This window comes from Theropithecus gelada, chromosome 6 (assembly GCF_003255815.1).
Source record: "Theropithecus gelada isolate Dixy chromosome 6, Tgel_1.0, whole genome shotgun sequence".
Lineage (NCBI taxonomy): Eukaryota > Metazoa > Chordata > Mammalia > Primates > Cercopithecidae > Theropithecus > Theropithecus gelada.
Window position 1 is genome coordinate 105,500,270 of NC_037673.1, and position 288,358 is coordinate 105,788,627.

At 38.0% G+C, this 288,358-nt stretch overlaps 4 protein-coding genes across 4 annotated transcripts; 2 read left to right on the forward strand and 2 right to left on the reverse strand.

The window, feature by feature from the left end:
- Positions 1–26,733: 26,733 nt before the first annotated feature.
- Positions 26,734–201,723, forward strand: MAN2A1 (mannosidase alpha class 2A member 1). Its single transcript, XM_025387988.1, has 22 exons — positions 26,734–27,902; positions 51,554–51,808; positions 54,220–54,364; positions 67,754–67,925; positions 93,025–93,152; positions 102,358–102,531; positions 105,221–105,407; positions 109,657–109,834; positions 114,361–114,563; positions 117,289–117,471; positions 121,496–121,610; positions 122,021–122,088; positions 150,177–150,342; positions 152,573–152,791; positions 153,116–153,238; positions 156,595–156,709; positions 173,161–173,294; positions 176,708–176,849; positions 179,395–179,528; positions 186,853–187,047; positions 197,140–197,250; positions 198,946–201,723. The coding sequence occupies exons 1-22, from the start codon at positions 27,768–27,770 to the stop codon at positions 199,096–199,098; spliced, it is 3,435 nt and encodes a 1,144-aa protein (XP_025243773.1). The 5' UTR covers positions 26,734–27,767; the 3' UTR covers positions 199,099–201,723.
- LOC112626171 lies at positions 26,740–27,670 on the reverse strand. Its single transcript, XM_025387991.1, has one exon. It carries the CDS (start codon positions 27,115–27,117, stop codon positions 26,758–26,760), a length of 360 nt encoding a protein of 119 aa, XP_025243776.1. The 5' UTR covers positions 27,118–27,670; the 3' UTR covers positions 26,740–26,757.
- LOC112626170 (cancer/testis antigen family 45 member A10-like) lies at positions 171,049–171,432 on the reverse strand. The gene has a single exon (XM_025387989.1). It carries the CDS (start codon positions 171,430–171,432, stop codon positions 171,049–171,051), a length of 384 nt encoding a protein of 127 aa, XP_025243774.1.
- A 15,435-nt stretch (positions 201,724–217,158) lies between the features above and the next one.
- On the forward strand, positions 217,159–218,973 carry LOC112627047. The gene is made up of 3 exons (XM_025389407.1): positions 217,159–217,260; positions 217,846–217,945; positions 218,411–218,973. Exons 2-3 carry the CDS (start codon positions 217,927–217,929, stop codon positions 218,971–218,973), a joined length of 582 nt encoding a protein of 193 aa, XP_025245192.1. The 5' UTR covers positions 217,159–217,260; positions 217,846–217,926.
- The last annotated feature ends 69,385 nt before the right edge of the window (positions 218,974–288,358 follow it).

Here is a 288,358-nt window from a genome sequence, read left to right on the forward strand (position 1 = left end):
GATGAGTTGAGAGAAAAAGGCTTCAGTCGATCAAACTTCTCAGAGCTAAAGGAGGAACTACGAACCCAACACAAAGAAACTAAAAACCTTGAAAAAACATTTGACGAATGGATAACTAGTGTCTTTTTCATTGTATCACATCTGGAAGCAAATGATGTCTATTTGTCCTTCATTAGTAATAATAATGTTGATGACACAGTGAAGGTGTTACACTATTTGTTTACTATATAATTATTTTTTTCCTTGTAACTAATGAGAAACCCAAGGATTGTTTGAAAAACATCCTGCTCCCCATCAAAATTTCCCCTATATTTGTCATTCATTGGTGACTTTGCCTCAATCAATATTTGCAAACAAATAATTATTCAACTCCAGCCTTTCTTCCACATTTGACACTTGACACAGTAGTCTACTGTAAGCAAGAGGTCTCACTTTTTACTTGCGGATTTATCTATTAATATTCATTATTAGTATGAATGCATGAACTTCAGTCTTATAATTTCATTTATAATTAATTACTATACTCACTGATTTTGTCATTAAAATTTTTCCATATTTGGCCAGTATCAGCTCCTTCAAGCTGGTTTCCATCTTTTTTTTCTCTGGTACTTTATTTTTGTTATAACCAAACAGTGTAGGCTCATCTTGTACCTATCCCACTCCAATCTTGTAATCAATCATTTCTCTGAGAAGCCCTACTTCCTTTTAGGGAGAAATATTAGATACCAAAATAGGCATGATAAGTGTGCTAACTACTACTGTGGTGGCTTTATTTCTGGGTGCTTTCAGTGGCCAGAGCTAGGAAATATTTGCATGTAGGTAGACATAGTCATGCACACCTCTATATACACATATACATGTATATGGGTAGTTATATACGCCTATACACACATATGCATATTTTAGAAGTCATAAATTCACACTGATGCTTTTCATTTTAATTCATTCCCACATAATTCTTTATTGTCTTTTTCAGTTCTATATTTGTAAGTTCCTTCTTCCACAGTGAGAACCCTGGATCTCAACAACATCAGCACATTTATTCATTTGCTTAATTCTGTAATGCACCTAAAATGATCCCCAGATTGCTCTTCCCATATCACTACAAAATAAATAAATAAACCTACTAAACAGAATTCAGGATTCATTTTCAGTATTTATTCCATTACATCCCCCAACGAAGACTGACAATACATAGTCAAATACTGTATTTATAAATTACTTGAATTAGTTCTTTTGCCTGCTTCAGTTTAGCTATGGCATACATTTGAATTAAAATTGCCGTTTAATTTTTGTTTTAGTTTTCCCCTTCTCATCCTGGTTGATTTAATTTTATTTTTGATTAGCAAAACATTAAAATACTTCCAAAAGTTAAAACTATGTGAAGAGTATATCTGTATCCCTTCTGTATCACTTCCACCCTATTTACTGATCCCATTGTAGGTAACCAACTTGATTGCCTTCATAGTCTTGATAATTATTAAACTGTGTGACCTCTCTGAGCTCTTTTTAAAATAGAGTTGTGATAATTTGGAAAATATGTGCAGTTTGGTTGGTACAGTGCTTGACATACACTAGGTTGCCAATAAGTGGTTTTAAGAATCATCAGTGGTAAAAATATTTACCAGTAAACACACAAAATCTTTTATATAAGGAAGAGGTCTTTTTCTTATGCCAGTGTGGAACTTGGGCAGAAAAGGACATGAGAGAAGATTCAAATGGGACCAGCTCAAGGCTTCCTTTGGTGAAGGCTTTGGGGGTTATGGTTAGAACCATACTACACGATATTTGTAGGTCTAATTATCTATTTATGATCCTGCATATTCATTCCCCAGTGTGGATTCAGGCATTCTTATTTTCTTCTTTCCATTGTTATAACAAAGTTAGGCATTTATGAGAATCCCCTGTGGTTTTCAACATGAATGCTGAAAGGAGTGAAATGGTTGACACATCTGATGATAACAGGCACAGTTTGGCCCAGTGTGGGTAAAGCAATGGAAGAGCTTCTCTCACCCTGAAGCCTGTCTATCCTTTTGCACATGTCATGTGTTAAATGACCATTTGACATGCCACAAAAAATGCATATGTTCATTCGAAGTGTTTCTTTACCTTGTAAGAGTATGGTTGCAGCAGCTATTCCAATGAGAAGAATGTCTACATTTAGATGTCGATATTTTAGGTGGGTCATGAAATTAAATTTCTCTTCAGGAGTGAGCATATGTTGATAGTGCATAGCAGAGCTGTGTGTGCGTGAGTGTGGTTAGGAAGAAGGAAAAGAGGCCTTCTGTCTTTTAGATGCATATTCATAGGGAAACTCATAAAGTTCTTTGAGAAAAGTTCCATTTATATATTTGATTCTTGATAATTAAAGCAAATCGACTGCAAGGGAACCATTCGCTTCATAGTTTTGTTTGTAGTTTAATGCTGCTACCACATGGCAACTTAAGTGTTTAATGTATTGTTTAGCATTTATGTTCTGGTTGTTTTATTTTAGAGTCACACGACATTTCTTCTTACTGAAAATTATCTCATTTTTTGGACTAAATAACGATTTCACTTTCTTAAGACTTCATTTTTTTCTTTGATATATTTGATATTTGCCATTCACTGCACTTACAGATTTTGTATTAATTCTTTTTCAGTTTTAAAATAGTTTATATTATGGTAATTCATGCTCATGGTTAAAAAACTCAAAGACATGAAAGTATATAAACTGAAAAGCACAAATACACCCCTTACCACAGTCTTACTCCTAGCACTGTTCATAATTTCTTGTGTATCCTTCCAGATATAATTATATATATATTTTCCTTTTATTAGTTTAATTTAATTTTTTTTTAAGAGACAGTTTCACACTGTTGCCCCAGCTAGAGTATAGTGGCATGATCATAGCTCACTGTAACCTCGAACTTCTGTGCTCAAGGAATCCTCCTGCCTCAGCCTTCCAAGTAGCTAGGACTGCAAGTGCATGCCAGCACATTCAGCTAATTAATTTTTTTTTTTTCAGAGCTGAGATTTTGGTTTGTTATCCAGGCTGATCTCGAACTCCTGGCCTCAAGTGATCCTCCCACCTTGGCCTCTCAAAGTGCCGGGATTATAGGCATGAACCACCATGCTTGGCCTGTATTTTTCTTTTAAAAAAGAGTATCAAACTATGCATATGATACAATAATATAACTAGAATTTTAAAATTTAATACCTATCTTGAATCTTTCCATATCTGTGATATATATATACATATACTAATTATTCATGTGATTCCCATAACATTTTTAAATACATTTGTGTGTGTGTGTGTTATTTTAACAGCTGATTTGTATTCCATAGCATTAGAATTATAATTTTTAGTGTTCAATTTATGAAGATTTAGGATAGTTTAATGGGCATTTTTTACAAGATTACTTTTAATATAAATGACTGACATTAATTAAATTGTCCCTCCTATTAGTAAATAATGGACATCAACTGACCAGAAAAAAAAAATTTGCCAGTACTCAACCTATGGCACCCTCTGTTGCAACAATAATTCATATGCTGCTTCTCTAGCAGTGTTAGGTAATCATCTAACGAAGGCAAGTAAAATACATCTACTCTCTCATTTCCGGGTGAGAGTTTGCTAAGATTCAAGAAAGTCAATTATTTTGATGATCAATTGTACCATTTCTTTTTGATGAGAATGAATGCTTTTCAGAAAGACATGGATCAGTAAGATCTCAGTGTAGCCTGTATACATCATAATTGCTCATGTGTTTCCCATAAGAAATGCAATAGCAGTGAGACAATTCAAAGTAAAAAAGAGGATTTGAAAGCTGTCTTACAGAGTGTACAAAAAGCTTCCTACTTATTTATTTTTAGGGAGTTTTTGTTGTTATTTTGTTTGGGCATTTAACAATTTTTTAAAAATTGTAATTGTATTCTTCCCATTCTGTTAATGGATAGATTTGCCTTTTTTGGTTGACACTTCCTATTTTGTGATACCTATCAACATTAAGGTAATAGTAAATACAAATGATTTTAACTCTAAGTTTTTGAGCTTGTTTTCCTTTTCTTCCGTTTCCTTAAGGCCTCAATTTCATAAATAGTCCCTTTTTCATATTTTTATTGTCTCTTTATTTCTGTTTATTTCTAAAACATCACTATTGCTGATATCCCATGATGCATTGGATATCAAAATATGTTACCTGAACCACTTTTATTCTTCTTCTTTTAATAGTATTATTCTTACCTTTACCTTTTCTGTAATATAAATAATTCCTAATGCCTCTTACAGTGGTCCCCGCTAGTATACATAAATTGGTCAGCCCTTCTTTAGTCACTTCTCTATTTTACTATCAGCCCTGAAATAGAGATTTCCTTCTGTTTCTTAACTATTCCTCTAATTCTGTAGCAGTATGTGAAAATCCTTATACTGTGGGGAAAAAAAAAAAAAGACATGCTAGCAAAACAAAAAACAATATTTTATTTAGATTGACTGTAAATTTTTCAAGGTGTTCATTCTCACCAGCTAGAATCCAGTGGTTTTTCCTTAGGATAGGGCCTGATACTTAGTAGGCAGTCAACACTTGCTTGTCAGGGGACTATTTGCTTTTTGGATGAATCCAAACTGCTTTAAGAGCAACTGCAAAATTCTGGTTGAATATGGACAATGTCAATAAAGAATATAGAAAAATAATGATTGATTTGTCAGGTGGGGGAGTAGTAAGTACTTTACTGCCATTTTTGTCTTTTGGTATTTTTACAGTGCTGATTGAAAAATAAAAAGTTCTGTTAGAGCTTATATGTTACAGGTCCATGCCTATGGATGACTGAAGTTAGCATGCTCCCTTCCTTTACTATTGGCTGATCACATTGTAGCCTTCCCCTGACTTACAACATTTTTTTGATACAGTAAAATTGTAACTTAAATGAATATCCAGATTAAGATTAAGAACAATGATGAAAATAAAAGCCAATATTGCATATTCACTCATGGGCCAAGTACAATATTTAGCACTTTGCTTGTATTACTTCATGTAATCCTCCCCAACATTGTTAGGATGTAGGATTATTATTGTTTCTATTTAGAGATGAGGGATGAGGGAGGACAGACTCTGAGAGGCTAAATAACTTATTTAGAAAAATACAACTTCTTGAGTCTGTCTCCACAGCTCCTGAAAGTAACTGTGACAGAGCCTGAGATAGTGGATTAGAAGTGAGGGCAGGCAGGCACATCTACTTTGCTCCAACAGGGATTAATGGTTTGACTGACCACTATTTTTTTTTTTTCAGAGATGGTGGCTGTAGCCTCTGCTTTGTTTACCCAAGACTCAGACAAGTCAGAATATAACTGAAGAACAAATAGGTGGACCCATCAGAAAAATTATTTGCATAAAAGACCAAGGTACTAGCTGGGGAGATGAAAAATAAGGAAAACAACAAAAATCACATTTCATTCGCAGGAATGAGAGAGGGAAGACTACAAATTTGATCTAAGGCTAATCACTCAGGATCACAGGAAAGGTCTGTTCAGATTCACAACAGTCCCTGAATCCAAGGTCAAGGTGCTTTGAGCAAGAAATGATGGGGCTCACTCATGCCATTTCTCCAACACTTTGGGAACACTGCTTTTAAGACACATAACAACAGACTCCAGATGGACGAAAGAATAGAACGTAGGGAGAGGAATCCTTTACACTGCAGCCTCAAGAGTCTTGGTCACAGAAAGCTAAAGCAGGTGAGGAAAAAAAAAAAAAAAGATTGGTTGAAGTCACAGGGTATCTGGGATGGATCTGCTCATGGGTTCATGTGAGATAGCCCTAGTGTTCACTATTCAGAGCTACCATGTTTCCTTCCTGGCCTTCTGACTGCTTCCCTGAGTTATGCCGCATGGGATAGGGGTCCTGCCAGAATTCACTATAGCCGAGGGACAGCAACATGTTATTGTTTTTGTTATTAAATATTGTTGTTCTAAGAAATGGTGAACTCTTCAAGGGCAAAGACCATATTATTTTTCATATGTCTGGTAGGGCTTAGCACAATGTTGGGTATAGAGCAAGAAGTTGCTAATTCTTCTTTAACCTGATTTGACATTGATTTGGTTCTTACTGTTAGCCATTCAAAACTACAAGATTGCAGAAAGGTATAAATGAAAAAAGAATCTCTCCTTCCTGGCTATCACCAAGGACAACATTGCTTGGAAAGGATTGAAACATTTTATATCTCTACCAACCATTTCCCTGGGAAGCAAAGCCAAGCCTGTAATGCTGATTAACAATGTTAATGTTCTCCTGTAGGCGGACAGGCAACTCAGAGGCTTGCTTTTCACCTTCCCCCTATTCCTTAGATAGAATGACTTAACTCCTCTAATTTTTAGAGAAAGAATGAGACAGAGAGACACACACACAGAAAGAGACTTGTTTACAGTTATGCAGTCTCTTCTTGGTATAATACATATCCTACAGGAATTTAGAAAGCAGTGAACTTTAAACTGCAACAACACAAATACCTCGTCTACCATATCAGAATAAATTAGGAACCAAGAACTGAGAAGGGAACTGATGCTTTAGGGCATTCAAGGGCCTTCTTGCCAAAGCCAATGAGGTTTCAGTATCAGAAATAGCTGCAGCCCGTAGATCTCAGTGACTGTGGAAAGAGATAAAGTACCACAACACACCTGGAAGATTATAGTTTTTCAGCTCAGTTGTTTACTTACATTTGACCGTACACTTATTTGACTCAGACACTCTGTTACCCTCACAAATTTTACTGCCAGACCTTACACATTGCCAGGATTTCCCTGATGATAACTGGGTATTTGTGAGTTTGTTCATCCTTTGACAGAATTTAAATGGTGGGATGACTTGTGGTTACAACTAAATTTGATAAAGCGTGTTTATCCATGGCAGCAAGGAGTGAGCACTGGTCTAGAGGTCAATACATTTCAACCTAATTCCGTTCTGACCTTTGGCAAGAACCTCACCTTTCTGGGCCCCGTTTCCTTACCTGTAAATTAGCAGGTTACACTAGCTTGTTTGGAGGATCTTTGCCAACTCTAATATGCTGTGCTATTGTTTATGAGATGTGGTGTAACAGAGGGATGTCCAAACGAAATCAAGAAGACATGACTTGAAGTCCCTGCATTTGCCATTTACCAACTCATTAATTCTCCCTGAGCCTTGGTTCTTTCATTTGTAAGGTTCATTCCAGTTCTAAATTCTACGATTTTATGACATTGCTTATTGAGTCTGGAAATATCACAAACATAAGGTCTCAGAAATTACCTTTAAGATTTTCGTACTGCACAGATTGTACCACATTAACAACACAATTTGATCGTCAACCACCAGCATTTTTGTACAAGCAAATGGTTTATCTGCGCAACTGTGCAGGGGTGAGAAGATGCATATTTTGCAAATACCATTCAGTAGTGGTGGTTTTACTTTCCCCATCATAACTGAGTTTTAAATCACCATTAATATTTAGCATCAATTACCACCATGTGCTTTTGTTTTCATGAGGTTAAACACCGTGTCAAGTTGATAAATTCTACATTTTTAACACTCTGGATTGCCTGTTCTCTAGGATGGTGCTATTGGCAAATAACCAAACAAACACAGATTGGTGCCTTCATAGAATTGGCCCTAAGAAAATTGCATGCCTGTTGATGTGCTTATGGAGTCTGCATCCTGCAGTAGGTTCCACTTCAGGGTTTAACCAATTCAGATCCTTCCTCCCCCAGAAAATAAAGTGTCTCTTTTTTCTTGTATCAGCTTGATTATGGCTAGGCTGATGTCTGAGATGTGAGTGTGCACTGAGCAAAGAATGGCTGTTTTTAAAGGAATATTGGTAAAATGCAGAGGGAGCTTACAATGTTTTAGGGTGTGACTTTGTGCTCATTATTTTCCGTTCTATCTTACTGGCTTTCCTCTGAAAGCAAGAAAGAGAAGCGTTGGCTGCCAAAGATAGTTTTAATCCTTGTCTGGCAGCTGCCAAAGTTAAAGAAGGAGGCAGAGATGGACAGTAACATTTATTGAGCATCTCTTGTATTGCCAGACAGTTTAACTCATTCAGTGCTCATGTAACATCAGACATGACGGAATTCAGGGACCCAGACAATGCACTCACTACTCTGATTTTCTCCATCTCTCAGTTCTGCCTTTCCCTACTGATTTCTTCTCAACAGGCTTTCTCCATAGGGTGGCAAGGCTAGCACCAGCAAATCTACTCTCACATTCACCTAGGTTAGTAAGCCCAGAGATGGAGAACCATACCATGCCTATATTAGCAATCCCGAGGAAGGTTCATATTGGCCTTACTGCATCACATGTTGACGATGGAATCAACCACTCTGCCAGGTCAGGCAAGCCTGTCCAGGAGTCAGGGTATGAGGCACAGTCGGGGGCAGCCCCTTTGTGGAGTGGGGGAGGAGATTCTTCAAGGAACCAAAGGAAGAGGGTGGCAACCCTTCCTAGACAAAAACTCTCACCATACTCCATGGCAATGGACTAGTTAAGAATACCGTTGGTTTGAGTTGTCAGTTTGAATGTCTTCTCTGGTAGAACTGAATCAAGAACCCAAAAAGTAAAGTTAAGTGTAGTTTACCAAGTCTCGGTGGACATATACATATTAGCTTACATTTGTCAGACAAGCTACATAAATCTGTCTTTTTTTCGTCTTTCGATGACACTTGCTGTGCAGTAGTGGCAGTTAGGTTTCTCTTGGATATGTATGCAGTCATCTAGATTTAAAGGCATATGGTCTGTCTTGGATCGCTTACAGATTGCAAGATGGCTCTGAAGCCAAACTTGCTGCTTATTTCATGCCCTGCACATTTAATTACTGCTTGATGCGAATGAACTGTTTTATCCGAAGATATGCGCCACTGAAATTTTAGCTGGGTAGAATCACAAAACAGTTTTCAGCAGATTGAGGCAATCTTAGAGGGAACTTTGTAAAGAAAGTTTGCTTGAAGTAGCTCACTGTAGGTCACAAATGTTTTGAGTCAGTTTGATCATTGCTGGATAAGACAACGAGTACAAGTGTTCCTAGTCTCCTAATTTCCTGGAAAACTCTAGGGATAAGACAGAATTCTTCTGCTGGGGTTAAACAAATGGTAAATTGTTGGTCATTATTCAGGTGGCTTCTGAAAGAAAGGTAGGGCATTTTCCCTAGTCACTTTTTTCTTTTGATTACATTTACCTGGTGCAAACGAATTTCTCTTCAATACAAGTTTTCTTAGTTTTTCTCTTTGGCTTACCTTCTGTGTCTTCATGTGAGTTAAACCAGTTTGCTAGCTGGTCATGACAGGTAGTACTAGCCAGGGCTAGGGCAGTAACAATAACCCAGAAGCCTGTATAGCCTGGTATTTAAGCAGATAGAAAAGAACTTAAAAGTTCAGGTTGCTCTATCTCATGGGTTTCTCTACCAATTTCCAATTATGCAAATGTGAATGTCGGGAAATAGGTAGGCTTGTGGTAAGGACTGAACTAAATAATGCTAGCAAATTACCCAGCATATGTCCTTTATCCAAGGTGACTGCTGCGTTGCTATCAATCCAAGGCTACTGTCCATTCACATTCTTCACACTGAAACATGTGGGATGGTAGGAGGTGATAGTAGTTATTAGCTACATCTGGCTCCAAGAGGTCCTTTGTTTTTTCCTTCCCTACTGCCTTCCCTTCTGTGCTAAGTAACTTGGATAAAACAATGATCAAAACTCTAATCTCAAGAGATGGAATGGATGAAGAAAGTAATTTTATTGACTTCTTTAAATTCCTCCAAAGCATGGCATGCTCTCTCACCTTTCTGAGTCTTCATACAGACTGTTCCTTAATTCAGAAACACTTTTCCTCTTTTTTGTTAATGAGGCTTCTCACAGTCAAGGCCCTAGTTTACATTTTCCCTCTCCAGAAAGCCTTGCCTCACCTCTGCCCCGAAGTCAGGGTTAGGTGTCCCGTCTTCTAGGTTTTTTATGCCTTGCCTCCTACTAGTTGAACCTCTCTTATCAAAGTAGTGTTCTCACTGGAGCCTGACTTGGAAATCGTGCATACCTCATTGATTCTTATTGATCTTTGTTGATCATCACCCCCAGCACCTAGCACCATGCCTGGCTCAGAACAGGCACTCAGTAAATATCCTTGCTTGGAAATATATGTGAGATCCTTTTCTGAGGGGCTCAAGGATCATTTGCTTTGTTGTATCTGCTCAGTTATCTGTTTCCTAGAGCAACAATGCTGTTATGGTGGAAATGTCACATAGCTGTGCTGGCAGTAGAGTAGCCACTAGCCACATGCCACTATTGAGTGCTTGGAATGTGGCTAGTACAACTGAGGGGTTACATTAATTTAATTTAGTAACCATATGTGGCTCTAGTGGCTGTCATATCAGCCAGCACAGTTCAAGGGCCAGAGGTTTAAAATTTTTTTTTCGGGAGCCATAGCTCTAGGAACTTTCGTGTTTTCAAGGAAATAGAATTGCCACAAAATCCGGAAGTTTGTCAGTAATACTCATTTAGTTAATGTTTGGAACTGAGTTCTCAAATGATACATGTATCATGTCACTTGTTGGGTGATGCTGAGCATCTCAGTTTTAGGTAATGGAGGGCAGTGCCTTGGTTAGCATTAGCATGTCTGCTGACATCTTCTGGTATGTGATCTTAACATTTTGTGTCTCAGTTTTTTCAAGTATAAAATGGAGCTGATAATAGTTTGTACCTCAAATAATTGTGTTAAATGGGAATGTGTGTGTGTGTGTGTGTGTGAGAGAGAGAGAGAGAGAGAGAGAGAGAGAGAGATAAAGTACTCAGTACAGTGCCTGGTACGTAGTATGCTCTCAAACATGCTAATCGCCATGATTAATCATTCCATTCTTCCATGTTTCTTCAGCAGCATGGCATTTGGATATCTATACATATGCATACATCCCAGTATACCCAGTAAATGTGCTTCACAAGTTTTGGTCAGGCAAAATAAAGGTGAATGTGAGTGTAAAGTACTATGAAAAGGTCAAAAGATAGGTGTAATAGACTATTAAACTGGACCATTATTAAGGAAGGTAACTCATTTTACAAAGATTAAAGTATCTTGAAATGTTATTTTTAAAAAGCATCCATGTTTGAAATGGAAAGTAGAATTCCTGCTTGCAGGAAGGCTTTGCTGTAAACATTTCTATACCTCTTTTCTATTTGTGTCTTCTGTCCAGGATGCTCTTTTGCCATCCTTTCAATAGGCAAAATGTTTAGGGAGCAGCTGCCCTGTGCCAAGCACCACAGGGGCTGATAGGGGCTGAAGCAAGGAGTCTAAAATCAACCTTTGAATTTTACTATTCAAATCAATATGCTATACAATGTGTGTATTCTTTGTTGCTCCAAAGCTCCATCAGGAAGCTGTGCGAGCCAGGGAGGGAGATTTGGGAGATGGTTCCCAGAATCAGTAGCTGATTTGCAAGCCTGAGGAGTTTGCATGAAAGGTAGCAGTAAAAGTCAGTCATCAGCTCTGATATTTATAGTGAGAGGGAGGAAAGAAAGTAGAGAAAGCCGTGAAATGTTATTAGGAAGTCAGGGAAATAGAGAGCTACTCAATATAACTCATACCTTACTACCTGTTCTTCATTTTTTTTTAATGTGTGATGTATATGTGGGATCTGTTTTTAGAAATGGAAACAAGAAAGTATCCTCTCTCTGATCAATGGTATAAAGTAAGTTACTATATTTTTTGATATACAAAATTGAATGAACTAAACAGAAATTCAGGCACTTGAGATCTAAAAAGCAATATGAGGTTTTCTCTTCCCGTTTGTTAATGTCAGAAATTGAGGAATCATACTGCCTGTTCCCAATACAAAATGTTGCATATTTTGCAAGTTTAGATACATTTTAAAGTATTTTATAAAATGTATTTGTATAGACAGAAGATAGAAGAAATAAAGCAATTCTCACATTATGTTAGAAGAATATCTAATGGTTTGCATATAAGTAACAATACAATATTGTACAAACAGAAAGCATTGATTTTTATTGTGAATACAAATAAAGAGATAGCAATAACAGTGAGGGCAAACACTGAAAACTATTGGAAATACTGAAATGCCACAGAATTAGGGAGTTTTAATGTACCCTGATGAATTGTCACTATTGTAGATTCAGTATTATCTGGCCTTATAGCTTGTTTCTGTAACTCTGATTTATTATTATCCTGGGAAGATTAGATCATGATGCTTGGAATTCTAATTGACCCTCAAGCTCAGAGACTACTTCCTATACAATCTAGCATCTGGGAGGTAGGACAAGTGTTTGTGGGGAGAATATGCTCAAATATACAGTAAAGTGAAAAACATATCTATGTATACTCCTTCTTTAAAAGTCTTCTTGGGTGTTTGTAAAAGTGTAAGTCCTAGCACTAAAACTGCCCCTTGGATTAGAATTAGGATGCTTTAGGAGGGCTTATGAAAGCATTCATCTTTGTGAGGCCACTGTGTTTCCACTGCAGTGAGTTCACTAAACCAGCAGCAATCACAGAATATGAGAGACTGAGCAGCAGCCCTCCCTTGTCCTCCTCTTATTTTTTAGGTTAGAAAACTGGAGTCCCAGAGATTGATGGCCTTGCCCAGGCTACACACTGGTCAGAAGTAAGGCTGATTCTAGAGTGGCACCTTTCGAGCCTTATCCAGTGCTCCTCACCACAACATGCTCCCTGGCCGTCCATGGTACCTAGCACCTAATCCAATGCATTTACATAGTAAATGTCTATGGACTGACTGAATGGCCTGAAAGCCTTACTATTTTTATAAATGATTTTAAATTAGCTAAAAGCACCAAACAAATTTGGTTTAGGAGAGGCTAGCCAGTTGTTAACAAGGCCATTATGAACAGGAAGAGAGGTTACTGAATAACATAAACTGAAGGAAAGAATTCAGCTGTAGCCCATACTAAAAATGCTGAAACTTATCTCATGATGGTAAGGGGCTGAAAGAGCTGGTAAACTGTGACTGTATCAAAAGGGATAAAACATCCTTGACTATGATGGAAAAAATGTGGTGTGAAATTCCTTTGCTTTCTGCTGCTATTCAAACAGCAGGTGTATGTTCAGAATGCTTCTTTTAGAGAAAACAGAGTGAAATTTTGACATCAAAAGGCCTTGAGATAACCATAGTAATGAGAATGACCACTGGGGGAAGAGCATCCCTTTTTGAAAATACTGATTTAGGATACAGCTGTTTTGAGCATTTTTATTCAAAAACATGGAAATTTTGCTTAATTTCCATTTACCTTGTTCTTAGTCTGCAAAGCAGAGGCATGATTGATCTTAAAATGTCAATCTCTCACTTAAAGAGAGGAAGAAAAGATTTATTTAAAGAATAAAATGTCATAGGGGTTCTTAGGGGAAAAACTCCAGGCTTGGATTTTCACTTGACAGCCAGGCTTCTAGGTGAGCGACTCTCCCTTTCCATCCATCTCGTAGTAGCTCCCCAGATAGCTATGAGCGAGACATCCAGACTGGCAAATGTTTCCTTGTTTTAGTTTCCTTTTTGGCAGTTCATCTACCTGAGCACTGGTTAGTTTCAGTAAACAGTTCTTGATACTGAAACAAAAAAATCCTCAGGATTTTGACTTTGAGGAGTTCATAAAATCATGCTCCTGGAGACACTCATCCCAGCGAAAATGTGTCCACTGGCTGTTTTCTTTGGATTAGTCCTGGAAGATTCGAGAGGCAGCTGAATTCCATGATTTGGAGAACCTACCTCAGTACAGTTTAATGTATAAGTAGGTATAGAAAATATGAACAGTTTATCAGAAGGTCCCAAGAACTCTCAACATCTAGATGCAGTCTGCACACTGCAGGTTTAATAAACACACTATGCCGTATTTTCAGCATCTACAGCAGGGCCCACCTGGCACATAATTAGGCGTCTGAGAATAATTTGTTAAAATAATTCAGTGTTAAAATAAGAGAAAATCTACCACTGGCTAAGGGATGAGCATAAATGTATATTGTTTATGAAAGTTTTACTCGTTGTTTTATGACCCTGTGAATTAAAAAACAAAACAAGTAAAACATGAATTTAAAGACGCCTTGAGGTGTTATCTAAACTGGCCTCCTGTTTAAAAAAGAATCTTACTCAAATCACCCTAGATAAATGGGAGCTATACTAAAGATCTTCAGAGGGAGAATAGCTGTATATAAAAGTCCACTGACTGGTGCCTTGGTTTTCTTCGTATAAGGGTGCACAATCCTTGTTCTTCAGGTTTTCCGTGCTTTTCTGTGGTTGGCAGGATTTATGGGGTTTGTTGCCAATACTTTGGACTAGCTGGAGGGACCGCTCATCCTCCTGACAAATAAGGTTAAAAATTCAACCTCTACCGTCACAGTCTTTACAGAGGAGCAAAAGGCAGAGAGGAGATTCCCCGTAGTTAGAGAAAACCAGACTAAAGAAGAATCACTCTACATAAGCGAATCTGTGGTCTGCTTTCTCACTCAGAGACCTCAGGGGAGCATGAGAAATGAGTCAGCCTCTCTGAGGACCCACCAAGCTGCCAGAGCTAAGCAAGAGTCTTGTTTGAACTCTGAAGGGGAGAAGGGACAGAGGGCATGGATGAGAACACAGCTGCAGTTGACTTCCGTGAAACCATCTGGAGCGCATGGCCCAAGAAAGAGAAAAAGGGCACGGGGACCAAATTAAGAATGTTCTTAGCTAATTTTCTAAAGAATGAGTCCACTGAAAAACCACCCTCTCCTGGGTTCCTGATAATGCAAGCTTCATTCATGGCTCATTTGTTTATTCATTCAACAAATGGAGTAGCTCAGACCAATATTATGGATTGGCTTGGAAAATGCCTCTGGCTTCTTGGCAGAGAATCAAGCAAGAAACCTACATGTGATTTTGGACTATTTTGAATAACTTCTCTAGGTTACATACTTACATGCTGATGGTTCACACATAAGGAGGACAAAAGGAATGCTCCCAAAACAAAAATCACCCCTCAAAATTATTTAAAAGGTGGAAGATTTTAAATTGAAGAAATATCTTAGCATCAAGTCAGGGTATGAATGTACCAGAAAGGCTTTGTTTTAACAAATTTACTCCCCAAAGGGCAGAATAATATATATGAAATGAAAAATGCACAGGCCTTTGGTTCTTTAATAACTTGGGGGAATATTCTAATTTATTAGGAATCTGCCAAGAAAACAGTTTACCTCTTCAGTTGTCTCATTTTGTGTTTCTAATTTTTTTTTTAAGCCAGGGTCTCAATCTGTCATCCAGGATGGAGTGCAGTGGTGCAATCATGGCTCACTGTAGCCTCGACCTCCGGGGATCAAATGATCCTCCCACCTCAGCCTCCTGAGTAGCTGGGACTACAGCCATGTGCCACCACACCCAGCTAATTTTTGTATTTTTTGTAGAGATGAGGTCTCGCCATGCTGCCCAGGCTGGTCTTGAACTCTGAACTCAAGCAATCTGCCCATCTTGGCCTCTCGAAGTGCCGGGATTACAGGTGTGAGCCACCGGCCCAGGTTTCTGAATTTTTAATACATTTTATTAATTCTTGCTGATCATTTTTTCTGTGAAACACTAAGAAAAGTAAATTGTTTTAGAATTTTCTCTCTTAATATCCTCCATAAAGTTAATTCTATTGCTTTTTCTTTGTATATTTCTTGGATGCTATTTTCCTCCCTTTGTGTCAGTGACTTACCATAGGAAGAAAAAAAAAGTCCCCATCCATTCCTTACTTGGTATCTATAGGGCTGTAAGCGAAGACATTAGCTTTATCTATACACTGCTGTAGTCAGATTGTTATGGAAATATGAATTAATTACTATAGAAGCAGTATAATGCTTTTCTTGCGAATCAGAGAATTAAAACCAGGATTCAAAGCAATACCCGTAAGGGAAAGTGGTTGGGGTTTATATCAGAATCATGGGGGTATATTATATTAAGGTTAAAGAGGGAGGATGAGATGGAAAGACAGAAAATCTCACCATGGCATGTGGAAGTTTCTCCTTAGGAGAGCCTTGTGGCTCATTGTGCCTGTCAAGTAGGCTAATGTGCCTGTAAATTTCCTCTGACAGAAAACACATCACAGCAGCAGCACCAGAAAACAACACAACTAAACTGTGGAAGACTGAAAGCCCAGCGCTTTCAAGGGTGATCAGAATATGCCAGAGAGAAAAAAAAAAAAATACCAAGGCATTGAAAATAAACAAAAGCTAGGAAGAAATGAGATCACTTTACAGGAAATAAGCATTTATCATTTATAGGCGAAAGGAGATGCTTCTCCCACAGTCATTTTTTAATGTATTATTGGGCAGTCTCAGTTCAAGGTCAAAAATATCAGAGGGCAAAGGGAATAGAACTCAAGATTTAATACTGTATTTATCATAACTGGCTTTGTAATTGCATAAATATTAAATATGTAGAAATAATTGTAAGCACATTATCTCCATATCTCCACACATCGCTTTAATTTTTAATGTAATCTTTTATCCGCCTTTTCCTCAGCTGGCTGTGGGTTTGTAATTTGCATAGCTAGAATGATCCGGTGCCATCAATTTAGTAATGAAGTCACTCATTGAGCAGAAGAGTTTTCTAAAGATTATACAAAGCTGTAGGAAAGAAAAGAACAGAAATGAAATGTTATGTTTCAAATAAATGGGAAGTTTATTTTAGAACATATTTTCCATTGTAAATTTAATACAACCACTTTATAACAAATTTGGAAAACAGAGAAGATTGGGAAAAAGCACCCATATTTCATCAACCTAACTTATCAGTGTTTTGTGGTCTTTTGTACCTAGGCACATATATTTTTAACATAGATGTAATCATAATTATATGTGTGTATATGTGTGTAATTTTACATCCTATTTTTTCTGTTATTAATATGGTTTCATAACTATAACTTTTGTGACTATAAAATACTAATAAAAAGAGGTGTCTATAATTTTCTCACTCACTAAGTTTCTTGTGGCTAGCAGAGCAGAGGGGTAGAATCAGATGGATTAAATATCAGCTCTGCTATTGAACTGTGTGGATTTGGACAAGTTAGTAAAAGCTGTGCCTTAGTCTTCTCATTTACAAAATGAGGATAGTAGTAGTGTTTTTTATCAGAGTGTTCTTGTTAGAGTTAAAGGAAATAATCCAGCATTTAGTCTGGCTCTGTCATATAATAGGTACTAAAACTAAGTATTAGTAAAGGCAAAAATGTCGAATATGTTACATTGGGTTTCAAAACTTAGGGAAAAAAAGCTTAAGTCCTACAAAACTGAATTTCCTGGGACATTTCCCTCGCCCCCTTTAGAATTTTTTTAAATTTCTTTTTTAAAGATGAGGTCTTGCTCTATTTCTCAAGCTGGACTCAAATTTTTGGGCTCCAGTAATTCTCCTGCCTCAGCATCCCATGAAGCTGGGACTATAGGCATGCACCACTCTGAGCCCTGCTTGCCCTCACCGTTGAAGTCCCCATGTGCCCTTTCCCGGTCACAACTCCTTTCCTCCACCACGAACTAGACATTGATGCTTAGTGCTTTGTTGCTTTCCTTTATGCTTTACATGTAAGTATGCTTCTAAAAAGATATAGCTTATTTTGCCTGTTATTGAACTTGATATAAGTGGAGTCACACACACGCACTACACACACACACACTACACACACACACACACACACACAACATTCTGTATTTAGATAGCATGCAATCTAAGGCTCAGTTTTGTGATGAAAAAGCTTTAGACATGGAATCAGAGAACTGGACTTCTAGTCTAGTCTCCTTGAGACCTCGGGCAAATCTTTTTGCCTTTCTGGAGTCTCCTTGTAAAATGTTTGGATGTTCTAAGTGTCTTTGAAGCTTTAGAGTACAGAGTTGTTAAGTCTTTCCTACATGAGTATTGTGTGGCATATGAAAATCAGAGTCAAAGAGAATCCAGAGAAAGGCCTAGGTCTGGCTGAAATAGGCCTCCTGTTCCCCCAAATTAGGCCAATTGTAGTGACAGCAAACAAAGGGCTGTAGAAAAATGAAAGTGATGATCCTACATCACAAATAATTTTCTCATCTCTGATAAGTGCACATTTAGACATATTACTAGCCCTAATTATACTGTACATAGAGGATATTTTCCCCAGGATAAATCACAGCCATAAAGATTGTAATTTTAAGAGTTCAGAGTTCAAATAAGTAATCATATATTAGATATTACAGGTTTTTCTGAAAAGAGACAGTTTTAAACATTTTATTCCATTCTCTCTGTAGATGTATCTGTATTTCTACAAATACTGCTTGTGGTTACTACTGCAGGTTGGCTCACTCACTGTCCATTCTCCTCTCTTCTTATCATGGCTTTTATACTGCAGAGACTGGAAACTTCAAACGTTTCCTAGACTTCTTTGCACGTAGAGCTATGATATGAATTAGGTCTATAATTAGATACACTCATGCAAAACTTAACAGAAAAGAAGTTAAGGCACTCTCCTAACCACTTTTGGTTGCATTTCTCTTAGAATTAAGGTCATAGAAACATTTTTCTGCAGCAGTGTTCCATAGTCCATTATTCAGCCTCCTGGAAGACAATATGCATCTGAGGCCATTGACAGCAGTAGGTTTTTGACTCCACCTTCTGTCATAGGGTTATGTTCTTGAACTCAGTGTTCCAGTAGTCTTCAGAGGTTCCAGCTTCACTGATAGGTCAGCTTGGTATTATACTGGGAATCACTTTTGGAAGCTTGGTCTAGAGCCCACTTCTTCAATCCTGACATGGATTTTTGTAAGCATCCTCTATTAAATAACTTCTTGCTTAAAATACCTAGAATGATTTCTAATTTTTACACTTAGTCTGAGCAATACACTTCCTAAATGTTATTTTCAAAAATCTATTCGTTGTAGTACAAGGCATAAAGTATCATAATTCTATAGAATGCTGCATCAAAAGAGGAGTTTTGAAACCAGAAAAACCAAGCTATACCATTTACTAGCTAACTATTCTAAAGCAAGTTATTTAACTTCTCTGTATCTAAGTTTCTTTATATGTAAAATAGATGTTAATATACTAGTCTTGCAGAGTTATAATTAAATGAGGTAACATAAGTCAAGCACTGAGCATAGATGCATTACATGGTGTTCATTTCTTTCTATCCCTATTTTGGACTTCCTTTAGTGATCGAGATGATTAGAAAAATAATTTGGGGGAGAAATTCCCTTTACAGGGCTTTTTATTAAAGAAAAGCTCACTTTATAGGAATATAAAGATTTGGTGCTGACTCACAAAGACAAAAGGAATAGCTTTAAATGCAGCTCAAGAGCAGACAGACATCTATTACGAGCCAGGGCAACTCATAATGGGCACCACCAATCCACATCAACTGGTAGCTCAGGACGAAGATTATTATTCACTCATTCAACAAATATTTATTAGTCCTCAATATTGCTAGACATTATTTTACTCACTAATATACAACATTGAATCATAAGGTCCCTGACTTGTAGCAGCTTGCATTCTATTGGTAGGATAGACATAAAATAAGTCAATACATAATTTCAAATAGTGAGAAGGGTTATAAAGAATAAAGTCCTCCTCCAGCTCTCCTTCCCTTACCTTCTTATGTCTCTCTCAGCAGTGTGTTATGCTGCTTGACTCATCCTCTCTTGCAGCTTCCTTTCATGGGAAGAAAGGCACAGGGAGGTAAAGGTTATGCCAACAATATCGAGTCTCTTAGGTAGGTGGGTAATTTCATGATCTGTAAAAGGTCAAAGGCTCGCTACTGTTTCGTGGATGTCAGTGGAAAACACAAGACATCCGGATTAGAGACAAAGGAATATGTTAAAGAGACAAAGGAAGATGTTGAGCCTGATGTCGGTGCTAGTTTCTCATGTCCCCCAGATCCCACAGGGTCTGAGGGGAGGGGTCCAGGTGGATGCAACGTACACAGTGGATTTGTCACAGCAAAGGAATACTGCGCTTGAGGAATTTACTGCTTTACAGTGTGTGGTCAGTCAGTCTGCTCATTGTTTGGGAGAAGGCATTACTCGGTTGCTCAAGGCTGCTCCCTGCAAACACAACCCTGAGAGGACACAAGTAAATAATGGTCAGGGCTTTGCATTCTCAGCATACCCAGAAAGAATGTGTAAGGATGCTCAGGGCTTTGACAGACTGATTTTCACAACAGGTAGAGTGGAGAAAAGGATTAAACCCTCATTCATTTATAGTTTTATGCAACCAAAATTATAAAATTTTCTCAAGTTTTTAGGATTTAGAACTTTGTCCTACTTCTTTCCAATTTTTCCCCCTTAGATATGATCTATTTAGGCCTTTGAGGAACTCTGGACAGACTTAGAGTATCAGTTGTCAGAAAAGACAGATTTTCCTATTGTTAGCAAATATAAGCTGAGGCTCTTGTGCACATATAGCCTTATCACCAGAAGCATGGGGCTAGACCTCATGCCTTCCAGAAACCTCACCCTAAGCACTCCTTCGAGACCTTTCCTATTCAAAATTACATTGAGTGCTCACTTTAACTCAATCTTCACTGCAAAAATGTATTTCAGTGGGTAGGAAAAATGACAGATATCTGTGATATGCTCCCAACCTGGAGCACTCCTTGGGTGACTGTTGTTCTTGCATCCTGGTAGAAGGGGTTCTTCCTGGATTATCCTCACAGTACACTTTCATTGAGCTCTCAAGCCATAGATCAATGACAAGGGAGAAAACGGTAAACTTGCTCCATGACAAATCAATACTGTCCGATTATCTACATGGACTTCCTTCTCCATGTCCCACGGCAGCTGTTTCAAATGTTCTCTCTCCTACTCACCTCCCAATTGCACCTATCTTTCACTTTCCCAGAGTAAATGGAAGTATCTGGGGAATGCTCTCCCAATATGTCACTACCTGTGTTAATCATACAGCAAGGCTGAAAGATCACTGTTACTACCCCAATATAATATGTTGGAAAATGGAGGCTTAGAGATATTATGTAACTTTCCCAAAGTCACAAAAGCTTTATGTACTGGAGAAGCAATCAGATTTGAACCTTTATGATATGAGCTCTGCCCTCATGTACCTTCCCTTCCCTCTATTTTCAGTGTTCCTACAAAAAGCTCTAGCCTTCTGAGCCCCAAAAACATGTACACTATAGAGAATGTTTGCTTTCACTTTTGCTAGAAAATTTTCTCATAGCATAAGGATTAAATCTGTAGCAATTTGTTTCCCTAATGACAGAGATAATTGCTCTGATCCAAAGGGAGGATAAAATTTCTCATATCTTTCCCAAATGAAAAAATTGTATCCCAGGATAGGCACCTAGGTTTGTTCTGAAGGTCCTGGGGAAACCAGAACGTATGTCTGTCTGTCTGTCTATCTGTCTGTCTGTCTATCTATCTATCTATCTATCATCTATCTCATCTCATCTATTTATCTATCCATCCTATGTATTTATCTAATTTATCTGTATATCTCTATCAATCATCAATTTATCAATTATCTATCAATCTATTTTCCAGCTTTATTGAGGTATTATTGACAAATAAAAATTGTACATATTTATGGTATACAACATGAAGTTCTGATACATGTATCCATTATAAAGTGATTACCACAAATAAGCTTATTAACGTATCCATCACCCCACATAATTACCATTATTTTGTGGATAGTGAGAACACTTAAGATCTACCCTCTTAGCAAATTTTCAGTACACAGTACAGTATCATTAACTATAGTCACCATGCTGTATGTTAGCTCTCCAGAATGTATTCATCTAATAATTGAAGGTTTATACCCTTAGACCAAAATCCCATTTCCTCCACTTCCCAGTCTCTGGCAACCACCATACAACTCTCTATTTCTATGAGTCTGACTTCTTTAGATTCCACATACCAGTATAAGTGAGATCATGAGGTATTTGTCTTCTTGAATCTGGCTTATGTTACTTAGCATAATGTTCCTCAGGTTCATCTATGTTGTTGCACATGATAGGATTTCCTTCCTTTTTAAAGGCTGAATAGTATTCCATTGTTTATATATACCACATTTTCTTTATTCATTCATCTGTTGATGGACACTTAGGTTTATTCCACATCTTGGCTATTGTGAGTAATTCTGCAATGAAAATGGGAGTGCAGCTATCTAATGAGATATCACCTCACATCTCTTGGAATGGCTATTATCAACTCCAGGAGACATAAAGACTCATACGTTAGTATGTTAGTAACAATAGGAAAACATACAGCTTTTTCATAAGTGATAGTAAAATCTTATTTCAGTAAAGTAAATAAGTGATTAAGATTATCCAAATTAATTTTCTGAAAAAGAGAAGTTGCTTTGGATATATACACAGGAGTGGGATTGCTGGATAATGTGGTAGTTCTATTTTTAAGTTTTTAGGAACTTCATACTGTTTTCCACAATGGTTTACCAGTCTATAATCCTATAAATAGTGTACAAGGGTTCCTTTTCTCCATTTCTTGGTCAACTCTTATTATTATTTGACATGTTTCTAATAGCCATCCTAACAGGTATGAGGTAATATCTCATTGTGGCTTTCATTTACATTTGCCTGATGATTAGAAAACCTTTTTCTTTTTTAAATGGAGTCTTCCTCTGTCACCCAAGCTGGAGTGCGGTGGTGCAACCTCTGCTCCCCGCAACTTCTGCTTCCTGGCTTCAAGCGATTCTCCTGCCTCAGCCTCCACAGTAGCTGGGATTACAGGCACCTCCCACTACGCATGGCTAATTTTCATATTTTTAGTAGAGAAGGGGTTTCACCAGTGATCTGCCTGCCTCAGCCTCTCAAAGTGCTGGAATTACAGGAATGAGCCACTATGCCCAACCTAGAGCACCTTTTAATATTAGCTGTTGGCCATTTGTATGTCTTCTTTGAAAAAATGTTTATCCAGGTGATTTGTTCATGTTAAAATTGGACTATTTATTTATGTACTATTGAATTATGTGGGCTCATAATATATTTGGGATATTAGTCCCTTAATAAATATGTGATTTGCAAATATTAGGTTGGTGCAAAAGTAATTGCGTTTTTTTTGCCATTGCCTTTAAAAAATCGCAGTTGCCATTACCTGCAAAAACTGCAAATACTTTTGCACCTACCTAATATTTTCTATCAGCTGGGTGGTTGCCTTCTGTATTTGTTTGCTAGGGATGGCATAAAAAAATACCAAAGACTGGCTAGCTTAAACAACAGATATTTATTTTCTCAGTCTGGAGGTTGGAAGTCCAAGATCAAAGTGTCAGCAGGTTTGGTTTCTCCTGAGGCCTCTCTCTCCTTGGCTTGCAGATGGCTGCCATCCCAATCTGTCCTCTCATGGTCTTTTCTCTGTGTGCATGTATCCCTGGTCTCTCTCTCTTCTTATAAGGACACCAGTCAGATTGGATTAGGGCCTCACTAACAGCTTCATTTTAACTTAATCGCCTTTTAACTTAATCTCCTCTTTAAAGACCTTATCTCTAAATACTATTATACTCCGAGGTACGGGGGGTTGGGACTTCAGCATGTGTATTTTAAAGAGAAACATTCAGCCTATACCACTTTCCTTCCATGGCCACATGATTGGTATGACCAGTCCCTGCAACAATTACTTTGCCTCCTTTCCCCCAAATCCTAACCATTGCTAACCAACACCATCTGTTTGGATTCATCTCTCAGTGACTGAGTGGTTTGGTACTCGTATAGCTTGTACCATCCTTGAACATATCCCACATCTGAAGTGACTACTTTAGAGTTGTCATATCATACTCAAGATCATTATCTCCTTCTCTCTAGTTTAAATATATATTATTAAGGCACCTAAAATACTTGCTAATTCCTGCTTATCAGGTCCAATCAGCATAATGTTGTCAATGCAGTGGACTAGTGTGATATTTTATAGCATGTCAAGACAATTAACATCTCTGTGGACTATATTAAAGTGAATTGATACACCCCCAAGACAATACTGTGAAGGTATCCTGTTGGCCCTGACAGGAGAAAGCCAACTACTTCTGGTGGTTTTACAAATAGGTATAGAGAAAACAGCATTAGCCACATCAGTAGCTATATACCAAGTGCCAAGTCTTATGTTGATTTGTTCCAGTAAAAATAATACATTTGAGACAGCAGCAGCAGCAATTGGAATCACTTCTTGATTAAGTTTATGAGTCCACAGTTATTCTACTAGATTTATTCTGCACTGGTGAATTAAATGAGAATAAGTATCACCACCTCTACTCCTTTTAAGGCTTTTATGGTAGCACTGATTCCTGCAATTCCTCCTAGCCATGCAGTGTTGCATCTGGTGAACTAAATGGAAGCTCCAAGAGCTCCTGGAGCTTCCATTTAGCTCTCCCTAATAATGGTCCTCTTTCTATGGCTAAATCCCAATGTGGGGATCCTGTCAGTTGCTAAGTATGTCTATTACAATTATTAGGTTGATGCCAAAGTAATTGCTGTTTTTGCCATTAAAATTATGTCATTAATACATATTCCAATTACACTGGGAAAGTAGACACATAGTTGGTATGTGGACTAACAGTGGTGATTTCTGTCCCCAGGAATTAGCATCAACTCAGAGCCAGTGTTTAGTAAACCTAAAATGATCTGTGTATTTCCTTTTCGCCAATGCAGAGTCACTAGTAAATGGCCACATGTCGTTTTGGGGAAAGCTTGAAAGAATTTGCCATGTGTACTGTGGCCAAGGTGCAAGATCCTTCCTAAAGGGGACACAGATTCTCTTTCAACCAAGGGACTAAGGGTCTGTGAATTGACTTAGGTCTGAGAACTGGGAGATTGTGACTACCCACTGTGGTGACTCAAGTCAGGTTTTGGCTACCTGACCTAGATCTTTACAACTGTTATAAATATCAAGCAATAATCTATTTCAACTGCCTACCTATTTTGTTCCCAGAGCAGCTTTGTAAGCCAAGGCAGTCTGATATCCTGCTGCCCTTCAAGGTAGATGTGCCCACCTTGTCTTTGTTGGTTATGTGCTGCCTGGCCTCTGCTATTCTGAAATTGTGTCATCCCCACTGAAACCAGGGAGCCCATCTAGATAGTGGTATCCTCTATAGTCAAGGTTTTCAAGAAAGTCTAGTCTCTTTAGACACTGGAGGGCAACCTACTTCCACTGATAAGAGAAAGAGTTGGAGTGTTTAAGATTGTCGGTTTCATCTGGGTCCAACCCATTTCAAGTATTGAGATTCTATTATTAAAAAATAACACCCTTTTACGTGAAAAACTGAGAATGTGTATGAATTTAATAGCAGTTATAATTTAGTAACATGAAAATTAAAATTTTGTTTCTCAGCATCATTCTTGTTGCTACAATAAACCAGAGCTTTTAGAATTCTACAGAATATCTCTGGTTCTCATGCCATAACTCTGAGAGTTAAAAAACCTGTGCTTTCATTTCTCTTTATAACTAACCACTCAAAAGAATCCATCCCACACCAGTCTTTCTAGTCACCTTTATAACCATAGCAGTCAAGTGTAGCAGCCACTTAGGCCCCCAAGGCACAGGCTTCAGTTGGCACTTCATCAGGATCAACCACAGGTAATTGCTTAATTGAGATGCCTAGCATGTCATGAATTACATTTCCCTTTGGCAAGGAGCTCAAGCTCAAAACCTCAATCAAACTGACCTTTAATCCCATCTTTGCAGGTCTATTTCTTGGGACTACTCCTGGGACAGGGAAGGCTTAATAAAAAGAATTATTAACTATAATAGAGAAATAGAGTAATGAAGGATTCACTAGTGAAAAGAGAACTTTGAAGAATATAGCAACAGCAGTTATAAGGAGCTAACCTTATAACTAACTCTTGGACTGAGAGACAGAGTGCCCAATGAAGAATCTCCCCAATTCCTCCCAGGGCTAAGATCTAGACCTTTTTGGAGAGGGCATGACCTGGCTCACTGAATGGCAGAGAAGTCACCATTGGGCTACGCCTGCAAAGCTTGTGGAACATGTGCCCTCTGCAACTTGCTGCAAATACCTCTAGGGTACCAGGGAAGTTATTCATGGGGTAGTGTCTCACCTCCTCTACAAAGCTCCTGGAGTTGGGCATGGGAGAGGAAATTGCTAGTTACTGAGCACTATAGGATCTTGGCACTGGAGAAAGCCAGGTATGCTGCAAAAGCCTATCAATACACAGAAACCAGGAAGCAAAATCCTTTTTTTCTGTAATGTCTCTTCAGCGCCCTCTACTGACAAAGCTTCAGTCCCAGAAGGCAAACGAAAAACTGTTTAAAAGGCTCAGATCCATTTTTACATTGCAGTCAAAAAGGGTGAATTTGGAGCTGAGAGGCAATCAATAACTGGCACAAGCATCACTTCTCAGATTACACTCATGGAATTCGCAGTCAGATGTTTCTACATGTGCCTGGACGGCCCTTTGTCAGTCTCCTTTCCCCCAGGTTTCAACAGGCTGTGACCAAAGAAGGAAATAGCCCGAAGAGAATGTGCAAGCCCTCTTCTCTTGCGTTTCCTCCAGCCCTTCACTAAGTACTCTTCCAGGCACGCCAGGCCCGAGTGTCCTAGGATAGGAAACCTGGGCAACAAAGGGAAGTTGGGTGTAAGTTCAACCCCTGTTGGACGTGGGGTGCTGGCGCCTGAACGCCTCCGAAGGCCTCAACTCCCAGAAAGCTGCCTGCCAGGTCACAAGAGCCTTGTAAGGTCTTCCTACCGCCGGGACACTGGGAGGCAGGCGCGGGGCGGGTCCGGCCGGTGACGCTCTGCGATTGGGCGCCGGGGGGCCCGCCCCCTCAACTCGGAGCGTCGGGAGGGGGCGGGGCCAGCCGCCCGCTCGGCTCAGGGGCTGTCGGCGCTTATTGACCCCGCGGCCGCCGCGCCGCCGCTGTCTCCTCCTGCTCGTAGCAGGCGGTGCTGGAGCGCCAAGTGGCGCTGGAGAACCGGTGCTTCCTTTCGCCGCTGCCGCCGCCATCTCCGCGTTTGTGGGGCGGGAAAGAGGGAGGGGGATCGCGGCTGCAGCTGGAGCGGGCTTCTCTCCGGGGACGGTCCTTTTCTCCCTGCTCTCCTTTTCCTTCTCCCCGCGTTGCCACCGCCCGCCCCCTGCACCTCCCCGCGCAGCCTGCGTTCGGGAGGGGGAAGGTAGAGACGGCTGGGGGCGGGAGAGGCCGGCAAGCGGATGCTAGCTCTGAGGAAACTCATCAATTCGTGCGCCCCGGAGTCCAGGGTACACACCGGCCCAGCGGCAGCGGCGGCGGCGGCGGCAGGAAGGGGCTCAGTTGGGGGAGGCGGGGGCGGTGCCGCGGGGGCGGGCCCGACCGTCCCGGCTAGAAGTTGTAGGGCTAGGCTCTTCACGACCCTGTTCCTTTCTCCTCCGCTTCTCTGACCTAGCTGCGCGGCCCCGGCCCGGGAACTGCCGAACCCGCGCCTCCCCTGGGTGAGGAGGACACGCCTGCCCTCGTCGAGAAAACTTTTCCTGCCGACTCAGTTGGCGCGGCGGTGGCAGGAAGTGCGGGCAGCGACCTCTCCTCCGCCTGCCCCGCGCGCCCTGCCGGAGGTCGGCGCTGAGCTTACAATCAAGTTTGTGGGGGCCCCTTCCCAGCTGCCGCCGAGTCTCGCCTCGAGAAGGGCGCCCGGCCCCGGGAGGGCGGCAGGCCAGGGCGAAGGCCAAGGGCGTGTGGTGGCGCCGGAGACTAGGTGCGGAGCACGGCTGGGACTCGCACCCGCAGCCGACAGCGCGGAGGGCGCGCAGCCTGGGAGAAGGGAGCCTCCGGCGGCTGCTTTCTGGAGTCAACAGTCCGCTGTCTCCTCTGGCTGAGGACAGTGTCCTGGCCCCGAGTCTATCGAGGAAAATGAAGTTAAGCCGCCAGTTCACCGTGTTCGGCAGTGCGATCTTCTGTGTGGTGATTTTCTCGCTTTATCTGATGCTGGACCGAGGTCACTTAGACTACCCCAGGAACCCGCGCCGCGAGGGCTCCTTTCCTCAGGTAAGCACCTGGGAAGGGGGCGTGGGGCTCCGAGGGGCCAGACGTGCGGGCCCTTGGTTACCGGGGGGGCCAGGCGTGCGGGCTGCTGATTACCGGCTCCTCCCCGACCTCTTCCTCCTGCCGCGGCCCCACACCGGTGCTGGGCGAGGCCAGGCCAGGGGAGGGTCCCAGCCGCCGCCAGCCGGGGCTCTGTAGCTCTCGGACGGCAATGACCATCTCTTGGGAGCCATCTCGCCCGGGCGCGCCGAGTTAACAAAGTGCCGGGCGGCGTGCGGCGGCGGCGGCGGCATCGCTCTCAGGGAAGTGGCCATGTTCCGGCATTCGCACCCGGCCTGTTGGGGTGGCTTCGGGCACCTGCTGGCGGGGGAACGGGCGCGGCGTGAGGCGCCCCCCCCCCCCAGCCCGGGTCCCGCGTATGGCGGTGGGGTCGTTCTCGGCTCTTACGGGGTTAAGTCGCCCGCACCAGCCCAGACCCCTGCGCTCACCGAGTCTCGGAAATGGATCAAACCGATCCCACCTAGCCTTATTATTATTATTATTTTTTCTTCCCCACTGCCTCTGAAGAGAGAGAAGTTTATTTCGTGTTGCGGCCGTTTTAGATGTGAATCTGTAGGTTGATTTTAGTGTCGTCATTCTTCAGCTATTACCTCTGGATTGTTTGTGGCAGACATGGGGAACCGAGTGGGGAAGCGCGTGTTATACTCCGGCCGAAAGCTGTGGGGCGCTCAGCCCTGCGTCCAGTGGTAAAATTGGTAAATGAGTTGGGAAAACGACCCATCCAAAGTCTTATTTAAAGTTACCGAAAATAAGCAAAGCGGACACAATCTGTTCCCTTTGGAAGGGTACCCGCCGCGCGGCATGTGCGAGTTCAGTTTCAAGTTATTTGCCAATAACCTGTGCACTTCAGAAATTGCGGTGGAACTGGGTATTGTGTAGTGTGCTCTGGAACGGATGAACCTGAAGAACCCAAACCCTGACAGGGCAATCTAACTATTCCTACTTGACTTACGAGAGAGAGAGAGAAGCCTAGACGTGAAGTTGATATTTTTTTCTCTTTTGTGATAACTTAAATGACCAAAGAATATTCTTGCCATTTTTTTCTGTTATGCTAGAGCAAATGGCATGAATTTAATTGAGATTAAAGGACAAACTTTACTGGAATTATTTTGAAAGTGAAAAAAGACCCTTTTATGGGTGCTATCATCAATACAGAGCACTGAACATGTTTTGTCGGTGAGAGGTATTAAAAATCTTGCTGCAGAGAGATGTATCAAAATTTTAAAAGCCTCTGCTTCCCTTAGGTAGTATGACAGAGAAAATAGAAACAAGCACTATGGGCATCTTTAAATCTTGAGCTCAGAGCTTGTCCAGTGCTTCTTGATGAGGTTGGAGAGAACAGTTGGAAAAAGGTAACGAGTTTTAAGCTTAGCTTGATATGTTGTGTAATTTTGGGATTGAAATTACTGTAATTTTTTTCCCTCCAGTAACCTTATTTTCAGAATTTCCTCCATTACAAGAAAATCATAAAAAGTGATATATTTTACTTAAAGCATTTCCTTAAATAATGTCCTTTGGCTTTGGCTTGATGATCACTTGAAAATGATTTATGCAAACATCTGGACCTGGGTTTTCTGGCAACTTTGACATTTTCTCTATTTCTAAAGACGTGAGTGACTCATTCAGTTACTGGGAAATCTTAGGCAAAGCTAATTCCAATATTGTAATACCCATCCTTAGTCCTCAATGAGAGGCTGAAGTTCTGCTTTAAGTGTAAAGCATTTGATGAAAGGTGAAAGTGGCTGCTGGAGGAGAAGGCTATTGGTACTGAACTGGGAGGTAGAGCATTTTGTATTTAAGATTGCCTTTCTCAGATTTTCTATACTGGATTTTCACTGCAGAAAGAAGATATTCTTTGAGTGCTCGGAGGGCCACTGACTCCCCAAGCAGTCAGACATTATAAGACCCTTCTGTAAGCTTAACCGTTATGTGTGTGACATTAGCCTTCGTATCTTAGGTAAACTTCAGTGGGCGAGGGAACTGAGGCACGGAGAGATTAATTAGCTTGCCCAAGGTCACACAGCTGTAAGCTGAGATTTGAACAGGTAGCCTTTGTAGCCCAGGCTCCCAGCCACTATGTTGTCGTGCCTCTTAGGAATCTGTTGCCTACTGTTTAGGCTGCCATCTGCTTATGGAAAGACCTGATGTAAAATAGAAAGCAGTGATCCTCAACCTTTTTGTACCGGGGACTGGTTTCCTGGAAGACAGTTTTTCCACAGACAGGGGTGGGGTTGGGGGGTAGTCAGAGATTTCGAGGATGAAACTGTTCCACCTCAGATCATCAGGCATTAGATTCTCATAAGGACCATGCGACCTAGCTCCCTCTCATGCGCAGTTCACAGTAAGGTTCGGGCTCCTATGTTCGGGCTCCTATGAGAATCTAATGCTGCTGCTGATCTGACAGGAGGTGGAGTTCAGACTGTAATGCTTGCTGACCTGCTATGCCATTCACCTCCTGCTGTGTGGCCTGGTTCCTAACAGGTCCACGGCCCTGGGATCGGGTACCCCTGATGCAGAGCATGTTGCTTTCTGGTACTTTAGCTTATAACTAAAGTAACTTCTATTCTGAAGCCATAATGAGTGTGGTCCTTTTTCAGAAACATTTATCACTTGAGATTTATACCTTCCCAGAATGTCTGAGCTCATTTCAGAGCTAAACATTATAATGAAAACCATTATGTAGTCCAGCATCCAGAACTTGAGTTGATTCTTTTTTTGATTTTTATTTATTTTTTTCACTGCTTCTAACTTAATAACACCAAACATAGTAAAAGAAGGTTGCAATACATTTCTTTGGCAAGTTTGGGTACTGAATTTTTTCTTGAGTTTTAGTAGAGCCAAGCAGGTTGGTCACTATGTGTCATTTTTGGTGTCTAGTAGAATGGTTTATTTAGATAGGTGTTGAGTTCCTCTAAATTGTCCATTTTAGTTGGTTTCAGTTGATATGGAACCTTCACCAGGCTTTAGGTTCATCTTGTAAACAAGATATTTTTAAAGACCATCCTAGATTGAGAGCAATCTATTTGTTGTTTTTTTTGGAGAGGGAAAACTCTTGTGTTTTCCACCATTTGGCTGGACTCTGGGGCAAGAGTGGGCTGGCTCAGGGTGCTCCAGTTTCTGTCACCCCAGAGCAGCTGCCTGCCTCTGAGATATTCTTTGGAAATCTATCCTGAAGCACTCTGAAGCCTTCCTTCTGCTTCTTGGAGGACTAGAGGCAACAGGGGGCCTAATCTGATGTAACTTGTGTGTATATTTCAGGGTTAATAAATCTCAGCTAAGAAAATTAATAAAAATTCCACTGTGAATGAGAGGTTGGTCAGGGACTAATGTCCTGAAAATGCTTTATGATAACTTGGAAGAATTTGAGCAGATGGAAAGGAGAAACTTTGTTAAGGTCTCCCTGAAATTAGTCATCACTTCTTACAAGCAGATTTCACAAGTTCCTTACTATCTATGGTGTGTATAATAGGGTTGTCTTATTAATGTCTGATGTTTGGATCTAGAGAAGTAAATTAATGAGTCAGGTTTTGTATAACAAATGATCACTCTTTAAATAATTAGTGTAGCATATGACCGTAGAGATTAACTCTTAAAATACAGAAATTGAGACTCTGATGGAAAATGTGAAAGTGAAGTTAAAACTTTTATCTTTTTGCCTATGTAACATTTATCAAGTGATTAAGTGAGAATGCCTTTAGATAAGCATTTGATTGAAAGCCATTAGAAGGTGGAAACTTGCATACCTTTTTCTTTTTTTTCTTTGGGACAGGGTCTTGCTCTGTCATCCAGGCTGGAGTGCAGTGATGCAATCACAGCTTACTGCAGTGGCCTTGAATTCTTGGGCCCAAGGCATTCTCCCACCTCAGCCTTCTGAGTAGCTGGGACTACAGGTGTGTATGCCACTGTGCCTAGCCAGTTTTAAAATTTTTATTTTGTAGAGACCGGGTCTTTCTATGTTGACTATCTAGTTTCGAATTCTTGGCCTTAGGCTGTTCCCTTGCCTCAGCCTTCCAAAGTGCTGGGATTATAGGTGTGATCCACTGGTCCCAGTTGCCTTTTTTTTTTTTTTTTTTTTAACTTACTGTAATACAGATACAGAAATGTGCTTACATGCTTTTCATCAGTAGTACTTCTTAAGAGTCTAGCACAGTAGATGTTATTAATGAAAGTTAACCCATGGCAATATGTATAACTAGGACTTTGATTCCCCAGTTTTTTTTCTTGCTTTCATAAATCTGTAAATCTTACTTACGAATGACATATAAGGAAAATATGATCTCCTTCCCCTTCCTTCAGTGCAGTCTATTTATAAACAATAGCACTTGCTGCTGGGGTTTGTTCACGTTTGTATGAGGGAGTTTGTCTTATTTCCTGGGATATAATACTGAGATCTGTGTTTTTTGGGAAGTGATGGAACTTTGATAGTGCATCCAGCATTTAGGAATGCAAAAACAAACATTAGAGCCTTTTGAGGATGGTTTTCTGTAACTCCTCTTTGGTCCAACAGCCCTGTGGGACTCTTCCCTGATCAGCATTTTTCACTAAGACCCAAACTGACTTCCTATAAACCACCAGGACCAGATACTCATGACTATCTGTGGTTTGAAGATAGTAGTTTATGTTTTTGTTTGTTTGTTTTTGTTTAAATTGAATTGGGTGTGTTGTTCCCAGATGAACACTGTTATCAGGGCCTAAGCAAATTTTTTTGTCAGGGAGATGTCACAGTTGTATTATTGGAAGGGGATTTTCTGTCTTAGCTTTTAATTTGCATTAAGAGGTGTCTGGGCTGTGGGCATAGTAGTGACTAACATGACCACTTTTATTTGTTTTTGAGTCAGCTATTGCTTTTTGTGATAACTGAAAACTTTAGTCTTTTTTGAAGGAGTGAAGTGTTGAGAGTTTCCTGGAATGAGTGGTTCCCTAGCTGTTGCTGATCACCTGGTTTATTCTTAGCTTTTTTTGCATTCAAGAGTCTTAGTTTTCCCTTGTTCTCCAACTTCTGTAATCTTTAAGAAAATGAAAGGATATTTAGCAGCTCTGATGACCTGTGTTTACTGGATTGTAAAGGCCTTATTGCATTTTTTGTCCCTTCTGTCTTGGTAAAGTTCCTGATAGCAGCAGCTTTTATAAAAGTTTGAGCAGAACTTAAGGCAAGGAGGAAGAACTCTAAAATAGTTATTTTTGCTTCTCAGTTGTTATTAGTAGGTTAATCAGAAGAAGAAGTAGGACATTTTAACTAAAATGGGTTTCTGTTTCAGTTATCAAGCCAAGCTGCTATTTTTAAGATTGAAACCATGTTTAAATTCAGACAGATTTGTGGATTAATTGTACTGAAATGGAGCTCACATCTAGTGCTTTAGTGAGTATAGCTAAATTTGCCTATAATAGGGAGGAAGTAAATCATTTGATTTGATGAACTGTGTCACTTGAGGTCATAGCATAGCTTTTCTGAAAGAGTGCCCTGTTTAAGGTAATTATATTTTTATGCAGACAGGCGGATAGTAGGTATCTAGTGAATATCTTTTTTTTTCTTTTTTTTTTTTTTTTGAGATGGAGTCTTACTGTGTCGCCAGGCTGGAGTGTAGTGGTGCAATCTCGGCTCACTGCAATCTCCGTCTCCCGGGTTCAAACGATTCTCCTGCCTCAGCCTCCTGAGTAGCTGGGACTACAGGCGCCCACCACCATGCCTGGCTAATTTTCGTATTTTTAGTAGAGATGGGGTTTCACCATGTTGGCCAGGATGGTCTCGATCTCCTGACCTTGTGATCTGCCTGCCTCGACCTCCCAAAGTGCTGGGATTACAGGCTTGAGCCTCTGCGCCTGGTCGGTATCTTTTAAATATCTTAATGTTAAATTTCTAAATCTAACATACTGTTTTCTAAAGAAGAGATCGACTTTAAAGTACTTTAGTTTAAAATGGTACATGCTCTACCATTTGCTGCCTCTATCCAGGGTTTGCAGCCTCTTTGCTGTTGACATTTTGGGCCAGAGAATTCTTTGGTCTTAAGGGCTGTCCTGTGCATTGTAGGGTGTCTAGCAGCATCCTTGCTCTCTACCCAATATCTGCCAGCATCACCGTTCTCTCTCTGTCCCCTAGTTGTAGGAATGAACACTGTCTCCAGACACTGCTCTCAATATCCTCTGGGAGTGGGAATCATCCCTGTTGAAACTGCATTGGCTGTGGTTTTGTCAAAGGCCTATTCTTTATACCCAGTACACATCATTAGCACTTTGTGTTTTAGGAAGGAGTGATCAAAAGGCTGAAGCTCAAAAAGCCAACTAGCATTTTTTGATGGGTGACCTCTATTCTTCCTCAGGATGCCTAAAATTCACTTACATATTTAGGATTCTAAATTGTAGTATGTTACAAAAAATTACAAGGATAGATTATGTTCATATGTAAGTTAAAGGAAAAAATGGAAGATTATTATAATGGAACTTAAAAAAATCTTTTCCAATTGGACATATGTATTCTGAGAAAAACATTAGGGTCTGGTAAATAGATCATCTTTTACTTTCTTCCAGTTGAATTAGAGGTTGGCACTTGTCCAGATTTATTCCCCTTGCCTTTTAGCATAGGAAGATAAGGTATATTGATTAATAAGGTAGTATAAAAATTGTCTGCAAAAATGTTTTGAAATGTCTGCAGTTTTCTCAGGCAGACTATTTACTTTTCAGTATATTGTTTTTATTTCTGTTAATTTTGATGATTCTGGTTACAACGTTTTAAATATGTTCTTGAGATGAGAAAAAGTATGGAAAGAAACTGGGAAATAAGGAGAGTGGATAGAGACTTTCCTCCTGATCGTTTCATTTTGTCCTCTAAATAGCATTTTTTACGAAAGTGTGATGGAAGTGGGAAGGCAGGGAAAGAATGAAGTTCTTGACAAATAATCTTCTTTCTTTTGTCTCCAAGGCCTCTGGTTTTGAACTTTGCCTAAGTCAGCTGACTATGAGTGAAATCTGCCTGCTGCCTGTCTTTGTAGGGCTGTGAGCTAAGAATGGTTTTTACATTTTTAAATGGTTTAATAATGTTTCATGACATAGCCATAGTCATTCATCTACCAATTTTCTCTGGCCACTTTCTCACAGCAGTGGCAAAGTTTAGTAGTTAAGACAGAAACTGGCTCACAAAACCTAAAATACTTACTATCTGGCCCTTTTCAGAGTTTGCCAATCCCCAGTTTAAACTATATTTCTCTAGTGTTAATAATGGAGGCAAATAGTATGGTTAGATCTGTTAAAGTATATGTGAGTTAATTAAAGACAAACAATTCTCATAAATTGGTTATTAGATAAGCATTGGTCAAACTTTGTGTTTTTAGAGAGTGGTTTAAAACTTGTGTAATCTGCATGTTTCATAGATTTCCAGGTATCCTTGGGGAACTTCGATGCTAGAGCACGGACATGCTTGATGAGTTTGCTTCTCTTCTTTCACCTGAAGGTTTTACACTGTAGGACTGCTCTGGGAAGGAAGGTTCTGGGCCATGAACTAGGCAAAATTGATCTGTAGCTTCAAGACGAAATGTGACTTTTTGGATCTGCTGTAATTCACAGATGGGCTTAATTCTGAGCCCAGTCTGATTGCTTGGGTTAGTTCTGAGAAGGGAGAGCTCAGGTATAGGTATCTTCTTCATAAGATGTTAAGTAGAATATGAAACTCAGCCAGTCTCTGGGATCCTGAGCGTTGCTCAGCTTGGAGGCAGGGTACTTTCAGGTTGTCAGCAGAGGTACTGACCTGTTCTTCTGCTTATCAAAGAGTAATTCTTGCTAATTTTCATCATTTTCTTCACTTTTAAAGATTATATGTCACTTTCTTTGCTATGACACAGGCCAACACCTCATTTGTGTCCTCAAGAGATTTTAGTATCATCTTTAAATTGCAGTATACTTAGTCTGAACAAAATGGGGGCAATGTGTCTCATTGAGTAGTGTTAAGGTTAGTGTTAAGTAGAGTTAAATATTTTTTTTTCATTAAAAAAAGTGTGCATTTTTGTATTTTTCACATGTAAATGGATTTACCACTGGCCACCTTTGCAGGTGGTGCCTTTGGAAGTCCAGAGAAATTAAATGCTTTTTCCATGAGCAGAGAAGACTCCAAATTTGACCCTGTCCTATGTTCTTGCCGGTGCAGTTCATTGGCTTCAGTGAGGAGTCTGGAGAGCTGGGACTTTACCAATGATTTTTTTTTCTTTTAAACATGTGCAGGGTATAAATGCACATAGAAATAATTCATATGACATAGAAAGGTACACATTGACAATAGAATCCCTCTCCCTTTTTTCCCCATCTTTAGTCCACTCTTCTCTGAGTCCCACTTCTGACCATTTCTTTATGTTCCATGTGGGTTTCCTTCTTTAACTCTAAATACGTGCATATACCTCTTTTTTGATTTTTGTTTCAATTTTGAGCTATTGTTTCCCTTTATAAGAGATGGAGAATTTAACTCAATACCCCCACTCTTCCCAGTTTTTAAAAAGTTTTGTATTCAATTTGTTTGATATACATTAACAACTTTCAATGATGTAACTGCATTTGTTTTCTTGATCCATCAACTTTAGACCTGAAGCGACTCCCCACTCTGTCAGTCAAGGAATTTGGTACTTCTCAGCCTTCTCCCACTCATTTCTTTTCCTTCTCATTTCTCACCCTCCCTCAGCCATCAGTTTTTTTACATCAACATACCTTATGTCATCTACATTTCATCCTGTGACTGAATGTGTTATGTGCTCTGACTACAGGTTGGTTACAAAAATTGAAAGCCAGTAAACAAGGATACAGAATTTTAGGTAGGAGGAATAAGTTCAAGAGATCTATTGTACAACCTGCTGATTATAGTTAATGATAATACATCGTAGTTTTGAAAATTGCAAAGAGTAGATTTTAAGTGTTTTCACCACAAAAAAGTATGTGATGTAATGCGTGTGTTAATTAGCTTGATTTAGCATTCCACAATGCATGCATTTTTCAAAATGATATACTTGATAAATATGTACAATTTTTATTTGTCAGTTAAAGAGAGCTTGTTTGGAGGTTCCAGCAGGGGAGTGCAGCTCCTTGCATTCCCTTGACCAAAGACCAGTCCTCCTCTATCAGGGATGGTCATCCTCTTTGACTGAGCATGTAGCTTCGGGAGGGACGCACATAGAGCGGTGAGGGAGGAAGGGGACACCCGCCTAGCCAACCAGATCAGCCAAATCAACCCTGGTAATCAATGGGTGACAGATTTCACAGCCAGATTGCCCTCACATCCTATTTGTCAGTTAAAGAAATAAAAAATGTTAAAAAAAGAAAACCAGTACATAGTGTTTTCAATTTTATGATATTAAATACCATTCAATATATGTCAGATAGTTTGGCTTCCTAAGAAGAAGGGATAATCTTGATAATTAAACCTGTGCCACTTGAAGGAAATATTCTGAGCATCAGAGCAAGTGGAGTCTCTTATATTCCAGCTGGTGAGAATCATGCTGTATTTCAGTTTCCTTCACTTCTGGACCATGACTTCCTTATATGTAATTTTTGTTTTTTCTGTCTATTTCTAATTCCTTTCCCTTTTCGTTAGTGTCAGAGGAAATAGAAGTTATTGATTCCTATCTCTTGAATCTCATTATTTAAAAAATCATTTTACAACTCAGTATGCACCAACATTTTGGTGCCTTGTGCCTACTCAGGATTGAAAGTATGAAGTTTTGCCGGTTTTTTTTTTGGTTGTTCACAATTACTATTTACTCAAATTGCCATTCTTCTTCTTGAACTGATAGTGCTTTGTTTCCTTTGTGATGAGAAGCCTTTCCCTTCAAGGTGAGGACTTTGGGGCTAAAGATGTACTTTGTAGCAGTTCCCTTCTGTTTCTTTGTACCACAGGTGTAGAGGAATGTGGAATTTATGGGTCTTGGCCTTGGTGGTAACATTTTACCTGTAGAGCATCAGAACATTGAAGCCTGAGAATGTGAATCATTCTTAGCATCATTTTCTACATAAAGTCCTGAATTGGTGTCTTTAGAACCCAGTGAAGCAGTCATTCTTTTAATAGTCACTAGCATTCCAGAAAAGTCATACATATGAAAAATTCAGGCATAGAATTGTAGAGTAGACTGAGTCCCTCCGGGACAGGTATTAGTCTTTGATTTTTCAGGTAAGGGCACCGAGTCACACATAAACTAGACCTCAGCAATTTGTCCAGTCACAGCATACCTGGGACATGCATCCTGACTTATAATTCACTGGCCTTCTGGCTGTACTATACCCATATCCAGCATATATTTGAAAATTTACTGTGTTAGGTAATATGGAAATTATGGTAGACATATATTACTTGCTTTGAAATAACTTTTTAGTTATTTAGAAAAACAAACTGCCATTTGTTAAACTATTAGAGACAGTTAAGTGCTGTTATTCATTAAAAGTTAAAGAGGTTAGAATGTTGCCTGACATATAGTAAGTGCTCAATAAATGCTAGTTGTTACCAATGGACAGATTTGTAGCATACCTATTATGTAGCAGGCACTGTTCTAAGTTCTGGGGATACAGGAGCTAAGACTAACACAAGAGTCAATATTTTTTATATTCCTGATATAAAGGCAAAGGCCTTAAAGAGAGCTCAGAAACAGAAACAAGTTCTGGTGATGGCCTGGCTTAAGCTGACTAAAGGAGAGGGTAAAGAAGCTAAGCTTTTCCTGTTGGATGATACTTTGAAGGGAGAAAGAAAATGGCTAGTGTAAAGTACGGTGCTTCTGAAGGCTTTGAATCCTAGAGGAGATTGGCTTGATTTAGAATCTTTGGTGCCTATAAAGAGTAGTTGGGAAAACACTGTAGGTAATTCAGGATCAGATTGCAAATTGCCCCGAGAGTTTGTCTGAAGAGTTATGAGTTAGATGGTAGTGAACCACTCCAAGTTATTGAATATACCAGCAAGCTGCTTGAGAAAAGCAGTGTGAGAGAATTAATTTTGTAGAAAATTTTAGACCTGGAAAGGAGCTAAGAGAATATTCAATCTAGATTATTCTGGTAGCTGTGTGTAGGAAGACTCAAGTAGGAAGGCAGCTGAGAATCTGTTTGAGGTAATATAGACATAAGGCAGTAAATCCCTGTACCAGTATTGAATTGGCTAGAATTGAGAGGATGAAAAATGTGGAGACATTTTGTAAAGAGAAAGACCAGAGCTTTTTAACAGATTTAATCAAGGGTAATGATGAGTGGCTTGAATCAGAGAATTTCTCCTACCTTTTTCCATTGGGGTATTGGAGACTGGTTGTACTATTTGCAGAAGGGGATAGCTTGAAAGACAAGCTGATCTGGAAAGCCAAGTTCGGTTTCATTTATGATGACGTGGATGTTAGTGGAAATAACCAAGTGGTCTGGAAAGCCAGTGAGAGATCAGGGAAGGGAGATGCTGATCTGGTAGTCATCAGCATAGCCGAAAATGAATGAGCTCACTTGGGGACTGTGCTGAGTGAGGGCAGGGCCAGGTACATTTCTTATAATCAAAAACTGTACATCTTACATTAAGAATATTTTGTAGCAGATGTTAATGAAATAAAGCAGCTTGTGTTCAAATTGTCAAACTAGCAGCTCATGGATCACCTTACCTAAGGAAAGGTAAGATGATCAGAAGGAAAGATTTCTAAGAAGCATTTTAGTAGGAGTTTAAAAAAGACCCTTCTCATCTTTGGCACAAATGATAGGACCAAATTATTTTTTTCTGGGTTGTTTAAGACAGAACATAAGTTGTGTGTGTGTGTGTGTGTGTGTGTGTGTGTGTGGAGGATGGGCAGACAGGTCGTGGAGAGGGAGAGAGAGAGATTTATTAAGGATCAAAATGCAACACCCCAAATAGGGGACTGAAGTTTGAAGGTTGTTCTGAAGGTCAGACATATTTCTGAGAATACCCTCCAAATTGCCTGTTGTTGATGGTAAAGAAAAACCCCCTTCTGTTGGGCTGGTAGCTGACCGCATTAACTGGAGAAGTAAAAACTGTCTTTGACCCAGGGCTACCTCTGGAAAGTTTGTAGGGTCAAATAATAACACTTGAGGTATAGGATATTTCTTCCAACTTTTAGGTAGAAGATCCAACCAATAATTGTTTTAAACAAAAGAGATTTGAGAAGAACTCCAGAAATTTGTATCCTTAACTCATCTTTGATAGCCAGTGGTATGATATTTAGAGGTTTGCTATAATCGTATTGTTATATATTATGTTATGTCTTACTGCTGCATTTGTTGCTTCTGTGGTATGTACTGTGTCTCACCTTGCCCTTGTAGACCAGTTGGTACAGATGGATTTTTATAAAGAAAGACAATAGGAAAGAATTTGTAAAACTTTAGAGTCTGTAGTGCTTGTATAAAGAATAGTTTGGAAATTCAGAATTTATAATAATTCAGATGAGACTTGCCTAAATACCTGTCTCCTGTCAATAAGAAATAGAAGGGACTTATTCAGGAAATGATTAGTATAAATAAGGTTGAAGGGGGGTTGATTATCTACTTAGTACAACCCTGCCTTCAGAGGCTTTCCAAAACTATTTCTGTATGAAAAACAATCTCAGACATGTCAGTTGCATTTATTTTAATAGGCCAACACTGTTTAGGTTGATTACTGACAATTATTTTCTTTTTGTGTTGAAATTGTTTGTCAAAATTACTTGTGTAAAATTATAAGATGTTGACAGAACTTTTGTTAGCATATCCTAACATACAATACATGGCATTAATTCATGGTAAATGTGTTTAGGTAGTATAAATGGATAGTGCCTAATAACCTTGTGTACAAAGATAAGCATTTGTCATAAATGTAAGACAGATTACCAACATAGACCAGCAATCATTGCCTATATGATGTGTAACAACATGACCCTGGTTAGCTGAGAATTGTTAAGGTCTGAAAGTGTATCACGTGAACCTTCATGCAAGTTCTTGGGTGGGATACACTGTTGGCAGATTCTGTCAGAGTGCTAAGCATAAGAATATAAATTAAAAATAAGTTTTAGAAGAAAAGTCGGTGTGGTTTTTAAAAAAAATTCTGCAAAGAATAGTGTTCCATAGAACAGGTTGGGAAGTGCTGAATTAAAGAAAGAGTTCTATTAGTCAACAGTTAATATGTTTAGTGCCACTTAATTGCAGTTATTAAATGGATCTGTAAGTAATAAAACTGCATTTTATTAAAATTTTATAATCTACATATTTTGCCCTACTTATACACCCTTCTTCCAGTCATTTTTAAGTGGGTATCTGTTTTGCATAGTCTCATTTTATGTAATAGCTTGGTGTCTAAAATGTTGCCTCAACAGGAGGTAGTTTCTGTGCAGCCATATTGGGCTGGTGCAGATAGGGCCATATGGTTCTAATCTAAACATACATCTGAAAACTCATAGGGTGGAGCTGGTGCTGTTTCCTGGAACCTGTAGAAAACGTCAGCAACTGGAGTCCTGACCACATTTTTGGAGGAGGGTGGTGAGGGAATGGGATGCTATTATTTGAGGTCAGGACTTGGATCCTGTGTAGTGACTCTGGCAGCTACTAGCTTGGTGGCCCAGCTGCAGTAGTCATGAGTCCCTTGAGTGCCCCGCCAGAGCAAGGGATGTTGGGCTTGGAGTCCCAGCTTTTCCCTTCACAGTCATTTGGCACTCTTACCTGCATCTGAGCAGCTTCTGTTACTGTCATACCTAGGCAGGTGTGAGATTTATGAAAAATGATTTACCTGGGCAAAGAGTGTATTGCTCCTGCAATTTGGTGAGGGATTCTGTAACTATGTATTTTTTGTGCTCACATCCTGAGGGCATTTATTTCTTTGAATGAACAAGTGGCTGCACAAAGACAGATTCCACAATTTTGAAGAAATTCAGGCATGTTAAGCTCTCAGTCTGGAAAATACCATTAAAAGGTTTTCTATAACTGGCTTGTGGCTCATTGATAGACAGGTGGCCACAGCCCCAGTTCACACTCTTTTTGGCCTCAGCACTACACATCTTAAGGGGTGGAATGGGCACTTGGAAGGTTACCTGTCATTTTATCAAACTCAAAGGCCTTCCTGTTAAGTTCCAGAGATCTGACTAAAGGCAGGGTTTTTCTGTTGAGATTGAATAGTAGCTGACTGACCAGGGACTGCAGCAATACCGATGACACCCCTGCTAGAAATACAGACTCTCTTTTACCAAATCGCAGTTCCTATATTTAGCTTTAATGCGGCGCTTCTTAACTGGGAATGTGTGAGAATCGCCTAGTGAGCCATTTTAAATTATAAAAGGCAGATCTCTGCGCTTTTTCTAGGTAATCCCATTTGTTCCCATTGCTTGAAATTCATATTTATTCTGGCCACTCAAGTTTATATATTTAGCCCTGACTTCTTTCCTGAGTTCCAGACTTGCATGTTCACTGACACCACCATTCAGCTATCTAATAGTTTCAGAATATAACATTTGCCCCTCTGTCTCTGCCCCAATAACTGGCTTGTGGGCCTGTTCTTCTAAAATGCCACCCATAATCCTCCCCCTTGCCCTAGCAAAAAACTCAATGCCATTTTTTGTTTTCCTTTCCTGCCCCTCCCATTCCTAGCTCATCTTTCTTGTCATTCTTTCATGTTCCTTCCCTGCCTGTCCAAGCTACCATGGCTTTTACCTGGCAAACTGCAGCCTCTTAGTCCATATGCCCCACTGTGGCTCCAGAATGGCTTTAAATTTTTTAATTGATTGATTCTAAAACTCAGTCTAAGATAAAGATGTTGATGCTGCTTTTTCTGAAAATTACTTTGAACCATAAAGGATGACTCTGTCTTTTCTTAACTCCTTTATTCAGTTAGGTGTAGAGCCTTGTTAGACCAAATTATGCCTGTGGGAGACAGTTTATGAGGTTGCACGGCCTCACCCTCCATTGCTTGGGCTCACAGCTCCTTTGGGTCATGGCTCTCCAGCTCTGATGATAGAGCTTTGGGCAAGACTTTCTCTAAAAAGGACTAAGCTTAAGAATACTTTATAAGCTTTATTTTTATAAGGCCAACTATTTGCTAGGTATATTAGTTTCTTATTGCTGCCATAACAAATCACCACAAAGTTAGTGGCGTAAAACAAGAAAAATGTGTTGTTATACAGTTCTGTAGGTCAGAAGTCTGAAACAGGCCCTACTGGACTAAAATAAACATGTCTGCAGAGCTGCATTCCTTCTGGAGGCTCCAGGGGAGAATCTGTTTCCCTGCCTTTCCAGCTTCTGGATGCTGAGTGCATTCCTTGGCTCAAGGCTGCCTTCCAGCAATAGCATCATTCTGATTTCTTGTGTCCTCACATCTCCCTCTCTGGCCTGACTCTTCCATTTTCCTCTATTCCCTTATGATTACATTGGGCCTACTCAGATATTCTAGGGTTTTCTTCCCATCTGCAAAGCCTTAAAATTAATCACATCAGGGAAATTCCTTTTGTCATGTAAGGTAAGGTATTCACAGATTTCAGGGATTATTAGGACAGGGACATCTTTGACTAAACATTATTCTGCTTACTGCACCAGGCACTATTTACATTTATTTGCATATACTAACTAATCCTCCTAACAACCCTGTGAATTAGGTATTATTAATTCTCCCCATTTTACAGATGAGGAAGCTGCAGCACAGAGAAGTTATGTAACTTTGAACTTGCCTGAAGTTACATAGCCAGTAAGTAGTGGTGCCAGAATTCAAATTTTAGTTGGCTTCAGAGTCTGTTCTTAATTATGATGCATACTATCTGGAGGTGCATATTATAGTACCCTTCAAAGTGATTTTTCAAAAGCCATACTTTTCACATATGTAGCAGCAGCTGCAATAATACCTTCTTCACTGCTTACTTGTTGGCAGGTCCTGTGCTAAATTCTTTCATAGCCATTCCAAGCAATAGGTGTTAGCATCTGCATTTTGCCCATAAGAAACTGAGGCCCAAGATTAAGTTACTTCCCCAAGATCACATGGCCAATAAGTGCCGAAACTGGTATTGGAAGCCAGATAGCCTGAATAGGAGCCAGTGCTTAGCCATTAAGCTGAATTGCTTTCACCTTTATCTGGTGAAGGACATCATTAACGATAAAGGTAATCTTTGCTCTTACATGGTGGGCACATTTGATGACATAATCAGAGTCCAGAAAGAACTTGATGTGTTGGAGTGATACATTGAATCTAACAGAATTAGATTTGAAGAAAAAAAAACGTAAATGAAAGGTGGTATAGATCCTAAGTTTCAGATACATGCATACACATTGGAGTAAAGTTTTGTTTCTTTTGAATGCTACCATTGGTGGGTATATTATAAACATATCTTCTACAAGTCTTATAACTAGAAACTTGATTTGGTTGAGTGCAGATCTTATATCACTACCATGATAGGAAATAGTCCAGAATTATCTTGGGGTTCTTTTTCCAAACTCCCTTCACTCCCCACATGAGGTGAAAATAATAGTCTCTTGAGCTAGGTTAGTGATGGTAGTGAAAATGGAAAGCTTTTGATTGGACTGTACGGAATCCATAATCTTTGCTCTAGAAAGGGAGTCACATATTGTACTATATTCACCAGGTCATGACTGTCATCCTGTGGCCAACATGGGTCCCATTCTATATTATTTCCCAAACAGCCCATGAAAACCACCCTATTAATTAGCTCTTTCCTTCCCATTCTTACGTACTTTTTGGAATGCAGTGAAGACTTCTTTTGGATTTTCTTTCTTCAAAAATGGTTAGTGTGTTTTGTTTTTATTTGTATTATTTTTGGTGTGGATTTATATGCCAAAACATTGAATACTTGGAAAAAAATGTTATACGCCATTTTTCTTTCTTTCCTTCCTTTTTTTCTCCCAATAAATACTTAAGGTCCTGCTGTGTGCTAGGTAGGTAGGCATCAGGGTACAGTACATTGAGTAAAACAGCTATGGTGCCTGTTGTCAATATAGGGATTCATTTAGTGAGGAAAAGAGGGAAGCAATACATGAATAACATAGATAATTGTAATAAAACTGTGGAGGAAACAAAAAATAAGTTGAGATAAACCATAACACGAGGAGGCCTGTTTTAGAATGGCTGGGGAAGGCTATGCAGAGGTGACATTTGGCATGAGAGTTAAAGCATTATGTAAACAGAGACCATGTACAAAGGTTTTAGGGTGGGGTGGGGAGGAGCTGGCTTGGAACAGAGATAAGATCAAGGTGAAGCTAAGTTGAGAGAAAGAGATATTCAGTCCTTACCAACTGTGGTGTGCAATGTTTTGATTTTGAGGGTGCCTAACTAGGTAGAGATTAAAGCCCCTTACTGGAGACCTGAGGACTGTGGGTGTCTTTTTGAGGAGTATGTTTTTTGGACTTAAGTTTGAAAGACAATTTGAGGCATCAGGTAGGCATTTGAATATATGGGTCTGTTTTGCAGAGGCGAGGTTCCAGCAGGAGATATAAATATGGGAGACATCATGGAATTTAAATCATGGAGTGGATGAGATCATGTAAGAGAGTTTAGAGAGGTAAGAGGCTCAAGAAGCTAACCTTGAGGTACTCTAACATTTAGAGGTTGGGAGAGAAGGAACCAGCAAAGGAGACTGATAAATAGTTGGCAGGAGGAAAACCTAGGGCATGTTGTACTGGGAATGAGTAAAGAAAACGTTTCCAGAGGGAAGGAGTGCTCCATTGTGCCTGATACTCCCTGAGATGATGGATAAGGTAGGGGCAGAGTGCTTTTCATCAGGCTTATAACATGGGAGTCTTTGGGGACTTTACAGGGTCAGTTTTGGAGGAGTGGTGAGCAGATACTGATTGTAATGGGCAGATGAATGAATGGGAGTTTGTAAGGAAGGGGGATAATGAGTAGAGAGAGACTTTTGATAATCCTGGTACATGAAGTGAGTGGGGCTCTGGAGGGGAATGGGAATGTAAGGTGTTTTATTCAGGGTTCTCCAAAAAGACAGAACTGATAGGACACACACACACCACACACACACGAGAAGGGAGTTATTAGGAGAATTGGCTTATTTGATTATGGAGACTGAGAAGTTCCACTATAGGCCATCTGCATCTGCATGCTGGAGAACCAGAGAAGCCGGTAGCAGGACTTAGTCTAAGTCTGAAGGCCTCAGAACCAGAGAAGCCAATAGTGAACTTAGTCCAAGGTGGAAGGCCCAAGAACCCAGGGAACACTGGTGTGAGTCTAGAGTCTAAAGGCTGGAGAACCTGGAATTCTGACATCCAGTGGCAGGAGAGGAAGAGCTGCTAGGCTCTTGGAGAGAGAGGGTAAGAATTTGCCCTTTCTCTGCCTTTTTATTCCATCTGGGCTCCCAGTTGATTGGATGGTGACTGCCACATTTAGGGCACATCTTCTCCACGTAGTCCACTCACACACCATCTCCTCTGGAAACACTCTCACAGATACACCTGGGGCAGCTCAATAATTCTAATCAGTTGCCAAACCACCTGAGTTTCACTTTCAGTAGATAAAGGATGGGCTCAGTGCCTACTGAAGCTCTGAGAATAATCAGTGTTTGACCAGCTGTCTGGATATTCTTTTATCTAGTCAAGTTGAACCCCAAATTAACCATCACATGGGGTTAAGCACAGAAGGGTGGAAGCACAGGAGTTTGACATTTTTAGATGTACATAGCATATAATAAATATTAAGTTGAACCATACGAAACTGGTGATATTCGACCTATGAGATTGTTTTACCTATGAGAATGGCAATTTCGTATAGTTTGATCTAATAGAACATGTTATATTACTGAGAATGAGTTGCTTTTAGAAGTGGAGCTTGATTGAGCAATATTGAGAGGGTTTAATCAAAAGGACAAAGAACAGAGTCTTGGAGCAGTTGAGATAAATGGGATTGTTGCTCGGCAGAGGGTTGGCCTTTGAAGCAGGGAGAAGGAGAGACACACACTTTTCCAGGAAAGCAGGAGAAGATACACAGATTCAGCCATGCTGGAGGGATCACGGTGAGGCCAATACCCAGCAGGTAGTATCCTATTTGAGGTAAATAATTATGTAATAAATGTACGGATTTAGCTGTAGATACACACTGATTTTGTTCATAGGACTGAGTGGGTACTGATCCTGTTCTACCTTGTGGTAGACTCTAAGTTTTTTCTCTCAAAGGTCTTTGATAGGTGATTTTTTGCTTGGTTTTTCTCTTTCACTAAAAGTGGAGTAAATCAAATATCATAATCTCCTTCCCCACTCCTGAGCAGTGCAATGCTGTGGCCTCCCTGTAGAACTGATTAGCAAATCAAAGAATAAAGGAGTTTTTTCACAAGTGATTTTCTTGCCCTACAGAAAATTGTCTTTTTCAATGTTACTATCAGTATTCTTTGACTTCTTAGCATAATTGAAGCATTATCTATGATTTCTGTTTCTTTAATGCAGACTACAAGTGCATCCTTTTAAGGTCATTCTACTCTTCTCTGTCACATGTACAGAATTTGCTTATGAGGTGTGTTCATTTCAAGAATTTAACCTGTTTGGAGGGAGACTTCATTCCACTACATAATATAATTTTAGAAATGATGTTCTTTAGACCATTGTGTGCACATATCCCTAGGCCATAGTTTTCTCCATGTACTTAATTCAGTACAGAATTCCAGGTACTGATCATTAATAATATCTTTAAAGCTAAATGAGATTGAAAGTCATCTTTAATGGTTGTAGGATCATTTTTTCATGAACTCTCTCCTCTAATGTTTATTTTGAATAATACTCTTATCCATGGATTATGGGACCAAGGCCATAATAAAAATATTCCCAGTAAGGGTTGTCTTCTTATTCAGTGTGTACTTGTTGAGCTATAGGCAGTTTTGCTGTGTATGTGGCTCTAAAATGATCTTTTCCTCAAAGTACAGAAAGATCTGGAGAAATGTGGGCACTCATGTATTAAGTTTGTAGTATTGTAATATTGTAAGTATAAGATAAAATGTGGTATCTTTTTTTTTTTTGAGACTGAGTCTTGCTTTGTCACCTAGGTTGGAGTGCAGTGACGCGTTCTTGGTTCACTGCACCCTCTGCTTCCCAGGTTCAAGCAATTCTCCTGCGTCAGCCTTCCGAGTATCTGGGACTACAGGTGCTTGCCACCACACCCAGCTAATTTTTATTTTTTATTTTTTTATTATTTATTTTTTTTGAGACGAAGTTTCGCTCTTATTGCCCAGGCTAGGGTGCAGTGGCGCGATCTCAGCTCACCACAACCTCTGCCTCCCAGGTTCAAGCAATTCTCCTGCCTCAGCCTCCTGAGTAGCTGGGATTACAGGTGCCCACCACCACGCCCAGCTAATTTTGTATTTTTAGTAGAGATGGGGTTTCTCCATGTTGGCCAGGCTGGTCTTGACCTCCCAACCTCAGATGATCCTCCTGCCTCAGCCTCCCAAAGTGCTGGCATTACAAGTGTGAGCCACTGTACCTAGCTGCTAATTTTTGTATTTTTAGTAGAGACGGGGTTTCACCATGTTGGCCAGGCTGGTCTGGAACTCCTGACCAGGTGATCCACCTGCCTTAGCCTGCCAAAGTGCTGGGATTACAGGCATGAGCCACCGCACCTGGACAAAATGTGGTATCTTTTTTTTTTTTTTTTGAAACAGAATCTCGCTCTGTCGCCCAGGCTGGAGTGCAGTGGCCGGATCTCAGCTCACTGCAAGCTCCGCCTCCCGGGTTTACGCCATTTTCCTGCCTCAACCTCCCATGTAGCTGGGACTACAGGCGCCCGCCACCTCGCCTGGCTAGTTTTTTTTGTATTTTTTAGTAGAGACGGGGTTTCACCATGTTAGCCAGGATGGTCTCCATCTCCTGACCTCATGATCTGCCCGTCTCGGCCTCCGAAAGTGGTGGGATTACAGGCTTGAGCCACCGCGCCCGGCCCAAAATGTGGTATCTTTAAAAGCTCTGTGATGATGGCATTTTAGACTAAGGTGATATTTTATTTTATGGAGATGTGTAGCTGTACTGCTGGCAAGATGAATCAACATGTTCTAATACTGCTTGTAATAAGAGTAACTTGATTTACCATTACCTACTGCGGTAAATTGGTATCTTCAGTATTGGAAATATTCAACAGAATGTTTCAGAAGGGATTTCAAAAGCTGTAGTCTATGGTGTTATGATAAGTGAACAAAAGCATTTCCCCTATTCCAGACAGCCTTTGATAGCATATGTATTTAGGAAAATATATACAGATTGATCAACTGTGTACCTGACTCAAATATTTTTAGTTTCTTTGGGTTGAACTTTGGGTTATGCCAAGGGATCCCCTTTGGTCTTCTCATGGAGAATCACTTGTAACCAATGTTGATGTGCACTTACAAAGAAGGGTGTAAAGGTTTATAGGACGATACTGCTCGACAGCTTTGCGGATCTGGAATCTACACAGTTCAGCTAGCTTCTCTATTTGAGTCCTGAACTAGTGCACTCATCTCCCATTTCCTTTGCTTTGCCATTTCCAGTTGTAAAGTGATGTGTGCTCCCTCTCTTGCCTTTCACTAGTGCAGTGGGGCTTGTCTTTCAGAATGAGATCTGTGCTAAAACTTTTTCTTGTCTCTGTGTATGCTGATAAACAGGCTTTAGAGTTCTACCTTGTGGTGATATATCACCCCACCCCATCTTAGATATGACAATTGCCTTTAAAGGACTACAGTTTTGATGTGTAGGGGGCTCTGTGTTACGCGCTTCTGAGTAGAGAGATCGCTTCTGTGAGAACATCTTTGAGGTCTGAGGAGGTATATGGCTATCTTGTGCTCCTTTCTTCTCTAACATCAGGGCTGTAGATATTCACCCCTGGTGCTGTATTGCCCCCAAACCCTGCCACCCCCGGTGATTTGCTGCTAATTTTGGCTACTTTTTTTTTTTTTTTTTTTTTTAATTCCAAAATCTCTTGCAGTCTCTTCGGACTTCTGCCAATTCTGGCATAGTTTGCTCAAATGATTGGTCTTTTCTTGGTAGATCTCAGTCTTTTAACTTCTCCCTTCCTCTTGTTGAACTGACCAATAATCTGTGAGTATAACCCTTATATCTTGTATGTTATATGGTCTTTCATATTTTTTCCTAAAGCATATCATGCTATACCTACTATTTTTAAATGGCCTTTTCGCCACTTTATCTTCTGAAAATACCTTTCCTTACATTTCTGTTTTAAAACAATTTATATTTCTAAATTTTCAGTGGCTGACATCCCTTCCATGACAATGAATCTATCGTTTGACCAGTCCCCTATTTTTGGGCATTTGGATATTTTCTATCTCTTTTCTCTTTACCCTTCTTCTTTCTTTCCTTTCTGCTTTCCTGTTATTTCCTGGTAATGAGTATCCGGAGTTGTTTGTTCATCATGCATATTGTTTTTTAAAACCCTAATGTGGGCCGGGCGAGGTGGCTCACGCCTGTAATCCCAGCACTTTGGGAGGCCGAGACGGGCGGATCACGAGGTCAGATCGAGACCGTCCTGGCTAACACGGTGAAACCCCGTCTCTACTCAAAAAATACAAAAATACGCGGCGGCGGGCGCCTGTAGTCCCAGCTACACGGGAGGCTGAGGCAGGAGAATAGCGTGAACCTGGGAGGTGGATCTTGCAGTGAGTGGAGATGGCGCCACTGCACTCCAGCCTCGGCGACAGAGCGAGACTCCATCTCAAAAAAAAAAAAAAAAAAAAAAAAAAAAAAAAAAAAAAAATAAAACCCTAATGTGGGTTTTTTGAGGCTTTTGCGAGTTATAACATCACCTTGTATGTTCAAAGACAGAGGCCCGTATCTTATGCATGTCTTCCTAGCATATATGCCTGACACAGTGGCCATTCACTAAAGAATTATTGTTGAGTTTCAGAAATATGAGGGCCATTTGACAAATAAATGAGTACCTACTATGTACTTGGAACCCAGGATATAGGGGTGAACAAGGTAAAGATTGTCCTTGCTCTCATAAAGTGAGGTATTATTTTGTATAACAAGGTTTATGTTGTAGAGATGGTAACCCTCTTAATGTGAGGATCAATGAAAAAAATTTAAGACACACAGTATAGCAAACGCAGACTGAATGACTTAGGGTGTGGTTACTTGGGAGATGTTCATGCTTATGGCTAACTGAGTTCACTAATTGATTTTTCCATACATGATATTTCTTATTTAGGATTATCCACTAGTGTTAAGGGATTGAGATGGAATGATCTTTTTCAAGTTCATACTTTTTTGACCCTTAAGGGATTGAGATGGAATGATCTTTTTCAAGTTCATACTTTTTGAACCCTTGTAACTCCAGTCAGTTATACTTAAATTAAAAACTTCATACTTGAATATAATATGCTGTTGTACTCAGTGATTCCAGAGACCCAAAGATCTTTTAGGACTGAGGTTGGGGGGAACAGAAATATTTCCCAAAATATTTTTGGTCTTTCTGTTGCACGTCTTAAAATATGATTAAGCAAAGATTGCAGCCATGAAGATTTTCTGCTATAAATTGGTGTTTCAACCCTGGCAGCTGTTCATGCTTTCTGCGATCCCACTTATAAAAGTGGAAAGTGAAGGGTGAGTGGTGCCCTCGTAGGCAACCACATAATTAAAAAAAAAAAAATGTGTATGCCTCAGCAGATCTATATTAGTATTTCATATAGCTGCCTTTTTCTTTTTTATTGTAGGGCCAGCTCTCAATGTTGCAAGAAAAAATAGACCATTTGGAGCGTTTGCTGGCTGAGAATAATGAGATCATCTCAAATATTAGAGACTCAGTCATCAATTTGAGTGAGTCTGTGGAGGATGGTCCGAAAAGTTCACAAAGCAATTTCAGCCAAGGTGCTGGCTCACGTCTTCTGCCCTCACAATTATCCCTCTCAGTTGACACTGCAGACTGTCTGTTTGCTTCACAAAGTGGAAGTCACAATTCAGATGTGCAGGTAATGTATACATTCATTAATAATCACTGGGCTTTTTTTTTTGTTCTTTTTAAGATTTGACGTGATGTCTGTTCTGACTTGGTAAGTTGCTTAAACTCTTTGGATTATAGTTTCTCTTTTTGTAAAGTACTTTGATTAGTCACATGAACATTAATGTTCTGTTTAGTGATAAAATTCCATAATTCTGTTGTTCTCAGTTTATCTTACTATTTTATACTTAAGTGAATACAGTCTTTTTGTATGCTTTTCAGTCTTATTTTCTGTAATGGTTGAAAACCTTTAGAGGTTTAAATTTTGCCAGAGATTTTTTTATTTAACCTTCCATTGGAGAATACAAGAAAAGCCCTGTTCTTGTCATATATCAGTTGTACATTATAGATTTTGTACAAAGTAAGGTTAGACTTTTTTTTTTTTTTTTTTTTGCTTAATATCCTTTTGCAAGAGGGAAGGGAATTATTCTAGAGCTGTACTTTCCCGTATGGAAGCCCCCATCCGCATGTGGCTATTGAGCACTTGAAATGTGACTAATGTGGCTTGAGATGTGCTGTAAGTGTAATATACACACACAGTGTTTCAGACTTAGTGTGCAAAATATCTTAATTCATTTATATATTGATTATGTGTTAAGATAATATTTTGGATATACTGGGTTAATGAAATATTAAAATTAATTTCAACTGCTTTGTTTTACTAGACAATTAAAAATTTGGCTTGTATAATATTTCTCTTGGACAGCGCTATTATAGAGGGCAATGGAGTAAAAAACCCAGCGTCAGAAAGGCCTTCTGCCTTTCTTAAACTCAGAGTGTTTCACTTACACTGGCTTTGCAAATTAGAGCAAGGCTGTGTTTAACCTTGTGCCTTATACCAGAAACTGGATTTTGGTGGAAGGGATCCTAAGGGGTGAATATTTTAAAGTTTGACAAAATTATTTGGCTTCTGGCCTTGTTTTCGAATATACACTTTCCACTAACTGCTGAGGGACAGAGAACATGATATGATCTTGAGGTCATGGCTCGCAGGCCAAGCTGGAAGCTGGGGACAGTGGAGCTGGCCAGGTCTTGCACCTGCAACCTCATCAGCTAGAATGTAGCCAGATTCTGATAGGATCAGAATCCTGTGCTTACAGGGATGGCTGTTTCTGTGAGGTTTGACTTTATTCAGTTTTTTGTTGAGTGCTTCTTAAGTACCTAGCTAGCCTTGTTGTCATCCATGATAAGGAACAGCAAAAAAAAAAAAAAAAAAAAAAAAAAAAATTATATATATATATATATATATATATATATTTGTTGTGTGGTCTACATCTGGGCTGGACAGAAAGGAGTTGCAGAGCAACCATGAAAGTCAGGCAGAGCAAGTCAGGAGGGTACTGGGAGAGCTGCAGGACTGAAGGAAGAAACAGAGACTGCTAAGACATCCTCCTACCCAGTTCATTTCCAAAGATTTGTCGGCTCATCCTTGAGAAGATTTTATTTTATTTATTAAAGTCATATATTCCATAGGGAGAGAAATATTATTGCCTTAAAATACTTTGTATTGACTTTTATGTAATTTGTTTGGCCTTTAAATTTTTTTTGTAACTCATTTATATATTCGGATGTGAGTTTTGTAATCTAGTTTTAACATAATTTAAATTTTACAAAAGGTTGTTTGGTTGTGTTGTCACATTTAATATTATAGAGACGGTGAAGAACAAAAGTAAAGTTTTAGATTTTTTTTCCCCACTGTTTTTTCCTTTGCATCCAAACATTATTAGCCAGCAGGAATACTGCATTGAAAAGCTAGAAAACATTAGGATACATAAAAACTAAATCTCAATTAAAAAAATTTTCTCAATTTTTAGATGATTATGCCTAGTTGACCCTGTTGTAGTTTTACTTCTAGGATAAAATAGGTAGATAGAACATATGCTACATGGAAGAATAGCTATAGATAGATGTATTTTTGTTCAGGTATAGATTTTTAATATACATGAGATTTACTATAAAATAAAGACAGCTCAAAGTAAAATATCATTTTCAGTACTATTTTTGAAAATACTGAAATATCTGGTCATTATCAAATTTCATCAGAAATTTTTTTCTTGGTTCTTTTTCTATAAATTTCTGTTAAATTGTTTTGGAAGTAAAGTAGGGGAAGAAGGAATAGAATGAACTTATTTTTTATGAGAAGCAGATGGGAGGGGATTATTTATCAGGGTAGTTTTGTAGCACAAATAGCATTTCAAGCCTTTAAATGGTGATGACATATTTTCTACTCTAAACTCCTCAATTAATGTCTACCGAAATAGTTTTATTTTATAAAATATATATGCAGAGTATAGCAGTGAATAATTTTGAGCAAATATTTACCAACATTAAATTTAAATTAATAATGGTTAAACTTTAATTTTTTTTCTTTTACATTTTTAGATGTTGGATGTTTACAGTCTAATTTCTTTTGACAATCCAGATGGTGGAGTTTGGAAGCAAGGATTTGACATTACTTATGAATCTAATGAATGGGACACCGAACCCCTTCAAGTCTTTGTGGTGCCTCATTCCCATAACGACCCAGGTAAAATTTGCACCTCAAAAAAACCAGGAGGTTATTAAGTTCCTTTAGGCCTAGAGTCTTTTAATGAGAGTCTGGTAGAGGCCACTTCTCAAATTTTTGAGACATTATTCTCTGACTTTTAACATTAATGTATTCCTTTTATGTGTCATTATGTTTTAGTGTTCTCATTTTATCAATTTATGTGCCATTCAAGGATAGTATCTGTGCAGTATGAAATGGTAATAAACAAAAAAGAAGGGCTTGCCTTTGGGAGAAAAACGGTATATACTTTTAAGAGACTGATTGTTGATTTTAGTAACTTTTTGTAAAATATTGCATGGGAGAATTATTTCACGTCTATGAAGTCTACCTTTAAAAGAGGCAGAATACTCATGGGAAAGTTTGAATCTTTAAAATAGAGAAGCAGCATTAAATGGTTTAAGAACCTTGGTATTGATTGGTTTCAGGCACATACGAATGTGAGTCTCAGCTCTCTGTATTTATCAGTGTTAGGCAACTTTAGGCAAGTTACTTTATCCCTCTGAGACCAAATTTTTTCCCTGGTAAAATGAGGATAATAGTATCTGTTTCAGTAGGGTGAAAAGTAAAAGAATCATGTATGGCACAACAGTAGCTGCTGTCATTATTGTTACTACATATGATGGCGTTTATTTACAGGGGCCATAGATTTCCCCCCCTCCCGCTCCCCCCTCACCCGCCAAGATTAGGGGAAATTGTTTCGATTGTAATGGAACATAGGATTTGATATACGTCTTTGTTGGTTTGAGTACACAGGCACAGATAATTTAGTTGCCGCGTTTTTTTTTTTTGTGGAGGTTGGAGGGGAGGGTGTATTTCTAAAGACTTATTTTGAAGGAGTGTGTTACTTTTCTTAATATCTTGATTTCATGATTACTGTCAGAAGCACTAGTAACCTAATAATTTGAAGGTTTTTTTCTTTGCTTCCAACATTCATTTATCTTCTACTTACATTTTTTCCCCATTAGTTTATTGGCAGATATTCCTATTTTTCTATTTCTAAGACAATAAAACATGTTACTTTAGGTCTGGACACATGATTTAGTGAAGCATTTTTTGTGTGTGTGTGTGCTGCTTTTGGGTGTGAGATGTAGTCTGTGAGCTTAGATATTGAAATGCTTGGATTTCTAGACTACTTCAATATTTAGTATGCACTGACATGTAAAGTGTGTGAAATCAATATTCTGGAAATTTGTGATGAGCAATTACTGCACATCAGCTTCTGACTTGATTTCCCTATCTTTGATCTTAATGTCTTTATCTTTTCCTACAAATACCTGTTGGTGTTATGTTTTCCTCATATATATTTTAGATTGTCTTTCTCCTTAATCTTAGCCTGTACCTTTTAAATCCAAACTCAGGGAAGGCTGGGCATCATGGAAAGACTTCAGGGATTTGGAGCCAGGCAGAATGAGGCTGGTATCTTGGCTGTGCTGTGTATTGCCTGTGTGTCCTTGGGCACATTGATTTGTGTATCTGTAAAATGGAGATCATACAGGTGGAGTAGCATCTTAAGCCAGGGTTAGTTATAAAGTAATTATAAAAGGTGATGAAAATTACATCTAACCCAGATTTCTTTGCTATTTATTCACTTGAGTACAGATTAGTACATTTGCATTTAGGGGATGCATATGAAAAACACATATCTTTGATTACTTGACTCACACTCAGTGAGGTGAGGTGCTCACACTTAATGTAGGATCTAGACAGCTTATGGCACTGCAGATTTTTTTTCTCTATAAATCTCATAATCACTGTTGAATATTCAATTATTGAGTGAAATGGTGAAAGAGCCACTTGTAATATCTAAATTGTTCTCTCTTCGCTTTCTGCCAATCACATTTAGTTTAATTCTTGTTACTTAATTGGGAGAGTGATGTGATTCCATAGTATAATCTTCCTTGTAGGCTTAAAAATATACTTCAAAGTATGTCTTGTGAGTCTTCCTCATATGAAGCCCACTTCTTCCTTTTTCTTCATTTTTTAAAAAGACCTTTATTCTGTCCCTTTTTCTGCCACTTTTAATTCTCACCAATCTCATTTCTTGTTATTCCATACATGGGCTTTTAACTATAATAATAAAATCTATGGTTTACCAGGCAGAGTGCCAGATGTTTTACAAACATTTAGTGCATACCCATGAAGGTTAGTGCCATGATTCACGATGAAGGTGTTACCAGGTTACACAGCTAACAAGGGGCACCAGAATACTTTCCTGACAATTTACCTGGATCTCCCACTAAAGTAAATTCTAGTGGCAAAGAACATATGCTTCCTATTAAACACACTCTCCTCGTGGCCTAGGTGAACACTTGGCATATAGAATAATTGCCAAAAAAATAAGTCCTCTTTGACCTTTCTCGAAGCCCCTCCGCCACATACTCATACTACACACACACACCTCCACACTTGCAGGTCTTCGCAGATGTAAACATTTACAGCACTTTTACTTGGTCTCCTCACTAGAATGTTAGCTCATTAAGGGCCAGAACTTTGTTTTATTCACTGCTGTGTTGGGAATGCCTAGAATCATAACTGGCACATAGTACTGAGTCATTAAGAGTTTGGCTAAATAAGTTAATGAGCTAATGAATCTGACTCTTCAAACTAGGATGAAACATTTGACTTATTCCTTGGCCTAGGCTTTTCTTTTAAGTTCCCTCCTTCCTGATGGCTACTTATTTCTACTCTAAAACAAACAAACAAAAAACTTATTTAAATTACTCTTTTGTAATTTTGTATACTAGAAACAGGCCGTAATAAGCTCTTTGAGGGCAGGATGGCTCTTGATTTTTAGACTTTTTTTTTGTTGTTTGCATTACTATTCCTGCTTAGTTAGTAGGTCATCTCCTGAGTGGACATCCCTAATAAGTATTCCTGACTGTAATCTCTTTCGGTATCCTAGTTATTGCTGAATCTTTTTGTCTTAGTAAAAGATGTTAATGACCCTGACTCTCACACCCTTCTCCACTTGGAAAAAATAATTGTCAGAAACAAACCTTTTAAAACTACAGTGATTTTTGCTGTCAAGCAAAATGCTAGAGAGAAGAATCCACTGACTTAATAATTTTCACTATTCCTTAACAAACGTAAAATATTGGCAAACTAAATTATTCGGTGAAAACCTGAATTATTCACATCATGAAAAACCATTCTTTTTAATAGAGGAAAAAGAGAAAGATGTGTTCATATACGCTCCAAGTCAAAATGTGACTCTGTAATGGGAAATCTTTGTATAATACTCCTAAATGAATGTGAAGTTAGGCAGTGTTCTTTCTAAATGAGATTTATAGAGAGATTTGTTTGCATTGTCTGCAGCAACAATTTAAAACGAGCTTTAGCTTAGTAGTTTGTTTCATTGGTAGATTTTTGTCTATTGGGGATAGAAATATTTGAAATAGATTTTTAAAAAATTGTTGTATTTAGTTCCCCAACTTTGTGAATTTATGTTGCTGTGTTTTTCTGTATATAGATATCTTTCTTTTTGGACTGAGTTGGTAATATCTCTCAAGAAAAGGTAAATTTCACAATATGTTGGTATCTTAATAAAATTCCAAATTATGTTACAGTCTGAAAACATGTAACAATTGTCATAAAATATTTAAGTGTTTTACATGAGTACAGACTGAATTGGAAAAGAATTGTGAAGTAAATGCTGATAACTTTGTACTGTTATGCTTTTGAAAGTTTTGAATCGTAGACCATGAAATTAAATGTTAGTTGATTGATACATGTTCATGTTGTATTTAATAAGCTGATTAAAACACAATTACAGCACTTTTGTATCTACAATCTTAATTCTTTGCTTCCCACTAGTTAAACTGCTGAACTATTTGGTTAATTTTACTTCAAAGAAATCACAGTGTGTGAAGAGAAGATAAGGTATACTAAATGGAAGGTTGGGCAGCATATTGTTGTTAGTTAAGCAATTTGTGAAATGAACATTAGAAAATAATCCCCCTTGTGGTATGACTCTAAAATAGTAGGAAGACCTAGGCCCAAGAGTTACACTGGAAAATAATTTTCTTTTGTGCATTTACAATTCTTTTGCAGAAATTTTTATTGACTCAGAGGGTGATTAGGACTTTTCAGCTTTTTTTGTGTATAAAATTAGGAGACAGATGTTTGCATTTAGTATTATGATAATTATGTATCCTTTAAAAAAAGTTTGTAAAAAAAGAATAAAAACATGAGGAAATCAGTGTAATATTTTCAAATATTTCCAAGTATAGTTAGAATTTGAAAATAGTTCTGGTCAGCCATAGTTGGCTAATGTCTCTATCAGGGGTGTCCAATCTTTTGGCTTCCCTGGGCCACATTGGAATAAGAATTGTCTTGGATCACACATAAAATACACTAACACTAACAATAGGTGATGAGCTAAAAAATAAAATTGCAAAAAAATTTCATAATATTTTAAGAAAGTTTACAAATTCATATTGAGGCTCATTCAAAGCCATCCTGGGCCACATGCAGCTCATGGGCCGCAGGTTGGACAAACTTGATGAAAGGTGGTGGAGACTTAGAAGTCTGGTTGCTAACGGAACTTGACTGATCAGAATGAGACGGTCATCAGAAGGAGAAGTTGTATGTGAACACTGTTTGGGGACTACTTTATTTGGTATAGCTACTGCAGGATAAAGTGGATTCTTTGGTTTTGACTGCCATAATGGGAAATTTTAGTTTCTGGAGCTAAAATAGTATGAGGAACGACTGAGATCTGGCATTTATTGCCTGTCCCGCGTCAGGTGAGTGACAGCTCTTTGTTACTTTTTACTTTGTGTAATTCTTTAACCCTGAAAAGTGGTAAATTAAGCCACATTTAACAGGTGAGGGCAGTGAGGCTAAGTTAGGGTATAGTAATTTGTTCAAAGTCAGTTAATTTAATTATACATTCTCAGAGGTTGGTGAATTGAAGCTCAGGGTTGCCTGATTGTAAAATCTGTGTTTTTTCCATTTACATCTTTTTATTGCCTCTTAAGATACTTTATTTAGTTAAAATTATTCTATTCCTTTTCTTCTTGTGTTGTAGGCATTAGCCAATTTAACACATTTATCTGGACTTTGGATTGTTAATAGAGTTGTCAGATTTAGCAAACAAAAATATAAAATACTCAGTTAAACTTGAATTTTCAATAACAATGAATAGTTTGTGTGTGTGTGTGTGTGTGTGTGTGTGTGTGTCCCAAATATCACATGCAGCATGCTTATACTAAACATTTATTTGTTGTTTATCTGAAATTCAAATTCAACTTCACTCTGCATTTTATCTGACAACCTTAATTGTGAAGAAAATTGTAGCACTTAAGAGTTAAATGGCTCTATATGGCTATCTAGAATTCTGTTTTTAGAGATCTCTAAAATATGTGTGTTGAGATTCCTTTTTAGAGGAAGAATAGATGGTTTGGTCTCTCATTGGACTTTATTCTTTGAGGAGCACATATGTTAAGCAGCTGCTGAGAAATGTAGATGATCATTAAATATCTCCTCTTTCTCCTAATTTCAGTTACCTTTGTCTATCTTTCAAGCCTGGGAGCTTCAAAACTCTCCAGTGCCCTGGTAATACAAATAATTACTAGCACTTAGGGAATTATTATGTTCTGTGCACTATTCTAGGCATTTTACATATATCACATCCATTACTCCTTTCAGCAACTTTATGACAGAGTCCTGTAGTTACCCTCACTTCATGGGAGAAGTGGCAGGAGAGAGCATAAGTGATCTGTTCATGGCAGGTCTAGGTTTGAAATCAAGTGATCTTTTTCTAGAACCAGGACTTGTAACAGTTTTTAATATATTGCCTTTTGTGGATAATTCTGAAACCACAGGCTGAGCATATAGGAGGAAAGTCTTTTAAGTATTTCCAAGCCAAATGTCAACTACTTTAGTATTATTAATCATAAAAAAGATTTTTTTCAACTGTCTTGCAAAAGTGGACATCTCACTGCAGTATCTCCTATCCTTCTTTTCCTTCTGATTTTTCTGGTTTGTCTTTATTGAAATGAATGTCTCTGTCCGTACATACTACATTAGTACATGAAATGGTGAGTGGTTTTCCTCATTACCACATTTTCTACAATTAGAAAGTGATTTACAAGCAATATTTTCTAGCTTTTGTTTTGTTTTTTGAGATGGAGTCTTGCTCTGTTACCCAGACTGGAGTGCAGTGGCGTGATCTTGGTTCACTGCAACCTCTGCCTTCCAGGTTCAAGCAATTCTTCTGCCTCAGCCACCTGAGTAGCTGGGATTACAGGCACACGCCACAGTGCCCAGCTAATTTTTTTTTGTATTTTTAGTAGAGACGGCGTTTCACCATGTTGGCCAGGCTGGTCTTGAACTCCTGACCTCAGTGATCCGTCCGCCTTGGTCTCCCAAAGTGCTGGGATTACAGACTTGCGCCACCACACTTGGCAATATTTTCCAGCCTTTAAGTTGGTTTCTTTTAGAAACTTTGATAATTTGCCCAGTATTTGTCTAAAGCTAAGTAGCCCCCTCATGTACCCTAAGAGTAACCCACCAAAGAAAGTCACTTTTCCTTCTCACAGTGTCTCTCATATTTTAGATAGTTTTCTCATTATTTCAAATAACTAAGATCTTTTGGGGAAGACTTACTATGCCTGAAGTATTGTCAGTGTTAGATGCTCATAGATGGGATCATTAATAAGGGAGGGGAAAAGCTTTAGCACAGATTTAGAAATTATCCTAAATTTTGCAGCTATGAGGTAACAAAGTATGCAGGTCTTCTAAGGGGCACTTAGAAAAGCAATATAATAAGGGGTCACAGTTGGACACTGTATATATACAGCTGCAGGATGAACAAAACGCCTGCTGTCCTAACAGTAATGCAGATAGGTTTTTTGTGTGGGGTAAAATTTCATATGGATTCAAAAAATGATCTTTCTCAAACAACCTCATTGAATTAAAGCTGATATGCTTAGAAAACTATTAAATGACACTGAATCAACTGGGAAAAACAGGTTAGATTATTTTGGAAACCTGCATTCAAAATCATTTAGAGGCATCAGCAGGTTTCTAGGTTTTCCGAATCTCATAGGTCTCAGGAATCCTTAACTTCATCTGTGACTGTCTGCTTACCCTCTCTTGGAAACTTAGTCGATTACTAAGTTCTCTTCATTTTGTCTCCTTGACCTCTTATTTCCCTCTGTTTATTTCCACTGCAGTCCATAACCATTTTTTACAGAATTTTGCAGTGGTCTCATTTTCTGTTTCTTTCCTTCTACTTTGCCTTTTTAGTCTTCACACTCTTAGTACAGTTATTTTTGAAAGCGCAGGTCAGAAAACCCTCACGTCCTCTCTCCAAAGTTCTCTGTAAGAAACAGGAATGGTTTAGAAGGTTTTCAATAATCTGTCTCCCACTTCTATTTTTATATTTATTTCTCACCATGTTTGCATCATGTACCCTGCAATGCAGCCATACTCAACTTCCTGTCTTTTCCATATGCTCTTCCCTCTATTTGGAACTACCACCCTTTTTCTCTCTCCAGATGATGACTAATCTAAGAATCTTTCTTCTTTTCTTTTGGTAAGACTTTACCATTTCTTTATTTCCATGGCATTTTGTTCATATTTTCACTGTAGAATCTGTTTTCATTGAGCTTTGCTTTATTGCTTTGCCCTTATTAGATGCAAGGTACGTGTTTGAATGAATAAATCAGAACATTAATTAAAACTCTTTCACAGTTTATCAGGGAGGAAAAGCAAGCCTAACTTATAATAGAAATGTTGGAATTAAAATTAATCAGCAGCATATTTGAGTAATAGTAATACCATTTAAGATTGTATGTTACCCTTTAAGTATATGAGTAGAAGTTGCAGTTGAATATTGAAGGATTACCGAGTGATGGAAGAAACCTGTTTGTCATTTGTTCATAGAAAATAACTTAAATGCTAGATGAGAACAATAGACACTGAGGATTCTGAAAAGAGGGAGAGAGGGAAGGGGGAAAGGATTGAAAAACTACCTGTTGGGTACTGTGTTCACTGTTTGGGTGATGGGATCAATAGAAGCCTGAACCTCAACATCATGCAATATACCATGGAACAAACCTGCAAGTATACCTCTTGAATCTAAAATTTAATAAAAGAGAATAAATTATTAGAACAAAGGATATTTCTGTTTTTAATGAACTTTATTTTAAAATTTGAGAATATTTATCACATTGAAATGGAAAAAAATCTTAAGGCTTAAGTTGCATGTGTTAATTGTTTATTACCAATGTATTATTTATCTGGATGTAATTTTTTTTTTTCAAAAACTTCTTATGTTTTCCTGAAGGTTGGTGCTTATTTAACTTTTGAGTGGAATTAATATACTTTAAAAATCATTATTAATAAAAATAAAAATAAAAGAAAAAATCATTATAGCAATTAAAACCATAGCAGTGTAACAGTACTTTGTGGAGCGGGGTGCCTTCTTAGGGATGGGTGTTTTAATCATCCTAGGGCTGACAGATCCTCTTAAAATGTAAATATTTTGGAAACTTAAAAATATTGGACAATGATTATTAGGTATCAGAACAGAAAGGGAACATATTAAAGCTAATAGTGTTGTATCATTTTATCTTTAGTTTCATTTCTAGTTGAAGTAATAAATTTGCATTTGTACTTTTTTCCCAGAGCTTTTGGCTATACCTTTCATTCATCGTATCAAGTACTTATTGAACTCTTGCTTTTATATATTTGCATTTTAAACATACTAGATTAAGTTTGAGTGGCAGTGTGTGCTCAGGCCTGCTTCTAAAATTTGCAAGATCTGGGGCAAAGTACACAGAGGCCCACATACCCTGTGTTTAAACATTTAAAAGTTATAAATCAAAGTAATAAATTACTAAAGAAAAATAGGTCTTCTCCTCTTGCCTGGAGAAGTAGCTCAGTGATCTGGAAGACCAAATGTAGGTTTAGATTGCTGTAGCTCTGGGGAGAGCTAGCCTGTGGGGCAGGCCAACTGCCTTCTCCTCCCCGTCCTGGCCGTGTGCCAAACCAGGAAGGCCCTTGCCTGAAGAGATCCTGGTGCCAGGTCTACATCCCTACAAACTACAGCCCCTTGGCCACTGTTTAGGCTAGAGAGGTTCCCACTTGTTAGGGTTAAGTGCCCTGATGGGGAAAGACTTACAAGAGTCCCAGTAGGCTTCCAGTTTGGGGCTGTTTAGACAGATTTCTGGACCCTGGTACTCAGAAGGGCAGGGCAGGCTCTGGGTCAGTTTGTCCTGTGGATTTATCCAATTGAAAAGGGTGTAGTCAGAAGAATAGGGAGGTCCTTTTAAAGTCCAGGGCTCAGGGCCAGGTACCTCTTGCCCAGGTCCTCATGGTGGTACTTACTATGTGCCCTTGGACCTAATAAAACTAAATGTTCCTGAAGAGCATCAGAACTCCACATAGTCTCTAGATTTCCAACCTATGGCTGGGAGCTCAAAATTTAAAAAATAAATTGTGATTTGTCTGTGAACAGTTACTAGGTACTTAATTGTTCATAGACATTGAATATAGGCAATAGAGTTTCCAGCTTTATTAGCTGTTTTTTATTTTAGAACTTAAAAAAAATAATTAAATAGTGGTATCGAATTTGGGTTTATGCTTGCTTTGTGGAACTTGTAATTATGCACTCTTTGTTTTAAATATTTCCCCACTTATTTAAAATAGCTATTAGCTTTTTTATGGGTAGTAATAGTGTTAGAATGGAAAATAATAAATTGAAAGGTATTCTTAATGCTGTTCTAGTCCTGGTTCAATTTTCAAGTATCTTTAGTTTTATCTTTAGTTTCATTTCTAGTTGAAGTAATAAATTTGCATTTGTACAGAAAGAAAAAAAGCTGTGAATTGACCACTTAAGTAAATCAGTTTGCAACTCAGTGTCCTAAGATTATTAAATCTAGAGGTAGGAATATAATTTTATGTCATGAAAATTCATCCCCTACCACTTTTTGTAAAATACTATATTTCTGGTTGGTCTCATGATAATATACAATTGTAGTTTTTACAGCAATTTTGAAAACGAAAGAACCAATTCAGTGTAAAAGGGAATACTTGATTACTCTATTGTATAAAAACAATAAAAGCTAATTTACTGTTATATTACTCAGTACTGAAAGCTGCAAGAGGCTATCTTTCAGTTCATTCTTCATTAATTATGCTGTATGGTGGATATGTATGAGTTTTATGGAAGGCTTTCAGGTTGACATCTCTGAGCTTGTATTTTGGCTCACGTGAATGTCTTTACCATATTTTCCTTATGATTGTTGAGGGGTGAATGAAGTGTTGAAGGCAAAATGGACTAATCAGTCACTGTGATTCCTCTATGAAAACTCCCATGACAAACTCTTTTTTGAAATGGCCTTAGTTCATTCATCACAGATTATAACTGTTGAAAATAAATTGTTGTGATTAATAAAAAACACATAAAAAAACTTTTACTTATCAATCTTCATAAAGACTAACCCTTAAAAATTTGCTTTTTATGCTAGATTACTGGAGTTTTAGTATCAAATTAATTTGGAGGCATTTCACTATTTATAGTTCTTTAGCTAGTAGCCAGATAATTAGGAATTAGTTTGAACCTTAAAATTTAGGTAAAAGGTATTATGTGATATCTTAAAGACGATAATTCTAACAGAACCATTTCATTTACATGGTCCTTGTTGCACGTGTATAATAAAAGCATGGTACAGAAATAGATTTAGTAACGTACATTTGAGTTTAGCTCAGTTTTGCAATAAGTAGGTAGATAGAGTATGTTCAGTTAAATATTATGTTGGTATTTGATAAAATAAATTCTTCCCACATTGCAATCTTTATTTCTTGGATGGTAATGATGCTGATTTGTTCTAGGACTGAAGAAGTTTGCTAGGGCTGCCATAGCAAAGTACCAGACTAAGTGGCTTAAACAACAGAAATTTGTTTTTTCACAGTTCTGGAGTCTAGTGTCCAAGATCAAGGTGTTGGCAGAGTTGGTTTCTTTTGAGGTCGTTTCTCCTTGGCTTGTTGATGGCTGTTTTCTCCTTGTGTTTTTGCATGGTCTTCCTTGTGTATCTGTGTTCTAATCTCCTTTTCTTATAAGTACATCAATAGTTATGTAGGATTAGGGCCTATCTTCATGACCACATTTTACCTTAATTACCTCTTTAAAGACCTGTCTCCAAATGCAGTCACCTTCTGAGGTAGTGAGACTTCGGCATATGACACAGATCTGTCCATAACAAGGGCATAGGGTGAATTCAGTGCAAACTGAAATTTTGGGTAACCAATATATGTTTAAAATGTGGAGCAGTTTATGTAAGTGTTTTAATTGTCTGCTTTACAAATTAGGTGTTCAGAATATTTTTTATTTACCCTTTACCTAGTTTAATTGTACAGATATGGGAAAGGGCAATTAAAGACTGATGATGATATCAGTTCTGAGCACTTGATGTTTTTTAACTTGGTGGTGTTAGTATGGTCATCCGGGAGTTAGGGCATCCTGTTTAATGGTTGATTGAATTTTCTGGGCTATTCCCTGGGAATCCAGAGGTGGATCCTGGCTCAGTGCTCTGGGGGCAGTGCTCCAGGTTAGTACTTTGGTGAAGCTAGGTGGGATTCTAGGGGACCACTATTTAATGAAATATCTTTGAGGTTTTAAAAATAGACACAGGCTTTTTTAGTTAAATGTGGAAAAAACTGAAGTATCCAGGAAGTGTTCTTCGGTGTCAAACTAGGTTAAAAGTGCCCCAGATCAAGAAAGTCCTATAAAGACTATTTGACAGTGTATTTCTGTTTGGTCCCATAGCTTCATACTTGCCACATTGTAGGTGCTCAGTAAGTAATTGTAGGATGAATGAGTAGATTTCAATTAAAGCAAGAGGAACAAATAAGTCATAGCTGCAGTGCTCTTTTCAAAAGCTCATATTCACATTGTCAGAATAGTTTTGTCTTCTCTGCCCTGGCAGGCTTTTGTTTTTTATTTATTTTTTTTGCCAGCAAATACAGTATACATATTAATTGAACTATATACAGATAAGAAACAGCCATTTGGACCCCCTTATTTTTAATTCTCTCACATGTAAGTTTGGAAACAATAGACCAATAGTTCAGCCGGGATATGTAGAAACTTCTCCCTATAAGGTTTTTTAGATAGGAACAGGTTATTTTTTAGGGAGTCTACTTTGCCTGCCACCAGTAGGTGCAATTAGGTGGCTGTGTATGCTTTTGCTTGGCCATCTTAGTAGTCTGCTTTGTGGTGCTATGTTTGGACCTGTTGGTGTTAAAAAATTTTATGTTTCTTATAGCCAAATTGCAATTAATTTTAGATAAAATTTCCAGGATATTTGGAAAATATAGGAAAAAACAGAGAACCAAGCTGTCAACATCTATAATTCTCTTTTTGAAAAATTTTACCTATTATGTGTTTGCATTTGTTGTTTGATTAGTGTTACTTTGTGCTTCTAAGGAATTGAATAATGAACAGCTTTTGGGAACAAATACTTGTATTTTTGCAGAATTCTACTTCTCAGTATTCATATTTATGCTGTAATTACCTTATTGGTCTGCTGCAAGCTTTTAGGTATAGTGTATACTTGCGATCTCTTTTTTCTTTTTTTTTTTTTTTTTTTTTTTTTTTTTTGAGACGGAGTCTCGCTCTGTCTCCCGGGCTGGAGTTGCAGTGGCCGGATCTCAGCTCACTGCAAGCTCCGCCTCCCGGGTTCACGCCATTCTCCTGCCTCAGCCTCCCGAGTAGCTGGGACTACAGGCGCCGCCACCTCGCCCGGCTAGTTTTTTGTATTTTTTAGTAGAGACGGGTTTCACCATGTTCACCAGGATGGTCTCGATCTCCTGACCTCGTGATCCGCCCGTCTCGGCCTCCCAAAGTGCTGGGATTACAGGCTTGAGCCACCGCGCCCGGCCTGCGATCTCTTTTTTCTTAGTTTAATTTATTTAATGGGTGAAGAATTTTAGACGTGGCATGAGAGGATAAAATTTGGATCGTATATTTTGAGAACAGTACTGCCAACTTGTTAACACTGTTTAGATTTTTAAAATTCAAAAAAAATTCCTTAAACTAGAGATAAAAAATTGAATTAGATGCTATAATTGTTAGATATAAATAACTGCTTTTTGGCCTTCAGTCATCTATCTTATTTTTCTCATTTATATCTGAATTTGTGCAGTTTTCAGAGTGTTTTCATTGTTTTAATATTAGTGGGTTTCTGAGTCTCATGACAACTAAAATGGAGTTTCATTAATTGAAAACACCTGTTAAATTTAAAAATATGTCTATGAATGAAACTTCTAAGGATGTCCAAAGTAATGCAGTGGAATGTGACTGAGTTGAAATCAGCCATACGAATCAGACCTTTGTGGTATATTTGTGTCTTGATTTAGGTTGGTTGAAGACTTTCAATGACTACTTTAGAGACAAGACTCAGTATATTTTTAATAACATGGTCCTAAAGCTGAAAGAAGACTCACGGAGGAAGTTTATTTGGTCTGAGATCTCTTACCTTTCAAAGTGGTGGGATATTATAGATATTCAGAAGAAGGATGCTGTTAAAAGGTTTGTTTTAAAACTTTTTTGGAATTTGGTAGTATTAAAAATTAATTGTACAATGAATTAAGTATTGAATTTTTAGATGGTGAAAATTCTTAGCTTTATATCTGAAACTTAAAATATTTCTTCACATACCATGTTCATTGGTTTTGGTTCATCTCTGAAAAAGCCATTTGAATCTTTTGCATTTAAATCCTATGTTCCACTGGGTGCTCACTGCTGTAATCCCAGCACTTTGGGAGGCCGAGATGGGCGGATCACCTGAGGGCAAGAGTTCAAGACCACCCTGGCCAATGTGGTGAAACCCCGTCTCTACTAAAAATACAAACAAATTAGCCAGGTATGGTGGCTCACGCCTTCCAGCTACTCAGGAGGCTCAGGCATGAGAATTGCTTGGACCCAGGAGGCAGAGGGTTGTAGTGAGCCAAGATAGTGCCACTGCACTCCAGCCTGGGTGACAGTGCGAGACTCTGCCTTGGGGGAAAAAAATCTTATGTTCCAACTTTGTCCCACAAATGGAATTACTAGGTCAAAGTGACTTAATAGTTTAAAAGTTTTTTTAAAGCATATAATTAAAGTGACTCCTGTATAAGTTTGTTTCAGTGTATTTTTCAGTCTTCCATATAGAAAATATCAATTTATTTGCTTGTTGGTCAGCAATATAATTTTTGAAACTGTTGGCCAATTTGATGGTTGAAAAATTTCATTTTAATTTTTATATTTCATTGGTAACAATGTTGCGTATATTCTCATACAGGTGAAGGTTTTTGTGACTTGCCTATTATACTTTTTCTTACTGATTTTTAGGAGTATTTATATTCCTTAACTCATATTTTTTCTCAAATTTTTATTTTCATATTTAAGCGTTTGATATACAAAATTTTAACACATTTATCTTCTCAAATCTGTTATTCTGTTTTCTTCAGATACTGCTTTTGCTGTCATGTTTTAAAAAGTTTTCTCCAATCTGGAGGTCAAATAAATAGTGCTTTTTTTCTTCCTAATTTCATTTTTTACCATTCACTTTTTAAAAAACTGATTTTTAAAAAAATATGTTACGATGGGAGGTTTTCTGATCTCCATGTATCCCCTGGAGTTACAAATTATCTTATAATGAATTGTTTTCTTTAATTTATTTACTGTCACTTATACAGCGCTTACTGTATTAGTACCTGTTCTAAGCACTTTACAAATTGTAGATAATAATCTTCTAAGCAATTCTGTGAAACAGGTACAATTGTTATCCTTGTTTTACACATCAGGACACTGACTTGTCCAGGGTCACAGGGCAGCCTGGTATTCCATGTGGTCCAGACTGTCCAGCTCCAGAGACTGTCTCCTTTGCACACTGCGCCATCCTGCCTCCCCAAGGTTGAATTAGTCCATCCTTTTCTAGTGATTTGAAGTGCAGTCTTTATTGTATTTAAATATGCTTTAGTTCCTGGGCATTTTGATCTGTTTCATGGACTTCCCTGTTTGACTGCAATTGTTGTGCCTTTATGATATATTTCATTAATTGACAGTTGAAGTTCCCTCTCGTCTTTTTGTTTTTAGTTTGTATGTTTTTAGTTTTTATTTTTAGTTATTATGGATACGTAATCGTTGTACACATTTATGGGGTACATCTGGTATTTTAATATAAGCATATAACATATAATCAAATCAGGGTCTTTGGGATATCTGTCACCTCAAACATTTATCATTTTCTTGTGTTAGGAACATTGGAATTCTCTTTTAGTTATTTTGAAATATATGATACATTATTCTTAACTATATTAAAAAGTTCTTTCAATGAGTGAACATTTAATTTTCCCAAAGTGCTTTAGAATTAATTTGTTAAATTCTTCATACTCCATCAAAAAAGTAATCTCTTTGGATTTTGATGAAAATTGATGTAAACATTTAAAGATAATTTGGGGAGAATTGAATTTTTATAATTTCCATTGGATTTTTTTTTTTTTTCCCCTCCTGATAGGAGGCTTAAAATGCTTACAGGTTTGGCTAGGAAGGTACTTTAAGTGAAGGGTATATTTTCTATGAGTACTGGGATTAATTAACTACTTCATCCAAAGGGGCTAGCCACATCCACTCTAGCCATGTGCTGCCACTGGAACCAGAGTTGTCAGGATATCCCTCCAGTTACTCAAGACAAGCTAGAATTCCAAAATATTATGTAAAATACCTAGAATTTTTACATTGAAATGTTAGCTATTAATTTAGATTAATGTACCAGGACATGCACACATGTGCATGCATACACAAACACACGTATACACACACACACACACACACACACAGACACACACAGTGCCAAACAGATCACATCAACATTTCTGAATCTGTAGTTTAGATACAGTAGTTTACAACCTTTTAAACATTAATAACTGTCTTATAAAACCACATAGGCATTGGTGTTTGTTTTATAAAGGTAATTTTTTGATTAACTTTTAAGTTTTTTGCCAAGTGCAGTGGCTAATGGCTATAATCTCAGTGACTTGGGAGGCTGAGGTAGGAGGATCCCTTGAGCCCAAGAATTGGAGGCTACCATGAGCTGTGATCATGCCCCTGCACTCCAGCTTGGGTGAGTGGGCAAGACCTCAACTCTAAAAAAAAATTTTTTTTTTAGGTCTTTAGGTCTTACATTACTTCTTGAGCGTGAATAATATTTCATATTTTCTAAGAAAATAATTTTATGATATTCTCAGATTGTTTCTGATTTTAAGAATTTATCCCATCTGTAGTTATTTTTGCTTTTTTGTTGCTTCTTTTGGGAATCTGGTTTTTTTCTTCATTTTGATTTACTTAATTTTATTGGTTTTTGCCCACCTTACCCTCCTAGAACCTATTTATATTTTACCAATTTTTACTCTTGACCTATGTGCTTTCATCTTTCATAATTCCTTCTACTCAATTTCACTAATGCTAAATGAACCAGTCTACTTAATAAGTTCATTTGTGTGTTTACCTTTTAGCAATATTCTGAGTAGCTTTTTATATGTTTTTATATGCTATTTTCTTATTGTATTTTTTTGTAAATATTTAATAACTGTACTACTGTTTTCTTTTTGATTTAAGTATGTTTGAAAAATAATTTTCAGTTTGCAAGTTCTTTTTTTTCCCAGTTATACTTTATTATAAACTAGCTTTAATGTCTTATGGCCATAGAGTATGGACTGTATACTTTTTTTTTTTTTTTTTGAGACTGAGTCTCACTCTGTCACCCAGGCTGAAGTACAGTGGCGTGATCTCAGCTCACTGCAACCTCTGCCATTCAGGTTCAAGTGGTTCTCCTTCTTCAGCCTCCCAAGTAGCTGGGATTACAGGCACCCGCCACCACGCCTGGCTAATTTTTGTATTTTTAGTAGAAACAGGGTTTCACCATTTTGGCCAGGCTGGTCTTGAACTCCTGACTTCAAATGATTCACCTGCCTTGGCCTCCCAAAGTGCTGGGATTACAGGTATAAGCCACTGTTCCTGGCCTGTATACTTTTTATTCTTTAGAGTTTTTTGAATTTTTTTTTATGACTTAATGTGTAATCAATGTTGATGAAGCCTCTACTGGTATTTGGAAAGGTGGTGTTTGTAGAATATAGAGTTTGGTATCTGCTAATTCAGTATTTTACAATTGCTATTTTTATCTTTGTACACTCAGTTTTGCTGTCATATTATATACACATTCTTAAAAATCGTGTTATGCAAAATTGTGCAATATTAAACCCAGGGCTCATGAAAAAGTACAGTTAGAGCATAGCACTCTAAAACTTCATTAGTGACGTAGACACACACAAGAGATGGAAACCTAATAAAGATGCAAATCCAATTTTGCCTGTGTTAAATTGGTTTAAAAATGCATAAATAAATATGCCAGTTTACCTTGAAAAAGGCCTAAAGTTTGCTTGTGGAAGGGTGTATTGGAAGGAATATCGATTCGAGTTATTACTGAGAAGTAATGGCAAGTAGGTTAGCTGAAATCTGTTGGAAAGTTGAATAGCACATGTGGATGACTGTGGCTCATAACCCTTGATGAACTGAGGGAGCTGGTGGATGTTTGAGGTGTGTCTGTGTGCCTTGTGCATTCCTTATACAGCTTTGTTAGCTGAGGGAAGTTTTGTACCTTCATCAATGTTTCTTGGAGACTGAATTGTGCATAAGCAAGGCAAAATTTATTTCCTTATGTAATCAATCACCTGGGAACTCATTCCCATTTTCAAAACAAGTGTTTATAGCAGAACTGACTGTACTTATTTTTTGCTACTGTTCCCCTGTCAGCTTTTATTTTTTGGATATTTTGTGTGTGTGTGTCTGTGTGTGTGTGTGTGTGTGTGTTTTCCCATTCTTGCCTGATCTTTGTTGGCTTCTGTATTAGCTCATTCATTCATTCAACAGACACTTCCCGAACATCTACTATGGGGCAGGGACTGCAAGGTGGGCACTCCTAGACTAAGATTTATTTTTCTTTATTGTAAACTGTATGTGTCATCATTGACACCATCTTTTCTCCTTTTTATAATTAATATTATTATACTACCACTTTCGTTGTTCGTTTGCTTGAGTTTGCTGTCCTTTTTACTTGAAGGACTGTCAGCTTGGTGGTTCTAAAGGCTGGGAACTGGGACCAGGCTGCCTAGGTTCAAATTCTGCCAAGTCCCATCTACTGTTTGACTTTGAGCAAGTTATTTAACTTTTCTATACCTCAGTTTCTTCATTTGTCAAATGAGGATAATATTGAAACCAATTTTATTGGTTTTTGTGAGGATTGAATTAATTCAAACACCATGCTTAGCACAATGCCTGGCACATTTTAAGATCCCAATGAACATTAGTGCTTTTTTAAATTTTATTTGAGACTTTGAGTATTTCTCCTGGATACCATGTGTAATTCTTAATGCTGAAGTCTTCTATAATGGGAGAGTTTTCTTTTAATTTTTAATTTTTCTTTGAAACAGGGTCCCATTCTGTTCCAAGGCTGGAGTGCAGTGGTATGATCACAGCTCACTGCAGCCTCAACCTCCTGGGCTCAGGTGATCCTCCCACTTCAGCCCTCTAGTAGCTGGGACTACAGGCGCACACCACCACGGTGGCTCATTTTTGTATTTTCTGTAGAGATGAGATTTTGCCATGTTGTGCAGGCTGGTCTTGAACCCTTGGGCCCAAGTGATCCACCTGCCTCAGCCTCCCAAAGTGCTGGGATTATAGGCATCAGCCACTGTGCTCAGTCCTTATTATGGGATATTTTATCTATAAAATTTTTTTTCTCTTCTGTCTTAAAGGTTTCTTATGTAATGCTTCATTGAAGGTAACTTTTTCCCTGTGCTCACTTACTTTATTTATGAAATTTTAAATTTTCACTAAGGGTTATATATCTAGGTATGTATAACTTTCCATTAAGATTCCCATCAATCAATTCAAATGTTTCTTTAGCTTATGTGTTCTGTACTTACTAATTTACTACTGCTTTTGTTTCATTTGTTTTAGAATTCAAGTACCTTGTTATTGTGTCTCTAGTCTCTCTTTTTTATATGCATTTTTAATTTGTTATATTTACTATGTTTTGGGAGTTTTTTCCCAAGAGTCTTCCCTACCACCCCCTCAGTTCAGTACTCTGGTATTGAGTGTTTTCTGGCTTTGAGTGTTTGACTCTAACTTTACTTCTGTGCTTTTTGTATTGTTGTCCATAAGTCCAAGTATTTTCCTCCTTTTTATTTATCTGCGAGCAACAACAGCTATATCCACACCTGGAATTTGTCCCAAAACATGGTGTAACTTGCCTTGAATCCCTTTCTTTTCTAACCAAATACTTTCAGTTTCCTGGCTGTGGGTATTAGTTATTACTGGCTGACCAGCATCCACTTCACCTAATTTCCTTTTGGGAAGTGGTCTCTCACCCAAAGAGTTCAGCTCCTCCTCCTTGTTGTCCTAGCCCAGACAAGTCAGCTGTGACCTGAGGTCAGTTAATCAGCATGTTATTTCCCAGGGCTTTGAATCTTTAGAGAGTGAAGTGAGGGCTGACAGATGGAGGGAGGGAAGCAGAAACAGAAGAATGTTTACTGGTCATTCCTCACAGCACCTTGTATTTGCAAGACTCTTCCTGTTATAAGATCCCTGTGTTCTCTCATTTTCCTTCAGCCCTTAGTTAAGCCTGCACTTTTATCCTGTCTTCAGTTCTCTGTGTTCAAGACAGTATCCACAGTCAGTTTGTATTGCTTGCAAACCAGAAAGCTAGCTGATAGGAACTTAGGATGCCTCCTTAGTTCCTCTGTTGGAGAATTACATCCTGCAAGATTATATGAGATGCAGGGATCAGCAGTTGGGGAAGGTGCCCTGGTTATAAATAGGACAGGGTGTGAGAAGAGAGGAGCTTGGGCTATGAGAAGATTGAAAAAGGAGTGCCCCATCTATGAAGGGTTTTCTGTTTCTTTGGTGTAGCTGCTGAGCCTGGGGCTGGCTTTCTCCATCTAGCTTTGTTTTTGTGTGGCCTGTAAGCCAGGTAGGAGATGTGTGTCCAAAGGTGCTGCTTCACAGAGTCCAGCCACCTCAGAAGGAAACTGGGTCTGCTCCCTGCTGCTTGTGGTCAGGTGGGGCCAGCCATGCTTGGCTCTCTCGCAGCATGGCTTCATTAAGGAGACTGCCTCTGCAGCAGTCAAAGTGCATGGGCAGAGAGACTTCTGCAGAGGGGGGCTCACACAAGTGCCATGAGGGTGAAGAGTCTGTGATTAGTATCTGTACCAAGATTCAGCTTTGCCTCAGCCCTTGGCCCTTCAGATTAGGAGCTGTTGACAGAATCTCTCAGAATCTTCTTATTTATGCTGGGATTCCATGCTGATTTTTCATGCAGTGCAGTTGCAGGTCAATACTTGAATTATTTCAGTTTTACTTGTACCATATCTGTCAGAAATCCTGCCAATTTTATGGCCTGCGGATGGCCTCTTTCTCCTGACTCTACCTGGATGCAAGTTTTTGCCCTTTCTTTTTTTTTATTCTGTTGGTTATTTTTCTTAGGTTGAGCCATATAAAATTGCCAATATTTGACTACTTTTGATATACAAAAATGGCAATTTCATGAATCAGTCCAATATTAAAGATAAAAGATGGTAAGATATTGGAGGGGACTGCAGATTAGAATCTAGTGCTCAATCTTTGTCTCACTCAGACTCCTTCTGAGAACAGCTTTTTTGGCATTGGAAAATATTCTGGAATATAGGCTTGATCCTGAATGGTATCATTTTGCTTGAAGGAAAATATATATATAATATATATATATTATAGCCAGATTAGAGAAGATGAGTTCTGTTTCTGGTCAAGATTTGCTAAAGTTCTCTCTCTTCTAGCTCTAATAATTCACTTTTATTCACTTACTACATTTATTTGTAGAACTATAGTAATAGTATCTCCCCCACCCCCAACACTTACTTGAACAAAACATTCTTAGCGTTAGTTGCTTAAATGTATATTTTCGGAGGAAAACTTAATAGATGTTTAGGTTTGCTCCTGTTATTTAAAATTCTGAGCTTGTACTAAGTGGCATTACTAGTAGATTTTTTTTGTGTGACTTCTGGTGTAATGCTTATGCGGTGGCTTGTTTTTCTCTTTTTGAAGATGAGCTATGGATTAAATATCTGTACCTAAATTTGCAAGCTAGCTATTGCAGAACAGAACCTGTTAATTCCAGCAGAGTTCCACGTAAGCTTTCATTGTCCCTAAAGAATACCAATTGATTGTGGGAACTTAACAGAAACATAACTCAAACGATCCTCATAATCTATTCTAGCAGTGACTTGTTTGATTCTTATCCCCTCCCCCTAGCAGCATTATTATTCAACTCTATAAGCGTTTAAAAGTGAAAATCTAGTTAACTGAAGAGAGACCTATGTAAACAACTTCTATATTTTCTGTTTTTTGTGTGATCTGAAATAATTTAGTCAGTTATAATCATGGTACCTACTGGTGATACATATCCAGCGGATTTAAAAGAAGCTGCCTTCCATTAAATAATCAGTGTATTATCTTCTACGCTTGTTTTATTTTGAAAATGACTGGTGTAGTAATTTTTAAAAACTTTTTAGCCTTCACATTTGAATATTTTTGGCTAAATGCAGTTAAATACTGCATGATGTTTATAATACATCAAAATGTGAACCCTTATTGAGAGTCAAGCAGCTGAAACGTTAGCCTTGGCATTTCCTTTGACTAGCATACAGCATGTTACATATTCATTGTTCCTCTCTGGGCTCTGAGATACTGAAACAGCTTTTATATTGCATCTGCTCTTGCTATTGAGACCAGTGTTGGGTGGAGAAACCCACCGAGTTGTTAGAATCTAAGAACAGGTTGTATATTCACCAAAGTCTTGACCAGTTTCTCTTTGTGGATCTTTTAGTGTTAAAAAGGGCTCCAAATGTTTGCTAGGAGGAAGGTAACCATCAGTTAGTATATATTTTTTATCTTCACCAAATTGGTGGGTTTCATTGCCTTGGCAAGAATGCAGACTCTTTATTTATGTAATCTTTGTACTATCTTCTTACCTTTTTTTCCCTAGGTTCATATTTAAGTGAACCTTCCACCGTCTTCTCAACTATCTCTGCTTGCTTCTTGAAATCAGAAGAATATTTGATGTTACATTCTTAAATAAGAATGCAAACTTAACTAATGTGCATCCTGGGTTTTCTGAGAAATTGGACTATTAATGTTCTTATTCAGACTAATTCATTATATGTTTTATGCAGGTTGGATTTTTTGGTATTTAACTGAAGGTTGCTGTAAAATTTATAGAGCAATGGGAAGTTACAGTGTGTCTTGTGATATTCAAAGTCATTTGCAGATTTGGATTGAGTTTAGAATCTAAAGATATTTAGCATTTCATCAAAGCACTGAAAGCAATGCACCAGGGTCTAAAATAACTTTAGTTCTAATAGTCAAAGTAGTGGTTTACGTTTATTTTAGAAAGTATATGCTCTATCCCTACCTCTTCAATTCCAGGTCATCTTGAGTAAGGCGGTTATCCTTCCACCTCTCATTCCCTTCAACCACTGGCATCTGTTTATGTCATGGAGACCTGTAAAAGCCATGAGGGATTTCTCAGGTGCTCCATCCATCCCTTGGATACTTTCTCAAGCCTCAGAGAGTATGTTTTTGCAGCATTGACATCGACCACTCCATTCTCCTCGAAATTCTTTCCTCTTTTGGCTTTGAAGTGACTTTGAGCTCTTTCACTTTCGGGTCTATTCTAACACTGCTGACCGTTCCTTTTTCATTACTTCTGTGATTTCCTTTTCTGCTTACTTCCGAAATGTTCCTCTTCTCACCTGTTGGGGAACACTGCTTGGTTTTCTTCATTTTGCACGCTCTTCCACACTGTTGTTTTAATTACCAGGCATTTGGACTACTTCCAGATCTAAAGATCCAGCCTGGACTTCTTTCTTGTTCTCTAGTTAGTGGCAATAGTAAGAGATAACACTCGAGTGCTTACTGTGTAAGGCACTCGAGGCACATTTTAAGCACTCCTGTATTTATTTCAGCCAATCCTCTAGCATTCTCTTGAGTTAAGGTTCTTTATCATCTTCTTTCTCCTGTTGAGGGATCTGAGGCAGGAGTGTTAAGGAAAGTGCCCAAGGTCACCCAGCTAGTAAGTGTGGAAATAGGACCCAAGCCAGGCAGTCTTGCCCCAGAAACAGTGGGCAAATAGTCTCTACCTCTGTGGTGCTCTGCCTTTCCACCTCCCTTTTCCTGTGACATCCAGTCAGTCCCTAAGCTCTGTGACTTCTACCTCTTCAGTGTCTCCTGACTCTGACCCTTGCTTTTCATCTCCATTGCTCTTATCTCATACTATTGTGAAAACCTCCAGATTGTCTTTCCATTTTCAGCTGTGCCACTTCTAAGTATCTGCCATTTCATCAACAGAATTAATTTTCTAATATGCGAGTCCCACCATGTTTGCTTTAAAATGCTTTATGGTGCTTCAGTCTCAAAAGGAACAGGCCAGTCTCCTTTGCCGGACACATACTGACTTTTTCTGTCTAATTCTTCCCAACTTGCTCATCCTTATCTCCAATCACTTCCTGCCTCACACTCTACTCTTACGCATTCTGAGCCACGGGTATCCTCAGACACATGCTGTTTCATGCTTCTTAGGAATTTGCCTGTGTTCAGCTTGGATTTTTGTTTTTTTCCTTTTGTGCACTGGATAATTTCAGTCTTACTCATTTTTAACACTCAGCTGAAATATTACCTCATCTCTGAAGACTTCCCTTATTTACTTCTACCATTCATTCAGCAAATATTTATTGTGCTATGCTTCAGAAATGTAGGAGATAAGCAAGAATGACCTAGTCCCAGCCCTCAGAAAAGAGCAGGGAAGACATGTAATTAAACACAGTATAACAATAAAGGGTTTTCTTCTATAGAGGCAAGAAGAGGGTCTTGGAAGGCTTCCTGAAGCAAATGATATTCAAGCTTAAACCTGAATGATGACTAGAACTAGCCAGTCAAGAAGTGGGTGTCAGAGGGCAGAGAAGGAATTTCAGGTTGTGAGAAGAGAATGGTGAGTATGGGCCAGGGATTAACAAGGGCATGTTCAAACACCTGGAAGACATTTATTAGACAGCAGCAGTTGGGGAGGGTGAGCGGCGAGGGTGTGTGTGTAGAAGCTGGGTAAATCATGGCCATCAGGGAGATACATATCAAAACTTCTAGAAGATACTGTTTCCAACCCTTTTAGAATGGCTAAAATAAAAAAGATGACAACGTCAAAAGTTGGCAAGAATGTGTAGCAACAGAAACTCTCATATATTGCGGGTAGGAATGTAAAATGGGGGCGACTTTCTGAAAAGCCTCCAAAGAGTTTTCCAAACTTAAAATATATACCATGTGATCTGGGGGCTCCACTCCTAGGAATTTACCCAAGAGAAGTGAAAACATGTTCACATAAAGACTTGTACAGACATTTTCATACAGGCTTTTTCCTAGTAACTTCAAACTGCAAACACTTTAAATGTCCTTCAGCAAGGTGATGGATTAAAAAATTGTTGTATATTCCTACAACAGAATACCTAGCAGTAAAAAATGATAAATTACTGAAATGCACAGTAATATGGATGAGTCTCACAAATGTTAAGCAGAAGTGAGACAGAAGAGTAAATATTGTTTGATTTCCATTTTATGAATTCTGAGAGGAGACTCAACTGATCTATTGTGATAGAATGTCAGAATGTTTTTTGGGAGCAAGGTGAGTGGTGAGTGTGGATTGGAACGGGGCATGAGGGAACTCTCTGAATTGGTGGAAGTAGTCTGTATATTATTTTGGGTAGTGATTACAGTTGTCAGAATTCATGAGGCTGAAAATATGTGTATTGTATATTGTTATATCTCAAAAATATTTTAGAAAATGTAATACATTGTAAACATACAATATAATAAATACAATAATATAATACAGTACAATACAATAAACATAATGATATATGTCTCTCTTGATATGGAAAGATGTTCATGGTATAATGTTAAGTAAATTAACTTGGTTAAAAACTCTGGCTACCATAACCCTTTGTGCATATATATCAAGGTAGTGAGTTTCTAAATTTTATTCTTTAACCTCTTTCACATTTTTCAACCTATTTTGAATGAGTATTTTATGAATGAAGTATTGTTTACTATACAGTGAAAGATTTAAAATACATCCCCTGCTTATTAAAACTTTGCAGATTATTGAACCATATGAGAAATTTATTTTTATTTCTATTAAATTAATTAATTAATTTTAGAGACAGGGTCTTTGTCACTCAGGCTGGAGTGCAGTGGTGCTATCATAGCTCACTGCAACCTCAAACTCCTGGACTCAAGTGATACTCTACCTCAGCCTCCTGAGTAGCTAGGACCTACAGGTGCATGCCACCATGCTGGGCTAATTTTTATATTTTTGTAGAGATGGGTTTTACTGTATTACCCAGGCTGGTCCTCAAACCCCTGGCCTGAGGTGATCCTCCTGCATCGATCTCCCAAAGCATAGGGTTTATAGATGTGAGCCACTGCGTCTGGCCCCAAGACATGTTTTTAAAGAAATTTTCATGCCTATTTTTAAGCTACAGTTCTGTTACTTTTTTTTTTGGAGACAGAGCTTTACTCTGTTGCCTAGGATGGAATGTAGTGTTGCATTCTTGGCTCACTGCCACCTCTGCCTCCCAGGTTCAAGCAATTCTCGGGCCTCAGCCTCCCGAGTAGCTTGGGATTACAGGCATGTGCCGCCACACCCAGCTAATTTTTGTATTTTTCGTGGAGATGAGGTTTTGCCATGTTGGCCAGGCTGATCTTGAACTCCTGACCTCAAGTGATCTGACAGCCTCAGCTTCCCAAAGTGCTGAGATTACAGATGTGAACCACCGCATCTGGCCTCAGTTTTGTTAGTTTTCAGTGCTTAGGAAACACAGGTTATAACATTTATACTTGAGAAAAAAATTTGGTTTAATTTACTTTTTAATATATGTCCCGATATATACAAAGGATACACAATGAAAAGTACGGTACTCAGCCACTCCTGTCTCCTTGTCATTTTGCTCTTTTCACAGGAGGTAACTACTATGACCAGGCTCATATTTATTTTGTAGATGTATGGGAAAACATATGCACATGTACATAAAGGCATAGGCATATATATTATACAATGATACTATGCCATGTACATTGTGCTGCGTTTTTTTTTTTTTTTTTTGAGTGGGTCTATTTTTTAAATTATAAATAAGCATAACATAAAATTTACTATTTTAACAATTTTTAAGTGTATAGTTCAGTAGCATTACAACATTTACACCATTGTGCAGCTATTACCACCATCCATGTCTAGAACTTTATCATCACCCCAAATGCAAACTTTGTACCTATTGAACAGTAATTCCCGTTCTTCTTGCTCCTCGCAACCACTATTCTGTTTTTTGTCTCTACAAGTTTGACTACTCTATTAGGTACCTTAGATACGTAGAGTCATATAATATTTGTCCTTTTGTGTCTGCCTTACTTCATTTAGCATAGTATCTTCAAGGCTCATTCATGTTGTAGCATGTATCAGAATTTCTTTCCTTTTTAAGGCTACATGATACTCCCCTGTATGTATTGAAAGTAGTGACAAAAACCACAATTACTTTTGCACCAACCTAATGCATACCACAGCTTATTTATCCATTCATCCTTTGATGGATATTTGGGTGGTGTCTACCTTTTGGCCACTGTGAATAATGCTGCTGTGAATATGGGTGTGCAGATACTTGTCCAGGTCCCTTCTTTCCATCCCCAGAACTGGAACTGCTGGATCATATAGTAATTCTATGTTTAATTTTTTTTTAAATCACTGTCATTTTAGGTATTTTTTTTTTTTGGCAGAGTAAAACATTTAAACATTTTACATCGACATAAATACAAGCATAATAAGCATTGACGTGAAAATGGCAGTAATTCTGTACATGTGCTGCTTGTATTTTTGTTATTATATTTTTATATCATGCTTTTTTGTAAAATACTCTAAACATTTATGAATTTCACTAGTTTTCTGTGATATCATTTTTAATGGCTGAATAATGCTCCGTCACTGTATGGATGAGTTGACTTGACTAATCTCTTACTTTTGGAGATCTAGGTAATTTCTTAACTTTTATCTTTGAAAACATCTGTATTCATGATCTCTATAATCTAATTTTATACAAAGATAATGCAGAGCTCAGGGGAGAGGGTTGGTACAGCAGTTTCATTTGATTAACAAGGTAATCAACATTTAGCTGTATGATTTTGTCGTCTTCGTTGCCTAAAACGTTATTCTGTAGGGCTTTCCCCAAATTGTTTTAGAACAAACAAGTGGACATACCTTTTCTGTAGGGTATACTGCCTGGGAATAATGTGGAATTGCACCAAGGAATCAAAGGGCAGTATAAGGACATGTGTAATATAAGATTCGTGCATAATTTTTTCATTACCATGCTGTTTTCTATACTACTGTACCATTTTACATCCCATCAGCAATGCACAGATTTCCAATTTCCTCACATCCTTATCAACACTTATTTGCTGTTTTATTATTTTACATGATAGGCATCCCTAATGGGCGTCGTACCAGTGCTTTTTAAACATACATCTTGGAGAATCTTTTAGTAAAGTCTGTTATATGAATGGGACTAGTTGTTTAACTACTCCCAATTTTATTTCTGGCCTCTTGCTAATGTATTTAGTGTATCTTTTGTCATTAGTGTATATAATGCTCTTATTTTAAAATACAGTATTTTCTGATTCATTTTCAGTAAGCATGGATAAAAGTACATATGCATTTTACAGGTTGATAGTAATTGCCAGCAATATGTGAGACTACTTATGTCTACATCCTTAACATCACAGTATGTTACACAACTTTTCGATCTTTCTAATCTGATAGGTGAAAAGTGGCATCTTAATGAAGTTTTAACTTGCATTTCCTTATGAGTGAGATTAAATTTCTTGTCATTTTTATGAGTCAGTTATTTCTGAAATATCTGCATTGTATCTTTTGCCCATTTTTTTTCTTTTTTGCATTATTGGTACCCATTTATTACAATTTTATACTAATAGGAACAATCAGTGTTAAATGATGAACAAAACAAATATGATTCCTGCGCTCATGGTACTTACAGTCTGTTGGAATAGAAAGATAGTAAACATACAAATATGCAATTAAATTTTCTTGTAAATGTTACGGAAGAAAAGTTAGATTTTCTGAAAGATAACAGTTTAGGTTGAATTTGGGTGGGATGTGGTGGCCAGTAACAGCCCTTAAGGAACCTGTAAGAACCAATGAGGCAAATAATTGAAGGGAAAACATTCCAGGCGGATGGACAGCATGGACAGCTAGCTGAAAGAAGGGGATGTGGCTGGATTGCAATGAGGAAGAAATGATGAGAGATGACTAATTTGCCCTCTGTTCCTCATATACTAAATCTGTATCAATACGTATCAACAGTGTTCAAAAATATACAGTGAGTTTCCCCTATCATTATATGAGGGGCTTTAAAACAAATCTTTTTCCCTGCATACTAGATATTTTCCATGAAAGGAATATGACTCAGAGAATCTGATTAGCAGAATATCTTTAGGGTATAAATTGATTCATTGGGAGCTTCTATGTTTTTGAATTTTCCATTTAAAAATTTTTTTTAATTTAAGAATGAAATACTGTAATGTCATCTTGTATTATTTCCTGTTTCTCCAGATGTGTGATTAGAAATTCAACTGGTTTTCTCATGTGAAATTAATTTGTGATTTTTTGAAGCTTGCTAAAGGATGCATTGTTTGCTACTAAGTTGTCTGTAACAATTTCCCCGTTAGGGAGAAAAACTCTTTGAGTGTGTCCTTCTGTGTGTGACCAAATTCCAAATGTCTGATGATTGTACATAGGGGAAAAAGTGACACTCAGAGAAAATAATTTGCAGCTTGTTGTGCCTTGCAGTAAATTCTACATTTTAGGTAAAATGAGGAGCGACAGATACGCTCAGCTTAGTTTTGATCAGTAATTTTCTTAAGCTTTCTATACCAAATTTCTCATCATTGAAATAGAAACATGGTGGTATTTTAATGTCTTTTACCATTAGTTACAAGTCAACTTATTGTAAAAAGTGAAACATAAGTATTGTTAATTTTGAAAATTAGTTCCTGGTTTCTTAGTTTCTGGATTTGTTAGATAAATATATTCTTTTGTTTCCCTTACTAACCCAATATCCTTTCACTTTGGCCTTTAGATTTCATGTTTATTAGGAAATATCATGAAGTGTACATGTAAAATAGACAGAGTGTCTTGGTAGAAACTAAGCAATAGACCCTATGGTGTGGGCACAATCTTTTTTATTTTTTTATTTTTTTTTGTTTTGTATTCCCCTGCCTGTCAGATAAATAGTTCAGTTGATACCTGTTGAACACTGTGAATGGAAATACTTGGAAGTGCCTGTATTCATTCTAAGTAAATTTTTCTATAGAACAGGTATTTTTCATTACTTTTTAAAAATTGTTAGTCGTGAATGTACAGCTACAATCCGTCTTCATTTTATTTTTATTATCACTAACAACAGTGGCATTGAGTATGGTACTTTTTTAGGTTAACATAGCTTTTCTGTTACTGCTTGTAAATATATATATATAAATATTTACATATATATGTATATATGCGGTTGCAAGATTTAATATAGTGAAATAGAGTGAAAACAGAGCTCCCATACAAAGCGGGGGGACCCAAAGAGGGAAACCGTTGCCGGCTGGAATGCCTGGGTTTATATCTGGATCATTGTCTCTCCAGCTGTGTTCTCAGGCAATAGATGATTGGCTATTTCTTTACCTCCTCTTTTTGCCTAATTAGCATTTTAGTGAGCTCTCTTTGCTATCCGATTGGTTGGCTGTGAGCTAAGTTGCAAGCCCCGTGTTTAAAGGTGGAAGCAGTCACCTTCCCAGCTAGGCTTAGGGATTCTTAGTCGGCCTAGGAAATCCAGCTAGTCCTGTCTCTCAGTTTTTCGCTTTCAACAGGGAAACCCAAGTGCTGTTGGGGAAGTTGGCTGATGACTGCTCTAACTGCTTCCTGCTGAATTGGGGCATAGTAGGGGTCGTACAGTTGAGATTTCCTCAGGAGGGGTGCCTTCGATGTCATTAACATCGGAGCAAGGGCTACCAGGCTGGTCGAGGGGTCCGTGGTGGATCTTAGTCATGGACTGCATCTGGGGCTCCATTTGAAGAACGATTCGTGGTTTTACAGCTTTGATTCTGGAAGAGACAAACTTAACAAGGAGGTTAAAGATACAGGGATAGAAACGTATGGCCTGCAGTGCAGGAGATTATATCTTTGGCACACTTCACAGGTCCTGACTATTAAGTGCTTGATAGTTTTGAAAAGACCTGGTCCAGTAAATAATAATTTGGCCATCTGATGGGTGCTATCAATGCCTAAGTGAAAGGTTTGGTGAGGGGTTTTAAGTAATTTCCATTGGTTAGCTGCAGGCAAAAGTATTTTTCCTTCTTCGGTGGCTAGCCATCCTGAGGGGAGGAAACTGTGTCCTCGTGAGGTTCCCCATTCTATTTCTCCTGCTGAGTACTGGGGCTTGGTTTTCTGGAGGGGATTACCCCATACTAGGGGTCCTTCTATAAGCATTTCTAACGGAGGGTCCTGCCTTGTGGCTCTTTTGACTTCAATATCCACTTGGCGGTTCCCTTCTGTTTCCCTTTCCTTTCCTTTCTGATGACCCCAGCAGTGTAAGACTGTCACCTCTTTAGGTTTCTGTACAGCCAATAATAATCTCCTAATGGCTTCTTGATGTTTGATAGGTGTTCCCTCAGAAGTTAGTAATTCCCTTTCTCTCCATATTGCTGTATGGGCATGGAGGACTAGGTAAGCATACTTAGAGTCTGTATATATATTTACCGTTTTTCCTTCTCCTAATTCTAGTGCCTGAGTGAGGGCTGTTAGTTCTGCCAGCTGAGCACTAGTTCCTGGAGTGAGGGGATTACTTTCAAGTATTCCGTTATCACTGACCACTGCATACCCTGCTTTTTGAAGTCCTTTTGCTACAAAGTAACTTCCATCAGTATACAAATTGAGGTTGGGATCAGTCAAGGGAACCTCTAAAAGGTCCCCTTGAGCGGCATAGGTTGAGCAATTACTTGTTGACAGTTATGTTCTGTCTTCATTGTCTGAAAGAAGTGTGGCTGGGTTAAGAGTTGCACAAGTGCGCAGTCGCAGCACTGTCCCTTTAAGTAATAGAGCCTGATATTTAAGTAAACGGTTGTCTGACAGCCACAAGTCTCCTTTAGCAGTGAGTATGCTGTTCACATCATGAGATGTGCACACAGTAAGATCTCTTCCCTGTATTATTTTAACTGCTTCAGATACTAAGACCACTACTGCTGCTACTACCCGTAAACAGAGAGACCAACCCTTTGCACTACATTAATTTCCTTACTCAGGTATGCCACGGGTTGCAAGCTCGTCCCTCGGACCTGTGTAAGGACTCCTAGAGCTATTCCTGTTTTTTCTGTGACATGTAAAGAAAAGTCTTCCTCCATTGGCAAGCTTTACACTGGAACTTGGGTTAGGGCCTTCTTTAGGACCTGGAAAGCCGCTTCTGCTTCAGGTGTCCATCTTCTAAATGGGTATTGGCTTTCTCAGTTTCCTTAATTAGTGTATATAATGGTCTGGCTATTTTGCCACACCTGGGAATCCATATTCGGCAGAAACCTGTTATGCCAAGGAACCCTCTTAGTTGCTTTAGGGTTTTGGGATGAGTATGAGCCAGTATAGGCTGGATACATTCCTCACTGAGGGCCCTGGTGCCTTTGGATAATTTTAGCCCTAAGTATTTAACCTGCTGTGAGCAGAGCTGAGCCTTTGGTTTGGAAACCTTGTAGCCACAGGTAGCGAGGAAATTTAAGAGCACTTGGGTGGCTTGATGGCACAAGGTTTCTGAAGAGGCGGCTAAAAGTAAATCATCCATGTACCGAAGAGTGTCCAGGTATGAGAGTTGGCTCAAGTCTTGGCCTAATGCCTGGTCAAATAATGGGGGCTATCCCTGAACCCTTGGGGTAAAACAGTCCAGGTGAGTTGAGACATGGTTTGAAGGATCTTCAAAGGCAAACAATAATTGAGAGTCAGGATGTACAGGGATGCAGAAAAAGGCATCCTTAAGGTCCAGGACTGTAAGCCACTCTGCTTTCTCTGGTATTTGGGAAAGCAGAGTATAAGGGTTAGGTACAGCTGGGTATAGAGGAACAACAGCCTCATTGATAATCCTGAGATCTTGCACTAACCTCCACTGTCCGTTGGGTTTCTGTCCTCCTAAAATTGGAGTATTGCAGGGGCTATCGCATGGTTGTACTAGGCCTTGGGCTTTTAGGTCCTTAATCTTTTGGAGTCCTTGTTGGACCTCGGGTCTGAGGGGGTACTGCCTTTGGTAGGGAAAGGAGGCGAAATTCTTTAGTTTAACTTGAACAGGATGGGCATTCTTTGCTCAACTATATTGTCCTTCTGTTGCCCAGACTTCAGGATTAATTCCTTCCTCAAGCAGGGGACAACAAACGGGTATTCCTTCTCCTATGTTCAGGTGTACAGTGGCCCCTGCTTTTGCTAGAATGTCTCTCCTTAACAAGGGAATGAGGCTTTCAGGCATAGTTTAAAAAGCATGTGAAAAGAGTAAAGCTCCCCAGTCACAACTTAGTGGCTGGGAGAAGTATCTAGTGACTGGCTGTCCTAGGACCCCTTGGATAGTGACAGATCTGGAGGACAGTTGTCTGGGACAGGAGAGTAAGACTGAGAAGGCCGCGCCAGTGTCCAGGAAACAGTTAACCTCCTGGCCCTCAATGGTCAAGTATACCCAGGCCTCTGTGAGAGTGATGGCATGGGCTGGCGCTTGCCCTGGGCACCCTCAGTCCTGCTGCTGGATCATCTGGTTAGTGGATTCTGACTCAGAGGACCTTGATCCCCTGGTGCAGTGGGCCTTCCAGTGATTCCCTTGACATAAGGGGCATGGATGAGAGGGCGGCTTGCTTCTACTTGGACAGTCTTTTTTAAAGTGTCCTTATAGACCGCACTGGAAGCAAGCCCTATTAGGCATTCAATTTTTCCAGCTTTTCCCTTTTCCAGAGACTCCAAAAGTCCGCTTGTCTGAGGGCCTTGACTAAAGTGGTGGTCTTTTTTTAAAATCCTGTTTGTCCCGTTCCGCCTGCTTCTCCTGATCTCTAATATAAAAAACCGAGGTTGCCAAGTTCAGTAGGGTTTCTAAGTTTTGCTCTGGGCCTAAGAGCTTGTAAATATTTTTAAAAGTATTTCCAGACATATTGTTTCTGTTAAGACTTCTAGTCCTAGGTTTTGTAGTTATCACTAAATGATGATAGTTATTGCTGTGCTTCTCAATAATTAGGTCGACAATTTTCTTTGTTTTTTGGGGACTATTTCTTGTTTTTCTTTCACTCATCAGATGCTTCCTTAAGTGCTTATCATATGTGTTCTAGAATTCAGGGCAAATTTGTGTCCTTCTGATGTTTTTGGGTTTTGTTGTTGTTGTTAATGGCAAGTGTTTTTGCTTAACACAGGAAATATTTTATATCAGACCAAACCTTCCTGCCTGTAAGAATCTTCTGGTTTATTACCTGTTTTTCTGTTCTTGTGGATGGGTTAGAGGGTAGTACCCTAGGAAAAACAGGCAGTTTAATGAAATAGGAATACTCACTAAACATTATTCTATCAGGTATCATGCTATTACAGTATGGTTCATATTAAAATAATGTTGTCTCTTTTCTTCCGTGGGGTGGGTGTTTTGTTCTATCTTATAAAATAAACTATACTAGAAAAACTAAAACCTGTGTACTTTCTGGCCTGCTATTGTGATGTCATTTATATATGATATGATATATTTGTCTATTTTTGACCTACTCATGCAATTTTTCTGAAAAACCTGTATGATCATAGTATTTTAAAATATGAATCCCTTGGCTTCCATGACATAATATCTTGGCATTTTCTTATGAGCTGCTTTTAAGTCACTCTGATTGAGTCTTAAAAAGAAAAAATATAACTCATTCTTACTCCACTAAATCAATGGCTGTTTTATTTTATTTTTATATTTTTAATTGATGCAAATATTTGTACATATTTATGGGGCATATGTGATATTTTGTTACATGCATGAAGTGTGTAATGATCAAGTCAGGGTTGGGGTATCCATCACTTTGAGTATTTATCATTTCTAAGTGTTGGGAACATTTCCAGTCCTCTTCTAGCTGTTTTGAAATATACAATACATTGTTGTTAACTATAGTCACCCTACTCTGCTGTTGAACATTATAACTTACTCCTTTTATCTAACTACATATTTGTACCCATTAACCAACCTCTCTCATCACCTTTTTTTTTTTTTTTTTTTTTTAGCTCTCAAATATGAGTGAGAACATAGGATATTTGTCTTTCTGTGCCTGGCTTATTTTGCTTAATAGAATGACCTTCAGTTTCATTCATGTTGCTACAAATGATATGATTTCATACTTTTTCATGACTAAATAGTATTCCGTTGCATATATATACACCACATTTTCTTTTTCCATTCATCTAAATCAACACTTAGGTTGATTCCATATCTTTGCTGTTGTGAATAGTGCTGCAATAAACATGAGAGTCCAAGTATCCCTTTGGTATACTGATTTTTTTCCTTGGTATACTTGATTTTTTCCCAGAAGTGGGATGGCTGGATCATATGGTTGTCCTATTTTTAGTTTTTTTTTTTTTTTTTAAATAAATCTTCAATGCCTATTTTAATAATGTAAATTTTTAAGAAAATCTATTTTTCAACTTCCTATTCTGACTCACTGATGTGTTTATTTCTAAGTCACAGTTATGGTAGCTTTTTAATGGCTTTTACCAACTGGAAGGACAGATTGCTCTGTATTCCTCTTTTCTAAAATGTTTCAGGCTAAATTCAGACTTACTCTTTTTGCCCTTACTTTAACATTTCTTATCTCCATTTCTCTTATATTTTCCTTCAGCTTGATCTTTGACTTTCCTTTTGCTTGTTTTCTGTTAACTTCCCATCATTCCCTATTTTCTCTATTATTAATAGTTCTTTGAAACTTAACTTTTTAATTGGCCCCTTTTCTTAAACTTGCTCTTCTTTATCACTTAACTCCTTTTGAATGTCACACTGTCATAAAAAGCCCTGTCCAAATTTATATTCATTACTACAAAGTGACTTCCTTTCTCAACTCAATTGCACTATATGTGTATTAATACTACCACTCCGTTAGACACCTGGAATTAAAACTCTAAGTCATATTTGCATTAATCTTATCGTCTGTCTTCAATCATTTTCTAATTACTGTTGATACTTTTTCATGTAATGTCTCCGCTGTCTTCCTCCTCCTCCATATTTCATAATTACCACTACCATATTCTAGATCATATCATCTCATACCTAGATAATTGAAACTTCATTCTGACTGACCTTTCTCTTTCTGTTTTATTTTGCAAATATCTGTGAGCTTTTTCTAATACAAAAACTGTAGGTAAATACTAATATTAGACTGATGGCCTTATTAATTAATTCCTCATTTATGTAACAAATATTTGAATGACCATTATCTGCCAAGCAAGCTTCTGAGTGCCGGACATGCAAACGTGAACAAAACACATTCTGGTCCATGCTCTCTTGGAGCTTACGTTCTAATAGTGGGTAGATGTTGGGAGGGAAAGAATAGAGATCTGACAATGAACAAGGTAATTCTGGTTTCTGATAAAGACTGTGATGGATAGAATGGGAGGTATAGTGGGAGTGTTAGTTTAGCTTGGGTGCACATGAAGACGTCTCTGAGCTGAGCTATAAGGGCGGTTGAGACCAGCCAGACTGGGAAAGACAGGGGAGAAGAAAGTAGATAAATGCTGGAAAACATTTTAATAAGTGAGAAGTTTTTCATGCCTCCTCAAAATTAATAGACACAATAGTCTTTAACCTTTATGTACAGATAAGAATTCAGTTTTTGGTGAAAGTAGAATCTCAGGCATCATGGGGGAAGATATGGATTATTAACAAATGGAGCTGGGAAAATTAGTTACTGTATATAATGTAATTCTTTGCTGGTTGACTTTCTTGAAGACCATTGATGCCTGTGGGACAGGAATTATGTTGTCTATTAAAACTGATATAGATGAAAAAAGAAAAGTTCTATCATTGAAGTAAATTTTTTCCACTTAATTTTTAGTTTTCTTAATCTGTAGTTTTTTTCTCTATTCAAGATCAGCAAAGAGTTTGTTTTTGATTTATATCTGAACTTATATCTGAAATTTTCCAAAAGATCTATTTATTGAGATATTGAAATAATGAAGTCAAGTTTCCATATTTGATAATTAGATACTAAATCTCATACTGTCCTGACATCTCAGGCTGCCAAGCATAAGACATAAGGGGCAGGTTTGGTCCATAGCCTCTAGACTGTGGCTAAATCAGGCAATCACCAGAAAGATAAGAAAAAGAACTAATTGTATGCATAGGTCTACTGACAGTAAAGATGGGACCAGTAGCCTTGAATTTAGTTGTGTTCTTAAAGAAGTGTGGATTTTAGAAATTTCCAGCTTCTTCATTGTAGGTTCTTGATTTGGGCCTTTGAGAATCTGAAGTTTGATTGGATATTAGGTTTCTTTAGACATTATAGTAAGTTATCATATTCTGCATGTGAAATTATATTAGTTGGTGATCCCCATGGCAACATAAATTTATTTCTTTAATGTTTGCAGGGAATTTATTGTTTGATTTTTTTTTTTTTTTTTTTTTTTTAGAAATTATGTCCATTATCCACTCTGTTACTGGTTATATGATCATGCATATGTTTGAATTATATGTTGTGTTAATGTTGTGGCTTCTATCATATGCTTTGTAGGAAAATAGTTATTCATCCTCTGTGCCTCTGGTCTGCTTCAACTAAATTTGACTTGAGAGTTGGCTGTTAGCTGTAGGCATCCAGTGATGTATGTCCTTTTTAAAGCTGCTTTGCTTGTTTCTGAAATTTTACCCCATTTCCCAAACCATCTTGTTGCAGGCTGGCAAGTCTGTGGCACTTAAGATAGATACTTGCTCAATTCCTTTTCCTTTCCCTTTCCCTTTCCTTTTCCCTTTCCCTTTCCCTTTCCCTTCCTTTCCTTTCCTTTTTTTTTTTTTTTTTTTTTTGACAGTGTCTTGCTGTATCTTCCAGGCTGGAGTGCAGTGGCATAATCATAGCTCACTGCAGCCTCAAACTCACAGGCTCAAGCAATCCTCCCACCTCAGCCTTCCAAGTAGCTGAGACTACAGGCATGTACCACCACACCTGGCTAACTTTTTAATTTTATTTTGTAAATATGGGATCTCCCTATGTTGCCCAGGCTGGTCTAGAATTCCTGACCTCAAGCAGTCCTCCTGTCCTGGCTTCCTAGAGTGCTTGAACTATAGGACTGAGCCACTGTGCCAGACCTTGCTTAAATTCTTGACTTTTATGCTTCCTTGGGCACTATTTCAAATTTTTAATAGCTTATGATTTTTTTTTTCTTCTCAGGGGAAAGTATCTTCTCTAAACAGTTTTATTAGGACTAGGGATCTTGTTACCTGGTATGGTATTATGGCAAAGGAATACCCAGTAGACAAATAATGATGCTGTTAGAACCTTTCACTCAATAATGAAAAATAAATTGTATAGCCTATATTTCACCTGAATCTGGAACAAAGTGCTTTGTGATGTTATCTGTATTCCCAGAGTCATGTGGTATTTACTAGCTTTACGCTTGTTATTTTTTTAGTTTGAATGATTAACTTATCAGTGTCAGAAGGACTAAAGTAAATATTGATTTTTTGATAAAAATATATTGAAATAAATAATGCGCTTAAAATGACAGCCTTCCAGTAAACACTCATCAAGCATATACTCTGTGTAAAACACTTTGTTATGTGCTCTGCAAGATTCAGAAATAAACCAGATGTGGGGCCGGGCGCGGTGGCTCACACCTGTAATCCCAGCACTTTGGGAAGCTGAGGCAGGTGCATCACCTGAGGTTGACAGTTCAAGACCAGCCTGACTGACATGGAGAAACCACGTCTCTACTAAAAATACAAAATTAGCCAGGCGTGGTGGCGCCTGTCTGTAATCCCAGTTACTTGGGAGGCTGAGGCAGGAGAATCGCTTGAACCTGGGAGGTGGAGGTTGCAGTGAGCCGAGATCGCATCATTGCATTTCAGCCTGGGCAACAAGAGTGAAACTCTGTCTCAAAATAAATAAATAAATAAATAAATAAATAAATAAATAAATAAACAAACCAGATGTGGCTTTTGACATAAAGAATCTTTGAGGCTGTGTGGGAGTTTATATCCTTGTGGAAGGAACCTCCAGAATGACCTGCCTGGCTTTTCCTACAGAAGGGCAGAGGTCACCTGAGACACTGGGTGCCATCTTGAGGTCTTGAAGTTGAAATTCATTCACTGGTTTAAAAAAAAATTTTAACAACTAGTATACATACTGGTTATATTTAAAGGCTGTTCTTAATGTTTATGCTTGTTTAGGTTTTTATTTGAACTTTTCTTATATTTGTTAATGTGGACTCTTGTTATTTTCTCTCTAGTTTAATAGAAAATGGTCAGCTTGAAATTGTGACAGGTGGCTGGGTTATGCCTGATGAAGCCACTGCACATTATTTTGCCTTAATTGATCAACTAATTGAAGGACATCAGTGGCTGGAAAATAATATAGGTATGTATTGGTATATTCTTTATTTGGGCTATTTTGGACAGTTAATTTTGGGGAATGTGAGTGAGTCTCTGTCTTTTTTTTTTTTTTTTTTGAATAACTATTTTCCCGGTTATTATTGTTGAACAGTTTATTCTTCTTTAATTTATGATATTTCTTAGCTCATAAACTGTGTTACATAGATTTACTGTAGTCACTTTTAGGATCATCTACCTCGTTTAATGTATTATTTATCTATATTTTTATTGGTTTTGGGATTTTAATTATATGTTAAGACTTGATGATAAGAGGCAAAAACCTAATTATGGTAGCTTAAGTTTTTTTTTTCCAGCAAAAAAAGGAAAGAAAGATATTTGTTATGTCACTGAGTGTTACAGAGATATGTTAGCTGCAGGTATGGCTGCATTCAGGGATCCAGGAGACTTAAATTATATTGTCTGGGCACTGTATCTTTGGGTTCTGCTTGTTTTGCTGGGTTTCTTTACAAGGTGAGTAAGATGGCTCTAGGCAGCTGAGACGAATTTTTCCAACCTAGCAACCAGGAGTTCTCTTTAAAATACTTTATCTAGTTGGCCCAACTTGAGTCAGTTGCTTATGTCTGAGCCAGTTACTGTGTCCAGAGGTATAGGAGTTCAAATCACTAAGGTCTAGTCATTTTGGTGGAAATGGTCTTGGGGGAAAGGGAATTGTGGAGAGCAGGGTCAGCTGCACCTAAAAAGCATGAGAATGGGTCCTCCATATGAATGGCCCCATGGAATGGGTCCAGTTCAACAGAAGAATTCTGTTTCTACAAGAAATGGGAAAAAAGATGCTAGACTGATAGAATCAGATATCCACTATAAAAACTTGGGACTAATAGAAAACTGTGATATTTAATATTTACATTTTGTAACATGGTATGTAAATCCTTTCAAATATTTTATATCTCAGTGTAATAATGTAGTTTTTTATGTAAGTATATGTGTTTTTTGTTGAAGTTATTTTTAGATATTTCCTTATTTTAAAAAATTGTCTTTTAGGGATAAAATTCTTCTCGTCCCTATTAATTTTTTCTTTACTTTTTATTTTGAGATAATTGCAAATTTGAAGCAATGTGTAAGAATGCTGCAAAATATTCTCATAAACCCCTCACCCAGATTTACCAGTTGTTAACATTTTGACACATTTACTTAATTTTTTCTATTTCCATGTTGTTGCAGTGGTGCTGGTATTTATTATTATTAGAACCATTTGCAAGTATGTTGCAGGTATCATGCCTGTGTAGAAAATAGTTAGTATAGCAGGTCTGCTATCCTTAGAAAGGCCGTGCTTACAAGATTGGCCCTTGGCTAGTGTCTGGGAACATGGATATCCTAACAATAAGAGTGGCTCACTGATTTTAATCTGTTTGTGTAAACAATGTAGTTTGTGCTAAACAGTTGCATTCCTTCTGGGAGTCTGAATTCTTAGTATGTGCTGAACAGAGGATGCCTACATGACCAACCCCCAACACTGGACACTGAGTCTGTAATGAGTTTCCTGGTCAACAACGCTTCACACATACTGTCACAGTTTCTTGCTGGAGCATTTAAACACATCCTGTATGACTCCACAGGGAGAGGTTGCTTAGAAGCTTGCACCTGGCTTCCTCTGGACGTACTCTCTGTGCTTTTTCCTTTTGTGGATTTTTTTTTTCTCATTTCAGTGTAATAGATTATAGGTATGAGTACGACAATATGTCGAGACCTGTGGTTTTTCTTAACAAATCACCGAACCTGGAGGTGGTCTTAGGGACCCTCTCTACACAATGCCCTTTTCCTTAAATACTTGATGTGCTAATCCGAGAATATTCACTTCATAAACCTCAGTTATGAATGTTTTTTATGTTTTTATTGAAGTATAATTTACATGCAGTGGAATATATAAATCTCAAATGTAGAGGTCAGTGAGTTTTAACAGATGTACATACCCATTTAATCTATACATTTATTACCCAAGAAAGGTCTCTCATCCCCTCATCTTTCCCCTTGCAGCCAACTGCTCTTTGATTTCTGTCATTGTAGATGAGTTTTGTTTGAAGAATAATTTATTAATATATGGACTCACATAATATTCTTTTGGATCTTGTGTCTTTTGCCCAGTGTAATTTTTTCCTTACAACTTTATTGAGATTTATTTTACAAATATTCATAGATTTGTGCAACCATCACCACAGTCTATTTTTAGAACTTTTTTCAACATCCCCCAAAGAAACTTTATACCCAGTAGTAGTCACTCCCCTTTCTAGCTTCACCCTTCCCTGCCCCAGTCTCAGGCTATCACTAGTCTTTCTGTATATATGGATTGGACTATTCTGGACATTTCACATAGATGGAAGCATGTAATGTATGGCCTTTGGTGACTGGATTCTTGGCATAATATTTTCAAGGCTCATCATGTATTATAGCATATATCAGTGCTTCATTCCTTTTATTAGCTGAATAATACTCTGTTGTATGGATATACCACATGTGTTTATCCCTTATTCAGGTGATGGGCACTTAGGTTGTATCTTTTTTGGCTACTAGGAATAATGCTGTTATACACATTTGTTTAAAGGTTTTTGTATGAATCTATCTTTCTTCCTAGGGGTAGAATTGCTGGGTTATATGGTAAAAATGTTTAGCATTTTGAGAAACCGTGAAACTTTTCCAGAAGAGCAGTATGATTCTACCTTCCCACCAGCAATGTGTGAGGTTTCTACTTTCTCCGAATCTTCACCAACATTTTTTACTGTCTATCTTTTTTATTGTAGTCATTCTAATATGTGTGAAATGGTAATCTCATTGTGATTTTGATTTGCATTTTCCTAAAGACTAGTGGCACTAAGAATCTTTTCATGTGTATATTGGCTGCTTATAGATCTTTTAAGGATAAATATATATTCTAATTATTTTCCTGTTTTTCAGTAGAGTTATTTGTCTTTTATTGACTTAGAATTGTTTTTTTTTTTTTTTTTGAGACAGAGTCTCGCTCTGTCGCTCAGGTTGGAGTGCAGTGGCCGGATCTCAGCTCACTGCAAGCTCTGCCTCCCAGGTTTATGCCATTCTCCTGCCTCAGCCTCCCGAGTAGCTGGGACTACAGACGCCCGCCACCTCGCCTGGCTAGTTTTTTGTATTTTTTAGTAGAGACGGGGTTTCACCGTGTTAGCCAGGATGGTCTCGATCTCCTGACCTCGTGATCCACCCGTCTCGGCCTCCCAAAGTGCTGGGATTAGAGGCTTGAGCCACCACGCCCAGCCAGAATTGTTTTTATATATTCTGGATAAAAGTTCTTTGTTGCATAGTGACTTACAAATTTATTTTTTCATTCTGTGGTTGTCTTCTTCACTTTCTTGAAGGTGTCTTTTGATGCACAAGTTTTAATTTTGAGGAAGTTTTTCTTCTGTTTCTTGTGCTTTTGATGCCATAGTAAGAAACCATTGTTTATTCCCGAATTATGAAGATGTACTCCTGTTTTAAAAATAGTTTTATGGTTTTAGCTATTACATTTATGTCAGTGATCTATTTTTAGTTAATATTTGTATATGATGTGAGGTAGAGTTTCATATTTATTTTTTGCATGTTGATACCCAGTTATTCCAATGCAACTTGTTGAAAAAGATGATTCTTTCCTCACTGAATTGTCCTGGCACACTTCTTAACAGTTAGTTAAGCATAATTATGAGAATTTATTCCTGGACTCTCAGTTCTGTTTCCTTGACTTATATTTATGCCAGTACCATACTGTCTTGATTAGTATAGCTTATAGTAAGTAAGTAAGTAAGCTTGACATTGGGAAGTCTGGGTTCTCCAACTTTGTTCTTTTTTTAAACTTGTTTTTTCCATGCGAATTTTAGGCTAGTTTATCAATCTCTGCAAAAATATCAGCTAGGATTTTGGTAGTGGTTGTATTAAATCTGTAGGTCAATCTGGGTGAATATTGCCATTTTAACAATGTCACATCTTCTGATATATCAACATGGGATGGCTTTCTATGTAAGTAGATCATTTTTAATTTCTTTCAACTGTGTTTTATAGCTTTCAGTGTAAAAGTCCCGTGCTTTTTTTATTAAATATGTTCCTAGGCATTTTGTTTGTTTTACTGCCATTATAAATGGGATTGTTCATTAATTTCTTAATTTCATTTTAGGATTATTCATTGCTAGTATGTAGAAATACAATTGAGTTTTGTATAGTGATCTTATATCCTGTCACCAGCATGAAGTTTTTGAGATTCATTCTTGTTGTGTATGTTGGTAATCCATTTCCTTTTATTACTGGGTAGTATTCCATTGATAGTCCAGTTTCCTGTTGAACATTTGGGTTGCTTTCACTTTTAAGCTACAGTGAATCATACTGTAATAAACATTTGTGCACAGGTCTTTTTGTGGGCATGTTTTCATTCTCTTGGAATGAAATATGTACTAGCACTAGAATTGCTGGACTTTAGGATAAGTGTATGTTACAGCTTGTGTGAACTTTGAAAGAGTTTTCCAAAGTGGTTGTACTATTTTATATTCCACCGACAATGAATTCGAATTCTAGTTGTTGGACATTTTTGCCAATGTTTGGTGTGTGAGTCTTTTTTCTTAGAACCATTCTAGTTAGTATGTAGTAATATTTCACTGTTATTTTAACTTGCACTTCCATGATGATTAATGATGCTGAGTATGTTTTGTTGTGCTTATTGGCCAGTGGTATACCCTATTTTCAAGTTTCTAAGTCTTTTGCCCATTCTTTTTATTTGAATTGTTGCCTTTTTTTAAAAATATACTTTAAGTTCTGGGATACATGTGCATAACATGCAGGTTTGTTACATAGGTATACAACGTGCCATGGTGGTTTGCTGCACCCACCAACCTGTCATATGTGTTAGGTATTTCTCCAGTGCTATCCCTTCTCTAGCCTCCCAGCCCCTGATGCACCCCTGTGTGTCATGTTCCCCTTTCTGTGTCCATGTGTTCTCATTGTTCAACTCTCACTTATGAGTGAGAACATGTGGTGTTTGGTTTTCTGTTCCTGTATTAGTTTGCTGAGAATTATGGTTTCCAGCTTCATTCATATCCCTGCAAAGGACATGAACTAATCCGTTTTTATGGCTGCATAATATTCCATGGTGTATATGCACCATATTTTCTTTATGGTGCATATACATATGGTTCCAAGTCTTTGCTACTGTGCATAGTGCTGCAATAAACATACATGTGCATGTGTCTTTATAGTAGAATGATTTATAATCCTTTGGGTATATACCCAGTAATGGGATTGCTGTGTCAGATGGTATTTCTGGTTCTAGATCCTTGAGGAATCACCACACTGTCTTCCACAATGGTTGATTTACACTCCCACCAATGGTGTAAAAGCATTCCTATTTCTCCACATCCTCTCCTGCATCTATTGTTTCCTGACTTTTTAGTGATTGCTATTCTAACTGGGGTGAGATGGTATCTCATTGTAGTTTTGATTTGTATTTCTCTAATGACCAGTGATGATGAGCTTTTTTTCATGTTTGTTGGCTGCATAAATGTCTTCTTTTGAGAAGTGTCTGTTCATATCCTTCGCCCACTTTTTGATGGGGTTGTTTGTTTTTTTGTAAATTTGTTTAAGTTCCTTGTAGATTCTAGATATTAGTCCTTTGTTAGATGGCTACATTGCAACAATTTTCTCCCATTCTGTAGGTTGCCTTTTCATTCTGATAATAGTTTCTTTTGCTGTGCAGAAGCTCTTTAGTTTAATTAGATCCCATTTGTCAATTTTGGCTTTTGTTGTCATTGCTCTTGGTGTGTTAGTCATGAAGTCTTTGCCCATGCCTATGTCTTGAATGGTATTGCCTAGGTTTTCTTCTAGGGTTTTCATGGTTTTAGGTCTTATGTTTAAGTCTTTAATCCATCTTGAGTTAATTTTTGTGTAAGGTATAAAGAAGGGGTCCAATTTCAATTTTCTGCATATGGCTAGCCAGTTTTCCCAACACTATTTATTAAATAGGGAATCTTTTCCCCATTGCTTGTTTTGTCAGATTTGTCAAATATCAGGTGGTCTTTATATATTTTGATAATCTTATTCTTGCATGAAGGCATTAAATCTTTTTGATGAGCTTTCCAGTTTTGTTAGCAAATGTGCCCCCTTTATAAAATTTTGGATTTTTCTTATATTGTACCTTTTCCTAAGTTTGCCTCTTACCCTCCTTTTAACAAGTACTGCCAAGAAAAACTCTAGCAGGACCCTGGGTTCCTTTTTAAGTCTCTCCCTTGTTCTCACCTCCTTTCATATCAAAGTTTTTAAAAATATAGTTTACAGTCTCTCTTTTCTACATTATTCAGTCTCAGTGATTCTTTATTCCATTGCAGCTAGGTTGTTACCCCTGTGGATCCAATGGTTTTGATGTGGAAAAGATCACCAGTGATGTGGTATAATTGTTAAATTGAATGGACACAATAAACTCTTTAACATCACTACACTGTCTGATACTGATTTTTATCTTTTTTGTAAGCTTATTATGTCCTCATTATTTGGACAATACGTACTCCTTTTTTTAATTTTATAACTTTTGATGTAATTTTTAACTTACAAAGGTGACATCATAGTACTTGGGAAGGACTCCTATGTATCTTGTACATTGATTCATATGTATATTTTTGTGAATCATTTGAGAGTAAGTTGGAGGTCCCCTGTACCCTTATCTCTAAATACTTCATTGCATATTTCCTAAGAAATAAGGACACTTTTATATGTAAATAGAATAAAGTTATTAAATCAGGAATGTTAACAGTGATACAGTAGGACAGTTTGGTCCACAGATTGTATTCAGATTTTGTCAATTATTTCAATTGTGTCTTTTATAAGAGCCGCTTTTACCCCCAGCCAGTCAAGAATGGAATCCATGGTCCTACATTGCATTTAGTTGTCCTGTCTCTTTAGTTTCCTTTTATTTGAAACTGTTCCTTAGTCTTTCTTTGGGTTTCTTGATCTTTATATTTTTGAAGAGTAGAGCCACTTTTGTAGAAATTCTATTTGACTTTGTCACTTTCTTCATGATTGGATTCAAGTTATTTATGTATTCTGCCTATCTACCTGTTTGTGTGTCTAGTTACAGTATCACTGCAGTAATGTGATGTCCCGTTGTCCTCACTGCATCATATCAGGAGGCATGTAATGTCTCTGTCCCAGTGCTTGTAATAATAGGAACGACTAGTTAGGGTTTGTCTGCTAAGTTTCTCCACTGTGTTAGATTTTTGCCCTTTCTAATTAATTTGTGGGAGGTACAATGGGAGTGAATATTCTTTTCCTCAGCCAACTCTCATGTTTTTGTTTTAGTGTCCATTGATGATTTCCTAATTCCTTCTATAATTGCTAGTTGGCATTCTACTAAAGAGAAGAGCTTTCCGTCTTATTTTCTGTTTATTTATTTATATCAGTATGGGCTCATAGATTGTTAATATTCAGTGGATTATGATGCATTATTTATTTTCACTCCTCAGTTGTCCCAGATTTGGCCATTGGAAGCCTCTTTGGTCTTTTCCTGAGTTATTTTAATATGTTCCCATGATTCCTTGACTGTCTCTTTATGACACAAGAATATATTCCAGGCTTATCATGTACTTTCCTGGCTTCAGCCTTGGAATAAGCTATTTCTTTCAGGTTTTTCTTTCTTTGTAAAATGATTGGTATGTAGAGGCCAAGATCTGGGAGCTAAGGTGTGGTCATTGGTACTGAGGTTTTATTGCATCTAGGTTCTTCAGGTGCACTGAGTTGGGAAATTTGTGTATGTTTGTGAATATGCATATAGATACCTATATCTATATTTTTATATTTCTTTACTAAAAACCATAAGTTAGTACCAATATTTCCTGTTGTAATGCAATATCATAGGGTACATTCCAGTCTTCTACATTTGTAGTTACTTACAGTGAAAATCCTGGCTCCCTTGTTCTCATTTTTCAGTCTCAGAATACATGAAAGCTACCTTCGGAATTATTAAATCCATGCTACCACAAAACCCAAAGTTACTAAATAGAGTTCAATATTTCTTTTTAGTTTTTGGATGTAAATATGTGAAATGCAGAAATCTTATGTGGTCAGTTCTTTTAGTTTTGACATACACTCTTTTTGAGTTTTGATTATATACTCTTGGTCCCCTATAGATCCTGACTTTTCCTTATTGTCCGTTACTGGCTCCCCATCTCTGTGTTCTTCTTTAGTATGGTTTACAAAGTTCTCTTTGCTGTCTTGTGTGTTACTTTGTGTTATACTTATTTGAATGACAGCCTCTGCAACTAGAGTCAAGATCTAATTTAACTCGTTTTTGTAACCCTGGGGTCTTTCATCATCTTAGGTAAGGTGCTTAAAAGGTGTTTGAATGAAAAAAACACACACAGCAATATTACTTATGTCCCTTTTTAAGTTGTAAGTAGACAGTTTATTTGAGAATCCCAAATAATTAAAACATCAGATTTTTATAATGCTAGATGAACAGTCTTATTAATTCTAACCTGTACATTTTTTATTTTTATTTTTATTTATTTATTTATTTTTACATTTTATCCTCTGTGAAATTGAGATGTATCTGTAGTCAGTAGTTTGCATTATTGGTGTGAGCCAGCTGTGAGAAATCACTGGCCCCTTTCAAGGCAGAGTGAAAGCACCAGCTTCATAATGTCTTAAGATTTAATAAAATATGGTATAATTATTTTGGCCAGTTCTGCCACTGTATCATAAGATGATTTGGGGCTTTTGTGAGGTGTAAAAGACATACTAAAAAATCCTTAATGTTGGGGTTGGGAAATGTAAGTTGAAATGAGTTACGTTACTTTTCTTTATCGTCTAATAGTTCCAGGGTTATCCAGCTCCACAGATCACAGGACTGTGAGATCCTTCTAGGAAGGGCCCTGGTCCTGTTTATTCTCTACCTCTAGTTAATGGCAGTGGCTTTATAATAGGTAAAAGATGTTAATGGCTAAAAGATGGCAGTGTTTATTTCAACTCTAACTGATTAATTTCAGTGAGCATCTCCTGCCTATGTGGATAGGCAGTGGCACAACCCTCCCTTCCTGATATCTTGCTGGGAATACTTGGCAGAGGATAATGCTGGGTAGGTCCTTGGTCTGATATCTCTAGGAGACTATACAACATTGATGAATCTGAATGTGTTATGACTTCTTTTTATTTCATTTATCAGTTAAAAAAATAACACTTATCATCTTTATCCACAGGAGTGAAACCTCGGTCCGGCTGGGCTATTGATCCCTTTGGACACTCACCAACAATGGCTTATCTTCTAAACCGTGCTGAACTTTCTCACATGCTTATCCAGAGAGTTCATTATGCAGTTAAAAAACACTTTGCACAGCATAAAACATTGGAGTTTTTTTGGAGACAGAATTGGGGTATGTAGGGTTTGATGAAAGCTGATCCCACTTGTCCTAGATACTGTTTCACAAGGGTTATGAACTCATGCCACTGTGGGTTTTGTTCTCTGCCAGTCTTGAAAAATCAGGTAACGTAAAGATACTCACTCTTGTAATTATTTTTCCCATGTACCTGTGTCAAGATTCTTTTAAGTAATAATGCAGATATTTATAGAGCATAGGAGAATCTTTTTATGACTAAAGAAAGTAGATAAATATGAGTTAGTATTTTGCCAATAATGCTTTCTCTTGCTTCTGTTTTAGAAAGCACATGTTTTATCACAAATTTGAACATGCATTAGAACTGATACCAGTCATGTATCTTATATTCAGCCAGTTTTCCTTCCTTCTGTCTCTCTTGTCTCTACATCTTGTAAGAATTGCCTTTTAAAGCCTTAATCCTGTCCTCCTAAAACAGCCCTAATATCAAAATGCCACCTGTTTTCACAGTGTGTTCTGTGGCCACGCAGGCATTCTAAGGATATACTTCTGCAGTTCTTTATTAGGAGAGAGGAGACAAAGTCTAGGCCTCTTGGGAGGCCTTTGCCTTTCTCAACCCCCATTTAATTCAGACCACCTTATTTTCTATTTATCGAGCCTTTATTATGGGCCATGTATTATGTTACCTCTGCTTTATATTCATTCTCATTTAATATTTTTAATATTACTACTTTTTTATGGTGAAGAAATGGAGGCTTAGATATGAGAAGCCATTTGCCAAAAATCATATAGGTCATACATAGAGAGCAGAGATTTGAATCTAGTTCTGTGTAGTTCCTGAAGCCCAGGCTCCTCACCTGTGTCATTGTGTTCTCAGTAAAATTTCATCTGAAAGAAATATTTTGTTTATAAAACAGTGTTTGAGAAATTACTGCATTACATTATACTTGTTTTCTTGTATAATCTAGACACCTTAAGTGTTTCAGAAAAATCATTTGTAAATCTAGACAGTAACTTTCTTATATGTACTCCTGTTTTTTCAGTAAGGAAAGCATTGGCTATATAGTTTCTTAATTCTAGAAAATTAAACCTGTAGGGAGAACAAGAACTTGTAGGGGATTGCATTCTGTGTAGTTTGATCAAATGCTAAGGAGCATACTAATTTGAAAAACAAAGAACCGTTAATTTGAAGAATCCCTACCTAAACAATTGTCCATAAATATCAGTTAGTAAGAAATTATTGAGTACTTAAATATTTTAGTGCTTAAATTTAATATTTAAATATTGTGCTAGGAAGAAATACTGAAAACATCCTTGCTTATAGGGAAATTCCAGTCTAATTTGATAAAATACAGATACAGCCAAATGTAGCAGATAAAATTAAGTATGTAAAGTAGCTACAAAAGAGTAGAGCATAAGGAGAATTAGTGGGGTATGGAGTACGTCCTTATCCATAGGAGAGAAGAGTTTTAGGGTTTGTGACAACCTTTTGTGATGACTATATGCTCATAGCAAGCATTAGTGACCAGCATCTACAGTGTCACAGTTTTGAATATGATTCAGTGAAACAGCTGACAGCACTGAAACACATAGATTTTAATAATTTTAAATTTGGAAAATAACGGTTAATTATTTTAACTAAGTTGATAAAACTGGAATATTCTAGGACTTACCTGATACATTTGAACATGTTGCTTTTTAAAAAATGTTTTCAAATTAAGTTGAGCTTGTTCATGTGTTCCAGTTCTTAATGAAGCAGTTGTTTTCACTTATTAAAAATGTAAATTTTTTTTGGTCTTTCTGTTACGTAAGCAATACATACTCATTGCTGAATATTGGAAATCCATACATAAATAAAGGGTGGAGGTTATTTAAAAGCTCAGGGTCATATTCACAAAGATAGCTTTTAACTACTAGTTAGGTCCTCCAGTCTCACTTGTTGATAGGCTTCTCACCTCTCCAGGCCAGTGGTATCAACATGTGATAACATTGTAATTTTAATTAAAAGTAATTCTGCATCAGGAATCAGAGCTCATTTTCCATATCTTATTTGTTTTGTTTTTAGTTTTGTTTCACTTTCTGAAAATTACTTTTTCTTTTCCTGTGCTGCTTCGTTGGTAAAAAGTTCCATTGACTAACTCATTCTTGGTAAACATGGGGCGAGATTGTAGATTCTTCTGGGTTGTACATCCTCTCCTCACCATAAGAGGAAATTTTCTCCAAGAGCGAATTTCTCCAGTGTTTTTATAAGTCTATGTTCCACACTTCTTCCTTTGTTCTTCCATCCCTTTTTTACTCTCTTCTTCTCACCCAGTCTCTGCAGCTAATATCATGGTATCTCTCAGTGAATCCTGTTACCTGAATTGGGAACAGATATGGCAGGAACTGGCAGCTAGGGATGGACGTGGTTTTGGATGAGCCAGTTGTAACTTTTACTACTGTTCAGTTTGTATCCCTCCAGGTCAGCTGGCGCTGGTTCATGGTGAGGCTTTCCTGTCTCTGCTATGCTTAGATAGAAGAGGTAGATAGAGACTGAGATGTGTGAGTATCTTCCTTCAGACAGGTGGCCATTAAATGGCGCTGGGGTATGTGTTATGGAAGTTAAAGGGGCTGCTGATTTAGAATAGAGCTAAATCAGCATACTTTGTGTAAAGTAATGACATTTTGAATATTTTTTGGGAAAATAGATTTTATAAATGCAGGTTTGTGTGTTGGCTCTTTATTTTAGATCTGGGATCTGTCACAGATATTTTATGCCACATGATGCCCTTCTACAGCTATGACATCCCTCACACTTGTGGACCTGATCCTAAAATATGCTGCCAGTTTGATTTTAAACGGCTTCCTGGAGGCAGATTTGGTTGTCCCTGGGGAGTCCCCCCAGAAACAATACATCCTGGAAATGTCCAAAGCAGGTATGAAAATGCGTATTTCATAAGACATCGTCTTGAATAAAGTAGCCACTCAGCTGCTAGTTGCTGAAGGGTTGAACAAATGGGCTTCAGTAGCCAACATTATCCTCATTTGAAGTATTCATTCAAACCAGATCTAAAGCAACTTAAAAATGCCAGAGCCTTGACTATGCCTGTTATGTGTTACATTTTAATGGAAAGTGAACAATACTGGATCAATATACAATGGATAACCTATAATACACTATTATTACCATCTCCTTTGCCCTCATTATAAAAGCCTTCTACTGTGTTTGATTGATTTCATATACTTTTGTTGATAATAAAACTTCTGGTCCCTATTGTACAAATTGGTAAGAAAAGCAATTCAACTGCAAAAACACATTTATTGAAATGGAACACATAAAGAATGTAATTATCTGTTCCCTTAATAACAATTTCAATAGTAGTGAATGCTTCCCAGCTCTGGTGTATACACATCTTTGCATCATTCTGATGTTTTTGACTTATAGTAAACTTTAATTAGGAATATTTATACTTAAATACATTTAAATAAAAATCAAAGGTATGAATCATTTCTTTAGAAGAAAATTGTGCTAATGATGGAAGCATTTCATTAAACCAACTTACATGTAGTTTCTAATATTGGTACTTTTAAGTTTAATTTCTTCACTTAAAAATTAGTGTATTAAAATAAAACATTGTGGTGTAATATAAAAACACTAAACTCTGCTAGGAAAATAATACAGCCCATTAAATAAATTAAATAAATAAATTTTTGCACTATTAAATCAGCTTATTTTAAAAAGAGAAGTCACTTAAAAAAATGTGTGTTAGGAAGAAGGTGAAATGAGATCTTTTACCTTCAATGAGTCCTTAGAATCACAAAGGAGATACTCTTTGTGAGCCTTTCGCCGTGGCAGACATGAAGGTGTTTTAGCATGGCAGCCTTCTTAAAGTCATGGAGCCCTTCTATCAAAATCTGACTTTAATAGTTGTTTAGAAAAACTGCCCAAGGTTACGGATTGACTTGGTTTCATTTTCTTGGTTCCTACAGCCATGAGAACCAGTGAGGAATTCAGAAAAACCTGCTTTCTAGTTAGGGTTGCGCTAAGTAGGCATAAGAGAATAAGCCAGTATATTGTGTGGCAGAAGGTGTAATGAAAAGGAAGGGTTGAGTGTGGGGGCATCCTAGCCTGTGTAGGTGGGCAAATAGCTGTTTATATTTACAGGTATTTACACTACTCTCTGCTCAGGTGACCAGGGATGGGGAAGTTCTTACAAGTGAACCAGATGTTTCAGCTGGGGAGTCCCAGTGCATTCATAGTATTGTGAGCCCTTTGTTATTTTTTGGGGGGGTAGGGGAGTTGCTGCTGAGACTACCTGAGGCACATTATTGAGGAAAAGAAGGCTTTTTAAATAATCCTTTTGTTATGTCATCTAACCTTTCAACAGTTGTCCTTCAGGATGATACCTTGTGCTCAGTTAGTTCCAGTGGTTCTGAAAGTGATTTCCAGGCACCTGGGGGCATACTGTTGAATGAATGAGTCTATATAATACTTAGAGATTTTTTCTTTTTTAACTTCTTGGCCAGGCGCAGTGGCTCATGCCTGTAATCCTAGCACTTTGGGAGGCCAAGGTGGGTGGATTGTCTGAGCTCAGGAATTCAAGACCAGCCTGGGCAACATGGTAAAACCCCGTCTCTACTAAAATACAAAAAAATTAGCCAGGCATGGCGGCGTGCACCTGTAATCCCAGCTACTCGGGAGGCTGAGGCAGGAGAATTACTAGAACCCGGGAGGCGGAGCTTGCAGCAAGATCACCCTACTGCACTCCAGCCTGGGTGACAGAGCAAGACTTCTCTAAAATAAATAAATAAACAAACTTCTTACAATTCTTGAAATGTTAACTCTACTGGTTAACTCAGATCCATATATCACCTTGTTTTTGACCTGATGATAAACTGAGATAAAACATAGGCATTCCAGCTTATTGGCCGCTTTCAAGCTCCCCACTTTTTTTGAGACAGATTCTCTTTCTGTCACCCAGGCTGAAGTACAATGACACAATAGCTCACTGCAGCCTCCATCACCCGGGCTCATGCAATTCTCCCACCTCAGCCTCCTGAGTAGCTGGGACCACAGGTACATGCCACCATGCTCGACTAATTGTTTTAAAAAATTTTGTAGAGATGAGGTCTCCCTGTGTTGCCCAGGATGGTCTCGAACTCCTAGGGTCAAATGATCCTCCTGCCTCGCCCTCCCAAGGTGCTGGCATTACAAGTATGAGCCACCATGCCTACTAGCCCTGTTCAACTTTTTAATGTCCCAAAGAAAATGAAATTTAACTATAATGTGCAGATGACATCTTTTGATATGTCCGGCTCAGCAGGTTCTTCTACTTTGCAAGTAAAGAAATATCATTCTTAGTCAAGTTCATTTTTGGTCAAGTACTATATATTTTAAGTTGGCCTTTTCTATTGACCGTCACATGATTTGATGTTTTAGGTATTTTCTTTTTCTTGGTTACAGTTAAGTTGACATTTTTTACCTGGTAAAATAAATCGGGAGCAAATTGCATCTGTATGTTTTCAAATGTGATGTTGAGTCAATTGATTTGTTATTGGTTCACCATATATTTAGTGAGTGTCTTCTTCCTGCCAGGCATTACAGGCTGGTTACTTGGGTTTCCCAGTGTTGACACTTTCTGGACAGGCTTGAGAGTTAGGATAGATGTGAAGTGTTAAAGGCATGCCATTGACGTTTGTGATTTCTTTTCTCTATATGTGTTTTACATGTATATAATACAAGATATTGCATATCTGATAGTAAACCCTTTTTTATGCTGGCTGCCTAGGAAATCTAGTTGGAGCTCAATTTTGTCTTGTATCTATGATTTATATATTTGATTTTTTTTCTCATTTTTTTTTTTGGTAGCCTTCTTTCTATGTGGAATCTCATTCTTCATGTATTTTTTATTATAAGTAACCTGAAAGTGTTTTGGCAAATGTGGAATGTTAGCAAATTACTAGTAAAGATAAAGTAATGTGCTAATGTCAGAAAACTAAGCATTATATGTTACATAAGGACACTGTGGTTATATTTTGCTCACCAAGGTATTATGTTGCTGCTAAAATTTTATATTTGCAATGCATTTTCAGAGATTATAAATGTAAAAAGGACCATATGAGATTTAGTTAAATGTTTTTAATTTTTATAAAATGCTTCATTCCATCATTGGTGTTCTTTGAAATACTTTCATAAGTTTTTGTATTGTGAATTAGAATTTATTTTGGATGATTCTTGAAGTGAAAATTGGAATACTAAGTATAAAAATACTTGTCATTTAATCACTAGTTTCTTAAGCTTTGTCTTTGTAAACATTGTGAACTGCTCTGGGTTCATCCACTTGTATAATTTCATTTTCACAAGCTCTTTCTCTTAGTTTGTATTCTCAGACTTTCTTAAATGATGCCCTAATTCAGTGATTTCCAAAGGATATTCTGCAGAATACTATAATAGAATATGAAATATAAAAGCTATTCCATCAAGCTATTGGTTAGAGTCCAGAGAGGTAGAAACCAAAATAGCTAATTCAACTCCTAATCCTTATCTGATGGTCAGTATTGAAAATCTGTGACAAATACTCAGATTATTGGTGGCAGGTGACAAGTGTGCTGATTTTTTTTTCTGTAGAAGAGAAAATATGACTCTGTAAAATGTTATAGATTAACATTCATTCTCTTTTGGTTTTGTTCAAAGTACACCTTTTTCTGTGTTTAATCAAATAATTTTAGATTAGAGAAAGGAATATTAAGACAAAGCAAACTTCAAAGTCTGTATATGTGGGAAATCCTTATTGTCTTACTAGATAAATTATTTTAACACATGTGCTATCTGGTATTCAATCTCTGTGACTGGGCTTTAGGAAGTCATTGGTATCCCATTTATTATATGCCAAGTTGGTATATGACCATATTTCTCCAAAGATAATTCATTGGAAACCTATGAGTTTTTCCTACTGATAAGAATTTATGAATATTTTTAAAGGATAATGAAAATTAGTATGATAGTTTTTAAAAAAAATCTGTCTTTAAATTATACTAACTTTGCAGATAAATAAAATATACAATAATTTCTTTTAATATACTTTTGAATTTGGTTATTTCCTTTTTAATCAGTTGTCACATTCAGTTTTTCTTAGTCAAATTCGTATTTTCTGGTTTTTTTTTTTTTTTTTTTTTTTTTTTTAGGGCTCAAATGCTACTAGATCAGTATCGAAAGAAGTCAAAGCTTTTTCGTACCAAAGTTCTCTTGGCTCCACTAGGAGATGATTTCCGCTACTGTGAATACACAGAATGGGATTTACAGTTTAAGAATTATCAGCAGCTTTTTGATTATATGAATTCTCAGTCCAAGTTTAAAGTTAAGGTAAGGAGAAAATATTTATGATTCCATATTTGAAGTTGAGCCTTTATTATTAAATGAGACTATAAACAGAAATCCTTAGCTTCTTTGTCCTACATCACAGTGCTTCTTAGAATATATAATTATTGTGTAAAAGTATAATCCATTAGGAAGAAAATTATTATATGCTATAGTTCCATATCTAAAGCTGTCCCGTTCCTACCACTGCTTGAGGATTAAAGAGGAATTTACTTTTATGTGATTGAAAATTATGTGATTGAAAATAGTTGTGATATTTAGTCTTCAGGGATGCCCTGTTTTTGTTGTTTTTTCTTTAACCAACGTTGAAAGTCTGTTATTTCTCTCTGACAGCTGCATCCTTGTGATTTAGTAGTATGACTGGCAGATGCAGATGAACATGTCATGAATTTTGCAAACAAATGTCCTATGTCCAGAGAATACACTAGCATTTTTTTTTAAGTGAGAAGACTTCTAAAATTAATCATTTGCCTATGGTTCTTACTCTTTTTTTTTTCTTATGGAAAATTTAAAATGTACTGTAAAGTTCTGAAAATAGCAAAAATTGTTCCCTCTCTCCCCATATCCATGACTCAGCTACAACATTCTTCAACTCAAGACCACTTTTGTTTCAGCCATGCCCCACTGCTGTCTCACTCCTCCCCACAGGATTATATTGAAACCAATCTCAGATTTCATGTAGTTTCATCTGTAAAGGTTTCAGTATGTATCTCTAAATTATAAAGTTTCTGTTTAAAAATATAACCGTAATACCATTATCACACCTAAAAAACTAGCAATAATTTCATGATACATATCTGGGCAGATTCAGATTTTCCTCATCTCATAAAAAACAATTATTTTAACATACAATTTGTTTCAGTCAAAATTCAAGCAATAGTCATATATTGCATTTGATCAATAAGTTTTTTAATTACAAAATTGATTTTTTGTTGATACATAATTGTGTATATTTATGGGACACCTATGAATTTTGATACATGCAGAGAATGTATAATGATCAAATCAGGGTATTTAGGATATCTACCACTTCAAACATTTATCATTTCTTTGTATTGGGGCAATAGTCTAAGTCTTTTTTTTTAATGTATGTTAGAGACTCTACATAAGAAGATTAATTATTCAGCATGTTTATCATTTTGCATATTGACCTGTAAAAGTAGAACATATGTGAAAATACTATAGAAAGGAAGTGATGTTACTGTTTAGGAAATTTGAAAGCTGATGGTAAACCATAGTTTAGTAAGAATTCAAGTTTATTAAAAAACCTAAGTAATATCAAATAGATAAATAAACCTAATAAAATATCAAGTTTATTCAGGATCGTTACAGCTGAATTTTTATCAGATTATGAACTAGGATCATAGGCACATGATCCTAGTAAAGCACATGTTCAGCTTTAGTATATATTGTCAAACTATTCCAAAATAGATGCATCAGTTGTTGTGTTGTATAAGAGTTTCAGTTGTTCCACACCCTTTCTTAGTTTGTATTGTCAGGATTTTTGTTTTCTATTTTTATCCTTTTGATAGATGGGATGGTTTTATTTTTTATTTCTCCCGTGGTTAATGAGGTTGAGCCTCTTTTCATATGTTTATTGCCATTTAGGTATCCTCATTTGTGAAGTACCTATTTAAGTCTTTTGATGATTTTTTAATTAAATTGGGTTGTCTGTCTTTTTCTTACTGTTTATAGCTCTTTGGTACATTTTGAATTCTATCTTTTTTCATGTAAAATATATGCAAGTGTTGTCTCCTACTATGTAGCCTGCATTTTCACTTTCTCATGCTCTCTTTTGATGGACAGAAATTTTTAATTTTAATTAATTAAATATAACTATTTTTCTTTATGTTTAGAACTTGTTCTGTTTAAAAATTTTTTGTTTATCATGTGGTTGTGAAGCTACATTCTTATGAAGCTATCCTCCAGAAGCTTTATTGTCTTGCCTTCAACATTCAGGTCTATAATCTATCTGAAATGGATTCCTATGAATTGTGTGAGGGTAGGGATCAAGATACATTTTGGCTTATATAGATATCCAGCACCGTTTATTGAAAAGACCATACTTTCTTCCATAGCACCACAGTGCCATCTTTGTCATTAATCATGAATGAGACTGCATTTGTGTGTGGGTCTGTGTCTACACTCTCTGTTCACTTTTATTGGTCTGTTTGTCTCATCTCACACTGTCTTAATTATTAATACTACAGTTTTGTAATAGGTTTTAATATCTGATAGTAAAAGTCTTCTAGTTTTGTTCTCCTTCCCAAGATTGCATTGGTTACTGTTAGTCCTTTGTATTTCTACATAGGTTTAGGTCATCTTTTAAATTTCTACCAAAACAAACAAACAAAAAAATTGAAGGGGATTTTGATTGGGATTGCATTGAATCTTTGTTTTAATTTGAGCACAAATAACTACAATTATTGGGCCATCTAATCGATTAACATGGTGTATTTTGTGTATTAATGCAATTGACTTTTGCATTTTAGTCTTGTATCCAGTAACTTTGTTAAATTTATTTATTATATTTGTGGATTCTTCATGGATTTCCTATGTATGAATAATGGCATATTTATGTCTTCCTTTCCAAAACTTTAAATCTTTCAATTTACTTTCTTACCATGTACGATGGCTGTGTCCTCTAGTATAATGTTGAGTAGGTGTGGTGAAAGCAGACATAATTTTCTAAGAGAGAAAACATTCATGGGTCATAATGTTAGCTGTAGAATTTTGTAGGTTTCTTTTATCAGATTATGGAATTTTCCTTATATTCTTCTTTTACAGTGTTTTTTCATGACCAGATACTAAATTTTATTATTTTCTTCTTCTAGGACATTGCTTTCTGTTAGGCCTTTATGTCTTGTGCAGTGATTGGACCAGTACCCCAAGATGAAAATTTGGTAGAGTATAGGGTCCACTTTAATTCATTTTCTTTCTCTCCAACATTTTTGTCCCTTAAGTTCTGGCTACTTTAGTTCTTTATTGTCTTCAGAACTTTTTCTTTCTGTAGTTTATCTAGTTATATCTGTTTCTTATGGGATACTTAAAGTTACTTTGTCTGAACTGGAAGCATACATTTATTTTCTTTTAATGAAATGGAGAATAAAAGTAAATAACTCAGTTCAGATGGCTGAAAAATTGACATAGAATAGCCAAGACAGTCATTTTGCCATTTGATCATCATTTAACTATTTTTGTAATTTTTCTTATGTGTTGTCCAGGCTGGAATGCAGTGGCATGATCTCTGCTCACTGCAGGCTCCGCGTCCCGGGTTCACGCCGTTCTCCTGCCTCAGCCTCCTAAGTAGCTGGGACTACAGGACTACAGGCACGCCCGGCTAATTCTTTTGTATTTTTAGTAGAGATGGGGTTTCACTGTGTTAGCCAGGATGATCTCCATCTCCTAACCTTGTGATCCACCCGCCTCAGCTTTCCAAAGTGCCGGGATTACAGGTGTGAGTTACCGTGCCCAGCCAGTTGTAAACTTTTTACTTAGAGCCCTATTCACTGTAATGTGAATAGACAGAGAAGTTATGTAATATGCTCAAAACACATGTCAGATAAGTGGTAGAGATGGAATTCAAACCTATACTATTGCTACCTTGAATCAAAATGACTTGCAATATCTGTATTTGTGTGTGTGTTTGTGTTGTATGTATGTGTGTAGGAAACAACAAAATCAGCATCTTTCTTTTAAAAGGAACACATTCCCTGTTAAATAATCTATTTATTTTTGACAGGACTGCCTTTTAATATCTGTTTACAAGATTTGGTATAGTGTTTCTTTTTGTCTTTGATTTGTAGAATAGTTTGAACTCATAAAAACAAATTTCTTACTGCTGATTTAAATAATTAGTCGGAAAGACCAGTGTGTTTAAGCAGCAGACTTGCCATTCTTATCACTCTTTGTATTTAACTTCTACTCAGTGTTACCTACTGGTAGAGTAAGTCCATTTTTTTTTTAAATGACCTGCTGTTCTTAAAGTCCCTTCTTCACAAGAACTCAACTGGGGGAAAAGGGAGATAGAGGAGGGTATGATATATGAAATACCTTATGGCTAACAAAATTATTCTTCTAGACTTTATGGCTAATAAAACTGTTATTCTAGACTTCTGGAACACTTTAATATGTCTTTTATTTTTGCTGCTGCCCTCGTCTTTCATTTATCTGGATTAATCCATGCCCAAATTATTGTGCACTTTGAAATTCTAGAGATATGTAGGAGTTTTCATATTCACTGATTTGTAGATCTACATAGCTCTTCTCTTAACTGCTGAAGTGTATAAGTTTTCCCTTAGTTTAATTTGGACCTTAATGCAAGTAAAAAAAAAAAAAAAGTCACTATTATTTTCTTCTCTGCTTCTGATTTTTACAAAATCTGAGCTATGTGTTCATCTTAACTTGGAAACACATCTTAAGTATTTATTACTAACTTTTCCTAACAGTGTAAGAAGTAAATAATTTTAAGGTAGAATGAATAATTGAAGTGCATTTTTTTTTTAAACTAGATACAGTTTGGAACTTTATCAGATTTTTTTGATGCACTGGATAAAGCAGATGAAACTCAGAGAGACAAGGGCCAATCGATGTTCCCTGTTCTAAGTGGAGATTTTTTCACTTATGCTGATCGAGATGATCATTATTGGAGTGGCTATTTTACATCCAGACCCTTTTACAAACGAATGGATAGAATCATGGAATCTCATTTAAGGTACTTTTACCTTTCTGTAGCTACATCTATTTCTTCACTTTCTTTATATTATCATAACCTTTTGCAGTTTTTCATAATATATATCATTCGTGTAGTACATTATGTAGTGTTAAGCTCTAATTAAGCACTTAATGTAATTGTGAAATTTTAATGCAGTCAGAAATATGTCTCCAAACTATAATCAAATTATTACATAGGTTTTTGTTCTGGAAGAAAAAATAGTTTATTTAATTAGATTTTTAAGGAGTTGTATTCTGCATTTTGTATTTTTCTAATTAATTTTCCTATGTTATTTGCACACCATATTAATATTCAGTGACATCATCATGAGTGTCTGCAGGCTAGTAATCTGATGGGCTTCTCATTGGAAACATAGGTGAGCATCAAAGAAGCAAATAGGGCCTCCCAGCATTGAAATATGAGCTTCAAAGTTCACAATCCAAAACTAATGTATTTTGTGTGTCGGAAAAGTTTAGACTAGGTTTCATCTCAGTTCTTACATACTTATTTGAAGCACATTTCTATAGGCACAGTTATCTGCATAGAACAGCATTTGAAAAAATGATGACTGGTGGGGCAGACAATGATTGAACATGTAAATGGATACAGAGAAGACAGAAAAGTCTGTGGAAAACATAAAAACACTTAACTGACCCTATCCAGGAGACCTTTCAATCACTGATACAATGTTCTATTGTGATAGGTTCTATTTCTGCACTGTCCAATATGGTAGTCATTAGGCACATGTGACTATTGAGCACTTGAAATGTGCCCATTTAATTTTAATTAATTTAAATGTCAATAGCCATGTGTGGCTATGGCTATCATATTGGAGATCATGGTCCTAAATAACAGAGGCTGATTGTTGATAAAGTTAAACTACTCCAGAGGCCCCCAAGGCTTTCTCTATGTATAGACCACTAAAGTAATTCCTTTTCATGTTGAATCTTGATGTTTGAGTTAGATTGTACTTACTCTCTTTTATATACTAGTGGACATTGATTACATTTTGGAAAGGCTTTTTATTAAAAATTATGAATTTTCTTAAGAGTTTTTTTATATGGTAGTGTTTTTTTATTAATATTGTGCTGCTATTAAATATTACTATTTCAAAAGCCTAACCTTTTACTGTTACTTGTAATATGCCCGAAAAATATATCTCATTTAAAAAAATTATTTTCATTATTATAGATACATATTAGTTGTACATATTTATGGAGTATATGTGATATTTTGATATAAGCATACAGTATATAATCATAATAGTTTGTATATTCATCATTTATGTGTTTCAAAATAACTAAAAGTAGAATTGGAATGTTTCTAACACAAAGAAATAACTGCTTGAGGTAATGGAATATATCTTATTAAATTTAAAATAATGTTTACATATTATAGTGTCTATCCATTCTTACCCTACAGAATATCAACCAGTTATCTCTTATACTATTTTAAACTTTTCTGTTATAAAGTGAAGTATATTCTCAATAATGTAGAGATCCTTTTGGACCACTGAATTAGTGATTTTTAAGTGTCAAGTATTTTTTAGTGGGAAAAAGAATATTGGTTTATCTTCATTTATTGAACGTATTCAAGACATTGTGGTTACTGCTAGTAATATATTTGGAAAATTCTGCTGCATTAAAACCAAAAAACCATACAATAGTTGTGACTTTGCAAATGTATTAATTTATACATAAGTTTGTCTGAAAATAGTAATGTTTCATCCCTCTGTTCATTTGTAAAATGTGGATAAAATATAAAAGTATAGGGAAGACAGTATTTCCCAAATCTTCCTTTTAACATTTTAGGATATCTGGATATGCATATGTACTCCTTTTAAAGCCAGGAATATTTTTTTTTTTTAAGAGACAAAGTCTTTCTCTGTTGCCCAGGCTGGCGTATAGTAGTGTGATCCTAGTTCACTGCAGCCTCAAACTCCTGGGCTCAAGTGATCCTCCCACCTCAGCCTTATGAGTAGCTAGGACTATAGGTGCATGTCACCACACCTGGCTAAGATACAGTCTTGCTATGTCCTCCAGGCTGGTCTTGAACTCCTGAGTTCAAGTGATTTTCCTGCCTTGGTCTCACAAGATGCTAGGATTACAGGCATAAGCCACCATGCCCAGCTGACATCCTGTTTATCATTTTTCAGTTTGTATTGTTAAATTCTCCATGTTTGTTATATGTTACCATTCAAAACTGAAACTAACCCTTGCCCCTGAGCTGTTCTTGGGCCATTATTTTCTGCCTCTCCTCTCCTCTGAGTGTCCCATTCACCAACTATGCCTTTCTTTTTCATGTTTCTTACTGTATATATGTGAGAGTAAATGACATTATGATGTTCATGGTCTGTGTGTGTGTTGCTCTTGGAAAGAAGGAAGGGCAGAGAAATTTATCCAATTTTTCAGGTATTTTTTCATTATGTGATACATAAATAAGCCTGTCTTGCTGCCAACAGGTACTGGCTTATTTTCCAGGATCATCTAGAACAAGGACCCCTGATACCAGTGTAGACATGGTATTCTTTGATGATTGAGAATGCAAATGAGTTATATGGATACACTGGTCATTTTATGTGAATTATTATTACCAATATCTTTTTCATAAATTGCTTGTACTGCAATTATGGATTAAAAAATTTGAAAAGTATTGATGTCACATGTTTTAGATTATAAGCTAAAGTGTTTGTTTTAAAATAAAAATATGACTTTTATGCAATTAGGGCTGCTGAAATTCTTTACTATTTCGCCCTGAGACAAGCTCACAAATACAAGATAAATAAATTTCTCTCATCATCGCTTTACACGGCACTGACAGAAGCCAGGAGGAATTTGGGACTGTTTCAACATCATGATGCTATCACAGGAACTGCAAAAGATTGGGTGGTTGTGGATTATGGTACCAGGTAATCTAATTATACAAAAATCATCTTAAAAAATCTTTAAAATTATGGGTAATAAGATTATATATTTTGATGAAGTTGTTAGTGCATATCAAACCACATTAACAATAATATCCCTCGTAAGTATTACTATAGCAAAACAGCACCGATATTCAAATTTTTTAAAGAAATCTGTTGACAAAATCCTAGCTGCACCAACTTTTTATTGCAATGCATTTCTGCAAATAGGGTAGTAAAATATTATTACTACTGTTTAAAGCTGATCCTGTTTTCTTCTAAATACAGTGTGGTGATTGGGGTTATCTTCTTGACCAAGGACTTGGCATCAAACAAAACATAGCTATAATCTAGAGAGATAAAGATTCCTACTTCATTGTATGTCAGTTTAATCTCATTCTATTTCATATCCAGTTGTTCTTGTGTATATATTTTTTAAGAGGTACATTGACATAATAAGCTGAGAATCATAGCCAGGAAAGAAAAAGACCTATAAACCTTATCATATATGGATTATATAAACCACTGGGAATGAGAAAGGATGACCTGGGTGTTGATATTAAAGCCATGTTTAACTCATTGAAGGGCTGTCAGATGGGCGAGGGAGTAGAAGCTAAGTTATTTCTATATTAAAGAATTTGAACAATGAGTATAAGCATGGTCTGAGATAACAGAGGACTTGGCAAACAGAACTTCCGAATAATGGGGAAGAAATCTTACCTTTTGTAGTAGGGAGTTCTCTATCCTCATGCCAGACTTTGGATGACCATTCATTCATTAAGATCAGTGCAGCGGGGATTCCTAGATTGGGGAAGGAGTTTTGACTATTTTATTTACTATGGTTTAGACTATTCTTCCTGATACTGTTTTTTTTAATTAACAGTGTTGTGCTTTGATAATATTTTAAAGTCATTTAAAATATACTGTGATTTTCTTAAAGAATAGATTTAAAAAGTGAATATCTTTATTACTACTCCTTGATGAGAAAAGCATATACAATACATGAAATCAATGTTAAAAAATTGACTCACAACTTATATTACTAATTGTAGTAAATGTTAATTAAACTTTTAGTTACAATATTTTGACTGGCTTTCTAGAAATTGGGGGAAAAAGATATTCTTGGGGTTTCATTAGTTGATTTCAGTCCTTAAAAAAAAACATTCAAAGTAGTATCTTGAATATCTTCTCCATTTTTTAATGGCAAGTATATTTGACACCCATCTATTGAGGTTGATGTGGGCTTAAAGTAGAAAATGCTCATTAGATGATAAAGATGGTATTTCTCCCACAGAAAGCATTTTTGAAAGTAAGGTCAGATCCTCCATTTTTCTTTCTCACCTGCTCCTGGCCTGCTTGGTTTGTTGAGAGTTTAAAAGTGAGACTGCTTAGAATCAGACCAGGGCAGCGCTCCTAAGAGGACATGGAAAAGTCATTTTCCTACACTGCCCACTTGCTGTCTCTGGCTGTCATATTGAAAGAGATTTGCTTATAGGTCATTGAGCTTTGGCTACAGAACATTTTTTTATCGTGACCTGTCTGGAAGAGCTATCATTGGTTCCTCCACAGGTTTTGTGTTGCTTTTGGCTTATAAAAACTTCCCTGTGCAGAATTGCATGTGAGAGAAGAAAAGGCGGTAATTCTCAAACTGTACTTGGCATTTGTAAATTTGCTATGGAAGTACTTCACACTTCATTGAAAAGTCATAAAGAATTACCAAATCATTAGCACAGACATTTTAAGGAGGAAATTTCAAAACACAAGTTAGAGAATTATTAACAAAGAGGTAGTTAGTATTGGGTGTTCTCTTGAACTTGGACTGATGACTACTATTCATTCAGATTTGGCAGAAATGTCACTGTGAACAAGTGTATGAATTAGTGGTGCATTTGGCTGCGAGTAATAGCAACCAGAAACAGAATAAATCCTGTCCTGCTTATTTTTATGTCATATGAAAAAAATCTGTAGACAACTGGTTCTGGTATGGCAGCTCTGCAGTGTTATCAGGCATTCAGGCCCTTCTTTCTCCTCTGCCATAGTAGGGGGGATCTGAGAGTGTGCTATCAACAATAGATCGAATGTGTGTATAGTTATAAACTGGAAAGCAAGAATACATCATGGCATATTTGGAGATTAATTCTAATCATGGCATAAAAAAATGAATTGGATTGGGGCAATGTTTGTAATAGACAGTCAGCTTAAAAGTATTAATAGATAATGTGGCTTGTGTAGAAGGGAAGAAGAAATGGTAATGAGGTCATTTAGAGAAATGTTTTAGAATTCCGCTAATTATTCCTAACTTGTAATTAAGGTAGGTGGGAGAAAACGGAACACAGGGTGAGCGTGACGGTCCTAAAATGTAGACAACCTATAGAGCAGCAGACATGCTAACATCTCCTTAATACAACAGCCATGACAGCAAACTAGGAACCTGTGATTCCCAAGTGACTTTTCCTGAACCGTATTCCATATTAGGATAAGTGGATGTTCAGAAATTAGAGGCCCTGAAAAAAATTCCATATTAATGAAATGTTGAAACGTTTAGAATTTTGTTTTACCCAGTGTTTCCCAAATGTACTGTGTTTCATTTTGTTTTGTTTTAAACAAAACAGCTCTATACATCCAAGAAAACATTTGGGGAGTGATATATTGTAGTCTTTAGTACTCATCCTATGAGAAGGCTTCATGTGTGCCTTTAGGATGCAAATGTTGATGCCTGGCTTCGACTCAGTTTAATTAGGACTCTTTAATACATCTGTGGTTTTAGGTGGTGGAGAACATGACTTTCACTCTGCAGATTCAGGCTGCCTAATAAAGATAGCCCTGTAGACAATAGAAAGGAACTTAGGTTGAGGGTCTTATTGTCATAACTGAACCATATTCATTCATATTTTAGTATGGTGAAAACACTTAACATTGTCTAGGAGAACATTTGAATATATTGGGAAATTTAATTGAATTATGGCATGAACTCAAATCCATAAGATTTTAGCATTAAAATTATAGATTTGCCATGTAAATATATTTAATTAGTAACATTGATCATGGTCACTTACATCTCTGAAGGAAATATTAATACTCTGCAAAAAAGAAGTTAACTTCTTTTACAGGTTTTTTTGTTGTTGCATGACAACAAAAATGTTTTTAAGGCATATATCCAAAGTTGCTTTCTGTGTTAGAAAAAATAATATAATTGAAAATGTGATTAGCGAGGATTTTCTGCATAGTTCTCCAATATGAATTTGCCTATGGATGCCTGGTCTATAAAGCCTTCAAGAAACATAACTGAATTAGGAAAAAAAAAATCTTCAAGCAAGTTCCTTTTTTCCATGAGTAGTGCTTCAGCAGTAGCTGGTGATATACTGAGGATATATTTCAGAATTGGTCTGGAATCAATAGACTTGATTCCTTAGACTTAAAAATACAATTTGAATATAGTTAGTAATTTCAGTGACCAAAAAAATTGACAGGGATGAAGACAATTTCATTATTCACATCTGTCAAAAACTCTTGTCCTCCTAGTTCTCTTGAACAAGAACATGAAACTAAACAAAATATCTATTTTAATTCTTGGGGTATAACTTGTATACTAATTGAATTTTCTTGTGAGCTGAATTAGCTCATGTTTTTATTCATTGTTAAAACCCTTGTTAGAACTTTTTCTAAAGTAGCAAGTCATGTTTTTTTGGTAGAATGCCTCAGAGTTATTGGGGTGATCCTACTGGATATTATTATTTGGTGCAATATTCATAGAAAGTATATGTAGTTTGAGTATGTTTATGTGTTTCAGGTGTGTCCAGAAAGCTTTCAGTTTTAAATGCATTCTTGTCGGTTGTATCTTCTGATTAACCATTTTTCTAAGTACTTAGTTCTGGGGGAAAAAAGAGCAGGTTTGTCATAGATTCATTATAGGTTTCACTTTGAATGCAAGATGAAGATACTGGTGGTTTGACCATTATTAATGAAACTGAAAATATTGTATGCAGATTTTAAAATTATTTCTCAGACTAATAAAATTTTTGGTTTACAGACTTTTTCATTCATTAATGGTTTTGGAGAAGATAATTGGAACTTCTGCATTTTTTCTTATTTTGAAGGACAAACTCACATATGACTCTTACTCTTCTGATACCTTCCTGGAGATGGTTAGTGATTTCATCTATGGTCATCATAAAAATGTGTGATTTCATTGTTCTTGCATTAGCAAAGAGGATGAGAAGCTTAATGAAAAGAGACATTGAAATATAATTTTTTGTACAGTATTTGAAAGAATTTTTATTGCTTAATATAAATTACCTATATGTTCATCTTTTCTATAAATATTTCAAACTATGTGAAATATATGGGGTTTTAGAATACTATTAAGATGTTAGTAAGGCAACTGGGCAGTATAATTGGTTGTTTTGCTTGGCTTTAATTAGAAGCCCCTTGATATTTAAATTTTTATAAGTCCTTAATCTGTTCTTGCTAAACTTGAATTTGAATGATCTTCTGGTTTCAAGATGAGTCCGTAAAGTGTTAAGTAAAATTGAAAAATTACTGTTCATTTTTATAGGATTTGAAACAAAAATCACAAGATTCTCTGCCACAAAAAAATATAATAAGGCTGAGTGCGGAGCCAAGGTAAATTCATAATTTCTTACAAATGTTTACCACTTTCTGGCTTAATAGTTTTAGGTTTTATGGTTCTGGTTTTTAGTTAGCATGTATTTTGAGGCAATCAATTTATTAATTAAAAAACTCCTAAAAAATGGATTTTCTTTCATGACTGTGTTATGCTCAGGCTAATAGCTAACACAGTGATTAGTACATTGACTGCTGAATAAACTATTATAACAATATTTCTCACAGATATAAGGTATAGCATGATAAATATGTAGCTTATAAAACATTTTCTTACCTCTGTAAAATTAATTTCAGATTATATCTTTTTTTGATTAACCTTTCATTTAACGACTTTGTCTTCATTAATCTCTGATCCTATTTTTAAATGAAAGAAGAAACTATTAATATTAGAAGATCAAGGTTTCTACTGTAAATTGTTCATTAGATAACTATCATTTTGCTTGTGAAACAGCCTTGTTTTAGCACTATTGATTTATGCTGAAGTAAATGGGAAGGGCGTTCAGTGACCTTAAACCAGGGCATTTAACTGGTGGCTACCTAATAATTATAAAGAAATGCGTTATGTTTTATTGGTATTTCTTTAAACAGCAAGTTATCTGTTTTTAATAACCAAATATTTGTTGGTCGTTTCCCAGTTGACCCAGGCACACAGTGGTTATTTTTTGTAATATAACCTTTAACTGTCAGAATTGAGATATTTAGTACCCCCCTTACCAATTATAGGATAAAAAAAATAATTTCAAAGAGTAATTCATTATTTCAACTAAATGTATTTTATTAAAATTATTTAAAAATGAATGAAAGTATAGAGAATTTATAGTTGCTAGTAAAGGTGAGACTTTTTGTTAAGCATAGACTAAAACCTTAGTTGTCTAAATTTCTTTAGTAAGTAGAGACCTAAGATATATACAGCTTATTCCTTAGAATGAGATAATAAGTTTTTTTATTTTAGTAATACTAATGTTCTCTGTAACACGGCACAAGCCGTAGGAGCTTTCAGATTGCCAGGTCGTAGTTAGGATGAAGGGATAATGACACTGAAAGAAATATTACTTACAAAATTACAAAATGTTTTCTTTGTCTTAAAATAAGTTATGTTTTGATGCATTTGCGGTTATATACCTGTTCCTTAAATATTGTGTTCCTAGTAATCTCTGGCATTAGTAAATCTATTTGGCTTTAGGCATAGTTCTCTCATCTATTAACTTTTCTTTCTTTTTATATTTTGGTGGAGGAACATCTTTGTTTTTGCTGGTTATAAGAATAATATATGCTGCTGTAAGTGATTTGTGCCCCATCTCTGGGTGCTTTTATGGTGGGTGGGGTGAGGCAGGGCTGGAAATGTAATATAATAGGTCAGAGGAAAAGATGTTCCCTTTAGTTTCTCTCCTTCCTTTACTGTTTTTGCCTTAGCAAGTAGTAATTAATAATTTTGCCTTTCTAATGCCAGATAAGAAAGTTATGAAATATAGTATATTAATGAAAGAGAAAAATATTCTTAAGCTTTCATATTGAGGAGTTTTAACTACAGGTAAACATAAATGGAATTTTGGGGGCTATTAGTAAAATGATTGTTTTTCGATGTTTCTTTTTAAATAGTTTTTATTTAAATAGTATAGTGTTTATCTTCCTATTACTTCTTTACAATTCTTTTTTATCAAATATTGACTTTCCTATTTCTGTAGGTAGGTAAATTAGGAATACTTCTGATTGGCAGATTCTTATTTATTTTTATGCTTATTATCCATTTTGTAGGTTAGGGCTTCTTAGATTTTAGGTTTTAAAATCTGTATTTTACTTGTTAGCTGCAAATTATTTTAGTTACTGATCTCTCAGTAAAAATGGATGAATAATGAAGGAATGATAGTGGCCTTTAAAATGGAAGAATTTGGTAGTTTTATTTAGCAGGCACTGAAAGTAAAGTAATTGCCCTTTTCAGTTTTTAAATTGGAAGTTTTAGAGGTGTGGCTATGAGTCTTTGTCATATTCTTCATGAGTCTTCTTTAATGTTCTAAGGGTAGGCTTTGTTTTAGTTATAGACTCAGTTCCTATTTGAGTAACAAACTATCTAAATAAACCATGCATTCTCAATGGGGGAGATATTCTTTCCAAGATAGTGAAAATTGGTTTTTTGGGGATTCGAAGAAAATCTTATTCTTTTTAATATATAAAACATAGATACAGTACATAACAGGTAAACAGTTTGTGTGTGGCATTAAAATGGTATGTGGGTGATTAGTAAATGTCTAAAAAGAGTCATTAGGGAGGTGATAATGTAAAAAAGATTGAGAAATACTAACTTAAACCCATAGAATATAAATAATACATGTAAATTTGGTCATGCTGTTGGCAATATTAGTTATAGCAATAAACTTAATATAACTTACTTTGTGAGTATTTAAAAAGTAGTCAATGATCTGTTTAAAGTGACATTAGTACATGTTGATATGCCTAATTTAGTTTACACAGTTACATGAGCTATATCATGTGTGGATTCATAGTTTTTGTATAGAAAACAGTTACTTCAGAATATCAACTTAAGGTATTCTTAAAAAGTACTTAATTCCAGAAAAGCCCTCCCATAACCCATTGCCATTGGCTCGTCTAATGGTTCTCCCCAGATGACCTCCCAGCACCAATAATTTAATTTCTTCTGATTTTTCTCCATACATGCTTTCCTTTTGGATGCCAGTCTTGATTAAGAGTATTATTATCTTTTTAGTTATCCAGGTTCTGAAACCCCAGAACCTACTTTGACCTCTACCTTCTATTGTTCCTTAAATTTTATCAGTTGGAGAGTTTTTTTCTTCTCATCTGTGAAATGCATCTTCCTTTTTCCTGTCACTTTTTAGTTCTAAGCCATACTTCATGCTTGAATTACTTCAACACTTTCTTACCTTTTTGTCTTCAATTTCTCTGTGCCCCTAATTTATTACATGAAGTTATCAGAGGAATCTAGCCAAAAACAGAGCTCTGAGAAAGTCACTTCTAAATTCAACATTCTCTAGGTACTTACCTACTGAGGAAAGTCTGACCTGATGGTCAAATGTTTTAGTAGACTATTGCCTGACAAACTACTCTGAAACTTAATGTCTTAAATACAATGTATTATATTTCCCATGTTTCTGTAGAGAACTGCTGGGCAGTTCTTGCTTGGGTTCTCTCATACCATTGCAGGCAATTGGAGATTGGGAATGGAGTTCCCCAAAGATTTGACTGGGCTCAGTGTGCAAGAGGGCTCACTCACATTACTGAAAGTTAATGCTCCCTGTTGACTGAGGGTTCAGTTGCAGCTGTTAGCTGCCAATGCCTACACATGGCCTCTCCATATGACTTGGGCTTCTCTAACCATAGTGGCTGGTTCTAAGAGGGAGTATCTTAAGATTGAAAGTCTCAAAAGTGAGTTTTCTGGGTAGAAACAGCACGACTTCTTAAGACCTAGCTTTGGAAGTCCTAGAAGGCCATTTTCATTACATTCTGTTGGTCAAGGAAAGTTAGCCAAGATTCAAGGGGAGGGAATTACTCTCCATTTCTTGATGTGAGGAGCATGTATAGAAAGCAAAGGGAATGATGGTAGTCATCTTTGGAGAGTAGCTGTGACAGTTCACCTATAGGCTACCTCAGTTCATATACCTTTCATGTACAGAGTAACCTCACCCACCTCCCAATATGCCCAATACCTCATCCCATTACACTGTTAGCCCCAAATTTCTACCTAGATCAGGCCAAAATGGGTCACTCATGGCTGGCAGTTAATGCTGGCTTGTTTCTTCCAGTATAATTATTTAAAGTTAATCACACTAGATTGTAAACTCCTTGAGAGTAGGAATTATTTCTTTATTTCTAGCATCATGCCTGTGGTATTATATGCAACGTAGTAAGAATAATACAGATTCATTGAAATATATTTAAATATTGACTGAAGAGAATATTAATCTTCAGACACCAGATATACATAGAACATGGTTCACATTCTATGTGAAAATGTGGTATCCTGGTATATGTTCTCCCTAGGTATTTCTTTGGTCTCATATTTGGAGGTTGGGTGCCAGAGTGCTTCCAAGTAAACTTTTAAGTACTACTACAAATAAAGATAAACAGTAATTCGATAAAGCTGGGAATTTGCATAACTGTCCTTTTAAGATTTTAGTTTTATACCATGAGACCTGAGAAATTTCAGATTGCATCTCAGCATCATTGCATTCTTACAGCATTAACTTCATTGAGATTGGATTTTGGGTGGCTATTCAGAATGGACGGATATGAAAGATAGTTCCAAATAGCTGATTGAATTGGCTTTATCAGATTGGTTTTCATATGTAAGACTTATTGTTATTATCAACATAGCCTGATTCTTCATTTTGTATTTTTAATATTATTATTGTAAACAATTCTTCTGGCAGTAATTATCTATTAGTTTAATGGGATTCAAGGCTTTATGTGAGTTTTTTTTTCTTTCGTTATCAACTTATTTTTATACCAAATAGGAATGTGTCTTAGAAAATATCTAATATCTCTAACCAGTTGTTTACACATAAGTTTTAAATGAAGAAGCCAAGCTCACAACCTTATTTTTATTGTTTGGAAATGGAATTTCTAGGAAAATAGAATTCTAACCACTCAGATTGTGGCAGCATTATTTGATAGAGGCATTTGGAGCTTAAGGGCAGAAGTGAGATTCCATGACTTGAAAAGGCAGCTCTAGTCTGAGAAGTGAATCTGGTGAAAGAGCTGTCAGTGTACAGAGGGAGCGTACTTTGTGCTCAACTGTGGAGGAGATGGAAGAGTGTTAACCACAATAATTAGTCCAGGAACTGTCCTTAATAGCTCATGGATTATGATGGTTTAAGCTTGAATTTTGACATGTACTAGAAAACTAGTATATAGAAATGTCTTTCTATTAGTTAACAGAATAATGAGTGTAAAATGTCAGATTAAAGGTTTTCTTTCTTGAAAATGGTTGGCTATATTTTTTAATTATCCTAAAATAATTCAAGTCAATAATAGAATATAGGATTTGACATGCTGGACCCTCTCCAGCTTCTATTATTTTGAGAAAAGCTGAGATATCTTTACCTTTTAAATAAAGCTGCTTTGAACTTTTCTTTTGATGAGGGAATTGGTAACTGATGGTCCTAGAGACTTTTAAACACATAAAAACTAAGCTATTCTGTATTCCAGTCTAGTTTAGGTATATCTGGGCATTAATAGCACAGTGTATTTATGAATTTTATTGGATCTGAAGGATGAGTTTATAAACTCTCCTCTAGGATGCTTTTCTATTTAAATATAAAATTGCTTGTAAAAGATATTTGTATGTTTTCACCTATGTTCTGTCTCTGTTATGTGTTAACTTTGATTTTTTCAAGGTATAGGTTGGCTAGTTCCCTGATTATCCAGAAGCACTTTTCATCTTGTCTGTAGTCTGCTGGGGTGTTTTCAGAAAGGATGCTTTATCCAGAAGACGGAATAGAATATATTGTATTATGTAAATAACCAAAAGTTTCTTAAGGAATTCAAGGTACCTGCAAGATGCTACATAAGTTAATTTTATGTTGAAAATAGTTTGCATTGACTAGTGGTTGGTACTAGTGTTGGAGCAGTCAGGGCTCAGTAGCAATACAAAATAATCTTATTTGGTGTTTGCCATTCTAATTCAGTCATCACGGGATTACATTTTGCCTAATTTTTCAAGAAAATATAAAGGTCTCTTGGGTAGGAAATGAGGAGAAAAGGCTCCACCTTTGTTCCAGTTCCCTCCACTCTTAGCATTTCTATTTATTTTATGACATTGGGAATGATGAGTATTAATTCCTGAAATACTGTTTCAACCTCACATTGACTGAAATGAAATAACATCTGTTATATTAAAAAAATAGTTGACACTTCCAATTTACATGATGGCTGACTAGAGACCATGAGACTGACTCTCAGTTTCCCATTAAAGCTCATGTGAAAATGTAGAAGATGATGAACAATTGTAGGAATACCAAAACCTTGGCTTGACAGTCAATGTATTGCCACAATCTAAGATGTCCACGAACTACAAAGCTGATAGAACTGGTCTGAAAAATGCAATTACTTGCTGATTAATGATAAGCAGTTTGAAATAAAAGCAACCTGCATGTCTTTTAAAGCAAGTATGGAGAATGATTCCTTTTCCTTTTCATAATGTCTATCCCCAAGGCTTTGAAATTCTGGGATTTTATATTAACTAGAAAGTGAACAAATATTTTTCTATTGGAAGAGTGCTACTTTTGAGGCTATTAGCAAGTTATGTAGCTTTTGTTTTGTTTTTCTTATTCCTCCCTGACTAAGGTCTCTGTTGACCAATCTTCATTTAATTGACCAACTAGATCAACTGATTCTTTTCATTCCTTTTCAGTGCCCATGGCAATGTGGCCTTGTAGCTAACAGGCTGTTAGCTAACAGGCCAATGCACTTCCCTCCTTCCAGTCTTTCAGTTGTGTGATTATCATGAATCAGTTATTTATTCCTAAACAAGTTGTTCTTGTTATTTTTTTCTCATAAACCATTTTATTATGCTGATGAATTATGTAAAAACCCTTTTTTATGAAGTTGAGGACTTTGGAAGTATTCAGCAAAGGTGAGTCACTGACAAATATTGGTGAGATGATTGCAAAAGATTTCAGAAGAAATCATAAAAATGTAGAAGCAGCCTGCATTCAGATTTTCTTAATATTTTTGAGTTTAAGTTCTTGCTATACTTTAGAGAAACCTAAGCTTGGGACCACAGAAGATTATCACATGTTTGGTTATGCAGAGAATATGACAACTCCAATTACCGGTTCCATAGTCAAAGCAAAGGATTTGTATATTTTGAATATGATACACATATATATTACATGGTAAAGTAAAATATTAAGAATAACACATATATATCATAATGATTTTCTACTTTAACTTTTATTTTCAGGTCAACTTTAACTCTTTCTGTTAATAGATCTATTGCCAGCCTTGATCACGTTGATGAAAGGGCTTCCACTGTGTCCATATTTTGCAATCAGTTTGGAGACTAAATCTGCCAGAAATAAATGAGCAGGAACAAGGGAACTTAGGATAGATCATTGAGCTAGGAAAGTCTGCTCAAGGAAATTGCTGTTGGTGGTGGCATGGGCCAGAAGAATACTGTGATATTTTTTGTTGAAGAAAGAAGCCTTCCCTTTGTTCAGAATCAGAGCTGGTATAGAAGACTAAATACCAATCAGGCACAGCCACCTTGGATATTAACCTTTTGGAAACTTGCAGTCAGGCTGGATCTATGCATGCGAGCCTATTATTCACTCTTTTCCTCCATCACTGAATCCTCTTTACATCCTTCATGGCATTATTAACAAACTAGCCATGTCATTTATTCCTTATTGTCTGCCTCCCTTGCTAGAATAGCAGCTCGATCAGGGCAGAGATTTTGTTTGCTTTTGCATCCCCTGACAAATACCTGGCACAAAGTAGGTGTTCAACAAATATTTGTCAAATAAACTAACTCTACGTAAGAGAAGGACTTCAGCTAATATCAAAATAAAAAGGACCAAGGGTAGTTTTAGTAAACACAGAGTCTAAGTGAATGTCTACTTCTTTGAGGATAAGTGATTGAAAGGTTATCATAGGAGAGCTGTGAAAAAGCTGTACAGACTGATTAAAAAATAGGGTGCAGCATGATGACTCAGAAGAGTATCTTACTTATTAAAATGATTTATTACATAGATTAGATGAAAATTTTTTTTAAAAAGAGGACCTGGAATTCTCAAAAAGTTTTGAGTTATAATCTCTGAGGAATATGAAACAAGGTGAAACACTGAAACAAAAAGATGACAAAGAAATGAAAATGAAAATATTTGAAAGAGGGGAGGAGTGAGATAAGGAGAGATTGTTGGAGGGGCAATAACAGACCATCTTCACTAGTGATGCTGAAGAGTAAAGCTGACACTGAAAGAAGGTATAGATGTGGAAAGAAAAGTCCATGAGATACTTTTTTAAGAATGTAGACAAAAGGAAGACAAATGCCAACAATGAGAAGAAAGATGATGATAGGTATGGAGGACAAGATTCCAACAAAAGAATTAAAAAACTTTAGGAAAAAATTACAGCAGAGGCAATGATCAAAGCTATAATTGATGAAAAGTTTTCTGAGCTGAAAAGGCCTCCCTTTATAGATGAAGAGGGATGAGTGCTGGGTAATAAAAATGAAAAAAGAGCCACCCCGAGTACACCATGGTAACTTAGTTCAATTAAAAGGAAAAAGGACATATTAAAAAAGTGCCCAGGCAGAAAGACGATATTGTATAGTATAGAACAAATGCTAGACTGACTGAGGAAGACTATAAAGTTTTGAAATAATTTTATACTCACAGTTTTCTCTTATATGTGAAGGTAGTAGAGAGACATTTTCAGATATGAAAACACTTACAAAACATACCACGGGCACACTTCCCATATTTTTAAAAAAATTTTAAAAATTTCTTGATGAGTCAATTCAGCTGACTGATAGATGAATTAGAATTAACAATTAAAAATAAAGAATTAAAAAGGCATTGAAAGCAGTTAGACATAGTGAAATCTAGATCATTATTGTCAATTTTATTGTTATAATAAAGGTAGAAATGTCCATTTAGTTTTGATAGAATTTAACAGCACCGTGGATCTGTGGCTTCAGGTTATGTTAATGCCTGAAAGAGGTGGAGAGGCAGGAGCATATAAGAGATCCTAAATAATAGTTTTTCATCAAGAAGAGAAAAATTACCAACTTCTGGTGAGAGTGATATTTCCTATTCCATTGCCTTCACTTACTATCAGTGTACTGTTAACTCTTCAAATATCTGTCTCTGCTGAGACAAGTCTTCTAAGTTCTAGACCCACAGGTCAAGTGGATAGCTCTCTTGGGATGGCCCATTAGCAGCTCCACTTCACCGTGTTTAAAATGGAACTCCTCTTCCCTGCTTGAACCTGTTATGTGATCCCAAGCTCTTTCAATTTTAGAGTGACCAGATATGACAGTTTTTTCACTATTGGCCTCTTTCACTCTCAAAAGTGCATTAGTTTGCACAATAAATTATGGGGCTACCCTGATCATCTTCATCTTTTCACTTTCAACTAGTATCCAAACACATGATAGACCTTTTCATTCTGTGTTTTTTTTTTTTTTTGACAGAGTCTTGCTGTGTCGCCCAGGCTGGAGTGCAGTGGCACTATCTCAGCTCACTGCAAGCTCTGCCTCCCAGGTTCATGCCATTCTCCTGCCTCAGCCTCCCAAGTAGCTGGGACTAGAGGTGCCCGCCACCATGCCTGGCTAATTTTTTTTTTTTTTTTTTTTTAGTAGAGACTGGGTTTCACCGTGTTAGCCAGGGTGGTCTCGATCTCCTGACCTCGTGATCCACCCACCTCAGCCTCCCAAAGTGCTGGGATTACAGGTGTGAGCCACCGTGCCCAGCCTCATTCTATTTTTCAAATGTGTCTCAAATTTGTCCACTTCTCTTCATCTTCAGTGCTACTACCCTGCTTCAGACTGCTATTATCCCTCCCCTGGGTGACAGGTAATAACCCTGTGACAGATGTGCCTGCCTCACACATTTGTTGGAGGGGTTAAATATGGTTATGTGTATGAACTTCATAGTATGGGACCTAGTGCTTAGCAGGCACTTAACTAATATTAGCAATGATTATGTAACTTAGCTCAAAACCCTTCTTTTTTCCTAAGGATAAACTCTAGACTCTTTAACGTGGCTTGTGTGCCTGCATTTTTATCTCTCTCGCATCATCTCTTGCATTACCTCAGTCTGCACTATGTGCTCCAGCCCTACAATGACTCTCTTCAGAGCACGACAATTCAGAAAACTATCAATTCTTGGACACTCCATTTTTTGTTGTATTACCTCTACATCTTTACTGCCTGGGGGTAAAAAAAACCGAGGTCGGGCGCAGTGACTCACGCCTGTAATCCCAGCACTTTGGGAGGCCGAGGTGGGCAGATCACCTGAGGTCAGGAGTTTGAGACCAGCCTGACCAACATGGAGAAACCCCATCTCTACTAAAAATACAAAATTAGTCGGGCATGGTGGCGCATGCCTGTAATCCCAGCTACTTGGGAGGCTAAGGCAGGAGAATCACTTGAACCCATGAGGTAGAGGTTGTGGTGAGCCAAGATCACACCATTGCACTCCAGCCTGGGCAATAAGAGCAAAACTCCGTCTCAAAAACAAAAAACAAAAAAAGCAAAAAAAAAAAAAACAAAAAAAACAAAACAAAACAAAAGCAAAAGAACCAAACCACAACAAAAAATCTCCAATATTGGCCAGGTGTGGTGACTCACGCTTATAATCCCAGCACTTTGGGAGGCTGAGGTGGGTGGCTCCCCTGAGGTCGGGAGTTTGAGACCAGCTTGGCCAACATGGCGAAACCCCATCTCTACAGAAAATACAAAAATTAGCCGGGTGTGGTAGCATGCACCTGTAATCCCAGCTACTTGGGAGACTGAGAAAGAGAATCGCTTGAACAGGGAGGCGGAGGTTACAGTGAGTCAAGATTGCACCAGTACACCAGCCAGGGCAACAGAACGAGGCTCTGTCTCCAAAAAAAAAAAACCACCTTGGACTTCACCTCCAGATGCACCCGAGTGTGCACACACAGACATGCACATGCACACATACACCATTTGCCTGATACATTTCTGATTGTCTTTTTGGACTCAGCTTAGATGTTACATCCTCTGGAAACTTCGTTGAGATCCTTGAAGCTAGGTGGTGTTCTCATATGCCTCCATGGGACTGTGTGTTTACCCAGTAACTGCCTGCGTAATAGTCCTCTGAAGAGACTTACTATAAACCTCTTGCAGGTATGGGTTGGTCTTGTTCATCATTCCAAAATGGTGCCTATCAAATCTTTAAGGAAAGTGACCTACTGCCAGTAGCATTTGAGCTAGGAATTGCACTGGAGGGAATCTGTCATGCACAAATAATCATATATGGAAGTGGAGAGAACTTCGGACAAGGACATGCATTTCAGCTTTGTTTATCATGTGAACAAATATTTTAGAAGACTTAAATGTTTATCAGTAATAATGAATTGGTCAAATATTCTACATTTGTGAGTTATATAGAAAGATTTTTTGAAGATGCCTAAATTAGCATTTCTTTTTGTAATAAAGAGAACATAGGGCTGGTAAATTCTGGGATTTTAGCTTAAGTTTTTATGAAATCTGTTTTCAAGTTTTTTGGAGAAAATGAAGATGAGTTGTTTGAAGTTATGAATGGTTGAGTGAAATATGGAAGAAGTGCTTGGTACATAGGAGTTATTTGCTAAACTAATAACTAAAAATTGGAGGTGGAGAGGGTGAAAATTCTGAGAAAAAGTCATGTAATCATTAGGCAATTAAATAATTTATCCATAGTGATTAACCCTTATGGGAAACGTTTTGATTTAGAATCATCTTGCATTAATCATTTTCTTCTTTAAAGGTGAAGTTTTTTGTACTTGTTGGCTTTCCTTTGTTACCCAATATGACTTCTTACATGTATAGTGTTTGATTTTGTATTGCACTGAACTGCATACAACAGAAACCTTACATTACAATGGCTTCTGAAGAAAGCCTTTTATTATTATTATGGACAAGTTTCAAGGTAGGTAGTCTAGGGCTCATGATACGTTCCATGGTGTCATCAAAGGTCCAGGCTGCTTTTACCTGTTAGCTCTGCCACTGTTAGTCTGTGGCTCTTGTTCTTGTAAACTCAGGATTGTTCCTGCTTCTACATACATTATATCTGTGTTTCATCCAGAAAGAGGGATGATGAGCAAAGGATGAAGGTCATGGCAGTTGGGATAAACTGAGGACTCAGTAACTTTCTCAGAATTTCCACATACTGGAATTCTAATTACATGTCATTGTTCAGAACTAGGCCACATGTCTGCATCTAGCATGGTGAAACAGTTTTTTGTTGTTGTTCATTTTGATTTTGTTTTTTAAGCTATGACTGTTGCCATCCTAAATAAAACTGGCTTTTTATCAGTAAAGGAGAAAGTGATAATGGTTGTTGGGTAGGAAGGAGCAGCATCTGCAAATTAGATTCATTAACTAGATCAAAGAGCAGCTACCAGATTTTCTGTCAGCTACTCTTCCTTGGTCACTTCAGCTCAGGGACTGGAGTTGTGTTCTGAACACTCTAGGAACAGGTCTATACTGAATAAATCAGTAATGGTGGTTAGAAATTTCTTTAAAACGTGTTCTCAAGACGTAGCAGTTAGGTAGGAAAATCATAGCAAACACAATGAAACTGAAAAATTTTCTGCATATTCCAAAACCAAAACATAATTAGATGCTGCAAAATTAAAAATTTAAAGAGATAAAAGCTCATAAAATAAGAGCATATATATCCAGTTGGGATTTGGGGTATTTAAATATTAAGAAAATAGAATATTTATTCTTAAACATTTCCTATTTCTTTGTAGGACTGTGTGGGCCTATGTTAAAATATAGTTCCTTATTCTTTGATTCATACATTCATTCATTCAATGACAGATTTACTTTGTATTTCTGTCTTGGGCAGCACTGTACTGGTATGTGTTCATATTTTGTTGCCTCTTTCATTTCTTCTTGATTCTTTCTTGCTCAGAACCTACACAGGCAAGGTCTCTTTTCTAAGTGACCTGTAACTTATACTGTGCTGTGTAGACTACCCATAAGACAAACCCTCAGTGCCTTACCTGAAATCTTCAAGGGTAGATGTATGTGAGGGTTCAGAATTCTTTTTAATTTTAGGAAAGTACTGTGCATGTGTGGCATATTATTGCAGAGTCTCCTTTGAAATTTCTGAATGTTCTGATCAAGTGGGATAAATAAAGATTCTATAAAGCTTCATGTCAGTTCTGTTTAGATTTACCACCAAATGAGTTATAAAAAAGCTTTTGATTTTTTCAGAGCTTTTTGGATTTCACAGTTTAGAGATTGTAGATATGTAGAGTATTAGATTGGGAGAATTATGAAATTGCTTAAAATAATTAGTAAGCTTCCTAAAAAGATGCATTATAGCAGAAACCATTTTGACTCTTCTAAATGGCATTGATTGTTACTATCATCCATGCTTGGGTGCCTCAGCTTTTCTTTGTTCTGATTCCCATCATTTCAAAAATCTGTTAAAAAATGTCTGTCTCTCAAGAAATCTTTGCTAGCTGAGCAGTGCTCTTCACTCTTTTGTACCACATTCTCTAAACATGTAGGTGTTTAGGTGCTGACTTTTTTTTTCTTTGCAAGAATTCATTCCTTGACTTTACTGAGTGTTGTAGCTTCCTAATTATACTTCAAGCTTCCCTTGTCGTCAGAATTCATTTTTTCAAAAAATTTGTCATTCTATTCTTGCATCTCCTAAAATAATGCTTTTTACAATTCTTGCATCAGGCAGGTTAAAGTTTATGATAGGCTACCTAATACAATATAATTAAATATATATTTTTACTGTCATTTAGAAGTTTGAAGAAAAATGTTTGTCATTAGGCTATTACCAGTCTCACACATTGATTTTTCAGTGATATACAGTGTGGGATTTTGCCTTAGTGCTTTAACAGCATAGGATTTTAAATCATTGTTTTCTTCAATTTCACATGAACTGTAAAAGAATCTTCCTTACCAGGCCCTTATAATTTAGTCTGCTGTGATTTTGTTTTTAGGTACAAAATTCTTTTAGATTTTATTTGTGAAAGTGATTAAACAGATAGATTGCATTTAAAGTTCTATTTTTTATTTTTATTTCTTGAAAAATAAGGGTAGAGTAGCTTAATGTTCAGAGACCACCTGCTAAATTGCCTGGTTAGTCTGTGTTTTAATCGATTTTTTATTTATATTTTAAGTCGGACTTTCTTAATTAACTAATTGCATGGTTCTAGTTTATTGTCAGATTATTATACAATGAATTCAGTTTACAAAGTGTGTTTTAATTGTGTGTTTTTTGTGTGGCAAGATTAAAGTTATTTTGCTTGTTTCTTATAAATAACATCTTCATCCATCAAGGACCATAATCAGGAAAATGCAGAAGATGGGGAGGAAAAACAGGTGCTCATATATATAGAATTATGATGAGATATTTTGGTATATTAAAATATGAAGGCAGAATTGGCATGGGAAGTACCACATATAATGGATAAAGGATTATAATAATTTCTAGTTAAGATATTTGGAAATACATAACTATGTAACTGAAGAAAAACTTTGAAAAGAAGATGAGGTGGTATCAAAGAATAGCTGGCGTTAGTTTTGGTGTGTTTACTAGATAATATAAATTTTGAATGATTCTGTTTTGCTATTGCTGTAGCACCAACATTTGAAGTTGTATAAAGTACTATGAAAATGTTAAACTAAATATCTGGAGTACGAGTGATTTTTTAAAAATGATTTCTATTGGAGTGGGAGTAATTGATGGTTACGTGAGATTCCTTCAGTAGCTTATTGTTTTCAGTTTCTTGCAAACTTAGTTCTCTGTCCACTTTCCATTTCTTTTCCTCCCGGTGGCCATCATGTCTTCTAAAATAGTAACATAAAGCTAATTATTAACCCAAAGCAGTTCAGAACATAAACTAAAGTGATGTGGCATATTTCAAAGTCTTCCACTCTTCTGAACTAGATTTTTTTTCCTTCTAAATGCAGATTAATAAAGCGTGCACAACAAGAGGAACAAGGAAAAGGATTTTAGTGAAGGTATCCTGATCCTGAAAAAGTCAGGGAGGGCTTCAAGCCCATCTTGGACTTCAGAACACTTCACAACTTTGTGGTAAAAGAAACATTTTAAATAGAGCCTTTGGACTTATTTATTTCATCCTTATTCAGAGAGTAGCACTTTATTTTTATTTTTTATTTTTTTTAGGCAAGACAATTGTGTGTGAAATCGGGTTACTTTTCAAACTGAAACATATCTGGGTTTCAGATTTGTTGTAGGTACTTAGTCTATACTCAAAATATTACAGGTAGTTGGTTGGCTTGTGTGTTTTTATTTGAAATGTGTTCTTTTATCCCTTGTGACATTGTGTTTGCGTTCACCGTGAGTGATGTTTTCTCTAGTGTTTTGTACCTTTAATCGGTTCATTGGGTTGTATAGTAGGGAGTCTTTCCTAGGACCAATATTGTTTCTAAAAATACTTCGAAAGTAGAAAGTGGTTTGTGTTTTATTGTTTTCATATTTTTTACCAGTTATATGATGGCTAACTAATGGGAAGAGATGTAGCCCTAGTAAAAATTTGTTGTTTCCTCCTCTATTCACCTGGAAACCTCACACAAGATAGATTTCATTTGTCAACACAGATAACAGAAAGTGAATACAAACATCTTTGCCATTTCTGTCCTAAACAACAAAACAGTCTTATTTTACTGTGTTAACTTTTTAAGATCTTTTTTATTTGTGAAAATTAGGTTGTTTATGTACTATGTGTTCTTCCAAAGTTAGAGTTATATTCGTTGGAGAAATGAAATTTTCTTCCAGTAGATGAAAATTATATTTTGATTGAACATCATTCCTTATGCAGTCACCCATAAATATAATGTCTTTTGCTGTTTTTTCAGAAAATGGCTACAGATGTGATTTCTGAATTGACAAGGAAATAGAACATCTTAATGTTTTAGGTAAAACAGATGGTATTTTTGTTTTAGGCAAAACTCTCTCAGAGTGAAAGCAACTTAATTGGTGACAAGACTCTTGGGGTCAGCCAAATTAGATACAATTTGTGTTTGTTTCTTTTTGTTGCTTTAATATCAAAAGTTTTAGAATACTTGGAATATTTATTCTTTTGTTGACTTTACTATTTTCTGTTGTGTACTGGAAATAGTTGTAAAATTTTTCGATCTTTATAAAAATTATAAGTCCACATATTTATTCTGCTTCGGTTATATTTATGGTCTTAGAAGTGCTTTTTGCATTGTGAGAAGTCCCTGAAATTTGTAGTTCTACTTTTCAGGGTTAACATTTTCATTTGTAGTTTTGAGTTGCATTTGCAACTACAAATTCTGTGGATATTGATACCAACTCTGTTATTTCTATGTCATTGAGCTCTAGGCAGATCTCCCTGTCAGATGCCTGGAATTTCTGGAGCACAGTGTTGTGAAGGGAGCCTTGCGTTGAGAGTTAGGGGACTGATTCTAGCTCCATCTTTGTCACTAACCAGCTCATATTTTTGGAACTTCAGTTTCATTTGCTTTCTATATTTGGCGGGAGTGTTAAATAGGTAATCCCCGAGGTCACATCCAGTTAACATTGGGTTTTTTTGTCTAAGTATTAATCATTTATAAAGCATTCATTTGGATAAACACCAGGAAAGGAAGTTTTGAGGAAGAAACTACTCTGAACAATAACCAAGTGTTTCCAGTAACTGGTACATAAGATAAAGAATCTGTCTTCCAAAATATCTCCAGTATTCCAAAATGAAGACTATTATGTAGCAAATTTTCTTTTTACCACCTCTTACAGAAATTCAGAACTGAGTAGTGAAAGAACCGCTTGTGTTTTCATCATAGCAACCAGGGGAAGTAGCCTAATCCTCACCTCCAGGAAACATCCTTTACCCCTGTCTTGCCACTGCAGGTGGGGAGGCTTTGGAGTGAAGGTTCTGTGCTGGGGTGAATATAGAGCAGTCTGGTAAGACTGTGTTCAGAGAGACAGCGGGAGGGTAGTGGGATTCTGAGTGCTCCAGTTGCTGCATCAGTGCTTCTGGCACATGCACCCTGACTGCCTTACCCACTGGAGGGAGACAGCAGGTCACCTTCCCTGCCTCTGACTGCCTGACTGATTCAGTTTGAATCCTGGCTATACCATTTCAATGGCTACATAACCATGAGTGGGATACAGAACCATTCTATGCTTCTGTAAAATAGACTTGTAAAGTAACTGTTTGCTCAGCACTGTTTTAAGGCTAATTAAGTGCTAGCTGTTGGTATTATTATCATCATAGTTGCTATAATTACCATAACATCAGAAAAACTCTGCCAGTAGCTAAGTCATTTACTTAAAGATAGCAAAAATATTCATTTAATACAATTTTATATTTGACTTACTGCTTTGTCTATTAGTATTATAAACAAACATAACTCTCTGCCCATCTGCCCAAGTAATATTTTCTTTTTTTTTTTTTTGAGACTGAGTCTTGCTCTGTCGCCCAGGCTGGAGTGCAGTGGCGCGATGTCGGCTCACGGCAAACTCCGCCTCCTGGGTTGACGTCATTCTCCTGCCTCAGCTTGCTGAGTAGCTGGGACTACAGGCGCCCGCCACCACACCCGGCTAATTTTTTGTATTTTTACTAGAGACGGGGTTTCACCGTGTTAGCCAGGATGGTCTCAATCTCCTGACCTCGTGATCCACCCGCCTCAGCCTCCTAAAGTCCTGGGATTGCAGGCGTGAGCTACCGCTCCTGGCCGCCAAGTAGTATTTTCTAACATATAGCTTTCTAGAATATTTACTTAATAATATCATATTTTCCTTGCCATTCTTAGTTTAGAAACTAAGAATTTATTAGTAATATTTTGTGGAATTCTTGCATTTGAGGAGAATAAGGTATTTGCAGAAATCGCTTAGTTGCCAATAGCAATTTTAGGTACTGCGGTCATACTGTTTTGTGAAAGACAACTTTATATTTGCATTTGATCATGCAACATGCTTGTTTACTTTCCTTTTGAATCTTTTCCTTGGACAAATGGCTCTCCATAGGATGATAGGTTCATAATATTTTTGTCCATGATTTTAAGAATGATTTCTCCTAAATACAGAGAAAGGTGTGAAATAAACTTTCGTGTGTTAGGAAGGTTGGGTAGCATTTATGTACTACTGTATCCAAGTAAAATTCTAATTTTTGTTGCTGAGAGAGTGTTCTGTACCTTAGTGTTGAATTTTTTTTTTCTTGTTAGAGCAGACCATATTTGTTACTTAACCAGCTAGTAGCTTCCAGAAACCGTCATTTAAAATTTTTCCCTTGGAATACAGGAGAGAGGGCAAAGGGCTAGACCCACTTCATTTAATCTTTGCTTGGTCCCAGTTCCAAGGACCCCAAGCTCTTCTTGCTTGTTACTCTTTGCTCACCTCCCTTCTGTTTTCCAGGACTCAGGATTTTCTTTTATATATCCTTGGTGGTATGAAACTGGAAGTTAGTCCTCATTTTCAACACGAATAGTGTAACCTGGTGTATTAGTTTCCTGTTGCTGCTATAATAAATTACCAACAAACTTCATGCTAGTAAAAAACACACAAATGTATTATCTTATAGTTTTTGGGGTCAGAAGTTCAAGATCATTTTCACTGGATTAACAAAATATTGGTAGGGCTGTTTCCTTCTGGCGTCTCTGAGGGGAGAATCATTTCGTAGCCTTTGCCTTTTCTAGAGATGACCTGCATTCCTTGGCCTGTGGCCCCTTCCTTGTACATCCCATCCACTTGGTTTTGTTGTCACATAGTCTTCTTCTCTGTTGGATCATCCCTCTAATAAGGACCCTTGTAAATACATTGGGCCCACCTAGAAAGCCTAGAATGAGCTTCCCATACCATGAGCTGTAATTTAATCACATCTGCAAAGTGTTTTCTGCCGTATAAGGTAGCATTCATAGGTTTTGGAATTAGGACATGGACATCTTGGGGTCATTATGCTCCCTATCTTACCTGGAAATCTGATTTTTAAATTTCCAGTGGAAAAATTGATCTGTCTGTTTTCACCTTTCCTGCCTAGGCTATCAACTTTAAGCTATCTACTTCGTCTTCCTGCTTTGAGCCTTCACCTCTTAAATTCTTTCTCCACCTGGCAACTAGAAGTAGGTGTTAAAAAGGAAAATTTAACCATGTTAAACCTTTTCCATCAACTTCACAAAAAGCTGCAAGCTCCTTGTAATGACTAAAAGACAACCCACTCACCACTATGACTTGAGTTTTATCTCCTTTTCTAACTTCATATAATTGCATTTTAGAGGTTCACTTTACTGTGTAGCTTCTAGTGGTAGTGGCCTATATATCTTGAAAATAACATTATTTCCTGTATATCTGTGGCTTTATAACTAGAAAGGATTTGCCTGCTTCCTTTGCCCTTTAAAAAATTTCTTTGTTTTTGATGTTATTGTTCTGAATTTTTCTAATAAACATGTAACTTCTTGTAGAATAGTGTTTATACCCAAAGCTACTAAAAGGATTTCTAGCATATTCACTGATAACCCTAGAACCTAGAGGAGGTAACTATTAATAACAGTTTCTTTTTAGAATTTTATATATTTTTATATTTCACTGATTATTATTTGTATGTAATTCAGAATATTCTTTTGTATTTAATAATGCAACATTTTATTTAAAAAATCTTTATATCTAATGATTATTAATATTCTAATTCATAAGTATACTTTTAATCATTAATGTGTTCCCTCAATTTAATATTATATTGATTAGCTAATATGTTTTGGATAGTATTGTTTAGATATTTACATTGTTTAGCTGTGGAAATAGTTAAAATATTTTTTGTTTACTGTATTTCTGTTTTTCTCCTTACACTAATTTATTTATTTTTTTTTGAGACAGAGTCTCACCCTGTCACCTAGGCTGGAGTGCAGTGATGCAATCTCAGCTCACTGTAACCTCCACCTCCCAGGTTCAAGTGATTCTTGTGCCTCTGCCTCCTGAGTACCTGGGACTACAGGCACGCGCCACCATGCCAGCTAATTTTTTTATTTTTAGTAGAGACAGGATTTCGCCATGTTTGCCAGGCTGGTCTCAAACTCTGTACCTCAGGTGATCTGCCTGCCTTGGCCTCCCAATGTGCTGCAATTACAGGCATGAGCCATCACACCTGGCCTCCTTACACTAAATTTCTAAGAGTAGGAATCATTGGATTAAAAGACAGACTATTTTTAAGTTACAGTGTTTTCTGATTATAAAATTATAAATGCTAGATAGAAGAAATGTATAAAGTATGAAAAATAATTATAATGCTACCACCTAACAATAGGTATTGCTAATATTTTGGTAAGTCAAGTTATTTTTCTCTTCTTTCTTGCCTTCTTTTATAAGATGATTTTAATGTTCTTTTAGTATTTACATAGAGAAGCATAGATGACTTATAATCTAATTCAAATTATTACTTTTGTGTTGTTTTATGTTATCATTTATATTTTCTTATATATTTACCTCTCTTGTGCTCTTCATTTTTCCCTGCAATCTCATGTTTCACTCTGTGATTATTTTCTTTCTGCCTGAAGACGTAACACTTCTTACAGTACAAGTTTGCTGGTAACCCATACACTCGGTTTTTATTTCTCTGAAGGCATCTTTATCACTTTCTAAGGAAATTTTTGCTGGATATAGATTTTTAGGCTGGCAGTATTTTTTTGTTTCCTCACCACTTCAAATATGTAATTCCATTTTATCCTGGCTTCCTTAATTCTTTTGGCATGTCAGCTGATGATCTTATTGTTGTTTCTTTGAACAATGTAATCTTATTTTTACTGACTGCGTCTCAGATTTTGCCTTTTCATGGTGGATTTAACATGACACACCAGGTGTATTTGCTTCATTTGGGAATCACAGAGTATTTTTTGTATCTGTGGGTTAGTCCCTTTCTTTAGTTTTGGAAAATTCTCAGCTATTGAGATAATTCTGTTGTGCTATTTTCTCTTTTATTTCCATCTACACATATCCTATTTCACATATTAGATCTTTTCACTGAATTGCCTGTGTCCCTAACATTCTTTTCTGCATTTTTTTCACCACTTCAGTTTGTATATTTTTTATTGACTTCTCTTTTGCTGAGTTAAATATATTTATTCTGCTATTGTTAAAGACATCTGTGGAATTTTTAATTTTAAATATTTATCCTTTAGAATTTCATTTGATTATTTTGTAATATGTTCATTTCTGTGGTAAAATTCTCTATCTTGTCTTCTATTCATGTTTTTCTCTTTCCTTGGACATACTAATTATGATTTTAAAGTCATGTCTGCTAACTTCAATATCTGGGTCATGTATGGTTCTAGTTTCTTTTTTTTCTTGGTGTTTAGTCATGTGGCTCTGTCTTTGGTGATGCCTCTTAATTTCATATTGAGTACTAGACAATTGTGCATAAAATTTAGAGAGACTTCTAGAAAATATCTTCTTCTAGATAGATATTGTTCCAATCAAGGACTGTGTTAAATTGAGACTGATTTATTCAACCTGTTGTTCACCTGGCTTTCTAAGTAAGTTTTCAACTAACAGCCTGCTTATATTCTGTAGGCCCTATCCCCTGGTGGGTTCTGGAATGTCATGAGATGTCTCTGCTCTACTTTTCAGAAGCTTTCTGTTTAGGTTTGAAGCTTCCCTTTCTGTGCAGCCTCAGTATTTGGCACTTGTCGTAATGAAAAAATCAACTGTGTACCTGAAGCCTCCCAAAATCTCCACAAAATGCTCTTTTGACCTCTGTTCCCCAGTGATTTCTTCCAGACTTTTCACTAGGTTTTGCATGGAACTCACAGCCTCTCCCTTGCTGAGAACTGGCATGCCCCAGAGTGAAAATGACTGCCGAAGGCTGGTCACTTTTCTGAAGTTTTTTCCTCTCCTCAGCAGTTTTCTGTTGCCCTCAGGCAAATGATTATTACTGTTTTTATCTGGCTTTTCTCGTTGGCTAATAGAAGTGAGAGCTCTCGTTTGTTGACAGCTACTCCATTTCCCCTGGAAGTGGAAACATCATTTATTTCTCAACTTCAATTTGACAAAAGTAAAATGCTCACCTTTTTTTTCATTTGAGTGTTTATATTTCTGTTGATTTGTAAGAGCACTTTACAAGTTTTACTAATTTATTTATTTATTTTTTTTAGTTTTTGTTCTTTAATCTTATTTTTACGATAGAAAAATTTTTAGGTTTTTGTTACCAAATCTGTCAGCCTTTTACTTCATTGTATTTTTCAGTTATGGCTAGAAAGACCTTTTGTACCACAGATTATATATTTATTTTTTCTACTAATTTTGTATCTTTTTTATGTTTGAAAATTTACGTTTATCTGGAATCAGTGTTGGCATATTGTTTTAATGTATCTATGTAACCATTTGTCTTGCTCATCTATTATTAAGGATGTATGTATATTATAGAACTGTTTTGCCCAGCTCATGATCATTTTCCTTCCCTCACCTTTCTTTGAAGAAATGGAATTCCGTGGGATTTTGGTTGGCACTGCATAAGACTTATGAATTAATTTTGGGAGAGTCGTGCTTTTGCATTATTTTAGTTTTCTTGTTTAGAAAGAGGTATCTCTTCATTCATTTTTATGTTCTACTAAATGACTGTTTTTTCATTTTCTGCATATATTATGTATTATGCTAATTTTGTATAAAATTAATTTTCTATTTTGATTGGTCTCCTGGTAATTCTTAATCTTCCTAACTGCCGTGTGTGTGTGTGTGTGTGTGTCTGTGTGTGTGTGTCTGTGTCTGTGTGTGTCTGCATGTTTGTGTATGCATCCCATGACATGCTATACATACCTTTGTCTTATTGCCTACCCTGTTATATTGAACTTACCAGTGTGTTTCTGTGCCTCCCCCTCCTAGACTGTAGGTACTTTGTTGACTGGGATTATGTGTTCACATTCATAAGTTTGTAACTACACATACCATACAGCATCTTTCTCTCCTTTCTTTGCTTGCTTTTTAACTTAGCCATAAGCCATATTGTTACTTTGAATGTGTATTCTCACCACTACCATGTTATCAGAACTCTTGTTTCAGGATATCTGTATTATCACATGTTAATTTCCTTTATTTAGATTTATGCATGCCTTACACAAAAAAAGGATTTATGACAGCTCATTGAACTGGGTTTGTTAAATCGTTCACTGTACTACCCAGTGTGATGATGTACCAGGGTCCTTGGTCACAATACCATGAGGGTCTTGTAAGGAGAAGGAGAGAAGTGAATTGTTATTGAGATTCTTTTTTGTGCTTGGTCTGAGCTAGGTGGTTTTCTAAACAGTTTATAATTCAACATTAACAATAATCTTGTGTCTCGATTTTATAGATGAGGATATTAAGTCTTGGGGAAGAGAAATAACTTATCCATAGCCTCTGAAACTCTAAGTGACATGGTGGGGGATTTGAATGTGTCTGACTCAGGAGTGTCTGACTCAAAAGCCCAGGAATCACACAATTGTGATTGAAGATCTAGTATAACTCAAAAAGACACTCTTAGTTTTTAATGTCTTGAATTTTTTCCTGCTAATATGGTAAGCATTATATTTTAAACCTAGAAAACAAAATGGAATATATCAAAAGAACTTCAGATCTAGATTTTGCAACTTTTGTTAACATGTAAATTCATATGTTTCCATATTCAGAATACTGTATAAAGCTTAATATTTTTCTTTAGGTTATATTCCAGTAATGAGGCTACTTAGAGAAGATGAATGCATTCTTGTTTGAAATTATTTTTTACTATGTTGTCATTGATTAAGAGTCAGACAAAATGAGCTCTAGTTTTTGCTTTGTTCTTAACTTTCTCTGTAATCTTGAAAGTGCCATTTTCCCCATCTTTACAAAGGGATTAATTTTATAATTTACATTTTTGAAGAATTGAAAAGCACCTTTTAAGGAATTAAAATAATCAAAATGGAACTGCTCTGATAAAACTATAAAGCCCCACATTAGTAGATACTATTTACAAGTAATAAATTATCCTAGTGGCATTTTTCTGCACTGATCATTCATTAACTATTGAACATTATTCTGTGCTAGGTACCTATGGTAAGCACATGAAATAACAGTTAATATTCTTATGCCTTTTGGTGTTTGCTTAACTGGTTTTAAAGTGCACTTACAAAGAACTTGAAACAATACATATTTTTTTAATCTTCCTACACAATCATAAAAATATGTATGTGGCTTTTAAAATGCTTCCTCAAATATTGTTTTTGCTTACTTCATGCAGTGAGGTCATAAAATGAACTCCTTAGTATATATTGCAAGTTTTTTTCTATTCTGGTGTTCCAGTATATAAATTTTCTTTCACAAATACAATATACATGAAATGTAAATAGCTTATTGCTTATCTGAGCTTCCTGAGGAGTGAGACTTTCTAGCGATACTGGCATTGCTGAGGAGAAAGTTCTTCACATGTGAATTTGGAACTAAGGGAGTTTGCACAGGAAACTTCAGCTGTCACAACTGTCACAAAGATCCTTATATGCCTGGCCTGTGAGTGAAGTAGTTAAGAAGATGGGTATGGGGGTAAAATTGCATTCTAAGCCCTATTGTGGCACTTTGTAGCTGGGCCAATCTTGGCAACATTCCTGCTCTTGTTGAACCTCAGTTTCCTTATATGTCCAGTGAGAAGGATGAAAGATTGCACCTCACGGGTTGCCCATGCAGGCTTGAGGACCAGCCCAGGCATGCAGGATGCACTCTGAATGATAATTCCAAGGTCCATCTGACCAAGGGGCATGTTCCTTCCACTTTGTAGTGCAGCCAGTCCTAGAAGGAAGCCTGTGTGGTCCTAGTGTGTTGTTCACATTTTAGTGAGCACTGATTAGATTTACTTCAAAGAGAAAACTCAGTATTCCATAGTTGTCTTTTTAAACATGCTATGAATTGCTTCTATGAAAGGAGTGAAGGAATTTTTAGTATACTCATCCTCAGTAGAATCTTCAAGGACAGCCACATTTACACTGGGATTCTTCCATAAAGTGATTCCCAGTTTGATATGAGCATACAGGTGTTCTTTCATTTTTCTCCATTCCTTTTTCTCCAGTGAAAGTAGATTATCTTCTGCCCTCTAATTTGATTGGCAGGTAACATATGAGTGCTTTTTCTTCATGAGGTGAGAGTTATTCCTTGTATATGGAGAACTGAGATAATTGCTCATAACCCTGAATTATGAGGGCCAATGTCACAATGAGAACTAGGAGGCTGGACGTGACTTGGTGACAGATGATATGTAAGAAGCTAATGCTGATGTGGTGGAAATTGAGAAGAGAAAAAAAGCACTGAGCTTCCAGCTAAAATTGAAATTAACCCTCCCCATTCTGAAGATATAAACATAATTCTTTCGTTAATGTGGATCAAATATTGTTAATTTTCAATAAGTGAGTATGATACTATGATATGATACTGAAACCTGTTGGTTTCATTCACAACTGGAGGGCCTGAAAGCACTCATGTTTGGGGATGTTGGCCATATAACAAATGTTGGACTACCAAATGTGATGACAATGAAAATTAAGTTAATTTATGATGATGTACTTATTTCTAAAGGAAATATCTATATATGATCATCCTTTCTCTGTACTCTACTTAAAATGTACATAGATAGGAGTTTGTGTGTCAGATAAATTTGTACTGTGATGCACATAAAAAACATGCTGTGAATCTCTATGTTGAAAATAATTTTCTTAGTGCAGCATTATACTCATTATATACTCCACACATTTAGTTTTTGAATAGATTCCTGGTATGATAATTACATAATCATTCAGTACAGTAGAAACATCATTATGGTCATATACTAATTAGCTACTAAAATGAAACAAAATAGAACCTAGTTCACAGCTTATTATAAAAAGTGATTTAATAGGGTACAAAACCAAATATATGGTTAAAATTATTGTTTGCATTAAGTATGAGTACTTTTTTTTCATAGAAGGAATTAGTGTTCTGGATGCTTATTATCTAATTTATTGTTTGGGCACACATTATAGTATCACAGCCTTCATGACCTTTGGCTGTAGTAGAGCACCCAGAGAACATGCCAGTAGGGATTCTAGGCTTAGTGTGCCTAGGTATGCGTCAGGGCTGCTACAGAATTAGGAGATTGGCCAAAGGTTTCAGGCCACCATTTTCTCAAGTTCTTTAAATACTAGCTCCATAAGCCTCTGGGAACATGGGTTTCAGTAGTAAATCACTCATTTCTGGAGGTCTGGTTTGAACATCTTTGGTGCAGAGAATGAGTGATCCACCACTATTTTTCTTCCCCAGTGCACCCTAGAAATATAGGACAGTCCCGTTAGTAATAATGAATCCTGGCAGTTGCAGTTTGCCAGGTGTGTTTGTGAATGGGGAACAGTCAGGGGAAATGTAATCTCTGGTAGGAGGGCTGTGGGTGGCTGCAAATAGGTTGACAAATCTCTGAGGTAAGTCTGTTGAGCATACCCCTCAATAGGGCATCACCCTCCCTCTCCTTGAGAATTGCTTCTGTGCGTAAAATGGGATTTTATCTAAGTACTAGGAGGGTTCAGTACTCTTTGTAAATATGTTTGTGACTGTGTGGTTTCATCTGTTCATCTCTTGTATACATATGGAATCTCAGTGAACAAAAGTAATAACAAATTAGGTCTTGTTATCCTGACACATACTATAAGCCTAATAGGAATTAGAGACATTCTTAATGTCATCATCACCTTTGGTATCTCAGAATGTTGCTTTAACATAAATGCTTCTGATGAACAATTTATAAGTCTGGTGTCACGGATTTTGTGTTATATCCTCTTTCTTTTCCTTCATTTTTCCTGTTGTCTTTTTTCCTTTTAGTTTTGGCCCCTGTAAGTATTCATTTTATTTCTTAATGAACACTTTGTAATGCAGTTAAAGCAAAAATATATAGAACACATATGCAGGATGGAAGAATACTGGTAAGCTTGGTGCTACCATCTATAGCTACAACGTATTGGGGGAGAGGTGGTTGTTATCCAACTATTCATTGTATTCCTGCAGTTACAAAATTGTATAGGAAAACACAAATATTTCAGATCATGAAAATATGCACTAGTGAATCAGTGAGTTATATTATTAGTCCACCATTTGTCCACCATTATTTCAAAGAGTCCACTCTTTGAAATATTCTTTGATTTATTTGAAGACAATATGATGCAAATTGATTATAAATTATAAAATTATAAACCTTGCAGAGGATGCAGATTTCATGAAGTCTGCGATGTTGGTGGTCTAGAATGTCTCTACTCACAGGCGAAGCCATGAAAGAATGAGAATCTGGTAGAGTTATGCTAGTAAGAAAATCAAGGCTGTTGGGTACCTCAACGGAGAATTATTTGAATATCAGAACTGGGAGAGGATTTTAGGAAAAAATAAAGTCCTGAAATATTTTTTTTCAAATACAGTTTATTAATAAAACCATCATGTAAAAATTAAATGTTATGTGAAGGATGTCATAATATGCTGGTATAAAATATTGGAAAAATTGTGTCCCAAATTTCAGTTCATTTTTGTTTTTGTTCATACCAAAAGTTACACGTAGTTGCAAATATTGCCTAAACTTATTTTAATAGTTTGCATTTTCCTTTTTCTACCTAATCCCAATCAATTTCTTTTTCACCATTACTTACTATAAAAATTTGGGGCCCTATTACAAGTGGATTCGCTTCAAGTTACCTTTTTTTAGAATCAACTTTCTTTAATAATAAAGTCCTATTGTATATAAAATACGTGTGTGAATTATGTGATTCTCCACATATAGCCATACATTCTTAGTGGTCTAAAATGAATATTAGATTTTTACCTGGAACTAATTGTGACTAAATTGCAAACAAATTGTGAATTTTTTTATTCGGTGAGATTAGGTAGGGATCAGGGTATTAGTTGTATGGAGCTGATTCTTTTAGATAGATGAATAAAACCGTATTTATATAAGTCTTTTTCTGGGATACAGAAAAGCTTTATTACAAATCTATGAATATCTTGCATTAGTAAAGCATTAATTCTTTAGAAAGGGCTTCTGAATCATTATTTAATTACCCTTTGCACTGTGTGATACTTGTGATGAAATTGCCTGTTCTCTGAAAGTTCTCACAGAATGTTCCTGTTAATTCTTCTCCATGAGTTGGCTCTATGACTGTCCATGAACTAAAGTATTATGAAGAGTATGAAAAACATTAGCCGGGTATAGTGGCATGCACTATACCTGCTACTCCCAGCTTCTCAGGAGACTGAGGTGGGAGGATTGCCTGAGCCCAGGAGGTTGAGACTGCAGTGAGCTATAATCTCACCACTGCACCCCAACCTGGGTGACAGAGTGAGACGCTATCTCAAAAATATGTATGTATACGTATATGAAAGAAGTACAAATATTTTGAGATCCAAATAATGAAGCAGCTGTTTTTGCAGGTACCTTGTGGTCTATAATCCTTTAGAACAAGACCGAATCTCGGTGGTCTCAGTCTATGTGAGTTCCCCCACGGTGCAAGTGTTCTCTGCTTCAGGAAAACCTGTGGAAGTTCAAGTCAGTGCAGTTTGGGATACAGCAAACACTATTTCAGAAACAGCCTATGAGGTATGTTGTGGCCATAGAACTTAAGGAGGCATTGTAAAACAAACCTAGCCAGTATATAATTTATGTTTGTACAGTAGCCCCCATTTAGCCATCATGTTGGTGTATGTGAGGTGATGAAAGTTGTAAATACCGGAGAGTTTAACTGGTGGGTTAAATGACACTAAAGGAAAAACGATCCTGTGTTCCCTAAAATGTTAATTTCTTTTGTTAGTGTATATATTGTATCTTATTATATATTGTTCATATGTATATTGTATATCTTTGTAAGGATGTATACTGTTTATTCTAAGGTGATGCAGTAATTATTAGTCATAAAATTTTGAATGTTTTGATCTAACTGAATTTAATGACAATTATGCATATTGAAAGTGAGATAAATACCACCCTTAATAACTTTGGATAGTTTTAGGTTTTCATTGCAAAGGTGACATAACACACCATGGAAGATAAATGCCCTAAAATAATTAAGATGCTGCCTTTTAGAGACATAATTATGGAAAATCTGTGCTCAATAGGTGTTTTTTGTGCCAAAGTTTCTTAAAATAAGCAATGTTAAACTGATCACTGTACCACTAGAAAGGTTAAACTTTTAAAATTTGGAATGTAATTTAAACTGCACTTCTGGAGATACAGCCATAAACTAGGAACTCTAAGAACTGTTTCTGCTTGACAAAAGCTATTGCTAGCTACTTTTATTATTATTATTATTATTATTATTATTATTATTTTGAGACGGAATTTCACTCCTCTTGCCCAGGCTGGAGTGCAATGGTGTGATCTCGGCACCCTGCAACCTCCATCTCCCGGGTTCAAGTGATTCTCCTGCCTCAGCTTCCTTTAACTGGGATTACAGGCATGTGCCACCACGCCTGGCTAATTTTGTATTTTTAGTAGAGATGGGGTTTCACCATGTTGGTCGGGCTGATCTCAAACTCCTGACCCCGTAATCCAACCTCTAGCTACTCTTAAATATGCATAATCTTTTAGATAGAAAGGTAAACTAGAATATAAATTTTGGTCAGATTTTACAGGAAGCTTTCCATCTAGAAAATGGAACCATAGCTCCTGGAAAGCAGGGGTCATGTCTTTTACTGTGTACATCCCCCATGCTCTGTTCAGTGTCTGCTGAACTTCAAGCATTTGATTGCTAGTGCTGACTGAACTAACTTGTTTAATATTTATATTATGTTTATCATTGTTATATACCAAAATATCATAATATTGCAAAAAAATTAATAATTAAGAAATGCCATTGTTGTGAAGCCCTTACATTCATGGAGAATTTCCTTCTCTAGGCTTTCTAGAGTACAGCCAAACAATTGAGAATGATAATGCAGGTTCACATATTGGATAAAAACACTAATGCTTTTGATAGGCCTACCAACTTTAGGTTATTAGGTTCTCTGGATAAACTGAGATGTGTATGGTTTACCCACAAGATATCAAACATTTATAGAATATTGTTATACAGCCATCCCTTGGTATCTGTAGAGGACTGGTCCCAGTACCGCCTGGGAATAACAAAATCTGTGGATGCTCAAGTTCTTTATATAAAATGGCATAGTACAGATGATCCCTGACTTACAATGGCTCAACCTAGATTTTTCAATTTTATAATAGTGTGAAAGTAATGTGCATTCAGTAGCAACCATACTTCAAGTACCCATACAACTATTCTATTTTTCGCTTTCAGTACAGTATATAATAAATTACATAAGCTATTTCTATTTAGTATAAAACATGATTTGTGTTAAGTAATTCTGCCCAGCTGTGGGCTAATGTAAGTGTTCTGAGTACATGTAAGGTAGACTAGGCTAAGCTGTAATTTTGGATAGGTTAGGTGTATTAAACACCTTTTTGACTTAACGATATTTTCAAATTTTGATTGGACATAACCAGTTGTAAGTTGAGGAGCATGTGCATTTGCATATAACCTACACACATCTTCTTGTGTATTTTAAATTATCTCTAAATTACTTGTAACATCTGATACAATGTAAATGGTATGTAAATAGTTATTATACTATAGTTTTTATTTGTATTTTTTATTTTTTATTTTTTCAAATATTTTTTATCTGTAGTTGGTTGAAACTGTGGACATGGAACCTGTGAATATGGAGGGCCAACTGGATTCCGTTTTTAAAAGATATGATAGTTTGTTGGTTTAAATGGTTTGCCTCTTAGTAGATAACATTTATCTTGAATAAATTCCCTTCCCTATCTTTTAAAGATCTCTTTTCGAGCACATATACCACCATTGGGACTGAAAGTGTATAAGATTTTGGAATCAGCAAGTTCAAATTCACATTTAGCTGATTATGTCTTGTATAACAATAAAGTAGAAGATAGAGGAATTTTCACCATAAAGAATATGATAAATACTGAAGAAGGTATAACACTAGAGAACTCCTTTGTTTTACTTCGGTTTGATCAAACTGGACTTATGAAGGTATGTTCTAAAATTCATAGAATGCTTATCATTTTTGCTACAATGTGTGTAGATTAATTAGGCAAAAGGGGAAAAAAGTCTTAAGTGGAGCTGTATCAAATACTCTTGAGTAAAAGAATGCATAAGAAGCTTTTTGCACCTTCATTGACCACTTGCTGCTCACATGTATGGTGTGTGGGTGGCGCTCCTCCATGGACTGTGTGTCACTGGTCCACAAGATAAGTACAGAAATTGTTTTTTTAAATTGCCATATACATAGAACCAGATGCAACATGCTTAACATCTTAGTGGTGAGTGGCTTATTATTATTTTTTTAATCTTTAGCAAATGATGACTAAAGAAGATGGTAAACACCATGAAGTAAGTGTGCAATTTTCATGGTATGGAACCACGATTAAAAGAGACAAAAGTGGTGCCTACCTCTTCTTACCTGATGGTAATGCCAAGGTAAGTGGTACTGATGAGATGACAAATGGAATAAACACTTATTGAAAGAGTATTGAGGAAAAAGATAAGTGAGTGTCATTATTTTATCATCTGTTGATTTATTAGGGATAGATGAACTTTTGGTTTCAGTATTATCTATCACCTTATTGATACTTAGCAATTTGTGGTCCAAAGTTAGATAAATGGTTGGGCACAGTGGCTCACACCTGTAATCCCAGCATTTTGGGAGGCCAAGGAGGGTACATTGCTTGAGCTCAGGAGTTCAAGACCAGCCTGGGCAACATGGCGAAATCCTTTTTCTACAAAAAGTACAAAAATTAGGCGTGGTGGCCTGCATCTGCAATCCCAGCTACTCAGGAAGGGTAAGGTGGGAGGATGGCTTGAGCCTGGGAGGCGGAGGTTGCAGTGAGCCAAGATCACGCCACTGCACTCCAGCCTGGGTTGATGGAGCGAGATCCTGTTAGATAAATAGCTGTTTAGAGTTGGAATTTGTTAAGATGCTACAATGAACAATGTTCAATTAGGATAAACAATGAACATGGGAAGAAACTAGATTTTATGTAGAGTTAGGGAGCTTTTGTGGTGTTTATATGTATGCATTCTATACAGACACAAAACCTCTAGCCATATGGGAAAAATAGATTGTCCACTGGACCATTTTTCTCCTTAACTTTCAGCCCTTTAAAAAACAAATTTTTCTCATTCTTGACTATAAGGGTAGTAATATGCAAACTCTGGCACATTTTGAAAATGCCAGAAGCTGAAGAAAACACTAAAATTTACCAACTAGTGCACAATCCCGTGAAAACCCTTGCCAACATTTGGATGTATTTCTTACTGTCTTTTATTTTATGCATATCCTTTTCTTCCCATTCTCAAGTCTTGACTTCTTGCACGTACATATTTTGTTTTTCGTTTCTTACAATGCTCACAATCTCATGGTATGTTTTTAAAAATCAAATTTTAATATATACTCTTGTGTTTAAGATGTTACATACACTCTTTTTCTCCCGATTCTTCACTACTATAACATTGTAATAAGCTTTCTTTGTACCATTCTTTTTATGCAATTCTGATGAATTTCTGAGAATAACTTTCTAGAAGAGTCATTTTGTATCAGTTTCTGAAGTCTTTTAAGGACTTTTGCTATGTACAGCTTATCTTCCCTCTAGAAAGACTAGGTAAATGTTCAATCCCACCAGCATTTTTTGAGAGTAACTCTAAAATCCCACTCCAACCAGTGAGAATTGGCCATATTAAAAGCTTTGCCTATAATAATAAGTTAGTAGAAAAATATTTTTCTGTTAAGATTTTTGTGATTACTAGTAAGGTTGAACTTTTTTGTGCCTTCATTTATCTTTCATATTTCTTTTGTGGTTTTCCTTTTTCTATTCTTTGACTGTTTTTCTGTTGGCATGTCCTGATGATATCTGAGCACTCTTTATATGTGGTAAAATTAATCCTTTTCCCTATATGTTGTAAAATTTTTCTTATTGTGTCATTTAGTTTAATTATTTTATTGTATTTCTTATTTATAGTGGTTTTAAATTTTTGTGTAGTCATTTCTTTTTTTTTCTTTAGAGTTTCTTCCTTTGCTTTTATACCTTTATTGGTTTGGTTTTCTCCACCTCAAGATCAGTGAAATATTCTCCTAGTTATTGTTAGCTAGGGACCTATCTCCTGAAATAGTTACTTTTGTTCCACAAGTTATGAAACCTGCTAACTAAAATCTAGTATTGGATTTTAAGCGATTGTGTAGGCTACAGTAAGGATTCTGGGTTTTTTTTTTTTTTTTGGCTGTTTGGGGTTTTTCTTTTTTTTAAGTCAGTGAAGAATTAAAGACAAACTACAACTCATATGAGGCATTCCAAGATGGGCAGTGAATCCCAATTATGAGCTGTTTCAATATTTTCTCATTTACCAGCTTTTGTCATTGGACATTTTATTTTGATTGACTGTATTTATACTTAAAAAAGTAGTTGTGCTATAGAATTTCATACATAGATACCAATAACTAATTTATTTAAAACCATTTTATCTTTAAATAGCTCTAATGTCAGATAGAAAGATAAAACGATTGTCATTTTTACAGAGAGAAAATAAAAAACATCAGGGAATGAGGCAATCTAGTGCCTCAGAAGAAGACAAGAGCCCAGAACTCACCATCCCAGGTTCTCATCCCCTCCCTCACTTTCTAGTTATTTGGTAATTAGGTACAAGAAATTTGTAAACCATTAAGCATTTTAATAACTCCAGAAAATTTCCCCTGGCAAAAGAGGTAAATTTGGAAGAAAGTTACACAATTCTGAAAATATTTTTTTTTTTTTTTTTGGTGACGGAGTCTCGCACTTTCACCCAGGCTGGAGTGCAGTGGCACAATCTCGGCTCACTGCAAGCTCCGCCTCCCGGGTTCACGCCATTCTCCTGCCTCAGCTTCCCGAGTACCTGGGACTACAGGCACCCACCACTATGCCTGGCTAATTTTTTGTATTTTTAGTAGAGACGGGGTTTCACCATGTTAGCCAGGATGGTCTCAATCTCCTGACCTCATGATCCACCCACCTCAGCCTCCCAAAGTGCTAGGATTACAGGTGTGAGCCACAGCGCCCAGCCGAAAATCTTATACTGTTTAAGTAGTTCATATTGCAAGCCTAACTTTCTATGCTATTGTTGAGCTAAGGTATCTAATACTTTAAAAATATAATCACTCATAAATGTTTTAAATTTGCTTCCATGTCACATAAGTTATGTGCTTTATTACCAGTTTTTAAAATTTAAATAAAAACTAAACTAGTGGTTTCCAAGTAGTTTTTTCAAGTTTGTGAGTTTATATTCAGCTAGTTCTTTCAAGTAAAAGGACAAAATGTTTTATAGTTTAGTAAACCGAGCTGTGATTAAACTATGTTTCTGAATCCTGCTTTCAGTTTGCTTAGATGACTCCCTGTAGTCATCCTTGCCACCTGTCTCAAACCCTGAACATTAGGGGGCTGGGACCATGGTTATAATAATTATTTACCTGGGAAAATGTAACTTCTGTAGGATGATTGCTGTTTCTAATAAGTAACTATATGGACAAATAGAAGGATTTTAGTTAGAAATTTGTATAGCTGGGAGGAATGCTTTCCAGAGCAATGAAGTTGTAAACATTTTTATTTCCTATTTTCAGCATTTTTAAAAATAAAAAACATGTTGAGTTTTTATCACATGCATATTGTTACCTTATAAGATCTGGTTTACACTTAAAATTGCAAATATCAGGTGATATGTATTTTCCATTTTTGAAACCATAATAAACATATTCTTTTAAAAGTTTGGAAGCCAAAATATTTTCCTTAAATATATTATTTTCTTCTCAGCCTTATGTTTACACAACACCGCCCTTTGTCAGAGTGACACATGGAAGGATTTACTCGGAAGTGACTTGCTTTTTTGACCATGTTACTCATAGAGTCCGACTATACCACATACAGGGTAAGAAAATAGGAATGCAGTTATGAAACATATGTATACTGGTTTTTGAATTCTTGCTTTTCTTATGCCATCCTTAATAAATTAACAGTTGATTTTTGTAGATGATATTTTTGTAAACTTGACATCATATTTTTAATGTGATTTAAAATATGAAACTTATCTTTTGATAATAAAAAATGGTAAAACATTTCAATCCCTACATGTACATTTTCCTCTGTATATCTTCTCTTAACTGTTGCCATATTGTTCTTAGTCATGAGCTCATTAACTGGAAACTTTATTTCTAACACCTGAAAACAACACAGTGTTTTGATTTTATGAAATGGAAATTATATTAAATATGACTTTCAGTTAGTAGACCACACACATATTTGGGACCTGCTTCCTTAAATATAGCCTGTATCACTGGAATGTAACTTTAAGAAAAAAATGTTCTAAACTAGTTCCATTTGTTTACAGCTCTTTACCCAGTAAAGTATAAAACCTAGCAGTTGTTTATCATTTTTAGAACAGTACTGAGCAGCATCTTTATGAACCCAAGTGATAGGAAATAGGCTTTTGATCCTTTTGAGAACTTAATCCTGGGCAATGGAACTGATTCTGTGGGGTCTGAGTGGAGCTGTGGTTTCCAAACACTTGCACATTTAGGTTGGTTGATTTAAAATTTGTTGTTTTTAGAATGGTGTGCTTTTCCAACCACAGATTTAATCCTAGTAATCAGGGTATTTACCATATTCTTGACACTCTTAGAAAAAGACCTCATAAAAATGCCATTTAAATTTATCTTTGCTGTTAGGTAAGTTGAACAAATTAGAAAAGAAAAAATACTCTTTCCCTGAATCTTCATACAGGTAAAAAATCAAGGATTTCACAAACTAAAGATAAATGTGTAGACCGGCACTGTTTCCTTTTTAGGTATTGTGGGGAAGCAAAGGGTTACTATGTTCAGGGAATTTCTTAGATAACTGAAGTTCAATTTTCTGATTTCATAGTTAAATTTAATTTTGCTTTTAACTTTTTTATTAATTTCAAATTTCATTAGTATTTGCTTTTTGTTAGAATTTCAGGTATGGATAAACTTTCTCACGCAACTTCTTTAGGTAATAATATGATAGGTTTTTCAGAATAACCCATGATTCATAGGATGAATCAAGAAGTAAAAGTTCTCTGGTTGGTGGTTTTATGCCCTAAATGTGACTTCTGCAGTTATCTGTGATCACTTTGCTACCTACAGGAAAACCTGTAGTTCTGAAATAATCTTTTATTGAGTTTCTCAAAACTTCTGGTAAGTCAGAAACTATGTTTTTGACCATCTGTTTGTACTCTTGTATAAGCCATTATTTAATATCCCTGAGAGCTCTAAGTTATATTTTCAGCTTTATAGCATTACCGCATAGAAGATATGCTCATCTATTTTTAAGTTTGCTAAAAACTATTGTTTTTTAGTGGAAAAGTTTTTCCTGGAGTACAACGTGGCACACACTTTGGCACATACTTGTGTCATCAACTTTGATTTACCATTGTTTTTCATCAGTTATATTTAGAGATGGGCTGTGTCTCAGAGTAAATGCTATAGCAACTCATCCTAAAATTCCAACTTCTCAATCAGATATATTTGCATAATTGCTTTTGCTTTTATTTAACCATGTCACTATATCTTCTGGGTTTTCCTTGGATTATCCAGGACCTCTAGTTCTCACATCATAGGGCAGTTTGTGTAGACTAGATGGCCCTCTTCTGCTGCTGGTGGCTGTAGCTTAGCTCGCCAGAGTACTTAGTGCTTAACTTGGAAATTGATAGACTCTGACTTGCCTATTTACTTATTTGAGCAAACTATACTCATCAGAACTAAATGCTTGTCATTTTTCTTTTCCCCCTCTCTTCCTGTTTCCCTCTGGGCAGTGAACTGTCCAGTGGCTAATAGTGTTAAGCAGGAGCAGGGGCCACTGAGGTCTGACTGGCTCCTGGCCTTCCAAAGGGGTTCTCCGTGTAGCCCATTTCTATTTGCTGGTCTTGCCCTCTGCCTCTTTTCTGTTTTTTATTCTTTAGTTTTCTCTCTCTCTCTCTCTCTCTTCTCTTTTTTTTGACAGAGTCTCCTCTATCACAATCTCGGCTCACTGCAGCCTCTGCCCCACTGGTTCAAGGATTCTCCTGCCACAGCCTCCTAGGTAGCTGAGACTACAGGTGTACACCAGCATGCCTGGCTAATTTTCGTATTTTTAGTAGGGACGGGGTTTTGCCATGTTGGCCAGGCTGTTCTTGAACTGTTGACCTCAGGTGATCCACCCGCCTTATCCTCCCAAAAGTGCTGGTATTACAGGCATGAACCACTGCACCTGGACTGATTTTCTTTTTTCATGTGTTTCCTTTCTAGATTATTTGTCTTCTCTTCCTTGGTGTTCTCGTGCATATGAAAAAAATAATAAATGATGGATAAATAAGTGTAATGCAAACTTAGAGTGCCTCACTGATAAATTTTACAGTAGTTGCCTGGATTAAACGTGAAGCTGTCGTATGTAAACTTGAAGTAACATATAAATATTTTTTTCTTTCCAGTTCAGGTCATTTTTTTTTTCAACATGGAAGTAGTTGGTAGGAAATAGAGATACCAGGATCACCTGAAATGCTTTCTTCCAAACTGTATACCTTCCCATGTTTGTATTTGAGCTCCTCTTAACGAATCTCCCTCTGGGAAAAGATAAGCCCAGTTGTGGAGAGAGTCTTTCCTTAGTAATTTTCATGACTCACCTGTCTCTCTTGTTTTTCACACATCATTGCCTGAACACTCAAGTTGTCTCAATCCTGGCTTATTGGGTTTTAATGAAATCACTAATCAAGGCCCATGATAGAAATATGAAGTCTTCAGGGTATTTGGCTCTATCAGTGTTCACACTGCCTGAAAGGGTGATCAGTCTTCAGGGATCTTTTATTTAGTGCCAAGTTTTCTGTATTAAGAAATACTGAAAAGTTGTTTAACATTTTAAACTTTGGCTTCCTGTAAATCAGACATCTGGATGATTGATCAAAATTCATAGACAAAATGTGGCTTTTCATTTTAGATGCAAAGAAGACATCAGCCAACTTCCATGCTTTTGTAGATTGGCTTTTAGCTAGTATTGCATAAAATAACAAATATTTATTCTTGAATTTAATTTACTAAACTAGTTTTGGATATATGCTACTTTTGCCCCCCTTAAACCAACCAGATGCAGTTATTTGGATTAGTATTAATGAATAGAGCCTATTTGTTGTTAGTACCAGATTTTCAATCCAGGAGGAAATGAGGGTTTGGGGAGAGAGACTATTAATATTTTATAGTTACATACTGTAATTGTATTAGGTTACTAAACCAGTTAATTATTCAAAAGATTTTGTAATCTCTCAGCAAGAAGGAATAAAGAAACAGAAAATGAGTTAGTATTAAAGATTGTCTTTGTTGGGTGTCTATTTTTGTTAAACCTTACAAATTCAATTTAAAAACTAAAGTAATGCATACCTGACAAAATATTCTTACATTTCTCAATCTCTACTTTAGTTGTTCTTTGACCTTTTTCTCCCCAAAGTAACTATTTGCCCAAATTAAGCTTCAGGAGAAAACAAAATCAAGAACGAAAATCAAGCAACATTACCAAAATTATATAAACTCTTTGGTCCTTAATGATTTTGAAACAGAGTTGAGAGACCTTATAGTTCAACCCTACTTTCGTTTTTCGTTTGGAATTTAACTTTTGTTTTTCTATTTGCATTCTCTCCAGATTCTGAAAATGATTAGAAGTGCAGTTGAAGGGCTCTCTCTTTCTTAACATCTCTTAAGCTAATAAAAGAACACTCTGTTTCCCTTTTCATTATTGTTCAGACATTGCATTCAAAAGGTTTCTAAAAATACTAAATTAGAAGAAATCTTGTGCTCACTAGCCTTAAAAGCTCTACAAGATCAGAGCAGTTTGGAAATTTCTAATGAAGGCGAGGCACGGTGGCTCACACCTGTAATTGCAGCACTTTGGGAGTCCAAGGCAGGCAGATCACGAGGTTAGGAGATGAAGACCATCCTGGCTAACAAGGTGAAACCCTGTCTCTACTAAATATACAAAAAATTAGCTGGATGTGGTGGCACGCACCTGTAATCCCAGCTAGTCGGGAGACTGAGGCAGGAGAATCGCTTGAACGCAGGAGGCGGAGGTTGCAGTGAGCTGAGATCGCGCCACTGCACTCCAGCATGGGCGACGGAGCAAGGTTCTGTCTCAAAAAAAAAAAAAAAAAAAAAAATTCTAATGAGATATAATTTTTTGACAGGTTTAATAAATCCATTTTATAGCACCCATAATTTAATGAAATGCAATTTATTTCATTTTTAGAAAATAACATTTTTCTGGGGGAAAAGTTGAGAGAGGTGGGAATTAATTTTTCTTGCAGTATAATCATCTTTCATTTAATTGAAGCTTTAAACATTACCATATAGGCTGCTACTTTAGCTTTTTTGGTTAATCTGTGATTAGAAGATAGAATATAATACAAACAGAAGCTCCTGTATCCTCTTGTGTTTTATTTAATATTGCACCTAAGAGGAAAGTACATACCTTGCAATAATATAATACCAGTAAGTGACATTGCTAACTGTGGCCTTGTCTTCAGAGCTGTAATTATTGGACTTTAGTGTCCTAGTTTCTGATACCAACAGCTACTTTGAAGAATTTAGGTCACTGTGGGTAACCAGTGTGTCATGTACATTTCACTGGCGCAAGGACTGTGTTCTCCTAGGCCGGTGTTTGTTAGCGAGTATGTATGTGTGTGTAAACCATGTTTTAACCCTTAGGGGAAACATCTTAAATGGGATACTTCTGCTCTATTTTCCACCAACATATTATAAAGTATTATATGTAATGGATCTTACTCAAAGAAAACAAGTAGCCTGGAGGTAAAAATATAATGAACTGACATCAAAAACTATGGAAGAAAAGACTTTCCTTTGACTGAAATGACTGATTTCCTTGCATGGGCATATTTAGCAGTCGAAGAGAGTTGCTTAGTTTTTCTCTGAGCAATTTTGAATATATAAACATAAGTGGATTTATAACCTGATTCTTGGCTTTTAGAGAATCAAAATGAGCTTCATCTAGTTAAACATACTAGGGGACTTCAAAAGTTTATGGACAAATGAAATTAAAAGATAAAAATTAAAAATATAAACTGTTTCTCAACGTAAGCTTCATCAAGTTCACAACACTTTTGTAGGCAGTGAATCCAGCTACTTAGTCCATCCCTAAGGAACTGAGGGTCCTGGGAATTTAGCCATGTCATTTCAGTCTACTTGTATTTTTAAGTAAAATGAGTGCCTATTAAATATTTTTTAAGATTAGGAAACAAGAAGAAATCAGGAGGAGCCAAATTAGCACTGTAAGTGAATGCCTAATGATTTTCCATTGAAACTGTCACAAAATTACCCTCGTTTGATGAGAAGAATGAGCAGGAGCATTATGGTGGAGAAGAACTCTGGTGAAACTTTCCTGGGTGTTTTTCTGCTAAGGCTTTGCCTAATGTTCTCAAAGCATTCTCATAACGAGCAGATGTTACTGTTCTTTGGGCCTCCAGAAAGTCAACACACCAAATGCCTTGAGCATCCCAAAAAGTTGTTGCCATGACTTTTACTCTTGACCAGTCTTCTTTTGCTTTGACTGGACCATTTCTACCTCTTGGTAGCCATTGTTTTGATTGTGCCTTGTCTTCAGAATCATACTGGTAAAGCTGTATTCCATCTACTATTATAATTTTTCAAAGAAATGTTTCAGGATCTTGATCCCACTTATGTAAAATTTCCATTGACAGCTCTGCTCTTGTCTGCAGCTGATCTGGACACAGTGGTTTTGGCACCCATTGAGTGGAAAGTTTCCTCAACTTTAATTTTTCAGTCAGAATTGTATAAGCTGCTAATTGTCAGTTCTCTTCAATTAGAGCAGGAAAGCAGACTTAATTTTTTTCTTGAAAATTGGTGTAGTCTTCATCTTCGACATTGTCTCATCCCTTCCCAAGACAATTTATTTATTTTGTAAATTGCTGATTTTCTTGCACCATTGTCCCCATAAACTTTTCATAAAGCATCAGTGATTTCACCATACTTCTACCCAAGCTTCACCATAAATTTGATGTTTGTTCTTGTTTAAATTTTAGCATAATTTATATTGCTCTGATAGGGGCTCTTTTCAAACCGAAGTCTCACCCTTGTTAGTGCCTCAAACTAGATCCTGTTCAGACATGTTATAACAAGTAAGTATGAGTTTATTTTGATGAAATCCATGCTTAGTTTTTTCATGATATGCATTTTCCATGAAACTTTTGAAGACCCCTCTTATAAGGAATCACATTGGGATTTAGAGACCCAAATCCTTAGTTTTGCCTCTAAGCAAACCAGAGGAGTATGGGTTTGTCCTTTCATTTCTTGGGGACTCAGTTTCTTAATCTATAAAAAAAGGTAGATGTTCAATTAGGTGTAACCATCAGTCTTCATACAACTTAGTTTCACCTAAAATCTCTTTTGCCTGACTCCCTGCTTCTAAATTCATCTTCTACACTTGATCTTAGCCAAAAGGCCAAGAAGTGATAAAATTCGTCTTCTAAGGACGCTTGAATCTGGGGCTTCCATCCCTGGTGTCTGCCCCACTTGTAAACAAGGTCTCAGAACTTCACTGAAGTTCTTTTTATTTCCATAAAAAGATTCATGAGGACATTAAGGTGGTTTGCAATCAGTCTGTCATTTTTTTTCCAGAGCTATATTCCGTATTTAGTTTTATTTAAAAGTAAAAAGCATTAAGTAAGTTATAGCTAGGCAGGCTTAGGTAATTAAAACATTTTTGGAATATCATAATATGCAATTGACTGCTAAGGATTTTTTTCCCTGTTAATTGGAACTTTTAAAAATTGAAATAAATAGCTATGTGTTGAATCTGATTATTCCCTACAGGCATGAAAGAGAAGGTTATTTTAAGGGACTGTAAGCACGTTCTGGTTACACAGATTCAGAACTCAGAGGTTATCTTTGGGGCTGTTTGAGAGCAGCTGATTGTTGAAGCCGTAACTCCTTAGCAAGGAAGCATCATCCCCTACAAAGGTGGGTTGCACTGAACTCAGGTTCAGGGCACAGGGATGGGAAACATAGATGTGTAATGGTTCAGAGTTGAGACTCCAGAGACAGTTCTCTTGTGTTTTATTCCCAGGCCCATCCCAGCTCTGCCACTTAGCAGCTGTTTGACCTTGCACAGGTTACTGCTAATCTGGCTTTGGTTTATCATCTGAAATGTTGACAGTAGTAAAATCAGCTTCAGAGGATGTTGGGAGTATTCACTGAGTGAATATACAAGGAACCTTACCCATAGTGAATGTTGTATCTACTTATAAGAGTGAGTGAGCCAGATGGTTAGATAGTTGAGTGTTATCAGACAAAGCATGGTCATTACAGATTGGGGGAATTGAGGAGGATTTAATGAAAGAAATGAGTCATTGAGAGGCTACGTCTTAGAGAATGTCACATGAAAGGCAGAAAGGAGGAAAAGAATATCACAATGTGTGAAATAAGGTTGTTTAGAAACCTACTATAAGGATTTAAAGAACTCTTTGTCCCTTATATATTTTTTAATTGACTTGTGGTTTTTCTTTATACATTTAAATAATTAAAGGATGTTATTTTGGTGTATTGTACATGGTAACTTTTAAAAATAAGCATATCCGATGGGCAATGGTACTAAATTATGTGTTTTTTAAAAACCTGCACTAGCTTTTTCTATAGCTGTCAGAAACTTCACATCATTATTTTCTCCTTATAATTACATTCTATTTCTCCACAGAATTTTATCTTAATGTAGTATTTTTGTGGTTCAGAGTCTTGTTATTGGTCAGTCTTTCATTACTTCTCTAAAACAAAAATCATGTGTGTGTGTGTATTTATATATACAGTTTTAAAAGTCTGTTATAAGGCTCTAAGTATTTTATTTATTCTGGATTGAGATGTAAAAATTATTGGCATGCAGTTGGTCAAAAAAACATAAATATGTTCCTATTTTAATAATGGTATTTTATAAATTTTAATGGAAACATTTTTCTCAATGGGTTGTACCTTTTTTATTCCTAATGGATAATGTGTCCGTTGGTGAATGTCACTCATTGCTAGAATGATATATGATTTTATTTTTAATTTTTGTTTTTGTAAATATCAGTGCAAAGGGAAGTTATTAACATAAATAAGTAGCTGGTAATGGAAGGAGTTTTGTTATAGGAATATCATTCAGTACTTTGAACTCCTGGGTTAAATGCCGAAAGTCACAGACTGACCTATCGTCAAACATTAATTTTAATCAATTATTTTTAAAGTCCTACTGCCTGACAACCTGATTAGGTACACTTTCAATTTTGTTGAAAGCAAGCAATTGGAAACCATGTGTTTTGCAGAAATATTTGTTACTTGGTCATTAAAGTCCAGTCAGACACCAATAAATTGAACTGTCTTTGTTCAGTACCCACTAAACAGGGTGAGAGAGATGCTGCTGCTTGTTTTATTTATTTATTTATTTATTGTAAGTTGGGAGAAGAAATAGAGTGGTGGAAAAGAAAGAAACATCTGTCATGGAGGCAGATCATTGTGAGGAATCTTTTCCTGCCTAAAGATGCCTTAGAAAGGAGCATGTTTGGGAAAACAGGAAATAGGTGAGTTCAGAGTAACTGCCAGTGCCACAGATGTGCAGATCAAGTATCATTGTTTGTTCAGCCAGCTTCTCTCTTCTGTCTTAGACCAGCCCAAGCCTGGGTCACAGGGAAGGCGCCAAAAAACTCCAATGTTGTGAGCTATTTTATTCACTTCCTAGGGGAGTGTTTTAGTTAGACCTTATTTATTTTATCTATTTTGAGGTTAAAACTGATGTCAGTGTTATGATCCCTCCAAAACAGAGCTTCCAAAAAATTCTGTTGTTTCACAACATTAATGCTTTAAAAAAAAAAAACAAAAAGCCTTTCAGTTTTGTTATATGTTTTTCAGTTATTACGTCTTCTTCAAGCATATCATAGTTTATTGGTATAATCTTTACCCAGCATTTACAATTCATATGATCAAAATGCCATACCTTTCCTATTACAGATTTAGTTTTTGACATTTTTGTGAGAATTATTGAAATGAAAAGCATAAAATAGGTACACTAGTGCCTAACTCATAAGTGATCGATAAGTAATAGTAGCTGTTTATCTAGTAGTATTTTATGAATGGCACAAAGCAGTATATCATCATTTTCTTAAATTTGCGACTTGAAATGAAATTTACTAAAATTTGTATTCGTGAAAGCAGATGTTAAAATTTTCACTTGTGGAGAAATAATCAATATGAACATTTACAGACCCAGAAATCAGCAGTGACTCAGAGGATAAATTAGATCTTATAATGAATGGTAAATTGAGTGAGTCAACATGGAAAAAATGGTCATTCAATAGTGGAAATTATTACCATTTTTATTTTGATACTTTCAGATATTAGTACAGTTTTTAAAAAATGTGGTCACAATAATATTTTCTTTTTAGAAACATTTAGATGTTGACTTACTCAGTTTATCGTTGTTGTGAGAATGTCATAAAAGCATACTTACGAATTAAGCAGTATATGTTAGTAACCATGAGCTTGAGCTTTAAGCTAAGTTGGATAAATTTTACAAAAACATCACTAAAGTACGTGCATAATAGCAAAGGTAGTTTTATATTTTTGATGATTAAAATATAAAACAAAATATTTCCCAAATCGAAGAGGGAATATTCAAAATCAGAAGCCCTGGTTTTTTATGATTATCCTACTTCTACAACAAAGTGATGATTCTGTCATCCTCTCTGCTCAGACACAGATTGGAGGAAAGGAGATAAGCACAACAATCAGATAGATAGCAAGATTTGCTTTGCCTGAGAGTCAGTATTTTTAAGACACTCAGACATTTCTTTGAATCTTAGATGGGTATTTTGGAGATTTATTTTATGTGATTTGATAGCCATGTTAAATTTCAGTTAGACTTTTATTTGCAGACTTAAATATATCTCTTAGGATTCTTGCCATCACTTGTCTTTTTCCTAGGTGACCGTGGGCCATTTGCTATTGTCCCTCTTGATGTAAAGAGTTGTCCTAATCACATTAGGTGCCACTGATAAGATACTGGACTTTGCTGGGATATGAGTGAGGTTCTGTTTTGTCCTTTTTCCCGAGTTGTTGCCTCTCACTCCTATAACTGGTTGAGTGTGGCGAGAGTGGTGTATGATTTATGAGTATATTCCTTGGGAAAGTATATTTTGCATTTCAAAATAGCTAGAGTAAGATGATCTGGAGAGGTGGAGAGGGTTGAGCTAACTCAGAGATTCTGCAGTTCAGGGTTGAATTAGGTGGCTCCAGATAAATTGTTGAGGAACTGAGAGAGTTGGTGGTACAGAGGAAGTAAAAGCCTGGGATTCTCCAAAGGCTGTCATTAGTTGTCGCTCAGAGCTATGACTCCAGGGTTTCCATTTGCATTTCTTGGAGTCCTTACACCCTCCTGGATGTTTCCTCTACTCGTATTTCAGGCATGGCATGTTTCAGGCTTGCCCTCCAGTTTTTCTCTCCCCACACCAGGGAGCACCCCCTTTGGTTTCCTTAGACTGGTGCTGAGCAACAGTTAAGAGGGTGATGCCTTTTGTTTTCTGTTCTCTCTCTCTGATCCACCCAGTGGGGGAAGGCTCTGAGAAGAGCAACGTCATTTTGAGACTGGTGCTAAAACCCTGTAAGCCTGAGTGTTCTGTCCTCCTAAAGCTGTGGTATGGCCCAGCCTCCTGACAGTGATCTACTTGGTTTTATTTTTTCTTGCTGTCTCAGAAAATATTCTAAAAATGCTTAATATTATTTTATAAATACAGGTATAAATAATATATATGTGTACTACTCTTCTGACAAATTCCACACATTACAGATACAAAGTAAAATTCCTCTGGCATCTGTGTCTGTCTCCATCCACTCCTCAGGAGAGGAATTCAGATATATGTGCAAGCATAGATGCACCACATGGTCTTAAAACTGTAGAAAAGTATAGTATTGTGTTTGTGTCGATTTTCAGCATAGTTTATCATGCTATACAAATGCTACATTTAGCTTTTTTCTTCTGATGTTTCTCTGCCAAGAGAGACAGTTACCTCATTCTTTTCATTTGTGACACAGCATTCCATAACATGGGCGTATGTGATTTTATTTATTCATTTCCCTATTGTTCCTAGCGCCAGTATGCAGTGAACATGCTGGTGCATGCCTACTGGGCTCACCATTTTGTACATCTCAGCTAAGTACAGTGGGGAGGAACTGCTGTGCAATAGAGTATCTGTCTTTAATATTAAATATGTATTACTTTCTTGGCTTCTAAGATGAGCATGCCATTTTGAAAGAGAGTTTTGGGTTGTTACAAAGAGTTTTTGGGGTCTGGAAGCCTCTTGTGCCTTATTTCACTCAAATAGCTCTTGGAAGATACCAGATTTCAGTTCAGTGCCCTCTCCCCTTAAAAACAAAAGAAAACAAAATCTGGAGGTCTTCTCTCTACTCACTACAAGGCCTCTCCCAGTCCTTGGTCCCAGAGTAACTTGAGCCTTCTTCAATAGTTGGTCTGCCAGTGAGGCATGATGATGTAGTGGTATAGTCCTGGTTCTGCCAGCCTTGTCCTTGGGAAAGTGATTTCTTCCTTGCTTAGGGTCAGGATGAAAGGAGTCATTATATATAAAGCTTGTAGTAAACATATGGTACATAGTAAGCATCAGTAACTCTTGGCTCCTGTCATTGCCACATAGCTGCTACCCTTCACTCAGCATACATTTATTATACATGTCTACGTGCTGGGAATATGAAGATAAATAAGACATGGTCTCTAGCCTTAAGGAACTTACATTCTAACATGCATGTAACATGTATGTAAAATGAAAGTTCTTATTCTCTCATCTTTCCAGCTACTTAAACTTTATCCATAGCCCAGTTTGCTTTCCTCCCATGTCAGCTAACTTCTGCATGATAAAGGACAGGCTTTCATATCTTAGCTATTTCTGTCTAACAGTGATTCATTACTTACCATGTACCCCAAATGTTGTTAAGAACTGTAATGCAAAGATGGTGCATAAGACAGTCTGTATTTATGAGAAGCTAACATTCTGTAGGGAGATAAAAAACAAACAAACAAAAAAAATCCTAGCTCTGGGGGTGGGATCTACCCCCATCTATAGAACACTCTGATGTAATGGGACCTTCTGAAGGACTCTTTCTGGCCTTTTTATTACCACTTTTCACCTGTGAACTGGCTCTGTTCTACCTTGCATTGCCTATGTGAATAAGGATAAACAACCTCCATTCTCTCTTCCAAGGAGGAGAGAATTAGCAGCAAGAAGGCACATATTTCTTTGTTGAAACCTGGGAATGGCATCACTCCTTTCTTTCCCTAGTGACTAATCTTGTAAAGTGTTGAAGAAAAACCAGAGGGACTTAGAAAGCCCTGGCCATTCATGCCCAGGTGGAGTCACTTTAGTAAAAAAAAAAAAAAAAAAAGCATTTTTGTTGCCATGTGATGTACAGGTAAAACAGACCACTGGATACTGCTGGTTTGCATTCCTGCTTCCCGGGATGTTCTCCCTTCCATCGCATGAGCCTCTTTGGGAAAGGTACAACTTAAGGAATTACTGACACAGAATAGGAACAGTTGGCAATCCTTTCACTGTTTCACATATACTGTTCTTTAAAAAAATAATAAATTACCATTGAGAACTCAGGGATATCTCCTTGTTTTTATGACCATTACAGGTTTTGTTTGGCTTGTTCATAATAAGCATGTTTAATCTTATTTTAAAAGTCTGTCCTGATACAAACTTTAAATTGGTATCTTGCTGAATTGTGAATGGACATAAAGTTCCTTTTAAAGAGCTTTAAGTGTTTGTTGCCACAACAGGATCTAAGTATAATACTGAGCTTGAGAAAGATGATTTTCTCAACAGAAATACTTTATTATTGATAGAGGTAATGTGAAATAATTATTTTTTCCTTGAAGCATGTTCTTTTATAAATGCTTTCTAGAGGTACATGAATTAAAATTAATGATGTTCTCTTTTGTTAAGGCTTTATTTCATTTCATGTATTCTGTTGCTCTTTGAGAAAATATCTAATCTAGAGCGAAGAAAGCTTAAAACAGTATACTAAAAACCCAATGGATGCTTTTATTAAATTAGAGTTTACTTCTTGTCATCAGCCATGCTCCCTAGTATTACATGAATACTATCATGCTTGGTGCTACATTTTGTGTTTTAGATGTTTTTGGTTCATTTGTAGATGCTTATCTATTATTATTAAAATTCCATATACATTTCATTTTGGCTTTACAAAACTATTTTGGTTAATGTAAGCATACTGAAAAGAGGGTTTGCGTTTAGAGTAATGCATTTCCTAGGTCATAGAAGATACTGTTATTTATCATCAGTTATATATGTGATTTGTTTTTCAACTTCTCAATAGTGATGGAGATATTTGGGTCATCTGTCTTTGCAGGTCCTTGTAATAACTGTCATCAGGAAATGTACATGTGTAGGTAACTGGCAGAGGTTAGTGGTTCAGACTGTGGCCATTTAAAAAAAGAAAAGGCATCAACTGGGTGCAGTGGCACATGCCTGTAGTCCCAGTTACTCAGGAGGCTGAGGTGGGAAGATTGCTTGAGCCCAGGAGTTGGAGGCCAGCCTGAGCAACATAGTGAGGCCCTGTCTCTCTCTCTCTTTTTTTTTTTTTTTTTTAAATAAAGGACATTCCACATTTCCTCACCCATGGAGATGGTACTCATAATAGTTTTATGAATGTAGTAAGAAACTGAAGTTAGCTCCATTTGAGTTGGAAGAGCAGTATATACCAGAAAGAAGTTCAGTGAGCATTCTGAAAATTCTGTTCCTAGAGGCTTCAGCCCATTTAAGTGTTATTTATCACTAGATTGTTATTTATATTTTAGAATTTCCATTGTACTTTTCAGATAAATCTATGGTGTTTACACTACATCTACATTCTTTGTGTTTTTTTTTGTTTTTTTTTTAACAGAAATGTCTTAGCTTCTGGAAGTCCATTTTATTCACTAACACATGCTAAAAGGCTTCAGCAATATCCTGCTCCATTCTAGAAAACAGCTATCTGATCCTTTTTTTCTCCTCAGTCATTAGCAAGATTATGCATTTGGGGTGAGATGATCCTTCTTGAACAAGTAGCCAGAAATCATTTGTTCCAGTTTCTTCTCAAGGTGCTGAATTAAGTCTCGCCTCATAAATCTTGTGGCTTCCTTGATGATGGATTCAAAAAATCATTTCTTGACTTCCATAGGTCCTTGCAGTCCTTCAAGCAATTTGAAGAGTTTTTCATATTTTCGTCCAAAGTGTCGAATTTTCTTCACTAATTGACATTTTATATCAACATTAATTTCTTCTTGGCTTTTTGGAAAAGGGAGTATTTCTGTGACTTTTAGGTCATCTCCAGAGAAATTCCTGGTAATGATTCCTCCTACAGGTGCATTTCTACCAGGTTTCTGCATCAGCCCATCTTTGCTGAAACCACTGAAATCATCAAACCAAGAATCCAATTGGCTTGGTGGAATACCATCTCCTGCCATAAGCTTCTTTTCCTTGGACATGGTAGAACCTCCAATAAGGCTGTCTCCTGCTCTTTGTTTCCTTAACAACAGGGCCATCTTCTGCCTTTTCTGAGATGAAGGACTCTCGATTCCCTATGACATTTAAACACGTTTTCAGGTTCTACAGCAACCTTCTCTGCTTTATCAGTCATTGTTTCCAGAAGGACCGATCCAGTATAGCCCAAGGGGAATGGAAGGGAAACTGCCTGCCATGGCGTGCCCTGCCCCAGCCAAACACTGGGAACACTGGGAACCTGTGTGGTGTGCCAGAGTCCCGAGGAGAAGCCTTGTGTTCAGTAGGACCGCGGGTGCCAGCCCCGAGAACCGTGGAGCCTGCATTTACATTCTTTCCCACAAACCTCACAAAGTTAAACTTCCTTTCTTTAACTCTTTGCTGTCTCCTTCTGTTAAACTCTGGGAATTCTTCTTGGCTCCTAGGAAAAAGTCTTCCTTACTCCTTTCCTCCCTTCCGCATTTTCCCTTTTTTCCTTTCTGAACCTCAGAAGGCTTCAGCTTTATTAAATAGAATAACGTCACTCTTTCTTATGACCACTTTCCTCATTGCTGTCTTTAGAAGGTCCTGTAATATCTCTCACACACCCTTTTTAAAAAAATTTTCCATAGGTTATTGGGGTACAGGTGGTATTTGGTTACATTAGTAAGTTCTTTAGTGGTGATTTTTGAGATTTTGGTGCACCCATCACCCAAGCAGTATACACTGCACTCTGTTTGTAGTCTTTTATCCCTTGCTCCCCTCCAACCCTTCCTCCCAAGTCCCCAGAGTCCTTTGTATCATTCTTACGCCTTTGCATCCTCATAGCTTAGCTCCCACATATCATTGAGAACATACAGTGTTTGGTTTTCCATTCCTGAGTTACTTCACTTAGAATAGTAGTCTCCAGTCTCATCCAGGTCACTGCAAATGCCATTAATTCATTCCTTTTTATCTCATACACCCTTGATCTGTATTAAGTGTGTTGGATTTCCTCTTAACTTCTCTCTCCATCTATGAAATTGACCCAAGGCCTCACTGAGGACCTGAAGATACAATTAAAGTAGAATGACAGAGACTAGTAAACACTTCAGGCTTGTCCAAACGAATGTTTCATATGTTAGGGACTTTTTAAAGCTGTCCTCTGCTTTATATAACAAAGGACAAAATGGATCATTTCATAACAAGGGGTCGTAAGAGATACTAAACTCAACTAAAATTGATTTAACTTCTGGAGAGCTTTCCAGATTATAGTCCACAAATACTAATATTTTAATATCACTTTCGGCCATAAACCATCTCCTTGGATCTCCTGTCTCTTTTCCTAGCAATAATACACTGTCACTTGAACCAGCAGAATGTAAACTTTACTGGCTCATAATATCTGGTCTGTAAGGAGAAAATGGTGAAAAAGTAGGCTAGAATGGCTCTTTCGGAGAATGGTGGTGCAGGTGAGAAGTGGACTGGCCTGTAGCTGAGCAGCCCTTTTTTCATTTCATGTCCTGTTTCGAACTCAGAGAGTCATTTACATGTTATACATCATCTACATTTTTCTCATCCCAGCTGCTTCATTCTTTAGTTGAATAATATGCTCCCCTGAATAAATGTTATCTAGCTTCTGATAGTTTTTAAAAAGAAAAGTTAAATTGTGATAGCATTTATTATATGAGAGATGTTAAGATAGGAAGTAGAAAACAAGAAAATGTATGTAACTTTGGAAGGAGTTCTATATCTATATCTATCTATCTATCTATCTATCTATCTATCTATCTATCTATATATATTTTTTTTAGGAATAGAAGGACAGTCTGTGGAAGTTTCCAATATTGTGGACATCCGAAAAGTATATAACCGTGAGATTGCAATGAAAATTTCTTCTGATATAAAAAGCCAAAATAGATTTTATACTGACCTAAATGGATACCAGGTAATTTTCCTTTAAAATGTTTAAGTGATGGTTGTATTGGTGTATGATTCTTATATATAATAATGCCCCAGTTAATTTTGGATCCTTTGACAAAGTAATACCTAAAGTTGCAAATTATTTCTAAAATAAAACTGAATTTTGATAGATAATTGCGGGTTCTACAATTAGAACAAATATTTGGGAGACCATTTTTTTAAGAACATCTTTTTGTAAGGATTTATTTGTTCAAAGGGTAGATTTGGTGACCACTATGAATGTTAAATATCTTGATGCTAAAAAATATATATATGAATCTGTTTACCAGAAAGGAAACATAATTAGGGATTGATGGATTATTATACTTTTTGGGATTTTTTTTTACTTTTTTTTTTTTTTTTTGGAGACAGAGCCTCACTCTGTTGCCCAGGCTGGAGTTTAGTGGCATGATCTCGGCTCACTGTAGCCTCTGACTCCCAAGTTCAAGTGACTCTCCTGCCTTAGCCTCCCAAGTAGCTGGCACTACAGGCACACACCACTAGACCCAGCTAATTTTTGTACTTTTAGTAGAGACAGGGTTTCACCATGCTGGCAGGCTGGTCTTGAACTCTTGGACTCAAGTGATCTGCCCACCTCAGCCTTTAAAAGTGCTGGGATTATGGGCATGAGCCGCTGTGCCTGGTCTGTTTTTGTATTAGTCCATTCTCACACTGCTATAAAGAAATACCCGAGACTGGGTAATTTATAAAGGAAAGAGGTTTAATTGACTCACAGTACTGTATGACTGGTGGGTAGCCTCAGGAAACTTACAATCATAGTGGAGGGGAAGCAGACAAGTCTTACATGGCTGCAGGCAAGAGAGAGAAAAGCCCAGGGGAACTGCCATTTACAAAACCATCAGATCTTATGAGATCTCCCTGGCTATCAAAGGAACAGCATGGGGGAAACCACCCCCATGATCCAGTCTCCGCCCACCAGGTCTCTCTCTCAACACCTGGGGATTACAATTCAAGATGAGATTTGTGTGGGGATACAAAGTCTATGTCAGTTTTCCTCATAAGGAATTGATTCATGCCTATTAAGTTTATTCCTTATATATTGGTTTAATGTATGATCTAATAATGGGCTGTTGTAAATTTCAGGAAAACTCTTCCTCTGTATGTGTGTTTGTGTATACCATTGTACGTACACAGACACACATGTATACATATACATAGGTATATCTGTTTAGAAATAGGCAGGTATATATTTAATCAAAATTTTCATGAAATAGTTTCAAACTCTAGTAAGGAAGTTGATTTATACGGTCTTATCAGATTGTCAATTCTCCAATTTAATAGAGCACTTTTGATTGTTACCTAAATCTCTGTTTTCTGAGTGTATGTGTTTGATAACATATCTTTGAAATACCATTAAAACCATAAGCATATTTTTAAAACAAGTGTTTTAGAGATTTTTGGCTGTGAATAGAAATAATTTTATAATAAACACTTTTACTTTGATTTTCAACTGGGGTGGGTGAAAAAGATTTTAATAATTTTCTCTTCTACGATTTCCTGCAAAAGTTAAATTTAAACTTTTTCCAAAACATAAAAATTTCTGCATAGTTTCTGAATTTGCATGTTAATTCGACTACAGCCATTTGGATTCCAAATAAAATCTCAACTTTATGGTGATTAATTTTTTTATATACAAAAGGAAGTCTTTTAAAATCATACAAAACCAGTTATTTGTATTTGTGGTTATAGACATGAATGAGGAACTTAGTAAAACTGACTAACTAAGAATGTGAATTTTCTTTTTGTGGATGGAACGTTTGACTAAAAAAGAAAATATTACTTTTAAGTCTGTAATATTTCTGCTTTTAAAATTGGCCGTTTTGTAAGCTTTGGATATAGTAGTACTTGGGCAAAACTAGATATCTAGCTCCAGTGAGGAGTGGCGGTAGCAACAACACAATTGTGATAGTTTTACATTTTTAAAAATAAGTTCACTTATACAAGTTAATTTGGTTTGGAAAGGAGAAATACAGAATTCTTTTAAGGTAGGTTTACTTTTTTTTTTTCTTTAAACATTTTACAGTTGTAGCTTTATCAGTTTATTAATTTCCCAAGGCTGCCATACAAATGGAATCATGTAAAACAACAAAACTTTATTCTTTCACAGTTCTGGAGACTAGATTTATAACATCAAGGTGTTGACAAGGCCATATTCCCTCCAAAGGCTATAGGGAAATATCCTTCCTTGCCCTATCCCAGCTTCTAGTGGTTGCCTATGCTTGGCATTCCTTGGTTTGTGTATGCATCACTCCTGTCTCTACCTCTTCTGTCATATAGAGTTCTCCCTATGCCTGTCGTATCTGTCTGTCTGTGTCCAAATTTCCCTCTTGTAAAGATGCCAGTCATTAGGTTAGGTCCCAACATAATCCAGAATGACCTCATCTGTTTCTGCAGAGGCTCTATTTCAAAATAAGATCACATTCACGGGTTGTGGGTGGACAGGAATTTGAGAGAGGGAGGCATTATTCAACTTAGTACAGCCAGTAATTTGAGGGAGACATTGCAGGGTTGTTGGGAAGATTAAAGATAGATTTGTGAAATACTCAGGACCATGCCTTTCGTTAATGGGCACTTAATACATGTTAACTATTATGGTAACTTTGTACCTCTTCTTTTCTTCACTTTTATGTCTAACTTTAATGAGTTTAAATGAGGAGATGACATTTTTATGTGGTATCATTAAGATTCACTGATAACAGGGTTCTGAGCTTACAGTCAGTCACTGTGACCCAGATGGGCTTTGGGGTTACCGACAGTCTTTCTCAAAAAATAGAGTCATATTTCGAACATTCAGGTACTAGGCTACAAGGAATTGGAATTTGGAACTATCTACATTGAAACTAATCAAAAAGAGTAAGCACTGAATGGTTTTTAAATATAAATATGCATTTGATTATAATGTAATATCTTAGAAGATTTGGTGTGGAGATCTGTGGTATTTATTAAAACCAATTCAAGAATAATAAGAGATATTTCTTGAAAGGGGATAGAGAGCTATTATACTTAGCATTCATTACAAAAGCAGTATGTTAGATTTAGATGAGAAATGAATACTTAATACTTTTATAATTTGTTTTATGCAAATATTGGAGAGTTAGAAGACTTTTAAGCATTTTTATTCTGAATTTAAATAGGAATGCCTATTTTAAAAATCTGGGCAAGTTCTACCTTTCCCACCTAAAAATTGTTTTCTAATATCCTTGTGGTTTTCTTTATATTGTTTTAAATAATGCTTTAATTTTTAAATTATTTCTTCCATCGAACAAAAAAGGAAGCTTCGTCTTAAAGCTCTTAGAAAGAAAAATCACCTGTCCTCCAGTTTTTAAAAGAATATATGTAAATATCACTTTTTGTAGATGGAATTGTTGTGTTTTATAGATTCAACCTAGAATGACATTGAGCAAATTGCCTCTTCAAGCAAATGTCTATCCCATGACTACAATGGCCTATATCCAGGATGCCAAACATCGTTTGACACTGCTCTCTGCTCAGTCTTTAGGCGTTTCAAGTTTGAATAGTGGTATGTATTGCTTACACTCTTTTTCACTCTGAAAGGTTTCAGTTCCAAGTGTATACTTTTTCTGTTGGTCAGATGTGGTATAATCTCTAGTTAAAACCTCCCTGTCTTCTTTTCAGCTTTTTTCTTTCAGCAACCAGACTATTAAGTTTGGGTTTTGTGAGAACAACATAAAAAGATGAATCTCCTAAATCTTCAGATGAAGAACAGGAGACCTAAAATTCCATGTAAAGATTTCTTTTTAAAGATAATTTGCTTCTCTTAATAGTGTTTACTTTGCAGAGGTCTCTGTCATCATCATGATTTAATGGATGTGGAAACTCAGATTCGGAGGTTTAGATAAGTTGCCTACGTTTGCAAATTTGGGAAGTCGTGGTTCAAACTTAGGTCCTTCTGTGAATCATGGTCTTTCTATTCTGCTACCGCCTGAAAGAAGGAAGGGAGTAGAAATTACAGAGATATGGGGATAAAGAGGTATGGCTTTAAGGATTCCAAAAGAGAAAAAGTGATGCATAGGAAGTGAGAGAAAATAGTCAATAGACACTGATTAATTTTTGCAAGTCTTTCTATTGAGAGACTTTGATCTTTTATAATACATATTTTTAATTGGTTATCATACATGGTATCATTGGTCTTCTTTCTTACATTCTAAGAGTTCGTAGAGATAAATGTCTGAAGGAGCCAGATAAGTGAGTGCACATGCCTAGTGTGTCCTTTGACACAAGCCCACTTTTTACATGAGGCGTATACATGCATTCTGTAACTTACACACACACACACAAACTGCTACTTCTCATTTTTCTTTGTGGCCTTCATTAGATAAGATCATGTAAACTCATGCCATAAAGACATGAATTCGGTTATGAAAATAGTAATGACTCCACATCAGGGATCCAATAGGGAGGGTTAGAGACTTGAGCAAACTGAAGAGCATGTTCCCAGTGTGCAGTGGGGCAGCATTGTTACTGTGTGGTTAGAGGCCCAGTGTTGCTAAATTCAATTTTTGAAAGAAGAGTCCAGAAGTCTGGAATTTTCCATGAAGTTGTTCAGTCTGAAAAATATTGATATCATTTGTTAAAAAACGCTATGTTGACAAAACATAAAACATTTTTGTGCCCTACATGACTCTTGAGCCACCCATTTTTAAACACTGCCTTGAATTCTCGAAGCTGTGCCCTCAATAGAGGACTAGACAGTAAGACTGAAGCCGTGATGAACAAAGCAGCATTATCTCAGTTCCTGGTAAAGACAAGCTAAGAAATAAAGTTCCTCTGTTTCTGCTATAGCCACCAAATACCTTAGTATTTGAATTAAAGCAATTCAAGTACAATCCAGTAAATCACTAAGTGCCAGTCACATGTTATATGTACCAACATTTGGAGACAGGAGAAGAGTTAGAAATTGCCACGAGGTTGATATGCTAAATTGAATAGGTATGTTATGCCAATCATACCTATCTACAGCTTGTCACTTCACACCCAATTTAATCCCTGAGCCTAGGGACTAAATCTTAGACAGTTGTCTTTTAAATTATGAAGGTAGTGACAATGAGATTTCTACTCATCTCTGGTAATTTTAGGTACTAGATACATAAACTCAGAAGAAAGAAGCTAAACAGAGTTGGTATGACTATGTAATAGTAGTAATTGTTAGTCTTTTGTGTTTGCTGTTTCCCTTTTGTACCAAATGATCATTTAATATAGTAATGGATATGAATGAATATGCATGTATTTTTAAGTATATAACATCAGTTTTCTAAGTCTTATTTGAGTATTAGCTTAAGTGTGTGTGTGTATATACGTATGTGTATATATGTTTGTGTGTATATATGTGTGTGTGTGTATATATATATGGCTCTAGTTGGTTTTTTTAATTTTTTAATCTCGTAATGATTAGCTTCCAAAACTTGAGCTAGGGGAAATATGGAAATATTGCATAGCAAATGAAGGAACCAGGTATGACCCCTTTTAAGCCAGAAAGGCAGGACAGTGGTGCTGCCACTAACACAATGTCAGAGAAGCAAGGGAGTATATCATGAGTGTGTCCACATTCTAGGGCTTCTTCAGCAACCTGCTTCATATCAAGTAACCTAAATTTTATTTGTAAACCTTTTTTAGACCTACCCATCTATGTGTATTTTACTACTCTCTGTGTGATGTACATTTCCTAATAAACCTCATAAGCATTTTTGATTCCAAATGGTGCTACTAAAAGTTTTGGAGAACTTAATTTACTGTTTAGGTTAATGTTTTGGAAAAAAATTTTCATTTAAATTTTGATCTGTCCTGTCTCATTTTTAAATTTCTTATCAGATATTGTGAAACATTACTAAAGAAACAAATACTCTTCTGTTTTATGAATTTGTAGGAGCTACTTTGAGCTATTATCAAGAGAAAGCCCATGGTGTAGTGGGTTGTATAAATCCACCTCCTTGACTAGAGGGGAAATTTAGAGCAAGACATCATGGCTTCTACTTAAGTGATGCTCAACGAATGTCAGTATTAAATAACTCTGGTCAGTTTTGCTTCTTTGTTTGTTTGCGTATTAGGTCAGATTGAAGTTATCATGGATCGAAGACTCATGCAAGATGATAATCGTGGCCTTGAGCAAGGTGTCCAGGATAATAAGATTACAGCTAATCTATTTCGAATACTACTAGAAAAAAGAAGTGCAGTTAATACGGTATGAAAAAATAACTAGCATGATCTGATACTGAAATTATGACTTTCCACTTTAAAAATTTTTTGAATCATTTCCAATATTGAGATTTCTTTATAGTGGATGTGGCCCACATTCACAGAAAGAGAACTCAGTTATAAATATCATGTAAGTTTTGCACTTAGGTCTTTCTATTTTTTATGTTTGCTTATTATGTAGATAAAAAATAATAACAGGAAATCAGCTTCGGTAAATATTTCTGAAATTATTTTGAAAAAAATAAGAATTGAAAAATTAAGCTAAATAAAAGTTAAAGAATAGAACTTAGTCATATACTTAGGAGATTAAATTTGGTAAACTTTATTTGAAATCTTAGTAAAATTTATTTGAAATGTTAGTGTACTTATTCTAGTCTTAGACTCTTCAGTTGAAAATGTATTTATATGTAGGTTTTCCATGTTTGATTTTTATTCCTCAAAGCAAAAATCTAGTACTCTGTGTTGAATGGTCTGGCACAAGCCCAGCTGGACCTGAATGACCTGATGATATGCTTGTTCAGGTAAAGTTATCTTCAGAGTTCTCCATAAGTTATCACGCACCCTGAACGTGGGCTTTTTCTTTTTGCTCTATTCTCCTTTCTGCACTGACCATTGCAAGTCTTTTCTACTCTTTTCAGCCAGTGACTGCACCTGTCACTTTATAGAGAGAACAGCCATTAGACAGGGCTCTCTGTTCCAGTTACCTAACATCTACTTCCACCCTTCCCGTCTTTCCTCCCGATACGTTAAAAAGAGACTTTACTATCCATCATCCTAGGCAGATCCCACCACTTGTCCTTGGAACTTACTCTCTTCAACCACCTCAGCATCCTTTTACTATTCATTCTCTCTCTCTTTCTCCCTTGCTCCTCATATCCAACACTTCCTGGGAGATTCTTTCTGTTAGCTTTTGAACACTCTTTGTTTTCTTCTGTTAAAAATAGAAATGGAATGCAGCCTTCCTTCAGACTCTTACTTCCATTTCCTGTAAGCTACTGTCCTCTCTCTCCTACCCGATTGAGCCAGAGTTTATGAGATGAGTTTATTTCATCACTTCCTTCTCACACTCAATTTGTTTCAGTCTGGCTTTAGCCTCCATCATATTATGAAAGAGCTCTTTACGATGTCAGTAGATCCAGTGGATATTGACTTTCGTCATCTTACTTCACCTTACAGCAGTGTTTGACACTGGCCATTGTCACTCTGTAAAATACTGCCTTGCCAGGGGTTGTATGGATCTATGCAGCTTGGTTTTCCTTCCACCTCTCTGGCAGTTCTTTATCTCTCTATTAGTTCTCTACTCAGCCATTAAATCTTAGAGCTCTCAAAGCATGGCCCCTGGCCTTCTCCTTTTCTTATTTTTTATGCTATACCTTGGCAATCTCTTTTACTCCCCTGGTTTTGTTTGCATCCTCCACACAGGTAGAAGCCACTAATACATATCTCCAACTTAGGCTTGTCTCTGACCTCCAGATTCATCTATCTAATTGCTTCCTGCCTGTTTATAAGGACACCTCAAGCTTGGCATACCCAAAACACTCATTATCTCTCTTCCCTCCCAAACCTGACCCATTTCCAGTGTTCCCCTCAGTCAACAGCAACCACCGTCCATCCAACTCCAAGACAGACATGGGTTCTGCCTGATAGACGCTTCTTCCCGTCAGTCTTTTCTCACAGAGTAATTGCCGTCACCTATCTATCTCATTGCCTGAATATTTCAAATTTATAATCTTCTTTACTTCCACCACCCTAATCTAAACTAACTTCCTGTATTTCCTGGGTCTAGCCTATACACATCCACCCTGTTCTCTTTCTGCCATATGTCTGTTCTTAACCACCCAGAAGGCAGAATGTTTTTTGTTTTTTTGTTTTTTTCAAAGCCAAATCTAACTTTATTGCTTCCTGTTGAACCCTCTGATATCTTCTCATTGCTGTCAGTATAAAAGTCAAAATTTCTTACCATGGCCTCCAGAGCCCCTCATGTTATGGGCCCTGCATGTCCCCTAGGCATTGGCATGCCTTTTACTGTGTCTACTTTAGGCCCACTGGTTTCTTTTAAGTCCCAAGTACTTTCCATCCCCTCCTCCCCACAGCACTTTTGCACACGGCCTGTTATCCTCTGCCTTTGGGACTCTTGGTGATAGTTCGATTAGTGCTTACTTCATCACCTGCTTCTGGACCAGATTAAAAGCTCTTACCCTATGCTGCCTCCAAACTGTGCATCTCACCTTCCTGCAAGTGTGTGATTATTTGACCCATGTCTTTTTCCCTCCTTTGGACCATAAACTCCATGAGAGTGGGGATTGTGCCTTTCTCTGCTTCTAGGATTGTTCCTGGCAGAGGACATGCCAAATATATGTCATATGAATGAATATCCAAATGCATAGATGAATGAACTGTTAGAGCACATTTTGCCGCTGTTTTTTTTTTGCAATTCCTGCTTATTACCTTGTCTTCATATGCATGTTCCTTTCCCCCTACTAGATTCCAGGAACTTGTTGCCTTCATTTTCATATGTCCTTATATGTGGTAGACATACTTTAAATAAAGTACTAGTTGATTGAATTAAATGGCAACAGCTAATTAAAGCAAAAATTCTTCCAGTATTTAGAATATCTTAGAAAAAAAAATTAGTATCCACTTTAGATGTCAAGAGCCATACCATTCTTGAGACTCATGTTTTAAATCAATTACTGACAAGACAGCCTAGTTTTAAGGACTAAATCTGCCTAGGAAAATCATTGTCTGAGTGCTGACAGCTACTGTCTTTTGCTCCTCCTGAAAAAGTTTCTGGTTTATATGACTTTATATTGACACTAATCTACAAAATTTCTGTTAACTACAACAATAAAAATGTTCACATCAAATCAATAAAGCTTTGACTTAGAAGTGAAATAATTTGTTTATTCCCATTCAGAACTCCTTGGATAGTAATTGATTTAAATTTAATCTAATGTTTTTATATTGGTTAAATTTTTCTTTTACTCAAGTATGGATTCTGGGTCTTCAGTTAATGGTTTCTTTTAAATAAGAAATGAACTAGAGAAGAGAAAATACATTTTAATGTCTAGTGAAAATAATTAAAAAGACACTTAATTGAGGAAAGTTAATACCATGTAACTTGAATTTTCTAGAAAACGTTCTTAATTTCAACTCAGACTCTAATATCTAAAATAATGATGGAGGGAATTGAAGAGGGGGGATACTTCCTGAATAGGAAGATATTTTAATGGGAAGCCCTGAGCATGACAGAGCCTCATGGAAATAATCCCGAGCTAAGTGGAAGTAAGTCCTGTCCTCAGAGAATTCTGCAGAGAGTCAGTAAAAACAAGGACTTGAATGATATCCACTGTGTGATATGTACAGGTGTCCAGCGAGGACTGTGGCTGCACAAGTTTGACCATCATTTATGCTAATCATCCTCAAAGGCCAATAGAAATGGAAAATAGGAATCATCTCTTCGGCATTGCCAGGATTGAATGTGTCCCCCAAGAGTTCATGTGTTGAAAACTTGGCTACCATTGTGGTAGTGTTGGGAGTGGGACCTTTGAGAGGCTTTTGGGTCATGGGGGATCTGCCCTCATGAATGAATATCATGGGAATGGGTTAGTTATTGCAGCAGTGGCTTTGTTATAAAAATGAGCTCTCTTGCATGCACTGTCTTGCCTTTCCACCATGTGATAACACAGCAAGAAGGCCCTCACCAGATGCCAGTGTCATGTTCTTGGACTTCCCAGCCTCCATAACTGTGAGCTGAATAAATTTCTTTTATAGATAAATTATCCAGTCTGTGGTATTCTGTTATGACAACAGAAAAATGGACTAAAAACAGGCATTGATGGCTTTAGGATTTGTTTCTTTGACCGTTTATCCTTACCCCTTTCCTGCTACTGGTTGGTTAATAAGGCACTGAGCTAGGAACCTTGGAAATGTTCAAGTGTTAAAATTGTGTTGTTTTACCTTTAAATATAAGGAGAAGAAATTGGGAGAGATCAGATTAAAATCTTAAATGCTTATATGGTTTAGAAAAGTGACAGCATGAGGGAGGTCAACGATAAGGGTAAATACTTAGGTGACCAGAAGATCTACATTAAACTTGAGGACATATCCCACTAAGACCCACAACTCAGCTCCAGCTGATTGTTTCCACATGGGACTGAATGCCTGCCCAGGGTGACACAAATTTCCAGTTTCTTGGGTAAAAAACAAAAAATGTGTTTTGGGTTTTTTGGGATTGATTTTTTATTATGAATTTTTTATTAAAGAGTTGGCTTAAAAACAAAAAAACAACTTTTCAATACCATACAGACCTACCAAAATGTGTATCTTCAAATTTGCCCCATAGTCTTCAGTCCTGGGCTACAGATATTTACCTCTAAATGTTATGATTCAATGTATTATTCTTCATTTTATCTCCTTTGTCTTTTTACCCCACCCTTTCTCTCTAGTGTTCTTGTTTCATTTATTTATATTGCATTTGCTTATTAAATTAATAGATTTACTTCAACAGACTTATTAAGTTCCCACCATGTTTCAAGTCAAACTGAATAAACAAAGGTAACTTTTAAAATGGTCTCTTACTATCTCACCATAATTTAACAGAATTTGATGTAAATGAAGTGGAAGCCTTTGATGTTTAAGGATCGTTTAACTCAAAGTGAGCTTAATTAAGGGCACCAAGGAGTCTAGCAGGAAGTTCTGACTTATGGAATAAGGGCTGGAACCCAGTGAGGAAGAGCTGTACTTTGTGTGGTTTAGATCAGAAGGTGCTAGAAACTTTCTTTAATGTCAGGCAGGCTGCAGAGAGAAAGCTACACTTATACTATCTGAAGCCTTCCAACTAACAAGAAATTAAATAAGATTTATAGTACTAGATTAGTTAAGTACAAGGCTGGGGGATTCGTTTATAACTTAAACACATAAACTTTCCTGTAGAAAACATGTTTTTAAAACTTTGGGTTTATCATGTGACTTAGAGTGGAAAGGTAACCTTTGTAGAGATTAATTTAAATATCGATGGTTCAACAGTTAATATCTTGTTGAGCCTCTTGTTGCTGTAAAATATGATAAGAAAGTACATGAATGGCGGAACCCTGGGTGAGACTTTGCCACTCCAACCTGGCGGTGTTATTTGTTCATGGTGCTCTTAGGGTAGTGAACCACAACTCTTTTCTAAACTTCCTTAGCTTGCTAAGGATAGTAAACTACACAGTTTTTAAATTCTTGAAGTCCTTAACATCCATGACGTTGTTTCCTTTTAAAAGACTGCCCGTCAAAATGTCTTTGAAACCGAATCTTGTTTTTTTAATGCAAAGGTAGTTAAAAGGTAAAGCTTATCTTTTGATTCTAAAGGGAGCTCTGTTTTCTCTATAAGGTTGGATGTCTGGGGTGGCAGTTCCCAGCACAGGGTCACAGAGCAGTGTGTGGCTGACTCCATGAAATTTACCTGGGGAGGCTTTTCAGCTTTGCATTTTCAGGACCCCACCTCTCAAGATTTTGTAGATTTGGGATAGGACCCAAGAATCTGTGTTGATTAAAGGTACTCTAAGTCATTCTGTTGTATGGTTAATTTGGGGAAATACCAATGGTTAGGAAGAACTAATCTGATGTGGAGGATTGGTATATATGCACGTTATTGTTTCTGAGGTATAGAAGATTAATCAGGAAGTGTTCTGGCTATTCACTGGAGTGGCAAGGAATTACTCCAAGAGTGTAGAACAAAGCCAGAGCTTTCTCTGAATGTTTCTTGACCTAGAGTGGACTTAATACTTCCCAAATTTGTTTTCTTTTCTGTTTCAGTCTTTTGTGTTTTATTACTCGTGAGTGACTTTGTCAGCAATCGTAACCTAGATTATGAAGTTCTTTGATCTTGGAGAGTACATTTAAAATATCTTGTTGAAATTATTCCTTTTATTCATGTTATTCTACAAGCTGCATTAAATTTCAGTATTGTTGGAGAATATTATTTTATATGCTTTATTTAATCTTTCTTTTAAAAAAATGTGGAATGGATACATTTTTTACAATTCTTTCAGACCTGATTTTTTGTCAGTATCTTAATATTGCAGTGTCCCTCTGCTGTCTTAAATTTTTCTTTTTCTCTCTCCATGGTCTGAATTGTAATGACATCTAATGTTAGCTTCTGGCACGATGCTAGTCACTTTTTGCTCGCACCCTTCTGTGCAATGCTAATCTGACATTCTGAATTTTAAGCTCTGTATCTCTATAAATCCTGTCTTTTCACACAGATCAGTAGCCAAGCCTTTTATCTGAGCCTTATATTACAAAAAGGATGCAAAATCAGAAGATATCAATGGAGTAATCATTTAAAAAAATAAGATACAAAATTAAATTTGGTTCAAATATAACAGGTGATCAAAGGACCTTTCTGCATAAATTATTTTCTAAATTATTTGTGTCTGTTTTTACTCCTTAGGCATTATTGGTTAAAATTCTACTCAGTCATTGACTTAATTTTGCATGTCATCTAGCATATTTAATATACCAACATTAGTAGCTTATTTAATGTTTGAACCTACAGAAGTGTTGCCTTTAAGCATATATCACAGCAAAGACTAAAGCATTTTAAATTATATGGAATAATCATATACTATGTAAGTGTGTGATAACTTCAGTAACGTATTTAACACTTCTACTTTTGGAATAAAATAGTGAAACAATGGGCATTGATTTACCAAGCTGAAAGAAAACAATCAGATGATCTAGGCATGCCACCTATGTTATTTATATTTTAAAATTGGATTTATTTTGAGAGTTTTGTTTTCTTTAAATTCTATTATTGGGTAACATTTAGTTCCTATCATTTGGTAACATGGATGGACTTTAGCTTTGAATCAGTACGTGCCTTTATGGTCTTGTTAAGGTGTATAAATGAAACCACAAGAATATGGTGGATGAAACCTGAGAAGGGAGATAATATTTGATGATGCATAACATATAATCTATGTACAGCCCAATCCTTATACTTTGAGAGTTTTGTGATAGGTTGATAATTTTCATAAAAAGGTGTGCCTTGTCCTAAAATGTTTGTAGGAAATGTTTTCAGTATTTTTAGTATTAAATCAATGGGAGAGATATTTTAAACATATGAGTTAGATGTGCACTGTTTATTTTCTTGTATTGCTTACAACTAAACTTGATAGTTTATGGAGTGTTTTCTAAGACTGTTATTTATAAAATAAAACCAAATTATTCATATATTTTTATATTTAAACCCTCTCAGATAGTTCTTTAATGTGATGAGAACTGGAAATACAGACCTCTTAAACATTTTTGTTTTTTCTTGATAGGAAGAAGAAAAGAATTCGGTCAGTTATCCTTCTCTCCTTAGCCACATAACTTCTTCTTTCATGAATCATCCAGTCTTTCCAATGGCAAATAAGTTCTCCTCACCTACCCTTGATCTGCAAGGTGAATTCTCTCCATTACAGTCATCTTTGCCTTGTGACATTCATCTGGTTAATCTGAGAACAATACAGTCAAAGGTATGTCTAAAATATGTCTTCTTTTTTTTTTTTTTTTTTTTTTTTGAGACGGAGTCTCGCTCTGCCGCCCAGGCTGGAGTGCAGTGGCGCGATCTCAGCTCACTGCAAGCTCCACCTCCTGGGTTCATGCCATTCTCCTGCCTCAGCCTCCCGAGTAGCTGGGACTACAGGCGCCCGCCACCTCGCCCGGCTAGTTTTTTTGTATTTTTTTTAGTAGAGACGGGGTTTCACCGTGTTAGCCAGGATGGTCTCGATCTCCTGACCTCATGATCCACCCGTCTCGGCCTCCCAAAGTGCTGAGATTACAGGCTTGAGCCACTGCACCCGGCCTCAAAATATGTCTTATACAAAATTACTGTTTGTTATGTACTTGTTTTAAGGGGGTAAGGAAAGGGGAAAAAAGTATGCTTTATTATGCTTTGAGGAATTATTAACAGGGCTTCACCTTTAGCCGAAAGCTTCATGCCTTTCATTTGACTATTGCTCTATATTTTAAAGCATATCCTGATACTAATTTACTCTTAAATTCTGTATGGCAAGCAGGTCAGGAAATATCATTAGTAGGTGGACAATCTGGGCCTTAAGTTTAGCACTACTGACTTTTCCCATTCATTTCTCCTTATTAGACAGTATCTCTCAGAAGCTAGAGAAATAGTACTTAGTTATTTCTGTATCAGAGACTTTGCATTTCGTACCTTTCTCTTGAGAATCACTGCAACTCAGTTTCCCATTAGAAAACCAACTGTTTAGAAGAAATATTAGAGGAAAAGCATGGGGAAGTTTTATTAGGTATGAAATTTAATTTGGTTAGACTGCAGTTATATACATACCTGTTTTTAACATCAAAAAAATAGCATTTGGAAAGAACAAGAATTAGACATTTGCCATTGTTCTTATGTGTTGCAAAGCTGTTTTGATATTGCAAATTGACATAGATTTAGCTAGAAATAGTAAGTGGTTATGGATTCTGTGGAAAATACCTCATGGTAAAGGCCTAAGTATGAAAAGAAGAGGATGCTCATGTTTAAAGAACATATAAGAGGTGAGAAATGTTTAATTTAGAACAAAGAACTAAAGCAATAAAGTAAGGATAAATGCCTATAATTTGAACGTTAGAGATTTACAACTTTATGTCTAAGATATAGGATAAAAAATATAATTTCTTTTTTTCCTTTATAGATTTTTAGTTGAGACACTTTTGAAAATAAAGGTCAGATAAACAGGGGAAAAATAGCAATAGTATATTGTACATGCCGTACCCGTCACTTGAGAGAGGCCTCAGTTCAAAAGTGTATTTTTCCCAAGGCAGTGGTCTGGGACTTTGCCTAAATAATGTTTTAACAAACAGCCATAAATCCTCTAGAGACAAGACAAAGAAGAAAGCATCTTCAGGCTTCCAAAAGGCAGGAAAATGTGGGAGGATAAATTTATGGGAAGAGTGAAGTCTGCTCCTAGATGCTCTGGCACTGCTGTCTCAGCTGATTAGCAAGCCTTGTAAAGGGGCCTGTCTTTAGACAAGAAAAGGCAGAGAGGCAGGGCTGAAGACCTCTTGTATTTGTAAATTGCTGTCCTGCCATCAAGCAGGCAGAAGAAGGGACAGAATGGCCCCCTGGTTTTTTTCCTTCTTCAGCTCAATAATCCTCAGTTTTTTGAGAGAGAAGTATTTTGGTTTCCTTCAGAGATAAGGAACTTATGCTTGGCTATGCAGGCAAACATATATGACTTGTAATAATGACTACAAGCAAATGCTTAAGGTGTGTGTGTGTGTGTGTATGTATATATATATATATATGGAAAGGCTTTTTAAAATCATATGAGTGAACTTGCAGGATTTATTTCCTACCCACTACATACCAGTTACTGCCATAGGCACTAGGGATACAATTGTGAACAAAACAGACAAATGCCCCTGCCCTTCTGGAGCTTAGAATCTAATGGGAGGAGAAAAATAAGAAAAAGTAAGAGAAATATATGTTAGATGGTGTTAAGTGTTATGAAGGAGTAAAAAGTGAAGAGCCATTCAGAGGAGGTAACACAATTTTGATTAAGGTGTGTAGAGAGGGCCTCACAGGGGTGATAATGGAGTAAAAATCTGAAGAGGGTCAGAGAATAAGAAACTCCTGCAGATTTCTGGGGGTAGAGTGCTCCAGGAAAAGAGCAAGTGTGAAGGCCCTGAGGCCGGAGAGATATGTGGCCAGAACAGAAGCTCCATGAGAGCTGTGCTTGTCCTTTATTCATTGCTATATCCCGGTGAAGAACAATGCCTGCACAAAGGATCTCAAAAACTACTTTGAATCAGTGAATTGTGTAGATGTTTTTTCTAGGATTCTGCTGTGGTTTTTTTGTAGGTCTACATTTTGGCTCCCTGAGGTATCATGTCATAAATTAATGGGCTAAAAGAAATGGAAAGAATAGAGTAGAGGGCATCAAATACTCTGGGCTTCAGGTTACCACCGCCCAGCACAGATGGTAGAGGACATCAGCGACCTAAAGAACCCAGAAGCTTCTGGGGAGGATGGGTGGTCACTGTCCCTTAGCCTCACTTCTAGGTGGCTCCTCCACTGTAGTTGTTTTAAATGTGATTGTTTTCTGGAAGCAGCTGGAGCTGACTAGAGTCAGTGAGCATAGGGTTTTACCTTCTGTAAGCAAAGCCTGGAACTTGTTTTTTATGTCACCTTTTTTTAGTGGTCACTCACTTCTTCACATCCTTCCTGCTTTTGACTGTTTTCTTATAATACAAATCTAATCCCTTCTCAGATGAAAAATCCCATTGCCTCTGGAATTGGCTCAGACACTGAGCATTCAGGCCCTCTGCAGCCTGGCCTCTACTCACTGCAGCCACCTGGCTTCCCGTTGTTCTTCGTGCCTTTGGACAGGTGGGCCACCCTCCCTACCTGTGGGCTGAGTGACTGCTGACTCAGCTACCATTTATAACATGAGGTTAATGTCACGTATTGCTGTGTCAGGTCTTTTGCTAAAAACAGATGAAATCCTATTGTGAAAGCCTTTTGAAAACAAAAGCACTTTGTAAACATACCTTGTTATCCTAATGACACTCCAACTTGGGTGCAGATTGGGGTTTTAGCAGAGGGAATAGAGAGCAACTTAACAACATAAAGATTTGACCAAGAGGATTAAAAACTGAAATGTTAATAACACCTATTGATAACCACCATGCTGGCACATAATCATAACTAAATACTTGAGAGTTTTGCATTATCATATAATATCAGTTGGTGCCAGTTCCTGTGTTAGCCTTTGACTCTTAGCACATATTTATAACAGTTGTTTAAAAGCCCGCTAGTAATCCAAGGGGAAGGATTGGTCCATTCAAAACCACTTCTTTGAAGAATTGCCCTAACCTGATAATAGAAAGATAATCATTGAAGGGAACTGTTGTGGGTATTGATTCAAAGAAAGCTGTACTTACCAAGTGTCCAGTGTAATTCCATGCTCATACTAAAAGAAAGACCAAAATAACTCAATGAATCAGTGCAGAAGCCAGACCTAAGCATTTTGGTTGGGTTCCTGTTTCTGTGAGCTAGAAGCTTCCAATGTGCAATAATGGGCTGTTCATTTGGAGAATGCAACTCATTTTTCCCCTTGAAATAATGTCAAAATAGACATAGGTTCCAAGCAAGACCTGAAGTCTGCATTGCCTTGTATTTAAGTAAGCATTTTCCTAATCACCAGAGTATTTCATGAGACATGTGTTTGAAGGCCACTTTAGCATGATAAGGACACATATCTTCCTGCCTGACCAACTCCTACAGCACCATGATAGAGATTGCCTTGCTTGGCCCTCCTCTGGGCCGCTGTCTAAAGGTTTCTCAGTTCTAAACCTCAGTTGGTTTTCTTGACTCCTGGGATAAGGGGTTATATATTCAAAGAACAGTGAGGGAGGCGAGTTGCAGGCTGCAGGTATAATAACCCACTGAGGTGGTTCAGCAGTTTCAACTACTAGTCCTCAGATTAGCTGTGTCTGGATCACACAGGGGAGATTTTAAACATAGAGACTTTTACAAATTTCAAGATCTCTGAGATTCTGATTCTATAGGGCTGGGGAGGAGAGCCTAGGAATTCATAATTTTTAGAAATTTTTCTGATGAAATTGCTGAGTTATCTCCATTTCCTAAATTAGGAAAGTAAGAGTTAGAGCTAAGTTAAATGATAAAAATAAAATCACTCAGCCGCAAATGGCAGAATCAGACCTACAGCCAGGCCTCTGAATCTCAGTGCTGTGTGTGGCCTCAGAGGGTAGCATTTGACTTTTTTAGAATTACTACATTTGTTTGTAAAAGTCCAAGCTTTCCGGGAATCCTCTATATTAGTAGATGAGTTTACATTTTTGTATAGACATATCTTGCTTTTAGACAGACATATCTTGCTTTTCTGCTTTATATCAATTTTTGGAAATGATTATATGCCATATATTTGTATTCAGATGAAGAGGGGAACAAACATCTCTTGAAGCCCTGCCTCACAACATGCTGCATGGCCTCGCCCATTCCAGCCACTATCTACAAACTTACCCATTAGCCTTCCTATTCGGTTGACCCGTCTTTCAACTCTTTTCCTTGATCACCCCCTTTCCCTACACCATGAAGAGCTTGAGATACTACAAAGAAGCTTCTGTAAAGGTTTGAAACCTAGGAAACAGGAACACCACTCAAATATACTAAATGCAAAAGCCTTGTCATCAGGAAAGGACCATTATTTAAGAAGAAGGGAGATTGGGTAGAGAAGATGCTGGGAGGATCTCATGGGAGGACAGATCATGAGTCAGGCTTCTGAAGCTGGAGCTGCAGGTTCAGCCTGGAATAGAGGGACAAAGAGGAAGCTGGTTAAGCTCAGCTTCATGGAGCCATTCTACTTGGAATCACTTTAGAAAAGTGATATGTAGTTCAACTCTTTTTTTTTCCTTTATTTTTAGATTATTTCCTTGACTTTTATATTTAGATATATTTATTTTATATAAACATGATATATATATCTCTCTTTTTATTCTCTATGTAATTTATTTTGATTTGTATTTAACTGTTTCTTGCAAATAGTTAACCATCATTTCAATATCAGCAGCACTTACTGAATAAGATTTTATCTCTCCACTTGTTCACTCTGCCTCTTCTTTTCTTATAAAAGGCAGTTTGAGGATTTTACTTTGTCTTTCTTATAAGAATTGATTGGTGTTTTATTGATCTCCTAGCTTCTGGAAAGGTGAGAATTGTGAGAAAAAAAAATTCCTTTGTTGTACATATCTAAGAACAGCCGTTTACCTTCCCTTTCTTTCTGTCATTTTATCTTGTTGATCAAAACAGGATAGCTATTATTGGATATTTTAATGAGCACCCTAAAAAATGAATTTCTGCTGGTTATTTCCTGTCTTTGGACTTATAATGAAGCATGTAATTTTCTAACCTTCCAGCTGCTAGAATGCACTAGAGATGAGTGTTAGGTATTTTCAAAGAATCTGAGTGGGTTGGAGACATTTTCCCACCAGATGTGTAGCCGTGCCTTAATCTATGTGCACCTTACTAACTCTGTGAGGGGGGTGGCGTCCCATGAGTCCTGGAGAATTTGGCCAAAGTTATGGTCCCTCTTTTCCCCATAAATGGTGGGTGCACACATAGTGTTTACTACAGTTTCCAAAAGTTTACTGTTTCTTTTGGTATGAGAGAAGAATGACATAACTCACGTCTTAAGATCTTCGGTAGAGGACTATTCACCTGCTTTTTCCTTAGAAGAAACTGTCATATGTGTATAATTTCCAGAATGGCCTTAAATCCTATTTGAAGTGGGGTAAATGGATAGGTGGATAGGTGGTAGGTGGAAGGAAATTACAATTTCCAAAGCTTGATTTCTGAATTGATATTTTTTTGATAAGTTACAGTTTTATCTCTGCTGGAACCATCAGTCAATACTCTCCTTTTTCAGCCATAAATTGGAGGGGTTATCTCCTTTAGTTTACAGTATTTTGTTATTTTACATCAAAAATAATTTTTATCTTTTCTCTCCTGGCTAGGTATCTATGAGCACAAATTCGTAGCTAGTGCAAAGGTAGGAGAAGGAAACTGTTAAAAGCTTAAACTTTGGAATCAGATGTCCTGGGTATGAGCGTGTCTGCTTCGCTTTCTAACCATGTGACTTAGAGCAAGTCACTTAACTCTCTGAGTCTCAGCCTCCTCCGTAGTGACATGGAGATGGTAATAATACTTACCTTAGAGATGTTCTGAGGATTGGAGATAATTTTAGTGTCAGTAAAGCGCTTAGAACAGTGTGTGGCACATAGTAAGCCCTATGAGTGCTTGACAAATAAAGGTTCTTACCTGTGATAGTTCAGTCATGAACAATGGTGATTATCACTAATAATGAGGTAAAAACATTGGTACTTCTTTATAAATTAGAGGTTGACATTTATTGCCAGAGTAAATCTTGATGTCATTTTGACTTATTCCTGATAGTTTAGGTTGGTACAAAAGTAATTGCAGTTTTTGCTATTAAAAGTAATGGCAAAGCTACAATTACTTTTGTACCAACTTAATACTTTGTTACTAATTCCTCAGATATTTAAAAATAACATATCTAAAATTGTCTGTTTGTCAGTCATTGTGCCAAGTGCTTTACATGAACTTTAAAGCTCTCACAACAACACTACGAAGGTAGACAGTATTTTCATCCTATCTTACAGAATAGGAAAGTAACTGACCTAGAGATACGATAGTTAACTGTCTAGGGCACACAGCCATTAAATGTGGTCCTGGGAGCACACGCAGGTGTGTCTGAGTCCAGATGGCTTCTCAGAACCTTATACTGTCTTGCATGGGAACAAGAAGGGAGAGGGAGCACTGAAAATGTGAGGGAATACACTGTCTATTTTTCTTGTGTCCTCAGTAATAATAGGACACCTACAGAAGGATATCCCAACCATTGGCGGGAAAAGACTTAAGGGCTAATCCAGGATCACTTGTGGTCATTGCTGTTTGAGTATAAGAGAGAATGCTTTGTGATAGAGATTTTCCCGTATATTTACATATTTTAATACAAACTCATATACCATCTCAAATATTTCAAAGGTTGTTGTGAGATAAAATGAGTTAATTGATGAAAAGCATTCTGCACAGGGTATGGCACACAGCAAGTGCTCAACAGGTATTAGCAATGACTGATATTGTCACTGCAGTTGACCCTCAGTCCTCAGAGGGACTCTTCACATGTCCCGCTTTAGCTTGCTGAATTTGTAGACTATGTGACTCAAAGTCACATAAATGGTTCATGGTAGAAAAAGTCATTGGTCTGATCCAGCTTTCTCTAAGCGCCGCTTTATCTGATGGCTTCATTCTGCAAACCAAATCACCTTTCCCCATACTCCACCAAGTTGCTGGAAAAGCCTCAGAGGCCCAGCTTAGTCTGTTAGCTGAATGTTGGTTTTATCCCCTGAATTAAGTTTGCAATGGGTTTTCTCTGTGCAACTTTTGAATATGCCAGCCTTACTTCAGTAATCCAGCCTTGAAAGTGATCTAATCTGTTTTACAAAGATAGTTACCTACCACAGTGCTTGGCACAGTTTCAAAAATTGTAAATTTTCTTCCCCACATCCTCCCGTTTTATGGGGTCCAGATATTACTAATGCATTAATGAATGTAAAAGCAGTTCTTCCAAAATGTGTTTACTCTCCTAGAGCATACAGTGTAACTACTTAAAGGTATCTGTTTTCCTGCATGCATATTCAATTTAAATTCACAGTTTCCCTACTTTGAAAAACAGTTTTCTTGGAAATAAATGTCTAGACAGACTTTGAAACTGAAAAACTGCTGCTTTGCCTCAGGTATTTTTGCTTGAAAACTGATACTTTCATGAATATTTGATTTTTTAAAAACTTGGACAAAGATGATTGCTATTTCAGTTTGTTCTTACAAAAGTGATGTAATTTTAGTTTTGAGAGAAAGTATAACTTTTTCTATCAGTGAAAGTTAATTTTTATGACTTTTATCTCTATTTTTGTATTGTTGGTTTAAATTTCTTGTAGAATTCAAATGTAGAATTCCAAAGGTGTTTCCCTCCCAACTTTTTTTGTCCCCTTCTGTTGCTATAAAGGCCTTAGGAATTCATTATTCCAAGAGCAAATGTGTTGCGGGAATTGTAGCAATGCATGCTATCAAGTGATAAGTAAGGATGGACCCATGAGTTAAAAAGGCCAAATGCTTTAGGTTAATAGTGATATGTGCTTTTAAAAGAGCTTAATGAAGAGGGTTTCTAACCTGTTAATCTGAATACAGACTTTGTTATGATTTTGATATATGACTCTAGACATATAATTTAGGAGTTCCCTGAGTCTTTAGCTACAAAGTTGTAATGTCAATAAAGGAAATTTATGCTAAGGGCTTCCTGTGTGCCAGACACTTGACCAGATCTTCGTTAAGCTATTTCATTTCATTTCATTTCATCTTCATTTTATGGAAAAGGAAAACCTGGTTTTGTTGAAATCCACAGCTAGTAAATTGCAGAGCAAGGATCCAAATCTCCAGGTGTCTGACTCCCCACTCAGGCTCTGAACCACTCTTACTACACAGCTCCTGCACTAGCGCATTCTGCCCTTCACGGCAGCGTGAGGCTACTTACATAGTATTTTCAACAGGTTAATCCACACAGTGACTCCATGAAGGAAATAATACAAGCATTACCTCCATTTTGCAGGCAAAAAAATAGATATTTAGGAAGAAGAAATTACTATTCTAAGGTTTCACAGTTGGCACATGATAGAGTCCTCTTTGTTTTTCTTTGGGAGATCTAATGATACCATAAATGAAGGATTTCCTATTTATTTTTATAGTACATGGGGAGGGTGTTTTAAATGTATTGAAATGCATTAGAAATTTTTATTATATGATTTAAAATTGCTGTGTGTATTTTGGTCTTGTGATGACTCAGAATTCCTTAAATGACTTTTCCTTCAAACAAAATCTTAGCAGTACCACTACAAAATATCAGTGTGAAACATCATAACATAGGTTATTCCAGCCAAGACTCTGAGGTGAGGACAGCTTTAAACCGTTCAGGCACATTAAAATCAAATCAGTGGTGGAGATTCTGGCAGCTATTCAGGAAAGGTGTCTCTTTAGTACATTAAAAAATCTTATCCCCTGGTGAGGATGATCAAGAGTTTGGGCATATTCCTGTCTGTGACCAGAGAACAGAGGAAAGAATCAGTTTTATCACAGTGTCAGTGCTAAGCAGCACATGACTCTTTTTTTCAAAAACTGTATGTTTCTTAATTTTTCCAGGGATTTTAAATTCATTTATCTTATCATAAACACCTTCCAACTTTACGAAACATAAAATTTATTAAGATAATTGTATTTTATAATATTCAGAGGCCTGAACCATTCATGACATTGATACTTAAATGGATATGAGAAATTTTATTGTGAGAAAAGGTATACTGACCCTCTTAGCTGACTTGTCATGTGGATATTTTTATTTTTGCCTGCCCATCCACAATAGCTTCTGTAGTATCAATTTAAATGATACATCAAACTGATAAATGTGAGCTGGCCTACCAAGTGAAAGCATAACTAAATTTAAATAGCTCTAATATAAAAATAATGAATCAATACATCAAAGATTAAGAATGCAGTTAGCAAAAATTAGTGTTCAATAAAGAAGCATGTGTGACTTCTAAGTTAGATGGTATATCATTCAGTGACCAGATAAGGACTAAGTTTAGGTGTAGTTTATTCAACTGACATGTGTGTTCAAAAAGTAAGATGAAAACAAAATGCTTTATTTGAAGAAACTTTGATAAAACAAATAATATATGGACATAAGGAAACCTAAGATTATAGGAGAAACCAAGGCATGAGGTTACCTAACAAGTAACCTTAGAACATAATCTCATCTGGCTCAGTACAGGTAGGAGAGGATGGTAGCAGGTGAATGGACAGTGAGCATGGACCTGAGGAGAAATGAATTTGCCTAACTTTCTTGCTAAATAAATGTGCTTTTGGATGCTGACATCAAGAGAGTGGTGTGTGAAGTACTGTAAATATTTGCTTTATTGTCTGTGCGGTGTGACTCCATTCTGCTCATTTGCAGGTGGGCAGTGGGCATTCCAATGAGGCAGCTTTAATCCTCCACAGAAAAGGATTTGACTGTCGGTTCTCTAGCAAAGGCACAGGGCTGTTTTGTTCTACTACTCAGGGAAAGGTAAGTTGAAAAGGTTATTTTTGCTTACTGTTAATGTGCTTTGAAATCTCTTTCTGCAAAGAATCTTGACAATAAGATCATATTTCATTGCCTCTTTACTGTCTCAGTTTCATCAGTCTGCAAATTAGTTTGAATCTCCCCATCTGAAAAATACACTTTCTCAAAACTTCAGCCTGCTTTCCTTGTCAACATCAAAAGGCATAGCTGGAGTTTATGCACATTTGAAGGCAATGCTCTTGTCATTTCCTTGGCCTTCTATTTCCAGCCTACAAAGTGCCTTGTTCCCAGTCCCCCAGTTTTCTCCTCCCCCGAACCATACATGCTCACATATCATTTAGTTCAGCACTGGTACACCTAAGTCCTACAGAGGCCAAGGCAAGTTTATAGTAACTGAAGCTTTATAGAGGTAGCCATAAAGAAGCAACTGGGAAAATTGAGACTGTAGGCTAGTAGGATAATCTACCCACAGCCCAGGAGGCAGCCGTACGTAGCACCAATCAGTTGTTTTCCCTTGGGAAATAAATGTAGGTCTTAGTCTTCTGATTAATGCAGATTTGCATATGAGTCAACACTGTGCAGGCCAAACAGATCCTCAGTCTGAACACAGCTTGCTGGCTGCCTATTTGTTATTTCTCTTCAAGTTGGTCTTTCTGGCAGTTCCATCAAGCCTGTCCTTGGAAGGAAACAAACCTCCAATCTCCTGCCTTTGTCACTGAAAGGGCCATGACTCAGAGAAGGCAGCTGGGCTGATTTAGGCACACAGGCAGGTCTGCCTCACCAGGCAGCTCAGCTGACCCAACTTTCCTCCAAAACCCCATAAATAATGCTGTAGACCAGACTCAAGTGATTCAGTTCCAATCCTACAAATTAGTGTGTGTGGGGTCCAAAAAGAAAAGAAAAATGTGGTAGGAGCCCTAAACCTACTTAGATAGATTAGCTTCTACATTTCTTTTACCCTACCCTGCTTGGAGTTGATGCCAAGAAAGCACTGATATTTTTATTACTTTTTTATTATACTGTATTTGCACTCTATCTTATTGTTGATGATCTAAGTATACTTGGTTCTGAGCATTCTGACATTAAGGCCTTGAATCATAAGGGGGTTATATAATCCAGAGAGACAGATAACATGGCAGCAGTGAGGGAAACACTTTTCAAATGACCTGTCCACTCTATAGACTGGGACTCAATGACATGTGATCCTTCCTTGTAGTGAACCTGTGTGCTCTCTCTCAACTCTGTTGGAACAGGAAAAAGTGGTTGAGGACTACCATTGTTAGGGATAAGTATGGACTAAAAGAGAATAAGGATGTTTTTAAAGCTTCTTGGCCATTGGGTGTCCTTTCTTTTATTGAAAAAGCCCCTGTGCGTGATAAAATTCTCAAGCAATACAAAAAGGAATGCAGAATATGTTGCTCATGACCATTGCTGGTTTCCTATTTCCTTCCAAGGATAGTCTATATGTTCAAACATGTATATATGTATATTTAATTCACCCTTTTTTCCATAAAAGAGAACTTATATATGTATGTTTAATAACTTATGTATGTATATTTACTCCACCCTTTTTTCCTCAAAAGAGAATTTCAACATACTGTTTTATTCCTTCTCATACTGATTTTCACAGAATATATAGTTGTGCTGCTAATCTTCAAAGTTGATCTAAATATGCAAATTTTATCATTTACTTTTCAGATGTTGGTACAGAAACTTTTTAACAAGTTTATTGTCGAAAGTCTCACACTTTCATCATTATCCTTGATGCATTCACCTCCCGGCACTCAGAATATAAGTGAGATCAACTTGAGTCCAATGGAAATCAGCACATACCGAATCCGGTTGAGGTGAACCTGACTTTCACATTTAGATTGAGAATCATTGGCTTTTATACCTTTCTTGGTTTGACGTGCAATAAAGAAGCACATTATTTTAGCTTCTGGCTACTGTGAGAAGATAAATTCTGTGATTCTGTGATTTTTTTTTTTTCTTTTACCACTACAGTAAGAAAAAAAAAAAAAAAAGCCATGCTATCGGTCAAGTTTCTTTTTTTTTAAACTTCCTCCCATGAATTACCACCATCAGTATGAATTGATGCAACAAATGAAGGAATATTTAAAGACAGCCTCTCAACAGATTGTATCTCAGGTTAAATGCTAACTAATTATGTCTGTGTTGGGGGTTGTGAAGAGATTCTTACAATATCTGTGTGCTGATCCTTCATTAGTTTTACAAAAATACCTATTTGGCTGAAATGGAATAAAGTGTTTGTGGGTAAAAGCTAATGGCCAAAATGGTTGCAATCATTCATACTAGTTTGAAAAATTATGTGTTGAAGTAAGTGGAAAAGTGCAATCTATCCACCCTTATGATTAACATAGTTGATTTTTATACCTTTTTCTGGTGTACCTCTTGACCTTTTCCTTCCCTTCCTACCCTTTCTAAGTATTTCCAGAAATACCTGATTTTGAATCATTCAACAGTAGAAAAAGAGGCATATTTTCATTACTTGACAATGTGGGATGGGTGCAATTTATTCCATCTTCACTAAAATAGAAGCAATTCCATAGGTACCATAAACCTATTTTAGGTACCACAAGGTGTCTTTTTACACAGCTCATTTGAATACAGGTGTTCTGAGAAGGGGTTTCTATTTTAAAATTACCATATCAAAATAAATGTGCCTTATTTTTTTATAAGTCTTGTTAAATCAGTGTCCATATTACTGTCTGGGGAAGGGGGAATGTTGCGGGATCGGGGAGAGGGGTGGGTACTTTCTATGACACATAAATTGTGTAATTTTTGCCTGACAATGCTGGCCACATTCTGATCTGTTTCATTAAATTTGTGGTGATGTTACTCTAAACATTTTGACTATTTGAATGTACTGAGATGTCGGAAAACAAAATAAGGAAGGAAAATATTGTTAATTAAAATATGCTGCTGCCAAGGAAACTGCAACTTGAAGCAAGGATTTCGTAAAATGCAAAATCCAGCTACTGTTTCCATTTCACAGTAGTTAACTATATTAAAGAGAGAATGCTTTAAAATTGATCTTGTTTTGAAACCCACTTTTATGTAGCTCATCATGGTTTATCTAACTAAGGAATATGTTTGTTCATTCAATTCTCAACTTTTGTATGTGCTAACCTTAATGAAGTTCTGAGCCCATGTGCCATTACAGTGCTTTTAATAAAATTTATTTGGGATTATTGTTTCCTTAACATTAAAATAATAGCAACATTTAGACTATTCCGTTTTAGCATAGAAAGGAGTCTTTGAGTATGTACAGTTTTGAAAATTCTCTTTGAGTTAATCGATTTCGTATTCTGTGGCTTTCAACCTCCATTTACCTTTTGTCTTTCCAACATCTTTATAGAGAAATAAAAACCCAATTTCTCTTTCACCATATAGTTTGATTATCGTCTGGATTTTGACTCAAGATGCAGCTCCCAAGATTATTGTTACGTTAAATTCATAAACTCATTTGCCTTTAATAATTAAGGAAACAATACCAGTGTTGATAAAGATATTACAAGGGGTAATTTCATGCAATAAACATGTACTGTAAGTTTTCTTCCACATTTTTTGGGAAAAAACTAAAAAAAGAAGAAGGACTTCCTTTTTGTGGACATCTACAGATGTTAGGGTTGCCAGAAGCAAACCCCAGGAATGAGATCAGTATTTTCATTGCATCTTAAATGTAAAACCTTCCTGTGGGAGTTCAGTGTGTTCTGTGGTTAAGTGGGTGTGCTTAATCATTCTGGAAATTCTGATCAGATGAAATTAAAAAAAAAAATCTTGATGCAATAACAGTGATTTTGCCACTTCTGGTTGTTTGAGATGGATCTATCCCATGTTAGTCTGGGGTTTTATTCAGCTTGTGTTGCTACCAGCAGTTCACAGGTAAAGCAGAAACTCTCTTTAACCAGCAAGTTTCTGCTTTTTAAAGTTACTTTTAGAATAAATCATCAGGGAAATGAAGAGAGGATGCTTTTGCTTTGGGTTGTGGTCAAAAACTGATTAAATAATGTAATGTCTCTGGCACACACTAAAAACCATACACTTCAGTTGTGATCTCAGTGGCATATTTATTTGGTTAGGTTTCATTACATTTATTATTACAGATGTTCAATTGACCAAATAGTTCAGTGTTTTCTTTCCTTTTTTTGGAAATTTTGAGTTTGTGACTGCAGTGTTCAAGAACTCAGCATCCTTATTTTCTACAAATACTGATTAAAATAAAATGCTGTCAAATGCGTTGTAAAACATTATCATGATCTTCCCATACCTTTGTTGTACTTGTGCCGAAATGTTTTTATATTCCTTTGTCTGGAAGAAAATGTTTGCCTTCATTTTGATCATTTTGTTCACCTTGGAATCAACAGGTTTTGATATTTTTCTCTTGGAAGATTTTATATCTTTTTGGGAATATGTAATATAAGATCTCTAATAAAAGATAATCTTATGTACATGGACCTCTAGAGTAGTTCTTAATCCTATTTTGTAAACATGGTTTAAAAGATAGTGAAAGGGTAGGGGGAGTAGTGAGGGTCTGTTCTTTGTTCCTTCATGATGGATTGCTTTTTTTTTTTTTTTTTGACACAGAGTCTTTGCTGTCACCCTGCAGTGATGCAATCTCAGGTCACTGCAACCTCCGCCTCCTGGGTTCAAGCAATTCTCTGTCTCAGCCTCCCAAGTGGCTGGGATTACAGGCACCCACCACCACTCCTGGCTAATTTTTGTATTTTTGGTAGAGACAGGGCTTCACCATCTTGACCAGGCTGGTCTTGAACTCCTGACTTCATGATCCACCCACCTCGGCCTCCCAAAGTGCTGGGATTACAGGTGTGAGCCACCACACCTGGCCTGGATTGCTCTTTCTTTAGTCCAGTTGTAGTTAGAAAATGTAGAGAGAAGATTGTAGATGGGTGGTGTCGAGTGTTACATCTGGGTTTGGAGGCACCTTTCAGGTTGAAGTCTAGGGACCTTCCTAGCACCTGTGCCCCACGGGGCCTTCTGAGCCCATTAGGAGGTAGGTAGATTGTGGTCAGATTCCATATATAAGCAGGACAAAGTTGTGGAGGGGAGTAAGCTCAGACATGAAGCTAAGAAGGTCCATGTGAGTTGATCGAGAAGGGAGGGTGGGTTGAAAGAGTCGGATCTGGAGTCATCCTCCAGCCTGCTGGCCCGGACTACTACACAACTTCAATAGATTTAGAGGAGTCCCCTCAAAGCTGGGAGGCAGGCACAGATGGAGAATATTCTGGGAGGTACACATGGGTTAGCCAGGTAAACAGTACATGTTAACTAGGAAATCTGCACTTGGTTTGGATAACTTGTGCCATTAAGAAATAATCCACTTAAGGCCAGGTGTGGTGCCTCACACTTGTCATCCCAGGATTTTGGGAGACAGGCTTGTGGATCACTTGAGACCAGGAGTTTGAGACCAGCCTGGCCAACATGGTGAAACCCCATCTCTACTAAACATACAAAAATTAGCTGGGCATGGTGGTGGGCACCTGTAATCCCAGCTACTTGGGAGGCAGAGGTAGGAGAATTGCTTGAACCCGGAACACGGAGGTTTCAGTGAGCTGGGACTGCTCCACTGCACTTCACCTTGGGCAATAAGAGTGAAATCTGTCTCAAAAAAAATAATAATCCAGTTATGTACACACAGGAGTGTTAACAATCTGTAGAAGTTAATAAAAATAGATGTCATTGAGAAATAGAGACAAGTCTTTGGCTCCATAAAATTAGATCATTAACATGTTAAAATAGTTTGAATATTAAGATTGGTAAAGAAAACTTTAGGTGAGCATATGTTCACAATGCCTTTTACAAACCTTTGAATCAGACTAACAAAGGGCAGTTACGATGTTGAAAAGTTGGATCACAGGGGAGCTGGAAGAATTAGCAAGTACTTGGTTACTACCACATATCAAAGCAGAAAACAAACGTCTTGAGAGGTTGTAAAGGGCGAGATTTCTCGACTACACAGTAGATGAAGCAAAAATAGGAAATTGTAACTGTCCAGTAACTAGTGTTCAAGGTAGATAGCACTCCAAATACAGCTGTTGCCAGGTAAGAGATGCCATCTAAGCTCTGTCTGGATCTCTTGGTTTTTCTTTCCCCTGAGTTGTCCTCATTCTTGGGCAAGGTCTGCTCATTGAATGGCAGAATGGCTGCCAGCAGGTCCAGACTGGCATCCAGACAGCTCAGAGATTTCAGTGGAAAGGGTACTTTTATCTACACTTTTATCTAATTTTTTCAGCAAATGTCCTGGCATTAATGTCACTGGCTCTCATCTGGCTCATGTGCTAATGATTATGGCTAGGAGTCTAGACTTAGGTTCAACTGAATCACATGGAGAAATGGGTGAGAAGTAGTGCCTCATCCCCAACCCAAAGAAAATAGAGTTCTACAACCAGAGAAACAGGAGCTGGATGCTCAGATACTTTGGATACTAGGCAGGCAAAATACAGTAGAAATACATTGCAGAGGAAAACCAAATGGAGATTGCAGATTTAAAGGAAGCTGAAAGCAACACCCAGTTTGAGTTTCAGGAAAGGTCCCATAGAAGAAGTGGACTTGAGATAATTAATTCTTAGATGAATTCGATTTTAGCAGGTAAAGACAGTATGTGTCCTCTGTTAAAAAAAAAAAAAAAAAATGGGGTGGAGAAGACTTGATAACAGCAAATCCTAAAGAACTAGAAGTAGTATCTTCTGTCTGAAGCAGTGCCAGCCTATAAAGCTTTCTTTGGTTATGGAAATGTTTATACTTGCTCTGTCCAGTGTGGTAGCTACTAGCCTCTTTTAGCTCTTAAATATTTGCAAGTCTGATAAGTACAACTAAGGAACTGAGTATCTTATTAAATGTAAATAGCAACACGTGGCTACTCTGTCTGGAGTGCATAGTTAAGTATAAGATATTAGCAGAAAGTACAACTGAAAATACAAGTTAAGGCCACATTTTGCTAGAATCCTGGTATGGTCCTCATCCCAGAAGCACTGACATTACCTGAAACATGTTAGAAATGAAGATTCACAAGTCCCACCCCGGACCTACTGAATTGGAATCTGCATTTTAACAAGATCCTCCAAGAATTCACGTGCTCATTAAAGCTGGCCTAGCACATTTTTCAAGAAGTCAGGTCTCTGTCTTGTCAAACTTTTCTAAGTAACTCTTAAGTCCCACCCTTAATCTTACAATCTCTACTGCCTGAAAACATCCCATAAAATCTGTGCACTTGTCCTAACACTAACCAATTACAAGCTATTTCCGGCCCTGCCCACTTCTAAAAAGTGACATTCAAAAATCTTCCTTGTTAAAAATCTTCTGTTCTCTTGGAAAAACATAGATGCATATTAACTTGGATTAACATAGAAACTTTTGCCATGGCCTAAAAACCCTACCTAGCCTGGTCCCTGCCCCTCCACGTATATGAACTTTATTGTGTGTGTTGCTTAACATTTTTTTTCATGACCCAAGCCAGTCTTGCCTTCTACCACTCTCCCTCTTATTGACAGTTATCCAGGATTTTCTGGGTCTCTAGCTTGCCAAGATCATTCCTCTTAAGGGCCTTGCACTTCCCTCTGCATCCAAGGCTCTGCTCTCAGACCTCCCTATGGCAGGCCTCCTCCTGTCCTTCTCATCTTAGTTCAGTTGTCATCTTAAGGCCCTCTTCTCTTGGCCAGCCACTTTATCAGAGTCCTACCTCCGCTCCTTCACTGAGTTATCTCCTTTTTCTTACAGCAGAGCCAAACCTGAAATTTTGTTGGTTTGACTTCCCCATTAGAATGTAAGCTCCTCTAAGGGCAAGAACTGCAGCTGCCTTGCATTGTATCCCCATGCTCGGAACAGCAGGAGTTCTATAAATATTTGTTCAATAAATGAATAATGATTACCACCTGTAAATGTAAAGAAACAAGAATTATAATTTCAGAATAAAAGGCTGCAAAATCCCTTACATCTAATTATTTGTTTGTTCATGTTATTTCCCTGCTCAAAACTCTCAGGGAATTCCCATGGCCAGTAAAGAATGTATGAATTTTCAAGCTGCATTCCTAATCCCTTCAAAGGATATGACCTTGTGGAATATACCATAGGTTATTATCAACCAAAAGCTGTCCCTTCACCTTCTTCTTCCTAACAAAACTCTGATTTTATTCAAGTATCAGGTAGCCATGGGTCTCAGAGGGTGAATCATGGTTGGTCTAAATCGATCATGATAATTTCCGTCTCCAGGCTGGATTATCGATTTAGGAATTGACGTGTGATACAATTCCGGCCAATCCAATGACTTACCATGGAAATTAGTTGAGAGTTTCTGTGACAGGCCTCTTTCCTCCCTCTTAAAAAGGGGAGAGCGTCTTACTCTCACATGACCGTGTTCAAAGACAGCACTGGGTAAGTGTTGATGCTGGAGCTGCTGCAGCCATTTTGTAACCCTGCAGGGAAAGCCTGAGGACAGAAGTCAACTGGGTAAGTAGAGCCTTGGTCCCTGATGATGCTGAGCTGGTGGATGAACCAATTCCAATTTTCTCGTTATATGAAGTAATAACTCACTTGAGTATTTGGAGTTTAGTGTTACATGACAAAGAGCTAAAAGCATTGAAACCACTGCTCTTGGGTGTCACCACTGCCCCAATACCATGCTCTTACTTATGTAGATGCTTTGCCGAATGGGTACATGTGGACTTGAGTGACTAAGTCCACTCAAGGGGACCTGATTGCAGAGTCAGTCCCTTGGAATATGGTCTCTTTGTCTCTCCTCCCCTCACCACCTCACACATTTTGCTCAAAAATTTTAATAAACTGCACTTTATTACATTGCAATATCTTTTTTCAAACATAAGGTGTGTAGACAGGTTTTTAAAAATGCAAAGTGAATTAAGCATGTGGGTTATCTGAGTTATCTCCTTTTTCTTACAGCAGAGCCAAACCTGAAATTTTGTTGGTTTGACTTCCCCATTAGAATGTAAGCTCCTCTGAGGTCAAGAACTGCCTGAAGGGAAATGCCTGAAGATTTTGGAGTTCCTTTAGCATCTGCTCAGAGAGTGTTTTAATTCAGATGTGGAATTGGGGCTGGCTCCTGTGTGGCAAGATGACCCTTCCAAATGTCAACCAAAAACTGGAGGTAGAGGGGAAGAATAAGTAAAAGGGGCTGGGGTGGAAGCGATGAGTCAGTGGCAGCTAGCTTCTTTGAAGTATGTCAAGTAACTCTCTTAAGTACTTTGAGACTTTTTCAAACATCACTGAGAAGCTGTCTGAATTTCTAAATCTACAAAGGAGGGAAATTGGAACACTGCTATTTAAAAAGGTCTTTTTTTTTTTTTTTTCGAATTTATTGTTTAGATTCACTTTGTAAAAGGGCCTATTTTATGGGCTTTACATGTAGACTTGAGTTCTTGGCTCCCATATTTTTAAATTCACAGTTTAGCCTTAGGACTCATTTTCTGGTCCCAGAGCTAAATGACAATGCTAGCAGGCAAGATGTACCTATGAGGTCTGGATGTGTGAAATACCGGTAAAATAAAATGGAACCCTAACTGGTTGGCTTTCAAAGCTTGATCTGAAGTTGGGGTAGGTCTTGATTTGGTCTGAAACTCCCTCCTGGAACTGGAGACTCAGAGCCTTTGCATTTCCTGGGATGGATTTTTCAGTCATATGCAGGACTGAAATAATTTCGGACTGGCTATATGGAAGTAAGTGTTCCAGAAAAACCATTTGAGTCTTTCATTTACGTATTCATCTTCCTAAATGAATTTTCTAAGTGCAGTTAGTAAGATTATTTTGAAGTCAAAATATACTTACAAAATCTATAAACTCATCCTCACTGAATTTGTGGGGTACCTTTAAGAGGAGCCTGAAGGCAATCAGTTTTCACTTTTGCATTGTGCCATCAATAAACATTAACTGAATTTATCATTTGGGCAGGGCAGCTGTGCCAGGCTCTGAAAGAGGGGGATTCCAATAATCCTGCCCTCCTATTAGTAAGGGAGATAAGTCCCAATGCAGTTAAGGTGCCAAAAGATGAGAGCAAGAGGGTCACATTAGTGGCACAAATGACAGATGCTCTGGGAGTACAGAGGAAGGAGACTTTCCTTCCATCTGGAATGATGAGGAGGGAAGGCAAGGGGGTAGGAGAATTAGAGCTGAGCGTGAAGAATAAGTGTGTCACCAACTGGGTGTGTGAGAGGAGGGTGACTTGAAACCAACAGCACAAAGGCAAGAAATCTCATTTCTTGTAGAAGTTTCATGGAGGGAAATTATTGGAAGTTTGGCTGGAAATGTTTTTGATTAAAGACTCTGCAGTCTGCATGTAGAGCTTGGAATCTACTCTACAGAAGAAAATGGGGGAGTGGCAGTGTGCCCATTAACATTGGTCTGGAAACATGTAAGCATATGAAAGGAAAAAAGCAGTTTATAGTTTTCAGGAAAACTTAATATAGCCACACAATTACAAATAATTGTGAAGGAAAGGGCACATATATCTCTGAATTTGTGATTTTTTTTCCTTGCAGCCCCATGATACTTAAGGAAATGATGGAATATAAATTTCTTATGTATGAGCCTGTTGGCCCCAGAACTCTATAGTGATACAATGAAACCTTCTCAGTGAAAGAGTAGAATCTAATCTAAGTGTGGACAGAACATTTTTCAGAGTATTAAGTAACTAGCCCCTTTCATTAGTCCACAGCCAATCTACTTCAGAGCCGTCTCTAGGGTTTAATTTGTTAACCATAAACTCAGGAATATTTGTCACCCAGATAGGAGGTTAAAGAATTAATGAGACACATTATTAAAATACTTTTAGCTTTAAAGAGTTCTATTATTTTAAAGTTTAGTAGAAACTTGTCGTCATGCAATCTCTTGGGCCTGTGTCATTGAAGTGTAATAATGATGAGGTTTTGCAATTAAGTGAAAACTACCCGAAGTGGAAGAGTAGGCCACCTTATCCTGAAACCACCCTGTCTCCACCATGGGTAACGAGTGGGGTTTCTATGAAGTTGTAGAAACATAAGCACATAGGCACATAAGCACATGCCTTAGTTAGTTCTTGTAGCTTTGACAAGTAAAGGAAACATAAAGCTCTTTGGAATACAAAATTTCAAATTACAGGGGAACACAAGGGGCAGAGTGGCACGAGAAATAATGGCTGGCCTTTGAAACTGTGCACCTGGCTTCATTAAAATCTCTAGAAATAAATAGTGAAAATAAAAACTGTTCTAAGTTTAAAAAGAAAACTATCTATTTGAGCACCTGGTTTCAAGGAGCCAGGCAGGAGGGTATAGGAATTCAGAATTTGCCAGGGTTCCAAATAGAAGGCAAACTGTCTGTCTCAGGCTTGCAGAGCCCTGGGAGCATGAAGTCTGATGTTGCCATCTGTGTGATTGTGACAGTCGCCTACCTGATGAAGTTTGTAAAGCATTAGAGGGTGGCTCATGGCAGTGGGTAAATCTTGACTTGTCTGGGGGCGGGAGAAAAAGAAAGGATTGCTAAATGGTGATACCTTTGTTTCTCATCCTTTTTCAGAAGGCACAGTCAGAAATTAAATAATGATGATAATAATGATAACAGCTAACATTTTTTGTGTCATGTGCCAGGTAGGTACTATAAGACAGTTAGCATACCTTCTGTCATTTAATCCTCACAGCCACCCTATAAAGTATATGCTATTGTTATACCCATTTTACAGAACAGGAAAATGAAGGCTGATGAAAAACTTCTGTCTATCTGGGAGTCTGCATACTATAGTCCACAAGCCAAAGCTAGCCCGCTGCCAGTTTTTGTAAATAAAGTTTTATTGGAACACAGTGATACCATTTGTTTACGTATTTTCTGTGGCTGCCTTATGGCTGCAAAGGCAGAGTTGAGTAGTTTTAACAGAGACTGTGTGGCCTGCAAAGCTGAACATATTTACTATATGTTCCTTTACAGAAAAAAGTCGCTGCCGTCTTGTCTCTCTGTAGATGTTGAGTTCTTAACACTATCCTTCCACTTCAGATGGAAGTCCTAAAGTTGTCATTTCAGGGAGTATTTTTATTACAAAAGAGAATGAAATGATGCAACAGTAATGGAGAGAACACCAGATTGGGATCTGGCAACCTGGATTTCAGTCTCAAATTCTGCAAAAGTAGCTGTGGGACCTTGGAGGAGTCACTACACCTCCTAGGAACTCTTTTTCCTGGTCTACTGATTAAAGCTACACTGCCAACTTTCCAAATTAGAAGGTTTCCTAAACACTTTTTCTGGTTGCAAAAAACTATTTTAGCAGATGAAATAAAATGCATTTTAAGTGAGTCTCTATGGCAATGCTTGCAGCTCTTTCCAATAACCTTTTGAAGTCCGACTTCTCCATGTTGTGGTTATGGCACCTTTGGGTAGATAGATATTTGGGGATGGGAACAAAATGATCTGTTTAATGCAAAACTTATTTTGGTTTTGTTTTGGTTTTGTAAATGCCAGGGTTTCCTTTCCCAGAAACAACATAAGCCTGAAAAAAAATGTACCTGAAACTTTATCTGGAGTGGTTAAAGCCCAAATTTTAAGAGTGATCTGAAAAATCTTGAAAGGATTACATGAAAACAGCTGAGTTTTGACCTGGGAACCAGCAACCACAGCTCATAAATGCCTTCGGCTTCAGATCAGTGTGGGAACCTGCAGAAGAGGAGATTCTCTTCAATTGAAGTACTAAGAGGAGAAATGTCTTTAGATCTCAAGAAATCTTAGTTTTTGCTATCTGTGGTTAAAAATCAGTCCTGGTGTAGCTTTGCCCTGAAAGATTAAGGGAAAGGACTGCTTATGAAAATATAATGACTGCTTTGTAAGAAGTACTTAAGCAATGAGTTTCACATAGGGTGGATTTGATAAGGTGTCTGCTTACGGGAACTTCACCTTGTTCCACAATGCATCGTGGTGGTTTGAAGCAGGAAGCATGTGTAATTTGGTGATGCTGTCTTGACTCTTCAATTTAGAGTATGAAGATTTGGAGTGGGAGCAGAGAGGAAGTAATTAAATGTATATCCTTTTAAAATGCAACCTCAGTCAAGTTTGAATCTGACAGAAGTTATGTGTATATTTTAGGAACAGCAAAATGTCAGAACTTCAAGCCCATCATTTGAGAGTGAGCTCCCATTTGGCTAATTTCAGCTGTGTCCTATTGAGACTCAAGTTGGCAAAGCACAAGTTGGCAGAGCCCGTTTACATTTACTTCCTCTGAAGATACGGGGCACAGGTAGCGACATGAGTGGTGGCTCCTGAAAAGATATCTCCATGCCCTAATCCATTGAATCTGTGAATGCAACCTTACTTGGAAAAAGGGCCTTTGCGTATGTGATTAAGTTAAAGACCGTGAGAGGCTATCATCTGGATTATCTAGGTGGGCCATAAATCCAATGACAAACATGCTTGTCGGAGGCAGAATAGGAGAAGACACAGGGAGGAGGAAACATGATCATGGTGGCAGCGCTGGGAGTGATGCGTTCGCGAGGTAACGAATGCTGACAGCTACCGGAAGGCGGAAGAGGCCAGGGAGGAGTCTCCCCTAGATTCTCCAGAGGGGGTGTGGCCTGGCTAATAGCTTGGTTTGCAACTTCTGGCATCCAGAACTGTGAGAGAGTAAGTGTCTCTTTTTTCCAACAACCCAGTTTGTTGTAACAACAACAGCCTCAGGAAACAAATGTAGCACCCAAAATACATTCATCCAACCCATCCCACGGCCCCTGTGGAGACGCACATCAGAGCTTTCCCCACCTCCCTGTGGTCTTGCCGGAGAAGAAACGGCTGAGGGAGTGTGCTGACTCCTGATAGACAAGGCGGTGTGCCAGGATGACAGAGGCACAGAACTAGCCAAGAACCGCTCGAGTATTGGATTCATTTGACGGGACTACTTATTCCACCTGCTTGGAATAAAAACAGGAAGATGTTTTCAGTGATTTGCCTCCATTTACCACAGAACCTTATTCATCCAGTTCCAGTAGGTTTGAGTCATCTTCTCAAGATGAAATAAACTGGATACTTGTCAATAGTGGGGAATATGAATAATTTTCACGTCTCAGAAACTTTTAATTTTTAGGGCACTTTAAATATGCAGATCAATCTGCACTCTTGAGTCTCACAATAACTCTGTGAAGCAGGTCAGACAGGTATGATTATGAATCCTTTTAAGCTGTGCAACTTAAAGCTAATGAGTAAAGCTAGATTGAAAGATGATTTTTCCTCTTCCAGTGTCCTGCTTAACTGGCTTACTCTCTCTGTAGGGAGTGACTGACTGATTCAACAGAGAGTTGACAAATTGAAACCATATTTACCTGGAAATGTCCTTGCATGAGAATAGGGGGAAAAAAGTTTTAGATAGGAAAAACAGAGATATACCCTACCACACACTGAAACACACGTATATTAAAAATTTATTCTATCTAGAATATAATAAAGATTGCATTTCGCATTGGTGGTAAAGACGTAGATCACTCAATAAATAGTATAGTCCTTATATAGAAAAAATTAAATTGTTTATCTACCTTAAACAGATACAAAAATAATTTATAGATTAGATATTTAATTGCAAATATATATATACAATAGAAAAAATACAAGAAATGTATTTTAATGACTTGGGAGTGTAGAAGGACTTTCTATGCATAAAATGAACTTAAGAACTGTAAAGAAAAATAGACAAATTTGGTTATAAAAATTAAAAATGATGTGGTCAAAGATGCTATAATAAATTAACAGAAAAACAAAACAATATACAGTGGTAAATATTTGCAAAATATGTGCTATTTATTGATTTATTCAGCAAACAGTTTTGGAGCACCAGGTATGCCCCAGACACTACAGTCAGTGTTAGGTACTAAACCCTGAATAAGATAAGCAGTCATCATGACCTCATGGACCTTGCCATCTAGCCCACATTGACCAAGTACTTTTGAGTATAATGAGTATTATAAAGGTCAAGCTGGATGCCATGGGAAAGTGTGATGTGGATAAGTCTTGATAGGCAAGAGTTAGCATCTCTAAACAACTGACAGAAATCAATGAGAAAAATATTAACCTAGAAAAGTTGAAAAAAGATATGTACTGAAAATTCCCAAATGAAGAAATAATAGTTGACCAATAAACATAGGAAAAGATTTTATCCTTATGAACAAAGATATTCAAATGAAAATGACATGTAATGTTTTTCCTATCAGATTACTAAAGAATCAAATGAGTTACAACTGCGGGTGATGAGAGGTAGGAACCTGGGCTTTCTCTCATTCTTTGGTAGGAGTGTAAATTGTAGAAAATCATATGATGCCTATCAAGATTTGCAATTTAAAAATCGGTTTCTGTATTCAAAGTGCTATGAACTGAATGTTTGTGTTCCACCCCACCGCAAATTAATGTATTGAAGTCCTACCCCTCAAGGCGATGGTATTTTGAAATGCATCTTTGGAAGGTAATTAAGGAGGGATGAGGTCATGAGAGTTGGGGCTTGTGTGATGAAACTATTGCTCTTGTAGGAAGAGACACCAGAGATTTTTTTTTTCTTTTTCTCCCTCTTCCTCCACTCTGTCTTTCCCTGTCATGTGAGGACATACCCAGAAGTCCCGTCTGCAAGCTAGGAAGAGAGTACTCACCAAATCAGCAGGCACCTTAATCTTAGACTGTCAGCCTCCTAAACTGTGAGAAATACATTCCTGTTGGTTAAGCCACACAGTCTTTGGTCTTTTGCTATCACAGCCTGAGCAGATAAGACAGTGTGTGTGTGTGTGTGTGTGTGTGTGTGTGTGTGTGTGTGTGTGTGTGTATGATTTAAAAGCAAGTAACAGGAGAAGTAAGAAAAAAATGTAAGTACTACAGTATCAATCAGAACATTATATTGGGGATTGGCAAACTCTGCAGCCCATTGCCATATCAAGCCCACTGCCTGTTTTGGAAATAGAAAATATTGGAGCAGAGCCATACCTGTTTGTTTTTGTATTGTTTCTGGCTCTTTTTATGCTACAACAATAGACTTGAATAACTGCAACAGAGACTGAATGGACTGCAAAGCCTAAAATATTTCTTATCTCTTCATTTGTTGACAGTTTGCCAATGCTTCTATTGAGATTAAAACCATAAACAACTCAAATATTCATTAATTATGCTTAAATAAAATTATTTTATATTCACAATGTGGAGTGTTATGCAGCAACTGGTAGTCTTATATATAGATGTGTAAATATGGCTTAAGAAATTTTGTTAAATGAGAGTTATGGCTCAATATGTGTAGCATAATTCGTTTATGTAAACAATATGTATAAAGAGAGATACATACATATGTATGCTACCATTTATAAAGTGCTAAAGTACTGCACTAAGCACTTAACATAATTTGTCTTATTATATGATTTATTACATATAACATTCGTATGTGTTGGGTAATATTATTTACTATTTTGCAGTTAAGAAATTGAGGGTTAAGAGACTAATTTGTCTAGTCACATAGCTAGTAAGTGACAAAGTCAGAATGTGGATTCACACTTTTCACCACTGTACTGTGCATAAATGTTCAAAAAGGGTAAACACAAACAGTTTTTACTTGGGGAGTAAGGAAGGGAATGGAAGTGGAATTATAGGGGTCTTTAATTTTTTGATATTCTTTTTTGTGTTTACTGGTAAGAAATGATGGTTGTTACAGATTCAAAGGTGCTTCGATTTTGGAAAAAAAAGAATGTAGGAAATAATTTCATGAACTTTGTCTGTCTATAAGTCAATATTACTGTCAGTAAATTTTGATACTGTCACATTAATGCCAAATACATTGAAACCTGTCATTTAGGATTATTTTCTAATCATTTTAACTAAGAATGAATAATTATAGTTCACGAATAAACATATGAAAAAGATGTTTATCAGAAAACTCATTCAGTTTATAAATGAAGGAAAGAAAGCTTTAACATCGATTATTTTCTAGGAAACTTGCAAAACAGGGAAAACTAAAATGTCAAAGTCTGGGGTAACCACCATGGATTCTCTAAGTTTGCATTATTCAAAGGGATATAATTTTCCTGCCATATCATTTGACAGGCATAGTTGTGGCCTGGTGGAAATAGGTTTACACTGAAAATAAATTAGATTGAATTAAATTAATGATCTGGCTATAAATTTTGGCCCTGTTCTTTTACTAGCTAGGTCATTAAATAACAAATAAATTATTTAGTCTCTTGAAATTTTATTTTATATTTAAAATGGGAATGTTAGTCCCTAAATTTCTGGGTCTACATACATCAAAGCCTCTAATACATCCAGCACATTGCCAATTATTTGCCATTTATTATGCATCACTTAGTAGGTGCTTAATAAACACTGGCTATATCTACAGAGATAGAATTTAGACTGTCAAGTAGCAAGTTAAATTGGTCATCTCAGATATTTCTGTCCTCAACTCTACTAGTCCAGAAGGAAAGTGGTTTTCTCCCACTCACTAGCACAAGCTGGCAACAGCACCATCCGGACTCAATGCTCATCACTATGGTAACAACCGTGGTCTCCCTGCTTCCTGCTCAGTGTTTATTCTTCCATTTTCTCCCCCACCTCAGAGCCAGACTCCGCCTGTGGCTCCTACTCAGAAGTCTTTCTAAAAAGAAAAGACAAATTATAGAAAACGGTAATTGGATATAATCTCTTTTTCCCTCAAAGTAAGATACCACTATGATCCACTGGTTTTTTTTGGTACGAGGAGCCTAACTAAATATAGTACTTCCATTCTTGTAACAACACATGATTCCTGTGTTTGATGGAGGTAGAAACAGGAGGCATGCTTATTGATACTCACTTAATCCTCATGAATTTGCTCGCTAATCTTCAGAGCCCTACTGCCTAGGGGCATCCCATGGAGGGGATTGTGGGAGCAAAGACATAGATATAGGAATGCAGTTGGTGGATCTGAAGGTCCATGGGTCTGCTGGCTTTGTAGGAAGAGTAGGTTGACACGGGTGAGGAGGGGGAGGTAAGGCTGGAGTGCTAGATTGGGCCAATTTGTGAGAGAATTGATACTGTTAATCTTGTCTTTTTCCTAGGAAAAATCATCTCTCTTAATTTTACCAAATTTCACTGTCAGGATCACTTAAGTCCTGCATTTCTTATGTTTCTATGATTGTAGCATCTGCAAGAGAACCAAATATATGTAAACTCAATGATGCTTGATCTTAAGCAGTTTGCCATCTATGGCCCTTGATGCAACAGTTATACTTGTATAATTTATTTTCTTAGCTTTTGGTTTTCCAAAGGCAGACCTATCTAGAAAATTATTTTATTTATTTATTTATTTATTTATTTATTTATTTATTTATTTTTGAGACAGAGTCTTGCTCTGTCGCCCAGGCTGGAGTGCAGTGGCCGGATCTCAGCTCACTGCAAGCTCTGCCTTCCAGGTTCACGCCATTCTCCTGCCTCAGCCTCCCGAGTAGCTGGGACTACAGGCGCCCACCACCACGCCTGGCTAGTTTTTTGTATTTTTTAGTAGAGACGGGGTTTCACCATGTTAGCCAGGATGGTCTCGATCTCCTGACCTCGTGATCCACCCGTCTCGGCCTCCCAAAGTGCTGGGATTACAGGCTTGGGACACCGCGCCCAGCCAAGAATTATTTTTACAGGAATAATATTTTCGCAAATGTTAAGTTGACATTTTTCATTTTCAGAAATCACATTGCTATGCAGCTCTGCACTTATTAAATCACTGGACTTCATTTTATGGGAGGTTGGAACAGAGAAGTCATTTCTTGGCCATCCATGAAAAACCATATTTTAAAAAATTCAGTGTGAGAACATAATATTGAAATCCAGGCTTTGCTGAGAGGGGAAAAATGTTGTTTAAATTTGCCAAAATTTCATTTACAAATCAAATGCTAAGCCTAGGGAATCTGGATCACTGAATTTTACTATAAGCCATTATGTAGAGAGGACCGATACATGCTGCAACGGACATTTCTATCTAAGAATAGGGAAAGCCCCTTACATTTCTGAGAGGAGATGGTTGGAAGGAGTAAAGAGAAGAAAGACAAGCCATCAGACGTGATTATGCCAGCTCTCTTGTCCCCTTTGGGTAGTAGTTTCTTGGAAGGTGTGGTAGAAACATGGTCCAGGACAGCAGGTGTATCCCAGCCTGTGCTTCAGAGCATCCCACAGTTGGCGTGGCACTGCATCTAACATGGTGCCAGGCTGGATGGCGGAAATGGCTGAGTGAGCTGTCTAGAGGGCTGAGCTTTAGATATCACCTCATTTCTTCCTATCCTCCAATATTCTGTATCCTTGACATGAATGAGAAATGGAAGAAGCAGTAGACCAGAAGAGGACTAGGGTTAGAAGGAAGAGGTCATGAATGTAGTTAGACTTCAGCAGGGGATGCCAGCATAGCATTTGAGGGAAGCAGGTGGGACAAACCACACCTCTGTGGGCACCACCACTGTTTCCTGGGCACCGGACCAAACAAGCTACAACATGTCGGAGACCAGCAAGGACTCAGAGGCAGTATCTATCCCTAAGGACAATTCATTTATTTTATGTGTGATACATAGGCATACCTGTATGTCCAGGTGCCAGTTTGGGAAGTATGAGAGGAAAGGAATACTTAGAAGGAGCTTAAACTTTGAATTGTCCAAAACTGAGGCATCTTTATATAACAAGTAGAGAATAAATAAAGCTATATTTTCACTCTGAGTGTGTAACTTTTGAACCATCAACATCAACATTCTTAACCACATGGAGAACTTCCTGGAGACCTTCTGAGGGAGTACACTTATGTTTAGCCAAGTAACAGAGAAAAGTTAGCAACTCCTAATGGATGACAGAATTAGAATCAGACCTAATAATATGACAGAATTAGAATCAGAATCATAGAATCCCATAGTGATGGGAATCTTTCAGTCCAACCATCGAAGCAACCCGAACCAGGAAAAATCAAGACTACCATGTCCAGCCAGCAGAATGCTATAATATGCTATGATGACTGGAATCCTTGTTAACCAATTCCAGCACCCAGTGAGTATGGATTTCAAATAAAACTATATTCATTGAGTACACTAGATTTTGTAAGGCACCAAGCATTCTCTAAGTGAGCAATAAACAGTTGTTATAGACTAGAACAGAAGAAGGGTTAAAATTGCAAGAGACCTTCGAGGTTGTGTATTTTAATTTTTGTTTTGATCATCTGCATCAGAATCAGTTTAAATGTGTGAACATGCAGATTCCTGGATCCTAGTCTTCATCAACTGAATCACAAATCTCTAGTGATGGGCTCTGGATATGTTTTTATTTTTTATGTATTTTTAATTTTTTTAAACCAGTAATTTTTACGACGTAGTCATTTCCAAAGTTGACAAAGAAAGAGATTAACTATCCCAATTAGTTGTATTGACTGCAGAAAATGTTCACAATCATGTTGTAGAAATTGTTTTTTTCTAAATTAATAGGATGGTTGTAGTAAATATTTGAGATAGACATATCACGTTTAAATATTTCAATCCCCAAGCATAAAAAATTAATCAGAAGCAAACTAGGATTGAGCTGTCAGCCTGGGATTTAATATTGAATAAGGATAATCTCCTCCTGCTGGGTTGTCACCAGCATGTCACCCCTCCCTTGAGACCAGCATGAAGGTCGAAGGTCACACCACCTCTGCAGACTCATTTCATCCCTCACCTGCCCATGGTCACCTGTGTAGTTGGTAAGTCCTTGAGCCCTCAAAGGCCTAATAACTTAGATGAATTCAGATTCAGAATCATCAGGGATCTGTAACTTTGGAGTGAGAAATTGGTTTTCAAAGCAAGAACCCAGATGAGGAAAATCTATAATGGATAAATATTTAAGTGACAAAAGGGTTTTAAGAAATTAAAAGAATGTGACGTGAAGTGAGTTGTGAACAAAACCTCCGTGCCCTTCTTCTCCGTGTGCCTCACTTACCCTCGTGCCTGACAGGCTTTGCCCACGGAGCCCAGCGGACCCTCAGCGACAGCCTGCTGTGGTCGTCAAAGTGATGGCCTGGGTCAGGCCTCATTCAGTCCCCAAAGCAGGCCCGAGTTTCGTCTGAATTTTCACCTTAAACCCCACACGGTCGTCCTGGCAGGTCATGGTAATATAGAAAGCCTTGCAAAGAAGTCAGGTTATCTGATCTGAATTTTTCTCTTGGCAGCCTGGGCCAGAAACAAGTACCCAAATGCAGCATTTGAGAGATTTCTACTTTTCTGTCCGCCTCCTCGAGAACAGCACGTAACTGCAATGCAGTCTGTATGGGAGGACAGAGGGAAGGAAAAGCCAGAGCCAGGTCTTGAGCTGAGAAGGGCAGAGTCGTGTGGACTGCCCTCAGGACTGGGTGATGCCGTCAGGGAGCATGAACTCCGTGTCCCCGAGGGTCCTGAGCGCTACTCGGCCATTGGGTCGGATCACCAGGTGGGTGATACTGCCATTGTTGAGGGAGCAATGGAGCCAGGCTTCCGGAGGAAACTGCAGCGCTGTGCCCTGTCACCGGCAACGAATGACATTGGCGTGACATCGGAAGATGTCCTAATTATCCTCCCCCTGCTTGGCATCCCCCGAGGGATGCAGTTTCGGAGCGCTGCCTCGATCCGCACTCCATCTTCACAACATGCCCAGTGGCCGCTTCCAGTGATATGCTGCCAGGCTGGCTTGACGAGGGGGCTTCCCGCCCCAAGTCTGTGTGGAAGTTGCAGACGTTTGGCAGGTGCCTGTTGCTGAAGCCAGTGGTTTCTATGGGGTGGGTCATGGAGTAATGGACGATTTTATTAAACCTCAACCCCAAGCTTGCAAATTGGAGTCCAGTTAGTTCTACTGGTTCACGACCCAGCGGGTTCAGACCGCAGTCCTTTTCCAGGGAGCCATCCACATGGTATTGGCAACGCGTGATGAGGAGGATGTACGCTGTGGTCTTGGCTCTGCAGTGGTCCAGCCTGGACGCCAGCTCTTCTCCAGATTCCACGTTCCTCTTCCTTAGGTTGTTCAGAGACAGTGGTTCTCGCCTGTCCCAGTTGGGGTCCCAGACGCTGAGATCCGGCCGCGTGCCCCACGCCCAGGCCCACGGCTCGGCTGCGCGCGGCTTCCCCATTGTGCCAGCGAAGCAGAACCTTGGGACCAAGCCCCTGGCCAGCCCGCAGGCTGCCAGCCTCAGCACCTGCCGGATCCCCGGGCCGCCAGCTCCCGTGCAGGTCCCAGGCGCTCAATGCCTGGCAGGCACGCCGCCTCTGGATATGCTTTTAAATAACAGATTTGGGCCGGGCGCGGTTGCTCACGACTACCTGTAATTCCGGCCATACAGGAGCTCCACACCAGCCTGGGCAACATAGCGAGACTACAAAAATGAAAATAAAAAAAGTCAGAGTGTGGTGGCACGTCCCTGTCATCCCAGCTACTAAGGAGGCTCAGGCGGGAAAATGGCTTGAGCCTGGGGGTCCAAGGCTATAGTGAGATGGCGCCTCTGCACTCCAGCCTGGGCGACTCAGCAAGACTCTATCTCAATGAATAAATAAGTAAGTAAGTAAATAAATAAATAACTGATCTGTTTTGTGCCACCTATACCACTTATCTAGTCCTAGCTCTCATTTAACAAATGGGAAAAGTAAAGTCTAGAAGAGCAAATGATTTGGTCCTGATTACTCCACTAGTTAGTGGAAGAGCCAAGATTGTATCTAATAATAGTCTTTCATAATTGTTAATTGAGAAGGAGAGTGGAGAGGCGATGGGGATGGTTTATGAGATATACCAGGCTGGTTAATCTTGTCTTTTAGTCACAGGATGCTCATTCCGCTCCCACACTCCAACCCCATGACTCTCTTAAAGTTATTGTTTAAATGAGTGTGGCAAGGTTCGTGAACTCTTATAGCTAGGGGTGTGAATTCTCAGACCCTTGACACAGGAATTTTCAGAATATCCCAATAATTGGATTCTGGAAGAACTTGTAAACCGAACTCATACATAGGACTGCTTTATATTGAAACACCAACTTTCTGCATGTTATGGAACACATAGCTCCAGAAGCGAGATCAGTTGTTCGTCTACAAATCTCACTCCCTTTTATTTGATGAGTTAACTGAGGAATACTTATTTCCATATCAGCAGACAACTCTAAATATATAACATATAAACCTCTCTGTTTATATGTTTGTTTTCCCCAAGAAAAGGAAGTTGGCTTTCAGTCCAGAAATTATTATTATATTTTATTTTTTGAGAGATAGAGTCTCACTGTGTTGTCCATCCAGGTTGGAGTGCAGTGGCATGATCATTGCTCACTGCAAACTCAGACTCCTGGTCACAAGCAATCCTCTGCCTTGGCCTCCTAAAGTGTTGGGTTTACAGGTGTGAGCCACTGTGCCTGGCCCAGAGATAGTACTTTTCATAAGACACAGTTGGAAGCAGATGCAGTTACCAGAGGTCCCTTTAGTTCTACTCTGCTATTTTCCTAAATGCAATGGCGATTCTTGCCTTTGTATCTCCAGAAGATTTTCACACTTTCCAAATTTCACTTCTCTTCAGTGAAATGCCTTCTCATTTCTAGAGTTATTCTACAGGCAACTTTCACCGTTTCACCTGCCTGTTTATATGTTTATGCTCATTTTTATGTCAGCATTGCATTGAACAAACAAGGGACAATCAAAACAATTTTTTTTCCACAACTGCTGAAAGCACAACCACTCTGAGGGCAGGTTCTTCTCTGTCCCAGCTGAAATGAGGAGCAAGTGCCATTGACTTTCCTGGTTACTCTTAGAAAATAAAATATCCTCTAGATACTTTAATCTGTGGAGTAATCTCAGTTTAGTAACCTGGATGTCCAGCCAAAACTCCAAATTTCATCCAAAGTTAAAGTTTCTTTCCTCATCCAGCACTGGCCTGTCAGGGCCCAAGGTGGAAAAGCGAGCAGGAAGTGATTGGCTTCATGACTCTGTCGGTTCTCCCCTGCCCTCCTCCCCAGCTCCCTGATAAGGTAAGAGGAAGGGAGGGGAGGCAAGAGGGTGGGAGGAAGCGTTATTGACTGGCATCAATCTATAATAGACATTTACAGTTGATTTTGTCCTGGAGCATTTTCATAGGTTCTTTGGACACATCCATTGCTGGAAGTCTCCCTGGATGTGGGCACATGCTTCTGTTAATCACTTTGCCTTTATCTCACAGCCCCTGGGTATATTGTGGTACACCTCCATTTTTAAATGCAATAGCTTCCTAAAACATAACCCATTTTTCCTTTGAGCACCTGGTAGGCATCCAGCCCTAGCCATAAAATTAACCTTTAGATTTCTCAGGCACTAGTCACATACCAGTCTGGTATCAGAGGTCACATCACAGGTTCTCCTTGTGGTTTATCTGAAGCCTCCTCACTAGATTTGAAGTCAGGAGAAGGCAACATTCATCCCTTTCCCTTCAGGAGTGGAGAGTGCAGGAAGAGTTGAGACTCAGCACTATACCAATTATTCCTAAAGAATTTTTTTCTCTAACTGCAATTTTCCAAGCATTTAATTTCATTTTATATATATTTTTTGAGAGAGGCCAAGATTTGCAAAACCAGATTTAGACTACATCCATTACACGTTGTCCATAAATAGCCTTGTATGTCATTTTGGAACCTGGAAGAAGTTGTTTCTACCTATTGCATTGGGACCTCAGCCTAAACTGAGACCAAATCTCATTTTACCTTCCTGTTGCATTCAGGTGGAGACAGATCTGTACAACTAGATGGAAATGATGTAGACTTAACTTCCGAGCTCTCATCTATCTCTGCAATTTCCTTATGTTTGGAACTTTCTCTTCTCCCCTTCCCTTCTACCTGATAAGGACCTCCACTTTCTGTGAGGTCACCCCCATAACATCTATTTCATGTCATCACTCATTCTTTGATTTTGCAGCTCTTTCCAATTCAGTATTTCCTTGCTTCATAGCCTTCCACCCTCAAACTTAGGGATTTTTAACTTCTGTTTGTGCTATCCATTCAATGCAAGATTCCTGTTTTAAAAAAGGTAAGGACTATAGCTCTTAGAAAGAGATGTTAGAGAAATTTTTCCAATATCCTGGGCCTTTGGTCCCCTTGGTACCTCATCATCCAGGCCCCTGCAGATTCCTGCTCCCTTCAAGGGAACTCTGCCTGCTTGCAGAGACACAGGAGACCCCTTTTTTGTTGCCCATCTAAGTGTGGTATCAATCATTGAAAGGAAGCATGTTGTGAATTCTATTTGCCGGTTGTATTTCAGCTTGTTTGTACTTACTTTGTTCCACTTCTTTACTTGCAGAAGAATAAGGCAAACATTTTTAAAAATTCCTTTAATCAAAAAACACAAAACAAGCATAGCCATTTATTTCAGACCAAAATTTTTTGAAGTATTTTATTTATTGTCAAAAATAAAATAGTGGAAATAAATTAAGATGATGTAGGTGCAGCGCTAAGAAGACAGATCAATACACTGAATTATATTATTATCAATTACATATTTGGCCATGTGATAAATGTTATAAATGCTTTCAACTTTCCTCTAGATCCCAAAAAGAACGTTTCATTAGACTAATATACTTTGGAAAATAATTTGAATTTAGGAAGCTAAATATTTAGAACAATTTTGATTAGACTGCATGTTAAAAAGGGTTTATATATTCACCATTAGTAATTCCCAATCTAATATTGACAGTGAGGAAACTCTGAACAGCTGTCATCTAGAATTCTAAAATATCACTCGTTGATAAATGTGCAACATAAGCACCATAGCTCAACAAAATGAAGTGCAATTTTCTCTTCAGTCAGAGAAAAGAGCAAGTTCAAGATTAGTTATGCATTAAACAGTCCATTTGGGAAAGCTAATTAGGGAGAGAGAGAAGACCTTGAAATAGAAGTCACCAGAAAAAGCTAGCAGATGAGTCTTTTTGGAGACGTAATTTGTCCTTTGTCACAGACAGAACACCTGTGAAAAGTGCATGTTGCCCTCATCCAAAGTCTGGTTATGAGGTTCAGAAGGTTTTCTGATGCCTGATGAAAAAAACAAGCAAAACAAAACAATAGGTAGCTTATGAAATTGTCTTTAGAGATGCTGAGGCCTTTTGGGCATCAGGTTTCCAAAATGATATAATAGCTGTGCAAACTCAATTCCAAAATAAAAATATGGGCACAAGATTTTGGCTTGTTCTCTTTTTCCCCAGTACTTTAGAAGGCCTGAGGAATGAATAGAACATACTGCATTTAAGAGAGTCACATTTTTGACAGGAAATCTAGCACATGGAAAAGAAAATCTGAACTTTCTCCAATTTAAATACACTCAGATTAGTATAGCTCTCACTCCAGCCAAATACCAGTACGCCCAGAAGCTGCCCCAGTTTAATATCACATGCTATTCTTTGTAGAACACTAATCAAGCCCAAGAAAGAAGTTATTCTTGTGTAAGTTGCATTTACTTTAGTATCACTAATGTGTATCTTTCTTGAAAATCTAGACAATGTTTTTCTTTACAAAATTGTTTTAGAGTTTTGGTATTCCTGTTCCTCAATATTATCTCATACAAGCTAAATAAAACAAAAAGTTCTAGAGGAGAAGGGTAAGAGTGTTGGTTGTTCATTATTGGAAGAGGGGGATCCCAGAATTAGTGATAATTCTTATGAAATATCTCTGAGCAGGTTGTCCTAGACCTGTCTTTGCTAAGGAATGGAACAAACGCCCTTAAGAAAAGACCAGAATCATAAGTTAAAGAGTTTTTTCTTAGAGCCTTTTTTCTGAGGAATTAGCAGTCTAGGCTTGAAGCAAGAGAGGCCAAAAGTTGTGCTCTTAAACTCCATCTGTGTCAAGAACTCTCAGATGATCTATTAAAATCCAAGGCCATCTACATTCTCTTAAGAAAATCTGTTTTTTAACGTAAAAGAAAAATCTAGTTCTCTTTTTCATTTGCAAGTAGCAGGGCTAAGGAAGGCCACTTCTGATGATTTCATAATGAAGCTTAGTGAATGGTTGAACTTGCCCACTCTTCTGAGTTCAGGTTAGGCACTGTCTAGAAGCTACGAGAACTGCTCTGGGGGTCACGCTACTCACTGCTCTTTAACCTTCTCAAGTCTTTCTTCCCTTATAAGGGGAAGTTTCTTGGTATCATGGGAGAAAAATATACTATTGACCTGAGAGAGAGAGAGAGAGAGAGAGAGAGAGAGTGTGTGTGTGTGTGTGTGTGTGTGTATGTGTGCTATAAGTATAAACTTTTTGCTAAAAAGTTCCAAATCTCTATGGTCTACAATCTCAACTATGGAAATCATCTTGTTCATCTTTTATTCCCACAACCAGGGATAATATCCAAAACATTTAACAACTAATATGGCTTCTTCACAGGTTGTTCAAATGGCACCGGCATTAGTGCTGGAGTAGAGACCTGAAGGCCCCATTTGTGTCTCTGGTTGGAGGGTAATGGAGAGGTGTGGATAGATGGCCATGGGAAACACTGCGTGGGCTCCAGAAGTGGCAATTCACCAACTTGTAGTAAAGCATTTTAATATTTTAATGATCGACACAGCTGTTAACACTGTGTGCTGTCTGGATAGAAGCCCTGTTCATAGCACTATGAGGTGGAGATTATAACCTCTGTTTTATAGCTGTGGGAACTGAGGCCCAAGGAGATTAAGTAAGTTTACTATGGTTACTCAACTAGAAGGAAACAGGGAGAAAAGGAAACCTGAAGGTAAGCCAAGCTTATAAGATGGCCAAGCACAGGCTTTTCCTGCTCCTCTATGCAGCACCTGTTAGCCAGGACCACATTTATCCACCTCCTCAGTATCTGGTCTGCTAAATCAAGCTTAGAAATAACCTTTGACGGTCTCTCATTCTGTGAGGTTGACCTGGCTGGAAAAGTCCACAAGAAGACCATAGAAAGGGGTGCACCTCTACAAAGTGAAGGTTGTTACTGCCTTAGCCACTCCCTTCCAAGCTTCAGGAGACCCTGGCTGTTTTCAGGCCATACAAAACCCCTTCAATGGCTGCTTTCCTGAATGAGATTGAAGTCTGTGAGACCCTCTTTTCTGAGACTGCTTTGGCAACAAGAAGTTGAAATATACTCTCCAGAAAGGATTTTTTCCCTTTTTCCTTTCCTTCCCAAAGATCAATAAAGTATACAAAGGAAATAAATTTTCTTTATTTTAAAAATGTCTCTACATTTAAAAAATTGGGGATTGACTATAAAATTAACTAATACTTATTGTAAGAAAGTGTGAAAAAAGCTGGTTTGCAAATTAATAAAATTAGTTACATTCCTACTACCTGTTATTTTATTATATTTATTGACATATATACTCCTGGAATCATACTTTTCAGCATTTTTAAGTTACTTATTTAATTCTTAGTTTTTAAAAGTCACTTCGAAATAGTTTTATGAGTTTTTTCCTTTTTTATTACATTATCTTTGACATTTATTTAATTATTCCTTTATCATTGAATGTTGAAGATATTTCCAGTTTTTCCTCATTATACATAAGACTTCATTCGAATCCTGATATCATGAATCTCTTACTTATCATGGACTGTTTCCTTAGGTAAAAATCCTAAAAATTGAGATTATAGGAACAAGAGTATTAATATATTGCACAGTTACTTTCTAGAAAGTACCCATCTGCACTTCCACCGTAGCATATTAAAGCACCTGTTTCACCTCATTCTTGCCAACACTGATAATTTCGGAAGACCTTTCCAAACTGAAAGAAGAAAGATAGTACCTTTTTTTTTAAAAAAAGTTCAGATTTATTTTTTATTTTTTATTTTTGTTAGATGGAGTCTCGCTCTGTTGCCAGGCTGGAGTGCAGTGGCGCAATCTTGGCTCACTGCAAGCTCTGCCTCCCAGGTTCAAGCGATTCTCCTGTTCCAGCCTCCCAAGTAGCTGGGACTACAGGCACACGCCACCACTCCCAGATAATTTTTGTATTTTTAGTAGAGACGGGGTTTCACCATGTTGGCCAGGATGATCTTGATCTCTTGACCTCGTGATCTGCCCACCTCAGCCTCCCAAAGTGCTGGGATTACAGGTATGAGCCACCATGCCTGGCCGAAAGTTCAGAGTTTTAAAGCACTAACTATAGCCAGTTTACTGGGCTTAGTATTTTTTACCTATTATTTCCCTTTAATATCGACTAAACCCGATGGAATAATTATTGTTTCTATTCTAGAGATGAGGACCTTGAGGCAGAGAAAGAGTACCTGGCCTGAGGGCATACCTGCAATAAGGTCCAGTGTCCAGGTTGCACTGGGGAGCCTTCAGGGCTGGTTCTGTCAACCTTTCTACTGTGCTGCTTTGCTCTGCCCTACTGTGATCTAGTGAAGAGCAACACATTTTTAACATTCACTTTTCCCCCAATTATAAAAGTATTATAAGGCCATTGAAAAAGAGTGGATATCCAGAAAAGCCTAGAGAAGCAAAAATCCACCTATCCAGAATCAACTACATGTATTAGACATATTTGTGTACTATCTAATTTCTCTCTCTGTGTGTACTCTGTGTATACATATATGTGTGTTTTTATGTGTGTGTGTGTGTGTGTATATATGTATACAATTGATTCTTGAACAATGCAGGGGTTAGGACATCAACCCCCTGCATAGTCGAAAAATCTGTGTATAACTATTTATTCCCCCAAAACATAACTACTAATAGCCTACTGTTGACCAGAATAGCCTGCTGTTGACAAGAAGCCTTATTGATAACATAAGTAGTAGATTAACACATATTTTCTAGGTTATATATGCTATATACTGTATTCTTACAATAAAACAAGCTAGAGAAAAGAAAGTATTATTAAGAAAATCATTAAAAAGAGAAAATATATTCTCCATTCATTAAATGGAAATGAATTGTCATGAACATCTTCATCCTCATCATCTTCACATTGAGTAAGCTGAGAAAAAGGAGGAAGAGGAGGGATTGGTCTTGCTGTCTCAGGGGTGGTGGAGGTGAAAGGAAAACCACATATAAGTGGACCTGCATATAAGTGGATCATATAGTTCAAATCTGTGTTGTTCAAGGGTCAACTGTATATATATTATGTATATTATCACATTGTTTAAGTTGCTTGATGACCTGCAGTATATGTCATTCAATAGTCTTTTACAAAATGATTTTAAATGGATACACAGTGTATTAGTCCATTTTCACACTGTTGATAAAGACATACCCAAGACTGAGTAATTTACACAGGAAAAAGGGTTTAATGGATTTACAGTTCCATGTGGCTGGGGAAGCCTCACAATCATGGTGGAAGGCAAAGAGGAGGAGCAAGTCATGTCTCACATGGATGGCAGCAGGCAAAGAGGAAGCTTGTGCAGGGAAACTCCCATTTTACCATCAGATCTCGTGAGACTCATTCACTATCATGAGAACAGTGCAAGAAAGACCCACCCCCATAATTTAATCACCTCCCACTGGGTTCCTCCCATGACACGTGGGAATTGTGGGAGTTACAATTTGAGATGAGATTTGGGTGGGGACACAGCCACCATACACATAGTATTTTATTAAGTGGAATACTGAAATTTAATTAAATAATTCCATAGTGTTGTACATTTAAATTTTTATAATTTTTTCATTTATAAGTATCTTCAGTAAAGATATGTATAATTAGGAATTTCATTCTAGCACTGATTGTAAACATAACAAAAGTTTAAACTACCTAAATGCTTGTCTACCACAGAATGGTTAAAATTAAGCTAAGTTAATATATATGCATCTATTTAATAAATGAAATAAATCAACATGTATTTTTCTAGGAAGAAGTGTACAATACATACAACCCTTCATCACACACACACACACACACACACACACGTATGTCTATGTGTTAACCCTTCTCAACACACAGACTTATATCCCTTGGATGTCTTAGGCCAGACCTGTGATTTAAAAACTATTGCTTTCTACGGGTTCAAGAAATGTATGCTATTAGTTATTCTTCTTTTTTCCAGCAAGTTGTTTGCTTCATTTCTACTCGATTCTTCCTAATGATATTAAATATGTCAAAATCTTTCCTATGTTAAAAAATGAAAGGGAAAAAAACAAATATGCTCCCTAGACCCCTCATCTCCCTGTAGATTATCTCCTTATTTTTCTTCTCTCTTTCATAGCTATGATAGATTGGAATATTTTTGTTACCTACTGTGTGATAGAATTAAGTATTCCTTACCATCACGTTATAGTCCTTTTTTTGTGCCTGCTGAAGGAGGAATATGTGTCTCTCTGTTGTAGATGAGCATTTATTAATAGGTAGTTTGAAGTTTTGTTATTTTTACAATCAATGCTACAATCATCTTCCTTATACATACATCTTTACTGAAGATATTTAAGAAATGAAAAAATTGGAAATACTGAAATGTGCAATGCTATGGAATTATTTAATTAAATTTTGCTGCAACTTGGACTTTGGGCTTGGCCATATGCTTTGGCCAAGTCCACATTTTCATGTATTAGCAGAAGCTTTAAATGCCATGACATGGTTTGTCTCACATTTCTATCCTCCACTATGAGCACAGAATATCCCAGTAGCTTCTTCAGCTTGGATCCCAGAATGGAAATACATGCATAGCTGAGTGGAGCCCAGGGAAACTCAGAACTATAGCTGGTCCACTGAAACAAGTCTTTGTTGCTCTAAACTACAAGGATCCTGAAGATGTTTATTATCACAGCAAAAGTTGATTAGCACAATAGCTAAACCTCTTCAAAGAATTATCCATATTCACCATTTTTATTTCTTTATTTTCTGGTCTTTTTTCCAATTCACTCCATATGACTTTAGCCCAATTGTCTCACTGAAATAACACTTGCTATAGTCAGTAATAAACTCAATAATGCTATATGCAATGGATACATTTTAAAACTCGCTAGGCTTTTCACCTACCTCAATGGCCATTTTGTTCTGTATCTTTTGCAGGCTCTTCTCCTTCTACCCAGAAATTACACATTGACATTCTTCTCCTAGAGTCTCTCCTTTTCTCATTTCATACTTTATACGTAACCTCAACCAAGTTCAAATCTTCAGTTACCATTATTATGCAAATATAATATTTAGCCCAGACTTACACATTTAACTAACTACTTGAAATCAAAGTTTCTCACTTGAACGTGATCAGGACTGAATCCATGATCTTCCCTTAGACTGGTACTTTTCCATTGTTCTTACTGTGTTCAGTGGTACCACCTTCTATTCACTCAGTTGCACAGGACTAAAACTTAGGCAATGTTCCTTTCCCTTACATCATCCCCATATCCATACTAAAAGCATTGTTGGTATCACCTCCAAAAAATCTGTTTCATTTATAAGACTGATGCAATCACCATTTTAGCCCAAGGTACCATCATCTCTTGTCTAAGTAATGCTTCTGTGCTTAATTACCACCTTCTCCTGAGGAATTCATTCAAAGTTTCAGTTGGATTTTAACACATCCACTGGGCTTGGGATAAAGAATAAAGACCCAAATCCTCAGCATAATGACCAAGGCTCTGCATGCCTAGATGCTACATCTTCCTCAAGCTTCCTCTTTTACTCTCTGTCCTCATTTTTCATGATCAAGTCACACCAGTCATTTCCAGTTTCTGAATGTGCCTTCTCTTTCCAAACAGAGCATTTGCAATGGCCACTTCCTGTCTTTTGAATGTTCTTTTTCGTCTCTCTACTTTTCACTTAAGTTCTACTCATATTTCAGATTTAATTTCCTTAGGGAAGCCTTCCTAACCCCCACACTTGGGATCAGTTTCATTTGTCATATAACCTAATAAGACAACCTTTTTATCCCTTGGGATGATTGTCTTAGTCCATTTGTGTTGCTATAAAGGAATACCTGAGGTTGGATAATTTATAAAGAAAAGAGGTTCAGCGTGAATCCGGGAGGCGGAGCTTGCGGTGAGCGGAGATTGTGCCACTGCACTCCAGCCTGGGCGACAGAGCTAGACTCTGTCTCCAAAAAAAAAAAAAAAAAAAAAAAAAAAAGAGGTTCATTTGGCCTGTGGTTCCGCAGGCTGTACAAGAAGTATAGTACCAGCATCTGCTCTGGTGAGAGCTTCAGGCTGCTTCCACTTATGGTTGGAGGCAAAGTAAAGCTGCCATGTGCAGAGATCACATGGTAAGAGAGGAAGAAAGGGAGAGAGCGAGAAGGCGAGAAGGCGCCAGGCTCTTCCTAACAATTGGCTATTGTGGGAACTAATAGAGTGAGAACTCACTCACGACCTTGACGATGGCACCAAGTCATTCATGAGGGATCCACCCCGTGACCCAAACACATTCCATTTGACCCCACACCCAACCCTGGGAATCAAATTTCCACGTGAGGTTTGGGGGAACAAATATCCAAACTTTAGCACTTATCTTCATTTGAGAGTCTACATTAATATTAGTTGACTTATTTCTGTAATATCTTCCTTTTTTGTTACTTCATAAACCCCACAATAGTAGAGTTCAACTATTTTTACTTACCACTGTATTCCTTCCCCTTAGTAGATATGCAGTAAAAAAATTGATGGATGAGTATAAATATACACTTAAATTAAAAATAAATTATAGAAGAGTGTGAGCTGATTGTATTCTTTTAAAAATAAATGCATATGCATATGTGCTGGTATCCATCACTACCTGCAACTTTATCATCCAATATAAGAAATAGAATATATTCAAATGTTGGGGGACATTTGCATGTATTTTTGTGTAAAATATAAAAAAGTCTTCGGATACTAAAAAAGTCAAACATTTGTAAATGTCCTTTCTAAATAATTAAACTTCAGTGAGACTCTTCATCAACCTTTAGACAAATCTCTGATTATTTCCTTTAGGTAAATTTTGAGAAGCAAAATTACTAAATCTAACTGTGTCAGATTATTTATGTTCATGCATATTGCCATTCCTTATCTAATGATAAGGAGCCCAGTGACTGGGCTTGCCCTAGGAATCAATAGGAATAAAAATAAAAATAAATATAGAAAATATATAAAATTAAAAACTATATATATAGTTCTATTTTGAATATTATATTGGCTAATTCCTTAAAAGTCACTCCACATCTAAGGATCTGATAAAATTAAATATATTTTCTTCTCATTTATTTGAGGCTAATTTTAAACATTTCGCTCTTTAAGCCATCAGAAGTTTTATTTGCTTAAGGTTACTTTGTCCCACTAAATAGTGGTGTAATTATCCCTGCACTATTTACTGAAGAGTCATCCTTTTCCCCATGAAGCTGTGCTATTGCATTTATCTTACACTAAATCATTATATATACTAGTGTTGATTTCTTGGATATTTGTTTTGTCCTATTGATATTTGTACTTTTGTGAACCACTACATACTACTTTATTCATTTAAGCAAGGATCATAGGGTTACTATAAGAGTTACTACCTATGCTTTAATCATCTTTTAAAAAAACTTACTTGTTTTAAGTAATTGAAAAGTTACTAAGATACTTAAGTACATGATTTACTTATATACTTTTCATTACCCTCAAATTTGAAATATTTTACAGAAATGTGTATTGCACAATGGAATAAAAATAAATGAGAACATTTGTAAGAATTAAGATTAATTTAGGAGTGAGGTTAACATATGAAATCATTTCCATAAGGAACTAGAGTTACTTTAGAATAGATCATACGTTGATTCTAGATGTGATCAAAACAAAGAAAAAAAATGTGAGCAGTTACAAGATTCCAAGTTTATCCTTAGAGTAATTTTTTAAAAGTATTATGTTTTGAAGTCCCACTCCTCTGGTATTGAAGCCCAAAAGTGGTGGTAAGCAACCTTGATTATATCCCTGCACTTGGCAGTGAGTCTCTCTCACTGTGCTTCCAAAGCATCTTGCATCACTATCCAACACTGACTGTGTTGTGCTACAATAGTCATGCATGCTTTGCCCTGTCCCCACCAACATGACCCTCCCAACCCCAGCCTGTAAACTTCTTTGATGCCTGTTGTCATAGCCCTTGTGTCTGGCACAGTGCTTGGAACAGGAGAGGGTTCAAAACTGTGGGGAAAAGGGGGAAGAAGAAGCAAACAGACAGAGAGATGGGAAAGAGGGAGGGAAAAGGAAGTTATCTAGGATTCCACATGAATTTGTTTGAAGTTAGCACTAATATGTTGGTGCCTCTGGCTTCACATTCCATGCTTCTAACTTATCCCTGGTGCAATCCTGGTCCCAAATTCTGTTCCCATCCCTCAGAGCAATAGAAATGGATTTTAACCTCTCTGCTCACTGTCCCCAGTCCCAGTTCTGACAGTACACTGTCTATGCTCCTATTAAATAGCATATGATGATTTTTATTGTCAACGTGATGGGATTTCAGGGCTAGAATCATTTTCAGTTAATAGTGTGACATTAGGAGTTGATAGATTTAGCATCAGCCTTGGGAGCTAAGTCGAGTTCACTCATCTGCCTTTAGCAATGCTGTAACTTTGTTCAAAAGGACCACTCAGAAAGCAGAGCTACTGGCTGCTCGCTCACAGCTCCTTAGATAAGGCAGATCCATTCCCTTGGCTTTTTTTCTGAGCATAATGTGCTCATAGCATCTGTCAAAACTCATTACTTATAACAGACAAGGACCTACCTTAAGCCAACTTAAGTATGAAATGACACTCATGTAACTAACTTGTGTAACTCATGCAACTGAAACCTCCAGGAAAAGTTGAGCAGGGACTCAAATCAAACCGTGTCATCAGGGCTCTCTCTCACTTCTGTTCCTCTGTGCTGGTATCATTCTTAAGTAAGTTCTCTCCCCATAGTGAGCCCAGCATTTTCGGCATAACAACCCTGGCAGAAAACACCTCTTTTCATTTTATTTTCCTCTTTTCAAACAGTTTACAGCAAAATCCCAGGATCTGAGACTCACTGGCCTCTCTCAAATGCAGTAACTCTATTCAGGACATTGGAATACTCTCATTGTCTATTCCTAGAAATTCAGAATTGGAGTCAGCCCTAGCCCACCCACACAGACTGCTGATGGGCAAGGGGTGGCTCCCCAAAGGAAAATTGAGTCATGGAGCTGAAATAAGAAGGAATGATGTTGGGCAGATGTGAGGTTATTTTACGTGTCAACTTGACTGGGTCAGCGTTTGAACAGATATTTGGTCAAACATTATTCTAAGGGTGTTTTTGGAAGAGAATCGCATTTAAATTGGTAGACTGAGTCAAGTAGATTGCCCTCTCTGATGTGTGTGGGCCTCACACATAGTGGAAGGCCTGCATGGAACAAAAAGGCTCACCCTCCTCTAACTAGTGGAGATTTCTTTCTGCCTGACTGCATTTGAACTGGGACATTGGTTTTTTTCTGCCCTTGGACTCAAACTAAAATACCAGCTCTTGACCGGGCACGGTGGCTCATACCTGTAATTCCAGTACTTTAGGGGGTTGAGGCGGGCAGATCGCCTGAGCTCAAGAGTTCGAAATCACCCTGGACAACATGGTGAAACCCTGTCTCTACTAAAATACAAGTAAATTAGCCGGGAGTGGTGGTGCATGCCTGTAGTCCAAACTACTGGAGAGACTGAGGTTGGAGAATTGCTTGAGCCAGGGAGGTGGAGGTTGCAGTGAGCCAGGACCGCCCCATTGCACTCCAGCTTGGGCGGCAGAGTGAGATTCCGTCTCAAAATAAATAAATACATAAATAAATAAATAAAAAATAAAACACCAGCTCTTCCTGGGTCTAGTGCCAGCAGGCATTTAGACTGGAATTTGCACCATTTGTTCTCCTGGTTCTCAGGCCTTCTGACTCAGACTGGTGCTACACCACTAGCTCTGCTGGGCTTTCAGTGTGCTTTCTCACCCCGCAGGCCTTGGGGCTTGTCAATCTCCCTAATCCTGCAGGCTGATTTCTTACAATAAATCTCTTTCTATACATGCATATAACCTTTTGGTTTTGTTTCTCTGGAGAACCTTGACTAATACAGAAGGCCAGACAGTAGAAACCCTCTACACTCTCCCTGTCCTCTCTCTGTGTCTTTGAAGTCCCTGTGTTCTGTCTACCTGCATCTTCTCCTTCCTGTCCTTGAAATATATGTGTGTCCTATTCCAAAGCTCATTGTTATCCTCTGCTTTGAAGCTCTTCCTTATTTTATTCTTGGAGAACTCAGCATCATCCACCTTATAGTTTCACAGAGTGTAAGTATTTCCCCACCGTTTCCTCATTCTGATTCCACATGGACTGCTATAGCTTCCCTACCTTTAAGGGAGAAGGGAAGCTTTTTTTGTGCATCCACTATGTATACAACCCTGTGTTAATGTTCTATGGAATATGGATAGGAAATACAGATGTTACTTGACTTACAATGGGGTTATGTCCTGAAAAATTTGTTTGAAGTTGAAAATATTGGAAGCTAAAAACTCATGTAAAGGATAAGTCATGACTGTGGACTGTGAAAGTCCCAACTCACATGTGATGGCCATTACTGGCCTGCTGCCTTCATGCTGGGCTTGAGCTTCATCTCAAGAGTAATTGCCTTCCTCTTCTTCTCACCAGAAGCAGGTGACACAGATGGGCATTTTGTAGATATGATGGATGCGAAAACAGGATATCCAAAAATTGCTGGCAACACAGCACATTATAGAATATCAGCTGTTTACCCTCATCATCATGTGCCTGACTGGGAGCTGCATTTCACTGCCGCTGCCCAGCACCTCAAAAGAGTATCCTACTGCATATCTCTAGCCTTGGAAAAGAGCAAAATTAAAAATGAAAAATATGGTGTTTACTGAATGCATATGGCTTTCATACTACTGTAAAGCCAAAAATAGGAAGTTGAACCACTGTAAGTCAAGGGCAAAGGTACTTGGTTTCTTCTCTCAAACAGAGTGAGAATTAGATAATCATGGTCTTCTCCCTTCCTCTAGCCTTACTTTCTGACTCATCCTCTAATCAGGCAGCTCACAATATTTCCTGAAGACATTATCCCCAGGACTGTTGTTAGGGTAGTGATTAAGTTCTGTGACTGGTGACAATAAACCAGAGTGATGACAGGAAAAAGCAATGAAATTAGCTTGAGGGCAAGCTAGAGGCAAGTCGTGCCAGAGGTTGCCCCTTAGGGTTGGTGCCTGCCATAGCAGGGGCAAAACCAAAGATGATGCCGCTGCACCTGACTGAGGCATCAATCACAAATGGCCCATCCCCCAAATTATCTGGTTCATCTTGTAGAAGCCATGTTGGTATGCTATAAGTGGTCAGAAGGCACAGGGTGAAGATCCGGTGTCAATGTTTACCTAACGTGAGATCACGGGAGTCCACTTTACTTCCCTGGGTTGTTTCTTCCTCTGTAACTTGAGGTACTGCAAGGCTGACTTCATGGTCATGCAAGCTCTGTGCAGTCCCAGAGGAGCCCACATGTAGAACAGCCCCACTCTTGGCTTAGTGCTTTGCTGTCATTGTCTTAAATTTCTTAATGATTTTTAAGCAAAAGGCTCATTATTTTCATTTTGCACTGGGTAATTATGTAACTTGTCCTGTGGGACATGTCAGTGATTCCACAGGATTCCTGGGATTGGTCTATGGACTAAGGTGCCTAAGGTCCTATTTGTTTGGGAAAAATGTGGGTTAACCATTAAACAAAGCTAAGTAAGTTTCTTTACTGAAGGACATCTCAGAGTGTTTACATGTCAATGTTTTTGTCACTGTCCAGAAAAAGAAGATGAAAATCATGTTTTAAACTTATTTGACCACAAAGCTCTCCAACTTTATTTTTTTTTTCTCAAGAAGCATCTCATATAACAGTGACACGCAGAATACATTTTTGAGAATGTTGGCTTCAGTGTTTGCTTGGGTGTCTGTGAAGTCTTGCAACCTATACTTTTTTTTATTGTAATGAGTCATGGATGGAGACTGGGAGCAGGGGAGGGGGAATTAAAGCTGGAATTAAGGAGTAGAAACAGGGTCCAGTTCCACATTCAAAGATGAATAATGCTGTTCTATGGCCCAGGGCTCTGTTGCAAGAAAGAGTTACACTGGTCTTGTCTCACTGAAGCCCACATAGACCTACCATTTATCTCCTCTGAATGTCTGTTTATGCTGCTTTGTCTACATAAATGCCCTGCTTCACCTCAGTCTAGTAAATTATTATTGTTTTTTCCTCCAAAATGTATCTTGAATTTATCTACATGTATGTCTCCCAGCTTCACCGTTGTGAAAAACACGTCACAAATGGAGCAATGCTATCGTTTTCTAATTCACCTCCCAGATCCACCCCATTCTCCACTTGGTACTCTGATTTGACTTCTCTCTACAAATTGCAGACTAGCCTTATGCCACTTCCCAGATTAAAACCTGTCAAAGGTCCTGCTGTTTTTAGGAGAAAAATCAAGACTTCCAGTCATAACGAAGTACCTTGCAAGATCTGAACCCCACCTGCTTCTCCAACTTCGTTGCAAGCTAGCCTGCCTACTGCTCCTATTCTCTGAACACAGTGACATTTTGAGACTTTCTTGAGAGCACCAAATTATTTTTCATTTTAGGAAATGTTTACTTTCTGCTTTCAGTCTCATGAATATTCTTACCCTTGCTATTCAAATGACTGGCTCCTTCTCAGTCTTTAGGTCTTCAATAAAAATCACTTCCCCTTGCAAGATCTTTCTTGACCACTTTTCTAAAGCACCTCCCCCACCCCCACCAATACCATATACCTCCTACCACTCTTAATAATATCCGCCCATCTTGGTCATTCAATTCTTAATATCCATACACGCTACAATTAGTCGTATACTTCTTTATTGCTAGAATGCTGATGCCTTGAAGGCAGGGATTATATCCCTCTGGTATATCCGATTCTTAACAAATGCCTGGTGTATAGTAAATGTTCACTATGTATTTGTTGACTGAATGACCAAGTAAGTGAATGAATTCCTAAAGTTCTGTCTAATACTTATTTCCTATCCACGATATCTCTTCTGATTTTTCCCAACCAGAAAGGATGTCTCCTTTGTCTGAATTCCTGTAGTTCTTTACCTATGACTTCTTTATAGCTCTCGTATTCAGCCCCTTGGCACTATTTGTGAGTTTATTGCATCCTTCTCAAGTTCCTGGAGTAGTATCTTACAGATTTTTGCACACTCCTGCTGTTCCTGGCACAGAATAGGTGCTCAATAATTCTGATTGACTTGATTTGAATAATTGAAAGAGCTTTCAATAGAACAGGCACCTGAAAAATTGTTGAAGATGATTATTTAAAAATAAAACCACAACAAGCCAAAAATGGGCACATTTCCCAGCCATTTTAGGAGTCTTGGAGAACGGCCTAAACACCAATCTCCACTGATCCAAATCAGCTTCATTAAACACTCCCTGGGCCTGTGAGATGGATGGCATCTGAGCAGAGCCCTGACAGGCAAGAAGAAAAGATCTCCACCTCCAGGTGCTCCTCCACTGCTCCTGGCCCCAGTTGATGGCCCTGCCATGGAAACTTTCAAGGAGGAAACTGCTGTGAGCATGAAGAGGGAGCAGTGCTCCTTTTTTCTGTCCCTTTAAGAAGTTTCCTCTGATTGAGAATTAATCCTGGATATATATGCATAGGTGAGACTGCAATAAAGACTTGGGAAAGAGGAAGGTGTCTTTCTTGGCCAGGACACTCAAATTTGAGTGACTATTACCATTCTGAGTTTATTTTGTTTCGTCTATAGAAATAATAATGTATTCCTGACAGGTTTGTTGTGAGGATAAAATAAGCTAATACATGTCTTAATTTTATATGCATATAGTAGACATTAAATATATGTTAGGTTCCTTCCTATCTTCCCTTCCATTTCAGGTGAGAGCTCTGTGTGTGACCTCCAGCATGACCACATCAGGGCACATGATTTGAATTTATAGAAAGGGGAAAGTTAGATTGAGTTATATGTATATACACATGAGTGGATATAGCTCATGTTTATGTGTTATCTGACGGGAAGCTGGTACTTGCTATGCATTTTGATGTGATAAGTGAACAGCAAACAAAATGACATGCACCCAGAAGAGAATGCAACTGGAACCTTCATCTCAACCTGGACAGTAGTGCCTTTTGGAGATACTGTTAGTTTGTGGGAAGAAAAGTTATATAGCCTTAAAGGGGCAAAGGGTGAAATTTTCTTCTTCAAGCTAGGAATAAGAACAAGTTTCATCTGAAGCAAACTAACATCAGAAAAGTCACAATTTCTTTTTTAAAGTTTGTTTCAGAGCCAGGGTGAGGGATTTCCATTAGTAGAACTAGAAGCCTTTTCATATCAGTCTCCATTATTTATTAAATGAACTTCAGAAATAGATGGATAAAGCAGTATCTGACACTTGAAAGTCTCTGCCAGATGCTGTGTTCCTAGCCCAGCAAAAGAGGGGCCAGATTGCATTATGATGTCATTTTTCTCTCTTCCTTTCTGATAATCGCTTCCTGGACACAGCGGTGGAAAACAGATTATTTGGAAACAGAACATGTTTAATAGAAACTCACTGAAGGTTCAGGAATTACCTGAAACATAAAGGATTTTTTGCTGTAAATGTGATGTGACAAGTTCACCTGTGGACCAAATGAAGTAAATGTGTGGAGGGCCATAAAGGTATCCACTTGCTTGAGAATTATCCCCACAGTAACCTGACATCAGTTTTCAGATGACTCTGGAACATTAGCTGTGGCCTTGGGTTTTTTTCATCTATATCCATGGTATTTTCTTCACTCCCTCATTACAAATGAGTAAGAGATCTAAGGAGAAAATAAAAACTAATAGAAAAAGAAACACAGAACTCCCGCTCCCCCAAAATGCCCATGTTTATAAGGACAATGGATGGAATGGATAGAATTTGAGATAAATCTGTCACAATGATAGCTGTCATTTAAAATAATTGTCTTTAAAATTTTAACTGACTGACTTCTTTTTTTTTCTCTCTGTCATTCAGGCTGTAATGAAATGGCATGATCTTGGCTCACTGCAATCTCCACCTCCTGGGTTCAAGCGATTCTCGTGGGTCAGCCTCCCAAGTAGCTGGGATTACAGGCATGCACCACCACATCTGGCTAATTTTTGTATTTTTGGCAGGGACAGGATTTTGGCTTGCTGGCCAGGTTGGTCTCAAACTCTTGGCCTCAAGTGATCTGACCACCTTGACCTCCCAAAGTGCTGGGATTACAGGAGTGAGCCACCAAGCCCCAGTGTTTAACTGACTTTAACATGGCATGAAGTTTATTTTATGATTGTAAGTTTTGGAAAATAACACATGTATTTGCTTTGTTGTTAATGAAAGCTTACTTTAAAAAGATGCAATAAAAAGGAGATAAACTGGGAAAGAGGGCCATCTTCTCTGACATTTAATACATGAAAACACAGCAAAACGATAGGAAAATGATACACGTTCTAGAATGTTGATGTCTCAGAGACTCCTCCCCAACTATTTATTTGTTTATTCTCTCCTCCATCCCACTAACAGTTGTTACAGTGGCACAGCAGCACCAGGGCCATTTATTAGATAAGGCACTTATTAGAATAGTGCTTCGCTGGAATAGAGACCCATACAGTCTTTGAGTGAAGACACATGTTGGCAATGGGAAGAGGTTATTTTGCCACAAGTCATATTAAAGATGATGGGTGTTGACACAACACAGAATATCACAGCTGAAGGATTTTAACCTTCTTTAGCAATGAGCAGATCACCTCATGGAAAGACAGGGCAGAGTTTTCTGAAATCTTCCCAGGAGCTTAACAAATGGATTTGAGCATGATTATAAAAATGGCTGCATAAATATTTTTCTTTGCTCATTTCAGAGCATGGTAATCAGAAAGGCTCTTCGAAAACAATATTTTTATCTGCACCTCAGATTCATCCATACCCATTAGCTGCTCAATTAGGCGAAACAAACTTTAAGTTGCATGCCAGGGGCTTAATTTAATTTGCCTGGGATAAGCAGTTGGCCATGGCTGTGAAGCACTGTGTTTTTAGAAATTATACCAGTGTATTGAAGCAAAAGCTCTTAAAATACAGTGTGGGAATTGAAGCAGACCATAGTTCATATTGTGTGGGAAATTAAGAGATCTAATAGCCAGCAAGCAGGTATGTGAGTCACAGCCCCCCTGATGTTCACATTCTAGTTGCTGTGTTTTTTCACTCGAGTCCTGTGGATTCTAAAGTAGTACAACTCAAGTGACATCAGTTCATGAAGACAAAAGAAGCTTTTTGTTTGATTTTGGCTGGGTGGGTGTTTTGTTCAGGCAGGTATTGAGCAGAAGAAAAAATATCTTTATAAATCCTTAGCCTAATGGATTTTTAAAAAATCAAATGTAAATTCTATTAAACTACTTTTCAGTTATCACATAATTTACTTAAACATTTCTGCATAGCAAAATATATGTGGCCTAAATGCAAAGGGAAAAAAGTGATTTAACTTTGCAAGAAACTGTTCCTTTGTTTTTTTAAAAAATATTTTTAAATTTTATAGGTACATAGATGTATTATTTATGGGGCACACGAGATATTTTGATACAGGCATACAATATGTAATAATCACATCAGGGTAAATGGAGTATCCATCACCACAAGCATTTATCATTGCTTTGTGTTACAAACATACCAATTATACTCTTTTAGTTATTTTTTAAAGTACAATACATTACTGTTAACTATACTTATCTTTTGTTTTTAATCATTTAAAACAACATCTAAGACACCATTCTTGTAAAAAGGAAAGTTAAAAAGTTGATTCTTTACAACATGTAAAATAAGTATATTTAGGTATGTAGCACCTTCCTAGAATAATAGGGGAGTCAATAGCAAAGCCTGTGTCCATTGTGTGTCACTGACGCCTGTGTTGTTGTGTGGAAAATCAGGAGGAACTATGGACACGGCTCAGGGTATGAATGCTGGCTCTGATCCTGATATTAGCTGTGTGATTTGAGACAAGTCACTTGACTATGCTGTCTTAATTTTCCAGTGTGTGAAAAAGTGAAATAAATAATATGACTTATTTAGCCCACAGGGTTGTCTACAGCAGAGGAGGAAAAGATGAAAGTGATTAACATACTCAGCTGGGAAAATATGCAGCAAGGTTCAAATGAGAGCTGTGAGGTAGAAAGAGAAGAAGGTTGAGAGGAAATTTGGAAGTGAAGAGCTAAGGGGCCCCAAAGTAGTGTCTAGAGTGAGAAGAATGGGCTAGAAGAAAAATAGCAGTGGGTTTGGTGCATAGAGAGATGCTGGCATGAGAGTGGACAAGATACCATCACAGCAGAAAACATGGAGCCACTTGGTGATGGGTGGAGTCTTCTACATCGACCTTTGCTTCAGCGTCTATCTTCTGTTAACTGTCCCCATGCTGCAGTCTGTGACAGATGGAATTTGTTATGAATCCTTGTAAGTTCTGGGCCAGGAAGGGAGTCAGTGAGAATGACTGCGTTGTGTTGATACTTGAGTCCCCTGCCAAGCCTGGTGGATAGGAACAGTCCATGCTGTGGCTGAGAGAGATGAGGTGATAACTGAAGAGACAGAGTAAAATGAACAGAAAACCACCGGGTGTTCAGTGCACAGAACTTCTTGGCAAGCTGGATTTATCCAGCAAGAAAAAGAAATAGACGGAAGAGATTGGCTGATGATCTCTCGCTTGTAGACTTAGTTGCTTAATTGCCAATGAGGCAGAGAGGCTGCTTGCAGGTGAGTTGCCAAAGTGAATAAACATGAGTTATGTTAAGAAATTAACAAAAGATAAATTTCAGGCAACTTTCTGGAAAACACAGACTGGTGATAAGATCCACTGGACTGTGAAAAAGCCTTACCCTTGGAAAGCGGAGGGAGTGCCATCATTTAAGATATTTAAAACAAGACTAGCTAAAGCATCTGCTAGAATCTTATCCAGAAGGGAAAAATCCAGATCTGGCAAGAGATGAACTAGCTGATGTCTGGGAGCTCTCACACCTCTCATTCTTGATGTTGAAAACTTGTGGTCAAATCCCTGAACATTTTCCGAGCACATTTAAGACTGGGAGCTGTGTGACTCATTAGTCATCTGGTAATCTCCAGGAGGCAGTGCCAGTTGTGGAATTTTGAGCAGATGTGGCAAAACAGCAGAAACCACCTTTTGGATTTATATCCTCTTGTCTCTCACTCTTATCCTTGGAAGAATTTGAGCATATTTTTAAAGGGCAAGTTAGGTGGTGGTAGAATTGTTAAAAAAGAGAGAGAGAGAGAGAGAGAAATCTGTTTGAGAGAGAGAGAGCTTCCAACTTCCTAATTTATATTAAGGGGAGAAGAATTGTAAATGCCTAGATTTAAGTACAGTAAACTATGCCTTGATCTAACCATTATAGGACTGTGCCCACCCCAGAACAATTATCAACTGTTAATTATGCATTTGAGCATGAGGCCCAGCAAACTGATAATTCCAGACCATCTTCCCTCTGCTGCCTATCTGTTTCCAGCCTGTCCCTTCGCTATTTGCTAGCAGAATAAACTATATCCTTGATAAGACTGCCATTTGAGAAAAAAATGCATCTGGAAGGACTGGCAGAATAGAAGGGATAGGAGTGTTCCCTTGGTAAGTCGTAAAGACCATCTGTCAGCTCCGAATCTCTGATCCAGGCTGATTGGGGAAAAGACAGGTGCAGACTGAATTTGAAAACAGTTTTTTTGAATGAATTTGTCAAAAGTTTGCCTTACTTAATTTCCATGAGAGTCTAAGCCCGTGGCTTTGAATCGGCCCCTGAGAGTGGCATTTCCATTGCCTGACTCTGACACACATGTTGTGAGGAGAGGCAGAAAGAACCATTGATAAGGCATCAGAAGCTCAGGGAATGAGGCCTGGCTGTGTGTGACTCTGGACAAATCACTTGACCATGTTATTTTAGTTTTCTGGTATGTGAAAACGTGATAACTCTCTTTTAGATTTAACCCACAAGATTGTACTTATTAAGGGAGGAAAAAGAGGAAGCAATTAGTGTATTTTTTTCTGAAAGAAAAGCATTTAGATTAGAAAAATTTGTCCTATCAAAAGCCAGTTTCTCTATTCACTTAGTAACTGCAGCTCATCTCCTTTTACTTACTTAACTCCAGAAGTTCATCTTGTGTTCTGTATCATTAATTTTCTCCATCAACTGGATCATTCCCATTGGTATAAAAAACTCTTAATATTTCTCAAATTAAAAGAACAAAAACAAAAGAACTAATTCCCAGTCCCATGTCTTTCTCCACCTACTGCTGCCCACTTGTAGGGCTCCCCTTCATGACAAAACACTCAGTGGAGTTGTCTATGCTCTGCTTCCGCTTGTTCATCTTCCAGTCTGTTTTTCACTCATTTCATCAGGCTTTGTTCTCACTCCTTTCAATCTGTTCTGGTAAAGTCACCAGTGACTTCCACATTGCTGAATCTAGTGATCACCTTACAGCACTCATTCTTCGTGAACTCTCTGCATCATTTGACACAACTTTTTACTTCTTGAAACAGTCTTCACTTGACCTCCAGGCTGTGACAATTTTCTGATACTCATTCTGTCTCCTCAACTACTTCTCAGGCTTCTCTATGGGTTCCTTGTCTTCTTTCTGAGCACTGTTTTTGGAGTTTTGGGGGCTTATTTATCAGATTTTTGTCTTCTCTGTATTGTTAGGTGACTCCATCCAGTTTCATGACTGTAAATATTATCTCCAGCCTCAACCTGTCCTTTGAATTCCAAACTCCCATCAAGGCAACTTCGTGGCATTGCCAGTATCTATCTAATACGTTTCTCAAACTTAGCATGTTCAGTACATCTATTCAGTTAGTCAGGCCAAAGTTCCAGGAGTCAACTTTGAATCTTCTTCCTTCAAATCCTAAATCCTGCCTGTCAGCAAATCCTGTTCATTGTTCAAATTACATATCCAGCTATTCTCCACCAAGTTCATGACTACTATCCTATCACTCGATCATTCTATTAAGTCATTAATATCCTATCCTATCATTCTATTAAGTCACCATCGTCTTTCATTTGGACTAGGGCGAAAGTCTTGTAATGGATTTTGCTTTCACTCCAGACTGCGCAAAATCCAGTCTCCACACATCACCCTCAATGATCTTTTAAAATCTCAGTGAGATTCTTTCACTTCTCATTTAAAATCCTCCAACTCAAATTCTTTATACTGGCCAATAAATCTCACATCAGATTTAATTCTATTTGCTAATTTTGTCCCCATTACACATTCTGTTCTGGTCACCCCAGCTTTCTTGGGTTCCTTAAACATGCCAGGTTTATTTCCTTCTCAGGCTCTTTGCAATTCCTGTTTTCTCTGCCTGAAGTTTCTCTTCCAGATTTTGAAGGAGTTTGTCCAAAGAGTCCTTCCCTGGCCTCTGACCTAAAATGGTCCCTGAGTCCCTGCTGTGTCGCCACAATCTCTCAACTTGATTAATTTTTCTTTAGAGCATCTATTAGTGCCTAAAAGCTACATCTTTTTTTTTTTTTTTTTTTGTATTTAACTTGCTTTTTTTGTTTGTTTTGTTTTCTCGGTGTTTCCAAGTAAAGGTAAGTTCCCTGAAAGCAAAATTTACTGTTGTATCCTCAGTATCTGAAATAAGACTAGCATATAGTAGATGCTTCATAGTGACTTTAAAAAATCTTATTAATTCACCATACCATCTACGTTTCTTTGAAAATCTCTTTGTCAGGCCGGGCGCGGTGGCTCACGCCTGTAATCCCAGCACTTTGGGAGGCCGAGACGGGTGGATCACGAGGTCAGGAGATCGAGACCATCCTGGCTAACCTGGTGAAACCCCCTCTCTACTAAAAATACAAAAAAAATTAGCCGGGCTTAGTGGCGGGCGCCTGTAGTCCCAGCTACTTGGGAGGCTGAGGCAGGAGAATGGCGTGAACCCGGGAGGCGGAGCTTGCAGTGAGCTGAGATCCGGCCACTGCACTCCAGCCTGGGCGACTGAGCAAGACTCCGTCTCAAAAAAAAAAAAAGAAAAAAAAAGAAAATCTCTTTGTCATGTTTAACCTTTGATGCACAAGGACATCAGGTCTTCCTTATGGAATCAGAAAATGCCTGCTGTGTTGGCTAACTCCAGTGCAGTGTTGTTTATCCTCATAGTGATGGTCCGTAGCCCTGTTTGTGTAGTTGCTGATTCTTTATAACTCCTGCGGATTTTTCCTCCCTGAGGAGTCCTAGATATGCCAGTACATCACAAGGATGCACCACAAGGGAAACTGACCACTTGGATGTGCTTTGGAATGGACTTTTGGAGCAAAATTGAAAAAACAAACACAAACCAACAAAAACCAACCTGGGTTCTTTTGTAATTCACTTTCCTAAAATGAGGATGTGTCAGTATGGGGACGGTGGATTGAAGCAATTAGGGTGAGAATGGAGGTGAGCTGGTGAAAGAGCAAGCCAGAGTGAGAGTTGGCTCCAGTACATTGAAGAAAGCAGAACTGAGAGTCAGGGGCACAGACTGATGCAACACCTCCAGACAGAACAGAGAGGCCCAGTGCTGGAAGGTGGGGGGGCTACTGATGGTGACTGGCAAGGTGAGGGAGGTGATCACGGAGCTGGACCACGGAGATAAATAGCTATCTGCGGGAGAGAGGGGACAATGTTAAAGGAGAGGCTAATTTCTACTTAGGGAGTTCTCAGCTCATCCTTTCTGGGGTACTAACCACACTCTTTATTCAACTTAATTATTTAGGAATTTGTTAAATGCCCATACATGCCAGGCTTTGTGCTAGCTACTGGAGATAGGAAGCTAAAAAGGAAGCTCCCATTCCCATTTTATGCCTTTGAAGTGCTTACAGTCTGATGTGTTGTTGGTCTTAACAAATCTAGGTACACAAGGAATCTTTTTTTAAACCAGATAAATTTGCATTAATTTCAGGGAAAATAATGATGATGGAAATTAGTTGAGGTCAGGGGGGAAAGGAAGACGGAACAGAAAGAGAAGACTTGAGGAAGTAAGGTACTTCCCTGAAGATACATATTTTTTAGTATTTCTCAAAGGTTTCATCAGTGTAACAAGCATTTCATTGTCAGTAGGGGGTTTTTTCTTTTTTTCTCTTTGCTCATATCAGCATAAGAGATTGTAAGATGGAATAAGAAATATGAAGTCAGTTACAAAGGTATGTTATTTCCCAGAGTGTCAAAAAAATTTATATTGGGGATTTCCAACGTAGGCAAACATTTATAAATGCTGTTCTTATCTTCTATGCTGTTCTTTTTTTTTTCCCTAGGACTCCTTGGAGAAGTTCACATGACATTCTGTTTGACGTAAAATCAGCATGTGTCCCAAGTAAAATCAACAACAGCTGTTTTAAATAGCAGATTGTATTTCAAAGTATCATTATGAACCAGGGGAAGAATTGCATGGATGCCCACGTCTCCACATTACAGTGATGGAACCTAGCATCTGCTCATTGTGGCCATGGGCAGACAGATCTCAGAGTTGGCTGGAAGATGGTGGTCTATTTAATGAAACAGTGATCTTTAGGGGGAATTTTTTTTTTTTTCATGATCCATGGGTTAAAAATGCCAGCAAAAAAGAATGAAAGGAAAAAAGGCTCGGTTACATTCAAAGGAGTCATGCTTCTGTTGGCTGAAGCTTCTACTCAGAATCCTGTGCATTTCTCTAAACAGGGTAGCAAAGCAGTTTAATACCAGTTTGTTCACTTCAAAAGTACTCATACCAATAAACAAGTAAGATTCAGCACCCATCTCTGCAAGAGTTCTTAGATACCATGATGGACTAAATGTATTACACTGTGTCACTAATAAAGTGTAGATTCTGTGACCTACAGGTGGTTCCAGGCACAGGATGCACCTGGCTGCACTTTTCAGTCTCTCTCATTGTCCCCCACTGGTTAAAATTCCTTTCACAATGCCAGCAGCACTTCTCTCTGCTCTGATTTTAGACCTCAGAGAATTTAGGTCTTTCCAAGTAAAGGTAAGTTAGGCATTTCCCCTTCACCTTCTAATAAATGTTTATTTGAACAACCTGCTTCCATGATGCTGCCAAATGAGCCCTTCCCGTTGGCACAACCCCACTGAGTTGCAGGGCAACAGCTTCACCCTGTGGTGGCACATGCATACCTCAGAATCTCCGTAGCCGGCCCAGTGTGCCTGAGCCAGGTGGGCACCCATTTCCTGGAGAGTCTCCTGTCTTATTTGTAGGCTGACGGGTCCGTCATTACATTACATGACTGAAAGTGCAACTCTCATGACTCATGGCTCTCTGCAGGGCTTGTCTATTGTGCACAATATTATGAATCCCGTGGTCAGCCTTAGTGTCTCAGGGAACTGCTGGACTTGATCTCATGCACTAGATTCACTATGGCCTCGCTGTGCTGTCTTTAGATTGACAACTCTAGCAGGCTAGCCTGTTCATACATCCAGTCTCTAGGCCCAGCTGCTACCTTCTGTACTTATACTTCTAGCCTGCAGAGCAGCCCCTCCATAAGCCTCCAATACCCAGCCAGAGATAGAGCTGTGGGCCCCCTTCTGCTTTGGGGCAGGAGTTTGAACCTATCTCCATTGGTCACATATCTCCCAAAAAGTTTACTGAAAAACTTCTGTTTCTATCACTTATATCTGAGGTTGTCCAAGTTTTGCCTGTTGTAAGTGAAAATGTGAATCCAGAAAGTTCATGGGTCCAGCGTGTGCTTTTCCACTGTCTGGTGTCCTCTTCTTTGAAATACTTGCTCGCCCCAGGCCACTCTTGCCACAGTGAAAATTCATCTGAAAAAGCAAACAAACAAACAAACAAAAACCCACCTATTTATTTTAGAATATTTACTGTAAAAATAGAAAGCTTACAAATTAGAATGCTTCTGAAATGCTTTCCAGATAGGTCCAAATTATACCCACCCTTTAATGCACAGCTCAAATGCCAGAAGTAATCAATAACTTCCCCTCTTGAATTCTCATAGCATTTTATCTGAAACACTCTTATGACAATTATACTTTTCCCCCTAGATTATCGTTACTGACACATATCCACCTTCCAAGAAAACTCTGTATAGTATAGGCTATTGTATTCCTCTATCTCCCACAATGCCTGTGCATGGAAGACTCTTAATATATGTTTGCTGAGCACAAAATACAGAACTCCTTGAAAGGGTTATGCAAAATAACGACAACAAACACATTGAAAATGGCCACATTTCTGGCCCAGTAGCTCCTGGTTGGTGCAGATATCTACGGACAAGTGTAGTAGGGCCTTTTTAACTCTTTCTAGATTGTCCTACCCAGGCACCTGGAAGCCTGACTCCAAGAGTGAAGTAGTTAATGAGACAAATGGAAAGTGATTGTAACCATTCACCCAAACCATGATGGCATTTAATTAACAAGCGTCGTTTTGACCACTATGTGAGAATATGAGTTCACACATGTGGTGCTAACCTTGCCAGGCAGAACTTTTGGAGGAAAATGGAATCTCACTGAGTGGCAAAAATGTTCATTCCGCAGAGGAAAGCATCTTGATTGTTTTAATCTAGCACAGGCAGGGAGCTCTGTTCAGCAGGGAGATCTAGACTTCACTCTTGAACGTGAACAACAAAAGCCTCTTGAGCTTTCAAAGCACAATTCTGTCTGCTTCTCTCACCTTCTAACTAATGCTGAAGGTCAGAGAAAGGAAATGGTATATTTGATGTAAAAAACAATGAATACCAAAGTTGCTACTTTTCTCTTCAAGGTTAATTCTGTTTAGAATCTTCTTCACGGTGGACCTTTGAGACAACATGAGATAAAACCAAGAGAAATAGCGTGCAAATTGCTCTCTCTCCAGGAGAGATTTTGACAAACCCATTGTGGAACACTCTACTGAGCAAAGCATTCTTGTTCTCTTCCTCTTGTTGTTAATAGGGTTACACTCTTTTGACCTCAGAAGCAGCCAGCTTACCCCACCTTACATCAAAATCCTAAAGGTATTTTTCAGTGCCTATCAAAACCAATAAATTTGGAAAGCATATTGTTCATGCTTTCTGATTTACAGTTTTACTCTGTAATATTGAAAAGCCAGGGAATATGCGAAGCTGAATCCTGAAAACTGGGCTTTATAAGGCCCTTTTGGTGTGGCATGTCAGTTTTCCCTTCATCGGTCCACTGGATGGTGCTTATATACACACAGTTGTCATCACTATTCAATATTCATTTAAGTGCCAACAATAAGCAAAGTACAAAATATAAGCTTAAATAACATTTCTGGCCATAGTGAAATGCATGGTGAATACAGAGCAAAATGATTAATAAAGAAATTCAGTGTTTAGAAGATGAGGGAAGCAACAGGGTTCCCTCTATTTCTCTTTTCCTAGAGGAGCCTGGCAGGAACCCTCTTTCTTCTTTTCTCGTAGATCTCCTCCATTCTCCACCCCACTAGCCCAGCCCTTCTTTTGCTCCTACACCAGATGTGCTTGCGGACTTTAGGACTGGCTCTGACTTTTCTGAATTCCTGAACCATATATTTAAATCCTTTGTTTTGAAAGGCACTTGAGTTGTTCCACCATAGACACTGTTTCATACTCAAACCCTACAGTAAGTATTTGTTTAGGGGGCAAAAATGAAAATGCCCAGAGAGGACCAATCTCACCTGAGTATAAACTAATTCTATCATGGTCACAGAGCTGGAAAAGTGTGTTCAGGTATGTTCTATGGTCCAACATGTGTAAGATGATTAAAATGGCCTTAGGGATTTCCCTGTAGAAGATACAGAGGGCTGTGGTCCAGATTTATTTGGGAACATCCAGTTCTGCCTCGGGAACCCCTAACTCCTACAAATTTGATCTGATTACTGAAAGTGAGATAGTAATACTGAGATGCTCCATTCATTCATTAATTTGTCTTTTCAACTAACATTTATTGAGCATCTGCTAATGTGCAGGTCTCCGTGTTGGGTACACATGAATATGAGCTGGGCCTTATCCTCAATATGCAAAACTGATCAAACCTGTCACTCCTTTCAGGGGGCTTACAATGATCTTCTCTTATCCAGGTCTTCATCTTTGTTTTAACCTCTCCTCACCAGGCATGACAGACCAGTTTGGGATTACATGAATGAACTCTACTCTCTCATGCCTCTGAGACTCGGTACATGTTATGTCCTCCACTAGAGTGGTTTGCCTGTACTTGAGTCCTAATAAATGCATATCATTGAAATCTATGCTCAAGAGTTATCCTTTCTACAATGCCTTCCTTTATATCTTGGGTCAGTTTGGATGCTCCTTCTCCAATACTCTTGAAACACTTTATATACACAGTCTCACAAGCTTGATAAAAAAACATGTCTCACTCCAAAATCATAAGCAGAGAGCACATAGTTTAATTACTCTATCTCTATTATCTTCCCCAATGGCTTAGTATATGGTTGACAAATATTTGCTAATTAAATAAATTATTTAATGTAGAAAGTGATAACTAACAGAGGTACCAATGACAGCTGCCATTTATTGACTGCTTATCCTGTAGCAGGCACTATGTTATGCTTTCTGTATACATGACTTTATTATTTCCCACATTATAGATTATGAAACTGAGCTTGGAGAGGTTAGTGAAATTGCTCAATCTGACATGGCTAAATGTGATGGAATAATATTTGAACACAGGCCTGTCTGGTCCCAAAGCTTTGCTCTTAAGTGCCACGTGGTGCTGTCTTCACTGAGGCAAAGCTGACCCAGGAAAATGAGCCTATAATTTAGAATGCTATGGCTCTTTTTAAAAGCAGCAATCATAACCTCTATGTATTATTGTAAATGTATGGCCCATTATTTCTGAGTCTGACCTGTAACCTCAAATGATGGTTGAAGCAGGAAACGAAACCCTTTGTGCTGAACAAGCACAGCACAAGCACTGACTTTTCTTTCGAAGTTAGGTCACTACATAATGCACAGTGTTTAATTGATGCCTGATCAAATTCAAATCTCATTTGAATGTGGAAATTAAAGTTCTCTACAGTAAACTCTGAGGGATTTTGTCAACATGAGATAATTCTCTTCCAAGATAATGACTAAATTTAATCTCACATAAGCCTGATAACAGACAATTCTCCTGACAGCCATGAGGCTGTTGGGCTTGTGTGTGAGTGGTGAGAAACTGAGCAGTGGACAGAAGTCCTGAAGTGTGGGATGTGAAGAAAATGATGAGAAGAGAACAGGCCATCTCCAGGGAAAAGAAGGTCCCAGTTAAACACTGCTCTGTCTGAAATAGGCCTCTTAGAGCAAACATAGTCCTGTCAAAGGCACATGCAAAGATGCTATTTCAAGTCCCAGAGACATTTCTGGATGCATTTATTTCCATTTCTTGTTTTTTAATGCCTGTATTTCTTTTCCTAACAGTACTGCCCCTGTGATATAGTTAGGCTTCATGTCCGCACCCAAATCTCATCTTGAATTGTAATCCCTATAACCCTCATAATCCCCACTTGTCAAGAGAGAGACCAGGTGGAGGTAATTGAATCATGGGGTGGTTTAACTCAAGGTGTTTTCATGATAGTGAGTTCTCACGAGATCTGATGGTTTTATAAGAGTCCCTCCCCCTTGGCTCAGCACTTCTACTTCCTGCCTCCTCGTAAAGAAGGTGCTTTGCTTCCCCTTCATCTTCCACCATCATTATGTGTTTCCTGAGGCCTCCCCAGTCATGCTGAACTGTGAGTCAATTAAACCTCTTTCCTTTATAAATTACTCAGTCTTGGGCTATTCTTAATAGCAGTATGAAAATTGACTAATACACTAAATTGATACCACAGAGAGTAGGGTGCTGCTATAAAGGTACCTGAAAATTTGAAAGCGACTTTGGAGCTGGGTAACAGGCACAGACTGCAACAGTTTGGAGGGCTCAGAAAAAGACAGGAAGATGTGGGAAAGTTTGGAACTTCTTAGAGACTTGTCAAATGGTTTGGGCCAAAATGCTGATAGTGATATCGACAATGACGCCCAGGCTGAAGTGGTCTCAAATAAAGATGAGAAACTTATTGGGAACTGGAGAAAATGTCACTCTTGCTATACTTTAGCAAAGAGACTGGCTGCATTTTGCCCCTATCCTAGAGATCTGTGGAACTTTGAACTTGAGATTTAGGGTGTTTGGCAGAAGAAATTTCTAAGTAGCAAAATGTTCAAGAGGTGACCTGGGTGTTTTCAAAAGCATTCAGTTTTATGCATGCACAAAGAGATGGTTTGGAATTGGAACTTACGTTTAAAAGTTTGCAAAATTTGCAGCCTGATGATGCAATAGAAAAGAAAATCTCATTTTGTGAGGAGAAATTCAAACCAGCTGCAGAAATTTGCCTAAGTAACGAGGAGCCAAATGTTAATTGCCAAGACAATGGGGAAAATGTTTCCAGGGCATGTCAGAGACCTTTGCAGCAGCCCCTCCCATCACAGGCCCAGAGGCCTAGGAGAAAAAAAATGGTTTCCTGGGCTGGGCCCAGGGCCTTGCTGCTTTGCGCAATCTTGGGACTTGGTGCTCTGCATCCCAGCTGTGGCTAAAAGGGGCCGACTTACAGGTCAGGCCATTGCTTTGGAGGGTGCAAGCTCCAAGTCTGTGGCTTACACATAGTGTTGAGCCTGCTGGTGCACAGAAGTCAAGAACTGAGGTTTGAGAACCTCTGCCTAGATTTCAGAGGATATATGGAAACACCTGCATGTGCAGGCAGAAGTTTATTGTAGGGGTGGAACTTTCATGGAGAACCTTTCCTAGGGCAGTGCAGAAGTAAAGTGTGGGGTCAGAGCCTCGATGCAGAGTCCCCACTAGGGCACTGCCTAGTGGAGCTGTGAGAAAAGGGCCCCTGTCCTCCAGACCCCAGAATGGTAGATCCACTGATAGCTTGCACCATGCACCTGGAAAAGCTACAGACACTCAATGCCAGCCTGAGACAGCAGCTGGGAGAGGGCTGTACCCTGCAGAGCCACAGGGGCAGAGCTACCTGAGGCCATGGGAACCCACCTCTTATATTAGCATGACATGGAGTCAAAGGAGATCATTTCAGAGCTTTAAGATTTGACTCCCCTGTTGGATTTAGGACTTGTATGGGGCTTATAGCCTCTTTGTTTTGGTCAATTTCTCCCATTTGGAATGGGTATATTTACCCAGTGCCTATATCCCCATTGTATCCAGGAAATAACTAACTTGCTTTTGATTTACAGAATCCTAGGTGCAAGCTACATGCCTTATCTCAGTTGAGACTTTAGACTTGGACTTTTGGGTTAATACTGGAATGAATTAAGACTTTGGGGGACTGTTTGGAAGGCATGATTGGTTTTGAAATGTGAAAGGGACATGAAATTTCGGAGGGGCCAGAGGGGGAATGATATGGTTAGGCTTGTGTCCCCACCTAAATCTCATCTTAAATTGTAATCTCCATAGTTCCTTGGTCCCCATGTGTCGAGAGAGACCAGGTGGAGGTAATTAAATCATGGGGGTGGTTTTCCTGATGCTGTTCTCATGATAGTGAGTTCTCCTGAGATCTGATGGTTCTCCCGAGATATGAGCTTTTCCCCCTTAGCTCAGCACCTCTCCTTCCTGCTACCTTGTGAAGAAGATGCCTTGCTTCCCCTTCACCTTCCACCATGATTGTAAGTTTCCTGAAGCCTCCCCAGCCATACTGAACTGTGAGTCAATTAAACCTCTTTCCATTACAAGTTACCCAGTCTTGGGCAATTCTTTATGGGAGTATGAAAATGGACTAATACACCCTGGGAATTTGTTTCTCCTTCTTAGAAAAAGACAAAAGATACAATATTTCCCTCATCCCATGCTCCAATCTAGAAACATTTGAGCCCAAATATCTATTGTCTATGATAGATCCAGTGCAATGAAATTAGCCAATGACCAAATCTCTAGATCCTTTTAAATTGACTTGTTAAATAAAACTTTTATTTTAGGTTCAGTGGTACAGGTGCAAGTTTGTTATATAAGTAAATTGCATGTCATGGGGGTTTGGTGTACAAATTATTTCATCATCCAGCTAATAAGCATAGTACCGAATTGGTAGTTTTTTGATCCTCTCCCTTCTCCCACCTTCCACCCTTAAGTAGGCCCCAGATACCCTTAAGTTGTCCTCTTCTTTGCATTCATATGTACTCAGTGTTTAGCTGTCACTTATAAGTGAGAACATGTGGTATTTGGTTTTCTGTTCCTGCATTATTTTGCTGAGGATAATGGCCTCCAGCTCCATTCTTTTTGCTACGAAGGACATAATCTCATTCTTCTTATGGCTGTGTAGTATTCCATGGTGCATACATACCACATTTACTTTATCCATTCTACCATTGACGGGCATTTAGGTTGATTTCATGTTTTTGCTACAGTAAATAGTGCTGTGATAAACATAAATGTGCAGGTGTCTTTATAGTAGAAGAATTTATATTCCTTTGGATATATATCCAATAATGGGATTGCTGGGTCAAATGGTAATTCTGTTTTAAGTTCTTTGAGAAATCATCACACTGCTTTACACAATGGCTGAACTAATTACATTGTCACCAGCAATGTACAGACATTCCCTTTTCTCTGCAATCTTGCCATTATCTATTATTTTGACCTTTTAATAATAGCTATTCTGACTGGTATGAGATGGTATCTGATTGTGGTTTTGATTTGCATTTCTCTAATGATTGGTGGTGTTGAACATTTTTTCATATGCTAGTTGGTCACCTCTGTCTTCTTTTATAAAGTGAATTGACCTATTTATTTATTTTTAAATATCTTCTTATTTGGACTCTGCTAGCTCCTGGCTTTGAATGGATTTCCTTTCTTTCTCTTCCTCCTCTACCACTGAGCGTGAGCAGGGTTCTCAAAAGCTGCTGGGCTCCTGGGGCATGTGGAAGGTGGTGCCTGCGTGGATATGAAGAGTACTGTTGGGGATGGGGATTGCTACCTTTCGGTCATGTAGGGCTTTTAAGTACAAAGGCCCATAGAGCTAGCTTTATTCAGAGTTTCATTGCAAAGCCTCATTTCTACTTTCCCCAATTCCGCTCTTAACCAGTTCTTGCCTCCAGGCATACCCACAGAGTCCTTGTGGTCATTTCTGGTGGTTATCAGCCTCCCCTGGCTCATCCCTGCAGCTGCAGGAAGTTTGTGGTCCTGCCATTACCTCTTGCAGTTGGTTGGGGCTAGATCAGCCTTTTGGCTGCCAAGGGAGGAATCAGGAGCTGCTCCACATTTTGGGCTGAAGGAAAGACGTTTCAATTATGGATTGAAAGCCCCCACTATTGGCATCACTCACTGCCCCCTAAGCAGAGGATTACATAGAAATAAACAGCAGGGACACCCAGATGGACGTGGCTCACCCAACTTTTACTGGCTGACCACGATCGCCTTTTTCTGACCTTTAGAAATTACAGAGTGCCGTGTTCTCCTGACTCAGTGTGACTGCTGGGGAAGAGTGGCTGGATAATCATGCCCTGGGAGGTTGCCATTTTATTATTTTTTTCTTTTTAATCTTAGCACACAATCCAGGAGTGTGCTAAAATGATTTGGACCCTATCCTTGAGGAGTTTAGGATGTTGAAGGATGCAATATTAACACAGACATAATAATTGAGAACAATATTAAGGAGTCTAAAATGGCTGCGTAATTGTGTGCAATTGTCTGATGGGATAGTAGGAGGAGCCTTGAGGGCTGTAGGAGCCAAGAAAGCCTTCAAGAAAAAATAACTTAAGTTGAGTCTTAGAGAATGTGCTGGATTTGAGTAGGGAGATCGGAGAGCATTCTAGGAGCCAAGACCAAAGGGGAAGGGACAGGAGCTATTTATTAGATGCTAAAGAAAGCGATACAAACCTGAGGCATGGAAGGACAAGCTGGGAAGGTCTTTAACTGTGAACCCAGGTCCTGAAGCTCAGGGGTGAATCTGATAAGCTGTGAATCTCTCCTATGCCGAAGGTCCACAGAGTGATTCCTCAAGGTCACGGAGCAGCCATGGTGCCAGATGCTGTGGTATGTCTGTGCAGTCATAGGCTCGAAGCACTTCTCACTCAACCACATTGCATTTGCTCACAACTCATAACCCCTTTGAAGCTTGCCAAAACACAGGTGCACTTTTGTTTTGAAGACAAAACTGAGAGCAGCTGATGGGACTTTTTGAGGCCACCATCGCTTCCGCAGCTGCTCATATCCTTCAAAGAGCTGAGGCCTTAGCTGCAGGGGCAGGGGAGCTGTTGACTTCTGAGGTTTAGGTGGCAGGTGCCTTTTCCATTGTTGCTTCCTCCCTCTTTGGTAGCAGAGGGTGCTAGCATCCCACAGAGAGGACTGTGAGCTCCCTCCTTGTCACGGATGGCCCTGCAGTGCCAAGTGCTGACAGGAGGTCGTGGCTGCTTTCAGAGGAGCATTAGCCCTAATAGGTTTGGCAGGATTTTAAAATAATCAAAACAAAGCAGGTTAAAAGATTTGATGGGGGAGCGATGTGGTGACTGCTAAAGCTCAGATCACAGGGTATGCCCAGCAGCCTGGCCCAGAACAGCTCCAAGGCCTGATGCCAAGGGTCTGGGCTGAATAGAAATCTGAAGTGGCTTTATCAGAGAAATTAGACTGTGATTAGAGCTGAGAAGGGTCACGAGTCTTAACTTCTATTTAGCACTCCAAGGGTAAGGTGTCCCGTGTGGTGCCAAATTACTCCCTTTGGGATGTCTAAAGAATGAATGGGATGCTTATCCAGGGAGCACAGTGGAGGAAGGATGTGGGGGATGGGGGGAGGTTGCGGGGTGAAGAATGATGCAGTGCCACGGAGCAAACTGTAGACAGACATGCTTTGGCTTTGTGTGGGAGTGGGGTAGGGTGTGAAATACTTTCTGTACTGATTTCTGTCATGTAATCAGATACCTAGGACATGTGTTAGAGCTAAGAAGAGAAAGAACTTGACCAGACTGGGTATTGTTTGATTTTTTTTTTTTTTTTGAAATGAGGTTTTGTTCTGCCTCTTAGGCTGGAGTACAGTGGTGCAATTAGCTCACTGCAGCCTCCACCTCCTGGACTCAAGGGATCCTTCTGACTCAGCCTCATGGGTAGCAGGGACTACAGGTGTGTACCACCACACTCAACTTTTTTTGTTGTTTTTTGGTAGAGATGGAGTCTCCCTATGTTGCCCAGCCTGGTCCTGAACTCCTGACTCCAGTGATCCTCCTGCTTTGGCCTCCCAAAGTGCTGGGATTACAGGCCATCATACCTGGCTGGTGTTGCATTTTTAATACAATTGGAATAGTATGTTAAATATTTTTGAAAGAAAGAATAGACCTTCAATGTGGTGGAAATGAAAGTAGTTACCCACCTCATTTTCCTTATGGTAGAACACTGTGTTCCAGCCGCCACAGGCACTCCAGCCTGTGGCTTTCAGTTGTGAATGACAGCCCACTGAAGTGATTTGTCCTTGCTATCTTTGTCCACAGCAATCCCTGGTTTTGCTCTCACTATTTCCTGGGTCTCTCCTGCATCCTTGATGCTTTTGTCTTCCAACTCTGAATGTTTTTGGCAAGGACAGAGGTGTTAAAAAGCTAGCAGGAGGGCTAGTTCTGATAAAGGACAGGCAGGCAGTGCACAGGTGGTACACCCTAACCAGGCTCCGTTGCTCAGTGGTGGGGAAGAACTGCTGCATGGCTTTGCTGGGAATCTGTCCCTGAAGCCTAGATGGGCCCAGCCCTCAATGACTAGGGATTGTCCCCAAAGCTCTTTTACTGCACACGAATTCAAGCAGAGTGGAGGACTATTACTAAGAAAATAGGGTGTCTGTCTCATGAAATGCAAGGGAAAACATGTCTAGGTTTGGGACCAGTACCTTAAAATGTCCAGAAAGCAACACAATTCCTCTCTCTTTCTTCCTCTGTCTCTGTGTCTACGTGTGTGTCTGTCTCTGACTTTTGTGGCTCTTGCTCACCACTTGTCACTGTGTATCTGCTTTATTTTTCTCTTATTATACCAACTTTTGCTATTTCTTCAACCACATGGCAGAAGATGGCTGTTTTTTATCAGGCAATTTTACAAAGCCCTCAGCTCAGGCAAACAGAGCTGTTCCTATCAGTGCCAACTCCAAATTCACAGAAAAAAATCTGATTAGTTTAGATTAAGTCAGAGAAATTGAAAAGGATTCTGAGGCAGGGATGTGATTGCCTGATTTCTGATCACAGTATATGCCTTAACAGTATACGGGCTGTAGGGTCCAGCCCCACTGGGTCGGTGGGTTTTTCTCCCCGTGTGCGGAGACCAGAGATTGTAGGAATAAAGTCACAAGACAAAGAGATAAAAGAAAAAACAGCTGGACCCGGGAGACCCCTACCACCAAGATGCGGAGACCGGTAGTGACCCCAAATGCCAGGCTGCGCTGATATTTATTGGATACAAGACAAAGGGGCAGGGTAAGGAGTGAGAGCCATCTCCAATGATAGATAAAGTCACGTGGGTCACGTGTCCGCTGGACAGGGGACCCTTTCCTGCCTGGCAGCCGAGGCAGAAAGAAAGGAGAGAGAGAGAGACAGCTTACGCCATTATTTCTGCATATCAGAGACTTTTAGTACTTTCACTAATTTGCTACTGTTATCTAAAAGGCAGAGCCAGGTGTACAGGATGGAACATGAAGGCGGACTAGGAGCGTGACCACTGAAGCACAGCATCACAGGCAGACGGTTAGGCCTCCGGATAACTGCGAGTGGGCCTGACTGATGTGAGACCCTCCACAAGAGGTGGAGGAGTAGAGTCTTCTCTGAACTCCTACGGGGAAAGGGAGACTCCCTTTCCCGGTCAGCTAAGTAGTGGGTGTTTTTCCTTGACACTGACGCTACCGCTAGACCATGGTCCGCTTGGCAATGGGCATCTTCCCAGGCGCTGGCGTTACCGCTAGACCAAGGAACCCTCTGGTGGCCCTGCCCGGGCAAAACAGAAGGCTCGCACTCTTGTCTTCTGATCACTTCTCACTCCTATCTCTGTATGGCCCGGTTTTTCCTAAGTTATAATTGTAGAGCAAGGATTATTGTAATATTGGAGTAAAGAGTAATTGCTACAAACTACTGATTAATGATATTCATACATATTCATATCTATTATCTACATCTAGTATAACTATTCTTATTTTGTATATCTTGTTATACTGGAACAGCTCGTGCCCTCGATCTCTTGCCTCGGCACCTGGGTGGCTTGCCGCCCACATGGGCTGTCCAGAACGATTCCAAGACTATGGCCCTGGGGTGGCATGGCGTGAATAGAGAGCTCACAAAATGTTCGCATAGACAGTTAATATGACTGCCTGGACCCACATGTACTAGTGTTCAGAGCTCAGAGATGCTTATGTGTGCAGGTACCTGCTCACACACGTGTATGTGTGAAGCATGCATGTGTGTTCTTATGGTTGGGTAGAGACCCCTAGAAGTGCCTACCACATCAGATAGAAGGATAGGTTTCTAGATAGAAGAAATTTGGGACCATCCGTTATCTAGAAATTTCTTTTGTTGAAGGCTCCTTCCTGCTGTGTACTTCGTCAAAGTTCCTCATTAACATAGCCCTACTGAATTGGGAGATTTGGTCCCAGATTCTCTAATCATCCTCTGTCTTCCCAGGGTAGAGAAGCTGATATATGCTGGGGAGTCTTTTGTGAATTTACACTTCCTTTAATATGCATTGGGCACAGATGGTTACCAGGTTGTCTCCGATTCGTAAGTCTTCTTTCATCAAGGGCTGATCAAAATTTAGTGCAAGCAGGTTTAAAGGGACAAGCTTTTAGGCTTGGAAATGTGCATATAAATAAAAATGTTGCTGTAGCGGCTCCATTGTTAATGAAAGAAAAATGATCCATGTCTTCTTCCGGGATAACGCAGTCTCTGAATATATTTATTTCAAGATTTAGGTGCTAAGGGAACTGGCTACAAATCACAGAGCAACCATTAATGAGCCTCTGTCCCTACCTGTTTAGCTTATTAACTGCCTGTTACCTACAGTTCTATATCCCACTTGGGGACACAAAATGGATGCATCAGCAATGCAAAGGCTGAAAAACACAGAAGTTAATCAAAAGCACAGGGGGGCCTGGAAATGCAATCAGAAGATATGTGCTGGTTGTTTATTGGGGTACTGGGAGGTGGCTGGGAGGGAGGTTCTGATGCTGTTTGATATGAGATTTGGCTAATTAAATCCCCCTGTCCTGTAGTCAGTGTCTTCTCACTCTGTGCAAGCTGTGGACATGAAAGGAACAGTCCCTGCCCTCAAGGAAGCTACATGCTCATTGCAGGGCATGCTTTACATGCTGGAATCAGACTAATTCTCACAGAAAGCGAACTCAGGATAGCACTGTAGAGGCTACATGAACCATTGTTAAAGTACTAAAAAATGGTGGATTGTTATACAGTAGAAAGAGCTTAGCTGAGAGACAGGAGGTCTTGGATTTTGCTTCGGTTCTACAATATGACAGTGGCTGTGTCATTCACCTTTTCCCATCTTGATTTTCTTGTTGATAAAATAAGAGTTTGACCTGGGTCACTGACGAAGGGTATTCATGAGAAGCACTTTAGGTATTCATGAAATAGGAGTAAAGACAGGAAGTTACTGAGAATTCAGGAACCTTCATTTGGCTACTTAGCAAAGTTGAGGGTTTAATTCATGGAGAAGAAAAATGAAGCCACCCTTGGCAGGGACCCTTGCATACATCAGGGTGTGTGTATGTGGAGGGAATGGCCTGCCTCGTGGGCATGAGAGCCAATAAAAGAGGGGAGTGGGTATCAATCACAAGCACAGAGATGAGCAGAACCAATTAGGCATGTAGGCAAAGCAGAGTTCAACACCAAAACCAACAGCTATGTTCTTTAACCCAAATATTCAGAAATCTTCTCAGTTACTTCCCAACTTGAAGGCTAAATTCTACTGAAAGCAGCAACAGTCTTTTAAAAGTAATTTGAAGACATAGATAAAAACAGAAAACTAAAAAGCCTTGGCTCCATGATTAATTAAAAGGATCAGCTCAAATTTAGAAAACTGCTTTAATAAAAGAAGACACAAAATCACATACATGTGCCTCCATATGTTAATGATCACTATTTTTCCTTGTTTTTCTGCTGCTGCTACAGCCATGTCCCATCTATCACTTGGTTTCAGGCGTCATAATCAATTGACTCTACCATAAACAACATGTTGTACATGCAGCAACTGATAACAGCATTTAACTTGACACAGAGTAAAACCTCCCTCTTTTTTATTCTCCCAGTCTCTCAGAAGACAGAAAGAATAGCCTTGAATTAATTCCTTACTTATTGAGCCAAGCAGGCATTTTCTTATGAACTTTACTGGGGCAGAGAAGTGCAGCCCAGCAGCCCAGCAGTGAATCCTACCAGATAACTATACCGACTGTGATGAAGCTCTGTAGGAACCTGTTATCCTGGTGTCCAGAACAGTGCTTGGCACACAGTAGGCACTCAATGGCTGTATGTCTATCAGATCACTACTCCTAATTTTAGTTTCTCTGATAAGTAGTAAATTTCATGGAGAATTGATAATCAATATTTACCCATGGAAGGGATATTTTTACCTAGGGAAGATAGCAAACCATTTTTGTGGGTTGAAAATAGGTAAATACATAGAAGATCTCTTAGTGACCGCTACTGAATTGAAACTCAACTCCTCATGAATTAACTGATTTTCTTCTATTTCTTCTCTAAACACAATGACTGAAGCTAATGGCACATTGAATGCTTACAACCAGTTGGCTGGTCAGCCTTCCGTTCTTGTTCTTCTGCACCCTAGGTTGGCTGTATGCTTGTATGTTTACCAAAAGCGAATTGTGTTTGTTTCCAAATCTCTTCCTTCCAGTTATCTTTAAAACGATGATTACAGAATTAAATACTACATAAACTGATGATATATATAAGAAAAGAGTCATTTCTGTGAAAAATAAGTTGAATGCCCTGAAGAAATTCAATGAAATTTCTTGTGATTAAAGAGGTTACATTTCATCAGCAGGCAAGATATCTGTAAATGATGGAAATGAATGTAAACATCTAGACAAAATACACTTTCAACCTTATAGAAATGAAACCTGGAAATAATTGGCAATGGGTGAGCTTAACGCAAGAAAGACAATGTACAACTCCAACTGGCAAATGCCTACTCAAAGAGTACCTAAGGATTCAAGAGAAAAGATATTTCAGCCATGTATACATTGTTTTTGACAATAGTTTGCTCTTTTTACAAACATTTTCAATTAACAGTAAACAATTTTTTCATGACTGGTAGGTAGCATGAGTTCTACTAAAAATAATTTAATGCATTCAGAAAGAATTAAGGCCACATAAAATCAGCAGTGTAACTTGGCAGTGAAAGCACAATGATTGGGGTTTACAACCCTGGAAACAGCAACAATATGGGAACTTAGTGGAGTACTTCCAAGTGAAATGTGTCCCATAGTTCCAGCTACTCGGGAGGCGGAGGCAGGAGAATCACCTGAACCCGGGAGCCGGAGGTTGCAGTGAGCCAAGGTCACGCCACTGCACTCCAGCCTGGGCGACAGAGTGAGACTCTGTCTTAAAAAAAAAAAAAAAAAAATGTGACCCAGGTCAGCGTGCTCCTCATGGAAGGGATGGTGCTTTCAGTTAACACACCTATCTTACAATCAGCTAGTTATTTGTCTTATACATTGTGCACGCTCTCTTTCTCTGTGTTTCTCTTTTTTTGTAATGTTTTACAAAGTGTTTATTCTGAGAAAACCTCAAACTTACAGCAAGTCAGAAAGTTGCAAGTGTAATGTAATTAACTTCCATATGCCCTTTACCTAGATTCACCAATGTTAATGTTTTACAATCCTTGCTTTGTATCTCTTTCTCCACCTCCCCTCCCCCTCCAACAGTCTCCTTCTCCTTCTTCTCCCTTCTCCCTATTACTATTACTGTTAGCTTTGCTAAATGATTTGAGAGTAAATTACAGATGTCATGAATTTTATCTCTAAATACTGTGTGTCTCTCTTAAAAGCAAGGATTACAAACAATGGAAATTTATTTCTCACAGTTCTGGAGTTCGGGAAGTCCAAGGTCAAGGTGCTGGGAGGTTCCGTGTCTAGTGGAGCAAGTTTCACGGTAATAGATGGTGCCTTCTCTCTGTGCCTTTACGTGATGGAAGGGGCTAGCTAGCTCTCTGGGGTCTTTTTTATAAAGGCACTAATTCCATTAAAGAAGACAGCCGTCATGACTTAACTCCTCAAAGGCTTCACCTCCTAATAGCATCACCTTAGGGGTTAGGATTTTAACATAGGCCTGTTGGAGAGACACAAACATTCAGACAGTAGTAGATTATGTCCAAATGATGTCTTTTATAGCCTTTTTCTTTGATCCAGGATCCCTTATTGTACTTTTTAGTTTGCTTAAATCTGGAATAATTACTCAGCCTTTTTTATCTTTCACAGCATTGACATTTTGAAAGGGAATCTGGACAGTTGTTTTGTGAAATGCTCCTCCATTTGTGTATATGTTTCCTCACTACTTTCAGGTTATGCCTTTTTGGCAGGAATACTACATAAATAATAGTATCCATCACATCAGTAGAGACATGATGCCAGTTTGTCCCATTATTGGTGATGTTAGCTAGGATTACGTGGTTATGGGGGCATCCTTAAGTGTTTTTCTACTGTAAAGTTAGCACTATCTTCTTTGTAATTCATATTTGGAAATGGTGTAAATATACTGTTTCTTCTCAAACTTTCAGCCACTTGTTTTCTCAGCCTTTGATAGTTCTTGTCTGAGTCAGGTATTATTATGATACTTGCCAAATGATATGCCTATTTATCTCTACCTTCCTAACTTCCAGTTGGAGAAATCCAACTGTTTGCTAGGAACTGGAGATGGGGGATGGGGAAAAAGAACACATATTCCCTTCCCTCCTCACCTACCACTTGGCCAGTGAAACAAAATAAATTTCTTAATCTATTCAACTTTTCCACAGGTTGCACTCTAGATTCTTGGGGATGCCATATTCGTAGATGTGCTTCCCTCCTTCTTTCTTATGCCATCAGTGCTTTTCATCTCCTTGCTCTCCATCCCTCAGATTTCTGCCACTTCCTGTGTCCAGACTCAAAACATGGGGGAATCAGCCATTTTCTGTTGCATGCAGTGCTTTTGCTGAATGCAGTGTGTGGGGTAAAGAGGTGGCTGTGAAAGTGTCATGTCATGAGAGTAAAGGAGGCGAGGGAGAGGGAGCCCCTGAAAGGTATGTCCTCAGAATGCACTATCTGAAAAACATAATTATATGCATTACAAAGGTTAATCTGATAGCATGACATCTTTTTTTATTACTTGGTTGTGTTAAATGAATGTCTTTCTACTCCTCAGGCTTGAGATCTGTCCTTTGCTTTATTTAGTGCCTACATAAACTAATGCTTTACTTGAGTTATCTCATTTACATATTATAATAACCATATGTCATAGACAATACTGTTAATGTCTCCATTTTACGTATGAGGAAACTGGGGCTTAGAGAGGTTGGCCTAAGATCACAAGCCTGATGACCAAGGTGTTCTATTTGCAGAGGCCACTTTTTTTTTGCCACCATGTTTCTGAGAAGTGAGAAAAATAGGTATCAGAAAGCTCACACACGTAAGTATGGATCTCCATACTTCTGGATCTCCAGCTAGAGTTCACCAACTAATTTGAATAAAATTATGCTTTCCAGCATAATAAACTTGGTGATGTGGTTTCCCCCTGACAAATGGCAACTCTTCTCAAATCATAACTGATTCTCATGAGAAATAACAATGGCTACACTGACAGATGGCAGCTGGACAGCTGGAGAGGAATCAGCAGAGGCTCCCTAGTGGCCCACTGCAGAGGAGTCGTAGTGAACATCCTGACATGCCCAACCCCTGAAACACATCTTCCAACAGCAAAAGATGCTCTCACACTGATAAACTGAAAAACCAAGAAAATCATGCATCGGGTTTCTTTAATCTCTTTTGATGAAAAATAAATTTTGTGCATCTCCTCTCACTCTAATAAGAACAGAATAGGGTGGGTTGGAGGAAACTACTTTATCTCAGCTGCAAAATAAGGAAGCAGCATTCCATCTCTAAAAGGTCTCTTCCAGTTTCATGAGTCTAAATATGAGTTGTTATTATAACCATCTAGTTCTAGAATATCAATAACTTCTTTGTTTATGTGTCACATAAACATGGCCTATGCTTAAGTTAATCCTGATGTTCAAACCATAGTAAAATTCTTTAAGGCAGTGCTGTTCTAACTGGTTCCTGGAGCAGACACTTTTGGTGAATAAATTCTCCCAAGACAAGGAAGAACTCTGAGATCATTACCATATTCAGAAGACAAATGTATCACCTCATGAAAATGTTAATGGGCAGCATTAATTGGAAGCAGAGGCCAGGCTGGGAGTTCCCTGTAGAGCCTGAGAGTCACAGAGCACTCTACGGTAGAAAGAACACCTCTTTAGGTAATAGATTTATAGGTCTGGATAGGGAGTATTTTAAGTACCCTAAACTTCCTGATTTTCTACTTTTCCTTTGGGTCCGTGTCTGCATTTGTTCTTAGCTTCTACCTCCTCACTCTCTCTGTCTTCACTTTAGCAGCATTCCTGATCTCTACTATGTACTTCTGGCGTGAGCAGTAAGCATCAGTAATGAGGAAAAAAGAGAACAAAGCCAGGGAAAATGTTGGCTTCAAAGGAAGCAATGAGATGTCGACCTGAAAATTATTGAAGAATAGACCAACATCGATACATGAGGACCTGCCTTTTCCATTGTCTGTCTAGCTGTTGTCTTTCCTCTTAGTCTCTTTTGAGAGGTTAATTCACAATTGAAAAAAAAAATGCCAGCAATAAATATTCTAGATGAATTTTAGCCCCGCCCTCTTTTTCTCTTGTGCCTACTGGAAAATTATGCTATCTTATTGAACTTTACTTATTTTTTGTTAGCTACCTCACATTCATTCCAGAACAAGAAGGGGTGCAAACAACCACAAACGTGAAGAATTTATCCACTTGTGCTTCTATTATTCATAAATGATAACCAACATTTATATAGCACGTACCCTTTGGTGAGCTCTGCTCCATTATTTCACATGTATTGATTATATTGATTCACTTAATTTTCCCGTGAGTTAAGCACCATGATCACTCCTCCCCACCTTTTGAAGGGGAAGAAATTGAAACCTAGAGCAATTAAGTAACACTTCCAAAGTCACACATCTAGCAAGTGGTGGAACGGGGGTTTGAAATCATACACTCCTGAGTCCTGACTCCAGGCCTTTGACCACCACATGATGCTGCTTCCCTCAGGTGCACTATTATGGGTGTGACGAGTAGACACATAAGAACAAACTCATCAGTGTTGAATGAACTACAACTAGCTATTCGGGAGACAGTGACTGCACAAGGCTGCTCTTCAGGAGCTACAATACACATAGATTTCAATACAATTCATTTTCTAAGCCCTAGTAGAGCCTATTAGAGAGTCTAGCTTTCGCATGGATTATTGGTTTCGATTTTGCAAAAGACGTTTCTAAGACATCTGTTGGTCTCTTCTGCTAATTTTAAACAGTGATGAAAATATGCTTCTTCAAAATTCCCCTCTTCTCTTAGCACTTTGAGTGCCTCGTCTTCCTCTTCTTTATCTCCTATTGCTGTCCCTTGTCACAGTTCCAGCTTTTTCTACCTGTCGGGCAGTAGTTAATTTGCTTTCAAAGCAGTGCCATCTGAGACTGTTTCAACCTGAAAAGAACTCTCTGGCTCTTTTGCCAGAGAGCAAAGCCCACTTGGTTCAGAGGCTGTGGCTGGGGGCAGTGGATGGATCCTGTATCCCTTTGAAGGTTGAGCTTTGAAGGGTTTCCTTGAAGAGATGTCCACTCACTTCAAAGCTGACCAGTGTTACCTCTGTGCTAGCACAGACTCATACTTCAGTCAGTCTGGTTGGGGCAGTTGGGAGGGACACAATGACTTTTATATTTGTGGATATTGTTTTGGCTTAATTTAAAATTCTAGCTGATTTCTGGCCCTCTGATGTGCTGATGAGGATACCCAAGTAGGAGGAGAGAGACGCAAATTTTCCTTTGAAGTTCAACCACTGACTCGGGTTTCTTCAGCCCCAGCCAATAAAACCAGCAGTGGTTTTGAGTTGCTTTTTGCTTGAGCCCACAATGCTTCTAGCAAGAGGGTGACTGAGAAGAGAACAAATGTAAATGTTGCACCTGGTTACATGCTGTTTGTACAGAGGGTAACTTAGTTAACACTTAAATTTCTTTCTCCCTTTCTCTTTTTTTTAAGAGATGGAATCTCGTCATGTTGCCCAGACTGGTTTTGAACTACTGGGCTCAAGCGATCCTCCCACTTTGGCCTTACAAAATGTTGGGATTACAGACATGAGGCACTGCGGCCAGCCAGCACTTAAATCTTAACCAAGATATAGCTTTATGAGACATGGGCCTCTGTTGCTTGATGCAAACCTACTCCTCTTTTAGGAAGATCATTAAAAATCAATTTCAAAATTTCTGTGATGATATCCCAACAATGTGGCTTCCTTTCAAGCATTATTATTTTGAGTGGCTGCACTGGTTGAATTGTTCCTACACAGGTTCTTTTAAGCATTGTTTCCAGGAACATAAAAATTACTCAGTGGTTTCCATTTGGTTGGCAATTTTGTATTAGTTTGTCAGGTTGAGACGACCTGACTTTATGTTCATGGTTATGTGTGGTAAACTGTAGAAAGTCCTGACTATATTTTGTACCTTAGGATAACTAGTCCCAGTTTTCTCTGCTTAGTCCAAATTTATGCCTGCTGTCCTCTAAAAATTGTCCCAGTTTGGATGGTAAATTGTTAAGGTCAGCCTGTATCTAGGGAACTCAATAGGTATCATCCAGTGGGCACCCACTGTGATTTAATAGAAAAGAAATGGGATTTAGAACTAGAAATCTAAACCCTAGATCTGCCATGGGTGATGGGACAAGTAGTCTAAAGTCTCTCTGAGCCTCAGTTTCCTCATCCACAGACTGGGAAAAATAATGCCCTATAAAGTTTTTGTAAGAATTAACTGGGTCACTATATATGTGAAAACACTCAGAAGTGTGCGTGGAGCTCAACAGGGAGTCACTGCATTTGTTTTTATACAAAACCTCTTCACCTGAGGTGAGGGTGGATTATACTAGCTTTATTTTAGCTGATTTTGTGCGTGTGTGTGTGTGTGTGTGTGTGTGATGGGAATGGGGCAGAGAAAAGCGAGAAAAGAGAACTTGGGGGCAAAAGAGAAAATGAGTTAGAAGTAGTTCTAGTGCAAGACATAGGATCGCTGATTTTAAATGTAGCATGGAAATTATTTTCACTCAGGGCTATGTAATAATTGCACATGGATCCTCCAGCGTGTTTTTGAGGTTTCTTAATGTATTTCATGTCTTGAGGCTTTTGATGCCTATGTTCCAGCCCCACTCTCATGTTCTTTTGAAGCAGGCTTAGTTTCTCCTGAAAATGTGGCATTTCTGTGCAAAAGCTATCGTGCTCTGGGACTTGAGTCTCCAAAAACAGACACAAATTCATCAGGAAAAAAAGCACTGGATTGCCATGCTGGGGAGACCAAGAGAAAAGTTGATCCTGACACAACTATCCTTGGGTAGTTGGTTGCAACTGGATAAACATGAGTTACAATAAAGTTACATATGTAGTGTATCTGCAAGGTGTAACTGTCCAAACAAAACCAGATTTTACTTTCTCTTCCTATGACCCATCTACTATTTCCACCTGGAGTAAGGATATGTGGATACCGAAGAAGTTATTGCCTTGAACATGCTTTTACTGAATAGTCCTCATTATCAATATAGTACATGTTTATTACAGGAAATATTATCCATAGTTCTACCATTCAAATGTAACCACTGTTAAGGCTTAGGTATGTTTTACCTAATATTTGGTCACATTTCTAAAATTTTCCATTCCTTTTTTCTCTCAAATTATGTTAAAATTTTATGTTGATATCCCATTGGACAAACTTCCTAAAAATTAGAGTAATTTCCCAAGTGTTAGATTTTCTTTCAAATTTTTGAAATATCAATTGTGTATAAATTCTTGTCTGCATTTGAGATTATTTCTTTGATGTAAAAATAGAGAAAGAGGAATTATAGGGTCAAAGTCATGAATCTTTTAAAGTTCTTTATTCATATTGAATAACTGAAAAGCTATTTTGAAATACTGCTATTGGTTTACCACTAACTTGATATTTTAAAAATACTTTAATAATATGTAATAGGCATTATATAACTCTAATAAGTTATCCTTATAGCACTCCATAAAATATTATTTTATGGTCAAACCAGCATATAGGGTAATTTGGATTTTTCAATATAAAAATTCGGGTTTCTATGCATACTAATATCATATGTGACCCTATTATACTTGTGGTATCTCATAGCTGGATATTTTTCTGGCAGTCTTGATGGTCCCCTTTTCTTGATTGTAATTGTACTTGAATTATTTTAAAAACCAGGCTGACAGTAGGAAGGGAGAAAGGGAAGAGATTCCTTCTTTTAGAAACAGCTTAAGCAGTTTGAGGTGGTCTACATTTCTGGTATTTGCAGCACATTTGGACCCAAATTGTGAAAAAAAAAGTTTTGGTCTTAAAAAAACATTTTTTATATTCTATTAGCTACTTTGGATGTTCATTCTAAAAAGTGGACAGAATCTTGGAATGGATTTCCCTAAGTGGGGACTCAGAATATTTGACTATTTGGTGGCTCTTTGAGGTGGAAGCCCAGGTTCAAAATGACAGCCCCCACCTCTCCAAAACTCTCTTCACACTTGTCACTGGCAGAGAGAAACCTCTTGCCCACAGGGGAGAAGAGGCCTCTAGATTGTCTTTTTCACTCTTTAGTGGAGAAAGAAAGAACCAGACCAAGAGAGAAGATTCCCTCAGAACCAAGATCAGGACCACAGGATCAAGGTACCACATCTGAGAACAAAAGACTGTCAGATCCCATAGCCTGTGCTAGGACATAGCAGTGCATGGCCGATGGGAGACTGCTAATGAACTTTTTTGGGAAATATATCCTTCAAGTGTCCATTGTGTTGAATGATGAGAAAACAATACTTCTTTTGAGCTCAGACAACTTTTGGTCAGGATGGGTATATTTAGAGTGGATTGGTGCTTTCTAAAACCTCAATAGCATTTTCACTAACATTTTAAACTTCTCTCTTGGCTTAAACATGCTCAGTTTCTTTAATAGGTAGTCTTGTGAGGTAGTTTCCAGAACTTTCCCTCTGGTCAGCTCTCTTTCATATCTCTACCAAGCTTGTCAGTCTCAACTGTGATGTATGTAATTAGCCAGCATATTTTTCTTGCAATATTGTGCTTGCATGAACATAAGACTTCATGTCATTTAGTATGGCTAGCCACATCCTAATAGTACAATATGCTTATTGGTCAGAAGAATAGTTTTGAGACAGTCCAAAGTTCAATTAATTGTTCCTCTACCCAAACATATCATACCATTTGCTTATAATAAACCTGTTGTTTTATAACCCTGAAAGGGACTGCTAAGACTATCTTAAATCTCATTCTGAACTTGTAGATTTGCCTTTTCTGTTGTTTATTTATTTATTTATGTGGATATAGGAGTTTACATCTATTCCATTTCAAGTGTATCTAGTTAAGCTTAAGCCTAAGGCCATCATTATAAGTATAGTATCATACTATAAACCCAGTAGGTGATAATAAATGCTTGTTCTAATGCTTACCTTGTGCTTTTTAAATAAATAGGTGACTTTTGGGGTCTTTTTGCTGTTATTAATGGTATCTTTCATTCCTCTCATCTTTTCCTTTTCACTGTATTTTACATTCTTCCTGAAATTGTCAGTGTAGAAATCTATTTCTCTTTCATCTTCCTACATGTATTAATGAAAAACCAGAATTTGTCTCTAATGGTCTTAGTGCCACATTTTAAAAGAAAGGAAAAAAAAAAAAAAAAGGAAAAAGAAGGAAGTTAAACAAGCATTGCCCTCCTTAATAATACATGTTTTCTGTTCTCTGGATAGTTTATTATTCAGAAATTATGGACTCTAGTATCTTTCCTATAGCAAACAGAAACAGCATAGGGTAAATCTGAATGATTAGTATGCAAGGAGCTGATTCGGGGATATTCACTATAGCTTGTCCTTTCAATGTGTCTTCTTTGACATCTTCACCCTGGGTATCCTGGCAACAGAGCACTTCACAAAAACAGAAGTCCCATAGACACTGTTTGCTGAATTCCATCAGAATAATAAAAAGACTGTTTTATCTAAGCATTTGCTGAAGACAGTAATTTAGAAAAATAGCAAGACGGCAGCTAAATGTACTTGATTCAAAAGTGACTGACACCGAAGGAACCCCCAGCTCAAGGATGGTGTCAATGGGTCAGATAATTTCTCAACCATTTGCAGGAAGACAGGAGAGTGAAAAAGAGATGACTGGTGAGCTCAAATGAGAAGTAAACCAACATGCATGTACCAGAATAAGAAACCCCTAAAGCAGCCTATTTCTATAATGTGGGGCCCGTGCCTCCCTCGGAGCTGGAGATGTATCTTTGCTGTGCTGTAAACAACCTGAGGACAGATGCCTTCTGCTGCACGTGGAGCCTCCTCCCCGCTGTTCCATTTGCTGTCTAGTAGTGTGGTAAGCTGAGTACTTAGGGTGGCATGCTCTTCCTAGGCCCCAGGGGATCCAATAACCTTAGTGAGACATTTGGAACTTCTGATCCATTTTGTGCAGTGATAATCCTGTCAGTGGTCCCCTCTGGACCTTAATAGGTTAATTAAAGCACAGCTATCAGATCCCAGCTATCTTGATGCTTAGTCACTGGGGGACTGGAGGGCACAGTGGATAAGAGAATGGCCAACGTGACTGGTCTCCTAGATCTATCTGTCTAATTTTTTCAGACTTATCCTACAGTTAATTGCCATCTCTTTTTTTGTGAATGAAGGGCTTACTGTGTTGGTGAAGAGACTGTCTGCTCTTCCCAAGGCTAAGAGTTAAGAAATGTTTTCCCACTGCCAGGCTGATGTCTTTGTTAAACAGAGCTCAAGATTCATACAGTGTGAAAAGAGGGGAGAACTTTAGGGGCCAGAAGTTTAAACTTCTCAAAGTATTAGAATCCAGACAGGCTGAGTACTAGAGTTGACACATTTTGACAGTGTGCCTAGCCCAATAGTCCCCTCCTGGTGTCCACCTTGTACCACCCTCCTTCCCCAATTCACTCAAACTACCTTTGTCCTGCATAATCCTGACTCCCACCCCCAACCCCCATTCCAAGCCACAGCTGGCTGGACCAGCCTCAGGCCCCTGACTCAATCTGTCTAGTCACAGTCTCTCACCCGGGAGCCTGAAAATGAGACTCGGCAGCACTTGCAGTTCAGCTGGCTTTCTGAGCTGAGGACATTTACACTCTCGGGGAGGGCGACTTTTTCTGAGCATGCAGAAGCAGAGAGACGAGAAAGACATAGCCACACAGCAGAAATAGATGAGAGAACACAGAGAAGGAGAAAGTGGGAAGGGAAAGGAGGTGAGGGGAAAAGGCTGTCTTGATTCTTGATGGATTTCTAGTTTCTAGTTTCAATTTCTTCTGAAATTCAATTCCACTTGTTTCCTTTGGATTCTATGAGAGACATATACCCCGGATCCTATTTGAGTTAAGAGAATTTGAGTAAGTTTTGCTTTTGCTTAATTGTTTTAAAAAAATAAAAAAGTCTTAACCAAGACAAATTGATCAAAGACAGCTCTAGAACTGGAATCCAGGTCTCCTGTCTCAGGCCAATGTTTTGCCCACATTACTGGCCTCCTGCCAATACCTCGACTCTAGAATGCACCAGAAGACCCTAATTCTCTTGACAACTCCACTGAGTCCTGGTGGGGCTGGAAGAGCCCCCTAGAAGTTATTATCTGAATGGTCCCACCCTCCAGCCCTTGGTCTTAGATTGTTTCTATATTGGATGCTCTACTGGTAGCCAGTGAGCATCCTCACTCAGGTTGGAACAGAAATCTGTGTTGTGACCCCTTCCACGTGCCCATTTGAATGCACATCTGAAAATTCCTTGGGCCCTGTGTCCCTGAAACCTGTATGACCTCTAACCATAGCACAGCTGGTGTTTTCAGGTGATGAAGGTGATAACTTCTGCTTCTTTGGAAGCATCACTTAGAAGTCATCAGAAAAGAGTTCCAGGCAGGTCCTCACTTACTGCTGCTCTAAGATGCCAGCTGTTGTTTTGTTATTCTGTTCCACTGGGATAAGGGCAAGCTGATGTTCCGAGAGAGGCTAATTGTTGGGAGCAGCAAGGAAACAGGAGCAAAACTGGACTTCTGATCATGTAAACAGTGTTTCTGTAGCTCCCACTGCATGACGCTCCTGCTCTCCAGGACAAGGCAGACTGTGCGCATTTGGCACAAATAAAAGCCATGTAGTGATCTGGGTTTGATCTCTGCACAGAAGAGCCTCCTGTATAATTTATGGCTTTAGAATGGGCAGTCAGATTTTTGGGCAGAAAAGAAGCCTAACGTATTATTGTCAAGAAAGAATAGAATAAGTGGGATAAATGGTACTTGGGAAGCTCCTGACCATTCCCATACTAATCAGAAGAAAGTCCAAGTGACGTTGATTATACTGTAAATCAGTTCTTTGGAGTCTAATTTGGCCTGCCTAAATTTAGATACTGTCTGCAATCTCACAGAGGGCACAAAACATGGTTAAGATGGAAAGTGCTAGTCTTTTTGTGACTATTGTCACAACAATACTTTGCTTTCTGGAAGACAAGGCAAGTTCTGTTTGCAGGAACCAATGTGTTGCTAGAGAAAGCCAGGACACATCAACATCAAAGTGGATTGAAGTCTTTGAAATTACCGTCCTTTTACCCTATTTATGGATCACCTTCCTGGCCTTCCCTTCAAAATGCCTGCAGGTACATACAAACTCCTACTCATGTTCACACATAAAGGCACACACAGACTCACACCACAAAAATAATCCCTTTGATAAAACATTCTCAAACTAATGTAATAGTAGAATAAAGGGCTCTAAAGGCTGCTAGTTATCTATTGCTGTATAACAAATTATCCCAGAACTTCACAGCTACGAACAACAAATATTCATTATGTCATGGTCTGCAGGTCAAGAAACTGGACATGGCTTAATTGCATGCCTCTGGCTTAGGGTCTTCCTCAAGGCTGCAATTAAGGTGTCAGTGAAGCTTCTGTCATCTCAAGCCTCAATGGGGAAGGATCTGCTCCTAAACTCACTTACAAGGCTATTGGCAGCTTTCAAGAGCTCACTGGCTATTGACATCAGTCCCTCCCGTGAGAGTTCCATAGGGAAGCTCACAGCAAGGCTGCTGGCTTCACTCAGGGCAAGCGTGCAAGCAAGCAAGAGGTCAGATTGTGAGAGAGGGCACCCAAGATGGAAGCCACCTAATCTCAAAAACAATTTTCTAGGACCTCTGCTGCATCCTATTCACCCCAAGTGAGTCACTCTCTGCAGTCCCTACGTACTCAAGGGAAGGGAGTTTCACAAAGGCATGCATGTCAAGAGGAGGGAGTCACTGAGGATCACTTTAGAGCTCCCTGCCACAAGAGCCATCTCCTTCAGCTCTCCAGGCAGCCACATCTCTGCTCTGCATGAAAACTTCTTGTACTGGGAGCTTGGCCGCTTTTGAGGCTGCTGTTTTCATTCTACTTTTAGAAAGTCTTCCTTAGATTGAAGTATGAAGACTGTGTCCTTCGAGTGGACATCTTTTGGGGGTGCCTGTCCAGCTTCCCTTCCTTTCCGGCACTGGCAGTTCACTTTTCCACTGGGACCACTTTCCCCTATTCTTAGTCTGGGCTCATGGTGGGCATAGGATCCAGTGCTGGACAATAAGATACTTGCATCTTCTTGGTCATAATGCTTGATTAAGCAATGGGTACAGGCCACAGCAGATCCAATTTACACACCTTGAGCTATCTTTCTACCATTTGTGTGAACCCCTGTCCCTCATTCCCCTCACCTTCCCAACATCCCTTCTACATTTTTTTAAGGACCAGAAGTTGCAATTCTTTAGAGGACCACCCTTGAACTACCCCAGCCGTAGAGAACTGAAAGTGTCCAAGAATTTATATCTCCCCTTCCTTTATTTTGTTTGCTGGTTTGTTTTTTACAATTTTGACCAGTTAAATATTTTTTAAGATATAATTCATTTACCATATACTTACCATACCCAAAGATGATTCATCGTGGTTTTTTTTTCTTGTCTATTCACAGATACGTGGAGCCACGACCATAGTCAATTTTAGAGCAGTTTTATCCCTAAGCAATTACTAATCTACTTTCTGTCTCTATAGATTTTCCTTTTCTGAACATTTCATATAAATTAGATCACATATGTGGTATCTTGGAACTGACTTCTTTTACTCAGCGTAATATTTTCAAGGTTCGTCCATGCTGTGGCATGTACCAGTGGTTTATTCATTTTTGTGGCCAAATAATATTCCATTGTATGGATATACCACATTTTATTAATTAATCGGTTGATGAACCATTTGGGTTGTTTCCACCTTTTGGCTATTATGAATAATGCTACTATAAACATTCATGTGCACATTTTTGTGTAGAGTATGTTTTCATTTCTCTTGGGTATATATAGCTGTAAGTTCAGTTGGCTGAATCAAAAGATAACTCTGCCAGAGTGTCTTCCAAAATGGCAGCACCCTTTTACATTCCCACCATTAGTGTATGAGGGTTCTGATTTCTCCACATCCTCACCAACACTTGTTATTATCTGCCTTTTTAATTCTAGCCATCCTAGTGACTGTGAAGTGGTATCTTGTGGCTATGACTTACATTTCCCTAATGACTAATGATGTTGGACATTTTTTTTCATGTGCTTATTGACTGTTTTTTTAATCCTCCTTGGAAAAAAGTCTATTCAGATCCTTTGCCTATTTTTTAATTGGATTCACCTAGTTCTTTGCCCTTAGAGACAACTCTGAGGCATGACTTTCTCTCCAGAGTTTCTCTGAAGAATCAGAGCAAACCAAACACTCTGAGACTTTTTTTTTTTTTGAGATAGAGTCTCACTCTGTTGCCCAGGTTGGAGTGTAGTGGTGTGATCTCGGCTCACTGTAACTTCCACCTCCTGGGTTCAAGCAATTCTCCTGCCTCAGCCTCCCAAGTAGCTGGGACTACAGGTGCGTACCACCATGCCAGGCTAATTTTTGTATTTTTAGTAGAGATGGGGTTTCACCATGTTGGTCAGGCTGGTCTCAAACTCTTGACCTTGTGATCCCCCTGCCTCAGCATCCCAAAGTGCTGGAATTACAGGTGTGAGCCACTGCACCTGGCTGAGACTTTTACCTTCTTCCCTTCCCTATCAGACTTCTCTGGGAGCATGTGGTAGCCTGTCTCAAAAAAATGACTGTCTTCAATTTCTTCTTTGCCCATATACATCTCAATCCTCCATGGCCCCACTGACAGGCAGAATCTCTGCCTCCATTCACTTGAATCTGGACTGGCTTGTATCTGGTTTGTCTAACATAATAGAACAGAATGATGCTACTCATTTCTGGGCTTAGACTTCAGAGCCTAAGAGGACTGGCAATTCCCACCTTTTGATTCATTATGTAAGAAGTCCAAGTGGCGGTTAGAATCTTATCCAGCCTCTTAGTTTTCAATGTTTTTCAGGCCAATGCAGTTTTATTTTACTGTGAAACATCATTTTTTTTTTCCTGATTATAAATTTGTTTCTTGTAGAAAATCTGGAAAACAGAAAAAAAGTGAGATAATAAAAAATCACTGGTAATATATTTCTTAGTGATAAACACTACTAACATTTTAGTATATATCCTAGCAGTTTTGCCTTTGTAACTAAATCTGTATCTAGCCATCATTTATCTATCAATCAATTTATCCTTATGTATTTTATAAAAAATGTTTGGCTTGATTTATGTGTACTTTTGAAAACTCTGTCAAGTTTCTGACTACAATCATTCTTCTCCTATTCTTAGCAGCTTGAGACCCTCTGACAAGGTATTAGAGTGTGTTTGAGTTGAAGAATTATAAATTAAGAAAGAAAGCATGAAAGAGGAAAGAGAGAATAAGAGTCACAGTTTCCTTCTGAAGTAATAAAATGTCTGATCCTTAGCAAACCTAGTGTCTCCATCTATTTATTTTCAAAATTGGGCTTCTTATTTTCAAAGAACCCATTTTTGTTAAGGGTATGGAAGGTATGAACTACAAAAGAACTTCTCCCCATGAAAGTACCTATTCAGCAGATGCTCCATTTACTAAAACACTTAGTCTAGATAAACAAATGATAGCAACAGAGATCTGCAAGTTTCTGATGATGAAACTTTAAAATAATGAGTTCTGCTTCAGGTAGCACCGGGTGAAATAAAATCACAGAACACTATTCTCAAAAGTTGACTGCAAAGGCTAGGGGTTAATTGCATGGAGGATAATGGAGCAGCTGGGGTAGAACAGGTCAGAATGCACTGACTGGCTTGGATGCAGGATGCCCGGCCTAGCGGTCCCAGGGAGGAGAATGGCTAGTACCTTGGTAGCATATCCTAAATGAAGCCCATGAATCATTTGTTGCTCCAGAGTTACACAAAATGAATCCTTGGATAAAGCATCTACTCTACAAGGATGATGAGGGGGCGAGCACAAACCAGGGGAAAGGATACTCTGACAAGCTCAAACTATTATAGCTATGAAGAATCAACAGAAAGTTGTTTCTAAATATGTGTATAGTGGGAATCTATGTAAAATTCAAGAAAATTTGCTTTGCAAATTTCTTGCAACACAATAAAGGGATAGCAAATGTGTTAAAGGTAAAGAGTCATTTGGAGAATGCAGTGGTTACCTTCTTTTTACCCTTATAAATACTGAAAATGTCATTTGTTACATCCAAGCTTGGAAGAGAGGAGGCATGGGGCTGTAAGTGAAGCATCTGTTTTTCTTCCTGGCTCTCTTCTGGCATGGGAATACTGGTCTCCTTTTCCTTGTTGGAGGATGCTGGCTTTGAGGCTTGCCAACACACCCTACACACTCATGTTTGCTTGATGGCAGTGTCATATTTTATAGGTTCTCACAACTTATCATGTCCAAATTTCCTGCCATTAATCACCAGTGCCTGCCATCTTCACATTTCTGAAATATAATCTAACGAATTTACATTCACTGAAAGAAGCTCCTTTTTCTGGCTGCTGTAGCCCTGGAAAAGGAATAGAGATCTCTGGCAAGTTGTCAGGTCAAGTGCAATTCCACCAAGAAAGAATAACCATCTCGATTCTAGCATCAACTTTTTTTCTAGAAAGCACTTTTGCAAATCTGTGATTGCTGTAGCATTAATTACAAGAAACTTTGACTTTATTAGCTAGCAGCAATTGACCTTGGTTAGCTTCCCAAGCTGAATTGAGGCTGACTGGCTGGTTGACAGGCTGGCTATTGTGACAAATTCCCTGACCATGCTGGTTTACCTCAAGTAATGTTAGCATTTAGACAAAACAATGCCCAAACCCCATTAAACGCAAAGACAACAGATGCATGTTAGAAAATAGTGGAATGAGAATGCACATTAAATATAGGACTCTTTCTGTAGAATAAATTTATATCATAAATATTAGAACTTATTGATTCCAAATATTGGTAATAAAATACATGTTATATAGTTCTTGACCTTATTTTTATTACATATTCATTTAATGCCCACTAAAAAGCTACCATACTGTATTAATTAAAATAGTATTAGCAAGGATTAATAAAATCCCAAATAAGACTGTGGTGGCAGAGATAAAGAGAAGAGAGAGCTGAAGGACATTTCTGATCTAGAACCCCCAGGAAAGTGCAGAGAAGAAACAAAGATTGGATAGCTATGAGCTTTTCCTCTTGGGAGACATCATTGACTGAGTGGGGGAAATAATTCAGTTCTGGGAGCATTTGATTCAAGGTGTCTATGAGACATGAAGAAAATGAAATAGTAACTATTTAACACAAGGAGCCTTGATGAATTACAACGTCTGTCTGAAGATACCCCCTCTCCTACTTAGATAAGCAGACGGGGGCCTTTGGACAGAGGATCACAGCGCCCGCTGCTGGCAGTGACTAGACATGAGATGTATCTCAAGTAGATTTAAGAGATGGGATCTGGGGTAACAGCATATTTTAAAAGCCAGGAGGATGATCTGACCACACGAATGAATCTCATTCCAATAAACTTCACTGTAGAAGAAATATCTCTTTGTTTTCTGAAGACCAATTTGATTTAAAACTCTAAGGGCCCACTTGTCCAATTGGTGGCACATTCCATATCTATCATTGTGGCTCCCTCCCTCTCTTGGGATTGCACCATATCCTGGGATGGGAGGAAGTCTTGCATGATGCCTGAAAAAAATAAAGTCCTCTGATTTTAAATCTTCTTGATATTAAATCTTCTGTGTTCCTGGCTGCCATCCTCATTATTTAAGCCCTCAATGTCTCCTGTTATCTGATGACTCACTGTTTCCACATGTCCTGGGTCATGGGCAGCTCTGATGAAGCCAGTACCCTCTGTGCTTAGGGTCTTGCCCCTTGGTTGTCTATGGAAACATTTCTTTCTGGGGTATTTGTGCCCCAAGCTACCACCATGGAGCAAGACCAGGTAGTTCTCCACTCCTCTGGGCATCTGCTGCTCTCTCTTCCCTCCAGCCTGGGGGAATGCCCTCCTGCACTTCCTCCAAGCTCCTCTGTTTCTTCAGTTAAATCCTCCTGTCTTCTCCAAGCCCCTCTGTTTCTTCAGTTAAATCCTCCTGTACCCAAAGGATTTAGAGTTAAGAAAACACAAACCAGAAAATCTCGCAAACTTCCTGTTTTGCACTCTGCCACGGACTTGCCCTAAGGCAATGAATCAAAGAGCAGGCTCCCTGCTTTGATGAAGGCAGGAAAAGGGAAAAGCACAGCAGGAAAACAACTTCAATTCCTACCCCGAAATGTTATGTGGCTGCTTCAACCCTGGCCCTGAAGGGGTTAGGGAGAGAGAAATGCCAGGTTTTGAAGCCAATGCAATGAAAAGCCTGGTGAACCCATAGATTGCAGGCTCAGAGAAGTGGGTGGGAGGGGAAGCCTGAAGTCAGTCCTTCAGCTGGCGAGGAAGTGTTTGGCCATCTCACCCTTCCATGCTCAGGGGTCCATAAAAATGAGGGGAGAGGAAGCCCTGTAACTTTTATTGTCTGTATTTTCTTTTGTAAAAGCTGCTAAAAGGTTTTCCTTCAAAAAGAAGTTGGAATTACTTGATTTTCTGCAAACTGACTGATCTGCTCTTGTATTTCTGCTTCTTGGTACGCCTTTCCCCCAAAACTCAGGGAACAGTGTTACTGGAAGGCTGAGGGTGGCTAGAATGGAAACATTGGTTGACCCACTCACTGCTGGCCTGGACTCAGTTATTAGTTAACTTGTGGCACAGAGAAAACACAGCTGACAGTGCTCTTTCAAAATAAATCAGCATTCTAGGCACTGAAAGGGAAACTAGGTTTGAGGGAATTGCAAAGACAGGCTGAGAAAAGATCAAACCACAGAAGGTCAGGTACCACCAAGAGGTTTCTGGCAGAATGAGGTAGCCTTTTTACTGAAGAATGTAGGCAGCTGGAGACAGGCATCAAAGGAGATTATCTATTCACAACTCCTTCATTCCAATGTGGCCTGCATCTGTGAGTCTGCCCAGAAAAGATCAAGAGGAAAGAGAGCAGGGAGTGGGGAGAAAGCCTCTGCTCAGCAGGTGCTGATGTGACTGAGGACTGGCGTGAATGTCTGATGAAGGGAGGGGTGAGACAGAGCTGTGCCTACCACGGGTTTAATGCGGAAGTCACTCGGGGGGGGGGGGGGTGGTGTGAGGTGACAGACGCACCCAGGGCTGCTCTTCCTTTCCCTGCCAGGTGGTGACAAGTGTTAGTAACATCATCATGGGCTGTGCACAGGTGTAGCTTCATTCAATTGTCTAGGAGGGGCTGGATGTGAACTGGTAGGTGTGTAACCAAACACAGACTGGGACATCATCATGATAAAGACCCCAGGAGTCAACAGAGCCAACCGTGCAAACCACTTTTCCTTGCCAGACCTTATTTGTCTCATCCGTAAAACAATACACTTAAGGAGTTGTGAGTATTAAATGAGACCATACATGTATTATTTGTCCTATTCATCAATTTTTTTTTTTTTTTTTTTTCTGGTAGTCAGGAGTAGCAGTGCAAAAAATAAAGTCTCTGCCTCCATGGAAGATACAGAGAATAAGCAACTCAACATAGAAATATAAAGAGAGCATCAGGTCCTGAGAAGAGACAGGAGGGAAAACACAGCAGAGCAGACAGGGTGATGGAGGATACAGCTTCAGACAGCGTCTCTGACGGGGGCAGACACAAATGAAGCCATGGGGGCAAGCCATGCTGCTCTCCAGGGGAAGAGCATTTAGGTAGGAGAACAGCAAAGAAAACACTGAGAGTGGAACCAGTTTGGTGTGTTTGGGGAATGGCCAGAGGCTGGTGATAAAGGAAGGAGTCAGAGCAAATGAGGTTAGAGACGTAGCTGGATCACATGGGGCCGTGACAGCCATTGGAAAGACCTAGGATATTATTTTAAGTTTGACTGAAAACCCTAACATGCGTGAAGAGTTTCACTAACACAGGTATGGAACAGTTCCTATGTGCCAGGCCCTCTTCTAGGCACTTTATTAATTCAGTCCTCACACAACTCTGTGATGGGGCCCAGAAGGTGAAATGACTTGTCCACGATCACATGACTGGCCAGCGGCAAAGCCGGAATTTGAACTAAGACAGGTTACCTTCTGATTAATGCTCCTGACTTTCTCCCTTTGCTTAATGTCTGGAACATAGGAAATACTACGTGATTATGCTCTTGCTGTTTCAACTCATCAGTGGTTTCCCATTTTCCTAGAAGAGTATCACGACTCCCCAGTAGAGTCTGTGAACTCTGCTGCCGCGGCCCTGTGGTCTTCTGTGGCCACTCGCTCCCTTCCTCAGGCTCTATCCTCCAGGCACTGTGGTCTTGCAGCTTCCTGAGCATGTCTACCCTCTGCCTTCCTTGGGAACTTCACACATGCTAAAGCCTCTGCCTGGAATGTTCTTCTTTCCAGGGAGCCTGTGGCCAGTGTTGCTCACCCTCTTCTCGGAGGAGACTTCTGACCCACACACCTAATAGTAGCTCCTGTGATTAGAGTAGCAGCATCCTGTGATTTTATTTGTTGGTTTCTTGTTTCTTCATGAGCTTGTTACATGCAGATTATTTCATGTATTTATTTACTTGCTATTTTCATTTTGTATCTCTCATCTATGAGACTATAAGCTCCATTTGGCTTGTTCCCTTTCAATCCCTGAGGCCAACATTCAAAACATATTTTTTGAATAAAGACATGAATGGACAAATTATTATTTTTAAAAGCAGAACTTTATAGGAAATTCAAATGATTTTTTTTCCTTTTTCAACAATACATCTAGTTGGAGATGGCATGATTGAAGTGTCATATTCAGTTACATCAAAGTGCTCATGGTTTCTTTCCCTGTAGATGAAAAGATTTTGAGTTTTGCACAGTGGCAAAACAAATAAAACTTTGACTTACCTTTCAAAATTTAAATCCCTAATTTTATGCATTATTGACAATTCTTTCATGTTGCTACCAGTTATAATTTGTTTTTTCTCATGGGATGTATTCTGGAAGCCAAGAGACATCTAAACAATTATTTTTGTAGCCTAAATGGGTAATATTATATGAAAATATTTAGAAAACATAATTCTTTGATGAATCATTCATTAATTAATGCATTAATTAACTTATTCAAACATTAATTGAATGCATCTATGAAGTAGGTACTGTGCTACACCCTGAAGCAAAAAGACAGGTATGTCAAATTTCTTCTTCCCACCAATAAGTTTATAATTTAATGAGAAAGACAATTAAGCAAAATCACAGCCCAGTATGACAAACGCTATGCTAGAAGGAAGTCCAGGACATTGTGGAGTATGTGAGGGTGCAGGGAACACATGCCCAGGGTGGCTTCCTGAGGATGTGGCTCAGATGAGTTCTGTAAGCCGAAGGTGAAACAGGGATCAGGAATGGCATTCGTGGCTGAGGGAATAGGGTGTGCAAAGGTGCAGGGGTGGAAGAGCCTAAAACATTCCAGGAGTTCCAGTCAGAGCAGTTAGCGCCAATCCTACATGTACATTCTCAAAGTGCTCTATGTTGGCAACTACACAAACACAAGCTCCATTGTCTGGCTCTCGGATCCCTCCACATGTTGACCTTACCCATTCTCCAGCAGCTTCTCTCTCCTCCATTCAGGGTAATCCTGTGCATGCCATACTTATTCCAACCCTTAAACCTTTGCTCATGATATTCCTAATCCATAAGCCCCTTTCCTACCTTTCATAGCCTGTCTCGGCTATTGCCTCTTCCAGGAAGCCCTGTCTGATTATACCTGTCCATGGTGATCACTCCCAGTTCTGAATTGATTTTGGTCCCTAAAGACAATTCCTTAAAAACACATTTCATTATCTTTTAATTATTTGGGGGTGTTAAGTTTGCATTCCCAACTCATTTGTGAATTTGGTGATGGCAGGTACCCTTTGTGACTTTAAATTTTTTGTCTAGCTCAGTGGGCCATGATGAACACTTTCAGTCAGTACCAGAATTTAATTAATATTAACTGGACATTTTTTTCATGGGCACTGCCTTATGCTGATTGTGGTTTGTAGTCCCTAGCCTTTTGTTTACTGCGTGATCAAATGGACAAGTTTTATTTCTCCTACACTAACTTATCTTGTGACCTTGAGCAATTAAAAAGAATCAACTAGATCTGCTTTCTATATCAACATGTAAACATCACTGGAACACAAGGTTGAGTGGAATGGTACAACATGATGCAATTTATGTAAATTTTAAAAAATGGTAATGGTATACTATATTTTTAATGAGTGTAAACATAAGACAAAATATTTTTTAAATGGACTAGTAAAATATACATGCAGTTCATGGTAAAGGTTGACACTGGATTGGGAGAAGGTGGTTGAAGAAGATTATACTAAGATCTATTTTGATTTTAAAAAATAAAACATTCGAAGCAAAGAAGACAAAATATTTTCAATGGTTAATACTATTTTTCCAGTGGTTCATATGTTATTGGATTGTTTGTTTTATTAGTCTTTATATTTTCTCCATTTTAAACATTTCTCAAACTCCAAATCACACATATGCACACAGAAATTGCATGAGTGTTTGAGAGCTGGAACATTTAGGAAAATTGGAAGCAAGGAATGTGTAGATATAGCTTGAAGAGCTCAGTTATTGTGAGTAGAAAATTTTTCTTGTAAAATATTCAAGCTCCTGCTATTTCATCATTATAGCTCCTTGTAGCTCAAGACACAATTCTAGTAAAAATAAATTCTGTGGCCTTTGCATGGTCTTTGGTTTTACTGTAGGCTTCCTGAGTTGGTGTGGGGGCTGCCCTGAAGGACTTCAGCTCACTCTCTCTGAACCAACAGAAGCTTTCTCTGTGTCTTTTCTGAACTATATTATTTCAAGTGAGGTTAGTGAGCATTAGTTATATCAGTAGGTGGACTATATGGGGCCTGAATTTCAATGCCTGAATCCCTGTCGTTTTAAGGTTGATAGCGACTCAGGAGAGTTACAAACAGGTATATAGCATCAAGGGGCTGATCATTAACATTTTCATAAAAGCTGAGAGGGTGGGTGGAGAGGTCAGCAGTGATCTAGAGCCCGGAGGACCTGAGGACATCACCAACTTACAGGACCTGAATTGCTCTCACTTAAACTCACATCAGTGGAAAAGATGGGAAGACTTTAAATGAACAGATTGAGCTGATTCAACAAGATTGTGTGACCTTTCAACCAAGTTCAGCCTGAGGAGATAATAAACACACAATCGAACCCAAACGGGAAGGCCCGGTTGTTTTAATAATAACTCACAGAGAAGGAAATTTCTTTGAAATCCAAGTCTGCTTAGGCTCCTAAAAAATAGATCTTGAAGCAGACATTTAAAAATTCTTTAAAATTATGTATGTACTTACATTTCGTATATGCCTGTACATGCATTTATATATATGCACACACATAAACAGGTAAAACATATATATATATATGAGTGCTATACATGATGCATATATCATAATATATAAATATATATAACATATATAAAATAATAGATTATATGTATAGATCACAACAAATTAGTCCTGTGATGAGTAAATGCATGGTGAGTGATTGCCACGAATAGACAAGCTTAGTAAGAGTAATGTTTTTCTCTTGAATTTCTTACTGTTGATGAATATTTGTTAATCGTCTGAAGTGGGCTGAAATTTCAGGACAAAGGGTAACAACTGGGTCAACCAGGGAATTGGGAATCTGGGGAAGGATAAGGAAGGATAAGTCTCCCACAGCCAGTCACCGGCATATTCATTCTTGTCTGCCCAGCTGGGCTTGCTTGTGGAGCAGCCACTCTGCCAGTCTCTGTTCTAAGCACTGGACATACACCTTCTCATGGAATCCTCACCACAAGAACCACAAGGTACAAGTACCTCATTTTCAGAACTGAAGGCTTGGGTTAAGTAGCTTTGCTCAGTTAGGTAACCAAGAGGTGGCAGAGGCGGGATTTGACCTTCATTTGACTGACTCCTGATGCCTGCATTAATAACTACCAGTAAGGATAATTTTGATGATAGGCAACAGCAGATTCCTCTCTAATACAAGGGAGAAACGTCACCATTCAGGAGAGTTTGGGCTGCAATTAAAGGTATATACAGGTATAAACAACCCCGGCAGTTTTAAGAACCATAGAATATTCATCCACCATACAAAGATGCTTCCAAATCACACACCTGAGATAAGACCTTTTGGTTATCGGCTTTCCACTGGGTAGAAGACAGAATCATTTGGGGAATGAGCATGACTTTGGAGCTCGTTAAACTTGTGATCAAATCCCAGTCTTGCCATTTATATTTGCAGCCTTAGAAAGTGACTTAACCTGACTGAGTTTCAGTTTCTGAAGCTCTAAAATGGTGACAGCAGTACCTACCTTGCAGGGGTAGTCTGAGTACTGGAGAGAAACAGCAAGCAGCACGTGATCAGTACTCAATGGACAGCAGCTATGATTATTAATAACACCAATTATGCATATTTGTTGGACATTGCACTTAGAGAAAACCGTGCACTGGACAAAATATTCAAACCTAGACCCACGGGTGGACAGTACAGAGTTTCCTGTGAAAACGGCCTTGCTTTTGCTGAACAGGGGCGCCGAGGCTTAATGGAGGAGCACACGGTATCCCCCATCCAAATTTTAAGGTGGTTGATCCACAGAACTTTGAATGGTTAAACTTCAATAGCCAACTGTTTTGTTTTGTTTTGTTTTGTTTTGTTTTGTTTTGAGACGGAGTCTCACTCTGTCACCCAAGCTGGAGTGCAGTGGCGTGATCTCCGCTCACTGCAAGCTCCGCCTCTCAGGTTCCCGAGTAGCTGGGACTACAGGCACCTGCCACCACGCCCGGCTAATTTTTTTGTAGTTTTAGCAGAGAAGGGGTTTCACCGTGTTAGCCAGTGTGGTCTCGATCTTCTGACCTTGTGATCTGCCCGCCTCAGCCTCCCAAAGTGCTGGGATTACAGGCGTGAGCCACCATGCCCGGCCGCCAACATTTAACACTTACTTTGTGCCAGGCACTTTTCAAAATGTTTTACATGTATTAGTCTTTTAATCATTTAATTATCACAATAACACCATTAGGTAGATAACTATTTTGGCCTCATTTTACAGTTGAAGAAACAGACACAGAGTATTTAGATGTGTTACCCAAAGTCACAGGCCTTAAGTGGCAGAGCTGGAATTTAAATTCTGGCGGTCCAGCTCCAAAGACCTGCCACAGCTGGGGGCAATACTTGGCATTTACAGCCCTGCAGGTTTTGCCATTGTGATAGCGTTTGCATGCAAAGCAAAATGGCAGCTAGTGGAAGGAGTTCCTCCACCCCAGCAATCCAAAGGCTTGCTACCCAGAGTTAAAGACATGCTTCTTCTCAGGATGGTGTCACTAGCATCTAATTTTAGAGCCGTTAGGTAGCAGCAGGGATTCTAATCAATATTTACTGAAATCAAATTAAATGCACTTTTTAACATCTTGGAAATATACTTGCCTTAGTGACATGCTAAGTGGGTACAATGTCAAAGGCAAGATCACAGATGACAACATATTTGTTAGCCATACACAGGCCAGCTTTTGTGATGTTGTTTTTATGGGAAATCATGTGTTTTGTTGTTTGATTTATGTAAACTTCAACTTCTTTTATGCTCTAAATTTTTCTTGTTTCCCTTTCACAAATTTATCTTGTTTGTAGTACAGAGTATTCTATGGTCCGAATGTTTGTGTTCCCCTAAAATTCATGTGTTGAAACCTAACCACCAAGGTGAAAGTGTTAGGAGGTGGGGGAGGTGATTAGGTCTTGGGGGTGGAGCCCTCATAGATGGGATTAATGTCCTTACAAAAGAAGCTAGAGAGACAATCCTCACTCTTTCCACCATGTGAAGACATGTGTGGTGAGGGCCAGAAAGCAGATCCTCACCAGAAACCAAATCTGCTAACACCTTGATCTTGGACTTCCCAGCTTCCCAAACTGTGAGAAAGAAATTTATATTGTTTATAAGCTACCCAGCTTGTGGTATTTTATTATAGCAGCCTGAACAGACTAAGACAAGTGTTTTTGGGGCTTAAATGAATGTGGTAGCCAAAGACATTTTAGGCCCTAGGAGTTCTGAAATATTTGAATGCTTTTCAGTTAGACATAAGGAAACAAATAGCAAGGTAGTAAGGAGCACTTACGGGAACGCACAGCTGCTCAATTTTAATCCTGCCCGTTCTCATTTATAACATAGACCTAGAGAGCTGTAGTTTTACTTTTTAGCACCACAGAGAGTGGTTGGGTCCTAGATTTTTATTCTTGACTACAGAAAGCATTGGCATAATCATTTCTACCAAATAGGTGGGTGATTTGTGATCTGGATGACACAACACCAATATTCTGTTGTGTAGTTATCATCAGTAACATGTCCAGGAAACTGCACGAGTTTGGGCAACACCATATTTTATTAGACAAATCTGAATCTGCAGAGCTTTATTCACTTGGATTTCACAATTGAACTTATGATTGCTGGACCTGGCTTTGCCTACTGGGGAGAAGGCCTTACTAAATGTACAGATAAGTCTAGGCTTGGACAAAATGCAGACGTTGGTGAATTTTCAGTGTGGGCTC

What these genes read in the sequence shown, in the direction of transcription:
- LOC112626171 (XM_025387991.1), bottom strand. Translation starts at nt 27,117, where the DNA reads ATGAGTTTCCTCAGAGCTAGCATCCGCTTGCCGGCCTCTCCCGCCCCC.
- LOC112626170 (XM_025387989.1), bottom strand. Translation starts at nt 171,432, where the DNA reads ATGGCCCTGTTGTTAAGGAAACAAAGAGCAGGAGACAGCCTTATTGGA.
- MAN2A1 (XM_025387988.1), top strand. Translation starts at nt 27,768, where the DNA reads ATGAAGTTAAGCCGCCAGTTCACCGTGTTCGGCAGTGCGATCTTCTGT. An exon ending in GTTGTGGATTATGGTACCAG is followed by an intron (nt 117,472 to 121,495) that starts GTAATCTAATTA and finishes TTTGGTTTACAG; the next exon opens with ACTTTTTCATTCATTAATGG. An exon ending in CCGACTATACCACATACAGG is followed by an intron (nt 156,710 to 173,160) that starts GTAAGAAAATAG and finishes TATTTTTTTTAG; the next exon opens with GAATAGAAGGACAGTCTGTG.